Source organism: Eretmochelys imbricata, chromosome 6, assembly GCF_965152235.1.
Source record: "Eretmochelys imbricata isolate rEreImb1 chromosome 6, rEreImb1.hap1, whole genome shotgun sequence".
Classification (NCBI taxonomy): Eukaryota; Metazoa; Chordata; order Testudines; family Cheloniidae; genus Eretmochelys; species Eretmochelys imbricata.
This window is the reverse complement of record NC_135577.1, coordinates 46,289,127-46,577,484: the sequence shown is the minus strand read 5'-3', so window position 1 is coordinate 46,577,484 and position 288,358 is coordinate 46,289,127. Positions and strand designations below refer to the sequence as shown.

The window sequence follows — 288,358 nt, the reverse complement described above, 5'->3', positions numbered from 1 at the left end:
ATCAAGGTTGCCCATGTAACCTTAATTTGGCTCCCTTATTCATATGCATTATGATACCGATTTTAATTACATGGTCACATACTATTTTTTTCTACAAGACCCTCTCTGAAACAGGTGAACACTTTTAGCTGAAACTTTCAAAAAAAAAAAAAATCAGATGTGGAAAATTTAAGCCTGAATGGTTAAAGTTTTGCAAAATGTTATAACTGAAAACCAGGTCTTATAATGGGAACTGGCAGACAACCTTAGCTATCAGTAGCATCAATGGCTCTACCTATAATATTGCACTTCTGTGGCAAAATCGTGCATTTGTGGGATTGACCTCATAGGGTCTGCAAATCATTGTGACTATTGCCAAATTGTTGATGGCATATAATAAAATATCCCATATGAAAACACAATGAGAGAGCCTGGCCTAGTGACTAGATAAAGGGACTGGGAAACAGGAAAGCTGAGTTCTTTTCCTGGCTCTGCCACTGATGCAATGTATGATCTTCATCAAATATCTTAACACTCATGTAATTCAGTTTCCTCTTTAGTTAGGCTATAATAATACTTCCTTACCTCTCAGAGGTGATTTTGAGATTAATATTTGTCACAGTTGGACCAACACTAGAATATTGGGCCTGATACCCTTCAAACTACAGGAGATTTTGATCATGGTTCAGACTTCATAATTTGGAATTCTCTTTAATGTGCCAATCCAGAACACCAGATACAAATTGACCTATGATGTTATGGTAAATTTGTTTTTGGATCTGATTTTTCAACTTGGGAAACAATCTCTGACGTTTATGAAGCACTTTGAGATTCTTAGAGGCTCATGAAAGCCATATTTATTAATAATAATAAATAATTCCACAGATTCTTGAAAATGTTGCACACCGTACTGCTAGGATCTCACGCTTTTCTGCTGAGACTGCTGTTGTGTAAACTGAGGGACAAGGGGAGTGAGACAATATCTTTTATTGGACCAACTTCTATTAGTGAAGAAACAAGGTTTCAAGCAGTACAGAGTTCTTCATTAGAAGTTGGTTCAATGAAAGATATTACCTGACCCACTCTGCCTTTCTCACACCCTGGGACCAACACAGCTACAACCACACTGTAAACACTGTACAAACCCTCATATTGTGAGAGAATGAAGTATCACTTTAGTATAGGAGAGAGTGGGCAAGACAGCGGCTAGAGCACCAATAGATAAATTCTGGGCTTTTATAGACCTAGAGAAGTCATATCGTAAAGTGGACAGACAGATGCTTAAATCAGTGCTGAGGAAATATGGAATGTCTGAGTATTTAATAACTATGGGAAATGACCTATATAAGTCACTGTCATAAATATAAAGGGAAGGGTAAACCCCTTTGAAATCCCTCCTGGCCAGGGGAAAGCTCCTCTCACCTGTAAAGGGTTAAGAAGCTAAAGGTAACCTCGCTGGCACCTGACCAAAATGACCAATGAGGAGACAAGATACTTTCAAAAGCTGGGAGGAGGGAGAGAAACAAAGGGTCTGTGTGTCTGTCTATAGTCTGTCTATATGCTGGTCTTTGCCGGGGATAGACCAGGAATGGAGTCTTAGAACTTTTAGTAAGTAATCTAGCTAGGTATGTGTTAGATTATGATTTCTTTAAATGGCTGAGAAAAGAATTGTGCTGAATAGAATAACTATTTCTGTCTGTGTATCTTTTTTGTAACTTAAGGTTTTACCTAGAGGGGTTCTCTATGTTTTTTTAATCTAATTACCCTGTAAGATATCTACCATCCTGATTTTACAGGGGGGATTTCTTTATTTCTATTTACTTCTATTTTTATTAAAAGTCTTCTTGTAAGAAAACTGAATGCTTTTTCATTGTTCTCAGATCCAAGGGTTTGGGTCTGTGGTCACCTATGCAAATTGGTGAGGCTTTTTATCCAACATTTCCCAGGAAAGGGGGGGTGCAAGTGTTGGGAGGATTGTTCATTGTTCTTAAGATCCAAGGGTCTGGGTCTGTAGTCACCTAGGTAAATTGGTGAGGCTTTTTACCAAACCTTGTCCAGGAAGTAAGGTGGAAGGTTTTGGGAAGTATTTTGGGGGGAAGGACGCGTCCAAACAGCTCTTCCCCAGTAACCAGTATTAGTTTGGTGGTGGTAGCGGCCAGTCCAAGGACAATGGGTGGAATATTTTGTACCGTGGGGGAAGTTTTGACCTAAGCTGGTAAAGATAAGCTTAGGAGGTTTTTCATGCAGGTCCCCACATCTGTACCCTAGAGTTCAGAATGGGGGAGGAACCTTGACAGTCACCCAAAACAGTGATCTGAATATGTTTTAGAACAGATGCCTTTGAAGTGAAAGTTAGACTGCACCAGGGCTCAGCCCTAAATTCACTGTTGTGTGTCATATTGATGGACTATGTAAGCAGGAAGATCCCCATGAGAAAAGATGAGAAGATGCTATATGCAATAAGGGCATCCTCAAAAGAAGGATTTCCTAAGGAAAGAGTAAACCAGTGGTATGACCAGCTAAGCTGGCATGGCATGAAAAGAAGCATGTCTAAGACTGAGGTCATGTGGATCAGTAGAGGTGCCATGGGCATGGAGTTTAATGGAGCACAACTGAACCAGACTGACCAGTTCAAGTACCTTGGTAGCTGGGTTCTGGAGGATGGCGAGCTTGAAAGTAAGAAACGGTCTCGGTTGGGGAGTGCTGGAAAAATGTGGAATGATATCTCAGGGGTTGTAAAAGCCCAACGGTACAGACAATAAAGCCCCCTTCAATGTTTTATGGTACAGAAGCATGGCAACTGATGTTTGAGATTAGATGTCTTTGAGCCATAAGAAGAGTTAAATGTAGAGACAGATTTCAGAATGAAAGTATTAGGATGGAAGTCAAACTTCAGGATATGGACTAGGAAGCACAACTTTGCTGGTTTGGACACATATAGAGGATGCATGAAGGAGACTGGTGAAGATAGCATGGGAAGAGAGGGTGGTAGGAAAGAGACCCTGAGGAAAGCTGAGGAAGCGATGATGGATTGCATCAAAGAAGACGGTAAGCAAATGAAATTTTGGGCTACCTCAGACAGATGAAAATGGTGGATGTTTAGATCTGACGGCTTTAGATGAGAAAAGGGAAGAAGAAGATGAAGTGTCAGCTTTACCTGCATTTAATTGTTCCTTCCTCCATGACTGATTTCAGTAGGGCTACTCATGGAGGCAGACACTGTTCAACGTAAGTGTGGCAGAATCTGGCTCTTACTGAATAAGCTAAAGGACTATATAAATCTATCTCCAGAACATTATGTTCTAATTAATGCTGAAGACATACAGACTTAAAACCCATTGGGAATATTCAGAACAAATGACTCTGCTGAACCCTTTAGGTCTGGACCTTTTGAGTTCTTGCATTTCCATGTCACTATTTTTAACTCAGCTCTTATTCTGGTGTTAAATTCCGTTGACTAGATTTGCATTGTGAAGATCACATGCTTTTCATGTAATAGATCCCATTTGGTTACTATTCTTTGTACCAAAATAATTTGCTTATTTCTCCTTTTGTTTTCCACAATCCTAATGCTTAGATCCTAGCCTCTTGCTTCTGTATTTCATGATACATTGTACAGCAAGGTGTCTATTTTTTCAGTTGTTTCTAAGGTTATGTCTACGCTGGCAAATTTCTGCTCAACAACTTATTCCACTTTTATTAAAGCGCTGGAATTAAACCACTGTTGCGTATCCACAATGTGCTCCTTGTGACGGTGGAGTGCATCCATATTAGCAGTTCTTGCAATAGCTACCACAGTGCACTGCTGTGTTTGCCATCCCACTGTGCAACTAACTGCAAGGTGCTTTGGGAAGGGTTTGCAATGCCTCATGGGGCGGGCACAGTGTCACATGATGCAGGTTTTCCAATCTCATTGTTCCATGGGCATCCTACTACATTGCCAGCTGCTTTTCAGCTGAAGTGATGGTGGGGGGGGGAACAGAGTGTGTGACAGGGAGTGTGTGTGTGTGTGTGTATGGAGGGAGCGGGAGAGACGGTGTGTTTTGGGGGACAGAGAGCATATCAGCATGCTGTCTTGAAACCCCAACATCAGCCCCTACCTCCTTCCCCAGCTCTCTCTCTCTCTCTCTCTCTCTCTCTCTCTGTCACACACACACACACACACACACACCCTGCCTCTGTGTTCAACAGCAGGAGCATTCCACATTAATGGTTTGCTTTGTGTCCCAGAGCAGATCAGCACAGCATGCAACAGCTGTCAGAAACAGAACTTTGAAAGGGGAGGGGCGCATGTCTCTAGGGCAGCCGAGCAGAGCGGCCACTTGAGGGATTATGGGACACTTCCGGAGGCCAATTGATTGCTTTCTGCACTGTAATGTGTTTACACTGCTAATACAGCACTGGAGCCTCTACGCTTTAAGGCTTATGACTCTCATCGGGGTGGTTTTTTGCAATGCTGCAACCGAGGAGTTTCTGTAGACTAAGTGGCTTGGCAGTTTGTACATCCCAGGAGTTACACCACAGAAAGCTGCTTTACTGCGCAGTAACTTCCAGTGTAGACAAGGCGTCACACTTTCAGAGTCTTTGTTTGGAAATTGTTAAAACTTCCTTTCACCAAATATATATCAAGATTTCTTGCTAACATTTCCTTATCCTTTGTGATTGTCCAAGAATGACCATATTATTCACAAATGTGCATTATAGAAAGCTATTCAATGAATGTGTGTGTGTGTGTTTTAGAACATGGACTGACCACTGTAAGATTTGCTTCACACATTAAATATTTGAAATCCAAGCTGCTTTTTGTAGAACATAGGGGTGGCAGAATATGTTTCTGTTTAAGACTGGAAGACCTTTGTTCATAGAATTATGAATAATATTATGCATGAGAATGTGTGACACAAGTTTGTTTAGCAATACAAAAGTAAAGTTAATGGAAAAATGCAGTCTTCACATTGTGACACAAAAGATCAAAATCCTTTTTGAAATAGACAATCCTTTTTGAAATAGACTGTATTACTGTGTCTTGAAAAATTAAACATTAAGAAAGAAAGGAGCTCCTCATAAGTCAACATACAAGTTGTATAAGTAGGGCCTTACCAAGTTCATGACCATGAAAAACACGTCACAGACCATGAAATCTGGTCTCCCACTGTGAAAACTGGTCTTTTGTGTGCTTTTACCCTATGCTATACAGATTTCATGGGGGAGACCAGCGTTTCTCAAATTGGGGGTCCTGACCCAAAAGGGAGTTGCAGGGGGGTTGCAAGTTATTTTATGGGGCCATGGTATTGCCTCCCTTACTTCTGCACCTTCAGACCTGGGTGGCTGGAGAGCGACAGCTGATGGCCGGAGAGCGGCAGTTGCTGGCCAGGCGCCCAGCTCTGAAGGCAGCACCCTGCCAGCAGCAGTGCAGAAGTAAGGGTGGCAATACCAGACCATGACACCCTTACTTCTGCGCTGCTGCCTTCAGAGCTGGGCAGCCAGAGAATGGTGGCTGCTGACTCAGGGCCCAGCTCTGTAGGAAGCAGCACAGAAGTAAGGGTGGCAATACCGTACCATGACATCCTTACTTCTGCGCTGCTGGTGATGCTGGTGCAGTCTTCAGAACTGGGCTATTGGCCAGCAGCCGCCGCTCTCTAGCTGCCCAGCACTGAAGGCAGCACTGCTGCCAGTAGCAGCACAGAAATAAGGGTAGCAGTGCCGCAACACCCCCTCCACACACATACACCTTGCAACCCCCCCCCCACACACACCCCAGCTTCTTTCTGGGTCCGGTCAGGACCCCTACAATTGCAACACCATGAAATTTCAGATTTAAATAGCTGAAATCATGAAATTTACGATTTTAAACATTCTAAGACCGTGAAATTGATCAGAGTGGACCATGAATTTGGTAGGGCCCTATGTATAAGTGAAAAGGAAAACTGTAATAATGTTTGCATATCTCCTTAACTTCAAATAGGAAGATGTTTTAATTAAATTATGGGCTAAATTCAGCTCGGGTTTTATGCTGGCTTCTGCTTCCCATGTAGATGTTTAAAAATATTTAAGACCTTTTTTTTTTTTTTAATAAGACTTCTACATTTAGGCATGAAATTTTTCAAGTACAATCGTTTACAAACAAATATGGGAAGCTGTGCACACAAACAGGATGTACCTGTTCAAATCATGTAGTTCAACCAGACAATTAGCACACACATTTTATTAATTCTGCAAGCCAGTTGGATTGTCTCACTATAGGATTTGCAACTGTATAACTCTTGAAAAACATTGAGTTCAAGGAATTTTCAGCGGTTCTTATTATGTCCAAACTGGTCTGTCCATCCCTGATCACAACATCATGAAGTAATTACCCTTGACGTCAAGACAATAAAAATATCCTGGAAATAACATATTTGCATGCATGTGCTGCAGTCAATTTTCAAAGTGAGCATGTCAGCAATTTCAAAGCTTTTAAACTGTCTCCTTGAATGGGTGCTGCAAAATCTTAGCTTTCTTTAATAAGCACTTCATTTTTAGGGGGATTTGGCAACAAACCCAGGCAGGACTGTCTTTAAATTACCTTTCTGTGCTGCTCAGTATCTAAAATACAGCTTAATATAGTAAAACAATTTGGGGCTAAAAAAATTGCATTCATGCTGAAAAAGCTGACTAGTAGGGATCTCAGCCTAAATAATCAGAAGCAACTGGGGTATGAACGTCCTCAAATCAGGTTTTATAATGGAAGAATCATCTCACCCTCCATTATAAGTGGCATTATTGGCACAGCTGTAGAAACAATTGCTCCTGGAGTTGTCAGTAGTCTGATTACATCAGTGTCTTGTCTATGAATCCTAGACACTCTTCGATGGACTTGGATATTATTTTAAAATATATACCAGTTTTGCTGATGCTAGTCAAACCCAATTTCTTAATGTCTTTAATAATTATACTGGGCCCAATTCTATCTTATGTGACAGCCCCTTCATAGTGTTCTGGTGGCAGATCATGTACATATATAGGTCAGAGCAGCCCTTCTGAAAAGCCCTTTGCTGGGGTACGATTGGTGGAGCAGTTCAGTGCCACCTCCTTGCAAGATGTGCTAGGGGTAAGATTGGGAGCAGAAAGGATTGATTTGGAAAGGGAAGAGTCAAGGCTGGATCCTGCTGCATTCCTGTTGTTCTGGCAAACAATGCAACCCTATACCTGACCATGCAAGACTAATGTAGCTTAGCAAAACCCCAACTAGCTACTCTAAATTGGACCAGGAACCAGATAAGCCCCCCATGTAGGCCCAGAATGCAGAGGGTGCAAAGGTGGTAGAAAGTCACCTTTGCTCTCTTCACTTCCAGGCTGTTCCCCTGGGTTGTATCTCCTGCAAAGCACAGATTCTGGCTCAATGTCTGTTGTTATAGGTCAAGGGTACTTCCAAAATAGAACAAAGTTTCTACCAGAATTAATGATTGTCCATAGAGAGAAAGGTGGAAGGAGGAAGTGTCACTCATTATACTGCCCAATTACCAACCCTCATGGGGGCTCTTACTACTCTCAACTCACTTGTCTCCTCACTATGTTTACTGAGGTCTTCTTTCATGCTGGGGGTGTCCATGTATTTAATACTTATTACCCAAGGAACAAAGCCTGTCGTCCTGTGCAAAGACTGTGAATGGGCTTTATATAGGAGAGTTACATGTAGGCCTGTGGAATCCTCCCAACCTCCAGGTCTCAGAGTATATATGCTCCAATAGATAATAATAATATACACAGATACTACAGCAGGGGACTTGAGATTTAGCCAATGAACCTGTGCAGTTGTGAATCCATAGTTATGCCCTTGCTCCTAGCCTTACCTGTCCCTGTTGCACCCCATATCCACCTTCTGCATAGGGTGCCCATACTGGCCAAAAGGGAAAATGCGACACTGCCTGGGGCTAGCCCAAGCGCACCCCACCCTCCTTCCCCCCCTCCCCCCCCCAGGGCTGGCCCGAGCTGATCAGTTGGCAAGAGCAAACAGGACAAATGCCCAGTTTTGCCAGAAAAGTTGGGATGGCCAGGACAGGACTTTAAAAAGGGACTGTCATGGCCAAAATGGACTATATGGTCATCGTACTTCTGCAGAATAGTCGTGCCACGCTCCACAGTGCATAGAATTTACAAATACTTTGGCAGCCTGCCTGCCCCCGCACAGTAGAACTTCATTGGGTCTGTTTCCTGGCAGGCCCAAAGGCAGGATTTGGCACTGCATACATGATGTTAAAAGAGCAGTACAGGACAGTCTAGGCATAACACTAGTGTAGTGCCAACACATCAGCCTCATATCTAGCACTGAAAATGCACATCTTGACAAACAACCACTGCATTTTAAAAACTTGCAGAGAAATGCAGTAGGGAAAGTGCAATCAGTACAAGTTCATTTTTTCTACAATAGCAAGAATAAACCAGGGAACAGGCTAAACTTTCAATATAGAACCATTAGTGAGCTTAAATGAGATGGTATCTCAGTTTTAGCTATAGGCAAAGTGCCAAATGACATGGCTAAATAGAAAAAAAATCCCTGTAGTACTGCATTTTTTGTGCCTATTGAGCATGGAGACTGAAAGGCAGGAACATTTTTAATAACCTTTCTTTGACAGGCTTAAAGCCATTTAAAGCTGAAACCTGGCCTAGACAAAAAGCCCAGAAAATAGGCCCCCAGAGAAAGCTTTCTGTTGCACAGCTTCATCTCCCAGCAAAACGCATTATGCAGCAAAGTCACATAATACTTATTTTCCATTAAACACGCACACCAAAACACACACACCTCCTTTCATTACCTACTGTAGTAGTGACCTTTCAGTCCAGGTTTCTTTACTATTTACTGGCAGAAAAGTTGTCTGTGGGAAGTAATTGTCTAATTTAGAAACAGAAAGTCTCCTTTCTGGTTCAGGGGACAGTACTTGTACAGACAATGGAGTCCAATAAAAAATGCACCAAGAAGAGCTCAAACAGCACATACCAAACGACTTATAACTACATAATAAATAATAATAATAATTACAATGTTTTGTGCTTATACAGCAATTTTCATCTGAGGACTTCAAAGCAGTTCCAAAAATGAAGCCTCTCAACATAAAAGCATTCCAAACCGGAAGCTTTCACTAAACCGGTGGGAAATACTTTATAGATGTGTAAATTAATTAAACAGAGGGCCAGATTCTTAATTTCATTCTGTCCCTGTTTTCCTTCTCTACCATGGGGAACACTCCAGTTTGCCCAGTTAGCTCCTAATTAGCACTCATTTGGAGCTGAGTGTGGAGAGCATCAGGGTATTATAGAAGTATTTCTGCACTCTGGCAATTACCTAGTTGGTGGATGCCTAGAAGGAGGGATAGATTACAACAGCCCCAAGCCTGACTACATTTATGCCAGGACTCGGGTCAGTATAGAACTGGCCCTAGAACCAGGGAGACAAGGTCTTTGTGGCCCACCCTTCTCTCAGCTGCATCCAGCAGATATTGGGAACAGCTGAGAATCTAGGCCAGAGAGCTTAGAGGACTTGACCAAAATAATACAGCAAATCACTGGCAGAGCCAAGAGTCAACCTCAACAATCCTGACTGCCAGCCCCATACTCTTACCATTAGAAAACACTGACTCCTAGAAAATGTATTTAAAATACATAGACTATAATTAGTAGCATTTGTGGTTGAAGCAGGATCTCAAAGCGAAACAAACTACAAGTCAGAATGAGTTTAATTTTGTAGAACTAAAAGTTAGAATTAACTATCTGTTTCTAAAGGACCAAATTCTGGCCTAGTTTAATCCACATTTACTTCACTAATAGTCTGTTCTCATCTGTTGAGATTTTATAAGAAGTGTCACTACATTTGATTTTTTTAAAGTCCAAACTCCCAGATTATGTGAGAATCTCTGCTTTTATGTCTTTTTTAAGGTAAATTTCTAGCACTCATGATTGTGGAGCAAAGCTGGAAAACATGAACACCAAAAGGCAAATAAAAAAATCCAAAAGGTATCATTTTCTAAATCTCATGATTTCTGGGGCCCTGTTTCATGATTTTTGAATGCTTTGGGTTAACCATACTAGAGATTGCAGTGGGTGTAAAACGAGGTAGAATTTGCCCAAGAAGTGCTAATTATGTGCCTGGTGTTATTAACCATTCTACACATGTGGAAAAGAGAATGCTCAAAAAGTAAAACCGTTCCACTAAAATTGTCTTTTTCCAACACACTAGTGTTATTCAGAATTGCACATAGTAATCTGTAGTTCACTTACTTCTACAGGCACCATCTATTGCAACATATTTAAGTAATAAATTACATTTGTTTTCCAAAGATTCAGTTCATAAGAACATTTTTATGGATGCTGGGCATTTTCTCCTTGAGTCAAGGGCTTCATCTTATCTCAGCTGTTTCATTTTCTCCTCATCAGTCCAGAGCATTTCTGTTATAATAATTCTGAGCACCCTGTTTCTTTTGTTTCTTTGTAAGGCCACAAGGACATGGAATCTGCTTTCACACTGATCATTATTGCTTTCAGTTTTTCCATTTAACCTTTTCTGTGCTAGGTTGTACATATTACAAAAGAAGAGTGAAAAATAACTTTAATAGAAATTCTTTTCTTGGAATTTGTGTAACTGTGTCAGCTTTGCAAAATATAGGGCCAGCTTCTGTCATGCTTACTCAAAAACAGTGGTGCCTTACTCTATGAGTAGTCCCATGGATTTTAGTGAGACTATAGGTAGAGTAAGGCACTCCTTAATATGAGCAAGGGTAACAGAATGTGGCCCGTAAAGAGGTAAAAAGGTTCACAAAGCCTTATGTGTATAAAAATGTATTTCAATTACAATATTTGCTTATATTTGTCAATAACCTTTACAAATTCTATTCAAATGTAACTAGTACAATCTTTGTTTTTCCAGCACTTTATACGTTATAGTCCAGATTTTCAGACAGCTTCCAAAACTGAGTCTGCAGATTTTCATATTCAGATAATCATGGTTGCAGCATCGGCATTTATGCATGTGCAGTCATTTGCATGGGCAGCGTCAGAGGATCTGGCTTTAAAAAAGAGGCCTTTTCTGTCGTTAGAAGTAACCTATAATCAGGCTCAACACTAATCAATACATTGTCCTCCTAATGTTCCTGCAAAAATACCTATCATGCCCCATATTAGTGGATATTAGTAAGAATGCAGCATTGCATTGTATCTCCTTAAATCCTGTGCCCTGTAACCACGCTGAGTAGCTAGGTTTGGCAATGGTGAGTTCATGAGGATATAGGAGAAGAAATCCTCTTTTTTAGGCTGTGAAGCCTAGTATGGCCCAGAGCAATAGTGCTTACCATGCCTGCACCTATAAGTCCATTCTGCAGAAAGCAATAGCTGGCGGACACAAGTAGCAACAGATCCATTGTCCCTGATCCTATTCCTTCTCCCACCTGTGCCTGTCCCAAGCCTTAATATTTGAGTGCATGCATAGAGCTCCAGAAAGTTGGGCTTCATGGGGGAAAGAACCTCACATATGAGATCACTTTAGAAGATATAAAATATAGGGTTCATTTCTGACTGGCCACTCCAAGGGCTGGCAAGAATTCAGTTAGGGAGCACAGTTCTCACTCCCTGCTAGCAACCCCATAGGGGGTAACAATCAGAAAGAGGGCAAAAATGACAGATCAGCCTTGGCAATGTACACTCCACAACAGCTGATTAATTGAGTGGGCATGCAGTAGGAAGCATTCCCCAGCCTCTGCAAGGGAAGAGGAGCTAACATTCCAGTCTGTGCAAGCTGGCAGCAAGAGTTCTGGCTGATTCCACCAAAATTCCTCCTCTCCAGCTGATATGTGACCCATCCATCCTTTCCTCGAGTACAGCTAAGGATATCAACAGCAGAATCTTGTCCTCAAATGCTTTTAAAATGACAAACAATCTTATCCCAGGTTTTCAATTACCTTTCGCCCTCTCTTCAATATACACACTCCCCCAAACACACCCAAAATGTGCACAGTAAATGTTCTTTTTCTCATGTAATGTTACAGCTGAATTTGTCTTATTATAGTTTTCTTCTCCTCTTCTACTCTTGTATAATTACTTTACAGATTCTATTAAAGAAGCATTTGTAACCAATTAAAAAAATTCCTTATTTGTGTCCCTTCCCCCTCTTTAAAAGGAACACATGGAAGATTCTTGTCAAATTCTTGTCTTTGACTCCTTTGAGTTTATTCCAGGCATGCTTGATAGCTTGAAAAGAAAAGTCTGCTGTCACTATATCACATATACAGTGCTACAACAAAAAGAGAGGAATAAGGTTGTTATGTGAAGGTCTGAGAGGATGTCTCTCCTGCAGTGTCACTTTAGAGGCTTTTAAAATTTCCATTAAAGAAAGTAACATTTGTGAAGGATCTTCTGAAATTGGAATTCACGAGTGAGACATCTTTGCTATGGCTGAATACTGATTAGCTTTCTGTATTTCTTGGGTTTTAGTAATATTTGTTCACAAGAATGACAGAGACACTCAATACTAGTACACTCTGTCTCAGACCATCCTTTGAGACCCTGTAATGGAAAAGAGCTGACATATCAAGACCTTTGTTCTTTGTCTTCCAGAAATATAAATCAGGAAATAGAAGCTGGTCCAGTTTATTCACTCTTACTACTGAATAACTTTATCATAAGCTATATGCCTTACACTCTTCTGTGATACTTATCCTGGATAGCCAGTATTCTGTCACAAATGCCTCTTACAAATAGCTCAAGGCTCTGAACCCTGGCATTAAAACTTGGATCTGGATTGAGATCTGAGTTACCGCTTCTCACCTACTGGGCCAAATTTGAACATCAAATTCAAATATCTCTGGATTTAGGGAAGTTATCTAGATCTTGAACACCTCACATTTGGGATCTACAATTTTGGTTCTACCTGTTAGAGAGCTATGAATTTGGGATCCATGATTTCGGATCAATGCTTTTGGTTTGGGCCCATCTCTTCTAAAAGTATGAGAGTTAGACAACTGCATTCCAAGCTAGAATATTTTCCAAAGCAAAAATTAATGGACCACACTATAAAATGGCATTTCAACACACAAAGGGTGAGATCTGGAAAAGCGTTTAGGATTGGCCAAACTTTCCATCCACTTTAGTTAATGGGAGTTTTACTGTTGACTAGAGATGGCCAAAACTTGGGATATTTGGTTCTTAAGAAATTTTGATATTTTAAAATTTATTTATTTCAAATCTAAAAGAAACCAATTTTTTCAAAATTTCTCATGGATTCAAAATCCCCTGGCTTTAGCCAGGTTTCTTAGGTCTGCCAAGCTCCCTGCTGTGGAGCCAAAAGCCAATCTCTTGGTTAGAGAGGGATTCTCAGTGCTTTCAGGCTCCTAGCATACCAGGGTTGCCCCAAACCTGCAGACTTTGAAAACTTGGGCTCCCCAACAGCCTGCCAAGTGAGCTGGAAGGGAACCTGACTGTGATTTGATGAAATTTTGTCAAACCAAAACTGCTTTAACAAGACATTTCAGGTTTGAAGAATTGGCATTTTGTGACCATCTCTAGAATTGACTACACTGGGACCAGAATTTTAGGGCAGTGTCAACTGCTTTTGAAAACCCCATCCTAAATATATGTAAAGCAATTAACTGAATCTCCTCTTCTCTTAAAAGGATCCTGGTCCAAGGCTCCATTTCACGGATTCCCTGTCCTACCATTCCTAGTACCAGCTGTCCAGACTTGCTCCTGAAAAGTGATATCTTGATACCTGATTATTTGAGTTTAATTCAGGTAAGGTACAACAGTAACACAAGGAAAGCATTAATAGTGATCACTAGTTGATAAAGGGTCAATCAAATAGCAAAAAAAGGGCTGCAGGAATGTAGCAGCTGGTGTGTACTGCAGAAAGAGAAAGCCTGTATGCACAGGAACATTTCTAAAACTATAAGATAATGAAACATACTGTAAAAGCCATTTTGAATCCTTGAACATACACTGCATATTTCCAGAGGTAAGAGTAGTATCACATGATGGGTATAGTTAAAGTGGCCTTCCATGTCCAATATAGTACACCTTCAACTTCGTTTGATAATTCAATATTTTATTAGGTTAAGAGCAAAAGTCAGAAAATAAATAATTGTAATTGTAAATAGCAAACTTTCCACACTTCATACATTGAGCACTTCTGCCAGGTTTGACTAGGCAGGTAATTTGATCCAAAGAAAATTGCCAATAATAAGTGTTCTTTCCCGCCACAAAAATTCTTCTACAACTGGGAAGAAAAACAAAGGTGCCTTGCTAAAAGAGAAATCAAACTTCTGAATTGTCTGGAGACACTTAGTCCATGGTTCTTCCTTGAGCAAGACCAATTGCTAAACAATCACCTTATTTAACGGTCCTTATCAGTGACCTACGTTGCTACCATACTTTAGCCAATCTCTCATACATCTTCTAGTGGTGATACAGCTACATCAGTCATCTTATTATCTTTGATAAGTGTACTAGGAATGGATTTGACTAGATAAGAGCAATGCATTGTAATGGAATATTTGCCCTGGTTTTCTAGCAATTTACAATACAGTTCTATTCACAACCTATTGAACTCATATTTTGTTTAATTTTTTAAGGAAGGTAGATATCTTCTGAAAGAACATTTCTGGAACTATCCTATTGTGATATATTTAGGTCAGAATCTCTGAGGATAGAAATGCAGTACTCTTCTTTGTAATCCTATATAATATAATATTCCTTGCAATCTCACGAAAGAAAAAAGTGCTACCCCCTTAAAGCAGTCTCTCAATCTAATGAGTGACAAAAACAAATACAAGTTGGTAGCATGTGTTTCTTGTTAGTTTGTTATTATTTATTCAATATCAAAATGCACATGCAACCCATCTGGACAAGCAAAAAGAAAGACTCCCAATATCTTCGCCAAAAAGGATTATCTCACTAAATTAACAACTTTACTTTTTTTTCTTATATAGCATCTTCCACGCAATGGTCACAAAGTGTTTTGCAAAAATTCATTAAAATTTAGCCTCACAATTCTCCCATGAGGTAAAATATATCCACATTTTATAGGGGGAAAAAAAGAAGGCACAAAAGTGCTTAACTGACTTGCCCACGGAGTCTCAGAAATCCTCCAGCAATGCTGGGAATAAAATACTTTTCTTCTGTATTACTCAATCACAAGAGCATCCTTCCTAGTCTGTTGATAAGGAGGGAAATGGGCTATCACACTGGTGTTAATATGCCTCGGACCATTAGACTTTGTTCCAATCATTTTTTTGGTCCCTGAAAAGAGTTGGATGATATATCAAAGTCATCATCTACTGTGGATCCTCACACAGTTAGAAAAGTAAGTCCAAAGTCTCCTAAGAGAACTAGAGTTGCTTGTATGGAAGGTCGCTGAACAATTACAGTTAATAAATAATACTGGAGCCCTGAGGGCAAAGCCTGAAAAAAATAAAAAAGCTATGTGTGGAACAGAATCCAGTACATGGGGGAATCAGACAAGTGGTGAGTGGAATTTTCTCTATAGTTGGCAGAATGTTTATATAGAAAACATTGTTGAAAGTAAGAAAAATCCAGACTTGTGAAAGAATTTTCCAAGTACTGGTGCCAAGGCAGTAAAAGTTTTGTTTATTTACTGCATAAGTGCTTAACGTATAAACGAGACCTCACCTGTTGCTGGTCTAACATGCTCATTCTATTTTTTCAGGATTTTTCATGTTGCAAGCAGGTATTTGTATTATTTCCTGGGTGGCTTTTTTGTTTTGTTTTCCACAATCTAATGAATAATGGATCTGAACAAAAAATATTTTGTTCCTTTAGAACATAGACTATCAGCAACCTTAATTCTTCTATATAGCATCCACACAAGTGGAATAGGCAGTCTCTGTGAATGTTGAACTATGAGTTCTCTTTATGAACTCCAAGCTTGGATTTTCTGAAATTAAAAACAAATCACTGGGCTGCATGGGAAAATGCAGAGAGCCAGCCAGAGTAGGTCAAAAACACCTCTGAAAAAACATTTTGATACAAAACTTGTTGAGGACGGTCTCATCTTTAGCTGGCACATATACCATAGAAGAAGAAAATCTCGATAAATGACCAAGCCAAGGGGGCAATATATTATGAAAAGATATCAAAATTCAAAGATATACAAAAAGATATAAAAATTGTCCAGCAGTTTTGATTATCTAGATAACAGATATGAAGGGCTTTACTTTGGTCCAAAATAGGAGATTAGACCAATATGAAACAATCCCTGCCCTAGCTGGGATATAGGCTGGATAATCTAAGAAGGCTTTTCTATATCTAACTTCTACAATTCATTTCTGCAGTCACATGGATCAGTGTATTAAGCAGTATCAAGGACAATAAAGTAGAAATGAACCCAGAGATCAATGTGCATTGGAAAAATGTTTTTTTTTTTAAGTTTGTTTTTGCTACGATTGAAGATTAGGAGAACCCTGTGAGTCCCTGAAGGCTGAAAGGAAAGAACACATCTCAGTCAGTGCAAAAGCTGCTTCGTGAACTGCTAAACCGGAAACTGAATGCTCCTGACTTCAAGATGGGAAGGGTGCAGCTAAAACTCCTCCAGCAGCTGAGTTCTACACTGTCATTCATCACAGTTTCTCATATTTAATCATTATCTTTGTGGTTGGTACTGTAAAAATCATAGAACAAAACTTCTGCCCCTGAGGAGCTAACAATCTAAATTAGCACAATAATGCATAGAGACAATAAACTTTAGACACAGCATTCACCAGCTTTACCCAGCAGATATACTGAGAACACTGATTGTAAGGTTAATTTGATATTCAGTCTAAGAAACAGTGTAACAAAGACCCTGAAATCTACTAAAGATGCAATTGCCAAACATGCTTCTACATAGGAGACTTCAGCAGGCAAATGCTAAGAAAGAATTATGAGTATAACTGCTGTTGGGGGCAGCTAATCAAGGTCAGTCATTATCTAGCTCCAGGGTATTCAGGCTAAAAATAATTTTAGTCTTCAAAGAACACCAGGGGCTCCTCGGGACTATACAAGAACTTAAGGACTTCATGAAGACAAACTCTGTAATAGCTAGCCACTCTCTGTTCTCCAGCAGAGAGCATGACCTCTGAAAAGACCATGAGACCAGTCAGTAAGAACAGAAAGGTCCTTTAATATATTATATTCCACGCTAAACTGTTTCACTAAAAAATTCAGGACAGCTATATGGAAACTATTCCATGCCTTAATATATTCCACAGCTAACATTCTCAAAGTTTTCCTTCTTCAAATCCCTACATAAAGCCGCAACAAGAATATACAATTAGTGTACCTACTTTGATCAAAGCACAGGATGATACAATAGCATTTCCAAGATTCAGCTCATCAGCTGCTAAAGGACAAATAGGGTAACACCAATGGGAAAAAGAAAAAAGTATTCCATCTTGTCCCCTTAAATTTAGGACATGCCAACCTATGAGGACTCTGTTGCTATTCACACATTGCTTTGTAACTATAAACCATTCTCTGTGGTGCAGTCACCATGCTGCTATAGAAGTGACCTCAGAGTTTTAAGATATTTGCACAACAGCAGTCCAGTTGGGGATCTTAAGCTATTTATAAGGCAGCAGTGAGACTGAGTTTTAAACAGCTACTTTTAAAAGCTACAGCAAAACCTCCCCTGGTGACTGTTTTTGTGCCCCAGGTCTAGGAGGTCAGATTAGTGTAATTAAATGGTAGATTTTTGATAGATAATGACTCAACACTTTTATGCTACTACATGTACTATTCAACCCTTTCCAAAAGAGACTCATACTTGATGAATGCCTCACAGTGATATCCAGGAAACTTCAAATCTCACAGCTTGTTCTTTAAGTCAAATTCTGTCTCTCCATTGCTTTCTCCAAACTGAAATTAGGAAATATTGGCCCAAATTTTGCCCTAGTCTAATTCCTGTGACTTCAGTGGGAGTTTTTCCTGCCTGTGCCAGGATTGAATTTTGTCCTAAAACTCTAGAGGCAAATAAAAACAATAACCATTGCAGGTCAACTTTACTATCCAAAATGGAGAGGAAGTTCTCTAAGCTTCTCCAGAGTGCTGCCAAAAGAATTCTTGGGAAACACAATATGATAGCAATGAGACAACAGACTCAATCTCTGAAGAACAAGCTACTCGTGTTGTTGTTGTCCATTTATATTTATTTATTTACTTACTTACAGTACTGTCAGTGTATTAGGAGACCTATGGTTAGGAGAAGAGTTGGTCATTGCCCCAGAGACTGTGCAATCTAAGCAAGACAAAGTATGGACAAAGAGAGCCAGATCCTGGCCTCTGCTCTGACCCCTTTGCACAGCTCCACAGCACAGGACACAGGATCTGGCCCTCTTTATCAAAGAGGCTGGAAACCTGCCCTAAGGCATGGGGAAATACACAGCAGGTGAAGATCAGAATACTGGTCTCTCTCCTACCAGTGCTGGAGGCATGCCAGTGCAGAAGAGGACATGGCCAGAGCGTTCTGTTCTTCAGAATCCCCAACTGGTACAAGGGGGAAGGGGGCACTATAAACTGGCACAACTGTGCTGCTCTAAGGTAAACCATGGAGCTGAAGCAGCCTCTTGTGGCCATGGGGAGTTCAAAGATGTCTAAAGATGCCATGCAGAGATTTGACACAGCTGAGAATCTGGGCCAAGGGGTGAGGGATATAAGAGTCATATGATTTCATTAGTTCTTTTGGGCCCTTGACTTTGCTGCCTATCTTGGAACACCTTAAAGGAGCTTGAATTTCAGAAGTTACTAAGTACCGTCCTCTGAAAATCAGGGCTCTTTATGGTGTCTCAAGTTGAACCCCCCAAAATTGAGACACTCAGAAACCACTAATCAGTTTTGAAAATCTGGATCACTGTCCTTCACGTACAGTAACAAACAACACTGGGAAGGAGAGGGATGGGTTTCTGTAATGAGAAAGCAGTAACCTATAGCTTCCCCCCAGAAATCAACAAAACAACACAACAAAATCCCACTGTATTTATTCCTACCATTGGAAAGTACACCACTATGAATTATTCTCCATAGAAGCCTCCCCATCTTTCAAATCCCAGAGACAATAGTGTTTTTATACAATTTTGTGTTTCTGTTGTTGCCTGCAATTGCCAACTATTGTTTTATAACACTGACTGTTCAACAGAGGATAAAGAAGTGTCCTGGGACCTTACAGATTTTCAGATCCAAGTGCCTCTGCTTTAAAAACTATCAAACAGAGAGGCCTTTACAATGGGACATAAATATTATTTTGGACACATTTAGTGGGTCCAGGCAGCACTAACATACATTGGCTGAGGACCAGTTGACTGAGCAACTCAAAACTTAGGGTGGCAGGCCAGACACGAGAATGTCCTAACAGAGATGAAGCACACAACAGCCTGCTAGTAGTCACCAAGTTAAATCTCACAGTAGCTCCCATAACAAAAGCCTAGCAATCTAAGGCCCTGTGGTGATGGACAACAAGGATGTGTTTTTCTATCATGTTAGCTCAATCAAGTTACCTTTCCACAGCTGAAAAGTCCCATTAAAATGAACGCTAATACATTTGAAGCCATATTAGCTTCCCCACAGGCTACAACATCGCTAGCTAACATGGCTTAAAAGTGTTATCCTGCCTCTTAATAGGTCTTTTCAGTCCTATTAAACTAGCTTGATTATGAAAAATCACATGAAAAACCTTTTTCGCCTGTCTAGTCATACCCCAAAGGTAATGTCCACTCAATGCTAAACCACTATAATTATATAGCTATAAACCTCCCCCACTTTCCCAATTTGGACACTCTTATTCTGATATAAGAGTAGCTTTCTTCTGCCTAGCTTAAACCACTTCCAAGCTACATAAGCTTAACTGGAAGGCACTCTTATACTGGAACCAGAGTGTCCACATGGGGAATTATATTGGTATAGCTATAGCGGTTTAAATATACACCTTACCTTATATGGGTGCAACTTACCAAGGTGCTGATGTTGCCTTATATAATTTTAAAATATTAATTGGAAAAGAATAATCTTAAGAAAGAGTGATTATGGATTTCAACGGGACTATTCAGAGTAAGGAACTACTCATACAAAGAGTGATTAAAAATACTGGGACTGTTCATCTTAGAAAAGAGATAACTAAGGGGGGGATACGATAGAGATCCATAAAATCATGACTGGTGTGGGGAAACTGAATAGGGAAATGTTATTTATCCATTTAGGTAACACAAGAACCAGGGTTCATCCAATGAAATGAACAGACAGCAGGTTTTAAAACAAACAAAAGGAATTGCTTTTTCCACACATCACACAGTCAACCTGTGTAACTCATTGCCATGGGATGTTGTGAAAGGCAAAAGTATAACAGGGTTAAAAAAAGAATTAGGTAAGTTCATGGAGGATAAGTCCATCAATGGCTATTAGCCAAGATGGTCAGGGATGCAACCTATGCTGTGGGTGTCCCTAAACCTCCTCTGCCAGAAGCTGGGACTGGGCGATAATTATCATGTTCTGTTCATTCCCTCTGAAGCATGTTAAGTGTCACAGACAGTAGACTTGGTTAGATGGTCCATTGGTCTGACTCAGAATGGCTGTTCTTATGCTCTTATTCATTATGAGCAAGGCTCTCGGAATCTGCCCCACTCTGCTTTGCTGTAATGGGCCAGAGCCTCAACAGGTGTACATCAGCACAGCTCCATTGTGGGGCCACACTGATTTATACCATCTGAGGATCTAGCACAACATGTTTTATCAGTGTAGATTCAGAAAATGATCTTGTTTGCATGAGCAATGCTTTATGTTATGAATAAGGGTAGGCAGGAATGTCTCCACAGTTTGTTTAGTTTTGCATAATTACCAGATAATAGCAATAAAAAGCCAAACTTACGATACAACTATATTCCTTAATTCAGTTAGTAATTCCTTCCCTAGCAAGACTGTAGAGAAACAATGCAGAATGTGACAGAGTTAATTCAGCCACATATTTTAAAAAAAAACTAGAAAATTACATTAAAATAGTAAGTCTGTCAAAATTCCAGGTTTGACTCAAACTTTCAAAGCCAGGAAATTCAAACTTAAAAATAAAACTATGGACCAGCTCGCCAGCTGATGTAAATCAAAATACCTCTGTGGACTGCAATGAAGCTATGCTGATTTACCCCAGATGAGTATTTGGTTCTATACCTTTAGCTCATTTTAGTGTGTTTAAATACTGCAGACCATATGGTATGTAAGAATATCTGCCATAATGAGGCTCAGATCAGAGGAGCATATCAATTGAAAAAACCTCAATACCAAAGGAAGACTCAAAGCTTGAATTTCAGTTTTGAATCTGGGTTGTCTTCTTAAGACAGATGATAAGGATCTATGGACTAGAACCCAGGTTTGCAGAGCCTGGCATGGCTGAAGTTCCTACAATGCCACTGGGAGGTGATACAGAATCACACTCAGGGAGCGCTTTGGAGAGCAGGTGCCACAGGACGTACCACTCAAGGGACACAGAGTGACAGTACCTGCAGCCCTCTGATTGGGCCAGTACCCTATTTAACCCCGGAGGGTGCCCCAGAAAGTTATCTGGGAAATCACACAGACTTTGGGCCTGCTGTGACTCCAGACTTCACCTTGTCTCCTGATCTCTGGTCTCCGACCCCAGCCTGGCTCTGTCCCTGATTCCTGCCTCCTGATTCCAGCCTGGTATTGCCACTGATGTCGGTCTCCAACCCCAGCCTGACTCTGATCCCGACTCTTGCTTACTGAACCTGGCTCTTGAAATTCCTCCAACTCCTGCTCACCCTAGCAACCCTGATGTCTAGAACCCAGCCTCGCTGTGACTGGTCCCTTACACAGACTGTTAATATTTTAACAAAATTATTGTTTGTGGATTTTCCTTCCCTTTTAAAATAAGTTTTAAAAGATAAAACAAAATCTCATTAAAGAATCTAGGGGATGGACCATGTATTAATCTGAAAGACCATAAGAACTTTTATTCAATTCTTTAAATAGGAATTTATATATTTTAAAACATGCATTTTAGGGACCTTATAATATCTTACATTTATATATCATGGACCAGATTTTCAAAAGATCTCGGCACCTTAATGAAGTGACTGGATATACAAACTTCCCTGGTGCTCTTCTCATCTTGGGCTGAGAATGGGAGAAATCTGCTATATCCCTTTAATGAGTGCAGCATGCTCCCCATTTGCATGCAGCCAGCTCCAGTCTTCCCCATCCACTTGCTCATGGTAGATGAGCAATGGGAGCATTGCCTCCAGACTTCACCCCCCACCACTCCCGCAGCTGTGTTCTGAGCCAGGAAAAGTCACTCTATAGGCAGACTGAGGGCTTTTATTCCCCACTGCTCTCTTGTTCAGCCATGTTAGACCTAGCTACAAGCTCACTCTAAGTACTTCCTTTTTTTTATTAGGCTGAATACATTATGAACAAAACTAGGCTGATGCAGTTGAAATCCATTATCATCCATTTCAGTACACATCCTTAAAAAAGCACCACAATAACAAAGGCTAAATATCAATCTTCTAAACTGTACTCATGCAGAAGGGAATCAAGTCTGTGTGTCATATTAAAATAAGCAGAGAAGGAAACATTTTAGTTAATTAAGTGAATGTACAAATTCACAATGGGGCTTCAAAGAAAAAAAAATAAAATTTACCATTCTTGATAAAGACCATAAGGAAATAAAACAAACAACATTTAGTGGAGTTCAACTGTCATTTGTCACTAAAATAATTAATACTAAAACAGTAATTAAGTGCTCTGAAGATTACTATGGTAGTTGATAATGACTATATCATGAACCACCTAGTAAATTAAGTATTATGATACCTTAGTTCCAGATATGTTATTTTAGATTGAAATAACTATGATATAGCCTGTAGTTTTTGTATTATTTTATTTTGCAGTCCAAGTACAGTGTGATCTAATGGACAGAGCACTGGCCCAGGAGCAACTGGCTGGGTTGTTACAAGCTCTGCCCCTGGTGTATGATCTTCACTTCCTCTCTCTCTCTGCCTCTGTTTCCCCTCTCACCCTTTGCCTTGCCTATCTCAAGCATAAGCTCTTTTTGGACAACAACTGTCTCCCACTATGTTAGCACAGTGCCTAGCACAATGAACCCTGATTTTGCCTGGGGCTTGTAGCTACTACTGTAATACAAATAATAATAAAAAGATAAAAATGGGGGTGGGGAACTAAACAAAATTATTTCTTTGCGTCCTTCCATTGACTTCAATGGAATGATGCCAGCAGAAAATTTGGCCCACTATATCTAATATTTACAATGAGCTGCAAACGTGATTAATGCAAGAATATATCAGTGCTACAGTGGTAATAGAAGAGTACACAAGATGATTATTTCAGTAACCCATAGTAAATTGTATGCAAGAACTACTCTGTAATATCACTGTGACCTTTAGCAACATGATTTTCCCACTTAATTATTTATCCCATGTAAATGTTTTGCTCTCTACAGAAATGAAAATTCTGCTCTCATGTTCAGCCCAATGTAGCTCAACAGCTTTTCCATCCAAATCCCTCTTTGATAAAATGTGTTCAGACTAATTCCACAAGTGCTTTTTATTTTGTTTAGATCTGTGGGAAAAAATCCCTCACCTAACATCACTTGCAAAATTTGTTTTTGTTTTTTTTTTTTAAATTGGCTTTCTGAAAGAGTGAAGAACATATTTTTCCACATGTTTAATTATTTTTTCTTCTGGCCTTCTTTTTTGCTTAGTGAAACTCGAGTCATCTACCAGATTAGGAAGAAAGTGAAGAAGTTTAAGGTTGGTTTTCTACATCAGTTCACTCTTAATCTAAACATAATCAGCAATGCTCACTGGAACAGCAAAAGGAAACAAAGGAAGAAAAGAGACATAGCACAGACAAGAATATTTTAAAGGAATCTTAAAAAGCCATCACAAATAGATGAAAAAAATACACAACAAAAAAGGAAGTACATTGTTTTTAAATATTGTACCAGAAGTGACATTCATCTCAGTGCAAAAAGCCTACACAACACCCTATTTTAATCAATTAACTGTACTGTAGGAATGACATTCACCATTGTGCAGAAGGCTGGCCTATTTGCTATCTAAATCCTATACTATGGTTTTAAATGGGATGAAAGTGATGCAGAGGCCTTGTGCTGGCTTTTGCACGGTGTGAATTTCACCCTTAGGGCACAGTCTGGAGATAGGAAAGACATTCTTTAAAACATCATGCTTCCAGTGACTTCAGCTACTCTCTTACTTATTACCACAACAACCAACCAGATTTTTTTGAATTAAAAGTAAAAAACAAAAAAGGTTTGTTGCGAGTGTGTATGTGTGTGTTTTAAAATAAGAAAATAACAGTGTGAGCTGTTGCAACAGTAACAAGGGAAGAGTAATGAAGAGGAGAGGGAAAGAAATTCTGCAGGTTAAAAAGAAAATATCTGGAAAAAATAAACTAAATGTGTCAGTGCAGATGGCACTATCTAATATGATTGAATGGGAATTATTATTTATTATTTGTATTATTGTAGCACCTAGAAGCTCTAGTAATGGACCAGGACCCCATGATGATAGATTTTGTACAAACAGAACAGAAAGACAGTCGTGCACCAAAGAGCTTACAATCTAAATAGACAAGACAAACACGGAGTAGGGTAAGGGATATAAACACACAAGCAGAGTGAATAATGGGATGGCAGCATTTATTCCACAAGTATCTATTGGGAGGGTTTAGGTGTCATCTGAATGGAAAGAATGGGGAAGGTAAGAGGGTGAGGAACAGGGCAGAGGAGAAGTGGGTAAGAGGGGCAGGTATGGAGTGAAACTGAAGTGTTGTATAGAGAAAGTCCAGTCAAAACTACAGGTAGTTCTCCAAGTACCAACGGTTCCTGCTTTGCCTGCTTCTGCCCCTACCAGCTGGAGACCCTGGCTGGCTCATTTTTATCATCAACCTTTCTATTATGTCGTATCACAAAAAAGTATCATGATGAATCTCAGTCAAATCATGGTCAACTTTGTGTGTGTGTGTGTGTCAATGAACCACAGTAGTCATGGAAACCCTAGTTTTCCCTAATGACAATCCCAAAGCCTTCACTTTACTATCAGATAAAAGTAAATTAAGCCCTGATTCATAGATATTTAGGTCAGAAGGGACCATTATGATCATCTAGTCTGACCTCCTGCACAACGCAGGCCACAGAATTTCACCCACCACTGATATAGATACACCTTTAAATCATCCCCAAAAAAGGTAATGGAGAGAGATTGGAAGGGCCTGAATGAGCACACTGTCAAGGATTAACAATATGTTTAGCTGCTGTTAGGGCTCAACAGTGTAATACAATTTTTTTCCCTTTCCCATGAGGACATAGAATTTTTTTTGCCTCACAACCCTGTTTAAGCATAGTTATTTTTGTAGAGCAGATAGCACCTAAAAGACACTTCAAAATGATCTTACACTGGAATCTGCTAGCCCAGACCTCTGCACATTTGGAGAATTTTATTGAAATCAATGAGGACTCCTCATAAGGGCAAGGATCCTATCTAGCAAATCTTGATGCAGGATTGGAGCCTTAAATTGCAATTCAGCAAAGTACTTAAGCAACTTACTGAGTAATTTCCTTAACTTCACTGGGACTACTCATGTATTTAAAATTCCTCATTTGCTTAAGTGATTTACTGAATCGGGAACTAGGAGCCCATCTGAGGAATATCATCTTGTAAATACTGTACCAGATACAAATAATGGTTAATAGAGGTCATGGTGTCTGAAATCTTTTGAAACAAAGGACTCTGATATAACTATGTATCCAGCCATGAGTGTTCCCAGTTGACTCTGGTTAGTGGGATTTCAGAATTAGTAATATTCCAAATTATGCAAGAGACACTTAACAGAAACAAAATAAGTTTCCAGCCTGGAGCCTTTTTGTACATGTATCTCTGGAGTCAGAAGAAACATAACTGAAACTTTAAAATAGCATTTGAGGTTGATCTGCAGCTTGACTCCAAGAAATCTGATTGCATAGAGATATTCTGAACCAATAGCTGAGGTAAAACTTACTTTTTTGGTGTGGTAGAGAAAGGATAGTAGTTATCCAAAATACACGGCCTAGTAACCAAAAGGCAGGATACTTAGAATATTTATCCAAACATTTGAGCTATTACAATCCCCATCCTTTTGCAGAGTGGAAGCTGATGTTTCTCATCATCTTCCTTTGTATCAGAAGAACATATATAAAGTCAATGGACTCTGATGGGGCCAGGATTTCAAGGGCAATCTAGGATGATGTATCATTTTCTCCTGGCTTGTAATAACAAATACAGTAATCTAATGAAAACAGGTCCCCACTGTTTCAGCAGAAAGAAGAGATGTTGTGGTAAGTAATAAACCCTCTTCGCATGACCTTGTACCAAATTACAACTGAAAACAAACACCACATTTAATACATCTTTTCTTTGAAGTAGCTGTCAGTTGTGTTTCGCAGTTTGACAGGTGCAGAGGAAATGACATTATGTACTTCCTATAAGTAAATTCACATCCACAATAAGGTAGGAAACTGGATAAAGCAATACACCTGCTGACTTTGCAGATGATTTGCAGGAGACTCTAAAATAGTGCCTGTGCCTGCAGATTTGAAAGATCAGGTAAGTTTATAACAATAGGAAAAAGAAAAGGAGTACTTGTGGCACCTTAGAGACTAACCAATTTATTTGAGCATAAGCTTTTGTGAGCTACCGAAAGCTTATGCTCAAATAAATTGGTTAGTCTCTAAGGTGCCACGAGTACTCCTTTTCTTTTTGCGGATACAGACTAACACGACTGCTCCTCTGAAACAATAGGAAAGAGTTCCTCTTGAGCAATTTTGTAATCAAATCAAAAATAAATTTGGATTTTTGTTTTAGGGTCTTTTCCTGCATTCTTGGCCCGCAAATCAGGAAAGCGCTTAAGCATATGCTGAATTCCATCCCTATTCAAGACAGCACTTAAAGTATGTCCTAAAGTGCAGTCCTGAAAAGAGATTCTTGCCTGAATCAGAGCACCCATTTCGGCAAAAGCCGCACTGACATCAATTTTGCCTATTTTAGGACTGTAGGTTTGGGCCTTTGCACAATTCTTGCAGTAGCTGAAGTAGTTCTATCTACATATCTGTCACCAGAACTCTTAATGTCTTAGCAAGTGAATACCATTTGGCCCCTGTACTTTGAGCTGAAAAATCTAGGCTGTCATTAAAATAAATGTCTCTAGCACATATACAGTTTCAGAAATAAGCTTCAGGCTATGAAGTAAATGTAAACCAATGAAAGTCTGTCTTCCTGAGTCTTCAGACAGCAGAAAACAATAACTATAAGAAACATGAACTCCCCTTATTTGTCTCAATGGGCTGTTAACGCTGAAGCCAAACAATCAGTTAAGAGTCAACTATCAATTATTTCACTGGGATCACAGAACACAAGAATGGAGAGGGATGATTATATTATGAAGAATTGCTGATTGTACATGGTATCTCATTTTGGGGTACCATTTTGACAACTCAAATGAGTACAGCTAGGAAAGTACCATTATTTTTCCTAGTTCAACCCAGCCTGTCATTAATAAAGTCATATTGTGATAAAAATAATGAAGGTATATATGGTAGATGCTAGCATAGACTAGACAAGGACTTGCAAGTCAATAAGGAGAAAAGCAAGGTATAAAACAGGCTTGAGAAAAGTTGCATATTTCCAATTCTGGTGAATTAGTTAATTCTATTTCAATGTAGAAATATGTACATCTCCCAACATAGTTAAAATATTCAATTAGGATAGCTTATGTAAATAAACAATTGTAATTTTAGTTTGCCCTGTGTGATCTCAATACCATTAAGAGGACAGAAATGTATTTTTTCCTATTCAATTTGTAAAAAGAAAAGGAGTACTTGTGGCACCTTAGAGCCTCTAAGGTGCCACAAGTACTCCTTTTCTTTTTGCGAATACAGACTAACACGGCTGTTACTCTGAAACCTATTTAATTTGTGTGAGAGATTGAGTGATCATATTTGTCAATGTATATTTGGGTTCGACCTTTTTTTTGCAGACAGATAGTTATTGTAGAACACTATTAGCAGACTATACTTGCTCCTGACAGCAATAACCTCAACAACCTATTGATTTTATAGCATACGGTAAAAATTTCAGGATAGAGCAACTTCAGTAGAGAGAGACACACACAGAGAGAGCCTAATTAACTAGCAGATATTTCTACTGTAAACCTATTAATTTTTTAGTATTAGCAAACCTAGCAACCTTGTCAGACCTTGTTTTAGCAACCTTGTCAGACCTTGTTTCCTGAATATAGAGAGAACTAAACGCTGGAAAAATGTATCCTGGTTATGCATACTAAGGATTTCACTTATGATTATAGGTATGGTGCAATTCACTGTAGTTTCGTTAGACACAAGTCAAATAAAAAAAAGTAATAAAACCTAGAATTGTGAAACAATGTAGTAAGGTCTCAACCTTGCAAAGACTTAAACAGGTGCATAGCTCTATGCACTGGGTTGTGATTAGTCCCATTGAAGTCAATGGCACTGCTTTCAGGGTGTGAAATTAAATGCATACATAAATCTTTTCAAGACTGGAACCTAAGTTTATATTTTTATCTGTTTCTATCTATGCCACAAAATAATGTGGTGGAGGAAGTAATATTTAATTTTTTAATGGAGGCTAGATAACTTCCCCCTCCATACTTCATGTATGTAAAAAAAAAATCTAATAAAATAAATGGGTCATACTTTATCACGTGTTTAATAATGTACTTTTAGAAACATTGTTATTTATTTATTTATTTCGGCCCTGGTTCAGCACGTTTTTGGCTTCAAACTTGTGCTTAAATCACCTTTATTTCAACAAGACTTAAGCAAAATTGCTTAAAGTTAAGCATGTGTTGAAATGGTATAGAGGCAGGGTATTCTGGAGCATGAGGTGAGCTTTTCTGTTCCTGGGGCAATGCATCAATAGACTGCCCCACATGTGGGGAGCATGCAAAGGCCACTTTGGACCCTTAGCAAATTCACTGCTCTTTGTGGGAGAAACAATGCACGTCTTCCTAGCCCCATCTGTGGTTCTGACTCTTTGTGGATCTGGAGCACTGTAAGTCATTGCTGTGGAGGAAGCTGACTCATCCACCCTCCTTCACATGGAGATCCATATGTGGTTAGTTCCCCTCAGACATAAATCCTAGTGAAATTTTCCTCCCAAAGAGCCATGTAGTGCCAGTGATTTTTAACCATCTCAAAAGATGGCATGAAATATTTCAGTGATAATATTTATAGAGTGACTCAATTAAGATTTTTGGAACTTTATATATACAATGGAAAATATAACATAACACCACACCACAAACCCATAATACTAAAAATCCAACTCAGAAATTATATCCAGAGTTGCCTTCTTTTATCTCTCTAGGGATCTGATAATCAACTGCATAGCTCTGCACCTACCCTGATTTACAGGACCTGAAACCCCTAAAACGATGCAAATCTGGGAACAACGCACACAAGAACAGAACTCCATATATTCCTGAGAATATTGGCTTCTTTAGTAGTAATAGAGTTACCTTTCTAATGCTGTGTTTCATTAGCAAATCTATGAGAGGGGAAAAATCAATATGACTTCCCCTATAAAAATGTAGGAGATAGATCTAATATATAAATCTTTGTTTATTTAGCTGTTATAGGACTGATGCATAAGTACACCAAACTAATTTTACTGGCAAATAGCACATGTAATTTGCAAGTATTATGTTACCTGTATAAACCATACATATGGTCCAGAATGTTACAGCGTAATCAGTCTGTGGGAACTATAACGTATAGTCCTGGAATAATGACAATGCACATAAATTATTCAAGGTGTTTCTAATCCCCTCAATATTTCAAGAAAGGAGACAGCCATTAGGTAACAAGAAATGTCTCCTACACCTTTCTGACAGATGAGACATGAACATTATTACTACTTTCTATTCCTCTAGGGCAGGTCACCCTTTCAGTTCACCACAGTAATGTGCCTCTAATTCCCAAGGCTTCATCGCTTTTTCAGATTTAAGCATTTCATTGTGGTTGAAAAGCTACTATTTTCTACTTGCTTGATATGAAGTTAATTACTTTTCATTCTAGCTCTGCCAAAAGAATAAGGATTTGACTTAGACAAAGTTTACAATCAGAGCACATGGTTACCAACAATTTTATTAAAAGTAGTATATTAAATACCTATTATGTACTTTTTCTTAAGGGTTTTATAAATAAGGATTGCCATCACTTCATGAAGCATGTAAAAATGATTGGATCTCACAGTGAAGGAAAGATAGACTTGCGATTAAGACACTGGACTAGGACTTCATAGAGCTGGGTTAACTTTCTGCCTCAGCCAAAGAATCCATGTGTGACCCTAAGCAGGTCACCTAGGCCCAGTTTTTTTAAGCGTGTTTAGGCTTTGATGTACTCTGCATTGCAACACCTAACTGATTTAGAAACCCAAATATTTTCAAATGATTTAGGCACTTAAGAGCCCAAATCCCATTGACAGTCAATGTGATTTAGGCTCCTAAATATGTAAATCCCTTTTAAAAATGAGATTTAGGTTCCTAAACAGTTAGGCCTTGGAGTGCTGAGTACAGCAACAAATTTGGGCCTTAAGCCCAGATCCTCAAAGGTAGGTTAGCATCCCAACTTCCACTGATTTCACTAGAAGTTAGGAGCCTTTTAGGATCTGGGCTTTAATCTCTCTGTGCCTCGGGTCCCCCGTCTATAAAATAGAGACAACAATCCGGTCTTGTTTGTTTAGATTGTAAATTCTTTGAAGCTGGGACCATCCTTTAATATGTGTAAGTTTACAGCTAGCACTACAGAACCCTGATATTTGGGTTTTTGGGTGCTATTATAATAAAAATAGCTATCTTTAACTAATTATTAGCTCGTTAGGACTTGGAACATATATGAACCATTTTCTGGAACTTGTTTTCATTAACAAAGAAAACATGACAGAGTCTCTGTCTGAATGGGTTTAAAACTAGCCTGTTTTATGTATTAAACCAGAGATTTTGCAATTCTAACATGTGACTTGGCAATAGACAAAATGAAAGTTATAGCAAAAAGATGTTCAATCCTTCAATGAAATAACTGGAAAGTGTATGGAAGGTATGTGCAGGGGGTTGTGTGTTTTAGAAAGAGAGTGCTAAGTACAGCAACCTTTAAATACCTTTACAAATTTGGGCCTTAAGTCCAGATCCTTAGACTGCAACTAAGAGGATATAAAAGCAAGAAAAAGGAATTCATGCATTTTCCTAACAAACAAACAAACAAACAAACAAACAAATCCATCCACCCACTGACGCTCTGAATGTGGGGGAGGATGAGGTAAAAGGGAAAAGAGATATTGTGCATACTACCCCAAGCTTACACTGCTGTCTTACCTAGCACATCTCTGCAATCCAGTACCCTAACTGAGTCAACATTAGAGTCATGACCTTGGGAGTAATAGATGAACTTACGAAGCTTTGCACTACAGGCTTGGTTTGGGACACAGTGGAGAGGAAAAAAATGTAATTCAGATATAAGGGATAGCTCAGTGGTTTGAGCATTGGCCTACTAAACCCAGGGTTGTGAGTTCAATCCTTGAGGGGGCCATTTAGGGATCAGGGCAAAAATTGGGGATTGGTCCTGCTTTGAGCAGGGGGTTGGACTAGATGACCTCCTGAGGTCCCTTCCAACCCTGATATTCTATGATTCTAATAGATAATACTGTCTTTCTTTATTATTAATTATTGTTATAATTATTATTATTAGTTGAAATACCTTTGGGAAAATTAAAAAAAAATAGATTGCAAATTACATGGGCAAAAAAGTTCAAATTCCAGCTAGTTTTTGTGAACCCAAAACTACTTTGGGAAGCTTGCCCCATTCCTAGTTCTTACAATATTTTTAAAATCATTATTTCGTTTGGAAACCAACCCACCTAAACAGCTGACTGTGATATTCAAATTGTGGAATGATGTATATAAATCTTAATCCTATGGTTTAGATTCTGAGATATCCTACTGAAAGTTCTACTTGATTTTAGCTTTTAATTCTGTATATAAAAGAATCAGAATAAAGAATCTTTTAAATAGCCACCCAGATTACCACTACAAAAGTGACAGGTTTCAGAGTAACAGCCGTGTTAGTCTGTATTCGCAAAAAGAAAAGGAGTACTTGTGGCACCTTAGAGACTAACCAATTTATTTGAGCATAAGCTTTCGTGAGCTACAGCTCACTTCATCGGATGCATCACAAAAGCTTATGCTCAAATAAATTGGTTAGTCTCTAAGGTGCCACAAGTACTCTTTTTCTTCTTACTACAAAAGTGATTTTTCCTCCTGCTGGAAATAGGCCACTTTAATTGAATTGTCTCATTAGAATTGGTAAGTCAACCCCCATCTTTTCATGTCTTCTGTATATATATTTTCCCACTGTATTTTCCATTCCATGCATCTGATGAAGTGGGTTTTAGCCCATGAAAGCTTATGCCCAAATAAATTTGTTAGTCTCTAAGGTGCCACAAGTACTCTTCGTTGTTTCTGCTGATACAGACTAACACGGCTACCGCTCTGAAACCTTTTCAATAGCAATGTGGATTGTGCATTTTCCTGCTACAGTGGTAATGTGCAAAGTTTGTGTTATAACATATGCATCCTATATTCAAAAGGGAAGATAAAATTCACTCAATTATATCCCTCTTAGACGTGATTGTGACTGAGTGTATTTTATTCAATATTATTGGCAGAATATTGTACCTTTGCAATGTTACAGAAATCCAATTACTCAACTAGTTCTATCCCATAACTCTACTATGACAAGCAGAAAAAAAAGCTTTCAAGAGAATTCTCACTTAACATTTGGTTTTCCAACCTGGCCAATGTTATGGCAAGGTCGTGGTCCCAGAGATCAATCAGCATCAGCCAACATAATGCTTACCACTGTTGAAAAATATAAAGGGTTGAACTGGGGCCTAAAACATCCTATCCTGAGCACCTGTACAGGAGAGAAAAGAAGCATAAGACTACATTTAAGGAATTTCATATTTGTGATATAATTTCTTCTCAATTATAACACACAAAATCAAACCCTACATTGTAAATATCACAGGCTTGATCCTCCACTGCCATACGTCTTGTGTAGTCAACTACACCTGTGCAAAGTGGCTGTACAGTGCTACTCTTCTGGTATGTTACAGGTACTTCTGCATTTCACATTCACTTTGCACAGGTGTAAATGACTACAAGAGATGCATGGCAGTAGGGACTTAGACATCACATATTTACAGACAAGTTTGAAGATTAGACTTTGGTGGAAGTAAACAATTGCAGAGCAAAATTATATGCAACTGCTAGAAGATCTTTTCATATATAGTTTGTCCAGTTCACTGAAACATTACAAATCAAAAAGCAATTACTTTCTTGTGCTGAAAAAGCAAGCAGTAGATGAGGAACTGAAAGGTTAATGAGAAAGGTGACTTTAGCCACGTTTTATAAAATAGCTGGCCCATAAACTAAACACAACTGCCTTTAAAAGCTCCATATTCCAAAATGTCTACAGTAAATGTTCTTCTACTGGAATGTTCTGTTCATGGAACTAGACTATAAATAGGGATATAATATCTTTAATAGGTTGAAGAAACCATACTCTGTTCAAATATCCTGACTTTGCTTGAGGCTATAATGACAACAGTGAAATACCTTAGATACCACTGGGACCAATTTGCCAGTGCAGCGCACAGGGTCCAGCTTTTTCCTGTTGTAATTAGTGAATGGTGTATGCTCGCTATTAGCTCTGGTTAAGATAGTAATTCCAGATGCCACCATATGTCTGCTGACTAGTGAGGTGCATATATATTTATATGTCACGTATCTTCTGCAAATTGTTCTTGTTAGTCCCCTGCAATTTATTTCATGTTTCCAACAACAGTCTCAAACTGACAGTGTCAACGACACATGCTTTTGACATTATTGGAAAAGCAGACAAAGAACGATTTGTGTCATTTTTTCCCCTCCTCAAGTTAACCGGTTACAAAATGTAGGTAAGTAATCTGTAGAAAGATTCAGAAAAACTAATTTGGATAGGATGGGTGGGGGAGAGTACAGTATGCAATTCTCTGTCAGTTTATCAGATAAAAGACTTTTGTTCAGTTAAAATATTTTTAAGTTATCCTAAAATGAGCAATTGATTTTGCATATTGTAAATTCCATGCACATAAATTGCTACCTTGAAGCACTTATTTGTAATGTCATACATGCACAAATGGCTTAAGCAATCATTTCTTCTTGCATTGCCGGTGATAGCACCTCTGCCATTTCACACAATCATTTGAATCCTATTTTGCTTGCACTGCAGTCAGTGGTAAAAATTGAATTGCTTTCAATGAGAGCACTCTTGAGCCCATCCAGACAAAACTTATTTCCTCACTCTTAATGGATATATTCCAATAGTCTTAAACAATGTTCTGTTCACAAATATTACAGCTTTGCTTTTAGCCATTATGAGCCGTATGATCTGTGCTAGACTCACCAGTTACAGGAGATCACTGTCACAGGTGTGATAAACAACTAGACGCAGTGTTCTGAAATGCAGAAAGGAAAGTACCGTCATGATGCCCTACCAATATTTGGATCAGACATTCCACTATGAAGATATACCACTTTTGTTGAATATGAAAAAAATCTTGGCTTGGAAAACAATGAGAGGAGCCAGGAGAAAAATAACTTACATCACACAATACTGTTACACTACAGTGCAACTCAGTGTAATAACCGGATGGCAGGTTAATGCTTCAGTAGTCATTATCTTCCAAACCACAAGTTTCAATATGAATAAGTGTCAGTAGCCTGTGGAATGTAGAAGGCCACTGGATCTGCTAGTGATGGCAGAGGCCTCTTGTTGAAATGAATAGACTAAATGGTGTCGGATCAGTATCCCCAGGCCTTGCAGTAGGCATATACATTTGGCTCAGAATGTATGTAGCTTTCAGCTGTGAATGACATAGGCACAGTTTCTAAACACATGCCCACTGTGCTTGGTACCGTGTTAAAGGGTGTAGCATAGCATACTTGCCATGAACATTTTTCTGGCATCCTTTTCAGCAAAATTTGGGTGCTGCAGAAGAGGTACATATGTCTAATTTTATATATAAATTTCATATAAAAATTAAGGAAATTACTTTTTTTCCCACTACTCCAGTAGTAAGAAGGTATATATAGATATGCTGTGGAAGTTAATTTCTGAAATGTGGCACTTTCCTCTTTGTCATTCTCTTCTGCATGCTACCTTAAAACCGAACCTATTTCTGTACTTGTTTAAGTGCTGTAGATGGGCAGGTATGTCCTTGGTTTTGGAGACAGCAAATTTGAAAATATAAATTGCAAGTGAATTCATGCTCAGAAACTAATATATGAAATGTCTAGTGACAAATTCTGTCTGCTCTGAGCCAAATCATCTCATTGGGACAATCCAATAGAAGGTATTTGCTTATGTACCAGTTTAAAAAGGCCTCCAGACATAGGAGCAAATAGCACCATACCCTGCCATTCTCTCTCTTCTTCTAAAACCTGCAGAAGATTCTTCTCTCTTTGTATCATCCCTCTCCAGTGCATAAAAGGATTTTCCCACAAAATAGAATGCTAACATCAAAATTATAGTGTGCAGAATCCCCCTCTTCAGCATATATAACCACACTGACAAATACATAGAGGTTGTCATCAGGGAGGATTTCATAAGTGGGGAGGGAGCTGGTTAAAGCCCTACAAAACCTAGGCCAGTCCTGGCAAAGACTGGCTTCAATAACAGCTGTTACTTTTTATGCATTGTGATTTTGCTTTTCATTCTCCTTGTATCTCTGCTATAATTATGTGTCTTTGGAGAACTGAGTATGAAAAGTGTAAGGGATAAAATTACACAGAAATCATAAAACATCACAAAGCTCCTCTGAGCTCAGCAACATTCACTTCAGTATTAAGAGAAATGAGGCTGTGGAAGAGAGCAGTACAAACATTAATTGTCAACAGCCTAATGATTTAAACCTCCTCCCCCCAGGGTATTCCATCTTGTCCCAGCTGAAAGGACAAGCTTAGCCCATTGTGACATTAAGCATCTGATGAATGATCTTGTCACGCTGGCGATTCAGGGATTGATCCTGTCCAATTAATTCCTGGGAGAAATCAATTGCTCCTACCTAGATCATTTACATTGATAAGAAAATGTTAATGAATCCACTGCACATATATGTGCAGTGGATTCATTAACAGTTTCTTATCTAATCTAATCTATCTATCTATATATATATAATACTGAGTCCTAGTAGTTCAAGAAGGTTAACCAGTTAGGAGAGCAGAAGAAACAAAATTGCCCTGTACTCTGAAGAAGAGCTTTTTGTAAGCTCAAAAGCTTGTCCCTCTCTCCAACAGAAACTAGTCCAATAAAATATATTACCTCACCCACCTTGTCTCTTTTATATTATTTCTGGCATTTAGCAGCCAGAAGTAGCATATTGCTCTCTGCATTTTTTGATAGTTATATCATACAACAATTAGTTCTGTAAGATTTCTTCTTGGATTATTGATTTATTACTGTTCCTGTAATGAGAGGAATGAAGATATGAATGTGCAGGTTAGGAAGGCTTGTGTTATTTGATTTTGGGAAACAATCCCAAAGGAAGCATGCAAACTGAAACTCTTTGGATCGGGATTTAAAACTCATCATGATTTCCACAAACAATGCTTTATCAAATGCTGAAATTAGCCTCTTTGCAAGTTACAGAATATGAATGTTACAGAATAGCCATTTTGGAGTTTCACTAAAGTGGGAAAGGCAATAGGAGGGCACAGCTGAGAACTAAATTCAGAATCTTATATTCTGACTGTTATATTTTTTATCTAATGTATATCAGGAACATTTCTACTAAAATGTTCTAGGTTAGGGATTACAATAAATTGATCACATAATACTACAGGAATTTATCATGTAACAAAAGAGGAATTTAAGAGCTGAATACTTAAAATAAATAGATAAATAAATAAAACAGGACTGCAGATAGAGACAGTTTGGGTAACAATTTATGTTATTACTCGGAAGAATCCTCTGCCAAATTCAGGGTCTAATAAAACCAGCATGAAAAGGGGTAGAATCTCTGTGAGGTTTCCTCATGGAGATTTATCATTGATTTCTCTAGGAGAGGAGTGTAGTTCGCCCCTCTCTCTGAAGTACCAGGCTCTGGAGATGGCTTTGCTGTTACTATGAAAGCAGGACCATCTGAACAGAGACTCTTGACCTCCACAGTGGCTGTCTCTCCCAACCACCTATCCTTCCACAGTGCATTTCAACTGGCCAGAAAGGGAATTTCCTTTGTGGGGGGAAGGGAGGATCCCAACCACAACATGATGGGAGTAGAAAGAGAGGATGCTCTGGAGCTATGTATTATAGAGGTAGCCGTGTTAGTCTGTAGCCACAAAAACAACGAGGAGTCTGGTGGCACCTTAAAGACTAACAGATTTATGGAGCATAAGATTTCGTGGGTAAAAGACCCACTTCTTCAGATGCATCTGAAGTATTTTACACACAAAAGCTTATGCCCAAGTAAATCTGTTAGTCTTTAAGGTGCCACCGTACTCCTCCTTGGTTTTCTGGAGCTATGTTATCTTTCTGCTCCTCAGCTCCATTGAGTACAAGGGGTAAAATGTGCATCCCACTCATCCATGCCCTCCTCCCTAGCCTACCTCCCCACTCCCGCACATGGATCCAGACACAGAGTGCCCACCACAGGGTCCTATAAGGATGACACACTGCTGTGTGAGAGTGGCTGGGTCCCCATTCCATGTGTAGGTGGTGCAAGCTGCCCATAGAAGATACAGTTAACACATGGGTGTGAGGGGGGCACAATGAGGTCTATAGTTATTAATAGAGACAAGAAAATAATACACTGCAAACAGTCATAAACTATCTGCCAAGTAGCCTGCATACCAATTTCCAGTGCCCCCAGAAGCCAGAAAGAGCAATTGCAAGGAAAGCTCTGCTCAGCCACTTCAGTCCTGGAATAGAGCATGCTCAATCACTCTGTAGAACTGGCACATAAGCAGTATGGTGGGTACAAAAGAGCTATGAGAGGATGGAGCATGCCCATTGCAGATGGAATCTTTGGAGAATGTGATTGCCAAACGCTAACAAATCTCTACCAAACATACGTAAACTCAGATTTTTTCAAAGGCATATAAATTGGCTAGATTCAGCTAAATTTTCACAGAGACAGCAAAAGGCCACCCCGACATCAGGGCAACACGCGGGCCAAATTTAAAGCTGTTGCTCCAAAGCATGGGGATGCTCGACCTTGTCAATAAAATGGTTGTGAGATTTGTTGTGGTTTTTGGGGGTTTTTTTTAGATAGGCAAAGGAACATATTTTCCCTTAACCTCATGTTTGGAAATGGCTGAACTTTTTTAGCTGAAACTTTTAAGGCAACCTTTACTACAGGTGTCACTATCTGCACCGCCTAGAAGAGTGCGATTTTAGCTTGTGAAAAATCTAACATATACACAATTAAGGCAATCCAAGAAGCCAATATACTTAACTATGGCCAAGAAAATATGATTTTTGCACTTCTCTAGTTCCATCCACCAAAAAGGGCTTTACAGCAGCCCGCTGGAGCAGGGAAGTTCAATTAAACACATAAGAGATAGGGAATCTGAAGAGTTAAATGACTTGCCCAAGACAACAGTCATTGACAGAAATGGAAAGTTTTTTCTTCTGCTATGACCGTTATATCATACTCCATCCTTCACTAACTGTCATATAAGAAGTGAGGTTGGGTTGGTTCTTTTTTAAAACTTGTAAGACATTTAGTCCCTTCAAAACACAATAAATATTACTATATTATGATATAAGGAACACATGCACTCATATAGTACAGGTTATGACTGTCATTGAAGAAACCTATAAATTGAGGTTTCTATCCTTTTCCTTTGCTCAGGAAAAAATATTTAAAAATATTCATTAAACTTTCCTGAGAGTTTTGCTTACGTAAAGGTTGTAATGCTTAACTTGCATCCTTTAGAGAACCAGCTTCACGTATCCGTTTGCAAATGGACTTTCTGCTTATTTATTTCTATAGATAAATGTTGTGCTTCATCTATGGTTAATTCAGTCTCTGAACATGTAAAATGTATTGTCATTGTACATTAAATTGTGTGTTTGTTCTGTTACCTGTGTTTTCTCATAAAACTTTGATCGCTGGGATCATTATGAAACAACAGCAACTTCACCTCAGAAATGATTAAAATATTTGTAGTTTAACAACCAATCACATCCTCTTCTCTCACTGGTGGAAAATTAATTGGTAATAGGCAACAAAGTGTTTTTTTTCCCTTTATCAGCAAGTTTTTAAAAATCATATCAATAGACCTTTGTGGGTTTGTTGGTATCATTTATTAGCAAAGACAGTACATTATTTCCTAAATTGTTAAGCAGAGAAAACAAAAGAACTTAATTGGTATATGTTTTCCCAGGTAAACAGGCATAGAAATGAGAACTAAATTATGTAGTTCATTTATAGCTCATAACCTTGATTTCCTGGGGTAAAAATGCATTTAAAAAGAAACATTGTGATGAAAAGTGATGAAAGATTAACAGTCTGTTACCTCTACTGTTGTGTTTCCTACATCAGCTGAAATTGCTTAGATCAAGGATTCTCAATCTATGTGTCATGAGGCCCTGGGCAGGGATGCAAACAAGTTTCATCGCACCTTTTCCTCCCTTGTCTGCACTTTCATTGAAAAAAAACTTATTTCTCGCCCTTATGATTGCAGACATTACACCTGATATACATTTTTCAGGTGAACCAATGCAATGCTGCCTTCTTTGAACTGCCCTATTCATTTCAATCAAGGTCATGCAGAAGCTACCATTTTGGAGCCATGGGATTTTACATTTTTCCAGTATGTTATGGAATGGAGCATTTTTGGAATGGAATTTGCCATTTTGCTGCAGCCAGGTGTCTGACATTGTGTATGCTATCTCCTTGCCCTCCTGGCTCCTCTTGCGCTCCAGTTTTCCTCACAAGGAGCAATTAGACTATAGTGCATGTTACCTCCACTGTTTCATAGAGAAAAGCAGCAGGGTGGTAATACCCACTGTTCTTTTCTTACAATTTTCCTTTCTTTAATGAATCCTTAGTTTTCTCTCTGGCAGTCTCAAACTAAAATATGCACTAGAATGCTTGCCAACTACTGCAGTACTGTGAAGATGTTGTTGCAGTAGCTGGCAAAATATTATAGGAGTGCAGACAGCCATTAGAGGGAATGAGCACTAAATCATTTGGAAAGCAAGTAACCATCTTTGAAAAATTCAAAGAATTTCTTTCATAAACAGAAATTTATGGGTTTACAAAACTCAAAGATTGTTTTATTGTCTGGCAATACTGTAAACATGAAAACACCCCACACATCAGATTTAGTATCTTTGCGTAGCTCCATGAACAGCAAAAGCTGCCAAGCATCATAATTGGAGAAATATTGATTGCACTATGTGCCTTGGATGTTGTTAGTGCTATATGTGACGTTATTGACATGAACTGTAACCATATAGGAGTACTTGTGGCACCTCAGAGACCAACAAATTTATCTGAGCATAAGCTTTTGTGAGCTACAGCTTACTTCATCGGATGCATGCAGTGGAAAATACAGTAGGGGGATTTTATATACACAGAGAACATGAAACAATGGGTGTCACCATACACACCGTAACGAGAGTGATCAGGAAAGGTGAGCTATTACCAGCAGGAGAGAAAAAAAACCTTTTGTAGTGATAATCAAGATGGGCAGTTGACAAGAACGTGTGAGGAACAGTAGGGGAGAAAAATAAACATGGGGAAATAATTTTACTTTGTGTAATGACACATCCACTCCCAGTCTTTATTCAAGCCTAAATTAATGGTGTCCAGTTTGAAAATTAATTCCAATTCAGCAGTCTCTCATTGGAGTCTGTTTTGACTTTTTTGGATGTAATATTGCCACTTTTAGGCCTGTAATCGAGTGACCAGAGAGATTGAAGTGTTCTCCGACAGGTTTTTGAATGTTATAATTCTTGACGTCTGATTTGTGTCCATTTATTCTTTTACGTAGAGACTGTCCTGTTTGGCCAATGTACATGGTAGAGGGGCATTGTTGGCACATATCACATTGGTAGATGTGCAGGTGAACAAGCCTCTGACAGTGTGGCTGATGTGATTAGGCCCTATGATGGTGTCCCCTGAATAGATATGTGGACACAGTTGGCAACGGGCTTTGTTGCAAGGATAGGTTCCTGGGCTAGTGTTTTTGTTGTGTGGTTGCTGGTGAGTATTTGCTTCAGGCTGGGGGGCTGTCTGTAAGCAAGGACTGGCCTGTCTCCCAAGATCTGTGAGAGTGATGGGCTGTCCTTCAGGATAGGTTGTAGATCCTTGATGACACGCTGGAGAGGTTTTAGTTGGGGGCTGAAGGTGACGGCTAGTGGTGTTCTGTTATTTTCTTTGTTGGCCCTGTCCTGTAGTAGGTGACTTCTGGGTACCCTTCTGGCTCTGTCAATCTGTTTCTTCACTTCAGCAGGTGGGTATTGTAGTTGTAAGAACGCTTGATAGAGATCTTGTAGGTGTTTGTCTCTGTCTGAGGGGTTGGAGCAAATGTGGTTGTATCGTAGAGCTTGGTTGCAGACAATGGATCGTGTGGTGTGGTCTGGATGAAAGCTGGAGGCATGTAGGTAGGAATAGCAGTCAGTAGGTTTTTGGTATAGAGTGGTGTTTATGTGACTATCGTTTATTAGCACGGTAGTGTCCAGGAGGTGGATCTCTTGTGTGGACTGGTCCAGACTGAGGTTGATGGTGGAATGGAAATTTTTGAAATCATGGTGGAATTCCTCAAGGGCTTCTTTTCCATGGATCCAGATGATGAAGATGTCATCAATGTAGCGCAAGTAGAGTAGGGGCATTAGGGGACGAGAGCTGAGGAAGCGTTGTTCTAAGTCAGCCATAAAAATGTTGCCATACTGTGGGGCCATGCGGGTACCCATAGCAGTGCCACTGCTTTGAAGGTATACATTGTCCCCAGATGTGAAATAGTTATGGGTGAGGACACAGTCACAAAGTTCAGCCACCAGGTTTGCTGTGACATTATCGGGGATACTGTTCCTCACAGCTTGTAGTCCATCTTTGTGTGGAATGTTGATGTAGAGGGCTTCTACATCCATAGTGGCTAGGATGGTGTTTTCAGGAAGACCACCGATGAATTGTAGTTTCCTCAGGAAGTCAGTGGTGTCTCAAAGATAGCTAGGAGTTCTGGTAGCATAGGGCCTGAAGAGAGAGTCCACATAGCCAGACAATCCTGCTGTTAGGGTGCCAATGCCTGAAATGATGGGGCATCCAGGATTTCCAGGTTTATGGATCTTGGATAGCAGATAGAATACCCCTGCTCGGGGTTCTAGGGGTGTGTCTGTGCAAATTTGCTCTTGTGCTTTTTCAGGGAGTTTCTTGAGCAGATAGTGTAGTTTCTTTTGGTAACCCTGAGTGGGGTCAGAGGGTAATGGCTTGTAGAATGTGGTGTTGGAGAGCTGCCTAGCAGCCTCCTGTTCATATTCTGACCTATTCATGATGACAACAGCACCTCCTTTGTCAGCCTTTTTGGTTATGATGTCAGAGTTGTTTCTGAGGCTGTGGATGGCACTGTGTTCTGCATGGTTGAGGTTATGGGGCAAGTGGTGCTACTTTTCCACAATTTCAGCCCATGCACATCAGCGGAACCACTCTATGTAAAAGTCCAGTCTGCTGTTTCGACCTTCAGGAGGAATCCACCCAGAATCCTTCTTTTTGTAGTGTTGGTAGGAAGGTCTCTGTGGCTTAGTATGCTGTTCAGAGGTGTGTTGGAAATATTCCTTGAGTCGGAGACGTCAAAAATAGGATTCGAGGTCACCACTGAACTGTATCATGTTCATGGGGGTGGAGGGGCAGAAGGAGAGGGCCCGAGATAGGACAGGTTCTTCTGCTGGGCTAAGAGTATAGCTGGATAGATTAACAATGTTGCTGGATGGGTTAAGGGAACCACTGTTGTGGCCCCTTGTGTCATGTAGAAGTTTAGATAGTTTAATGTCCTTTTTCTTTTGTACAGAAGCAAAGTGTGTGTTGTAAATGGCTTGTCTAGTTTTTGTAAAGTCCAGCCACGGGGAAGTTTGTGTGGAAGGTTGTTTTTTTATGAGAGTATTGAGTTTTGAGAGCTCATTCTTAATCTTTCCATGTTTGCTGTATAGGATGTTGATCAGGTGGTTCCGCAGTTTCTTTGAGAGTGTGTGGAACAATCTGTCAGGAGAGTCTGTTTGGTATGTAGATTGTAATGGATTTTTTACCTTCAGTCCTTTTGGTATGATGTCCACCTGTTTGCTTTGGAAAGGAAGATGATGTCTATCTGTATGAGTTTTTTCATGAAGTTGATGGATTTCCACTCCATACGGCTAAATTCAGTGCCTTGCATAATGACAGGTTTCAGAGTAGCAGCTGTGTTAGTCTGTATCCGCAAAAAGAAAAGGAGTACTCCCCCCTCCCCCACTGTTCCTCGAACATTCTTCTCAACTGCTGGAAATGGCCCACCTTGATTATCACTACAAAAGGTTTTTTTCTCTCCTGCTGGTAATAAATCACCTTACCTGATTACTCTCATTACAGTGTGTATGGTAACACCCATTGTTTCATGTTCTCTGTGTATATAAAATCTCCCTCCTGTATTTTCCACTGCATGCATCTGATGAAGTGAGCTGTAGCTCACGGAAGCTTACGCTCAAATAAATGTGTTAGTCTCTAAGGTGCCACAAGTATTCCTTTTCTTTTTGCGGATACAGACTAACACGGCTGCTACTCTGTAACCGCATAGATCATTGTTGCAAACAGGATCCTATAGCTGCACCAGGTCTTGTACACAGAAGGTCAAGTGGGATGTCTGTGGAAAGGTTGTAGTTTGCTGGTTATGATTATGCTATATGTGTGTATCATTTTTGTATTTGAAGCTATGAATATTGGCTATGTACTTATATCTCAAATAAGCTTATTGGAACATCTCTGGGGGTGAGATTTCATCTGTAATCAGTTTCTTAATGTATTAGGCTTAGACTTGCATGTTTTTGTTTTATTTTGCTTGGTAACTTACAGGTTGGGTCACAGAGACCCCCTTGGTACTGCCACCTGATGTGCTGAGACTACCTCTGAGCCCATTTCTCTGCCAGCTTGGGACTTCAGAACCCTGCCTCGTTGAGCCAGATACGCTAGCCTGCTGCAAACACAGACCCAGGTCTGAACCACGTCTCCCAAAGCTGCAGGCTTTAATTGAAAACCAATTAGCCAGTATTCCTGTCTCCAGCATCCAGATACCCAAACCCCAATCCAAACCCCAAATACATGTGTTTTACTCTGTATAAAGCTTATACAGGGTAAACTCATAAATTATCCGCCCTCTATAACACTGATAGAGAGATATGCACAGCTGTTTGCTCCCCCAGGTATTCGTCACTAACTCTGGGTTCAACAATAAGCAACAGTGATTTTATTAAATATAAAAAGTAGGATTTAAGTGGTTCCAAATAATAACAGATAGAACAAAGCAAGTTACCAAGCAAAATAAAACAAAAACACACAAATCTAAGCCTAATACATTAAGAAATTGATTACAGATGAAATCTCACACCCAGAGATGTTCCAATAAGCTTCTTTCACAGACTGGACTCCTTCCTAGTCTGGGTCCAGCAATCACTCACGCCCCATAGTTACTGTCCTTTGTTCCAGTTTCTTTGAGCCAGCTGAAGACAAAATGAAGGGGTTTCCTGGGTCTTTTATATTCTTTTGTGGGGGGAAACCCCTTTGCTCTCCTGGGCAAAATCACAGCAACAAGATGGAGTTTGTAGCCACCTGGACAAGTCACGTGTCCACGAATGATTCAACTTTTTGCAGGTTGACGCCATTGTTTACAAACATGTTAGTTTGAACGTTCCCAGGAAAGCTCAGATGTGGATTGGCATCTCCCAAAGTCCATTGTCAGTTAAGTGTTTCTTGATTGGGTACTTACTGAGAATAGTCCTTTCTCAAGAAGCTGACCAAATGCTTCACTGAGGCTACTTAGACTCAAACACATTGAAAACACATTCACTTGGGTGGAGGCCTGGAAACTATGTAGTCTTCTCTGCATAACTACATGCCAGCCAGATCCTAGAAACAACACACAAGTGCAACAGGACAGAGAGGATGTGTCTACAGTGATTAGGTTAGAAGTGTTAGAGCAAGTTTTCTTTTGAGTTATAGTCTCAGCACAAATACCAATACAGTAATGTTAATCCATCTACAAGACCTGAGAGTTGGAATACTTCAAATAATTTTGTTCCCCTGTTGCACACGCTCTCAGTGGACTGCGAAACAGAATTCAAAACATTTATGAGTGGGAAGGATCCATACTGATCAAATGGTAAAAGTTGTGCAGAAGATAATCTGTAGTTTCATTCAGCTGTACTAAAGAAATACTGGCTTTTCTGAACTTTTCTAAACAGCTCTTTCCAAATATTTGCATCCATATCATGAATTCTCCAACTACCTATCACTGGAGAAAAAAGTTGCTTGGACTCTGGCAGCAGAAGATCCTATCATTTGAGGATAGCTATAGATTTAGGAAGACACCACTGCATTGGTTTACAGTTTGTTTATGCTCCAAACCTTTTTATGCTATCATAGGGCTAGAAAAAGTTTTAAGTGAAAGCTTCAATTCAGTTCTCTGACAGTGGCCAGCATCACATGCTTCAGAAGGTACAAGAACCCTGCAATAGGCAGATGGGGAACAATTCTAATCCCTATTAGCTAGAGATTGTTTTAAACCCAGATAAATAAAGGTTTAATATCCCTCTCAACATCAGCTACAATTCTGAATATTCTTCTTATCCATATAAATGTTAATCTTTTTAAAGTTAGCTAATTCTTGTCCTCAATGACATCCCGTGGCAATTAGTCCCTCAAACAAATTATGCCTTGTGTGAAGTTATTTCCTTGTAACCATTTTGAATTTGACACCTTTTAATTTGTTTAGCATCCCATAGTGTATTGTCGGACTGGGAGAACAAAAGCTCCCTGTTTGCCTTCCCCTATACTTATATTAGTTTTTGGCTCCACCGGTAAACAATCCCAATTGCCCGGTATGAAAGTTATTTTTCATGCTCATCATTTCTGCTGACTTTCTCTGGATCCTCTCTAGTTCTCTAATATCCTGTTTGAAATGGAGTGGCCACTACCACACACAGTATTTCAAAAGAGGCTGCAGGCCTGATTGATGTAGTGGTATATTTTCCGTATTCTCTGTCTCATTCCTTATGCATGTTAACATCTTGCTTGCTTTTTTGACAACACCTGCACATTAAGCAGAGATCATCACTGATTTGTCTAATCCCTTTCCCGAGTTGGTGGTTCCATTTTACATGTTTCTAAATTAACTAAGAGCAACAGATCAAGAACAAAGCAAATGGCTACTCTGGCTCTTGATTCCACACTTGACATTGCAGAAACTCCTTTGTGGATGTTCCAGACAAACAGCTGCTGTAGGATGACAGCATCTTTGTCCATTTCTTACGTCTTTATTTGCCTCTCTGTGACACAAAAGGAGAGGGGGCAAGGATTCCAAGTGCAATTTAATGATCAATGATGTCAATGATAAAGACCTGATCCAATCGCTAGTCAATAACAGAACTCCCTAATGACTTCAGTAAAGGAATATATGTTTTATTCTATGACCCACTGAATAGTCATCAGCCCCCACTGAGGGCACAGTGGAGTGTCAGCAATCCAAAAAGTACAAGTAAAGAAGGATAAATCTGATCTGCTCACAGATAGGCACAGACATTTCAGGATACAGAAGGGGTGTCTAAATTGTGTGAGTGGGGACACCTCCTTTTGATCCCTCAGAGAAGGAAATGATCAGGCAGAATCTGCAATAAAATCTCCCCATTGTATTCTCCACTGCATGCATCCAATGAAGTGAGCTGTAGCTCATGAAAGCTTGTGCTCAAATAAATTTGTTAGTCTCTGAGGTGCCACAAGTACTCCTTTTCTTTTTGCAGATACAGACTAACACGACTGCTACTCTGAAACAATTCCAAACAAAATTTCCACTATTCCTCAGGGTGACTAACCCAGGTTAGCCCAGTACTGTTTCCCCCACTTCTAATTCTCAGTATTTGTTTAATTCCTAAAATAATATAAGCACCCTCTAGTGGCCAACGTGTGCAGAAATCAATCAAAATTAGTTTAGCCTGGTGGTAAAATTACTCTACTTTCAAAGAGGATGTTTGGTTTCCCCTCCAGCCAACCCCCACTCTTGAAAGTCCTCCCAACAGCTAGTTAAGCAGTATCCCCATTTTACAGATGGAGAAAACCAAGTGAGGAACTAACTGACCAAGGTCAAACAGCAATGATAACTCAGGAGTTGCCTATTCCGACCACACCTATGTCACAGACTTGGAAGGCAATAGGAGCCATAATTTGATTAAAAATAACTTCAATCAATAGATAGTAGAAATAAGAATAAATGTTCACAACATGGACATTCTTTATTACCCAAATATATTGTTCATTTAACAACTTTTTAGAAAGCAAAGTGTAATACACACTGTATTAACCATTACAATGTGGCCCATTTCTCCACACTTCTATGCACGTGATTCTCAAGATGTTTATATGACCTTCAGCATCAAGAAAATGCTACTTTCGTCAATTTTAAATGCTACATGTTAATTTTCTAAAGTTTTTGTGAATACACAGAGGCAGTTTGTTCAAATGCTAACACATTTTATATGTCTATCAGAAGAAAGGCACTTCATGCAATATAAAGCTGTACATGGATGCTTTTAGCCCTGTCATTTTCTATCTCTTTGTTGTACTGCCTTACATTTTCCATCAGGGCAGTTCATATGACTTCTTATTCCTTATGTGAAGGGCAAAACAAAAATCCCACACAAAAGGCTGATCAGACCCAGTTCAGCTGAACATAAACTAGATCAAAAGGAAAATTCAGTCAAACATGATAAAAAGAATTAGGACAATATTAGCTACTTAAAGAGTAAATTTAAAACAGATATTGATCTTATATACACTAAAACTTTTTGGTTAAAATTCCCACTGTTGTGGTCATTGGTGGATTTTCACTTGTGATGGCCCTTACGTAAGGTGCCAGTGGCCTCTTACTTCTTCCAGCTAGATGAATCTTAGGTGTTATTTTAAACATGTTTCAGGATGACAGATTCTTTAATATGTAATTGGAACTTACGACTCCTCTTGGGGTTGGAAGGCAAAGGAAAAAATAAACTCACAGGTAGTGCACTCAGTGCCATATAACATAGGAAAATACTCCAAAAATTAAAGTATACAATTACCACTGTTTAGAAATAGAATAAAATTACATCACGTAAAGCAACATCTAGATCAGTGATAATCAGACCTCAGTGGTTCAGAAGCCAAATAAGCAATCAATATTACCCATAAGAACCACAGTAGTGTGAATTCATTGTTTAACTTACTATATATTTCTCACAGCAAAATGACTGACCAAGTATTATTTTCAACTACAGTTGATTAACAACATAGTCAAAGCATCCTGATTGGTTAATAATCATACAGTTTTAATATGATAGAATCATAGAACTGGAAAGGACCTCGAGAGGTCATCTAGTCCAGTTCCCTGCACTCAAGGCAGGACTAAGTATTATCTAGACCATCCCTGACAAGTGTTTGCCTAACCGGCTCTTAAAAATCCCCAGTGATGGAGATTCCACCACCTCCATAGGCAATTTATTCCAGTGCTTAACTACTCTGACAGTTAGGAAGTTTTTCCTAATGTCCAACCTAAACCGTACTTGCTGCAAATTAAGCCCATTGCTTCTTGTCCTATCCTTAGAGGTTAAGAACAATTTTTCTTCCTCCTCCTTGTAACAACCTTTTACGTACCTGAAAACTGTTATTGTGTCCCCTATCAGTCGTCTCTTCTCCAGACTAAACAAACCCAATTTTTTCCAATCTTCCCTCACAGGTCATGTTTTCTAGACCTTCTATCATTTTTGTTGCTCTTCTATGGACTTTCTCCAATTTGTCCACATCTTTACTGAAATGTGGCACCCAGAACTAGACACAATACTCCAGTTGAGGTCTAATCAGGACTGAGTAGGGAGGAAGAATTACTTCTCATGTCTTGCTTACAACACTCCTACTAATACATCCCAGAACGTTCGCTTCTTTTTGCAACAGCGTTACACTGTTGACTCATATTTAGCTTGTGATCCACTCTGGTCCTCAGATCCCTTTCCACAGTACTCCTTCCTAGGCAGTCATTTCCCATTTTATATGTGTATAACTGATTGTTCCTTCCTAAGTGGAGTACTTCGCATTTATCCTTATTGACATTTGATCCTATTTACTTCAGACCATTTCTCCAGTTTGTCTAGATCATTTTTAATCCTATCCTCCAAAGCACTTGCAACCCCTCCCAGCTTGGTATCACCCGCAAACTTTTTGGCCCAAGGGCCACATCTGGGTGGAGAAATTGCATGCAGGGCCATGCATGTAAGGCTGGGGCAGGAATTGGGGTGCGGGAGGGAGTGTAGGGTGTGGGTGGGGTGTGTGCAAGGGGGCTCAGGGCAAGGGGTTGAGGTGCAGCAGGGGGCTCAGGGCAGGGGGTTGAGGTGCAGGAGGTGTTTGGGGTGTGGGCTCCAGCCCCGCACTGCTTACTTGGAGCAGCTCTGGGGTGGCAGCGGCGCGCACTGGGGCCAGGGCAGGCTCCCTATTTGCCTTCCCTGGCCCCACGCTGCTCCTGAAAGTGGCTGGTACCACGTCCCTGTGGCCCCTGGGGGAGTGGGAGCAGAGGGCTCCGCACGCTGCCCTTGCCTGTGGGTACCTCCCCCGAAGTTCCCATTGGCTGCGGTTCCCCATTCCTGGCCAATAGGAGCTGCGGGGTGTGGTGCCTCCAGGCAAGAGCAGCTTGCAGAGCCCTCTGCCCCCTCCCCCCCAGTGGCTGCAGGGACATGGTGCCAGCTGCTTTTGGGAGCGGTGCTGGGCCTGCGGCACCACAGGGGTGGCAATCCCGCCGGCTGGATCCAAAGCCTTGACGGGACAGATCTGGCTGGCGGGCTGCAATTTGCCTACCCCTGCTCTATGCCATTATCTAAATCATTGAAGAAGATATTGAACAGAACCGGACTCAATGCTGCAAAGACCTGCAGGAGATACATTAAAGAGCCCTTGCGGCTCATGAGCCTCAGTCTGAGTATCACTGATCTACATGTTGCACATGCTGCACTATTGGTAGCAACGAATTATTCCCATCCAGGATATGGTTTGAAATTCCAAGATAATTCAGTAAGACTCTGGAAAAGGTAGCAGCTTCACTTACCAAGAGATAAAGTACAAAGTGGAGATTTCGTGCCATGGTATCCTTTCCCTGTATAACAGCAAGAAGCAGGTACCAACAAGGTATGAAAATACAGGATAAAACTTGATACAACAGGTTGAGAAAGCAGAAGTAGGAGCCTGATATACATATTTACTACTTCACTAGTATGAGATGAGTTTAAGGGGAGTGGAACTAGAAGAGAGAAATTACATTAGCTATAGTTTTCAGAGTAGCAGCTGTGTTAGTCTGTATCCGTAAAAAGAACAGGAGTACTTGTGGCACCTTAGAGACTAACAGATTTATTAGAGCATAAGCTTTTGTGGGCTACAGCCCACTTCATGAGATGCATAGAATGGAACATTAGTAAGAAGATATATATAGATATACACACACATACAGATAAGTTGGAAGTTGCCATACAAACTGTGAGAGGCTAATTAGTTAAGATGAGCTATTATCAGCAGGAGAAAAAAAAAAACTTTTGTAGTGATAATCAAAATGGCCCATTATGACAGTTGACAAGAAGGTGTGAGGTTACTTAACTTAGGGAAATAGATTCAATATGTGTAATGACCTATAGTAGATCTCAAGTTAAAACACGAACAGAAAATATTTGCTAATTATAATTCCCATTGCAAACAGTTTGGGTTTTCATCATACTGTCTGATAAGTAGGATTGTTAAATGATCAAATATGAGGTTAAAGAATAAGATTTCCACAGCAACAGAATATTTGCAAACATTTTGTAAAACAGCAAAGGAATGCTAGGATTCCTGTAATTTACCAAAAGTCTCAATGGCATTTTATTTGAATAATTTATTGCGTATTTTATTTGTGCTTTGAAATTTATGTGTATTCTGCAAAATGTCGGTAAGGCAACAAAAGAAACAGGCTTAGATGTTCAGTTTTGATTAAACAAACAAACAACCAACAACACACCTCTGTAATAACCTCATTAAGTGGGTGATATGCAGGGGCCTTAATGTTCTGGCAGCAGAAATTCCTTGCTTTAATGGGCCACATTGGGTTGAAGATGAACTCAGTGTAACTAGAGGACTCAAGCTTCACTGAGAAGGAGCTTCTGCTCTAAATCATCTACTATCACTATAATAAGGAAGGGTCTTTTAATTAAGGAGTTTATAGTATAGTTTCCTATTTTCATAGGTTTATAATTTGCCCATACAAATTTGCTCTCAGATTAGACTAGACTTGCTGATTTAGAACAATTTTAAGAATTCTGGCATATTCCATTTACATAGTGCTTTTAAACAATCTGAAGCAATCAAATATCTTAATGAAGGTGTCATTTTGCTGATGCACTCTTAACAGTTGCTCACAATGGGCCAGATTATGATTCCCCCCTTTATGGTCCACCCTTTATGGTCCACTGATGAGCAGTCACTCACCAAAGTAGTAACATTACCTGGTAGTCCCATCAATTAACAGATGTAGAGGGGTCATGATTTGGCCCTGTATCATCGTCATACAGCATTTCAATTGTTTTGCAAAACAGATTCACTGTTTATTTTTATTGCAGTTAGCATCAAAGCTCAGAAGTATATTGAGGCTGTAGGTCAAAAACCTTCCACGTTCATACCTGTAACGTCCCACGTCTTGCTTTGTGTAATAAAATGTTTTATTTTAAAAAGTGAGCAGTTTACTGTGAAAAGTTGAGGTTAACTGCAGGAGCCAGTTGCTTTTGTGTCAGGATAATGCCCATTTTATAGTTCATGGTCAGTTTCCACATCTAGCCTTCATTTAGCAAATCCTGACCAGTAATTATTTTCCCACATAGAGATTGTGATCAAAGTTACAATTTAATAAAGACAATTAAGACAAGCAGGTTCTTCAGTAATCATCTAGGAGGGAAAGAAGAAGTCTGTTGCCCAACCCATTTGCAAAAAGGTATTTCTACTGGTATTTCCAGTTTGATGGAAAAAAAAAATCAACAAAAAGCTAAGCTACTGAGTATCCATTCACAGTGATGAACAAAAGATAGAAAAATGAAGTTTCCACTGCAATATAGTAACAAACATGCCACAGGGTGATTGATAAAGATCAAATCAGCGGGCTTTATGTATGCTTTCTGGACTCTTTCCCATTGGGCATGAAATCTCCTCTGACCTCTGCACCCCTCCCCACATTGTACCTAGCATATTTCAAAGCATGAAGGGGAAAAAAAAAAAAAAAACCACCACGGGAAGACAAGATGATAGCAAAGAATACATTTAACTGGGAATTATGAGCATCCTAAAAAGGTGAGACAAAAAAAAGTCATTTTCCCCCTTTTTGTACTCTGCAGCTACTAGAAACAAATGTCAGCAGACTGTATCCACAGCAATGAACAGTTCAACTTCTAACTTTTCAACACAGACAAAGTTAAACTAGTTTCCTCTGCACACTTTACTTTTGTAGCAATAGTGCTAATAGGGAATGGAAGCATATCCTGTTAGTGATCTACAGAATTAAGGGTACCCTTAAACCAAATAGCCCAACCATAAGTATTGGGGAATATCAGAGCTGGCAAAGACATAAGAGGAAAGAAGAAGATTCCTAGTCAACTTGTTCTCAGTGTAAGAGAAAGTTAACTGGGAACAACTTGACTAGATGTAAGGGGCCTGCTTCTGAGCTCATTTACACAGATTTTATATGGGTAACTCCTGTGGGGGGAAATCAGTCCAGGTTTACACCAGGATGTGCAAGAGCAGAACCAGGTCCCTTAGGTACTCTTTGCTAACTTACTTAAATATTATGGCATGCAATCTGATCACAAAGTTGCCTTTTCACTCCAAACAAGGTATAATCCAGTTGGCTTTGGTGTTAGTTACGGAGAAAATAAAGTTACTCCGTTTTTTTGGATTTCAGGCCATTGAATTTCCTATGAAACCTATTTAATGTCCCAGTCCCCTCCTCCCCCGGGCTAACTCGCTAGAGTCCAGTCCTTTCTTTCGCGGGGTGCCTCTATCTCCAGCAACAGGTCAGTCCAGACACTCAGGCCGCAGACTTCGAAGTCTCCATCCTGGGTCTTCAGGTTTTTCAGAGAAGCCAGGGCAGCCTCTCGGAGCGGGGCAGGTCCCCTCATGAAGCAGCTGAAGCGCTCGCGCAGCTCTTCCCAGGGGAGTTCGTCCTCACCGGGGCAGCGGCTGCTAGCCCACTGGCCACGCAGGGGATCGTAGCGCAGGCGGCTGCCCCAGCTGGTAAGGAGATGCAAGTAAGGGGTGCCCAGCTGGGGGTATCGGGCAGAAAGGGCAACCAGGAGGGAGCCCGGCAGGAGGCGGCAGAAGTCGGAGAGCCGGCCTGGGTCCCCGAGCAGCCAGGAGAGCACCGCCGCAGCCGGCCTGGCCCCCTCTCTGCCAGCGTCGTCCCCGGCCTGCTCCAGCAGCAGCGCCGCAAGCACCCGGTAGACCCTAGGACCGGGCAGCTGCTCCAGGACACTTGCCGGGCCCTGCTCCTCCTCGTCTTCCTGCAGCCGGGACAGCAGCAGCTGGGCTTCGGTCCGCAGCTGCGGCTCCAGCTCCCCAGGGCGCGTCGGGGCGGAGCTGGGAGGCGGAAGCAGCTGGACGGCGGCCCTGCGCCGGGCCAGGAGGCCGAGGCTGCAGGGCCCCGGGGTAGCCTGGCCGCTGGGCGGCAGCAGCAAGCTCCGCAGGAGGCGGTGGCAGGCGGCGGGCGGCAGCGCCCGGTTGCCCAGCAGCGCTAGGCCCAGCAGCTCCGGGCAGCGCCCCAGGTGTCCGAAGCCTAGCGGCGGCCCCGGCTGCCCTCGGCGGAGCCGCTGCCCCAGGGCGGCCCGGAGCCGGGGCTGGGCGCGGAAGCGGCCGTGCAGGTGCTGGAAGTAGCGGCCCCACTGCAGGGCTCTGTCCAGGGTTGGCGGGTCCCAGTCCCGGACCTGTTCCGAGCGGGACACGGCCAGGAGCCCAGGCAGCTGCTCCACCTGCCACAACAGCGTCTCCATGGCGACAGCTCGCCCGGACCCCCGGCGCTTCCCGCCGCAAGTTTGAGCCGCGGCTCTACCTTCCGCCCGTGAGATAGCCCAATGGGAACCCGCTTGAGGTGAGCTCTGCAATCCCATTGGCTGATAGTGATGTCAGTCCCCTGCCAATTGACTTCCGCTTCCGCTAGATCGCGGGGGAAGGCCTCGGGAGTCAGGGAGTGTTGTTTGATCCGGCTGGGTCAAAGCTAGGCAGAGCGGCGAGAGTGGTGCAGGCCGGGGTGACTGTTTCGGCCTATAGTGCCTGTGTGCAGCGCTGCTCGGAGCGCCCATCTCGCTAGCCAGCCTGCAGTCACACCCCCGCTTGCCGTACAGACCTGCCCTTCTCAGGCATCTTCCAACAGCCCTGCTGTAAAGTGACCTGTAGTTAGAGGGACAGCTCCCTTTAACCACAGTGCAACTGCTGTGACTGCAACACCAACATAAAATATGACCACACCGTTGAAGTACAATATAAAATAATCCCCACAATTACACCAGGGGTCTAACACTAACTTTGACATATATAGATTTTACTCCGCAGCGTTTGAACCCACAGTCTTCACATCCACAGCTACACAGAGATTCCAGCTCTAGGGGTTAGCTCTGTAGCATTTGTTTAAGTCCCTATTTGCTATAATCTTGTGATTAAGTGTGGCTCAGCTTTCATTTTAAAAAAGTGTCTAGCTCTTACAGTTGTAGAGAAAAATGTTGAAAATGTCATCAGAATCACTAATGACTCAAAAAACAATAAGTAATAATACCCAAGTTGTTTTTAAATTATGATGAGGTTTACACAATCATGATTTTGGGCAGGCTGATTCATGATTGAGGGTTATCAATACTAATCAGAGACCTCTCCTTTTCACCTATAGGAATAAATAGAGAAATGGCACTCACACTCATGCTGCTACCCACTATGTCTCTCCAGGGTTGGGCTGGACCACAATACACACATTGCAAGTGTGTTCCACGACTGTGATACTGCAGTGGAATGCCAGACATCAGGTTGGTTTCTATTCCTGGTTGTGGTACCAGATTATGGTCTAGTGGTTACAATCAGCATATCCAAATGTAGCAATTCTCCTATTTGAGTTATCTGTGGGGACAGAGCCCTCACCCTTAGTAAAAAGCATAAGCCTGTACTACTTGAGCTGAAGAGCCAGATGTATTAGCATGCAAGCAGCAGCTGTCATAAATGTCTATAAAGGTAGTTCTCAAACTTTTGTAGTGGTGACCCCTTTCACATAGCAATCCTCTGAGTGTGACACCCCCTTATAAATTAAAAACACTTTTTAGTATATTTAACACCATTATAAATGCTGGATGCAAAGTGGGATTTGAGGTGGAGGCTGACAGCTCACAACCCCCCCATGTAATAACCCCATGACCCCTTGAGGGGTCCCAACCCCCAGTTTGAGAACTCTTGGTCTATATGTTGTCTAGCCAGTAGAGGATGATCCAGAGTCACTCTATTAGTATGGGTTACAGTAGCACTTAATTTGGCATGTTACTTCTGAAAGACTGGCAAAGTGGATGAGAGTTGGCTGGAAATTTATCACATGCTCATGAAACCACCTACAGCAGGGGTCAAAATTGTGAGAGTTCACAGCACTGTTTGTCCAATTCCAAGCCCCCACTCATCCACATGGCATATGCTTACTTCCATGTCTCCTGGTGCTAGGACCAGCTCCCACTGTTATTTGCATAATTTATCTTTAGTAATTCTTCTTTAGGTCAAGTGGCAGAGGCCTATGCTTTTGCATTAGAATCATCAATTTTGTCTTCATAGAATCATAGAATCATAGAATATCAGGGTTGGAAGGGACCCCTGAAGGTCATCTAGTCCAACCCCCTGCTCGAAGCAGGACCAATTCCCAGTTAAATCATCCCAGCCAGGGCTTTGTCAAGCCTGACCTTAAAAACCTCTAAGGAAGGAGATTCCACCACCTCCCTAGGCAACGCATTCCAGTGTTTCACCACCCTCTTAGTGAAAAAGTTTTTCCTAATATCCAATCTAAACCTCCCCCACTGCAACCTGAGACCATTACTCCTCGTTCTGTCATCTGCTACCATTGAGAACAGTCTAGAGCCATCCTCTTTGGAACCCCCTTTCAGGTAGTTGAAAGCAGCTATCAAATCCCCCCTCATTCTTCTCTTCTGCAGGCTAAACAATCCCAGCTCCCTCAGCCTCTCCTCATAAGTCATGTGTTCTAGACCCCTAATCATTTTTGTTGCCCTTCGCTGGACTCTCTCCAATTTATCCACATCCTTCTTGTAGTGTGGGGCCCAAAACTGGACACAGTACTCCAGATGAGGCCTCACCAATGTCGAATAGAGGGGGACGATCACGTCCCTCGATCTGCTCGCTATGCCCCTACTTATACATCCCAAAATGCCATTGGCCTTCTTGGCAACAAGGGCACACTGCTGACTCATATCCAGCTTCTCGTCCACTGTCACCCCTAGGTCCTTTTCCGCAGAACTGCTGCCTAGCCATTCGGTCCCTAGTCTGTAGCGGTGCATTGGATTCTTCCGTCCTAAGTGCAGGACCCTGCACTTATCCTTATTGAACCTCATCAGATTTCTTTTGGCCCAATCCTCCAATTTGTCTAGGTCCTTCTGTATCCTATCCCTCCCCTCCAGCGTATCTACCACTCCTCCCAGTTTAGTATCGTCCGCAAATTTGCTGAGAGTGCAATCCACACCATCCTCCAGATCATTTATGAAGATATTGAACAAAACCGGCCCCAGGACCGACCCCTGGGGCACTCCACTTGACACCGGCTGCCAACTAGACATGGAGCCATTGATCACTACCCGTTGAGCCCGACAATCTAGCCAGCTTTCTACCCACCCTATAGTGCATTCATCCAGCCCATACTTCCTTAACTTGCTGACAAGAATACTGTGGGAGACCGTGTCAAAAGCTTTGCTAAAGTCAAGAAACAATACATCCACTGCTTTCCCTTCATCCACAGAACCAGTAATCTCATGATAAAAGGCGATTAGATTAGTCAGGCATGACCTTCCCTTGGTGAATCCATGCTGGCTGTTCCTGATCACTTTCCTCTCATGCAAGTACTTCAAGATTGATTCTTTGAGGACCTGCTCCATGATTTTTCCAGGGACTGAGGTGAGGCTGACTGGCCTGTAGTTCCCAGGATCCTCCTTCTTCCCTTTTTTAAAGATTGGCACTACATTAGCCTTTTTCCAGTCATCCGGGACTTCCCCGGTTCGCCACGAGTTTTCAAAGATAATGGCCAATGGCTCTGCAATCACAGCCGCCAATTCCTTCAGCACTCTCGGATGCAACTCGTCCGGCCCCATGGACTTGTGCACGTCCAGCTTTTCTAAATAGTCCCTAACCACCTCTATCTCCACAGAGGGCTGGCCATCTCTTCCCCATTTTGTGATGCCCAGCGTAGCAGTCTGGGAGCTGACCTTGTTAGTGAAAACAGAGGCAAAAAAAGCATTGAGTACATTAGCTTTTTCCACGTCCTCTGTCACTAGGTTGCCTCCCTCATTCAGTAAGGGGCCCACACTTTTCTTGGCTTTCTTCTTGTTGCCAACATACCTGAAGAAACCCTTCTTGTTACTCTTGACATCTCTCGCTAGCTGCAGCTCCAGGTGCGATTTGGCCCTCCTGATTTCATTCCTACATGCCCGAGCAATATTTTTATACTCTTCCCTGGTCATATGTCCAACCTTCCACTTCTTGTAAGCTTCTTTTTTATGTTTAAGATCCGCTAGGATTTCACCGTTAAGCCAAGCTGGTCGCCTGCCATATTTACTATTCTTTCGACTCATTGGGATGGTTTGTCCCTGTAACCTCAACAGGGATTCCTTGAAATACAGCCAGCTCTCCTGGACTCCTTTCCCCTTCAAGTTAGTCCCCCAGGGGATCCTGGCCATCCGTTCCCTGAGGGAGTCGAAGTCTGCTTTCCTGAAGTCCAGGGTCTGTATCCTGCTGCTTACCTTTCTTCCCTGCGTCAGGATCCTGAACTCAACCAACTCATGGTCACTGCCTCCCAGATTCCCATCCACTTTTGCTTCCCCCACTAATTCTACCCGGTTTGTGAGCAGCAGGTCAAGAAAAGCGCCCCCCCTAGTTGGCTCCTCTAGCACTTGCGCCAGGAAATTGTCCCCTACGCTTTCCAAAAACTTCCTGGATTGTCTATGCACCGCAGTATTGCTCTCCCAGCAGATATCAGGAAAATTAAAGTCACCCATGAGAATCAGGGCATGCGATCTAGTAGCTTCCGTGAGCTGCCGGAAGAAAGCCTCAAGTACCTCATCCCCCTGGTCCGGTGGTCTATAGCAGACTCCCACCACTACATCACTCTTGTTGCACACACTTCTAAACTTAATCCAGAGACACTCAGGTTTTTCTACAGTTTCGTACCGGAGCTCTGAGCGGTCATACTGCTCCCTTACATACAGTGCTACTCCCCCACCTTTTCTGCCCTGCCTGTCCTTCCTGAACAGTTTATAACCATCCATGACAGTACTCCAGTCATGTGAGTTATCCCACCAAGTCTCTGTGATTCCAATCACATCATAGTTCCTTGACATCACCAGGACCTCCAGTTCTCCCTGCTTGTTTCCAAGGCTTTGTGCATTCGTATATAAGCACTTGAGATAACCTGTTGATCGCCCCTCATTCCCAGTATGAGGCAGGAGCCCTCCCCTCACAGACATTTCTGCCTGTGCTTCCTCCCGGTATCCCGCTTTCCCACTTACCTCAGGGCTTTGGTCTCCTTCCCCCGGTGAACCTAGTTTAAAGCCCTCCTCACTAGGTTAGCCAGCCTGCTGGCAAAGATGCTCTTCCCTCTCTTCGTAAGATGGAGCCTGTCTCTGCCCAGCACTCCTCCTTCATGGAACACCATCCCATGGTCAAAGAATCCAAAGCCTTCTCTCCGACACCACCTGCGTAGCCATTCGTTGACTTCCACGATTCGACGGTCCCTACCCAGGCCTTTTCCTTGCACTGGGAGGATGGACGAGAACACCACTTGCGCCTCAAACTCCTTTATCGTTCTTCCCAGAGCCACGTAGTCCGCAGTGATCTGCTCAAGGTCATTCTTGGCAGTATCATTGGTGCCCATGTGGAGAAGCAGGAAGGGGTAGCGATCCGAGGGCTTGATGAGTCTCTATTGCTGCTATGAAGCTCCAAATGATAGCATAGAGCACTAGTGTAGAACTTCTCAGCTTGAGGGCCGCATATATCACTGAAGGAAGGTCAATGCTCTGTGGCAAGTTTTCTGCCTTGTTCTCTTCCCTTTATATCACCTGAGTGGTACAAAGGGAGCAGAAAGCACCTGGAAGTTCCCAGCAGGCCTACAGATAGCATAGCAAGCTCTGACTCCTCCTGGAAGCTGCACGCACAAAGGGATATGTTGGGAGGAGAAAGGGGAAGCAGCTGGAGTGTACTGCATTTTGATTGTCCCTAGACAGTGTTTGGTCCCTAAGAGACTGTTTACAGTGGTGCAAATTAGAACATTTCCACAAGCTGCTCTAACACGGACTGAAGCAGAGAATTGGGGAACCCTAGATGGTTGTTGGTTCTCAGTTTCCTCCTGTTTTTCCCCTCTCCTAGGCTACCTTAAATAGTTCTGTACAAAAGAGGAGCCATCCTTTCCTGAGTACTGCTCTAGACTCACTCAGAGCCAGTGAAGCTCCTGTCCTCACTAGGCCCCCCACTGCCAGAGCTATTCTCTCCTCCCTCCCCTGACGTAAAGAACAGAGGGCAGATGCTCATCATCACTGCCAACTCAGAACTATTCTTGGAACTGATGAGGAAGATAGTTGGGTTTTAGTGCCCCTAACCTCTTCCCCCTCCTAATGTGCTGACTTAAAAAATAAATAAAGAAGGTTCTTATTTGTGTGTTTAACAGTGAGGGTACTTACCCCCTGGAACAACCTATGAAAGGATGGAGTGGATTGCCCATCAGTAGGCATCTTTAAAATCAAGACTGAGGTCTTTCTAAAAGATATGGACCCAATGGGGGTATTCCTGGGTGAAGTTTTATGGCCTGTGTTAGCCAAAGGATCAGGCTAGGTAGTTGGAATGAGTCCTTCAATCCTAAAAAAGACAAAACAAAACCACATCCACAACACACCCTCTGAAAGCACTGGAGTTTAAAAGTCTTAGAATAGACTTTCAGTTCAGAATTAACTGCATATTTTCTCCTGAGGGCCACAGGTCCCTAGATTTCTACAATACTATTGTAATGAATTTGTTGCTGAGTGGACTCACTGTTGGCATATGCCCTTCTGGCTGGGCATGGCCTAGCAGACTCTCCTCAGCAAGCACCCTGCCAACAGCTGCTCTAGCTCTCTAAGGGTCTACCTCAGGGGTGGCCAACCTGAGCCTGTGAAGGAGCCAGAATTTACCAATGTACATTGCCAAAGAGCCACAGTAATACATCAGCAGCCCTGCATCCCCAGTGCCTCCCACCCACCAGCAGCCCTGCCAATCAACGCCTTCCCCTCCCTCCCCACACCTCTTGATCAGCTATTTTGTGGTGTGCAGGAGGGAGGAGCGAGGCCACAGCAGGCTCAGGGGAAGGGGCAGGAAGGGGAGGAGTAGGGGCCAGGCCTGTGGCAGAACCAGGGGTTGATCAGTGAGCACCCCTGGCCTATTGGAAAGTTGGTGCCTGTAGCTGCAGTCCCGGAGCCAGTGCCTGCACAAGGAACCGCATATTAACTTCTGAAGAGCTGTATGTGGCTCTAGAGGCACAGGTTGGCCACCCCGGTCTACCTCCTCTCATGACTCACCCTCCAGCCAGCTCACATTTAGTCTTACTCCTTCTAAGGTAAGCTAAGGATCCACTAAACTAAACTCAGACATAACTGTTTGCTCCGACCCAGGCTCTGCAGCATTGTTCTCTCACTGTTCAGCGGAGCAACACCTCCTAGAACTTTCTCCCTGGAGGAGAAGCTTTGCACTCAGTATTCCTTCTCCCTCTTCTCATAGTGTTTCCACATCATCTTTCCAGTGATCCAGAAGGGGAATACAGGCATGCTCACCCACTCTCCCGCCCATCTGGGGTACCATTCAGGGACTTTGTGGGTAAGCGGCTAAGATCTGCTCCTTCAAAGGCCTCACTATCTCCCTCAACTTCTTCCTACCTTGGCCTTCCTTTAGGCAGTCTTGTTCTCCCTCCCTAGGACTTTTTTCTATTCTCTAGGATTCAAAGAAGGATTACTCCCTACAGGCCTTTTTATATCTGGGCTTCTTCCCTTTATGTTCACCACCCAGATCATCCCTCAGCTGGACTCATCTTCAGTTGGGCCTAGCTCACCCTTCAGGTGCAACCAGGTACACTAATTGTTCCCTCTCTCCAATTAACTATTTCATTACATATGTGCGGTACACACCCACCACAATTGATATTAATGTTAATAATAGTTTGTTTACATATCATCTTTTATTCCAAAAGATTGAAAAGCATATTATACTTCATTCACTGCTGAAATGCAGTCATTTCGCAGGTAGAATGTGTCAACCATTCAACAGCACACGGCGACAAATGCAACACAACAGTTTAAGATATGAAGTGGGGAATACTGCATTCAGGTGAAACTACAGATGGAAGTTTTGGTAGTCAGAAAACAGTTAGTATTAGCACAGTCTCTCTTGCAATAGGTGTTATGGTCTCTAAAGTGAGCAATTTCACTAAGTTTTAGGTCCATGTATATTTTAATGAAGGATTTATTTTGGAGGTTTGTCTGCACCACAGCAGAAATAAATGAGAAAGTTCCCTTCAGGAATTTCTCGTAGGAAATCTTTGAGGGTTTCTGATCTTAGTCTTATTGGATGAAATGTACATGTTTATATAACATAAATGTGCCTATAAATTTCACTTGAAAGAAATCAAATAATCACATTTGCAGCACCAGGAACCTAAGAAAAACAGGCTGTGAACATATGACTGCATTGGACAAAGCCCTAAGAAATCTAGAACATTCCTGCATGTAAAGGGAAATGGATGGGATTTCTAACAGGCCTCTATAGAGCTGATTGAAAAATGGAATTTCCAGCCTATGCAAAATTCTGGTATTTTAACATTTGATTTTGTCCCAAACTGGGATCAAAAGTCAAAATATTGACATTTTTAATTGAAATGAAACATTTTGACATTCCTGAAATGAAATGTTTTGTTTCAGTTTGTTGATCCAAAACTAAACTTTTTTTCCTGTTGGGTTTTTTGTGTCCTGTTTTTTAACTCTGTGTCTGCCTGAGGTGTCATGGTGTTTCATGAGATTCCAGTTACTAATTCCACCACAGGAAAGACTCCCATGATGCAACATGGTAGATCAAACCCAGGGAGAGACTGTGGTGCATTATGGGAGATGCAGTCTGTTTGGATTTCACTAATATCAGGTGAGCACCAAGAAGAGCCCCCAAAACAATCAGTAGATGTTTAGCTGCTCCACATGCTCTCCTCTGATGTTGTAAATTGAACTTGAAATCTGAATTATCAAAGCTAAGATAATTGTACTCCAAGAGATACCTGAACTTCTCTTGTAGAAGCACAGGCTTCTTAGGCAAAGTTAGATGAAATGACAGTACTAGTACATTGCTATGTTAATTTCATGAGAGGATGCTGACCATCAGGCAACAAAGAGGTGTCTTAGCTTGTTAGTTAGTATCCATGTATGGGCATTAATTTACAACAGGCCAGTTTGATAAAATTTGTTTTTACATCATGGAAAATCTATGGGGTTTGGGGCTCATGTTGGTTTTCTAATAAAAATGGGTGACAGGTGCCCCCAAGCCAGCTCCTTTTCCTGGTTGCCATATCTCCTCAGAACCTCTAAAAGAACCTCACAGCACAAACCCTAAAGCCGCTAAAACTTTCTTGCACACCTGCTGTGGTAAGCACCTGTAACCTGAACCTCCTCCCAACTTCCAAACCCTTCTTTTGCACTAGTAGCAAGTACAGCTGACTTGCCCCATCTCTCTAACCAAAACTCCAGCACTTTTCCTGACTATGAACTCTGAATCTCAACATGCCAACCTCCACCTCACACAAGTCCCTCCCAACCTGAACTGTTGATCCCAGATGCCAAATTCTCCCCCCAGGTTTGTAATAAGCTATTGTTATTTATTTTTGTTGCAGAAGCACCTAGATGCCCCCTCCCTTATGCTAGGCACTGTACATATACACAGAATGAAAAGACAGAACCTGATCCAAAGAGCTTGCAATCCAAGACTGAAGATAACAAATACAACAGATGAGAAGAGCACAAGGTAACACTGAGACAAGTTATGATTTGTGTAATAAGCAGTGAGCCCAGCATGACAGCTACCTAACCATAAATTCTCTTTTCCACACTCTCCACTCAGAAAACTACCTTAATCTCCCATACCCTGGTGCTAATATTATAAAAGGCATCCAGGTTTATCATTTTAGTGCCTGGCTGCCCTAGCAGTATCTTTTGAGGCCTTCCAGTATAAGTCTGAAGGCCACTGATCAGCCTGATATATTGGCGTGATTCAATAATCAAATGCAGTGCAGCAGATGAAGAATTTTCTTTGGGTCAAGAAGAGCATAAGCTGCTTCTTGTCAAACTGGCTATCTTTTCCATGTATACATATTTTTTCCTGGAGGACTTTTAGAGTTGGAAGCCTCCTTTCTATGGTTTGGCAGCTTCAGTATTTGTCAGCATTCTGGATATGGTTACATTTCATGTTGTGTAAAACCTATAGGCTCAATACTTTGTTTAGGGAGAACAGGGAGCCACAAGGATATCCAAAAGAAAATCATCCGGATATAGTACATGAGCTCTCTCTCTCTCTCTTTTTTTGCAGGGGAAAAGCGTGGTTGTAGCATTTCTTAAGCATTCCAAAGAACTTATTATCTCAATGCCCAGCCTTAAAAATACCTTTCACTGTAATACCCTTATCCCCACTACCTAGATTTACAACAAAGGGTCAGATTCTCAGGTGGTGTAAATCAGCATAATTTCATTGATTTAATTGGAGCTATGTCTGTTTGCACCACTTGGGAATATGGTTTCAAATCTGTTTTCTTTAAAGAAAAAAGCAGTATCATCTGGTTTAATATAACATCTGTTTGTGATATTGTGACTCATTAGTTGTATCTACAAGTTTCTTTACGGATGTGTGTGTCTATAAGTTGTTTTTCCTGTTTGTTTTCTTTCACGTGGATGTTATGTATATATTAGATCTGATGTATTTGTCCATTTTTAGCGCCTAATTAAAAAGAGAGAGAGAGAGGTGTCAGATCCAGGCACGTTTTGGGTGCTCCACTGCATGTCTATGTGTACATTTGATGTAAATGCCTGCCCATAAGTGGGTTGTTTTAGTTCTTATGTTAAATGTTCATGCAAAAGCAGGCAGGATGGAGAATAGGCAAGACAGACATCCAGGCTTTTTATTTTTTTAAATAAAGATCCTTAATGTATTTTTGAAGTCAGATTTTAAACAGGAACAATCATCTGTGAGAGTGTTCAGCAGCCATAGTGTTAAACAGTATTCAAGAGAAAAGTTTCTCCTCTATAGTGGCTTTTGATAGATAGGATGTAGGGCCCTCCAGAGAGTAGTTGAATGAGAAGATGCTGTTGATTAAAGAACCAGAGGAGAAACAAGCCAACCAAACCCAGTTTTCAGTGACCCATACCAGCATGGTTTCACAACTCCTATATTTTGCTTGAGTTACTGTTAATGCTTTGTCTGAACCTGAAATTCAAGCAAAAGATTCATATGAAACCTTGTGAAACTCATGAATTTCATCCCTTTTGTTATGAAGCCAATAAAACTCCTCAGGCGAGACTGGTCAATTTGCAGCAAAACTGATCAAATGTGCCAGAGATCTATAATCTGTTGTTCAATTCTGTTTCCTCTCAGTAGTCACATTTACTGTAAAGTGGGCATAATTTTTCCTCTAAAAATAAAAAAGGAGGTATACTCTATATGCCCACATACGTAGCACTACAAAATGGGAAAGGGTTGCTGCAAAAGATTTGCATTTCCAAACACAAGCTATCTGGGGGAGACAGTGTCATGTTACCTGTTACTGTTTGCTCAAAAGTTCTAAAAACTTCTGGCCACTTGGCAAATTACTAAGTTGCCAATAGTGTGTGGTCATCCTTCCGGGTGATAAGTGGACAGTTATTTATGGACCTTGCACATGTCTCAGCCAATTAGATTTTGGCTATGAAGAGATTAAAACATCCCTCTGCCAGACATCAAACATGAATTGTTTACTATTGTATTAAAGACAGACAAAATCAAAAGTCAGATTGGAACATCCTTGATATTTAGAGATATCTGGTTCTATGATCTAACTTTCTGGTCAGCCCCCTCTCTGAATAGTGGGCCAAACTAAAACTCTCATCTTTTGAGAAGTTTAGCTTAGTATCCAAGCTTTGTTGCTTGGGCTCATCTGTAATTCTGATGTTATCAGTCATGTCTGTAATATCACATTTGTGGCATAGAGCTCAATTCATCCATGCTGGAGATGCAGTCAGTGCATCTGAGGGGTTGTGGGTAAAGGTGGCTTTACACCACCTCTTTTGTTCTACTGAGCCTGGGGATGGTCAGCTTAGCTCCTGTTGCAACTTACAGATGCCTCAGGCCTAAGTAATGCCAGCTTGTAACAACGCCTGAAGAACAGTTACACCAGACAGAGATAGCTGGAGTACAGTATGCAGTGGCCATGCATGCCTCTAGCAAGCCTCCTGTTCCAGGTGATGGTTCCCTCATGCCAGGAAAATCCTCAGTTGCTCATTTAGGGCAGTATTGCAACAAGGTCTGGCATATGGTGTGCGTGAGAAAACTCCAGATAACTTTTACAGCATTTTAGGCAACATTTATTCCAGGTGCCCAAATTGAGACACGTTAAAGAGACCCTGGTTTTCAGAGGGTAAATGATCAGCACTTTCTGAAAACAAATGTCCCAATAAGGTATTTCAAGTTGGATACCAAATTGAGCCATGCAAAATCACTAGTCACTCTTGAAAATCTTGATTTTAAATGGTGGGGCTATTGTATGTAAATGTAGTCAAGTGTGCCAGCATCTCACAGCTTTACTTTTGAACAATGAATTGTTCTGAGTGGTCTTAAAGTGAAATTGTACAGTTAAGAAAAACACCAATAAAAGTTTTCTCCAACTGGTAAGTTTTCATGTGTTTCAGTGACAAATGAAACTTTATCATTCACAAGGGTATAGGAAAGTTTTAAAAAGACATTTTTCATGTTGGAGCCCATTATATTTTTAATGTGTATAAAATTCAGTGCAGGATAACTGGGCATAAATCTATTTCTATATCTGTCTGGATTCTAATAACACAAGCCATGCAAGTATCAATCTCATGGTTGCCCTGATATCTCAGAACTTCTCATTGTCTGGATGGGCTAATATCTGAGTTACCTATTCAGTATATATCCATGTGCACTATGTATACACACACACTGGATTGAGATTTATTTTTTGTGCAATAAGTTTCTCAGTGTCTGTTGTTTCCATTTTCATGTCTCCAAAGCTTTTATGTGAATTCTTCCAGCACGTTTCTCATTATTCTCTCAACCTTTCCTCTGCTAGATGGCTGGGGTTTCCAGACATATAACCTGAAATGTCCTGGGAGAATTTACATAAAAACAATAAAGCCAAGGAAATGGAAACCACAGGATATATACTTTTTTCAATCTTTGCTAAGAAGATCATTGGTTCATATTTACAAAGGAATTCAATTTTCCATTGTGAAGCCAATGTGGGGGGAAAGGGATGGCAGAAATCATTAGGGCTGGCATTTGTCTCATTACTTAAGTGAGTATTCTGATGGTGAGGGTTGTATGCTAATCTCATTAATGATTAAAGAGTTTCACATGCATTATTTGCAGCACATTAAGAAGAATGTACTGTGAAAAATCATATGAATGGTTGGCTCAGGCAATATTAATACATAGACCAACCCTGCTTTCCAAACTATCCCCCCCACCTATTTAAGGAAAGTTTATGGGTGGGTTTTTGTTTTGGTCATTTGCTAAATATAGTGGAGTGGTGTTTTTCTACTCTCTAAATTTAACATCTTCTGAAGTCAAATAGATTGAAAACTGATACAATTGTGCAGGGAATAAGTAATGTGATATAGAGACTCTAGGTTTCCAGTTTGAGTTGTGAACAGATTGGTAATAACCAAAAGTTGTTATTGTCCTATTGTTGTGTCTTCATGTTTACAAAATTACTCTGGTGGACTTTGATACTTAAGGGACAGGTGTTCACATCACAGAAACCACCACCGTACTGGCACTTCTCAGATTGTGGAAGTTTTGTTTCTCTTTTTGCGTATATTACTTGGTTTGATTTTTGTTGATAAGGATTCTCTCTCTGGCTGAAAGACCTGACTGTCTCTGGGGGCGTTTTGGTTCTACTCAGGCTTACAGGCCCTTTCCATTTAGAGTTTTTACAAAGTTTTGGTTTGGGGAGGGGTTTAGAAGATAGATTCAGGCCCTATCAGAAAACTCTAATGCTCAAATTCCATGGTGTGGGTTATTTCTAGACAATTTTTTCTGCTAATATGCAAGATAGGGGTGTCTTCTTTCTCACCTGTTTGTTTCATTGGCTATTGAGGCACTCTCTCAGGTAATTTGAATTAACCAAGCTACTATAGGTATGTCTGCACTGAAGTTGGGAGTGAGCCTCCCAGCCAGGATAGACAGACTTGTACTAGCAGGGCTTGAGCTAGCATGCTAACAATAGCCATGTAGACATTGCAGCTTCAGCTGCACCTTTGGCCTTCAGGCCTAAAGGGTCAGGTGCACATGAGAGCATTAGCTGCAGCCCAAGTCGCAATGTTCACACTGCTGTTTTTATAGTGTTAGCTCGAGCCCTGCTAATATGAGTTTGCCTACCTGACCTGGAGGCTTGCTCCCATCTGCAGTGAAGACATATCCTGAGGTATTATCCATTAGGATGTCTGTCAGAAAGTAATATACGTGGATAATATGCTTTTTGTTTTGGTTTAATCAGTATATTGCATACACTCCATAGTTTGGATCCTGCTCCTGTTTGATGATTTCTTGGGTTACAAAATTAAGTATCATAAACCAGAATTATTGCCCATAAACCTGCCTCCGGTATGCATTTGAATTTGACCCCAAAGAGGTTCCTGGAATCTTTGAATCATAGAATATCAGGGTTGGAAGGACCTCAGGAGGTCATCTAGTCCAACCCCCTGCTCAAAGCAGGACCTAATCCCCAACTAAATCATCCCAGCCAGGGCTTTGTCAAGCCTGACCTTAAAAAGCTCTAAGGAAAGAGATTCCACCACCTCCCTAGGTAACGCATTCCAGTGCTTCACCACCCTCCTAGTGAAAAAGATTTTCCTAATATCCAACCTAAACCTCCGCCACTGCAACTACGTAGTTGTCAAGAACTCTTTGAGAGTATCCAGCCTATTCTATCTGAGCTACATGAAAATCACTCCCTGCATTCTTCAAGGCCTAATTAATTGTTCTGAGCTCCTGGTTTGCTAATAGGAAGAGTAAAACTTACCAAAGTTGAAATCCTGCCCAGACTTTATTTTTTTTCAACATGTTTCAAACCTGTATTTTCCCTGAGCTACACAGGATGAGCCTGATTTTCCTCTTGCTTGCTCCATTTTTACTCTGGCATAAATCCATTGGCTTCAATTAAATGGCTCCTGATTTACAGCACCATAATTAAAGGAGGAGCAGGCCCAGGGCATTCTCAAGGTTTATCTAGAGCATTAAAAATGCTAGGTATTATAATTATTATCATCCCTCAGTGTTATGTCATGGGAATTTTTTAAAACAACAAAACTAATAGTTTCACAACATATACGATCTTTAAGCATAAAAAGGGGAAAGCTACTGTCTAAAATCTATCGCCAATAAATCCTGACCATGAACCAACTCAGTAGGTCTGTGGAGTCAGTTTTGTTAAATCCTTCACAGAATTTCTGCATTTTAGATGTTCAGATGCACTTGTTCTCCTTTGAGCTTCCTTAAAATTCTCACAGTACCTAAGAGCACTGTCTTCTGCAGGTCACTTATCCTGAGGTCTTGCACTCCTAATGTGTTCTTGAGCTGCTCATTCAGACCGTAGGGATCACTTCAAGTGCTCCCGTAATCACTGGTATCATATTTATTCTAGTTTTCCATAACCATTCCACTTTGTGAAAGAGTTTTTCATACCTTGCTGTCTTCTCTCTTGATTTTTATTTTATTGTTCTTGTTCTTGTTCTTATTTCTTATTATTTATTTTTTTAAGAAAGCCTCAGGTATAGTGGATCACCCTGCTCAATTTATTATTTTATCATTGGCCAGTAAGACTTAGCTTTATAGCCAGAATGGTAAGGCAAGAAATGTGAATCACCAGGCATGCCCAGCCAGACCATTACATATTTCGCTATATACATTTTGTTTCTTCTCTTCAGTTAGGAACAACATTACAAGTTAACCCATAATTTCACACACAATCTTTGGCACAGAGTTCAAAATGTCCTTCACAAGTGTTTATTTCTTCCCTTAGAGCTTGTCTACACTCCCAATCTGCAGGGGCACTGCTGCACCGGTGCACGGTAGCACTTAGTGAAGACATTACCTATGCTGACAGAAGAGCTGCTCCTGTTGGCGTAGGTACTCCACCTCCCCAGCAGTAGCAATGTTGAGAGGAGAAGCCCTCCAATCGGCATAGCAGTGTGTGTACTGGGACTGGGGGTTAAGTCGGTATAACTACCTCGATTAGTTATACTGACATAAGTTTGTTGTATAGACCAGGGCTTACTCACACTTACATTATCTCAGACTTTCCTTCTTCTTTATGAAGCACTGGGCTATTATACACAGAAGGCCTCAAATTCTGCTGCCTTTCAGGTCCTGCCTTGTGTCCAAAGATCCTCAAATTCCCTGGTAGCATAGAAATGTACTATACAAGGAGCATTTGAAGACTGGTTACTTATTTTTGTAATGACAGCACTATTAGTACTCATCTAGCTTATACAGATATCTGGTCTGAATATCAATAAAGAGCAAATCCACTTGGGTCCAAGTGATTTTCACCTATTCACTGTATGAAATTATGCACAGGGTTTTTATTCAAACTGGTAGGGTAATTATTAATTTGATTATTTTTATAAACTCATTGTCATGGTGTTTTGTCCCAGGACAAATAAAAAATGTGCAACATACTAAATTAAAGGGTTGCCCTGTCTTATTTTCAAGAATGCCTACAATATTTACAAAGGGTAAAGCTCTGGCTTACTGTCTATGGCTTTCTCTTCTCATTGTTGTTTTTGCGCGTCTGGTTTTAAGGTTGGTCTGAAATTTGAGCTTTTCATAGTCTCTCACTGTGCTTCAGCAACATGTGTCATTAATGAAGTGAATTGGGTAACTAGTCTCACCACTGTTTGTAATTCAGCCTATGACAAGCCCCAGGAAAGCAAGAAAGGCTCAGCCTGCTCTAATTAGGAAAACATGCCTAAGGCACAGTCTGTAGTATAAACAGAGACAGGACAAATCACTTACTAGAAGAAAACCAAAAGTGAGCATTTGGCAAAGATGTTGTGCATTCATACCAAACAAGAAACCTGCTGAACAAAACAATCCCCACACATGGACATCAGAATGACTCACTGTCACAAGAATAAAGAACCATTGCCAGTGAGGGGGAATATGAAGAGGCACTAGAAAGAAAGATCCTATAGGGTGCTGAAATATATTTAATCAGAGTAATGATTTCTAAGATTAAAAAATAAAATCTGAATCAACAGTACCAAAAGTATATTATTATGCTTAGTATGACTATAATAACAATAATTAATAATGGGATGGCTTTAATTAGCAGCTACATATACATTTATCTAGGGCAGTGGTTTTCAACCTGTGGTCTATGGAACCCTGAGTGTCCGCAGACTATATCTAAGGGGTCAGTGAAAGGTTGTCATTATCATAGAACAGTGGTTTTCAACCTGTGGTCCGCAGACTCCTGGGGGTCCACAGTCTATGTCTAAGATTTCCAAAGGGGTCTGCACCTCCATTCGAAAATTTTTCAGGGTCCACAAATGAAAAAAGGTTGAAAACCACTGGTCTAGGGTGCCACATTTCAGGGAATAGTGCAATAAATCTAGGGGAGTTCCACCAAAGGAAGCCATTTTAAAGAAGGGATTGTGGAGTGTGGCAAATTCCTCACGGTAAGGGGGATGCTGGAAGAAAGTAAAAGAGATAAATTAAAATAGGTACTATTTAGTAATTCTATCTGAGAATCTCAAAGTATTTCATAAATACTACTTAGCAAGCCTCAAACACGCCTGTGAAGTGGCTACAACACGCATTTTATACATTGGGATGCTGAGGCAAGTGGAAGATCAATTAAAATGACTTTCCCAAGATCACACATGAGTTTTCTGTTTAGTTAAGACAGCAAGTGGCTGTCAGAACCAGGATTATTCCCAGGTTTCCTGAGTTTCCTGCTCTAACCACAGCATACTATCCTATATATCAGGGATCGGCAACCTTTGGCACGCAGCCTGCCAGGGTAAGCACCCTGGTGGGCCGGTTTGTTTACCTGCCACATCCGCAGGTTCGGCCGATCACAGCTCCCACTGGCCGCAGTTCGCTGCTCCAGGCCAATGGGGGCTCCGGGAAGCAGTGTGGGCTGAGGGATGTGCTGGCCACCGCTTCCCACTTATGTAAATGGAAGAAGATTATAATTAATAATAATGCATTATATAATGATTTTCATTCCTAAATGTCAAACTGCTTTACAAAAGAGGGTTAGTATGACTATGTGGATACGGCAACTGAAACAAGGGTGAAATGACTTGCTCAAAGTCACACAACAGATCAGTGGCCAGCTGGGAACAGAACCTAAGTCTCCCAGCTCCTAAGGAATGGGAGTCATTTATGTTCATTAAATGAGGTGGAGAACCACCTGTTTCATGTGACAATGTAACAAGGTACACACAGAGTGATGTTCTGTCCATTCAGAATGTTTTGAGTGGTGCCTCTTTAATAGAAGAATGGAAAGGGTTGTTAGAACCAGAGCCTTCTCTGAGGTTTAGGAATGACTCTTTGAGCTGAACAGTTGGAGAAAGAAGAAGATGGGTGGGAGGGGGAGACACTGATGGCAGCAGTTTGTCTTTGAGGAGAAGACTGGGAATAGCTAGAGAAAAAATGAATAGAAATCAGTGTAAAGTGCACCTGGAGAGCAGCATAAAGGTGATTGGAGTATGGTGAAGAAAAGAAAAAGGGTAGATCAAAAGCAACAGAAAGAAAGCAAGAACAAAGAAAATAGTAGAGAAAGAAAGAGAAACAGACCTACCTGAAAAGATAAATGTACTCCTAATTCTCCTCAGACTGCATTAAGGGACATATTCTGCCTCTGCCTCCATGTCCATAGAAGCCTGGCAGTGAAATACCATAATTCTGCTGTGCAAAGGGGGCACGGAAGTAGGGGAACTATACATACATACTGGGTGTGCACTACTGCAGATAGTGTGGAACTCTCTTCCAGGAATCCCCGCATGGCAGTGTGAAAAGATCAAGGTTCCACAACCAGTTTGCAGCTTAGAGGGAAGACACGCCCCCATCCCTTCCACATATGCCCTACACATCCATATGAGATCCTTGGTGTCTGCTCGGCTTAGCATTTGCCCCGAAAGGTATAAGAAGGGTTTGAATTGCTGACTGGCCTGTTTAAATAAATATACTTGTTTATTTTTACCACACTGAGTAAAGTCTTATAAATACAGTAATGTCTCTGATAAGTGTAAACCAGCTCACGAGGTGTCAATAGCAATATGGAGGTTCTTAGGTTGTGAGGATGCACGGATGAATCCACAGCTACCAGAATGGAGATTCGTAATCATCCATGCTTAGTTATGGTTCTTGCAGATTGGAGTAGTGGCCTATAATTTAGCTCAGAATGTTCGTGCTGATGAAAGAGTCACAAACTAGAGAAAATAATCTAAAAATTAAAGCTTAATGCAGCTTTCATTGCTCTTAATGGAGGTTTTACTACTTATGTCATTAGAGGCAGGATTGGGTTCTACATTACTATATATAGGGAAACTCAGCAAGAACAATTCCACATAAGAGCTCATAAACACATGAAATAGGTTACTGGGGAAGAAATTGGAGCAAAGAGTTATTAAAGAGTTTAAGAGAAACCTAGATTTGTGTCTGAAGAAAGAAGGAATTGAAAGGTAAAGTGAAAAAGCAGGAAGGTGGAATTATGACCAATCAAAAGAGAGCAGGTGGTCAGGCAGAATGGGTTGTAAATCCATTACCTGTTCTTAGAAATTTGCACTCTTTATGAATAATTCATTGTTTTTCCATTATCCTTGTTCTGGAACAGTTGCTTGCTTTTTAAAAAGCAGAGATCTACATGTGGATTATTTGTATAACATGACAGTGAAATGTACTCCATGGCACAGCATCGGTCAGTTAATTCCTATGGAAAACTAGCTCATCATTCCTTTCTAATCAGTCACAGTACAAAAAATGTCTTAGTTACAAATCATGTGATTAGCATTACAGGGAAAAAATGTTATTATTTTCAACCTAAAATATTTCATTGGCTCTGTGATGGAATTTAACATCAAGAATAGATCTTCTGTGTTTCACTGTGTTCATAACTTTCAGTGTAGTTAACTAAGAAAGTCCTGTTTAATGTATAATATTCTCAGACAGAAAGTACTTTCTTAAAAATCATTAGTCTATAGAAAGAAAAGGAGTACTTGTGGTACCTTAGAGACTAACCAATTTATTTGAGCATAAGCTTTCGTGAGCTACAGCTCACTTCATCGGATCTGATGAAGTGAGCTGTAGCTCACGAAAGCTTATGCTCAAATAAATTGGTTAGTCTCTAAGGTTCCACAAGTACTCCTTTTCTTTTTGCGAATACACACTAACACGGCTGTTACTCTGAAATTAGTCTATAGAGTCTATTTTGACTTCAGTCCATGTAAGTAACTCCCATAGTATCAATGCAATGCTTGAATATGAAAAGTGAGGAGGACTCAAAAGAATACTTGTAATAGGGCCATTTATGGGTAGAGGGATCCAGAAGACCCTGTTCCAGGGAATTGGATTGGACAAAGGCCCAGAAAATGGTGTGATAGCAATGAGAGGAAGCAGTCCCAGGAAATTAGGATTTGGATGGGGGAAAAAAATCCCAAGACACTGTTCCTTTAAGGGCCTGGGATGAGGAACCCTGTTGAGGGTGAAGCAGGGCTCTCCTCTCTTCCAGCTGATACAGAGGAGCTCTCTGAAGGAAAGCAGTATATAGACTGCCTCCTCCCTCAGAATGGAGGAGACGCTGAAAGAGAAAGAAACTAGGGTCAAGTGTCAGCTAGAAAGGGCTAAGGTGATGGCTTTGGGTGGAGTAGAGTGAGGAGGTGGAAGAGCTCCGTGTTTGGCAGAAGAACCAGGGCTAAGTATGAACTTTTGTGTCATGGTTATGGACCTTATTTTGGGACTCTTTGAGGACTGTCTGAACCATTTGTTATTAAGGACTCTGAGGACTGTTTGAATCTTACTAAACTAGACCTAGGTGGAGGTCACAAAAGAGATGTTGTGGCGTGCTTAAGGGGCCTGAAGAGGGAGCTAGGAGGAGCAGGGTGCCTTCAAAGTGACCCCTGGTCATGGGGGGTTGCTCAGAAAATGGCTGCCCTTTCACAATATAGGATAAGAAAATTATATTTTTATAATAAAAGAATAGTTTCAGAACATACTAAAATGAAAAAAAAAATACAAACCCAGTCACACCTTAAAAACCCATCAAAAATCATATTACCCTCTAAGCAACTAAACAACATTGCTGTTGAACTCTTGTCCTCCTGTTACCTCCCTCTCCCCCTGTTGCTTTTTGTGTCCAGAGTGGATAGATTCTGACACCCTTAGTTATGTTGAGTAGTACTTCACTGTAATAAGTAGCCCCATTGAGTTTATTGGGGATGCTGGTGGAATAAGTTGCTACTCAGTGTGAGTAAGAGTGGCAGAATCTGACCTTTAGATCATAAAATCTTATGAGCAGGAACAGTGTCTTCTGTATGTTTTGTGAAGCATGTAGCAAACTGCTGAGCATGTTAAAAAACAACAGTAGTAATCTGTGCAGATAAGGTTTTTCTTATCGTTGAATGGTTGTAAGAGATATGGTACCTTAAAATTATTTTGAGCCAATTCTAGAAGTGATAATGTCATAGATTATTGTGGTAAGCATCCATTTTCCATCATCCTGGACAGAATGTTGTACATACCTAGCCAGATACAGATCAGCAGTCGCCTTTCTGTATTAAGGGAGGTTACATAAGAGCATCATCATCAGTAGTGATTCCTTGATGAATACATCAAGTCTATGATAAAGACGAACCAATTTATTATTATTTAGATTTGCGGTTCTCAACACAATGTCATTTGGTATTTTTACTCAGACTGTGTTCTATAGCAATGAATTCACAATTGTGACAGATAGCAATAAAACTTTATGAACATTTTTGAAGTAGTTATAAATGATGTGTGAACTATACTTATAGAAAATGTTTGTGGTAAAGCAAGTTTACACAATACGAAGTAAATCATATTTCCTTGCAGTGTCAAAATAGTTTGTAGATGTTATTCATAAAAATGTGAATTTTAGTGCAGAATTGATAAATGCTTATGAAACCAACATGTGCAATGGGTTTATAAAGACAATGTTAACTTCTGGCATGCCTAATTTTGATGACAGTTGAAATGATAAATCCAGTTGTTACTTTCAAGCGTGACTGAATTCTTTTGAAAGTTTGCCCATTTTCAGAATATTTATGTCTCTTCTTCAAGCTGCCAAACACAGAGATGACACATACTGCCCTCAATCTGTTCATTCCTCTACTCTATTTAATGAAGATTATAAACATTGGGGCATCTGACACCATAGCATGGACGCTGAATTCTCATATGACCAGATGGGACCTCCTGCATGACACAGGCCATAGAACTTCACCTAACAATCCCCCATCAAGATAAATAACCTCTGATTGAGATAAAGCTTTTATTTTAGAGGGAAAAAAATCCAGTTTTGATTTAAAGACTCCACATGATGGAAAACTTATCACAGCTTTTGGTGTCTTATTAATTACCCCCAAACACACTTCAAATTTGTATCTTATTTCCAGTTTGAACTTTGCTGACTCCAACTTCCAGCCATTAGAGCCTCTAGTATATATACCTTCTCCCTGTGTAGATAATTATAGACCATGATCACGTAATCTCTTAACCTTCTTTTTTCCTAAATTTAATCGTTGAAACTACTTTAGAGGTATATAAGGCATGTCTTCTAGACCACAAATCATTTTTATAACTCTTCTCTGAATCTTTTCCAATTTTTCAACATCTTCTTAAAAATGTGGACAACAGAAGTGGATGGTCTCACCAATGTCATACTCAGAGGTAATGTCACTCTTCCAATTCTTAAAGTTATGTGAATGGCCATGTATAGTACATATTGTCCTAAATGTGGTAGTAATTTTGACACAGAATAGTAATAATTGAAATTGAGTGTGCATTGACTAAGACTTTGTGCAGAACCATAGCATCCCCTCACAAGCTGCTTTCTCCTCAGGCCTCCCCAAGCCCTGTTCACTCTGCTACCCCCTCCACGTAGTTGCCCCTCCCCTCAATGTCCACTTATACCCCAGGTTCCTTTGGTGGTGGTCTGTGTCTGGATGTTACCAGAATGAGTGCATAAAGTTGAATGTTTGTTGGGACTATGGTTGTTCAGCTAGAAGGAACCAAGGAAATGTGAACAAAACAGGACAAAATTTCAAAAGGGGAGCATTTTTATGTTTCCTCTGCAAAAGTTAACAAGTTAACATAAACTTACACAGAAAATTCAATGATTCTTTGATAAAATACTGTGTTAAATTTAGACTCTAAATTCAGTTATTAAAGTAGAAAACAGAGATTTTAGTTCTGACCTTTAAATACAAATCTCAATGCACTCGTAATTGTGGTGTCACTACCGATGGCTCCAATGTTGATTTCAGATGCATGCTTGGTAGTCTGTTCCAACCAGTCCTTCTTGGATAGGGTTTAATCTAAATTGTACAGGTGTTGTGGATTTTAACTGTTGTACAGTATGTTGCATATTCCCCTTCTAGCATTTGACAGTTCTTTTCCAAGTGATGATGAGTAATCATAGCAACTAAAACAATAAAAGTATAAAAAGATTAAATATCGTCAAAGCTCTATGAGAATGAATCATCTTTTACTACCAATCAGGGGTGCTGGAACAATTTTTATAGTGGGGGTGCTGATCATGGAAATTATGTATTTGGTGTTAGTTATTACTACTTCAAGCCAGGGAGTGCAGCAGCACCCCTAGTTCCAGGACCCCTGCTACCAGTTGCAGATCTTGGAATGTTTGGTATACGCTCTCCATATGAAGGAGGTGTCCACATCTCATTCTGGCTAGAAAGCCTTTGCAGTACCTTTTTGAATCTTTCCATAGTCATGTATACAAATGTGCATTTGACTTTTTAATCATTGAAAATCTGGAGTAGGCTCAGAGCTTGAGTCCATGTGTAGGATTTCTCCTAAATTTAGTGGGAAGTCATGTGCTTTGAGGATAGTGCAGGCATGGAAGACTCAACTAGAGACACAGAACATTTTCTAAATGGAATGTTTTTAAAGTTTTCTATTAGATGACAGCAGGTCGTTCAGCAGTACAGTGGTACTGGAAAGTTCCTTCTCAGCTCAAGACTGAATTGATGTGGAATAATCCTTTAAAAGATTGTTTCTCAAGGTCACGTGAAGTGTTTCACTTCACTTTATTTTTTGTCAGATTTTTATTTTAATTCAGTATTTGTTCTGTTAGTCTTTTCCTGGGCATAAAAGTGTGGAGTTTTGAGGGCTATGCACAGTTTTGGAGCTATCCCTCTATGTTCCTGACCAGGATCTTGGACTAAACAGAGAAGAGACTGCCCCCAGAATATCCATCCCAAGTTTTACACTGTAAATGCTGAGCCAGGACTTGAGGAGTTTAGTTAGTGATGTGCAGATACTTACAAGATGGATAAAGGTCATCATAGTTATGTACTTCACCATGGAGTCTCAGTGATTTGATGAAAAAAACCCAACTGAGCAGGTAATAGCCATCAAACCAGTAAGGTTTAGAATAGCCAGTCAGGATACATAAATTTACATAAAGCCTCCACTTACTGATCAGCTGATTGGTTAATAATCAGAGTACAGTAATTTGCTTACATATAGTATTGAGAAATAACCATGCATTAATTATGCAAATCAGGTTTCCCAGCTGATCCAAGTGAAAAAAATTGCATTACTGAGAAATAAGGGTCAGTATGAGCTGCATCTCTCCACACGGACTGGTTAAGACAATTCCATTTCAGTATAGTGGTTCATAATATGCATTGGGTAGAGCTATTAAATAGCATTATAAGAGAAAAATAATTGTGTGCTGTTCTTCTGGGGCTTTCTTATGGAAAGCGATAACATGATGCCATTAGGAAAATCAACAAGACAATAATCTCCATCCATTCACAAGGAGAAGCAGAAGTTTGAACATCTGTTTCCCCCTATTGAATTCATGAAAGGGCTTCTCTGCACATACAAAAAATGGACTAATAAACAACAGTTGGGGAACATTATCTCTAACATTCATCATAACATTGAAATATACGGAATGCAATAAAAGGGAGGTGGGTGTTTAAACAGCTTTCCAAACAAAACACCTCACCAATTAGTAGATCTTTTAAAAGTGTAACATTGAGTTATTAATGTATCTATTTTAAATTAATTATAGAAGAGCATGAAATCTTGTTGGGAAAAGTGTAATTAACGCTCACTGTCAAAGACACAGTGCCCACAAGAGATAAAGCTGAAATTATGTCACCTTGGGCAGCAAAATCAAACGGGTTATAACATAAAATGGTGCTAGTAAGTGCTAAAAAAAAAAAAAAAAAAAAATCCTAGCCAGCAATTTTTGGGAAGAAAAAGTTTAAGCTTAAAATATGGGATCCCCCTCCCCCCAACACAGTTTTGGAAGGGGAATAATAATAAAAGGAACTTTGGACCTAAGCGCCAAGTTCCTGCCAAGGGCTTGTAACACAATATCTCAGAGTTTCAAGGGTAATTCAGTGTCAATTGCGCTTGCCGTCCCCCAGAAAAAGTAAGCATTTAACTTCCGTTCGGTCTATGTGGACTGATGAAATGTAGGAAATCTGTTTCTGGAGGGGGAGTCGGGGGGGTGGGGGGAAGGTTTCCCAAAGAGAGCACCAAGTGGAGAGATCAGAAGTATGAAGAGTGGCCGAGCTGCTGGCGGTGTGCTGAGGCTGGGAGAACGGGACGGGCTGCAGGAGGAGAAGGGCTTTGTGGCATTGCAAGAAGAAAGTGAGTGAGATTTCTTCCAAGCAAGCGCCTAAGGAGTGCGGGGTGAGGCATGCTGGCCACTAATAAATGGCTAACGAGGGAAGAGAGCTCTGCTTACTGCTACTGCAGTTCGTGCAGGCGTTTGGCTGGATTTACCGAAGTCAGAGCCCGGGCTCCTTTAAAATGTGTTTGATTTGGTTGTTTGTTTCACGGTTGCAGTTGAACGGAGAGAGAAAGGGGTCGGGGGATTTAAGCAAGACAACGATTATTTCCCTTCAGCCTGTCACCTTAGAGCGGGGTTTCTTTTGTTTTCTTCCTCTAATCTTGAAATTGCAAGAACTCTCACGTCCAAAGAGTTTGCGAGTCAGTGATTAATGGGGATACAACAGGGATAACTGCTTCGAGCGCTGCAGCAGAGAGGTAGGGAAGGGACGGGGAGAGCTGGGCTAGGAAGTTTGCAAATTGCAATCGGTGCGCTCCTGCACAGGTAAAAATCTTTCGTTTGCCTACTCATTGAGGAAGCAATTCCCATCCCCCCCCCCTTTGACAATCCGGAGTTTGAAAGTGTCAGGGGGGTAAAGTGTGTGTGTGTGTGGGGGGGGAACGTTAATGATTTGAGGATCATTATTTTCAGTTCAGAGCTTGCCAGGGTGCAGCCTCTCCGCGCGACTAACAAGAACGCTTTTGAATGCAAATAAACCTTCCATGAATGTTTGCATTGTCTCTCCTTTAATGAGTCGGACTTAGGAAGCTGTGTTATACACCACCCACGGAAAAGCCATCAGTCCGGGTGTATATGCATGGGCCCCGAAGAGAGCAAAATAATACTAACCACCCAGAATAGTATGGATCAGACGGTGAGATGCTCACTTACTTGGGTTCGGGGTAGGGGTGAGTGTTTGGCAACAAAATATTCAGAATGATCCCAGGAGGAGAATATTTTTTGCCTTAGTTGCATGAAAATCTTGTAAATTTCTAGCGCACCATTCGGGACCCTTCTCTGCTTTGTGTCTGGTCTTACCCCGTTCACCAGCCCTCGAGCACTATGGTTGGAAGAAAAGGGAAAGGTAGGTTGTTTATATATGACAGCACTGTCCAGTGGAAATATATCTCTGCATCAAACGAAGGAGCAAGTGTTTGGTGGGCTGCGGGCAAGCTATAGTGTCATCACTGCCCACAGAGCTGGGCCACTGGAATTAGGGCGATCTTGACACCCCCCAAAGGACTGGCAGGACAGCACTAATTCCAAACTGAGCTCTTTTCCTTTGCCTTCTTTCTCACGCAATAAACACAAGCAGCAGAAGGGAGGGCAGGCTTTGCCTTTTATGCTGGGATCTTCTGGTTCATATTGTTTTTAGAAACGATCCATTCCTGTTCGAGGAATGCTCTCCCCTTTTTGCAGCCATGCTGGGCAGCAGGGCGATCGCCTAGCAGCATGGCTTGCTCTAGCTGCACGTGAAAGGTAAAGGGACTGAGAGCATTCTTTGCTAGTATCTGGGGTAGACGCATTGCAGCCTTCCTCTCGGCCAGCCCCGGAGCATGTCTGACATTTCTTTGAAATTGCGGGGGGTGGGGTGGGGAAGGTACTTTTCTTTTAGTCTCCACGCACATTAAAGCTTGGATTGTTTCTTCGCTGCCGAGCCCAGGCTGTGCCAAGTGTAATGATTTTGTGATGTGGATTATGATTTAATAGGAAATTAGCTGACATTCCTAAATTCATTTCATATGGTACAATCGGCCATCTGATGAGAATTACATTGTGGAACCCAGGTTGGAACCTCAGCCAAATCGTGATGAAGGAGGTGAGGCAGTGAGGAACTAGCATTCCTTCCAGCCACCCAGCTCTTCTTGATTTTCAGTGGGACCTCGGCCCCTGAATCACTTAGGGACTTTTGAAAAAAAAAATACGTCTGTTCTCATTATAATTTGATCAGAAAGGAGACAGGCTTAATATTAGGGGCACCTGTCCTGCTCCCATGTTAGTCATTTTAAGCTTGGCCATTGATTTCATGGGAGCCAGAGCAGGCCTAGCAACATTTAAGAATGAAATGCAAAGTCATAGGAGCTGCTGATTATTGGCAAGAAACCCACATTATTCTGCAAAAAGAACAGGAGTACTTGTGGCACCTTAGAGACTAACAAGTACTCCTGTTCTTTTTGCAGATACGGACTAACAGGGCTGTTACTCTGAAACCTGTCATTATTCTGCAGGCATTTTAAAAAAATAATTAAACTCATCAGGCAAACACCTATTAAAATTTGCCATCTGTAATACATATTATCACTTCTTTAGCTAATGGAGACTAAGGTTTAGATTTGACCTTTCTGTACAATTTTTTTAACAATCATTTTGATTAGGCAAGTAGAAAAATGAGGAGTAAGGGCTAGACCCTGCAGTCCTGCAAGTCAACTATCAGGATTTTTGTCTGCCTTAAGAATCAGGATCATTACCTAGAACGTATCATTTTATGGCAAAGTTAATATCGAACATTCCTAAAGCTTTGTTATTATGTGTGAGAGAGAGACAAACAACATTCCTGCTTTCCTTTTGGTCGAACAAACATTTTGCAAGACAGCAACGCTGTCTGTGGTAAAAACAGTATTGGAAATTCCTAGGCTTTCAGTAACCTAGAATTTTTTTTTTTTTTAAAGTTAATTTGTTGCTGGCTTCAAACCAAGGGTCTTATAAGTTCAAAATATCAATATACAATCCTGTGCTAGGTTCCAGATACACATTTTAAGTACAGTGCACATTTGTATCCTGTATGTTCATAACACAAGGGACAAATGCTTCTTGTGAATCAGAGTTTACTTTATCAGTCTAGATCACATTTTGATGTAAGCCCTTAAAAATTCTAATTGATTAATGAGTTTCAGATGGTGGTTCCCTTCTATTCCCCCTCCTTTTTAACATCTACAGTATACTCCAAGCTAATCTGGGAGAGCACCAGAAACACTGAGCTAAATTAGTTGTGTATAGTTATAAGGATAATAAAAGAACTAGAAAAATGAATTTCTTACAAAAATATAATCTTGGTTTCTGCATCTGTGCAAATAGGTTTTATCCTATTAATTGTTGTAGTTAGAAAAGACAATTAAAATTAGTGTTATAACCATCTTGGTCCCAGGATATTAGGAGACAAGGTGAGTGAGGTCCCATAAAAGATACTACTTCACCCACCTTGTCTCTCTAATTAAAATTAGAGATCTGTGTACTTAAAATAATGTAAGTAAGAGTAACATATAATATTTTATATAAGGTAAAATTCTTTAAGGGTTCAGTAAGAATAATATATCATGGCAGCAAAATCAGAATTGGATAAGTATAGTCCCTATTATTCCATAAGAGTTAAAGGATACGATGAGGGCAATTATTGCAGTTCTCTATAGTAAGTCATAGCATCTTAGAAGTCAGAGATGACAAGACCGATAAGTTCATATATAGTCCATCCTTGCCAACAGCTGATTGTTATCTATATTTTATTTAGTGCTATTTTTAGTCCAGTTTTAATGTCTCAAGTGATGGACATTCCCCTACTTCATTTGGGAGATTATTTTACTGTCTAGCAGATCTTGTTACTGGGAAGAATTTCCTGACACTAAGGAAAACAATTTCATAAATTGTTGTTCACCTCTGTGGCTATTGGGAAGAGGTTAATCAATGTATATATTAGGAACAAAACAAAAGATTATTTCAAATGCAGCATTTAGTCTGTAGACTAATCTCATACATATTCTGAGTCTGCAGGACCATAAGCACTGGGCAAAGGACAACTTGTAGTTTTGTTTTTAATAACATTAGTAAGATCAAATTTTCAAATGTGGGTGTTTAGATTGCACCTGCATATTTTATGCTCAAAATCATTGTGTATGCAAAACCTGTATTTGTTCTCCTGAAAGCAATGATTGCATGCAAGGGACCCTGTTTGTTTGCAGGTTCATGTTTGCTTAAACAAATACACAAACAGACTTTGTGTTTGCAATTTATGGTGCCCTAATGATGAAAATTTGATCTATTAAAGTCTCTATTTTTTAATATCCTTTTTTGCTAACCCCCCAAATATATAGTTATTTGCATATGCTTACTTCAAAATGAGTCAACCAATGCACCAAACAACACTCTGAAATTCTGCTGAAGGGCCAGAATTTTGTTCTTTTCCATATCCTTCTTGATGTGATTAGAACTAGCAGGGAGATCCAGCAGAGACCCATGCCAGATACTCATGAGCTCTGCTTTGGCTTTTGATCCTCAATTCTTCTCCCTTTCCAAAATGACTGCTATCCAATACCATTACCTTCTCTCCAAGTCAGCAAGAAATTGAGAGAGGGACATCAGCTGCAACTGCAGACCAAGGCAGTGTACACCGCTTCTGTGTAGCATTATAGATTGCAGTCCCTGTGGTGAAAGCACTGGCTACTCACTTCCAAGATGTTTTCCCACTGGTACCAGTGACTGTGAAGCTACTGCAGAGTTGCGTATCATGTGAACCTTTTACTTTATAGTATACTTTGCTTCTTCTGCAGCTAGCAGGCTTTCCCAACTCTCATCTCACACAGGAGGGAATTTAGCATAAACCCTGAATATTTGAGTTCTATGCAGATGGAATGAAATTCACCCCTCTAATCCAGGTGCCAGTTGTGAAGAACATGGGGGCCACTGGATCAGCATAAATGCAGATCTGCAGTTCCTTCAATAGTCCTGGATAACACCATCTCACTTGCAAATTGACTTTCGGCATTGGTCCCACATAGGCTGAGTCAATGATAGTAAGGGGGAGTTTAAGTACATTAGGAACAAAAAGAATCCTAACAATAGTATTGTTCCATTTCTAGATAGAAATGGTAGGAATTATCAATAATAAGCAGAAAAGGCAGAAGTGTTCAATAAGTATTTCTGTTCTGTATTTTGGAAAAGCAGATGATGTAGTCATATCATATGGTAACACTCTTTCAATTCTGCTAATGTCTCAGGAGGATGTTAAACAGCAACTACTAAAGTTGGACATGTTAAATCAGCAGGTCCAGATAACTTGAATCCATGAGTGTTAAAAGAGCTGGCTGAGGAGCTCACTGGACCATTAATGTTGCTTTTCAATAACGCTTGGAACATTGAGGAAGTTCCAGAAGATTGGAAGAAAGCTAATGTTTTTAAAAGATAAACTGGATGACCTGGTAATTATAGGCTTGTCAGACAGAGATTGATCCTGAGCAAGATAATGGAGTGACTGATATGGAATTCTAATAAAGAATAAAAGGAGGGTAATATAATTAATGCCAATCAACATGGGTTTATGTAAAAGTGATCCTGTGAAACTAACTTGATATCTCTTTTTTGATGAGATTAGAAGTTTGGTTGATAAAGGCAATAGTGTGGATACTTAGACTTCTGTAAGGTGTTTGACTTGGTACTGCACACCATTTTGATTAAAAAACTAGAACAATATTAAAATTACAATGGTTGACATTAAATGGATTAAAAGCTTGCTAACTGTGATAGAACTCAAAATGTAATAGTAAATGAGGAATCATTGAGTGGAAATGTTTCTAGTGGAATCCCGCAGGGATCAGTTCTTGGCCCTATGCTATTTAACATTTTTATCAATGACTGTAAGAAAACACAAAATCATCACTGATACAGTTTGCAGATAACCCAAAAATTGGAGGAGTGGTAAATAATTAAGAGAACAGTGCAATCTGGATTACTTGATAAACTGGATGCAAGCAAACAATATGCATTTTAATATGACTAAATGTAACTGTATAAATCTAGGAACACAGAATGTAGGTCATACTTACAGGATGGGGACTCTATTCTGGGAAGCAGTGACTATGTAAGAGTTGGAGTGGGGAGGGGAACGGTGGATAAACATCTGAACATGAGCTCCCAGTGTGATGCTGTGGCCAAAAGAGCTAATGTAATCCTTAGATATATAAACAGGGGAATCTCAAGTAGGAGTAGTGAGGTTATTTTACCTCTGTATTTAGCACTGATATGACTGCTGCTGGAATATTGAGTCCAGTTCTGGCGCCCACAATCTAAGAAGTATATTGATAATTTGGAGAGGTTTCAGAGAAGAGGCACAAGAATGACTAAAGGATTAGAAAACATGTTTTGTAGAGACAGACTCAAAGAGCTCAATCTATTTAGATTACTAAAGAGAAAGTTAAGGGGTGACTTGATTACGGTCTATAAGTGTCTATGTGGGAACCCAATATGTAATAATGGGCTCTTCAGTCTAGCAGAGAAAGGTGTAACATGATCCAATGGCTGGAAGTTGAAGCTAGACAAATTCAAATGGGAAATAAGCTGTATATTTTTAACAGTGAAGGTAATGAACCAGTGGAACAATGTATCAAGGGTTGTGGTGGATTCTCCATCACTGACAATTTTTAAATCAAGATTGGATGTTTTTCTAAAAGATACATTCTAGCAATTATTTTGGGGAAATTCTATGTGTTATACATGAGGCCAGACTAGATCACAATGGTCCCTTGTGGCCTTGGAATCTCTTAATCTGGGCCAGCACAGATACCAGTTCCATAGCATGTAGCAGGTGCATAGTTACCCCATTCTGCTGCTCAGCATACCCATGCAGCTTCATGCTAGGCTTAAGTGGTATAGAGAAACTTGTGGTAGGCCCTAGGACCAGGAATGAATTGGGTGAGAGTACTGAACACAGTATCTATTTGGCTTGTGAAAATACTTGCCAAACACCCTTTTTAAATCTTGGTGTGAGTGTGTTTTTTGTTTGTTTGTTTGTTTTTTAATAGCTGAACACAAATCTCATGAATGGTTCTGCTTTCTGCAGCCCTGGATGCTGAAAACTTCTATTAATCCACAAAGCAAGTAGTGCACTGGTAGCTACAGAACAAGGTTTACTATACTGCTGCACTACTCTGCCTCACCTCTGACCTGGAAGGACAAACTCTAGGGATGAGAAAAGAATTTGGGCTGTGCAGCTGTTCAGCCCCTTACTCTGTCTGCTGAGACTGCAGGCACAGGGCCTGATGTGAATGCCCATCCAGCACCAAATGGACCGAGACAACAAAATTCATTTCATGGAGGCCACTGAATAGCCTTCAGCTGGTAACAACTTTTAGTCATTGCTTACCTGTGCTGATTTGAAATGGTAATTTAGAGGTGAAAGGTGCTATATCCCATTACTATTTCCCTATTTATGATACGTATATGTCCCTCATTACCCTAGGGTCTGAGCACCTCACAATGCCCCTGTGGCAAAGGGAAATGCTATTATCCCCATTTTATAGGTGAGGAACTAAGGCCTACATCCTCAAAGGAATTGAATTTATTGAAATCAATGAGTGAGGTGCCTTAATACCTCTGAGGATCTAGGCCCAAGTGACTTGTTCAAGGTTATAGAAGAAGTCTGTATTGGAGCAGGGAATTGAACACACATCTTCAGAGCCCTAGGGTAGGCCTTAGCCACTGGACCATCTCACCTCTCTGCCCTATGTTCTCTCTTCTATCCATCTATGCTTTTTAATACACAACATGTAGTATTCTTGGTGCTTTCTGCAGTAATAATTATTCCCAACAAAAAGCCAGAAGAATAACAGAAAATTGCTTAACTGACTCTATGGCTTACCCCTAAGGTGACTAGACAGCAAGTGTGAAAAATCGGGACAGAGGTTGGGGAGTAATAGGAGCCTATATAAGAAAAAGACCCCAAAATTGGGACATCTGGTCACCCTACTTACACCTGATGATCATTGACAGACATCAGCAGATAGTTTAAATTACACTGCTGGCAACACACTCAGTTGAGTTACAATACACAGAAAACTAAATGTGCCACTGTAAAGCAAAATAAAAACTTCACTGTTTGGTGGGAGCAAACAAGGAGGAATGTAACTTTCCAGCTTGTTGAAACTGTTACGTGTCATTAGGTGTACTGTAAACTATCCTGAACTGAATTCTTTACCTAAACAATGAGCCTAAGAATTTGAGATGCCTTATTACTGTCACAGGGGTGGGGAAAAAAAGGATTGCACTGCATAAATATGACTTGCAACAAAACAGACTGTAAGTAATGTTCTGTCCTAGCTTATGTCACTTTCAGAAGAGTAGTGGACGAAATTTGTTTCTTGAGGAGCAAGGCATTTTAGTGGTAAGTTTTAAACATTCTTATGCATGTCTGGTGATAGGTTCAGTTTCTTAAAGAAAAGCTGACAGATTCCATAACAAGAGAAATTCTACATGCATTTCTACAAATTGATGTTAATGCTTTGTTATAGCTGATGTTATATCAATGGCTTTACTGTTTAAAATACAATAATGTTTGGGGGTAAAATGCTGGTAACTTAAGGCTAAACTGTCAAGTCCTTAATGATTTCAATGAGGGAAGGGATGAGCCAGTGCTAGAGTGGCTTAGGGGTTCAGTTCCCTGCTGTGCCACAGACCGTATCTGTGACATTAGGGAAGTCACTTAGGGCATGTCTATTCTGTAATAAAAAACCTGCAGCACCGAGTCTGAGCCTGGGTCAGCTAACTTGGACTCACAGTGCTCGGGCGTGTGGGGCTAAAAATTGCAGTGTAGCTGTTTGGGCTGGGACTGGAGTCTGGGCTCTGAGAGCTGTCATGGGGGAAGGATACCGAAACCTGGTCTCCAGCCCGAGCCTGAATGTCTACACTGCAATTTTATAGTGCCATGAGCCCGAGTCAGCTGACCCGGGTCAGCTGTGGCCATGCCATGGATCTTTTATCACAGTGCAGAGGTACCCTACATTTCTCTGTGTTTGAGTTTCTTCTCTGTAAACTTGGAATAACAATACTTCCGTATGTCACTACATAAATACATTAAAGATTGTGAGTTTTTCAGATACTATGGTAATGGGGATCAAAATATAGAAAGTTCATTTCCCCTGAGCAAGGACTGCAAGATCCAGCCTTGGTTATGGCTGGAATTTTCAATAGGAGCTAGGTGCTCAACTCCTACTGACTTTCAGTAGGATTTGAGTGTCTGTCTCCCATAGACTTCTTTGAAAATCCTAACCAATGTGTAGAGAAATGATACTAGGCAACATTTGGGCTGGTAATGCTAATAAAAATTAACTGAGACAAGTGTTTAAGTGGAAGCCAGAAATTTTATCGCACAGTCACTGTGGAAGGTTAAATTAAGTTTGGATGAACTTCCCAGATTTAATATGAGGAAGGTCAGTGTTAGCACACAAAAAACAACCCAAAAAACAATAAAGAATTCCACAACTTTGCCACTGGTACTGACAACTTGAAGCACATGGCCAAACCTACCAATCTTCAGCCTTTTCTTTTAGGCTGATGTTATTCTCAAAGTGGTCATGGGTGTCAAAGGTAAGTGGTTAGCGGCGGGAGATAAGACAGGTTGGTGGAGAAATGGGGGGAAAAGGGGGAACCCTCCTTCCCCTTTAGGAAGAGAAATAGTGAAACTTTACAAAAGGTAGTGGATACAGTATTTATCCATCTGTGATTGTGTCACTGTTCTTTCCTCATCCTACCTCACCCCTGCCAATCTAGCTGTTACCCTACACTCCCCCCTATCATATGCAACCCCCCCCCCATTCACCAGTTGACTTGATTCCGCCTGCACTTGACCATAACATCTCAATGTGTCCCCCTCCTGGTTTAGAACCCCTCCCCTGCCCAGCTCTCTCAGCTCCTTTCAACCCCTACCAGCTCAGAAGAGCCACTCACATCACATCTACATCCTGAGAACCCCTCTTCTTTCTACCTAAACTCACTACCATTCAGAAACATTCCCTTCAGTGTGAATCTTCTCCCACCGGTTACCGCCCTCACACTCATACCTCCATGATCAGAACTATTCCCCCTTCTACCTCCTAACTCCCATTAGGGTTGTCAACTCTCCAGGATTGGCCGGGAGTCTCCCGGAATCAGCATCAATCTCCCAGTGACTGTTGAAAGCAATCCGGGAGATTTTAATAGGATACTTTAAGAATGACATTACCTCATGTTGGGGAAAAACAACTCCCGGAATAGCTTCAGTCAAACCTTAACTCCCATCACCACCAGGCTCAAAAGTTCCTTCTGCTCAGAACCCTCCCCATCTTTTATTTGTTGCTGGGTCTGGGAAAGGCAAGAACCAGGTCAGCAGGGAGTGTGTGCAAACAGCCCTGTATTGTGAGTCTGAACTGAAATAGCAACATGTATGCTTGAATTCCATGCTTTGTGCCTCCTTCTGCTGGCAGAAGCCCATATGCTCAATGGGCTGCAGGGAACATGTGTAGACAGTGCTGTTCTTTGTCTGTTTTTTTGCACTAATTCCATATTCCCTGCTGTGTGAGCCTCCAGAAACCACCTAGTGGCAGTCATGTATAACGCAGCCTACAGAGCCAGGTTGGAGCAGCCTCGGCCCCACCAAAAGTCAAACGTGGTATGTCTACACTACAGACACCCACGGCTTGCCCATGCTGGCTCAGGCTCACGGGGCTCGGGTGAAGGGGCTGTTTAATTACGATGTGGACCCTCCCACCTCTCAGGGTCTTAGAGCCTGGGTACCAACCCAAGCCCTAATGTCTATACCGCAATTAAACAGTCCCTTAACCTGAACCCTGTGAGCCCAAGTCAGCTGGCCTGGGCCAGCAGTAGGCTTTTAATACAGTGTAGAAATACCGACACTGGCAGCAGGTGGCACTGCAGTGTCAACATTTATTGGTGGGGCTCCTTGGTGGGGAACATTTCACCATGCATGTATCCTTGGATGCAGAAAGGCAGTTTTCTCCCAAGGAGAATCCTAAGCCACAGAGTCTTTTTATTTCTTCCAGAGCAACAATGTGGTTTCTAGATTTTCCAATGAATGTATCTGAGAATAAATGAAATGAAATAAAAAGATGATTATCTTAAAGTCTTATCTGTAAACCTAGAAAGTGACTGTGCAAAAATGGTACCTTTTACTTTGCTTCCCTTGGACATCCTGAGTCATATGTATTTATTTAAATGAGTAAGATAAGTTTTTACTACTATTCCCCCATAAAAACAACTATGGGAGAGTGACCTGGATTACATTCTGGCTCACACATCAACCTAATTATTACCTGCAGGAGAATAACTTTTTGACTCTTTTATAACTTCTGGAGAGAAAGGATGAAATAGAGAAGATTTTAATACTGACTGTCATAGAATCCCTGTGACAATTTGGACAAGTCGCTTAACCTCTTTGAGTCTCAGTTCCCCTAGCTGTGAAATGGTGATGATAATACCTCCCTATCTCACTGTAATATTTTGAGGCACTCAGCTACTCTGGTGAAGAATGACATAGAAAAGCTTTAAAATAAGTTATGATGGTGGAATATTTATTGTATTTGATGCACGGGCCAGAAAGAACCCACTTGGAGAGTCAGATTCCAGGCTGAGTTTGCAGAGCTGACAGCTTGAAAAATCTTTTGTTGTTTGCCCCCCAAAAATGAGCAGATTTGACCTGGATGTCATTAACCAAGAAACTATAAAACCACGATGTCATTTTTACAGTCAATTTTCAAAGCAGAGCTACACTTTAATTGCATACCTTTCTCACTCCAAAGTCCCTTGACTTGCAAAGGAGTTTTTGTTGCACAAGCAATGCAGGATCAGGCCCATTATTTGTAATTTTTGTCTCTTACCAACATACATCTAAGTTCTAATGATAATTCAAAAACTTACTTTTACCTTGGGGGGAGAGAATCTAGTTTGTTTGTGTGTTTTTCACTAACCAAAAAAGCAGAATGATTTCTGTGGAAAACATATTCTAAATAACGATAACTAGTATGAGCCTATTTATTCAAAATGCCACAGGGGCATCCAAAACTTTAGTAGAAGCAGAATTTTGGATGAGGAGGGAAGTGATACACTAAACACATTGACAGGGGCTAAACAAGAGATTAACCAGATGTTTTATCTAACAAGAAGTTTGTTACCCAGGGCATGGTTAAATGAGGGAGGAATAATTTTAATCCATATATTATATTATCCCAAATTCTAGTGTATATGAAATGCTGCAGTCATTTTTTTTACAAAAGCCTTTGTATATCCTGCAACCATTTTTCTTCTCTCTTACTATATCTAGCTAGCTAGCTAGCTAGCTATAGATTTAATATAATGTCTGTTTTATGAACTAATTTGATATTGAGTTAATAAAATCCAAAAGTTAATAAAATTGAATATCTCAAAATTCCAGTAGATACAATGCATATGTTAATTTATTCAGTGTTAAATGATTGTGTACATAATGAATGGTAACAAATATATGCCTGATTTTTCTTTGAGAGAACCATGTCTCCTCTTTTCCACCAAATCTGTCTTTTCAAACCTCTGCTGCTGCTCAAACATTGGCTGATGGATTGAAGTCACATTTGGCGTCAGAAAGACGTGCCATCAGTGGCAGAAAAATGTTCATATAACAGGTCGTTCATAAGATCAACGTTCATAAAATCAGGGTGCCATTGTCTGACCACTGTCATAGGATAGCAAGTTGTTCTTCCCTATATTTAAAGTCACTGTTACCTATCGGCTGACTCATGACTTCTAGACACTATGCAAGGGGCAGAAGGAAACAGCCATCAGCAGTGCATCCTGCCCTGCAATCATCTTACAAGTGCAGGCACAGAACAGCCAGGGTAAATAAGCATTTTCCTGATCCTTTAGAAAAGAACAGCCAGGGTAAATAAGCATCTTCCTGATCCTTTAGAAAAGAACAGTGAGAACCCTGCCTAATGCCATCTGCACAATACAGTGTATCAGCTGGCTGACCAGGTCCTGACTGTGCTCGCTAGGAGCCATGGTGTGCCAGCTGGGACAGTAGCCAGTCCCCTAACTTGGCACTCTCTTTAGCATTAGGCTGAAACCCTGCTATGCTTCACAGGGACAGGAAGAATCTGACACCCTTTTCTTTCCCAAGCACACCCATGCAGCAGATGGCAGAATTTGACCTTCAGTAATAGAACTACAATTCCAGTGGGCACTTCACACCTCTGGCTATTGAAATGATTTTAAAAATTAAATTGAGAATAAAATATTGAATGGGAAAATGAAGTACTCTCTCACCTCTAGAGGTGGTTTCCATAGTTCAGAACTGAGGCCCATTAGCATTTGTGTAGGGACGGTGAAGTCGGAAGCTTGCACTGCTACTGTATCTGTTTTGTGGATAAACTCCATCCTCCAGGACTGCTATGCTTTGTATATGTTTGTAGAATAATACAGTAAATTAAAAATAATATTTTAAAGGATTCTTTGTATTTTTTTATGACAATAAAGCTGTAGAATCGACTGATTTCATTTGGTGGAATGGGTATCTGTTTAGTACTGTTAACGGTTTATTGCAGTTGCAGAACTCCCTTACTCATATGCTGTTCTGGGGCCTGATCCAAAGCCTAGTGAAGCTTTCCATGGGTTTCAATGGGCATTGGATCAGGTCCTAATGAATTGTTAGGTCTGTATCTCAAAATGTTTATTTTGATTTGGTTTTAATTATTCCTTGCAGAGTAGTGGATTGTTGGGAACATGTGTACCTGGGTGAGTACAAATAAAACAGACACTATCTATATGATTAAATCACCAGCAAAATGCTCTATTAGCAAAACAAGACTTTCATTGTGTATGTTGTCTCCATGTGTTAGACCTGCATGGGTTTGTCTGACATCTTGCATCCCAGGATCATAGTTCGTTTCAAGCACTGTCAATAAACTTAAAAAAAAAAAAAAAAAAAAAAAAAAAGCTTCAGGCCTTATATAATATAATGAGGTACTTTTTTGAAAAAACAGGTATTACAAGTGGATAAACAATGTGCAGTGCTCTGAGCCCAAAGGCACGAGGACCTGGCCTTTCTGATATGCATCAATACAGCCAGTGGCTGGCCAGCAGACATGAGGCCAACTTATTACCGATGAAAGAGGATCTAGCGCTGTGGCTCACAAACCTACTGGGTAAGAATATTTATATAGATATATATGTATGCATGCATGAGCGCACACACATATTCAAAATACAATTACTGGCAAATTACACTTGTTAGTATGTTAACTTTTGGCCTCTAGTTAAACTGGAAAGGTGGTTCTCCAGACTATTTTCCTTTCCAAATAAGTAGTTACAATTAACTGGCCCCTCTGAGTAATGCAGCCATCAGCAAGGTCAGAAAGACTTTCTTATAAGAGGTACGCATCCACATTATTTATCAAGTAACTAGCTAGGTAAACATTGTTCTTCCCCCAGTAACTGTTGGTCCTTGAAACATTTTGAATATTGAAACATTGAACAATTTGAAACATGAAAATGGATATTTATTTGAATTATGTCTTTGTGTGGTTTAGTATTTTTGTTGTTACAATGAAAGATGTTAATAGCTCTCGTCAATTGTTTCTTTGATCTTGACATCAATTTCAGACCTGGTTAAAGTCAATGGGTGACTTTTCATTCAGGCTAAATGGAAGGAGCATTTAAATGTCCCTTTGTGTACTGATAGCTAAAATATAAGAATTTGCCTCCCAAGGCAAAACATTGTATGATAAAGCCAATCAGAGCTAAGCCATGTGAGCTGAAGGGTTTTCCTGGGGACTGATTGCAAATGTGGTATTGCCTGGATGGAGTTGTGTGTGTCCATGGGTGTGATAGGCAGAAAGTGAGCAGACAGTGAGAGAAGTGGTGAGCATGGCCCTAAGAGGGAGCAAAGACAGCTCTCTATAGGGCATAGGACTCACTGGAGAGAGAGATTTAGAATTTGTGAGTCAGGAAAATGCCTCCTGTTTCTACTCTGTTCAGGGAAACAGGACTTTGTGTATATTCCTTGTTGTAAATAAACAAGCTCACATCAAAGAAGTATTTGAATCATATAATCTATTTCTCCTCCTCACTGAAAAATCTTGGCAAGGCTTCAACTGTTAGCTAACTCTTTAGGCCCAAAAGGGGCAACCGTATTTTAGTAGTTGTGATAGTAAGCACTGTAAGGGTAAGTTATAACTTCCATTCAAGCCTCTGTTCTTCAGTTGGTTATAAGTTGCCTTTTGGGTTCATGTTCCATGTTTGATACATTAGTTCAGATATGATCTTTTTGGGACAGACATTTCACAAAATCAGTTCAGCTGTTTTAGAGTTATAAAAGAACAAAAAATACACAATTCTGATATATTCAAATCAAAATGTTTGTATTTGCATAACTCAAAAATGGATAAAATGAGAAACTTCAAGTTTAGCTTGTTTTAGTATTCCTCAGTGAAACTCAAATCAGTTCAGTTCTGGAGAAAATCATGTAAGCAGTTTTAAAACTGTGAATATTTAAAATTGATAATTCCATGCATGCACACTAGAACTCTTCCATTCATTTATTTTTGCATGTGGTTAGAGAGACAGAGATAAATATTTTAAAGACATTTAAATGTCTTATAACTTGAAAGGCTGTAAGTATACAGTATGCAAAACATTTGCAGCATCTTTAGGTCAGACAGAAGAATATAGTGGTAGCATAGAGAAATCAGGTAAGGAATGCTCTGGATATTGTTCTTGTTTTTGTATAGTAACTACTAATACATATTATCTAAGCATTTACCTCAAAAACCCCTGAAACCTATTTGGCTCAGCATAGCAGTTAGAAAATACAAGTTAAGGAGATTGTAAGCTCACTGAGGCAGGGACCGTCTTTTTGTTCTCTGTTTGTGCTAGGCTCTGTACATTGGTTCTGCTCCACAACCGAAGCTTATAATACAAAAAAATCATTTGAGATCATCTAAAGGCAGGATTTGGACCTCAGTTTTAACTATGATTCAGTTTTGAGCCTTTTGCTCTTCATTTTGGTTCATAAATTATACCTTATGTGACACAGGTTATATTTTAATTTAGAGCACAAGAGCAAACAATCTTACTGCATAGGACAGATAGGAATCATAGAATCATAGAATATCAGGGTTGAAAGGGACCTCAGGAGGTCATCTAGTCCAACCCCCTGCTCAAAGCAGGACCGATCCCCAATTAAAATTATCCCAGCCAGAGCTTTGTCAAGCCTGACCTTAAAAACTTCTAAGGAAGGAGATTCCACCACCTCCCTAGGTAACGCATTTCAGTGTTTCACCACCCTTCTAGTGAAAAAGTTTTTCCTAATATCCAACCTAAACCTCCCCCACTGCAACTTGAGACCATTACTCCTTGTTCTGTCATCTGCTACCGCTGAGAACAGTCTAGAGCCATCCTTTTTGGAACCCCCTTTCAGGTAGTTGAAAGCAGCTATCAAATCCCCCCTCATTCTTCTCTTCCGTAGACTAAACATCCCCAGGTCCCTCAGCCTCTCCTCATAAGTCATGTGCTTCAGCCCCCTAATCATTTTTGTTGCCCTCCGCTAGACTCTTTCCAATTTTTCCACATCCTTCTTGTAGTGTGGGGCCCAAAACTGGACACAGTACTCCAGACGAGGCCTCACCAATGTCGAATAGAGGGGAACGATCACGTCTCTCGATCTGCTGGCAATGCCCCTACTTATACATCCCAAAATGCCATTAGCCTTCTTGGCAACAAGGGCACACAGTTGACTCATATCCACCTTCTCATCCACTGTAACCCCTAGGTCCTTTTCTGCAGAACTGCTGCCTAGCCATTCAGTCCCTAGACTGTAGCAGTGCATTGGATTCTTCCTGCCTAAGTGCAGGACTCTGCACTTGTCCTTGTTGAACCTCATCAGATTTCTTTTGGCCCAATCCTCCAATTTGTCTAGGTCCCTTTGTATCCTATCCCTACCCTCCAGCGTATCTACCTCTCCTCCCAGTTTAGTGTCATCTGCAAACTTGCTGAGGGTGCAATCCACACCATCCTCCAGATCATTTATGAAGATATTGAACAAAACCGTCCCGAGGACCGACCCTTGGGGCACTCCACTTGATACCGGCTGCCAACTAGACATGGAGCCATTGATCACCACCCGTTGAGCCCGACAATCTATCCAGCTTTCTATCCACCTTATAGTCCATTCATCCAGCCCATACTTCTTTAACTTGCTGGCAAGAATACTGTGGGAGACAGTGTCAAAAGCTTTGCTAAAGTCAAGGAACAACACGTCCACTGCTTTCCCTTCATCCACAAAACCAGTTATCTCGTTCTGTGTATGGAAGTATGGAAAGAGACCACGTTGGCTTAACCAGGAGATCACCAATGATCTGAAACTCAAAAAAGAGTCCTACGCAAAGTGGAAACTAAGTCAAATTACAAAGAATGAATGTAAATAACCAACACAAGCATGTAGGGACAAAATTAGAAAGGCCCAGGCACAAAATGAGATTAAACCAGCTAGAGATATAAAGTGTAACAAGAAAACATTCTACAAATACATTAAAAGCAAGAGGAAGACCAATGGCAGGGTATGCCCATTACTTATTGAGGGATAAAAGACAATAACAAAAAATGTGGAAATGGCAAACGTTAAATGATTTTTTGTTGTTTCAGTTTTCACCAAAACGTTTAGTAGCAGTTGGACAGCTAACATAATGAACACCAGTAAAAATGAGATAGCATCTGAGGCTAAAATAGGGAAAGAACAAGTTAAAAATTACATAGACAAGTTAAGGAGTACTTGTGGCACCTTAGAGACTAACCAATTTATTTGAGCATAAGCTTTCGTGAGCTACAGCTCACTTCATCGGATGCATACTCTCCCCTACGGGGAGAGGTATTTTTTCATGCTTTGTGTGTATAAAAAGATCTTCTACACTTTCCACAGTAGTGGGGGGAGGTATTTTTTCATGCTTTGTGTGTATAAAAAGTTCTTCTACACTTTCCACAGTATGCATCCGATGAAGTGAGCTGTAGCTCATGAAAGCTTATGCTCAAATTGGTTAGTCTCTAGGGTGCCACGAGTACTCCTTTTCTTTTTGTGAATACAGACTAACATGGCTGTTACTCTGAAACCTGTCATAGACAAGTTAGATGTCTTCAAGTCGGAACTGCCAGATAAAATACATCCTAGACTACTCATGGAGCTGGCTGACAAGATATCTGACCCCTTAGTGATCATAGTAGGAAGAGGGCCTGAAACATAAGCCCATGTATCAGAGGCCTGGTATGAAGCCTGGGCTAAAGTAGTCAAAACCTTGCTGACATAAAGCAAAGTTAAGTTGTGAGCAAGAAGCAGGCCCTACTCATAGAATTTGACACGCATAGGGTTGATATTGTAAAAACATATATTCCTAAGAGGTGCTCAGCACAAAACACTCAGGAAAGCACATTTCAGAAGGGTGGTATCAGAACACCCCGGTAAACACATTCCCCAAAGATACCAGGAACATGCTGACCCATCTTAAGGATAAAGTCAGCATGACAGCATAATGAATATAGATCAGTGGTGGGCAAACTGCGGCCCGCAGGCTGCATGTGGTGCGTCCGGTTAATTCACTGGCAGGCCACCAGACAGTTTGTTTACATTTGCACGGCTGCCCACAGCTCCCAGTGGTCGTGGTTTGCCATTCCCGATCAATGGGAGCTGCGGGAACTGATTGCTCACCAGTGATATAGGGGTGTTTTGATTGAACCTACAGGAACCAGGCAATGGGCAATGGGTGCACCCTAATATGTCAGAGGGTGATACATAACATGTTTGTATTGGTGTATAAAGATGTATCTCAGAGGGAGTGTCTTTGTCCAGCCGAGGCATACATGTGTTAGTGTAACTGTAGACATTGATCCAGGGAGCTAGGACTGTGCTTTGCTGACAATAAACCTGACTAAGCACCTTTGCACCTTAACGGATTTTGTGGTCATTGGACAGTTTCCTTGAGATCTGCTGTGCCAGCTATCTGCGCAGAGCTGGGACAGCACAAAGGGAGAACACACATGCAGTCAGCTTAAGTTCTGACTTAATGGATAATGGAGCAAACAATCAAGCAATCAATTTGCAAACATCTAGAAAATAATAAGGTGATAAGTAACAGCATGGATTTGTCAAGAACAAATCATGTCAAACTAACCTACTAGCTTTCTTTGACAGGGAAACAAGGCTTGTGGATAGAGGGGAGGTGGTAGATGTGGTATGTCTTGACTTTAGTAACACTTTTGATAATGTCTTGCATGACCTTCTCATAAACAAACTAGAGAAATACAACCTAGATGGAGTTATTGTAAGGAGGGTGAACAACTAGTTGGAAAACCGTTCCCAGAGAGTATTTATCAGTGGTTCACAGTCAAGCTGGAAGGTCCTGCAGGGATTGGTCCAGTTCTGTTCAATATCTTCATCAGTGATTTAGATAGGGGCACAGAGAGTACACTTATAAAGTTCTCAGATGATACTAAGATGGGAAGATTTGCACATGCTTTGGAGGATAGGATTAAATTCAAAATGATCTGAACAAACTGGAGAAATGGTTTGAAGTAAATGGGATGAAATTCAATAAGGACAAATGCCAAGTACTCCATTTAGGAAGGAACAATCAATTGCACACATACAAAATAGGAAATGACTGCCTAGGAAGGAGTATTGTGGAAAAGGATATGGGGATTATAGTGGATCACAAGCTAAATATGAGTCAAGAGTGTAACACTATTGCAGAAAAAGCAAACATCATTCTGGGATGTATTAGCAGCAGTGTTGTAAACAAGACACAGGAAGTAATTCTTCCCCTCTACTCTGCACTAATAAGATCTCAACTGGAGTATTATGTCCAGTTCTGGGTGCCACATTTCAGGAAAGATGTGGACAAATTGGAGAAAGTCCAGAGAAGAACAACAAACATGATTAAAGGTCTAGAAAACATGACTATGAGGAAAGATTGAAAAAACTGGGTTTGTTTAGTCTGGAAAAGAGAATACTGAGAGGGGACATGATAACAGTTTTTATGTACATAAAGGAGGAGGGTGAAACATTGTTCTCATTAACCTCTGAGGATAGGACAAGAAGCAAGGGGCTTACATTGCAGCAAGGGATGTTTAGATAGGACATTAGGAAAGACTTCTTAACTGTCAAGGTAGTTAAGCACTGGAAAAGTTACCAAGGGAGGTTGTGGAATCTCTGTCCTGGGAGGTTTTTAAGAACAGGTTAGAAATAAAACTTTTCAGGAATGATCTAGTTATTACATAGTACTGCTTTGAGTGCAGGGGATTGGACTAGACAACCTCTCAAGGTCCCTTCCAGTCCTACACTTCTATGATTCTATGATTTGAACCTTCTCAGTGATATTTCACATAAACCACTGTACGTGTATAGTGCTTTTCAAATGAGAATCTTAAAGGCTTTTATAAAAATTCACCTCACAATATTACCTGCAAAGAAGGTAAATATCATTGTTAGAAGAAATGTTGTGCATGTGTTAATGGTTAATAGAGAAGATGTCAGTACATGGTTTTCAAGAATATGCAGCATAGTTCCTGTGTTTTATAGGAACAATAACATTTCTTCTTGTTCTGCTTTCTAAGTGGCTGTTGTTTAACTTTTTACAACAGCTCTTAACACAGTACACCAATTTTAGAGATGGGGATAGTGAGGCACAGCAAATTGAAATGTCTCAACAAGGTCACAAAAGAAGGGACTGATTCTACAAGCCTTCTATGCACAGAACTCCCATTGAAGCTAATGGGCACTGTAAATATAGAATTGCCCAAGTCAGCCAGAGAGATGAGAATCTTGATGCCTGACCATCACTTAATCACTAGACAGCTCTCCTTTTCTATTTTAATAACATTTAAAGTCACAGGAAGCTCTTCATGGTTTAAACATTGAACACCCTTGTCATAAATATAAAGGGAAGGGTATACCTTTCTGTATACAGTACCATAAAATCCCTCCTGGCCAGATGCAAAACCCTGTAAAGGGTTAAGAAGCTAAGGTAACCTAGCTGGCACCTGACCCAAAATGACCAATGAGAGGCCAAGATACTTTCAAATCTGGAGGGGGGAGAACAAAAGGTTGGTCTGTTTGTGTGATGCTTTTACCGGAAACAGTTCAGGAATGCAGCCTTACAACTCCTGTAAAGTTAGTAAGTAATCTAGATAGAAATGCATTAGATTTCCTTTTGTTTAATGGCTGATAAAATAAGCTGTGCTGGATCAAATGTATATTCCTGTTTTTGAGTCTTTTTGTAACTTAAAAGTTTTGAATCTGATTACCCTGTAAGGTATTTACCATCCTGATTTTACAGAGGGGATTTACAGATTTTACCTTTTCTTTAATTAAAATTCTTCTTTTAAGAACCTGATTGATTTGTCATTGTTCTTAAGATCCAAGGGTTTGGGTCTGTGTTCACCTGTACAAATTGGTGAGGATTCTTATCAAGCCTTCCCCAGGAAAGGGGGTGTAGGGCTTGGGGGGATATTTTTGTGGGAAGACATCTCCAAGTGGGCTCTTTCCCTGTTCTTCGTTTAAAATGCTTGGTGGTGGCAGCATACGGTTCAAAGACAAGGCAAATTTTGTACTTTGGGGAAGTTTTTAACCTAAGCTGGTAAGAAGAAGCTTAGGGCGTCTTTCATGCAGGTCCCCACATCTGTACCCTAGATTTCAGAGTGGGGAAGGAACCTTGGCAACCCTGCTTAAATATTAAACAAGAAAGTACTACTAATCACTAATGAAGCAAAATGGAAACTTGCTTACAGTCCATAACACACAGGTCTCACACTGATAAGAGCACGAATGAGGTCACTTTTCATCAAGAAAGTGGCATCAACAGGAGGGTCTGAAATGCCAAATATAATTAAAAATCTTATTTTCAAATACATGTCAAACGACAACCCTTCACAGTTCTGTGCTAACCTAAACAAGTGCAGCTTTGTTTTAATTATTCAGCATACAATGTCCAGCGGTTTCATTCTCCCACTGTTTTTCACAAATGGATCCTCTCAGTTGTGCAAGTTTAGCTGCAAGGGAATTACCTCATATCTACACCAGACAGGAGACTTTCTCCATGTTTTTAAAAATAAATGTCTTAACTGACTATGCATTGTTGTTTTTGCTGAATCAAGACATGACTTTTGTTTCATCTAGCTGTTGTTTATTAATTTGCATTCCACAACACTTAAGCTGCACGACAGTCAGGCAGACAGGGAGTCAGACACACTTGGACTCACAGCAATACAGTAGAACCTCAGAGTTATGAACACCTCTGGAAGGGTTCATAACTCTGAACAAAACCTTCTGGTTCTTTCAAAAGTTTACAGCTGAACATTGATTTAATACAGCTTTGAAACTTTACTATGCAGAAGAAAAATGATGCTTTCCCTTTATTTTTTTAGTAGTTTATATTCAACACAGTACTGTACTCTATTTGCCGTTTTTTTTCTTTTGGTCTCTGCTGCTGATTGTGTACTTCCAGTTCCAAATGAGGTGTGTGGTTAAGTGGTCAGTTTGTAACTCTGGTGTTCATAACTCTGAGCTTCTACTGTATAGAGTTTTACAAATACATAAAATATCTTCTTTTGCCAAGAGTGTTGTCTGAATCTGTTTACTGAATGAGGGCAAGTGTATCTCTGGAGTTTCATTTGCAGAGGCAAATATAGTGTACCCAATGTTAGTGATCATTGGGAAGAAAGGTGACAGTCATTTTGCTTCCGGCTTCAATGATTTAAGCTCAGAATTACAAACTGAAAACCATGACAATGTACTGGCTGAGACTGTAAATGTAAGTAGAGGTTTTGATAGTAGATTCAGGAGAGCTGGGCAATGCAACTTAAATTTGTGATTTTAAATAGATGAGGAACTCAGAGAAGACTGAGATGTGTAGTGTTGCTGTGCATGGTGGGTTTTTGTTTTTTAATCAAAGTCATTCTTTGACATCCTATCCCCATTAACTCTGAAGAGTTAAAACAATGTCCCTTTGATTTGATTCAGCATGAAGAATAACATGAATAACTTGGCTAGGCAGCAGTACTGCAGAGATGGATCTGGGGTTATAAATTGAATGAGTCAATAATGCAATGCAGTTGCAAAAAAGGCAAATGTTATTCTGGGATGCATTAACAGGGGTGTCCTGTATAAGGCACTGGATGTAATTGTTTTACACTGGTGAGCCTCAGCTGGAGTACTGTGTCCAGTTTTTGGCACCACACTTCAAGAAAGATGTGGACAAACAGGAGAGAGTGCAGAGGAGAACACCAAAAATAAGAGATTTAGAAAATGACCTGTGAAGAAAGATTGAAAGAACTGGGCATGTTAAGCCTAGCGAAAGGAAGGCTGAGGGGCAACATCAGTCTTCAAATCATGATAAGGGCTGTTGTGGTGAGGACCGTAATCAGTTGTTCTCCATGTCCAGTGAGTGTAGGTCAAGAAGTAATTCGTTTAATTACAGCAAAGGAGATTTAGCTTAGATATTAGGAAAAACTTTCTACTTATAAGGACAGTTCGGCACTGGAACAGATTATCTAGGCAGGCTGTGAAATCCCCACCATTGGAGATTTTTTAAGAACAGACTTAGATACAGAGATGGTCTAGTTATACCTAGTCCTGCCCCAGTTTGGGGGATGAACTAGACGATCTCTTTCAGCCCTATGTATATTTTTTATTTTAAAATTATTTTCACGGAGATCCTAGTAGTTTAAGCACACATTTTGCTGATTATCTGTGACACCAGGGGTGGCCAACCTGTGGCTCTGGAGCCACATGCGGCTCTTTAGAAGTTAATATGCGGCTCCTTGTATAGGCACCAACTCCGGGGCTGGAACTACAGGAGCCAATTTTCCAGTGTGCCAGAGGGTGCCCACTGCTCAACCCCTGGCTCTGCCACCGCCTCGCCTCATCCTGCCATGCCCTCGCTCCTCCCCCCTAGAGTCTCCTGCATGCCACGAAACAGCTGATCAGGAGATGCGGGCAGGTTCTGATTGGCAGGGCTGCCGATGGGTGGGAGGCGCTGGGAGCGGGGTGGGGGAGCTGATGGGGGGCTACTGACGTATTACTGCGGCTCTTTGGCAATGTACATTGGTAAATTCTGGCTCCTTCTCAGGCTCAAGCTGGCCACCCCTGTGTGACACTATCTCAGTGGAGTGCACTTCTCAGAGTTGCTCAAAGGACTATTTCTGACAACTGCAGAGTCTATATACATGTGGCTGCATTTCATTAGGCATGCGTACATACAAAGGCAGAACAAGAAATAAAAGGAAGTGCCAAATTCCTAAAATCAGTAATTCAGGTTGTCTAAACAATCACTCTCTCTGAGTTCTCAGATTGCCTCATATTGGGGAAGGTGTCACAATTGGACTTTTGCTTGAGTAGGGACTACAATATTTGTACCTTTTATTTGGAAAATATGTTTAGCTCTGACATGGGTGTATATTCTCAGCTCTTCGTGTTTATTTATTTGTTTATTTTTTTATTTAGTGGCTTTTAAATTTACTCCTGTATATTGTTTTCTCTTAATAGAGATTCCACTCCCTGCTTCCCTTCTTTATAATTATCGTTCTGTACACTACAATAAGGGCAATTTTTTTTCCAGTGCTCAGAATCATGCTTTGGACCTTGTTTTCAAAAGGCTTGTGTTTAGGTATCTAAATAAAAGCCCGATTTTCAGAAATAGTCAGCACCCAATAATTCCCATTGTGAAATTATGGGGCAGATTTTCAAAAGAGATCAGAACCCAGCATGGTTGTTCCAGTGGGAGCTGAGTTCTTTTGAAATGGGACTGCCATGTGCTTTAAGTTAAGCATGCACTTAAGTTCTTTGCTGAAGAAGGATTGGTCCCAGATTCTCAAAAGTATTTAGGTGCCTAACTCCCATTGAAATAAATGGCTCCTAAATGTTTTTGAAGATCTGGGCCATGGCCTCTGTAAAACCACTGCCTTCTACACTGGATAGCTGGAAAAGATGGCATATTGCAGAGTCAGTGTGTAAAGTCCCAAACAGGGATACTTCACTTGTTTTACTCCCAAACTGGCTATAAGCTAGCCTATGTTCCAGCAGTTACTTAGGGCTGGTCTCCACTACCAGGAAGATTGACCCTGCTGCAATCGATGCAGCAGGGATTGAACTAGTGGGTCTAGTGAAGATCCGCTAAATTGATGGCAGAGCGCTCTCTGGTCGACCCCAGTACTCCAGCTCTCTCAGAAGAGTAAGGGAGGTCGACCGGAGAGTGTCTCCTTTCGACCCAGTGCTGTGAAGACACTGCACTAAGTCAGCCTAAGCTACCTCAACTTCAGCTATGTTATTCACATAGCTGAAGTAGCATAACTTAGGTCAACTTACCTCTGTAGTGAAGACAAGTCCTTAATCTCTTTTAAAGTGTAATGTCCATTGCCTTATTACTCCTGATAGGAACTTCAGTACCTGCCAATTCCCACTTCTTTTCAGGACTGGTTGAACCAAGCTGCCAAATCTGAAGCCACATAAAACCACAGATCAAATTTAATGGACTAGGGCAAGTCCCAGGGCTTTTCAGGGACTCTTGAACAGTTGGCTTTGGTCCTTTTCCCCACTTCTGAGTTTAATAACAATGAGGTCTACTGTATAAGGTGACAGCCCTTCTGAGCCCTGTCCAGTTTAGAGGTCACTGAAGCACTAGATTTAAGAGTATAGTTCAATTAGCTCTGTGGAGTAGGTGTTTTGAGTTTTTTAGCTTGAGCGTTTGTTGTAATGCTTATGAAGCACTCAGGAGCCAGGTTTGTCAGGGGAGGAAGCTCAGCATATTTTTTGTACTTCACATGTACTGAGCTTAGTGGGAGTTTCCTTGAACTTCTGGAAACTTCTGTTTCACACTGGGCATGCTCACATGCTTAACACAGGGATTAGCATAATCATGCCACACTATTATTACATCATCTCATTAGCATACAGCTCTCATACAGAAACATGACCTTTCTTTCCCTTACTTCCTCACTTTATCCCCTTTTTATGGATATTTAACTTTTAAATAGATTTTTGCCCTCAATTATTTGTTGAGTCAGTTACATCTGATCACAACCTTGTGTGTCTTTTGTTGGTTTTCTCAAAGCACAGCTGCTAGTAGAGCTGGTTTAAAGATTTCAAAATTTGTAAAGTTGATGAAAATTTTAATATTTCAAATTGTGATTGAAAAATGTTTTGCTTAGCTCTAGCTGGTAACATGACTTTCATTTTAGGCTTCTTATACTTTCACTTTAGCCAGGTGCTACTTGGACTTGTCATCCTTCGTGATGTTTGTGTCTAAGAGGAACCTGATTTTCAGTAGTGCTGAGCACCTGCAGCTCCAGTCAGTTGGAAATGTAGGTATTCAGCATATCTGAAAATCAAGCCATTGGTGGTTTTGGTGCCTCTAATAATTCTTCTGGCACTGACACATATAGAGTCTCATTCTGTTGCATGTTCCTTGAGTTTTCACCTCTTTTCCTTCTGACCCAACATGCCTTTGGGATGTCTTAGGTATTTCATTTTAAGTAGACATTGATTATTTCTCTGCTGCTGACTTTTTGCAATATAAGATCACTGTCTCTTGTGGGAGTCAAAACTCTTGTTGGCTTCCAGCTTTTATCGTCTGTTCTAAAGTGAGTTAATCACCTTCTTGTCAACCTGAACAATGGTTTTGTATGCATGTTGTAAAATTGTTGTCTTTTTTGCTTTGCTTCCTGTTTTGTTTTTAAGTCTGGTGTCTTCTTCAGTTTGAGCACAAGAGGTTTTGTGGGAAGTAAAATCCTTGTTCATCTGTGTGCACCTATATGCATCAGTACTCGGGAAGCCCATCCTTCCATTGGTGTATTTTGTAGGTTCAGCAGGTCTCTCTATGGATCACTATTGTCATGTATAGATGTCTTCAAGAGATTTTTCACTGTCTGAATAGTTCTCTTAGTAATCCCATGACGTCATTGCACAAATGGGTCTTAGAGAATTCTTAGAAGTCTGCACATGAAAACTGGGATCTCTTGACATTAAGTTCAACTTGTAGTGTTATATGGTTGACATCCTACGATGGGTAATTGCCATCTTATGTTTCTTGTGTTTGCTAGTGAGTTTTAAAGTAATAATCAATTTATAATAGAGAAGCCTCTTTGCATATTAAAATAAGTCCTCCCTTACACTTTGCATTAGTACTTTCTGGAATTTCCTGACCCTTCATCAGTTCTTTGTGTCTTTTTGAAATGGTTATATGTAGCAAAATGTATTACTGTGTCTGTTATCTGTCCACTATTCATGAAAGGGACAATGTATCTCTTGCCTTTTGCTAACATTTTTCAACTCACAGATGACATGTTAGTGAGTGTTCCCTGCCCCATCCAGTGTAGAAGGAACAACCAGGCCTTTTCTATTTAGCAAAATGTTGCCCTCTTTATTAATTCATCCATAAATAGTCAATCTAGTTTTAGGGTACATCTATACTACAATGTAATCCCAGGGTTAGTAGAACTTGAGTTATTAGACCTTGGGTTTGTTAACCTAGGGCTTGAGCATCTACACTGATTTGTAACCCTAGGTTAGGAATTGTTGAACCCTGGGTCCCAACCTGGGGCTCCAGCATCTACACTGCATTATATGGGCCTAACTCTGACCACATATATCCCAGACTTCCTAACACTCTCCAAAAACGTGGCCACGTTAGCCCTTTGTTCATAGTGCAGTCTGACAAAACTTGACTGTCCATCGAAGTTGACTGTCCAGAGGACAACGAAAGTCAGCCCATGGAATTGTGGAATGCTTTTGATGGCTTCCCAGAGCATGGGTCCAGTGGGGCTGAATTTACAATGCAAAGCAATAGGGCTTAAACCCTAGTCCCAGTTTGACTCAGGCTCAGACCCTCCAACCCTGTGGGGTCCTGGGACCCTGGGTCTTAGCATGATATGTGTGTATATAGAAGGGGGGTTAGGCTTGAGCTTGAGTTCAAACCCTGGGCTTACACTGCAATGTAGACATACCCTCAGTTACAAATGCTCTTTCTGAAGGTCATCCTCGGAAAACCAAGTTTATGGACAACGGGTTCTGAGTGTGTTTCAGTAAGAAATTCTGGTAGTTTTGAAGATACCTCACTGAATTTTATTTTCATTAGTATTGCACTCAGGTGGTGTTAATCTGATTATTACCCAGCTAAGCACATTGATGTGATGTATATTCTACATGGAGATTGATCCACCTCTCCTACACTAATTTTGCATCAGCTCACTTGGATGGAGTTACTCCTGATTTACCCAGGTGTGAATGAGTGGACAATTAAAAAAAACTTTACAGCTTCAGCATTATATATTAGATTCTAGGTGATGATGAAGACAGAGGTCTCAGGCTTTGGCAGCAGTACTGGCTGCTTTCTGCTGCTCTGGTCCTATTGAGGCATTTGGAGATTTCACGTATGTATATACACCACCTGTTCTCAGCTCCCTGATGTAGAGGGCATGTTGGGGTAGATAGGTGTGAAAAGGTGCAGGCCAAAGTGCTTGGACTTCAGTGGTTTCTAATTACTAGAGAAGTTCCTCCTGGTGTGCCTTAGAGGAGCCCTTACTTTGTTCCAGGTTATGCTGGGAGCAGAAATGGTCTTCAGCTGGCCCCAGAATTAGCTCTGGTGCAAAGCACAGCTCAGCCAGACCTGATGATCTGGTCCAAAATGTCTCAATTTACAAACCTTTAGTTTATGACATTATATTTATTTGTGTTTTTAAATGGTAATGATTGATAATCTTATTGTAAGTACATAGGCTAGAGTGACATTTTAAAACCTACTATAGCTGCCAGAGCACCTTGGCTCCCATGCTTTGACTGCTAACGATTCTCAAAACTGAATTGCAAAACCCGATCCAGCATCAGCAGGATTTGGGGCCTGATCTAAATAACTCTTATTTATGTAAGCAGCTATCCTAATTCATGCAAAATAGTCCTATTAAAATCAGTGGGATGACTGATTGCTATATTGAAGAAGACTTTATTTTCCTGTTTGCATGCTTCTAGCATTAGTTTTTATTATAGATTATGCTGTTCCCATCCTATATACACATTGCAACTGTTTTCTTGTAATTATAGCTCTTTTAAAGATTGTTTTTTAATGGAGTTTAATGTTTATTCCATCCAAATATATGAAGCCATTTTTTGTTCCCCAGCTATGAACATAACTCTCATTTGAGTCAATACATTTCAACTGTTAAATATGTAATGTGTCTCTTTTCGCAAAGAAATGCCACCTTTTGGGGCCATAAAATACAGTGAATTGAAAGCTAACACCTAATATATTTTTCATTAAATACAGATGTTCAATGCAAAACTCATTCTTTCAGCATTCATAAAAGGCAGCAGAACTAAAATATTCCAGTTTAATATATAAAAATGCAATAATCAAACTGCTAATGTAATTGTATCGTTAAAAGGCAAGAGAAGATAGAAAGCATTTTTCTGCATCTGTTTAAAAAGGAATATATATTTTAAGTTTATTGCTTTAATCAGATTTATAAAAGTAGCCAAGAGAATAACCAAGTCCATAAATTATAGGATATCATAGGCATTTAAAATGAGGTTTATTTTACCTATATAGAAAATCCTAAAGAGTCTGCATTTAAAACAATAAAACTTCAGTTATAGTTAAAGATATTAATGTACGTATCTTACAAGAGAGTTCTATAATACTGCCTTTTAAAATAAAACAGCTTCTAATATGTCCATTCTTTAAATTAGCTTTCTGATAGTTTCGGCACCTTCGACCAAAGGGTCAAAATGGAAAATATTTTTCATTATTAACAATAGAAAATGTAGGCCAACATAGTGGTGAAGGTATTAAGATGCTGGGACACTGACTTTTTTGTGTCTGGGGGCTATTAATTTAATTCCTGGCTCCAGAAGAGCTGCATGCACCACTAAAATAATGTCAGTTATGCAAAGGCTTCCATTGTGATGCAGTGCTGCTACTGCTCTTCTGCCACCTGCAGAAGTCATTATATACACTAGAGGCTACAATGTGAAATATACAGTGGAGAGAATCAAGGCTAAAAAATGAAGGGGAAAAAAAGATTTTACGTCAAACAGATGTTCTTGAAAGAATAAATGTATCAGAAATAGCAAGTTTAACTTGAACCAGAAAAGTGAGTCTATTGTTGCATCTGAGAATCACATGCTTTACAGATCTTATTTTATTCCTCTCTGGTTTTAGCCTACAAAATGAAGAACACTGGGGACTGTTTTCCTTCAAGGTGTTACATTATTGTCAAAGTACCTAAAAGCTTTCCAGCAATTTCAAAGGCATGGTCAGATAAATCCTACTGTAGTAGCCTTTTGATTTTTGTGCTTTTGTAAATTAAAATTTGATTAAAATTGTTCTGGTTTGTATATTGTCAGAGAAAAAAATTCAAAATGAAATGTTTCAAAAATGTATTTTGTTTTAAAGGGGTAGAAAAAAGGAATTCATTTTAAAAAAAGAGAATGTGGTTCAAAACAAAACAACCCAAGCTCTCTCTTTTCTCCCCTCTGTCCTTTTTTTAATGGAAGCGTGAGACAGTTTTTAAAAATGATTATTATTGCATGTACTGCATTGTATTATTGTGTGCAGTCAGAGATTTAGGGACAACTAGTGCATGGGACTAATAGCCATTGGTGGACCTATCCTCCATGAATTCATCTAATTCTTTTTTGAATCCAGTTATACTTTTGGCCTTCACACCATCCCTGGCAACAAGTTCCAAAGGTTGACTATTCATTGTGTGAAGTACTTCCTTATATTTTAAACCTGCTGCCTATTAATTTTATTGGGTGACCCCTGGTTCTTGTGTTATGTGAAGAGGTAAATAACCCTTCCTTATTCATTTTCTGCACATCATCATATTTTAGAGATTGTTATCATATCTCCCCTTACTCATCTCTTTTCTCAGCTGAAGAGTCCCAGTCTTTTTAACCTCTTCTCAGATGAAAGTTGTTCCAGACCCTTAATCATTTTTGTTGCCCTTCTCTGTATTTTTTCTAATTCTAATATATCTTTTTTGCGTTGGGGAGACTAGAACTACACTCAGTACTCAAGGTGTGGGCATACCATGGAATTATATAGTGGAATGATAGTTCTTGTCTTATTATGATTTCTAACATTCTTCTAGCTTTTTCAATTGTCATTGAATATTGAGCAGCTGTTTTCAGAGAACTATCCACAATGACTCCAAGATCTCTTTCTTGAGTGGTAACAGCTAATTTAGACCCCATCATTTTGTATGTACAGTTGGGATTATGTTTTCCAATGTGCATTACTTTGCATTTATCAACATTGAATTTCATCTGCCATTTTCTTGCCCAGTCACTCAGGTTTGTGAGATCCCTTCGTAAATCCACGTCTGACTGTGAAGAGTTAACTGTCTCAAGTAATTTAGTACTGTCTGCAAACTATGCCACCTCACTGTCTACCTCTTTTTCCAGATAATTTATGAATATGTTGAACAGCCCACGTCCCAGTACATTTCCTTGGGGGACCCCGCTATTTACTTCTCTCCACTGTGAAAACTGACCATTTATCCCTTCCCTTTGTTTTCTAACTTTTAATCAGTTACTGATCGAAGAGAGATCCTTCACTCTTATTCTAGGACTGCCTACTTTGCTTAAAAGTCATTGGTGAGGGATCTTGTCAAAAAGCTTTTTGAAAGTCCATGTACACTATATCCATTGGATCATACTTGTCCACATATTTGTTGAACCCCTCAAGGAATTCTAATATATTGGCGAGGCATGATTTCCCTGTACAAAAGACATGTTGATCTTCCCCAACATATTGTGCTCACCTGTGTCTGATATTTCTGGTTTTTTTCTTTTTTTTCTTTTTTTTTTTTAACTAAAGCTCCAATTAATTTGCCTGGTATTGAAGTTCAGTTGCCTCATTTCTTCTCTATAGGAAGGCTTGACAGAATTCAATTTTTATTTTTTGTATAATTTTGATTGGTAATATTGATCATTTTAAATCATTTTATTATTTTTATCTATTTCTAATTTTCACACTTGCAGGAAATTATGGAGGGTATCAGAAAATAATTATTTAATGAAAGAAGGCATTGACATTCAAAATTTTTATAACAGTTAAAACAAAATTGTCAACTACACATATCAAAATATACAAATTAAGTATCCTTAAATCAAATTCTTAAGTTTTCAAGCAGCATTTTCTTACTTTGCTTATCTGTAAATTTCAGTTACTATCAGTGGAAATATTTTTATCGTTTGTGCGTGTATAGTGAAATCCACGTTTTCTGACACTGATAAAAGTCTAATCCTTCCAAGCCTATCTATAGCAGTGGTTTCTAAACTTGTTCCGCCGCTTGTGCAGGGAAAGCCCCTGGCAGGCCGGGCCAGTTTGTTTACCTGCTGCATCCGCAGGTTCGGCCGATCGTGGCTCCCAGTGGCTGCGGTTCACTGCTCCAGGCCAATGGGAGCTACTGGAAGCGGCACGGGCCGAGGGACGTACTGGCCACCTCTTCCAGCAGCTCCCATTGGCCTGGAACAGTGAACCGTGGCCACTGGGAGCCGCGATTGGCCGAACCTGAGGACGTGGCAGGTAAACAAACCGGGCCAGCCCGCCAGGGTCCTTCCCTGCACAAGCGGCAGAACAAGTTTGGGAACCACTGATCTATAGGCTTGGCACCCTGGTTGGATTACATCTGCTATGATGCATCAGGATGTCCTATCTTGGAAAGTGGAAGCAGTGTATCATGTGAGATATAGTCCACCAGGGAGCCAGCCTGTAGAGTTCAGTGGGGAAATGAGGCAACTAAACTTCAATCCTCATGAAGCAATGTGACAGCATTACCAAAATCAAAATATTTTTGTTTATGGGCATTTAGTTTTTAGGCCAAATAAATTGGTAATTTTCCATGGAAAGTAGACACTCCTTTAATAAAAAAAATAATTTTGTTAAACTCAACTTTCCGTCAAAAAACAATTTTGACAGAAAATTGTCAGCACCTTCCAGGATCAAACCCTAAATTAACAATGAAATAGAAATTAACATCTCATCTCTAAATCTGGGGACTATTGGGAGTGAGGGTGAAGCTTGCAGTGTACTTGTTCTGTGGATAAATTTAAGACATTATGCTGCAGGGCTGTCAATCTGGCACCTTTTAATGTCACTAAAATAAAAAAGTGGTCCTGTATAGTCAGAAATGGTAAAATAAGATTAACAGAATCTGGCATATTAGTTGGACTCATTCTACAAAAATGTGTTGTTTGACAAGACGAATGTTTAACAACACCATCCCAAAGAAAACAGCAAATTATCCAACCAAAAAAATGTATCCAAAAAATTGTGTCTCAGTGCCAGGAAAATAGGAGCAAGACTAAATGATAAAAACTCAGTGTAATGCGAGTTATTCAGTTAAGGCTTGTTTCTAAGCCCATTGAAGTTAATGGAAAGACTGCCATTGACCTCAGTGGGTTTGGTTTATGGATTTTCCTTGCAAATCCAGTATTTACATTTCCTGTGTAGACACAGGCATCCTTTTTTTCCATGTTAATTTTCTTCTTGCCTTTCAGGTAGGGAAATAACGGCAGAAACTTTTATGGAGAAGTTGGATAATGGTGCCTTGCTCTGTCGACTAGCTGAGACCCTACAAGAGAAATTTAAAGAAAACAGTTTTGATGCAAACAAGCCTGGCAAAGTAAGTCTTAGATAACAGGTTGTCGCATATGTTATCAGCATTTGGGATCTGTAACTTCATGGATCTAATTGTATTTGAGAGTTTCAGAGGTTTTTGTTTGTGGAGGCTCTACCCCTCAGAACCTGGGACCGCTACTTCACATAGAAAAATGAGAAAATAAAACTCTAGTAAAATCAGTATACATTCCTCCAAATGCTGAGTGCTTTTTCATATATGCCAATTCTTTCACAAAAATGAGCTATTTTAGAAATCGTGCAGGTATCCTCGACAATGTAGTGCACATTTCATTGGAGGCTCTGTTACAGCAGCACTTCAGTGAACAGCCTGGAATCCACAGAAGAACATCAAATGTTGCTTTGAAATGTGTTCTTAAATGGACTGCCTCAAAGACCATTGGGGACTATGAAAGTCTTTCTATTTGCTTCAGTAAACTTCTGATCAGCCCTAAAGTCTGCTTCTGCTCTTCAAAGAAACATTGTAAAAATGGCATAGTAGAATTTCATGTTCATTGTCTTTCAGTGAGTTCCCTATCAAATTGAACGCAGTGTACAAGTAAAAAAAGATGGTTTTTCTAACTGCCAGTCCTGAAAACAAAGCCTGAGCTCTCAGAGTCAAGCTTGGCTCTTTCCATCTTACACATCTTCCCCTGTAATAATTTTGGTAACATCTGCCATACATTCAATTAGAGCTGGGCTGCAGGACTGGCTGCAGTTGCTGTTACAGGCCATCTGTGATCACTGTAGCACTTGCTCTGCCTGAAGCCAGGCAGCCATGTGGCCTGTCTGTCTCCCCATGCTGAATCACCGTAGGGAATGAGCTGCCAAGAAGAGAAGAAGGCAGTCATAGGGCAGAGGTGAGGGGCCTAGTACTAGCACCAGGATCCCCAGCATCCTACCAGAGAGTCACCTATCCCAGTGTCTGGCTTTCTCCCTATGAATACAGCCAACTCCCCTGAGCCTCCAGATTACCTCTAAACAGGCTTTCCTAGCCCCTCCCCCTCCAAAAGTGGATACCCAGTCCTCTCTGAGAATCCCAGTTTTCCCTGCTTCCTCCTCTTCAGCAATCCCAGACTCCTTCCAGCACCCTTAGTTTGTTCGGCACCCATCCATCTCAGACTCCGTCTGGCACTTACCTGCCATCTATCCTAGCAGCTCCTCAGAGTCACTCCCACTTACACTAGCCACAAGCTGCCAGATTTTCTGCAGTTCCTGTCCTTCACTTGCCTGAGGCAGGATGTGTTGACCATAAGTTACAGTTTATGGTCATATGCAGATGTTTGTACATATGCAAAACTCACAAACACAAGTCAAAGAAATTGGTGCAGTGATAAATGATGACAGGTCCGGACTACAGAGCAATCTAGATTTCATCTCTTGAACAAACATGCATTATTACAGCTAAATGCAAAGCCATTTGTCTAGGAACTAAGAATGTAGGACTGTATTTTGGAAAGCAATGACTCAGAAAAGGACTTGGAGTCATGATAGATAAGTTAATCATGAGTTTTCCATGTGATGTGGCGGCTAAAAGAGCAAATACTAGGGTTGTGTGTATATAACCAATGGAATATCAAGTAGGAGTGGGGAGGTGCTATTTCCTCTATATATAGCATTGGTAAGACCATTACTGGAATATTATCACCAGTTCTGTTGTCAACACTTTGAAAAGGATGTTGACAAATAGGCAAGGGTTCAGAAAAGTGCTATAGGAATGATCTGAGATCTTGAAAATATGCTTTACAATGAGAGGCTAAAGAATTTAATGAAGAGAAGGTTAAGAGTTCAGTTTATAAGTACTGATATATGGAAAAGATTTCTGATAGTAGACAACTCTTTAGTCTAGCAAAGGCATAACAAGATCCAATGGCTGGAAGCTGAAGCTAGACAAATTCAGACTCGAAATAAGGTGCACATTTTTTATAGTGGATGTAACTAACCTTTGGAACTACATACTTTAGGATTTGGTAGATTTTTCATCACTTGAACTCTTTAAATCAGGATTGGATTTCTTTGTAATACAAAGTTATGCCCTCGCTCAACCACCACTTATGGGCTTGATGAAGAAACCATAATTCTATGGTCTGTGCTGTGCAAGAGATCACATTGGATGATTGGAGTGGTCTGTTCTGGCCTTAAAGTCTTCTAATCTAGACACAGTTAGTTTATCATATAGTTTGCATAAAATGTCATACCTGGGGCTGTGCAAAATTTGGCAGCTATGAGTTTTACTTAAGTTTTATCAATTATTAATTGCTAGGGGGATCAAAAAAATTGAAAATTTGAATTTTTTGACAAAAAAGACACTTTGTGGAAGTTTTTCCTATTCTGTGACCCCCTCTATTTACCACAGTTTATTTATTTATCGTATTAAAGAAGAAAGTTTAATGCAAGTTATGGTGGTCCACCTAAAATGTTGATATAGAACTACCATTGGTAGCTCTCCTTTATAGAGTTCTGCTGTCTCTTGGTGAGCCAGAAAGTCAGTCATTTGCACAGGTTGGCATACACTTTCAGAAGGGATGGACTAGATGACCTCTTGAGGTCCATTCTTGCCCTACATTTCTATGATTCTATGTTTACTTTCTCCTCCCCCCTCCTACTTTCTATATAGACTATTGAGGAATTTGATAGGTGGATGAGACAGGTTTTTGAATCAAGATGGATTAGCCAGTAGTTACAATTTAACAAATATTTTATGAAATCAACACCTCAAGCAATGCAATTCTGCTGGATACCTGCACTTTGGTTTTTTGTATCATCACATTATCACATACCTTTGTTATCTGATATGCTTGGAGAGAGAGATGATGTTAGCAAGGGCCACCTCCTCAGATCTTGTGACATTCTGGGCTTACACTAACACCAGGTGAGAATCTGGCCCTAAAAGAGCCAAAATTCACTGAACTCACTCTTTGGAGTAAGTATGGCAGCAGGTAAAGAATAGGACAATTAGAATTTTGGCAATCTGTTATACTGTAATTATTCAGATTTATAGGTCATTTTCTTTGTCAGTCTGGTATAATCAATTGAAATAACATAGAAAAATCTCAGTCCAAAGCTATTTCTCAATGTATATTTCATATTTGGAATAATAAGAATTCAAAGAAATGACAGTGTAATGGCTGTGTGTCATTACAAACTATTAGGGGTCTGTTTATCCTTTCATATTGTAATTCCCTAAGGTAGCAGTCCTAGGCAGTAGACTTCATAACTGGAAAGTTTGACTCTTGGTGCCAAGGAAATTTATATGAGAATCATTGTGTATGAAATTTAGCATAGTAAGAATTCTACAATACTCTCTGGAATCATTACTGTATACCATGTTAATAATATATGTGGTATTCTGGAGTCATTAGGTTGTTACTCAGTGCATAGGAATAAAGAAACATAACAGGCTTTTACCCAGCAGCCCCTTCGAAGATGACATTTTTGGCAGCTGGCTCTATTAGACACTCCAGCTTCTATTAAAATAGAGAAAGCACTTAGATCCTTTTTAAAAAAAAAATAGAAGCTGACTGATATAAAAGGAATGGCAGCCAGAATAACTGGCTTGGAGGCAGCAGCCAGGCCAAAGTTGAGTGTGGGGGAGGCAGACAGTGTAGGGTGAGACCGGGGAGACAGATAATGGGAAAATCCCACAAGGTACTGCCATAATCCTAAAGACCAGAGGGAATTTAAACTACCTCCAAACGTGGAGCTCTCCCTTCTGTGTGAGCTGCTTCTCAACTGGCAATTCAGGCTCCATAAAATACTTTGGGTTTAATTCATTTTTACAAGTTTAAGAAAAAACATACATCCTGTTACCTCAGGTGTACATTGCTAATCCCTGGGCCCTTCTAAAAGTCTTGTAGTTGTCTGCCTTAGATGTCATGTCCAGTAACACATCTAGGAATGCATTAAAATGGATAATGCACACACTGAATCACTGAAGGAAGTTATTGTTCATTTGTTCATTGGAATTGCATGGAGCCTGAGTAATGCTTTAGATAAGCAGTACCACTGATCTCATGGAACTACTCCTACTGCAAGGTAGTATCACAGTCTGGCCCTTTTAGTTATAGAAGAGTAAAAAAATCCAGGAGGATTGGGCAGTTTGGGGAGTACGGCTTTGATGGGATTGTTCCCCTCCCTTTTCCTCAACTGCTTAGGATCCCCACACAGGAATTGGTCTTTGGAGTGGGGGAGTGCAAGAATTAGGAGGGAGTGAACCAATGGCAGAGCTGTTTCTACAGCATTATCCTCTCTCCACACCTAGAGGACCCTGATAGCATTAATTAAATTGCTTCCCCCTCTGTGATGTAGAGGCATCCCTGTGATATTAGGATACTTCCAGAAGAAGCAGTGGGCTGGAAATTTCCTGGCTGAACAAGAAACTGGAAAGGGAAGTGGGGAGTCAAAGCCAGCATGAAAGCATAGGCTCTGCATGGGTCTTGAGGGATCCCTGGTTTCTGGGGCTGAATTCTCTGATACTTCCGCAGGCAAGCACAGCAAAATGCTGCTTCCATGAGGGACAAATTTGAAATAAATTCTCTGAGGTCAAATACAGTTTCATGCCCCTTATGCATACGAGGTCGAATTTTCAAAAATGTATATATTATTTAGGGGGCTAATTCCTTAGCCTCATAGATTTAGGCTGATCAATTATTCAGGGCCAGATTTTCCAAGGTATTTAGTCACATAAAGATTCAGAAAGGCAATAACTGGGATTTTTGAAAGCACCCATTTTTAATTAGGTACCTATGTGCTCCTTAAAATCCTACTTAATGCCTTTGTATGTCTTTATGCACCTAAATATCTTTGAAAATTTGGCCTGTAGGGACTTTTGAAAATTCTGTTCATGGTACATATTGATTAGAGGTCTAATCCTACACTGCTGAATCAGTTAAAACTCCTGCTGCCATTAATGGGAACTTTGTCTGCACATGGACTGCTGGAGACCCTGGAGCGCAGTCAGTGTAGAATGCATTCTGCAAGAGAGGCTGCATTTTTCTTTCAGAAGCATAATGTGTGCTGTTTGCAATATCAAATGAGTCATAATCCTGCAGGTTTAGTAAACTGGCAGATACAGAGATAGTGAAATTAATAAATGCCAGAGACTTGTACAGTAGTAAATGTCTGAAACTACCCATGTTGCAGTTAATGACTTGCTGCCCAGAAACTTCTTATTACAACAAATGCAATTCCATAAAAGTGATTCATGTTGCAGGATGCCATTTTGTAATTTTCTCCCACTGGCTTAGATTTCATCTCCTAAATCTCCAGGCAATATTTTACTTTTCCTGACAGATAGTTAATTTGAGAATTTCACAGCTGTACAAACAAATTTAAAGCATCAAGGCATGTGTGGTATGCACTGAGCGCACATTTGCTAGGAATGATTTAAGTAACTTGTAAGATTTTAAAGTAAGCTCAAATAAAATGTGTTAATAGTTATCAGTATTTTAATATACAAAACATAATATTCTGCCCACAGTACTTAAAGCTGGATGTATATTTATGCTGAATTATCATTGAATTCCATTAAGGTCATAATGGTTGTGTGGCAAATAAAAGCAAATAAAACATTCAGTAGACATATTTTTCAGTCTCCAGAGGTTCATACAGACTCATTCTTGGTTTTTTTATGACCTCTCAGAAGGGGTGTCTTAGCTCAGCTTGTCTTCAAATATTTTTTTTTTTATATATAAGCCTGAATCATGGGTCTGAATCCAAATCTCTTCCCTCCCGCCCCCTCCCCCCTTGGCCCCAATTGGGAGAGTCTGCATCTTGGGCTTTGATTTGGGCCAGTAATGGAGGTAGGCCTGAGCTTCATAGTGGATTTAGATGGACTTTAGGATTTTTACATGTGGTGAGGGAACTGGAGACAGCTTTCCAATGTGTCTTCTTTGTCTAATGGGAGCTAAGTTAAAATGACTCTATAGGATTAGACTACATATGCAATGAAATTCAGCTACTGTATTAATAGAGGAACAAATTTAGCATTTGGATGCAGACATATGCAGCTCCCATTGAGATTGTGTTCAGAATTTGACCCAAAGATAGTGATTACGTTTGCAATCATTGTTCAGAGTCTGTATTTTCAGGATGTGTCTCTCCTTTGGTCCACACTGTCCATCCCTTAATCACATTGCAGATGTCTATAGTACTTTTTGCTCTTGTTCCAAGTCCAAAGCTTCCATTTGTGGCAATGGAAAATATATACAATGAATCAGATCCTCAGCAGGTGTAAATTGATGTAGCCACATTGATTTCAGTGGAGCTATGCTGATTTGCAACAGCTGAGGACCTGGCCCAGGGATTGCAGAGTATCCATGTTGAGCTTTACAGTGAAGATGGGAGGTGTACATTGAGAATTGGAGAAGAGTATTTTGCCCTAAATAAATTCTCCCATGAGAATATATCTCATGTTAAAGAGTGCCTCTTTGACAGCTCAGAGAAGCTAAGCAGTTGTCACTTGTAGAGCTCATATAGTGGTGAAAACTTATAAAATTCAAAATCTCTGTTCTCCTTTTAAAAAAATATGTATTAAAGGGCACTGTGTGTCTGTGTGCAAATGGGGAAGGATGTTCTTATGACTAAAGCACACGACTGGAAGGCTGGAGACCCAAGTTAGTTTCGAGCTCTGCTGTCGACTTGCTATTTGATCTTGGGCAAAACACTTAACATGTCTATGCTTCCTCTTCCCACGTGTGAATTAGGAATAAAATGTATCCTGGATGATTGTTTTAAGGCTTAATTCATTAATGTTTGTAAAGTGCTTTGAGATTCTCAAATTGTAGGTACTATATGTAATTGTATGGGTCCTGGGCCCGAGTTAGGTTGTTTCCTTTGGGAGGAGAAATTGATTACATGAGATGAATCAGGTCTTTTTTTGGCAAGCCTGTTTATTTTAAAAAATGTACACAATGCCTGTTTCCCTGAACAAAGTAAAGACATACACAGGAGGTACTTTCCGTCCAAGCCTCCCTTTCCAGATGGTCCTGTGCCCCAAGGAGTTCTTCCTCTGTTCCCTCCTAGGGCCATGCTCACAACACTTCTCTCACTGTCTGCTGATTTTATTTTGCCTTCTGGCTACTTTCTTCCTGTTGCATGCATGTAGTGTTCTTGTAGCCATGTTGGTCGGAGGATATTAGTGAGAGAAGGCGGGTGAGGGAATATTTTCTATTGGACCAAATTCTGGTGGTGAGAGAGACAAGCTTTCAAGCTTCAGAGAGCTGTGACCTGAGGAAGAGCTCTGTGTAACCTCAGAAGCTTGTCTCTCTCTCCAGCTTAAGTTGGTCCAGTAAAAGATATTACCACACCCATCTTGTACACACAGCTATAACCAATCAATGCCACAGCTCCTTCCTTTGCAATCAGTCTGCAGGGAAATTTCTCAGTCCACATGGCTTAGCTGCTGATTTGGCCTTTCATGTGGCCTCATAATGCAAGCCACCGCTTGAGGTGTCTCTAGCTATCTTGCTCTATAACTTCTTCTGTTTAGCTGGAATGAAGGGTGGCTAGCACACCATGAGCTTTCGAAGGTCTGTCAATGACTATAGATGGGGGGATGCTATGGCATTCTGGGGTGCAGTCCAGACCAGTGAGGGGCTGTGTCACCACCTGCTCTGCAAGCTGAGGTGTCTCCCAATGCTTTGCTGCTGTGGTTCCTAACCTGGGTTCCTCACACAAAGCCAAACAGCATGCAGGCCACACTCAGAGTGTCTTTGTATAGCCACAGCTCTAGTCCAGCAGCTCTGACCCCAGCAGCTTGTTAACAAACATCAGCCACACTCTGGCTTCCAACAGCCTTAGTTACTACATGTAGGGTAACCCCAACACACTGCCAGTCTCAGATTTTTCCCAAAAAACATATGTTCTGAAGTGTCCAGCCCTCTCCTGGACAGTCCAGATATACTAGGTCTGTCACCCCTCTAAAGGGATCAAGATTCAACAGTTTGGCACGTTAAATGGAGTTACTCACGCAGTTCACAGCACTGGATTAGTTCTGATTAGAGAATAAAACAAGTTTGTTCACAAAGAACAAAGGAAGAGATTTTAAGTGAACACAAGAAATGTTGCATTAAAGTCAGAAACAGTTACAAGAAAAATGAAGATAAAATGCTTTCTAAACTTCACAAACTAGACTTGGCTCAAGGTGAAGTTTCTTATCACATTTCCAGTAATTTTGCTGACCAAACTCTCAGGCCAGGATCTGGTCCCAGTAGCTGGCTGTCTTGCCTTCTTAGGTGAAAAAAGACAGCTGGATAGGAAAAGAGAGCTTGGGGTGCTTTTGACCCTCATTTTTATATTTCAGTCACCCTTTGAAAAGCATTTTCATGAGAGTAATCCCTAGTTAAAGTTCTTTTTGGCTGAGAATAAGGACACATGGAGTCTGGTGGAGGAGGGAGGCTTCATGCTGTTTCTTTTCACCTGTATATGCTGAAATGCAAATTTTCTTTGTCTTCTTTCTTCCCCCTCTCACTATTTGAAGACTCTGTTTACAGCTTATATTCAAATGGAGGTAAACACACATCTCTTATTAAAGACAGGCCTGGTTGACCACTTCTACCTAATGAGGGCTAGGTGAGTTTGAACATGTGCCTTTAACATTATAACATTATTGGGGGGGGGATTTCATAATTTTACATATAATGTTGCTATATACACTTCACCATGACATTATTGACCAATGAATGATTCGTTTTCAAACGATACATCACAAGGCTTATTTTGTACAAAGATTATTACAATAATGTGTAGGGTGTGAATACAGGGGTTAATTTGGTCACTGGTGCACACATATATTCATAATGAAAAGGTTGGGCTCTTGGATTTGTGATATTGAAAATACTAGGTGGAACTAAATCAACTATTCTACCAGGAAGACCATTTATATCCTAATTAGCCAAATACAACCAAACGTTCAGAACTTCTTGAGATGACATTGCTTAGCAAAATATAGTACTACTGCATCAGAATGTTAGGGAATCTGGGATGCTGACTAGCTGCTCAGGATTTGGTACATCTTCTTATGTTTCACTGAAATCAATGGGAGTCAGGACTGAGTCATGACTTTGAGGTTTGGCCAGTAATTATTTATATTAAGAAAATTTGTACTTTACCTTCAGAAGCCAAAGCTGCACATTGCTAAGGGATTAGGACAGTGTTGGTGGGCACCAGGGTTATGTGGGGCATTGGAGAAGCATTAAATATTTCCATATCAGAATCAGGCATCTCAGGGGTGGAATGGCAAAAATCGGTGGGGTACTGCAATCCGTGTCTAGAATTGATACATGAAGGGCATATTAAGACATAGACATGGGGGAGTAGCATTATCCATAAAGGTTTCCACAGAATCTAATGAGATAATATTTCAGAGTGGAGAGGACCATACATCAGAATGTGTATGATGACAAAATCCCAAGGCAGATATGAGCAAGTTTATAATTCTGGCTGCCTGAATAGGAAAAGGATATTGAATGCCCAATACTGAGGGAGGTCAGAAGCAACTAAATCTAATAATGTAGCCATAATGGGTGAAATCAATATACAAACCAATCAAATGTTACATTGGGACAAGACTTAGGGAAGTAGTTTCTCAATTTATTAAAGAATTATTTATTAAAACACCTAGTCCTAGAGCATACAAAAGGAGAGGCTATTCTCAATTGTCCTAAGTAACACACAGGGGTTGGTTCAAGAAGTAACTAAAATTGAGCCACTAGGTAGTGATGGTAACAAAATAATTAAATTCAACATTATCAAGGGAGGAATCATATAAAACCCCAGAAGGGTGGCAAATTTTAATATGCAGACGCTAATCAAAAATGCCCAAATGTGGTGATTAAAATCCTTAGACTCTATATTGAGGTTGCTTAAGCATACTATTTGACAGCCACAGAAGGCTTGCATATGCCTAAAGAAAAAAGCAGATTTGCAAAAAATAAACCAGTATGGCTAAGTGACAATATTCAATAGGTTATGTGAGCCAAACAGGTATCCTTCAGAAAATGGGAATCCAGCCCTAGTGAAGCCAGCAGAAAGGAGCATAAAATATGGTTAGCCACATGTAAGAAATGAAATCAGGAAGACAATCTAGTGACCACTGGAAGGAATAATTGGAACTACACATTGACTTTACTGGGTTCTAAATTAATGTAAGTACTCAGGGGAAAACTGACACAGTGAGGGCAACTCAATGAAAACCTCTGCTCAATGTGTAGCGGCTGTCATGAAAAACACACAAAATGTTAGAATGCATAATGACTAGGAGAGGTAATAATTACATATGCAGCTTTCTCTGAATTGTTTTGAATGAAGATATGCTGACATGGTGTAGGGAAAAAAAGATAACCTTGCAAAACCATTTACAAGAGTTAATCCATCTGGATGGAATTATTTTCACAAGGCTGTAAAGCCGTTTGTCAGATAATTCCTTACACCTTTTTCAGCATTGTCAATAATGTGTTAAACTCACTTACAGACACTCTAACTGGACTGCTACCAAGTTTATAGCAGATGCACTAAGGGCCTGATTCTGCAGGCCTCAGACAAGCAACTCTCCCACTGAGCCCAATGGAAGCATTGTCTGTCTGCTGAGGACCGTATGGTGATGTAGAGTTATGCATACTACCACACTATTCTGGAAGTGTGATGGTTTGCAACCATATAGCACCTTCCAGTCAAGGATCCCAAAGCACTTTATAAACACAGAAGGCTAAGTCATGGCTTTAAAACAACAGCACTGAGTCAGGGGCCATGTAGAGCCACACAATCCTAGTGGGAGTACGGAAACATTGGGCCTCTGAAAAGCATCCTGCTGCTTCTTGCACAGGGAGAAAGCCTAGTTTGCTGTCTCAATTGGGAATGGAGCAGAATGTCATAGTGCACCAGCCGTGCTGCAGTCATGGGCTCAATGCAGCCATGGAAGGGAATAAGGAGTTTCTTGTTCACCCCTCTGCCTCTGCATGGCCTTGCAGGGTAGCTCAGAATCTGGGCCCGTCGATTTAATCCTCACAACACTTGTGTGAGTTGATACGATCATTCCCATTTTACAGATGGGGACACTGAGGCACGGATATTAAATGTAGGATTTTCAAAAGCAGCTTAAGAAGTTAGGTACCCAAAGCTTATCAAGCTCCTAAAATCGGTGGGAGTTGATTTTTAGCCTGCATTGGAAAAGTCAATGGGAGCTTACTGGTTAACTCCTGAATATGCTTTTGAAAATATCACCCCAAGTGACTGGTTTGAAGTCAGCCTGCAAGACTGTGTCAGAGTGAGCAGCAGAACCCAGATCTTTGGATTTCCAGTCATGTGCTTTCATTAGCTGACAATTATGTCTCTTGCATTTATGCATGGCATGTTCTTACCAGTTTTAGTATTACCTGTTAGATTTCTAAATGATTTATCATTAAAGCTGTATCAATATTATGGGGATAGATGAGTTAGTATTAGCTAAGATAGATAGACAGATTCATATTTAACTTATTGCTAGAAATTTTTTGTGTCCCCATTTCTACTAAATGCTTGGTAACAGGTTACTATAACATCTTTTCTTAAGTACTTTAAAATAACTTGTATATCCTATAATAGAACACTTGATATGGGGCTTCTCACACACACTATTGGATATAATTGCAGAATCTGGACTTAAGTGCATCATATGATTTTGTTTTTTACATTCATGTTAAATTTATCATCAAGAGCAAACAATTGCTTTGAGCTAAACCTTGCAGTCCTTATTTAGTTTAAACTCCCATGGACTCCAGTTTGGGCTGAGCAATAACTTAGTAAGAAGTACAAGATTTGGTTCTTATACCCAAACACTGTGAATCATACAACACTAGGCAGAGATTCATAAATAGAGAGGTGTGTGGAAGACAAAGGTGCAAGTGGAGAACATAAGGCAGAAGAAATCATGCATTATGAACAAAATTTTCAAGAATGGCTTCCAAATTGTGTATCTGTTGGATAATTGTACATCTAATTCCCATTTTTACATTTGCATGTATTTTTCTTTGCACATGTTAATTCACAGCTCTTTGATCAAATGGATGGACACAAGAAAGCTTTTTTTCATAATTTCAGACTGATTTAAGGCTGGATTGGAAATTTGGATTTATAGGTTAACATTCCAATATTTTTTTCAACTCATGGAAGCTTTTTTTAGAATTCCCAAACCTCCAGCAGCTTTCTTGTGATTTCTAATCGGAAAAGTTACAGAAAATCAAAGGCTTTATCAAAAAGACAAAGATGCAACTTTTGTTTAAAATAAATGTACAAGGGCTTCGGAGAATCAAACTAAACTTCAGTACTGCATGAAATCCTATATGAGCATTTTTGGTGTCAAATAAAAGCTGTATCTTTGTTAAACATCTGGAAATCTGAAAATAAATCAGATAAAGCAACTGCAAAAAATAGTCTAAAGGAAGAGAGAACTTCCTTCCTAGATCACTATCTTGGTCTCTATTCTTGACATTTGGCTCATGTTAGGTAAAGCCCCATTTGGAACTAATCTTGCAGGAAGGGAAAGAACCTCCTCCCTCACCGGCACCACTACATTTAAAAGAATCACAGGGAATGAGATTGATCATTGAGAGAAAACTGGGAAGAGAAGGAATGAGAAGAAGGAGAAGAGACTTTATTTTAAAATGATGATAAACACCATGTCATGATAACTACATCTAGGAATTTGTTACTCAACCAGCCAATGGCAGGTCATCTGCCTTCAGTTCCATAAATCTGTGCAAAATGTTAGTACTTTGGGAGCAGCACCATGTCATTCGGGAAGTGGTAGCAACAGCTATGATAAGGTTGCTAACATTTCCCTTTATAGGCCTCTTTTTAGTTGCTGATACCTTTGATTATTCAGGCTGAAAGTGTAAGGAACCGTAGGGCCAGGGAGCTCTGTGGAGAGTAGTTGCTACAGGAAGTACCACCCATGAGACCCAGAGTGACAGTACCCTGCCACCCTCTGATTGGTCAAGTGTCTGTACTTAACCCCAGGGGTTGGCCCAGGAAGTTATCTGGGCAACTACACAGACCTTGGTCTGCTGCAATGCCAAACTTTGCCTTTGACTCCAGCCCAACTTCGACTCCAATTCTTGCCTCTTGATTCTAACCCAGTATTGCCTCTGTTCTTGTCTCTAACTCCAGCCTGACTCTGACCCTGATTCCTGCCTCTTGATTCTAACCTGGTACTACCTGACCCTGGCCTGACTCTGACCCAGATTCTTGTTAATGGGACCTGGCCTTGCGATTCCTCCAACTCTGGCCTGGTGACTCCAATCCCTGGTGGGCAGACCTCAGCCAATCTGTGACTGCTAGACAAGACTCCCTATGGCCCTGTCCCCTACAGAAATTTTCCATGCTTGGTAGCTTGAACATTTTTTGAAAGATTGAGGAAAAATAGCTCTATCATTTTTTGAGAATGAGGCTAGTGATGAATAGGAAGTTTTGTTAATGTTCAAAATTTTTCTGACTAATTTTCAGTTTTAAGAGAACCTAGTGCCTCCATCCTTTAAAGAAGGAACTTGAGATTTGACAGGGCTGATCATGGGGTCATCGAAGTGTTTTTTGCTATCCCTGTGAAAATCCTCTTCGATTTAGATGATTTTCCACGTATTATAAATTAGCACTTGTGCATACCAGTAAAACTAGTTCAACAATTGTTTCTTTCTTAACTGAATGTCCTGAGTTCATTGCTTATGTTCACAGGTCCTGCCCAGCCCCATGCATCATTCTGAAGCTGATATTGCAAAGCTTAGCCTCTTAGTGGAACATAGACAAAACTGATCCTCCAACTTTCCCCCATCAAATATTCATGCAGGGATAGTAATGGGAGCCAGAAGACCTTGAACTAACTGGTGTTAATAATTCTGTGCATTTCATGAACATCATTTTTAACAAGACCTCAAACATGTACAAGGAGTTTGAGGAGAAGAAAGTAACAGGGAAGGTGCATAAAGTTACCTCTGAAAGTGCTGGGAATCAGATTCAGGTCTCTAACATGACTGCGCCGTGTCCATGTGCCACGTACATTTTCTGTTTGTAATAAAAGGGGTAAAGAAGGCTGCACTATTGCACAATTTTCATTTAACTCTTACAGATGTTTAGCTAGAAGAGTGTGCACTGCTCTCTCTCAGGATGAGGCAAAAACAGAGTGAGCATGGAGTGGCAGGTTGTAGTGGTTTTGGTCCAGAATCTAAACTGTTGCAGGGAGGAGGGGAATGACGCAACAATTTTCTAGCTTTATGATTGTGAAAAAAAATCCTTGAAAGTATGAATCAAGGATACACCAGTGTTGTCTTCCTGATTTTACAGACAGCTTGAAACAATAATTATGAGAACTTCCGCATTCTCTTCTATGATTTATTAATTATGAAACCTAAAGATTGCAATGTAAATATTGACATTATGTTTCATTGATTATCATTTTAGCAGAAACATCCTGCTAATGTAGCTTACTCCAGAATCCCAAACTGTCTACCACCTTACCACATTCCAAAAGTCTCAGCTATGCCTTACCCAAATGATAAATCCCCTAGCTTCCTTCTATAAAAGCTTCTATGATGCAGTTATGCATTGTCCTTACAAAAATCCATAGACATTGAAACTGAAATGTAAGGGGAGTATAAAATAAATTATATTTAATATCAAAATAAATGCATGGATCTGGTACACAACTTTCAGTTTGTCTACTGGAGTGCCACAGAAACTAGGACACTTTTGTCCACAGAAAGATTGGTCTTGGGGTTAAGGTACGAGAGTTGGACTAAGGAGATCTAGATTCGGGCCCTGGCTCTACCACAGGCTCCCTGTATGATCTTGAACAAGTCACTTAATCTCTCTATGCCTCAGTTCTCACTTATCCAATTTTGATGCAAATACTTTTGTCTCTCTTTTATGTAGATAGTAATCCTACTGGGATAGGGACTGTCTCTTACCATGTTTGTACTGTACTAAGCACAAATGGACCTCGATATTGCTTTGGGCCTGTCAGCATGACCACAGTGAAAATAATCTGAATCCTCCTTGCACCATCCAACATAGCTAAGGGCATGAACAAGGCACCGCCATCTCTGGTTTTCCTGGGCCGTACATTGCATGTCCTCTTGAAAGTCAGTCCCATAAGTTTCCCCTCTCTAAGTCCTGTTCAACAGAAGGATTCTTTCGTTTGGCCACTTCTGCCTGTTTCAGCAGCTGCCCAATGGCACGCTTGCCTTGGCAGACACTCTGACTTTATTCATCACACATGGCCCAGATATTTCCATCTTCTTTTCCAGATAACTTTAGAAAAACAGGGTTGTTGAATTATTGGATGACTCTCGGCATTCATTATAAATTCATTCAATTTAATACCCAGTATTTTCCTGAGGCAGTTGCTTCCAAAGGCATTTAGACACCTGTCTGTACTTTTTGGTAGTTTTCCAGTTTTCACATGCATATATTAAGGCAGAAATAACATGAATGTTGACGATTCATAGGTTAGTCTTTAAGTTGTAGATTTTCAATGACCAAATTTTGTCTAAGCTGGTGAATGCAGCTGCCACCTTGCCAGTTCATGTCATTATTTCCTTCCGGATATCCCCAATGATTTGTACATTACTGCCAAGGTATGTGAATTGACTCATCTCTTGTACTACTTTGCCTTCTGACATAACGCTTGCAGTGGGAGTTGTTGGCTGTAAAGTAGTACACATACCAGCTGTAGTGTCCCGTGGAGTAAGGTCACTATGTTGTAGGGGGACTTGTCTCTTGCACCGCATTTTTACCACCTTTTTAGCCCTGTGCTGACCTGTCTCTCTCTGAGTCTTTCTGTGACCTGGCCAGAAGATCTGTTCTCTTCTTAAGTTCATCCCCTTTCTGGGGTAACTAAAGATCCTGCTGAAAGTCCAAAAAGATATCCATATGATAATTCTCTGCCCTCTTGGGCTGCACTGTGATTCTCTGCTTCTGGTCACCTATGCTACTTCCTCCTAGCCAGTTTCCCCCCAATGCCTCCCAGCCCCAGTACTGAGGCAGCTTCCTCAGGGATCTCCCTACTCCTTCAAGGTCCTATCTCAGGACTTTCCTCATGGGAGCTTAACCTGCTTCCTGTGCGTCTCCTCCAGACTGACTTCACCAGGCCCTTCCCAAAGAGAGGGAACTCTCCTGGCTCCTCTCTCCTTGTCTCTCTTTTCTGAGTTCTCCACTCTGTGAATATAGGCTTTTCCTGACCCTTTCACAGCTGGGGTCACTAATCATCATTAACCTGCCATATCACCATCAGCTTGGGGCTGTCAAGAACTGGGACATGGATGGTCAGGTTCAGTGGGTAGCACCATGGGTGGTCAGGCCTGAGGTTCGAGCCAGAGTTTGTAGCCAAGGTCTGGAGCCAAGAGCCAAGCTGGAGTCAATATCCAGGACCAGAGCCAATGGTCAGGCCAGAGGTAATCAGAGGCTGTAACCAAGGGTCAAGATGGAGTCAATAGCTAGGAACCAGAGGGCAGGGCCAGAGGACAGGGACCAGGAACAAGGTGACATCTGTCTTAGCAGCAGGTTAGGGATCTGCCTTGTTGCACAGACAACTTCTTAGTACTCCCTCCAGGCTTAAAATTATGTCTAGGCCAAACAGAGGCCAGGGAAGGGAATGCTGGGCATCTCTTCCATGGGCAGCACTTCCTGGAGTGACTGGTCTCCCAGGATGTAAGGTGTGTTTACTGTGGCTCTGCCAGCACTGCCCGGTGATGGTGTGGAAGCACCCCCAGGCCCGGGTTCAGATCCCACAAATCCTCACAGGGGCTAGCTGGTAGGTCACAGGCAAGGCTGTGTCTGGCTTACCTTAAAGGCCAGCTGGCCTCTTACACTTGGGTTGTCATTAGATTTTTTTTTTTTTCATAGCTGATCATTAACCCCATCTCTTTAGTAATTCTGAACAGTCTTACCAAGTTTGTTTGTAGTTGATTGAGCTGTCACTTGGAAGAGCTATGTCATCAGCAAAAGCTAAACCTTCTAGTGTACTTCTGTTGAAACATGCAATGCCTGCGTTGTATCCATCTGCACTTTTTCTCATAATGAAAGGCAATGGCCATGCCAAAGAGGAGAGTTGAGAGAATGCATCCTTCTTTGACACCAGAGTCCAGGTCAAACCATTCACTCAAATGTCTATTTACTTTAACTATACACGCTGCACCTTGATATGAAGACTTGATGATGTTAATTATTTTTGTTGGCATACCATAACATTTCAGCGTGTTCCAGAGTGAATCATAATGGAGGATGTCAAATGCTCTCTTAGTCTATGAAGTTTATGATGAGTGGTTTTTGCCAATCAATGCTCTCTTCAATTATTATTTTTAGGGTGGAAATGTGGTGATCTTCTCATGATCTTCTGGGTTGAAATTCATCTTGCTCTTCCTTATCTTTGTCTCAACCTCTTCCCTTATTCTGCTTAAGATGATACTGCAAAGGACTTTGCAACACCTCACCAGTCAGTACAGTTGCTTAGGTTGCCTTTCTTTGGTATTTTGACAAAAAATGCCATTTTTCTATTGTTCTGGGCACTCTTCCTGGTCCCATTTTTTGTTCAGTGATTTTATCAATGGTCTCATGATTGCAAGCTTTGAAAGGGGAAAAAGGAGGACTTGGGGAATTAGACCAGACATCTTAACTTCAATTTCTGGAAAGGTACTGGAACAAGTTATCAAACAATGAATTTGTAAGCACCTAGAGGTTAATAGTGTGATAACTAGCCAGATCAGATTTTCCAAGAACAAATCATTCCAAACCAACCTAATTTCCTTCTTTGTCAGGGTTTCTGGGCTCTTGGATGGAGGTAGGGAGAAGATATAGACATAATATATCTTGATTTTAGTAAGACTTTTGACCCAGTCCCACAGGACATTCTCATAAACAAACTAGGGAAATGTAGTCTAGATGAAATTACTATAAGATGGATGTACAAGTGGTTGAAAAACATCCGCAAACAATAGTTATCAATGGTTCACTGTTAAACTGGGGGAGACGTATCTAGTGGGGCCATGCAGGGGTCTGTCCTGAGTCCAGTGCTTGTCAATATTTTCATTAATGACTTGGATAATGAAATGGAGGATATGTTTATAAAATGTTAGATGACACCAAGCAGGGAGAGGTTGCTCGCACTTTGGAGAACGAGATTAGAATTCAAAAAGACCTTGACAAATTGGAGAAATGATCTGAAGTCAACAAGATGAAATTCAGTAGAGAAGTGCAGAAGGCTACATTTAGGAAGGAAAAAATCAAATGCACAACTACACAATGGGGAATAAATGGCTAGATCGCAGTACTTCAGTAAAGGATCTGGAGGTTACACTAGATCACAAATTGAACATGAGCCAGCAATGTGATGCAGCTGTGGAAAAGCAAATATAATTCTGGGGTGTATTAGCAGGAGTGTCATATGTAAGATGTGGGAAGTATTGTTCTGCTCTACTCTGCGCTGGTGAGGCTTCAGGTGGAGTGCTGTGTGCAGTTTTGGGTGCCACACTTTAAGAAAGATGTAGACAAATGGGGAGAGTTCACAAGAGAGCAACAAAAGTGATAAAAGGTTTTAAAAAACTGGTCAAATTTAGTCTTGAGAAAAAAAAAGATTGAGAGAAGGACTTTTCAAAGAGGATGCTGTCAATTATTGTCCATGTTCACTATAGGTAGGACAAGAATTAATTGGCTTATATGTATAACAAGGGAGATTTAGGTTAGATACTAGGAAAAACTTGTTAATTATAGCAAGTTTATAATTGATACTCGGTTACTGGAATAGATTACCAAAGGAGGTTGTGGAATCCCCATTACCGGAAGTTTTTAAGAACAGACTAGACAAACACCTGTCAGGGGTGGTCTAGGTAAGTTTACTTGATCCTGCCTCAACATTGAGGAACTAAACTAGATGACCTCTCATGGTCCCTTCCAGCCTTACATTTTTAAGATTTTCCCAGTGGCCATTGGTCTTAACCTACAGCTGCCCCAGGTTTTAACTTTTTTTTTAATTGAGGCTTTCACTTTTTGTGATGTGAGATGTTATGATGGCTAGTTCTAGCTCTTTAATTTTATGTCAAAGTTAATAGTTTCTTGCGGTGTTAGTCTGTTTAGTGCCTCTTGAAAGTGCTCTGCACAATAACAAATAAAAAAGAACCTGGGTGCAGCTTGATAGAGAGGATTGTTTACCCCACTGATTGTTCTCTGATCATTTAGACAGTGTTTAATTCATACTCACTTACACTTGTAGATGTAACTGCCAAATTCAGGGTCAGTACCAATATACAGCAGTTGGAACCATATTTTTTTTTCTTCCAGCTCTCAATTGGAATGCACTGGGGGCAACATTTTTGTGAGCTGTGGATGGGGACTAAGGTGGTTTAGGAAGACCATTTGGGAATGGGAGTATAGCAACTGCATAAATGTTGCCTGGTTTTAACTTGTGTTGTTTATTATTCACACATAGGGAGTTTATTATTCCTTCCTGTTTACGGAGTACAGTAAGGGGCCTGTCCTGCACACGCTGCTAGGCACATGGCTTACTTCTGTGACAGGACCCATGACACTTGGTAGTAAGTGTTTTCAGAATTGAACCTTAAGTGTATTTCACACTTCACCAATTCATGAAGGACAAGGGGAGAACTCCTGGCCACAATGAGTCAATGGCAAAACTCTGCTTTTGTGTTTCGTGCCTATAACACACTAATTCAGACAAAATATTAGGCTAGAAAGTGTATTTTAAGGGGTTTGAGAAGGAGGAAGGTGGTACTTGCAGAACAAGAAATGAGAGCCTGTTCCAAATATAGGGGCAGAATGAAAGAAGATACGAAGCTGAGACAGTGAAATGGTTTGGAATGAGTTTTTTTAGTTGTTTCCTTTGAGTGTGAATTCATATCCCTTACTAGCTGAATAACTATCATAGATGTATACATCTGTGGGTAAATACTACAGTATTTAACAATACCTCTTTCTTCCCTTTTTCGATATTGTAGGTAATTCAGAACATAACAGAACTTTTTGCGGAAGTGCCTAGCCAGCTATAACCCCCTTTTTTAGCATTAAAAATGGCTTCATATATTCCCTGTACTTTGTGGCAAAAATGGGGGAGAGAATAAAAGGAATGTAGCCATTATCAGAAGCCTTCAAACCTGCTTTGAGTCTGCTTAAAGAAAATAGTTTTTTAGAAACAAAACAAAACACAACAACATTTATTTATGGATCTCATTCTGGAAAAAAAAGTATAAAAATACATTTCTTTTTCCATGGGATTTCACAGCACAGTGAAACAGAGACCCTCTGGGGTATAGAAGTGAACCTAACAGCATTTTTCCAGGATTACGTCATCTGTTTCACTCACACTTTCACATCCTGCATTAAACCACATGTATGTACATCAACAAGACAAGACTGTAAAAAGAGTGTAACTGGGGACCTGTTTTCGTGATATTTGATAGGAGTAATTGTGGGCACTGCTGTTTCAAAGTAACAGTGGATATACTATACTATGTCAACAAAAGTCACTCTTGCCATATGGAAACCTAATTATTTCTGAATGATCTGTTACAAAACACTTTTGAGACATTCAAGCCATTTAAACAAATCAGTAAAGAATATTTGAGCATAAAACCTGTCTTTAATAAGAACTTTCATGTGTTTTAGAGTTGGGTCTTACAGTAATAGATTTGAAAATAATAATACTAAAAAAAGGCTTATTTTTAAAAGGAGGCAGGGAATTGTATCAGGTGTTAAGAAAATATTGGTATCCCCTTGCGATTCTTCAGAATTGGCCCAATCCTCCTGTAATTGAAATGAAAGGGTATTTTGCGGTTGGCTTCAGTGGGAGCAGGATTGGGCCCTAAGTTTGTGGGAAATGGGGTAGAATATAGTGTGATATATATTCAATGCATGATATAGTTCTTTAGCATGTAAGATAGCTTAGGCTGAATGGTACTTTGCTGTTCTGTAGTCTTATTTTAAGCATTTTTGACAGTGATATCGTTTGTACTGATAAGTTCTGTCATCTGAGTAAATAGAAGGGAGGCCATGAATTATTTATAAAGCAAAACACCCCCCACCCTCCCGACCACCAATCTAGCACATGTTTTGTGTTTACCTGCCATTGCCACTTCTGATTTCATACTTGTTCAGGCTACCTGTCAGTGACATTGGCAAGATGTCTTTTGGTTAGACTCGATAACATAGCAGTCAGACAAGCTTAATAGTTCAGGAACCTAGACACTTTTGCAATTTGCCTTCAGTAGATCTTCATATAAATTGTGTAATCTAGAAGTCTTAATCATTATAAAAGTAAGAGATTTTGCTAGCTTCGTGCAAATATCTCTTTCACAGTGAAACTCGCTTGACTGATACAGTTAAGGGGAAGACTCAATTGTTAAGGTGAATATATTTAATTTATGGGTAGCACATTAAATAAACATTATGTACTGAAACGAACCCAGTATGGGCCTGATACATTACTGAATGGCCATACTCAATTACATTTCTATATCCAGGCTTTGCCATCTACTTAAAGTAGGAGACACAGAAACAGAACGTTTAGAGTCAGATTGTGTTGGTGACACCATGTGTTGGTGACGATGCAGAGCCACAATACTCTACATGAGAGCTCTGGAAGACACTGTGCCTCAGCAACGCATAATGCCTCCCTGAGATCCCTGGCACAAAAGGTATCATGTATGCTTCACTCTCCTTCTTCATGTGCAGCATGCTCTCCTTCACACCTACTCAGCTCTGCGCTCAGTGTAGAAGCTCTGACTCTTTCCCACCCTCTTTGGGATAGTAAACACTCAGGAGGCTCTTAGCACAGGGATTGCAATCCTGGCTGGCTCCTATCCCAGGTATTGAAAGGAGGAAACTTTGTGCACACCACCTTCTTAATTACCTACCAAGGGGTGGGAGTCAACCAAGGTTTGGTTCTTAAATTAGTCTTGCATGAAGTTATTACGCACCTAAAGTGATTTTAAAATGAGAAGGTATCCAGATTTTGTGAGGTGAGTTCATCTGATCTTCTTAATGTCACAACTAACTGAGTAAAATGATCATCCACATATCTATAGGGACACTATGGGACAGATCCTCAAGTGATGTAACTGACTTCTCTCCTTTAGCTTCAATTACATCAGCTGATCTGGCTCTGTGTCAATAGGCTCACATAGCAGCATCAGACTGGGTTTTGGGGGATATATGGTCTAGTGAGTCAAATGAATGAATAATGTTGCCAAACACCACATTTTCGAATTCACGCATATATTGGAGCTATTGTAAATTAACAACATATGTTTCAAAGGTTTGATTATAGTAAAAAAGTATGATAAGACATTGGGCCAATTTCTAAACTCATTACACTGTCTTGCATTATTTTAACTCTGCCGATTCCATTAATTACTCCTGATTTGCAGCAGTGTGAGGTCAGATTTGGGACCAGTGTGTGTCTGATGGAAATGATATTGAGTGAAACAGTGGTATAATTTGTATTCATAAGGAGAACTATCACCATCAAGGACTCAGTTCCATAAAACTCAAGATTTCTCTCTATTTTGGTGGCTTTCTGAAGGGCATAGCCTGGCCCTGAATCCTTATTCTGATAAAACTACCACTGATTTTTGATTAGCTTTCTTTTGTATTGTTGTTTTTCCTTTGAAAGCTCTGTACTTTTTTTATTCCAATGAAATTCTCATTCACTGAGAGTTCACCTGAGGAAGGAGTGCAGGATTGGGTTAAGATGAATGAATGCTTCAATACAACACCAAGAAGGGTGTAGGTCACGAAGGAGAACTCAATTGAAAAGGCGAAGCAGTCAGTGTTTTAAAGTGTGAAATTGCCTCAGGATACTGATGCTCACTCACTCTTTGAGATTGTTCTGATATGAAGAAGGTATTACTCTAGAAACCTGACTAGTGCTAATTGTTAATATTGTTAAAGCCCAATCCTATGAAGAGGAACTTCTATTGACTTCAACTCAGCACTTCTCAGTATGGGAACCTAAGACAGAATGGAAGGGAAAAACATTAGTGGTGGGGTGAAGGGGGAGAGCTAGGAGGACTGGGAAGGATTTCAAACAGTGATCAACAAACTATTACTTAAATTCAAGAGTATTTTTCCACCCTCCATATCTGCTCTGCTCTTACTCCATGAGATCAAGCCTTATGTATTGTATCCTTGGTATTGCCAACCCCTTTGTACAAAATTATGAGACAAGTTCCCCAAATAATGAAATTGGCTTAAAAATGAAAAGATTTTTTTAAAAAATAATAAATGATGTGTTTCTTTTTTTATTTGCCTCATGTGTTTGTCTCTGTTGTTCACTTTTTAAAGTTTTTCTCTGTACCCACAAGGGCTAGAAACCTACTTAAAAATTAAAAAGTTGAGATTCGCACATAATTCACACCTCACTCTTGGGACTGGAGCTTTAAGAAAAAACACCAAATATCAACAGACTTGCAATAAAATCAGGAGCTGGCAAAACTCTCTATTGATCTTAGAGTTTTATACTGCCACACATCATCATATTATTTAAGAGCCCTGCATGTAAAATCAACAGCATTAGGAAAGTCCCTAGAGGACTTCAGAAAGTCTCTGTAACTTCTTTTATGGTGTCAGACTTTTGCTTGGCGTAGGTTTTTTGGGAGGGTTGAGAGGAGTTTGGGAATAAAAGGGGAGTTCAAGCAGTGAGTATTTCTTATGGTGGTAAAAGTTTTCTCAAAGAGGAAGGCTTGGCAATATTTCCTAAAGATGGTCAGATTCTGGATTCACCTGATCTTCTGTGGAAAATTGTTCCAGACCTAAGCCTCCTTGACCAAGAATACTTTGTCTTCAGCTTTCACGTGCTTTGTACTGGACTTTGAGATCTGCATTATTCCAGAGGAGCACAGCTGTTTGAGGGTTCATAGATAAATATTCAGTCTGTGGTATGCCTGGGCTTTGATCCATTAATTGCCTTGGAAATTAGGACCATGGTCTTAAACTGGTATTGGATGCTGTTTGGGAGCCAGTGGAGGGACTTGAGCACAGGCCTTATTTGCTCATGGGGGCTGAGCCATAGAGTAGGCGGGCAGCCTCATTCTGTACCAGTTGGAACCTGAGCATTCTCTTCAGCTTCAGATAAAGCAAGTTACAGTAATCCAGCCTGGAGATGATAAATGCATGGCTCATTGTAGCCAGGTCCTCATCTGGGAGGAAGGGATGAAGTTTCCTGGCAAGCTGGAGGTGAAAGGAGGCATTTTGGGAAACTGATGCTCCCTGATCATCTAAGTTTAGTGAGGAGTCGAACAAGACCCTAAGGCTTCACACCACTTTGATGAATGGGGCTGTATGGCTTCGTTGGAAGGTGGAGACAGAATTTTGGCTAGATCTTCAAAGTGTTTCCCCTTTCTGACCTGCATCACTTCAGCTTTGCCTGGGTTCAGTTTGAGCCAGCTGCTTTTCATCCAAGAGCAAATTTCCTGTAGGCATTCTGCCATTTTAGTAGCAGCAGTGGTTCCATCAATTCAGAATGAGATATATAGGTGAGTGTCATCAGCATCAGTAATAATTTTTTTCTTAAAACCTATATTCCAATGCCTTTCACTATTTAAAATAAACTAGTGAAACTAATGGTATTTGGGAAGTTGCACTGTTCTACACTACGTCCTTTGGTCCTTAACAAAAGGAATAATTCCTTTTTTCAAAACTGTATAACTCAAAATTATTGGGCCTAATTCTTGAATTCAGCTAAACTGTGCTTGCCACAGGACCCCAGGAGCTGACATGTAGGAACATGGATATATGTGGCCTTTATACCACTCCTCTCCCTATTCAGTCCCACAGCTACGGAGTTACTCCTAGCTGTACCTGTCACTTAGTGGATGTGTCTGGAGCTGGGCATTTCTGGAGCATAGCAGCATGCTCTAGGCTACAGTCCAGGAGGCAGTTTTGCAGGGGCAGACATCTTGCAAAAACTGTGAATTGGCTAGTTAGGCTAGCTTTATGGCTTCTTTGTACTTTTGGGGCAGCACAAAGAGGTCATATTAGAACAAATAATTGGGTGCATTATCTTGATTATACACTACTGCTGTGTAACATATTTTATACAAACTGCATCTCAGTTCTTTATAGAGTTTTTTCCTAAAGATTGGGCCAAATCCTAGTCTTGGTGAAGTCAATGGAAGTCTTGCAAGTAACTTTAGTAAGATAAGTGTTTAATTTCCCACCCCCCTCACCCTCCTGACTGTCCCGCATAAGCCAGCTGTTCCTAAATCCTGTAATTAGTGTGCTGCCAGCAGCTGGGGGTCAGGTGAAAGCCTTCTAAAGTCATTTGATTTTTTTTCTTGCAGTATTTTATGTGATGCTTTCAAGAATTATTTGGACTGTTGATACTAACTTTTGGACATAGAACTGGAAACTGCTACAGACACCATTTGCATTTTCTCAGTTCTTTAGTTAATGGCTATTGGATCTAACAACTAGCTCCAGAACAGAAGCAGATCAAATCACTTTAATGGCAAAGCTGCACAATAAAAACAATTTCGAGGTCTGAATTTCTCAGTGATGGGGCAACATTGAAAAGTTATGGGGTAACAATGGTCACTTCTCAGCTTATTTGGCCTTCTCTGGCAGATATAGCTTTTGACACCATAAAAATGAGCTTTACATGAAAATTAAAATTATTGATAGCAGCTTTGCATGTATCTCTTGCAAATGCAACTAGGGTACAACACTCCCTCAGTTTTTCTGTGCTAGTCATTCTGTTTGGACCAGATTCTGCTCTCAGTTATACCTGACTAAATCTGGAGTATCTTCCTTGGAATCAGTGTTTAGTTAGAATTACTCTGGTATCATTGATCTGAGAATCTGGCTGTGTCCTAGTCCTTGATTTTGTAAGTACGGGATGATAGTGTGTGCTTTACTCAATGGGCTTGGAAAGTCAGCTGTTCAGAATTTTACAGTCCCAAAGACTCTAGCACATGCATTGCTACCCCTGTTCCTAAGGTGTTTCTTGGTTACTAATGAAAGATGTGAATACAGTATTTTCAAAACTGTATTGTTACCTTTAAAAATGACTGCAATCCGCCCCAAATTTGGGGGAAGTTCAGATCCAAATCTGGATCCTTACTTAACAGCTGACTTCTTATTCCATTAGCTGAACCAAAACACTGGATTCCAAGCTCCCAAACTTGGGGAAAGTTCTAGTACTGATCCAGATCCAAACTTCACATCTTGGGTCGATCTCTTCGTACTTTTAAAAGCTCTGCCAGGCGAATACTTTTGTGCCAGATAGATTGTACTATTTATTTATCTTTGGCTGTAATTCTTGAGGGAGTGAGCAAGAGTGACCGTTGACCCAATACATATATATCTATGCTGTACCTGCATGATGTGATTTCATGTTCCCTAGGTACAAATACTGCCCTTCCAAATATCATATACCTAGAATGAGGGGGTTTTGTTTTATTTTTATAGACCCTGCCAGTGCGGAAGATTCCATGCAAAGCCAATGCTCCTTCAGGGTCTTTTTTTGCACGAGACAACACAGCAAATTTCTTATCCTGGTGCAGAGATGTGGGGGTGGACGACACATGCCTATTTGAATCAGAAGGCTTGGGTACGTACTTGCTTATATGGTAATTGACAATGTTAAAATTCTGCTTTTATAGTGTCTACTAAAAGGTCAGTTGTGCTACCACTGATTTTAATGGGAGTTGGATTAAACCAATAAGGCAAAAGCACTGCTGTTTAAAATTGATTGGCTACTGAATATCTTTGTGGTCCAGGTGGACATTTTGCAGATGGTTAACTTTCATACGTGCCTTGTTACATATGTTAGAAGTATAGTGTGATCTACTAAAGGTGATTAAATAGCATTTCAAAATACTATATTCATTTTTTTAAAAAAACAGATGACTAGGAAGAAAAATACCAACACAGTGTTTTTAAAACCTGGAAATAAAGTTGCTTAATGTATTGCAGGCACTTAACCTGTGGCCCTTAATCAGTCAAAATTCCTATTTATTTCACTGGCAATTCAGTTTGAATAAGAACTGCACAGTCAGTGATGGCACTAGACACTCTAGTGCCCTAAGCCACTGCTACCCAATGGGGAAGGGGGAATCTTTAAAAGGGCAGTTCCCTATCAGTGATATCCTGGCTGGGCCACAGCCGTCTTGAGCTTTGGATCTCACCACTTACTGCTAACCTGATGGAGTGCCAGGGGGGCAAGTGGGTGCATCTGGACAGACACTTATAAGCATAAGAGCATGCAATGGAATGTTCAAAATTAGTCATATTTTAATATCTACATATGTGAGACCATGCCATTTTTAGATACATAGTAGTTATTAATGACCAAATTCCTCCATGATATTGTGGTTCGTGTAAAAGAAAAAAAATCTGTTTCTGAACTAGAACTTTATCATTGGTCAGAAAATTTTAATTAATTAAGCACCAGGACCAAGATCCATTAAAGTTTAGACACTGCTTGCAACCTGCAGTAAAGTACAACTGAGTTTCATCTTGTAGTAATAGATATAGTAATAATACTACTACTAATAAAATAATGTAAAACTAAAAAAAGCAGCTGTGACAGAAATCAGGGGGAAGAAAATACTGTGCTAGCTCCTGAGTCTGCTTGCACCCCCCTGCAAGGGATGGGCACAAGACCTATGCACCACTTAAATCCCACATACGCTGGACTTAAGAGGTACACGGGCTTTGTATTTGCCCCCTGCACAAAGATTTATTTTATGCTAGGTACATTTTTTTAATTGTACAGATCCCTAATATTAGAATGGCCTGAAATTCTTGCTCCTTAGTTCACCAAACAAGATGATTCTTTCTGTCTCTGGAGAGTAGGGTCCAAATGTGCTCACAGTTTTGGCTGCAGGAAATTCACCATTATACCACAGATTTGGTAGGTATATCTCAGGAAGGGAGAGAATATGAAATTCTTCTCCCCGTCCCACACTGACTTCTTTTCAGCTGATTCCTCTAGGCAGTTGAGGAGGAGAGTGATATTCAACACTCGTGCCGGCAGCTGCTCCACTACAAGAATGGACTATTTCAGCTAAATCATCATCCTAATAATGCTTCATACCTATTACTCTTCTCTTTTGAAAGAAAATGTAGGACAACTTTTTGCCTCAAGATTGCATTTCAGTAGAAAACACAAGATGAAGAGAATCGATTGTTTGCTTGTGATCTGAACTCGGATAAAAGCCTAAAGCTGTTTTGATGAGACTAATCTGTTTCTACTGAGGATAAATGAACACACTGTAATGCATCAAGAGGCTTCTGTATTCAGTTCCTCAAAAGATCTTTGACTGTATAAGTAAAGCCTTATCTCTGTTGCAACTGATCTGTTCCCCTTCTGTTCTAGTGTTATGCTTTTTGAGCACTATTATTTGTGAAAGGATTTTGCTTCACTTTTCACTTGATCTGTTCTATTCTTACGCTGTTTTGTTTAATACACAGAACTGTTGTGTATCCTTTGGGGGAAAACGTTTGGCAGAGAAGAATTTAGCATGTGTTGACAAATACCAGTTTTGAGGATATTGCTTTGAAGATATGTGGATTGTATCTTATCACGTTTTATGTAGGTTAATTGTATTTTTGGGTTGATCATCCTTCTCCCATGAAAAAAATCACATGGAAGGCAAACAGAATGATCACACTTCCAAAGCTCTGAAGCTGTGGAATATCTGAGACAGAAGGGTTTGCAAGCGCTTGAGGGAGCAAGAGGAATAGACCCCTAAATGTATGGATATTGTGAGATCGACAGCTGGATCTGTGGCTATTCTATTATCTGTGTGAAGAGTAAGTCCCTGGATACTATCTCCCTTCCTCCACCCCACCACTGCCGGCTCACAGACACAGTGCTGCCATTGGCTGCCTGCTCTGCCCCTTCCAATTCCACTGAAATACAAGTACAAGATACCTTCCTTATTGCACAACTTCCGCTCTTAAGAAAGGAAGGTAAAGTATTCCTGAATATATCAAGTACAAGTCAGATCAACTTTTATTAGAAGAACTTGATTAAGCAACTCATTTTTGTTGACTGGTTGAGAGGTCTGTTAAAAACAAGTTTTGCTGTTGGTGGTGGTTTTTTCCCCCCCTCTTTTTGAGTATTGGTGTCTAGCAAGATATCCATGCTAATGGATAGAACACTTGGAAGAACTGAGTGGTGACTCAGTGTCAGATGTAGGACCTGAAACTAATATGAGCTCCTTTTCTGAAATGGTCTAGATCACAGGTTGATGGTGTTCGTTTAATTATAGAGCTTCAAGCAATGAGAATTGGTATTTTTACCTGCTTTTTGCTGGAGCTCTTAGCACAATGGGATCTTTATCCTGATTAGGGCCTTTGAGGCCAATGCAGTAGAAATAACAACTGCAGTTATAGACCTTTACATTCACTTTCCCTCTAGACAGCAAATAAAAATTCAGTGAAACTAAGAAATATAAAAGTGATGAGTTATGTCTGCACATGACATACTGGTGTTTGCATTGCTTTATGAAAGATCTTTGTGTCTTTGAGACTGCATAGCTCTGAAGATGGGGTGGTTACTAAGGTAATAGGTTTTTTGGTTTGTTTGTTTGTTTTTGTAATAAACCAAATTGATGTGTAAAACCTGTGTAAATTGTCAGTGGTACAGCAAATGTTTGCTCATCTAGTCTCCATGGTCCTCAGTTTATTGGTCTTAGTCTACCTGATTGCGTCCTCTCTCTTCTTTATTATCTTGCTTGCCTGCCTATGGTATATAAAACCTGCTTTAATTAATTAGAACCACTGTTACATCTATATTTAGAATATTTCCCTGTCCTTGTCCTATTTAAATCTAAGGCTCTTGCTCTAATTTTCTGTTTTTGCTGTGTCTGATTTTATGAGGATGTTTTTCATAATGTTTCTGTTGAGTTGTTGAAAATGTTTAAATAATTTATGATGAAATAATGGGAAAATGCCCTGAGTCCCTTGCAGGAGGGAATAAAACTGGGGACATATTTGATAAATAATAGTAATGATAATATAAATTTTATTATTACTTTTATTAAATTTGGATCCTCCTCCTTGAGGGAGGAAAAATCATTTAATAAATCATGGAAATCATAACAGTGGCACAAATATGTACTCCCTGTGCATCCAAAGCCCCCATTATGATCATTTCTTAGACTATAATCACTCACAGATATCCTCCCTCAGAACTGGGCACTGTATAAACACAGAAGCAGATATAATCACTTCCTCAAAGAGCTACACACTATTGATGTGAACAGGAATTTTGGGAGTTAGGGAGGCCTCAATTCTGCAAGGTACTGAGCATTCTGGACCTGATCCAGTAAGGTATTTAAGCACATGAATAGTCCCCCGGATATCACCCCTTGTCTTCAGGTCCATGTGAAAGTCTGAACTTTTACCTACACCAGGGTCCGCATTTGTCCATTGCATAGGAATCTTCTTAGGAGTATATTTGTAAAAAGAAAACAATTGACTTCTAGGGATTTGTTCTCTGAAGACATACATCCAAATGGATTACCACTGCCGCCTACACTTCTCCCCTCAGACTTCTTGTATATTTTTAAAGCTATTGCTCTTGTGCTTAAAGGATAAGTACAAGCTTAAGTGCTCTGTTGGAGCAAGGCCAGAGTGCTCAGCACCTGTGGGACTGAGGTAAGAATGCAGGATGTTTGGTAAGGAAGCAGAAGAAACGATGCATTCTATTTATTTTTGCAAGTACAATTATCATGTCATCAAGCAACTTGATTTTACAGAGGTCCTTAAAGGGTATAAATCCTGAAGTGTGTAAATAGTGTGTGTACACACTGGACCTAATCCTGATCTCACCCATTCACACCAGTGTGAGTTGGAGAAGTCAGTTCTGATTTACTCCAGAGTGATGGAGAACAGAATCTAGCTCATTACTCTTCATAAAATAGTTTGCTCTTTAGTAATTTATCATCAAATGAGACACTTTTAGACCTTTTTAGACCTTTTTAGACTTACATTGTTTCACTACAAAAGAGTCTGTGAAGCGAGCTGCCTCATTTCAATGGGAACTCTGGGGCCCTTGTGCCTCAGGCTGACCCAATAGGTCTCGTTCTCCATTGCCTTTCCCCTTATGTAGTTAGTTACACCCATGTAGAGTGGGTATAAAATGCTACTAGAGCTCAATGATACTATGTCATACTCACTTTGCACTTACTATGCACACGTATGACTGCACAAGGCAGGAAAGAATCAGGCATAATGTCTCTAGCAGTAGAGGGGACTGATGCACCTGTCTCAAGACCTAGGAACTACCAGTGTCATCTCTTTCTCACACCACATTCCTCCCTTCCCTCAACCCTCTACCAAATCAGCAGTATTAACACTAGCGTGGAACAGTCCTGAGTACTACAAGTGACCAGTCCCAATGGTCAGCCCCAACTGACCAGTATCACTATGACCCAGCCCCAATGCAGTTGCACAAGAGGGGGGATGCATCTTCCTCAGCATGGGTGTTCCAATATAGTGTCCCTTTCATTCACGTCTTTCACAAACAGCATATCTAAAGAATATGGGATTAAAATTACTTACCAGCAACAACCTTATCTATGGCCCAAATTTTTGTCCTATAGGCAAAATAGTGAGTGTTGCAGTCCATGGGTTGTAGTAGCATTTGCACCTGCAACATCCTGCAGAAGTTCCCCTGTGCAGGGATTTAGGCCAGTGGATCCATGAGACTATGATAATGCAATTTACTAGAAGAAGTTTGCATTCAATACTGAGGTTATTTTGGTATGGGGCTTAGACCTGAAGAATGTTGTACACTGGAAAAACTCCCATTGGCCTCAGTAGGAGTTTTGCCAGGGTAAGAATGATAGAATTCAGCCTGATTCACATAGTTAAGAAAGTTAAGGACTTTTTGTTAACAATGACTGTGTCTATACTCTAATGTTATTGGATGGTTATAGGATGTGGAGCCAAAGAATATTCTTCATCTATTTCTTCGAAAAGAATCTACACAGCAAGACGAGGGTTTGCCATTAACTGTGCCAGCATGCTGTGTGTGATTTGTTTTAGGCGTGTTTGATGGTATTGTTCTATTCATCCATTGTGCTTGTATATTCTGTTTTTGTGTGTGTGATATCTGACATTGACTTATTTTGATGCAATACGATGATCACCCTTTAGTAGAGTAGGTTCTCTAAACAGTGGTCTGCATTGTTTTAATGTTAGTGTAGAGTAAAATGCAGACTTCTATGTTCTCCATTCTAATATTGCTTTTTCACTGCTGTCAAAAATAGCAAGCAAATATTTATTGCTTACATTTTTATATGCACAATATAGAGCAGTTTTTTCTTTGTAATACTCTTAGTATTTGCTCAAATTTCACATTTAAAAGAAAGTAAAAACAAAATTAAAATCGATGACTATGCCACTCTTTTTCAAATGACTATTTACAATTTGAAATATTGGGTTATATTTCATATCTAATTGCATCAGAATAAGACTTTGTTTCTATCCTTCACAGTGTTTGACTAAACAATCCACATTATTGTTGAGCGTGTCTTGTCACTTTGAGGACTATAGAAGCACCCTGAACCCTATTGTATTAGCACTATACAGTTAAGTTAATATATACCAGTAAATATCAAGTGTTTAGATGTTCCATAATTAATTCCATACTTGTACCACAGTTGAGAGTTAGAAGTCATGATACATCCCATATGAAAAACTTTTACAGATTGAGAGATATATCATTACTATAATTGAATATGGAGAAAAAATAGTGAAGTAGCTCACTGAAATAAGAGTGTGATGGTATCACTCTTTTGGGAACACTGAGAAACTTGAATAGGGTGCAGAACAAAGAAATTGAGTTTGGGGGAAGGTGGAGAATAACTATTATTTTGTTGTCCTAATATTGTCCTGATATTTGGGATTGTTTCCCTTAGGTATTTATGAAGGTTAAAGGATATAAATCTCTTTGGTGATTATGGGGTGGGGACCAGGTATTTAGGATGAGATTTTCAAAGGCACAAATATGGGTTATGGGCCTAAATCTCATTGAAAGTCAATGAGATGTGAGTTCCTAAATCTCATTTGTGCTTTTGAAAATTTCCCCCGTAAAGGTCAGGGAAAATCCACATTAATGACATATAATACTGTAGTCACAAATAGTGGAAATTCAACCCAACTGCTGTAATAGGCAGTGCAGGCAGTGACACCTGTAATTAAGGTTGCCATACACTTTCCATAAAAGCTTGTTTTCAGCTGCTTATAACTTGCCAACCTTAAACTGTTTGGGCTGAAATGGTGCATTTCTACCTCAGGCAGAATTTTGGAAAGTTTCATCTGAAGTGGTTCATCCATTCCTGAGAGTTGGGGAAAATATGGTTTGCCCATGTTAAAAATATTCTTAAAATTGCTTCATTGATAAGAACCAGCACCTCTATACTTTGGAGCAGAGACTTGATATTTTGTGGGGCAGCTCACAATGGTGTCAGGGAAGTGCCTTTTGCAATTTCTGTGAAAATTTGCCCAGATTTGACCAAGTTATAAACCTCTGACAAGTTTCACATGCTTGGTAGAGACTTTAGAATTTAGCAGCTATGTTTTTGAAGATTCTATCTCAGCTGAATATGCTCCATCCCCTCACAGTTCCTAAATGTTGACCAGACTGCGGGTGCCATCCCTACAGAGTGACCGAGTATGTTCCAGGTCACGTCTGCAGGAGCTGAGCAGGACTTTCCCTGCAATTACTCTTCCCAGATACTGGGGCATTCTGTGGTGCTGTTTAGCAAATAGCTGTGAAACCCGCAAAGTGTGAATCTCCATTCCTGTCTAGTGGCAGGTCCACATAGAAGATAACAGCCTTCTACTATTACTAGTTATTCCCTTTGCTCAAGTGGTGTCCAGTGGATCTAAAGATCCCCATCCTGCTGAAGACTATGTATGGGTCAATACGGTTTCACGAGATGAAATTGTTTTTTCTACATTTACATTTTTTTAAAAGTTAGGAAATTGCATCCCAAAATACTACGTTAATTTAAAATTAAGGTTGGAAAGTCAAGCACTCAGAATTAAGAAAATAGTCAAATTAAGGCTGCCCACGTAATCTTAATTCAGCCCTCTTTAACATATGCTTTATGATAGTATCTGAACACGTAGTTAAAGCCTATTTTTTTTCTACAGGACCCCTCCCTTATTCAGTGCCCAGGATGGTTTTTACTCTGGGAATGAATCAGGCTGTAGGACCAAAGCCTCATTTGTTGCAGAAGTTGGAAGGTGTGTTCTGAATGAATAAGGGGATTGTAGGAAGAGAAAGGACAGTCTAATGGCTAAAACAGTTGAATGGCACCCTGGAGAACTGTCTTCTCTCTGCTTTTGTCAGAGAATTCCTGTGTGCTACTGGGAAAATCACTTAAACCAAAATTTTCACAGGTGTGGTCTCTGATTGTTTGTTCTTCATTTTCTGGGTGCCTGACTTGAGACACTGGGGTCTGATCTGTGGAAGTGTTGAGCACTCACAACTGTATCTGAGGGCAATGGGTGCTAGGAAATGCTACATGCTATGAAACATATGACCCTAATTATCTCAAATAGGGCATCCCAAATTAGTTGACAAGTTTGGCTTTAATTCTGTGCCTCCATTTCCATGTATAAAAAAGTAATACCACCTTCCCTTACATGGGTGTTGTGAAGATAAATTCATTAATATTGTAAAATGCTAAGATGAAGCACCTCAGAAAAACCTAGGAGGGAACTAATAATTCTGTATTCAGTGCAGGGTTTGGATGGTGTGCAGTGAATAATGAATGCGGCCACACACTGAATAACAAGGATTTTTTTTTAAAAAAAATTGACAATACCATCCATCCTGTGCAGTGAATGAGTCAGATATCCTGTGGAAAAAGTAGTATATGATCATGTAATTAAAGCCTTTGGCATATGCCAATGCACAAGGGGGTCAAATTAAGTTTGCAGAGGCAGCCTTATTTCTGTCTGACTATGAAGTGCTTGATTTTGCAAACTTAACAGTTTTTAATGTAGGTTTCTGGATGTCATAAATGTTACATGTATGTGATCATACAAAGTGTGTTAGTGCTCATTTAATAATATTGTCTTGACATTATTATTAGAAATGCATTTAATATATGTGATAAGAAAATGAACACCAAACACAAGGGAGGAAACTTAGGTATCAGAACAGATGAATCACAAATGTGTATTTTTATACAAACTGCTTGGGAGGGATTAAACTGCTATATAAATTAAATAACATTTTAAGTATTAAAGAATCTACATATGCTAAATGATGTACTTCTTAAGGACAGAGTGAATTGCTGACAGGAAATTACAAATGTCTCCTTTTTTACCTCCATCCATCCATCCATTGCATTGACCTGGGTTGTAAATGAGAAGAAAAGTTTCCCCTAAATGAAGACATAATGGATCACAGTCATCCCTGGTGTAACTCTGTAGACATCAGTGGAGTTATAACATGAATTAATTTGGCCCATTGAGTCTTATTTTGTTGCTTATGATGCTTTCTTTGTCAAGATGAATGTCTATTGCTACAATTACAATAAATAAATCTGGTATTTAGCAAACTTGTATTTGCCACTCAGTGTTTGAAGGATCAGGTAACCTTTCAGGTCAGAAAGTTGAGGTACTGGTAATAATTCAGAAACCTACATTAAGTTAGATTCCAGTAAGTAATTCAGAAAATTATGAATACAGTTCCCACAGGAAGCAACAGCATACCACAGGTACAGATGTAAGATTTCCATCTGAGTCTGTAATCGCTCACTCCAAAGAGGAATTTCCTCTAATCCATGAACTGTATTACTTGTTACTGAATATATGTATTTATTGGTATCAAGGAACTGCTTTTTAACCCTTGAACGCAGAAACATTAAACAGGATTCCTAACTTGCTCCAGTGCAGACAATGTAGGGGCATTTTCCTCAAAATTACAAAGACAGACACAGGTTTTCCTGTTCAGTTCCACATTTACACTCTGAAATACTCACATCATTGGCAAAGGATAACATAAATGAAAATCACACTGGCATAAAAAGTTTAGAAGATTTGCACACCTTCTATCACACCTTCCATCAAAGATCTTAAAGCACTTTACAAACACTGAATATAGCCTCACAGCACTTCTGTGGGAAAGGGAGGTGTTGTTCTCCCCATTTTGCAGAGGGAACATGTTTAGAGTAGCAGCCACCTTTCAAAAAGTGGATACTAATATTGGGTACCTCCAGTTTGAGACAGAAGGCATCTCAAAATGAGCATCCCAAAAAGGTACCCACAATCATTGCTCACTTCTGCAAATTTTGGCTTTAGAGACTTTCTCAAGTTCACATAAGAGGTCTGTGACAGATGTAGGAATGGAATCCATGTCTTCTGACTTTCAGAACTTTGCCTTAAATCCTGACCACATTGCCTTGTTAGCTAATAGTCCATTAAAAAGCCCTGCTTGTAAAAATATAAGAATTCTGTTTTGAGAATCTAAACTATTTCCAGTGGGTACTGTATTCTATACAGAATAGCTTTTGTTTTCCCCTGAAGTTCTTGAATGTGTATGCTGGTATAGTCCTCAGGAATGCTAACATTTTGCTGTTAGAAATACTGTATCACCATATTCTTATCACATCACCAGATGTTTGTTTTTATGGTTGATTATTGCCTGTACAGCTTGTCATGCTCTAACAATGATTTCACTCTTTCACATTGTTCATTGTGAAATGCATGAAATGTGTCTGGAGCATTGTGGGTCAGATTCACTGGAGCACATTGTTTTCATTTAAGAAGTAGAAGTTTAAGCATTGGCAGAGACTTTATGTCCTTCATTCAAACCTTCTTATGTTTACAGATACTTCCCCCCAAAATGCAGCCTCCCCCACCCCCCGCCCAGCCTTACATCCAATGTGTGCAGATGTAAAGTAGAGGTCAAAAATATTGCCCCCTATACGCCACCAAGATATTTCCAGAACTGGTTTATCCAGTCTGTTCTGGCTGTATATTTATATATTTCTTAGCATTAAGATACATTAAATATATTGCTTCTGTTGAAACAGTTTTCAGGTGGAAGCAGCAGAATGTATGTCTGGGTCATTGGTGTACATTTTTTTTTTTAAGATATTGGTTTCTCATAAGGTTAAGTTTTCCATCCATGAATTAGTTTATGGCAAGAAAGAATATTAGGAAGGATGGTGTGTCCAGGTCTTCTTTTACATCTCTGATATGTCTAATAGCAGATGGCCATAGAATGCAAATTCTATTCCCAATGCCTTGCCACTTTATTTTTCTGCTATGCAGTTTTCCTTCTGGAAATATTTTTGGTTCAGATTCTAGGGGGAAAATGCATATATATTTTTTCAAAGTATTGCTGAATGTGCAATCCCCAAAGTCGTTGGGGCAGATCCTCAGCTGAAGTAAATTGTCATAGTTCCATTGATATCAATGGAGCTATACCAATTTACATCAGCTGAGGATCTGTCCAACTTTGTATTAATTATATTCAAAGATATCTATTTCAGCAGTTCTCACTCAGAGGTCCATGTGTACAGCGTATAGGAGAAGATGAAAACTTCTTGACTTAAAAATTTTAGCCTCTGAGGCACCTATTGGGAGGTGTTTTTCACTTGATTAAGTGAAATGAGTCAGCACATTCCCTAAATGTTCATATATCTAAGCTCTCATGAACACAGCCAAGGTAGACCGATTTCTCTGTCACTGGTTTCTCTTCTATTAGACAAGGGGAAACTTGTCCATTTACACCAAAGTCTGAATTTATTCTCAAGAGGAGGATTCCACTAAGACGGGTATCTCTGGAGAAAAGAAAACAAGGTACCTATAATTCTTATCCTCTGAAGCTATACATCCAAATGGATTGCTCATCACCCAAACTTCTCCAATCAGATTTTTTGTATATTTTTCCATATGTATTTTGCTGGGCCTCTTTGGGGGTAGGGAGGAGTTACCATCTCCAAGTTTTTAAAGGAACTGATAATGGAACGTGATAGTGCTTCCAAAAATACCTAACCGAGTGGTCCATGAGGTACTGCAGCTGCCTCCAAACATAAAAGCTATGGGAGCTCCCCCAGGTCTTGCACTGGACCCAAGCATGGCAACGTGCATAGATGCATATCTTCAGAGAACAAGATTTACAGATAAGTAGCTTTCTTTTCAATGTCTGAGTGACTTCCTTGAGTACCCTAAACACATGTTTTATCAGAGGGAGTGCTTGGGTGCACAAGTAATAACAGGATCAAGTTTATAGAAGGATTTGTCTTCACTAATATAATTAACATTTGCTCATTGAAGCAGAGGGAGAAAAACAGTTTCCTACGGAACACTATCTTTATAGTTCGTAAAAAGTGATCCAGAACCCTTTGACATTTCACTAGTTTTTAGAGTTTTTTAGGAGCCCTCCATTCAATGTATAATGGCTATAGGTAGGCTGTATTTTACCAAATTGTGTAGACCAAGCTTTGGTGATTTAGGCTAGGATTTTCAAAGGACCCTAAGGGATATTCAGTGAGAGTTGGAAGCTCCTTTGGAAATGCCACATCTTGAGTCTTAATCCTGAACTCCTTATTCAGGCAAAAGCATCTTGCAAGCCAATGGCAGTTTTTGCCTAAAAGAGACATTCAGGACTAACATGCTGTTGACAGCCATTAGTAAGCTGGGATCTGTTTATCACTGAAACCCTTAAAATCTCTTTTATTGTAACTATTGTCTATCTTCATTTTGCTTTCGCAGTCCTCCACAAGCAGCCCAGAGAAGTGTGCCTTTGTTTGCTGGAACTTGGAAGGATTGCAGCCAGGTAGGTGAAAATATCTAGAGAATTAAAAAATATTTACATTTTGACAGCAGTGGCTACTGAGAGACTTACTATCTCAGTGCATCTTCATGTTAACATTTACACTGGCCAGGGTCAAGGCAAACACCCACTGATAGTTACACAAGAACGTCTTGTGGGCAGTTGTTCAAACAATATAATCAAACTTCCCTTAATATAGCAATAAGATTTTTCTGCTGTCTTCATACTACAAGGAGGATCTTGGGGCAAACTGATATGAAAAGAAGTTTAACAACTTTACTTAAAAAAATCCTGTTCTAATTTTAAATTCTTACTCCTTATAATCATGTTGTCTCTGTAAATAATCAAAACTCGTTTCTCTCTAAATCTTCTATATTAGCATCTAACCCTGATCCCACTGAAGTCAATTAAAGTGTTCCCACTGACATCAGTGGGGGTAGAATCTGCCTTCAGATAACCTAGATCTGATTTTATTTACTCTGTCTGTAACCTCATTGACTTCAGTGGCGTTATTGCTGATTTGCACCAATCTAAGATAAGAATCAAGCTCAGAAATTGAATCTTCCTCTGTTGGATGTTTATGGCCAGACATGGTACTCAAGAAAGGTTTCAACAGTCTCTGCTACTAGGAGAGCTATTGCTCTTGCTAGTTTCAGTCTATGTTTTATTCTTAGAGTTCATATTGTGATATTCTTACATAGTCACAGTGAACTGTAGTCCCTTACATGAAATCAAAGGGGCTACTTTTGGAGTAAGGTATTTTCAATGTTAGTAAGGATGTTACAAGCTAGTCCTAGGGCATTATAACTCAACAAGGTATTATTCTTTGTTTTTAAGAAAAAGTTTGCTTTAAATGCATTCATATCTTGGGAAGCAACTTCACTAAATTGTTCCCTCTCAAAACTTAAGTTCCCTCACTTAAGTTTGTATATCCTGGGTTTTCCCATTTGTACTCTTTCCAGGGCCGGCCCACAACATTTTGGCACCTGAGGCAGGAAGCTCAAATGATGGCTCCACGCTTTGGGCCAAAACTTTGAAAGGTCTCAATTCTGCCTTCTCCTGTTCTACTCCTCTCACGGTACTGCTCTGCTACCTACCTCAATAAAGGAGAACTAACACTTAAAATTTTTGAACAAGGCATTTTAAGTTAACACTTAACTTTCAAATGCCTGAACAGCAAATGGAACTTTTCTTGTCTGCATAGTAAACACTGACATTTTTATCTGTTTGAATAATCAAGTTGTGCTTTCCATGTCTTCTTGGTTGCAAAGATTTGAACTGCTTCCTGAAGCTCCACAATCTGGGCCAGCTCATGCTCTATTGAGATGGTTGCAAGGCCAACCAGCCTCTCCTATGTCATTGTGGAGCGTAGATGTGTTTATATTAACTTCAGCTTGGAGAAGCTGCATTCTTCACTGGCAACTGTTACAGGAAGTGTTAGAAGTATGTGCAGAGCAACAAAAGCATTTGGAAAGAGGGTGGTCATCTTATTTGTGAACCTATATTCCAGAACAGCCTTTGGAGTTGATCCTGCTGAAATGTATCTTGAAAGGGCTTTCAGTTCATCACTTAAATCACTCGCATCAATATCATACATGTCATCATTTGTCAACACTGTCTCTAGTGCCCTGCATTGCTGGTGTAGATCTTCAGGTACAGTGAGGAGTTTTGGAATATCATACAACATCCCAAATATACTGCTATGTTCCTTAAGCTTTATGAAACGTTCAACTGACTGTATTGCACAATCTAGCACCTGGTTAAAGAATTCAACTTTGAATTGTTGTTTGGGGGTCTCTTATGGGATTATCCCGTGCCTCGTAATCAAAATGTCTTCTTCTTCGGTGACTCTTGTATTCTTGAATGGGTGGGAAAATAGCTTCAGTGTGAAGTCCTCTGTCAACTTCTGTGCACTCTTCAGAACGTTTTGAAATCCCTCATCTGACCGGTAAGACTGTAGGTATGACTTTGCTTTGTCCAGTTGTTCCATTGCTCCAGATATATCAAGGACAACACCTTGGAGTCTCTTGCTTACCACATTTATTTCAAACAGTATGTCATGCCACAACACTAAGCCACACAGAAATTTGAAGTTATGTATGTTTCTGGTGATTCCATTTCCCTCTGCCACTGTTCTGCCCCGAACAGTTCCTGTCATAGCATTATCCTCATAATGGCAACTATGGCATCATCTATCTTCCCAAGTTGGTGTTTGATAGGCTTTATCACCTCCACTCGACTTTCCCCATTGTGTGGCACTCAGTGGTTTCGGTGTCAGAGAGGGTGTTCCCAGATGTTGCTTCAAAATTTGCCATCGATGAGTTGATGCAGAGAATAATACATAGATGCTTTGAATTACATTAAAAAATTCAGCAACCTCACTAGAAGCTGATGCTGCATCACTGAACACCAAGTTCAATGAATGAGAACTGCATGGGACAAAAAAAGCTCGAGGGTTTAACTCTCAGATCCGTGTCTGCACTCCTCTGTTCTTTCCTCTCATGTTGGCACCATTATCGTAGCCCTGACCTCTCATGTCAGCTATCACAATTCCCGTATCTTCCAGCTTTTTAAGAAGCACATTTGTCATACCAGCTCCTGTAGTATCACCAATGTCAATAAATTATAGAAAATGCTCTGACAGTCACCATTGCAGAGACATTTTCACTACGTTCTGTTGTTGTTAGAAAACACACCATTAAAGTAATTTGTTCCATATGGCAGATGTCAGGTGTGCAGTCCAGAACAACAGAGTGATATCTTGCTGACTTCAGATCTGCCACAATCTTCTGTTTGACTTTTGTTGCCAGTAACTATATGATCTCATTTTGAATTGTTTTTCCAAGGTAGTGGTGTGTGTACATTTCTGGGGTGGTGACTTTTCTTAGATGCTCCTGGAGTACGGTATCAAACTCAGCCATCAGCTCCATAATTTTAAGGAAGTTTCCATTGTTTGGCACAGCCAGCTTATCTGAAGTGCCACACAGAGCTAGGTTTTGGGTAGCAAGCATTCTCACAATGGCAATGAGCCTTTTCAGTCCATTTTGCCAGTAAAGAGACTCTGATGCAATCTTCTCTTGAGGCTGATCATCTATGGTGGCCTTTAACCTTAGTCTCATCTCAAGCTCTTTCCACCTATGGAATGCTCTCTGGTGATTTCCTGCCTTCTCATGGCATGCCAGATTTCTAGCCAGATTTTTCCAGTCCTTTGTTCCTGTAGAATCCAATGTGGCTGGAACATTAGACTGGAAGAGTTTGCAACAAAAATAGTATGCAACATTCTGGGTTTTTGAGTACATAAGCCATGGCCTCCCCACTTTGTCACCATTGGGGATTTCACGCCAGTAATGTGTTGGATGGAAACTTCTATTTTCATTGTCTTTGGGGAACAAAGTTTTTCACTTGCTGTGGCCCATGCAGTACAAGGAAGTCCCTCAGGCTACTGCTCAAGTGGGTCCACAGTCCTGGATCATCTCAACTTAAAGAACTAAACTCAGCAGCAGCTTTTTCTTGCGCCTCTACCACACTCTTCTCTGATCTACACTTCTCTTCAGGAACGTGCATGGTTACATCCATTTGAGAGGGAGATATGGATGCCGCAGTCGCTGCCAGGTCACCTGCACTCTGACTAACTGGAAGATCAGGCATCTCCTCACCACTCATATCCTCACTGGGGCCGGAAGGCTCACTGTGAACATTTGTGTCTATGTATCTCAGGAGAGCTCCTTCCTGCTTAGATAGAAAACCTTCCTTTGCTTTCTTTCTTTTTCCGAATGCTGCCCCAGAGGGGCGTTTTCTTCTTTAACTCATGACTGCTGTTCTGTGCCAGCTATAGTGGCTCTCAACACTCAATTGAAGGGGACAAATAAGCAGGCTGGTAGCAGGGCCTTAGTGAGGGAAGATATCAGCCTCTTAAGGGCCTAACTAGCTCTTACTAGTTCAGTTGACTGCCTGTTCTCCTCAAGTGGGTTCAGAGAAGCAGCAGGAAACAGGAAGCTCCCTGAGAAGCTGGTGTTAATCAGTCCAGGCTCCTGGGGGTGCTAATGAGGTACATAAGAGGCTCCTCCTTCTCTCTCTCCCTGCAGCTCCTGCTGCTTTCTGTTATTCCCTCTCACCTTTTCTCCTGCCTGCCTGTTATGTCTCTTGTGCCCTCCTTCCTCCAGCACAGCACTCCACCATCTCTGTGCATCTACAGCAGAGAGAATACATATGCACCAGCAGCAGATACAATTTTCTACACTCTGGGTCCTAGAGGAGCCTGCCCCATAGTCTGGCACCTGAGGCGGCCTCCTCAGTTCACCTCATGGTAAGGCCAGCCCTGACTCTTTCATAGCAGGGTATCCCTTAGGTGTAAAAACCAAATTCCAGGCCATATAGTGCTATCACTTATTAAGCACAACTTCACTTTTTTTTTTTTAAATGACCATGCCTGTTTATTTTGGTTTATAAAAGATACCCTCTATTTCATCATTCCATGCAGTCAATGGGAATTTAATGTTAAAAAAAAAAAAGTATCAAGATACGGTGTAAAGAGAGTCTCTCTCTGCAGTCTCCCTTTAATACAGGCCACAACCTCCTAATCCTTGCAGTGGACCCCACCTTGTGGGCCTGCTTACTTTGTTTACAGGTAAGAAATGGGGGGGAAACAAAAGTTCAGATTCAACACAAAATAAGGCCCTTCCTGGGATCAATAAAAAAGCAGAAATGTTCATGGCACCACCTTACTTCAGGGGTACTTACTTTGTTGGAGTCCTTAGAGCTGGGTAGCCAAACCAGTCTTTCCCTATCAGGGTTACCCCAGAGGTCTCTGGACTCCTCACAGAGCTGGGGGAGTTTCTTGCATGATGGTTACTCCTGCTGCACAGGAGCCACTCCTTTCTCAGGGCTTCCTCCCTTGCTGACTGCAGCTCCCTCCTTTTTAAAGCCCTGCTCCCTACCATGCATGATTGCCAGGGCTGGAAAGGTGAGGCTACTTTAGCACACAGAGCCTCCCAAGCCCCTTCCCTTTCAGTGCGGGGTTTATATACCCCGTCACATATGGCTCATATTTTAACCAACTTGGGAGCAGAATAACAGGCAACTCCTTCTTCCCGTTTTGACTTGTTTCTTTTCCTCCCTCCCTAAAAAATCCTATCCCAATATGGGATTTGCAAACTCTCCACAGCCTAGTAAGTTTTCAAGGTGCACAGAAAATGCTGGAAGGGGTAACATAACAGGGTTATATCATTTAAATGACAAGTATCTAATGGTGTTCTTGCTTTAAGTGTGCTAAAATCTGAGCTATGTGGGAGACGAGTGATGTGAATAGACTCTGTGTTTTGTATGTTGGCTGGATTTAACAAAGAAAAAAGCATTCTAATAAACTGATCTCTGCTATAGCTATTGCTTTAAATTACCCATGAGGAACAATAAGATGTTAAACAGACATCTTTTTTGATTTTCAAAGCACTGTTCACCCTGAAGATCGAACTAACTGTACTAAAAGTCTGTGGGGCCTGCTTTTCAGAACAGGAATCTCAAAGATATAACATTAAAAAGGAGTTTCTACAGAGTCCTAAGGAATTAGGAAAGGAAGAGGCGCTGAGCAGTTATAAATACATTTTTCTTCCTCCTCCAAAAGCACAAGGAGGTGTTTGGGGAGATCATCATTAAAAGTCACCTATGGAATTCTCAAAACAATTTTCTCAGATTTCAGTGTTTAGGGCCTGATTGAACTCCCAGTCAAGCCAATTTGAATATTTCCACTGATTTGAATGGGAGTTGGATCAGGCCTTTACTGAGTGATAGATAGTACGGATGGTTTTGGGGTGGGTGGGTGACGAAAACCTTCCTATCACCCTATTAAACTGGCCTTCTTTCTAGAAACAAACCTTTTAAGGTTCTGTAAAGACCAGAGACTTTTTTTTTCCAACGGTAACTGGAATATAGAGGAAATAGAGAGAAAAAAATCAGATTTCATTTAAAGAGGTGTAAATTTAGAGTAACTATTGACATCAGTATAATTACTCCAGACCATAATTGACAGCTGAATTTGTCTGCGGGAATTTCTCAGGAGATTTTCAGATTACTTATTTTGCTGACCAAGGGTCTGATTCCCCTTTTGCTTACATCAGTGTAACTCCATTGACTTCAGTGGAGCTACACTACTTTATATCTGTATTACTGAGAAGAGAAGCAGGTCCTAATCCAGGAGAGAGAGCCATTAAACTGCCTGACTTTTTTGATTTCTTATCAAAACAGAACCCGAACATTGGGCCATGTTGTGTCTTGGTAGCCTACAATGAGGGCAGAGCAAAGTCAGCCTTTTCCAGACAAAGGGTAGGCACAATCTGTCCTCTTCTAGTTTGCGCATCACTATCAGGTACATGTCATTGTGTAGGTGCTACCATTTAACTCACCATACATTATGGAAGCCTTCATTATTAGCAAACCATCTAAATAGTTTTCAGCGTGTTTATATTAGTGATATGTGCCCAGAGAGCTAGGCTAATACTGTACACCCACTCAGCAGAAAGATGGACCAACTCGACTTGATTGAGCTTTGTCACCATTTGTACAGAACACATCATCTCGCAAAGAGAGATACTGTTGCAAGTTACTGCTGGAGCTTGCATTTAAATGAACGAAAGTGAAATTTCAAAAATAGTAAAATTTTTGAGGAAATCATTTAAATAAATTAATAAACAAACAAACACCCTGCTGACAGTGGGTTGGTCTTTCATTAGAGAAGAGTTTATTTGTATTTCAGGCTCTTGACAGACCTTCAGGGCCTGAGTCTGCTCCCACTAGTAATCTGTGGTCCCGATCTTGCAGCCTTTGCTCATGTGAGTAGTTCCAGTTGAAGTGTACTCATGAGACTTAGAAGTGCAAGATTAGGGACAGTGTTAGACAGAGGGTCAGCCCATTATCAGAAATTAAAATCTTGTTCTACATGTAAACAATGGCTAATCAGCTACTGGCCCCAATCAATAACTTTGCTGATTTTTCTCTTTTGTTCATATGATGGAAGTTAAAGCAGGAAACATGAATAAAGTGTATAAGACTCACAGGCTTTTCATTCAATAAATACGATGGGCCAAATTCTGTACTGACTGATCCCATATGAATGGATTGATAGTCCTTGTGAAAGATGGATGAATCCTATGGGGTAAAATGCAGTACTGACTTAGGCTATCCAGTTCCATTGCAATCAGTGGGATTGTGCAGGTCTGATTCATCTTTCACACCTTTGTAAAGTAGGAGTAGCTCCAGTGAAATAGTTGGAATTACACTGAGGTAAAATTGACATAGAGAGCAGAATCAATCTCACCACATGTGTAAATATGTCTTAAAGAATGTTTACATTCTGGAAAGTGAATTAGGTGCAAATATATCTGTGTGCTGCTTTTTTGGTGGTATGACATGCAATAGCTAAGCTTTCTGTTCTACAAAAAGAATTGGAATTCTTCCTACGTGGCTGTAAAACTTTTTTTTTTTAAATCAGCCCCCAGATGTTTTTTGTTTGAAAATTATAGTCTGTTGAGAAGTTATATCTTTCTGCTATTGTACTTAATTTTTCCTTGGGAAAAATAGGAAGTGTGCTCTTAGAAGTCTATCGGAGATCATTTTACAGTCTGATGCTGCTCTATTTGTAGTTATGGAGAAGGCAGGCTAGAAAGGAGTAGAGAAGGAAATTCCCAACATAGTTCTCAGTACAAGGCTTGTACCTTTTTTTGCATGGAAAGCCACTGTGAGAAGAGCAGAAGGATTTCTTTGTCGATTCAACCTTCTAATTAAGCTGTTTGATTGTGATGCAATACATGAAGAATATATGTTTAAATTTAATTTCAGCTGATTAATGGAAAGAAGTTTGTTAAAGTTGTCTATAATAATTATATACTGTCTATTGTAATGATAGAAATCAGAGGTGAGTTAGATTCTGAAAAGCAGCAGAAGCAAAGAAGCAGCATTAATGCAAGTGGGAACGGTTTATTTGATGAGTAAGGCCTCATGCAGGTGTAGGCTTAGAGCCCAGGGGGAATTTAATGATTTACAGCATGTCAGCATCTGCAGACAGACAGGAAGTAAATGGATTGTATATAAGTGTTCGCTCCAATGTTGGCTGACTTTTCGTTAGGCAGACTGCACCAGTTAACAGCCAATACAAGCACAGATTTGATTTCTTAGTTTTCTGGGTATTAACTTACCTTGCAGCAGTGTGATTAGCTTGTAATTTGTAATGAAAAATGCAAGGGCCAATATATACACTTATGCCCTTTGCCTATATGACTTTAAGTTCTATGATAATGTTAGTCTTTAATACTTGGTATATTTTTGGTACAGAACTTTAGTGGCTGGGTCATCAGCTGGTGTAAATCAGCATAGTTCTGGATCTGGCCCTAGGGTTTTATATTACACAATACAATATGTATTTTCACTAAAAAATAGGTTTGATGTGAAAACCTATATTTAGCATGGTGGTCTTTAGCTAAAAGGAAATTATCATATAAAAAGATATTTTCTTTTCTTGTTCAGTTCAAAAAGAAAAAGATGGGGTGTAGTTCAGTGGTTAGTTCTGTGAAGTAGGCATCAGGATTCTGGGATTCTGTCTTAACTCTGCTACTCACTCCTTATATGACATTGGCCAAGTAACTTACAACCAAACTTGTAAGAGTAGCCACTGATTTTGGGTGCCTCCATTTTTTGAGTGCCAAACTTGAGACACTTTAAGATTTTCAGGAATTCACTTAAATTGGAACAGTGAGTACTGCGCAGTTTTTAAAAAACAACAACAAACCCCACAGATTCAAAGTTGGACTCCCAAAAATTGAGGTGCACAAAATCAGTGCCCACTCTTGAAAAAATTTGGCCTGAATCTATCTCCATTTACCCATCTGTAAACTGGGCATAATACCTATTACAGCGGGTTATGCTCAGGTTTAACAGATTAATTTTTTCTCATATAGATTTATTGTGAAAACTATTTAAGTTTTCATAATTTCTAGAAAAAGTCTGAGAGAATGAAGAAATGTGAAGTAGATGTTCTCTGAACTGAACTCTCATATTAAACAATTTTGGGATGTGTCTATCACATACTGTGGCAGGGCAGGGGTATAAACCCTTTGGATGCCCTGCTAAAGGGGTGGCTCCTCCCCTGCTTCCCGGCAGAGCAGCCGGGTGCAGGGGCCCAGACACTCAGCAAGGAGCTCAGCTGCAGACCCCAACGAGGGCAGGCTCAGGGGAATCAGCTGAGCCAAGTAGAGCCAGCTGAGCTGGTGCCTGGGAGGAGATATAAGCCCAGGGAAAGGCTCAGTGAGGAGGCTAGCCAGGGGAGAAGCCAGAAGACCCAGGAGAGGGTCAGTGTGGGGATCGGTGTTGGAGGAATTGGGGCTGCACTAAGCACTGTAAATAAAGAGACACGGGTGAAACACCTGGAAGAGGCATTGGGACCCTTTCTTTGACCAGCCTAAGCACAGAGCACAGGGACAAGAGGGCGAGAACCTGTGGGCACCTTGTGGCACATACCAAATACCATATCACATATTTATAGATGTTTCTCTAACAAGCTGAAAACTAAGTCCATTTGTTGTAAATTTGATTAAATGAGAGATGCTATTTTAATTTCATACTGCATATTTATGATACTGATAGCAGCTACAATAGTATATAATGTATTTATCCCTTCATTAGTGTGTTTAGCAATTCTGTGTTGCACAGCTGTATATGTATGAAGTTTATGCATCATGATCTATTAAAATATGAAAGCACTGGTAATTTGTTTGCATGTTTTCAAAAGGTTTGGTGTGGAACCTCCTGGGTTAATAAAGCTGGAGAAAGAGATTGAACAAGAGGAAATACTTTCAGCTCCTCTTCCGTCTCCTTCACCCTCCCCAACAAAATCTCCAGGGAAAAAGAGCACAGGAAAACTGTTGGATGATGCTGTAAGTGTGCTTGGGCAAGGCTTCTTATCATGAGATATCGACAAAAAAATAGACTAACATCTTCCTGACACATTCTGACATACACAGGACATAAGGGCCTGAGTTTGACATCTCACCACATTTAGAGGTCTAATGACAAGATTTGCAAGAGTCTACAATTAATATCATTTGTGACCACAAATATTTGCAGTTTGGAAAATTTTAGTGGATAATGGAAATCTTCAATTTGGCCCATCTTTGCAGTGCTGAAGTTCTTACTGAGGTCCAGGTCTGGCTGTCATTATTTTTATTTTATTTTATTTTATTTTATTTTTTTAAACTAGTTGTTGACTGAACTCTCATTTGGTGTTTTTTCTGAGGAAAGACTGAGAGATTTGTCCCTTACTGACTTGTACATATTTCTAACAAAACTTCTGAGTTATTTGAGCCTCTTTTTATGCTCTCGGTCTGCCTGCCTCTTCTAGCATAAAACAAGTTCAAAACAGATTTTTTTCCTCACTATTACCAGGGAAAATACCTTACTTTACAATCCATTAAGCCCTTTACATGATACTGTAGTGATCATTTCTCAGTTACGCTCCACAAGAGGGGTTTACTTTGAAACAGCTGGAATCAGCTGAAAGAGACATTTTGAGGCAATGAAGAGGTTAACTAGGAAATTACAAATATATTCTATAAAAAGAAACAGTTACTATAGTAACTGCTATATCACATGGTAGATGTGCCACCTGGGAGTTACAAAGCGTTTTTGAAAAACCTATGTGCCACTTTTGTGTTACAATGAGCAGATGGAATCTAATGTTCATTCTTTTAATGAAAAATGTATTTTTAAAATGTAAATAGGTTACATTTAACTTTTATATTTTGTGTCATCTTTAACTATGCAAACCCACTCATTGCTTCTCTCAGAGCATTGTGGAGAATGCGGGGATGTTTAGAATGGAAGAGATGACTGTATATCTCAGGGGAACAGAGAAGAAAATATGAAGGCTGTCTCCAGCCATCTTCTTTAATTTAAAATGCAGTAGGGATAGAAAGGGTTGAATTTATCCAGTTAAATTCCTGATCCTCACTGTCCCCACACTATAAACTAATGGCAGCACTCATACAAAGCAGACACAAAAAATAAAACAGGGTTAAATTTTGCCCTCCACTTCCATATTTGATTTTTAAATTCCAGTCAATAATACTTCTGTGCGCCTCAGGCAAGTGGGGTTGTGGAGGCAGCAATGGCAAATACAACAGTAAGGGCTCAATTATCCTCTGGTTTGTACCAGATTTACAGTGGTATAAATCAATTGGCTTTGATTCTCCCCAACGCTGAGCTGCTCTGTGCTACTTACCCAGAACAAAGCAACCCTAAAGGTGGCAGACCCAGCTACTGGAGGACTCCCACTGCTCAGGTGAATCCTTGGCAGCATAGAGTTATCATAACAGGCCCTACACCACCTTTCTGCTGGCTTCTAGTATAAGGAGTGTCACCAGAGGGCATGGTTGGCATGTATCTATGTACAGGCGATCCCTTCCTGTTAGACCCTGGGGCCATGGGCAAGCTGATTTGGGGAGCATTTAAACGATCACTCTGGTATGCAGTCCCAAGATCCGAGGACATATATGTCCAGATATACCTTTTGCAGCTCCTGCAACCTACATTCGGTATGACCCATTGACTTCAGTAGAGTTACTCCTGTTTTAAGCGGATGGTAGAGGTCCTGAATATCTCAAGATTGGTTTGATATTCAACATCCTAGACCTAATACTCTTGATGCCAGTGTGAATGAGAGGAGAATTTCCACTGAAGTCACTGGAATTATTCTGGTGCTAAAACAAATAAGTGACCGGAAAATCAAGCCCAATGACCATTTTTAATGTGTTTAGTGCCAAGTATAATTTCAAGCTATGAAGTAAGTTTCACGACAATATTACTGCACATTTTTGAGTGAGGGTGGAATAATTCCCAGCAATTATTCCACAAGGGAAAAGGCCTGGTCAGATGGGAGCATTGGATCATTTTAGCAACAAGGTGGAAAGCCCTCAAATTAGGTGATAGAGGGTAAGTCAATTTTAAAAGTTCCTCTTCCTGCCCATCAGCTGACAAGATCAATTACAGAAAAATGTTAGTTAACTTGTTCACTTTTTACATCTATCCATATCCCCAATCACCTCCAACAAAAAGAAAGTTCCTTTGACGTGTTGAAATTTTCCCTCAAGTATAAAACCTAAATCCTAAAACCTCCTACTCTGTATAACAGATCTGTTCCTGTATTTTAGTCAGACAACCAAAATACCTAACAGAGCCCCAGTACATGACCCTGGCCTTTTTCCTGTCTAAGAAAGTGTTACTCAAACTTTCATCAGTAAGTTATTCTAACAGCTTTCTTTCTGTTCTCAGTCTCTTTTTATGGGGCCTTAGTTTACAAATTGGATCTGAAAAGGTCTGCTGAGTGTTATGTGAAGTGGACAAAACCTTTGGAAAGTGCGTCCTGCATTTTGTTTCATTTGACATCAATACATTAGGTCAGCTTTCATCCAAGAGAAGGACAGTATGTGGAAATGATTGCCTTCATGCACTTGTCAGTGTTGTTTCTTAGTGGAAGTGCTACTTGAATGTCAAATTAGAGTTCACTCAACCAGATCTGCTCGTTGACATTGATGGTTATGCTACTTTAAGATCACCTAAAAGTTCAGAATATACATCTACTAAATATTAATGTCACTGGTTTCACATTCAAGGCTGAATTCTCAGTTGGAGCTGAAGTTTGGCTGATGTAAATGAGGAATAGGGCAAAAGTAACTTTCAGCAGCCCTTGTTCATCCCTGATCCCTGGGTTTTGGGGTCCATTTTTTACACCAGTAACTTAGAGAACCCTCAAGGCAACTCTAAATTACACCTGCCGATAACAGCTCCCAATTGACTAATGCAACATCAGGCAACCATGAGAGTGCAGCAGCACATCATCTACCTCAGCCATGTCCCTGCACTGGTGAACATCTCAGAGCTGAGGCTAGGGGGAACATAAATGGCACCTTTCTCCCTGCAACTCTTCTGAATGGCACTGAGTTTAGCTTGGATCCTGGCTCATGATCAGTGAGCATAATGTTTTACCCAGGTGTAAACGGATATGCAAGGTGAAGATTGTGGGAAATCAGGTCCTCTATCTCTGAGATAAAGCAGTGTTAATTATATTAGTAGGGAAGCCCTGCTGGAGAAATTACTGGGCAGCTTCCTTTTTGTGTATCAGATACACTCAGGACTCCAATACTTGGACTTCCTTTACTTTTCATCTGAGACTTGTAGGTGGATTTTAATTGTAAATCTACCCTCCAAAAATCAGTAGAGTTCAATTCCATTCACATACCATCAACTTCAGACTGACAAAACTTTGGGCTAAGTTGATCACTCAGTTATGTAGTGCAATTCCATAGCAAACTGTGTGTCTGAGAGCATCACCGGCCTCTACTTTATCTTTCCACACCTGGGAATTCCCTTCTGACCTGGGAATCCCCACAACCTTGGATTTCACAGATGCTTTAAAAAACTGCTGCTGTATTTATTTTTCATTTTAATATTTTTAATAAGTAAGAATATAGATTTGTTTAATGTTACCATTTTATGTAATTGAAAATACATGTAGATTTCAAGAAGAAATTATGGCCCAATCCTTGGGCCCATCTGAACTCTGCCCATGACCCAAAGGGAGGACACATCATCTATGTTGTCATTACTGAGTGATGACAGAAGATGCTGATGCAAAAGATCCTTCTGCAGATATTTTAAGATCTATAGGGTCTTTCTTGTGGGTCCCCAAGCTATGTCAGAAACACTGCAGAATGAGAAAAAAACAGTGGCCCTGAAAAAGCTGTGATCACCGATTCGCCCTCCCCCCCTTCACATGGCTTAACGTAAGAAGAGAGCTTGTGTTGCTAATATCTGAATGCTATATGAGGTTTATTACTATTTGATTCAAGGCTTTACCTGTACCAGAAGTACCAAATCCTGAAGTCTTCGTTCAGTTTTTACTCATTCTTAATTCAGCAAAAAACACATTGAATACACTGGGATTGTTCCCTATGGACCACATAGAAATTTAGTATAGATTTCATGATTTTGCCCGTTAGTAGTAGCGATGGTATTGAAATCAATGTCTTAAAAAGTCACTCAATGCCATACTATTAAAAACATTAGAGTTGAGGGAAAAAAGAAGTAAGACAATTTCAGCAATAGCGCCTTAATTAAAAGCCTGAAGAGGTGTTAGGAAGAAGTCATTTGTCACGATGACAGAGAATAAATCAAGGGCATGACATTATGTTAACTACCCTTTTGAACAGTTTGCTGCAGGTACACTCTATTAAAGAGATACAATAATAACTTGTTTTTCAGGTCAAACACATTTCTGAAGATCCTCCTTGTAAATGCCCCAACAAATTCTGTGTGGAGCGTCTTTCACAAGGACGGTACAGAGTTGGAGAGAAGATCCTCTTTATTAGGGTAAAAAGTTTTCATTTTTCATGTTATGCAATGTTCCTTTTGGGGATCACTGATATCTGCCATCTGACAGCAACATTTTTTAATGCTTGGGCTGCTTCTTTCCAGGTTAAAATGACACCACTGGTTAATGGAAGAAAATATTTTCTTTCTGACAAGTACAGATTCTCATCCACAGCACAATCGGGGAGATATAGTCCACAGGAGGGTGCAGGGGAAGGGGAAAGGGGTAGTTGGGTCGGAGAATTAATAACATGGTAGAGTCTTCTACTTCTAGGTCATTGATTCCATGCTGGCCATGATAAATGGTGACGAAGAATCTTCACAAATAGAGATGATGGTTTCTTATTTCCTGTTGGAATAGTATTCTTGTCGGAAAAGCCATCGTCCCACTTTGTGTTAATTGGTACCCTTCTTGACAGTCTCAGGAGAGAGATCAAAGACTGAATGAGAGTCTAAATTACTCTCCCATCCCTCCGTCCCATGGCTGATGTACATTGGTAGGGTAGCATCAGTAGAAGTCAGTGGGAGTCTTTTTAGACAAATGAAGCCAATTGGAATCTTAGCTTTTGAACCTGCAAGCTAATATTTACTCCCTCACATTCTCAGTCCTGCATTCCTTGAGGTCCCAGTTCAGCAAAACACGAAAGGATATGCTTAACTCTAAGAAGATTTTTAAGTCCCATTGAAGTCAAGTGCATACTTAAGGGCTTTGCTAAATTGGAATGGACTTAAGCATGTGATTAAAGTTAAGCACACATTTAAGTGCATTGCAGAATAGGAGCCTGAAAACCCTTAATTAATTCAAAAGGAGTTCTGAGTCTATGCAAAATGAAAGATTGGGCTACAGATGGACTCTGCAAAGGAATTTTAATGTGATAAAGAAAGGAATTTATGTTTTATTGCCTCTGAAACTTCCTTTTAACTCTACAATATATTTAGGGCACTAAAACGATTACTTTTTAATCAGTTTGTGCAAAAGTTAATGTTAATCAGCCAAAGGCCATAGCTGTGCATTTATGCACCTAATGTATGGGGTTTTATAATTCACATTTCTAGTTTAATTTTTGTCCTCTATTCATTTCACAGTATCAAGTTTCACAAGTCACTGTTGTTCCCATTAAAAACACATTTTTTACAGTGGAAAATGAGTAACTGTAGTTTTTCAGCTGTATTTTGAAAGTAGCCTTGTATAAAACTGGTGCTTTTTAGCCAGCTTGCACTTTTGATTTCTTCCTTTATTTTTAGTCTTAAATCACAAATCTTAAACCATTCTTAACCCTCTCTTTTTGATAAACTGTAAGTTTTCCTTCCAAAATTTTGTGTCACAAATTCCCCACTGCTGGCTTCTCTGTTATACAATTCATTCCAAGTCAGTGTTCCATTCCAAGTGTGCAAACAAAACACCCCTTTCATATCACGCTTCTGCATTCCAGGTAGAATTGTGCCAAAAAAATCTAACTATGATATGGATTAGACATCAAACTACAGTATTAGGGCCAGATCCTGCTCTATTAATGTCATTGGAAATTTTGCCATTGACTTCAGTGGAAGTAGGCTTGAGCTGCTTGATCCATAGTTCAAAAATAAAGTACATTATAGTTTGGTTGCACTAGACTCTGTCTCATTAAGGAGCGTTCCACTGGGTTATAGTAATTCTTCACCAGCTTGTTTTAACCCTTCAAGCTATGGATTTTTCACATATACATTAATACATGCATTAGGCTTTTCTTTTGAACCCTTTATAAACTTTCTTACATATAGTAGAAATGCAGGTAGAGAGATGCTTAACTGACATTTAATTTCAGTGGTCATTTGGCACCATCTCCTGATGTTGCTGGGGATAATTTTTCCTTCTGTCCCATCTGTTCCATTTATGACATAGGTTGTTTCCCTGGACACTGCCATCAACTGTCCCCTTGCATATAAAGTAACTGACTAAAGGAGTTGGATGAAATTTCTAGATTAGTTTGGTTCAGCAACAATATTATCTGGATTTATGGCTCTTCAATTAGAGCCCAGTGGAAGAAATTCCACTGACTTCAATGGGACAAGGGTTAGGGTCTTATATGGTGAAATTGTTTACTGATGGCTTGGCTTCTGGACTGGAATCTGTTGCTCTGGGGCAGTTACCTCAGAGCAGGGACCTCAAGGCTTTCCCTTTTGTGGACAAAATCAAACTTTGAAATACTGAAATCCTCTGCAGACCAGAACTACCTTTCTGCACACAATGGAGAGCTGCTCTGCTGGGCTTGATTTATGCTGTGGAGATGCCTGAAGTTATAGAATATAGCTCTTAACTGGCTCTTTGTTCTGCTCTGCCATCCTGGATCTAACTTTTCACTGACTTGCATCAGATACTAGGGTAACATTTTCAAAAGTGCTTAAGTGACTTAAGAAATTCAATGGGAGCTAGGCACTAAGTCACTTAGGTGTTTTCATAAATTCCACTAGGTGCCTATCTGCATCTTTAGACACCAGAATACCTTTGTAAATCTGGCCTCACTGTCCAAGTCACTTTAAAAAGTGGGACTTAGGCTTTTAAGTCACTTAAGCACTTTTGAAAATTTTACCCATGGGCTAAAGTTCACCTGCTCCTGTAATCTGGCTGAGTGTACCTCTACTTGTTACTTTTGCCTGCCCACTTTTAGATGTCACCCACCTCCTGGGGCACCTAGACACCATTGTGTGTGAAACTTTGAAGTAAGAAGATAGGCTATGTCTATATTTAGGGTGGTGTGTACAGTGCAGGCACTGCATGTGAAAGGCAGACTACATCCACACTTGTCACTGCAGTGTGTAGCTATATGCCACACTGAAAGGTTGGACAGTGGGGAAAGGCTTTGGTGGGGGAGGCGGTGGGACATTACACTGCTAAAAATAGCAGTGTAGACATGAGAAGCATTTATTTGGCATTTAGTGGGCTGCATAGGGTATATACTCTACTTGCTTAACCCATACCTTACAGTTCACACTGGTATTTATAGCCATGCTAGCTGGGAGTGTAGTGTCTGTACTCTACACTCCACCGTATATGTAGATGTAACCATAGATCATGTCTGAGAACTTATAAACACTTTGGTTTAATGGTACTACTATTATTGCTTGGTCATGGTAGAATTACATTATGGCCACATTAATACCGTTGTGTTCATTATAAATGCAATTATACTGTAACTACAGTAGATGAGTTCAAGATTATGGGACACAAAAAGAAAATGCTAATGAGTATTTAATGAAGTTATCCCTCTGCAATAAATTCCTCTTCCGTTCTGGATCCACAACTTTTTTAACGGACAAATTAAGAATACTTCCCTTATTTCATTTCTGTAAGGATTTATGCTGCTATTTTAAAAGCAAGTTACAACCCCACTGTGACAAAGTTCCTCCTCTTCCTTGGTGGGTCCTGCGCTTATTGGCAGATTTGCTCACCTCAGAGGTTCTTGGCAGCCCTCAGTTTGGCCACTTCCAGGGCTCAAATCTGCCATTCACACAGTTAGCCTCATCACTGACCAGCATGGGGAAAAGGAAGAAGAACAATCTCCACAGTCTCTGCTGATCCACCTAGTGGATCGGGGAACAGGCTAGAGACCTTCCCCTCTGGTGGAACCCACAGACCAGGTCAACTCCTCCGGTATCAAATAGGGAGTTGTGGGGATGGAGGGATGGGGGGAACCCGGGCCCACCCTCTACTCCGGGTTCCAGCCCAGGGCCCTGTGGATTGCAGCTGTCTATAGTGGCTCCTGTAACAGCTGCATTACAGCTACAACTCCCTGGGCTACTTCCCCAGGGCCTCCTCTCAACACCTTCTTTATTCTCACCACAGGACCTTCCTCCTGATGTCTGATAATGCTTATACTCCTCAGTCCTCCAGCAGCACGTCCTCTCACTCCCAGCTCCTTACGCACACCTCACTAACTGGAGTGAGAACCTTTTTAAACCAGGTGTCCTGATTAGCCTTAATTAATTTTAGAAAGTTCCTGAGTGTTCTGGAATAGTCCCTATTATTTTACCCAGGGAAAAGGGACCTGCTTAACCTGGACCTAATGTATCTACCTTCGACCACTCTTTTGTAGCCATCTGGCCTGACCCTGTCACATTACCAATGAAAAACAAACCTAGCAGAACACAACCCTCATGTGCAATTTACCCAAAATTAATATTTGAAAGCTTGGAATATTTATCACAGAAAAAAATTCTCTTTGGAATAAAAAAGAAAACAAAAATACAATGAACCCAATCCTTCACAAGAATAATCTTCTCTCAAGTGAGTTGTTCTACTGAAACAAACAGGACTACTTTCCTCAGTGAATATTACTCTCAGGAGCAAGGATTTATAGGATCAGGCATTAAATCTGTTTTTTTGGTATTCAGCAGAGTGTATTTACATGTGATATAAAAAGAGAGCAAAATGTGTAACAAGCAATATTAAAGCAAAATGAAAATCTTTATTTAAAAATACGACAAGGACCTGTCTGACAATATAGTATAGCTAAGGTTTGTTTCCCCATTCCAGTTTCCTTGAGATTGGAAATTAACAGATTGGATTTCAGACCCTGCTTAAACTGAGCATGCCTTCCATGAAGTGAACATGAAAGCTTAAACACTGAAAACACTTGTATTTTAAATGAGAATTGTATCTTCTCTTTATTTTGTTCTTCCTTAATTCACTTATGTGGTGTTTGCCGGCTAGGCTGGAGTAGATAACTGTAAAGGCTGCTTAAATGCTGGTAACAGAAGCTGCATTTTATAATAATGCATGCTAATTACTTGAATTAAAATAAATGATGGTATCCAATTTAATAAGGTATAAATCTGATCCTTTGGTTTAGAGTTAACCCTCCCATATGCATATACCATGTACAGGAAACCACTTGCACATTAGCTCTGGGACTAGAGGGAGTAGATGACCCTGTTGAGGTCCCTTCCAGCCCTACATTTCTATGATTTTGCTCATTGTGTCCCATTCCCACCACTGTGTCACTAAGTGGTTTTGTGACACTCAGCTGTTCCTTAATATCCTCAATCCTTCAGCTATAGTATTTAAACTGACAAAACATTTTTTTAAAATAAATGGAATAATGAGATTATAACAGAAACATGATGAAAATTTTAAAATTTCACTAAAAGAAACCTTTCGTAACTTGCCTTTTTAGATTTTGTTAGCATTAATTTGTTCAGGCCTGAGGTACTAAACCCCTCAATTTCCACTGAGGTCAATAACACTTCAGAGTGCTCATCTCCTCATAGAAAATACAATAGAATCTCAGAGTTACAAACACCTCAGAAATGGAGGATGTTCGTAACTCTGAATAAAACGTTGTGATTATTTTTTCAAAAGTTTACAACTGAACATTGACTTAATACAGCTTTGAAACTTTACTATACAGAAGGAATAGTTTCCTTCATTGTTTTAGTAGTTTACTTTTGTTAATGCTAACAAAATCTAAAAAGGCAAGTTGTGAAAGGTTACTTCTAGTGAAATTTTAAAATTTTCCTCATGTTTCTGTTATAATCTCATTATTCCATTTATTTAAAAAATGTTTTGTCAGTTTAAATACTATAGCTGTACTGTATTTGCTTTTTTGTGTCTCTCTTCTGTTGCCTGATTGCATACTTGCGGTTCCAAATGAGGTGTGTGGTTGACTGGTCAGTTCATAACTCTGGTGTTCATAATTCTGAGGTTCTAATTTACTAAACAGATCTTTAATCTAGTGGAGAAAGGCATAGCAAGACCCAATGGCTGGAAGGTAAAGTCAGATAAATTCAAATTAGAAGTAAGGCATAGATTTTTAACGGTGAAGGTGATATACCCATGTGAACAGATTACCAACGGAAATGAATTCTCCATCTCTTGAAGTCTTCAAATCAAGATACCATTCTGGAAGATATATTTTAGTCAAACACAAGTTCTTGGGCTCAAAATAGGGGTAACTGGGTGACCTTCTATGGCCTGTGCTATATAGGAAGTCAGACTAGATCAGTGGTTTTCAACCTTTTTTTCTGGGGACCCAGTTGAAGAAAATTGTTGATGCCTGTGACTCAACGGAGCTAGGGATGAGGGGTTCAGGGTGTGGGAGTGGGCTCAGGTCTGGAGCAGGAGGGTGGGGTGCTGGAGGGGGTCAGGGCTCTGGGCTGGGGGTGCAGGCTCTGGGGTGGGTTGGGGATGAGGGGGTTGGGGTGCATAAAGGGGTTCTGGGTTTGTGGGAGGCTCAGCGCTGGGCTAGGGGATTGGGGCACAGCGTTGGGGTGCGGACTTTCTGCGTGTCCTGGTACCGCAGACTGCACTGCTTCTGAAGTGGCCAGCAGCAGATCTGGCTTCTAGGCGGAGGCATGCAAGCAGCTCTGCGCAGCTCTCACCTGCAGACACCATGCCCCCCCCCCCCAGCTCAGGTGCTCAGGGTGGGGGCAGCATGCAGAACCCCATGGCCCCCCTGCCTAGAAGCCAGACCTGCAACTGGTCTCTTCTAGGGCGCAGCACGGTTTCAGAACAGGTAGGCACTAGCCTGCCTTAGCTGGGCAGCACCACCGACGGGATTTTTAACATCCCAGTGGGTGGAGCTGACCAGCGTGACCCAGTGCCTTACATGCCGCAACCCAGTAGTGGGTTACGACCCTAACTTTGAAAAATGGTGGAGTAGATGATCTAACGGTCCCTTCTGGCCTTAAAGTCTATGAATCTATGAAAGATGCTCCATATTTTGCAGGATCATCCCCTGCAAACCAAACGATGAGTAATACATACTCTCTCATATACAATCACATTTTTATTTCTGTGTGCTTTTCTAATACTTATATTCTTCAGTATTCTATTCTAGTAGTAATACCAAAGGATTTATCTACAACTAACTCAATGTATAAACCCATGCATAGAACATCACTATAGTTTGGTTGCTATGGAAACAGAGCCTGGGCATTTTCTTTTGGGATTCATATGGAAAGGGGCACCAGTATATCTCTGTGTGTGCATATGATTAGTCTCTAAACAGTAATCTAGTATACACTTCTGCCCCTTCATGGAGAGAAGAATGTGTTGTTTTATATTTATTTACATCCACCCAGGGAAATCATCACGGAATTAACCATGAGAAATAAGATAATATGGACATTTTGTGGGGGGATATTTGCTAAGCACAAATTATGCTGAAACTGCCATGATCCCAAATATTTTGTGCTACCATTCGGACCCAGAGATGCATACACAGCTATATTCACAGTTTTCCCATGATATGCTTATTATGCCTGGATTTGCCTCCAGCCTATCTTTGGTTGTTCTAACTTTCCTCCTTACCCTCAACACCACAGCAGCTGTTCTGCCTCTCCTGAGCCCAACATCCTCATCTTCTAAATTCTATACCCTCTTATTTGCCACTTCCTCTTTTGCTATGTCTGTGACCCATAACCCCATCCTGGGGACTTCCTCTATGGCTGACCTACTTCCAGCTTCTCAGCAAAGGCATCATGTCAAAAAAAAGTGGGGAAGGGGAGACTTCTTTTTGTTTTTATAGCATTGTTTGTTCCTCTGAACTAATACAGTTGGTCCATTTTTTCTTTGAGGATAGGGAACCACCTCAATTTAAAGAGTTGAGAGGACACCTGGGAAAAAGAGACCATTTTCCCATATAAGGATTTTGGAAGTAAATTTCAAAGATTCAGATGTTTTCAGAGAACTATCTACAATGACTTGAAGATCTTTTTCTTGAGTGGTAACAGCTAATTTAGACCCCATCATTTTGTATTTACAGTTGGGATTATGTTTTCCATTGTGCATTACTTTACATTTGTCAACACTGAATTGCATCTGCTGTTTTGTTGCCCAGTCACCCAGCTTTGTGAATGCCTTTGTAACTCCTCACAGTCAGCTTCAGACTTAACTATCTTGAATAATTTTGTATCATCTATGAATTCTGCCCCCTCACTGTTTATCCCTTTTTCCAGATCATTTATGAGTATATGGAATAGCACTGGTTCCAGTACTGATTCTTGAGGATGATACTATTTACCCCTTTCCACTGTGAAAACTGACCATTTATTCCCATGCTTTATTTCCTGTCACTGATCCAGGACAGGACCTTCCTTCTTATCTCATGACTGCATACTTTGCTTAAAAGCCTTTGATGAGATACCTCCTCAAAGGCCTTCTAAAAGTCCAAGTACACTATATTCACTGATTCACCCTAGTCCATATGTTCATTGACATCCTCATAGATTGGTGAGGCATGATTTCCCTTTATAAAAGCCATGTTGACTCTTCTCCAACATATTGTGTTCATCTATGTGTCTGATAGTTCTGTTCTTTACTATAATTTCAGCCAATTTGCATAGTACTAAAGTTAGGCTTACCAGCCTGTAATTGCCAGGATCACCTTGGGAGCCTTTTTGAAAAATGAGCATTACAGGATGTTCTCCTTCAAGAACTGTAATGCAGTTCTCTGGAAAGTTTATGTAAGTATAATTGGAAGTATCCATGGAAAATAGGGAATTTTCTTATGGTTCAGTGATACCATTTTGCTATGATAATATGCCCGGAATAACTGGAAATTGATTAAGTCTTGCTGTAGAAACACATTTTGCTTTAGGGATGAGACAGTAAGTGCTTTCCACAGTTTGGAGTTACTAACCCTGAGTGTTTAGAAATGGGAACGCAGCTACCCATTGCTGTCATGTTTTAAGGATGGAAAACGTTGAGCTTCAGATTTTCCTTCCAAAGCAATTGGTGAAGTGAAGCATAGTGTGGACAGAATTCAAATCAGTCAAAGCAGAAACCTCTGTTTTATAGGCTTAGTGGTGAAATGTCTTATGGACTAAGTGAAGTTTACCTTTAGGCAACTGCTACATTGTGGTAACTTTTACTATTTGCACAATTGTTTAAGTTATGGTTTTCGGTGCATACAGATGTTTTGTACTACTAAGGGGTTATTTTCGTGCTGTAAACATAAATGACATTATTATTGTACAGCTGAGAGAAATTATTGATACCAGCAGAAGACTCATTTATTTCTACAGCAAACATGCCTCTGTGCGGTAGAAGCAATTCTCTCTACACATTCAGGACTCAGGCATAAAAATATTGTTTAACTGCAATCTCTATAGATTTATGGTCATATTCTGGTTTTAAATGTTCTTAAAAGGACACATAGTTTATATTGTGATTTCCAGGGAGACTTAAAAGCTTTACATTTTAACATAAGAATAGTATTACTGTGTAATTAGAGCTGAATTGGCCAGTGGTTTGGCAATACAGTATGTAGGATTTAGATTGTTTGTGATGTGTGACATGGTCTTTCTGCTGCTGAAATAAAAGGAACACATCCAAATGCATTTTTTAGGGTTTTTTGTTTTACTTTGCCATTCCTTACAATACTTTTACAAACTCAAGAATAAATTTTCTTCCCTTACTGAATCCTTTTCCATTTAGAAGTTATTCATTTTCTTTGTTTTTTCTCCCCTTGCTTGCAAATTATGCTGGTCTTATTCAGACAAATAACCCTATTGACTTCAATGGGACAAGACATTGCATCAGAGCCAGAAGTGCTAGAGCACTCCAGTGGAATACAGCCTTGTCATTTCTTTGGGGCAGAAATCATCTGACCAAATTCAGCTCTCCGATATCAATCTGGAATAATTCTGCTGAAAGCAATGGAGTTACTCCAGTTTACATTGGTACAAATGAGGATTTAAGGCATTAGTCTACTTTGCTAAGCACGGTTTATATTTACAGGGCTTTATAAGGGCCAAAATCTGATGGCCTTACTTACACTGAATAGTGTGTTATACTACAAGTAGACTCATTCCATCCAGTGGTACTAGTTACAGAGTAATACACTACTCGCCATGAATGAAGGCATCAGAATCTGTATTTGTTTTAATAGTGTGTCGTCTTCTGCCTCTGAACAGCAGCAAACTGTCAAACCCGGTTCCCAGAGTGTCCTAACTTTGAGCCAAATCCTACTCAGCACATTCAGGAATGGGCAGTGTTTTCAATGGAGATACTTTGGATTTACACATCAAAGAATATTCCAAGTTGTGCTCCACTGGACTGTACGTGTCTGAGGGCAATCTTTTAAAATCTCTCTTCATCTCAGAGAGAGAGAGGGTTGTTGTTTTTTGTTTTTTTTTTAAAGAAACAAACCAAAAACCAAGTTACAGAATTTAAAATATTAACAATCTTTGTTAGATTACAGAAATGCTAAGAAGGAGCACTTTTTAAGCATATATCATCTGAGGAGAGATGATCAAGAGCACAAAGCTCAGTCAGGTGCCCAATTCCTAGTAGCTGGGTTCCTAACTCCTGCTTGTACCTTTGAAAATCTCCTTCTGAGTATTCCATTTTGCCAAATTAATTGAATTCCATGAATAAGATTTGATCCACACTATGTATGGGAGACTGAACCCCACCTCTCTGAGGTTATAGTTGTATGAAAGAATCCCAAAACTGATGAACTGAGCTACTAAACACCCTATGCCATGGACCTCCATTGTTATTTAAGTTGTCTTTTAGATTACCAAAAAATCACTTTTTAATGTTTTACTTTTACCATGGCAATTATGGCATTTTGTGGGCTTATGGTTTTATGTTCTAACATACCATAAAATACCTCAGCACCTTCCACAGTAATATTTGCAGAGTGTGAGTCTGTTCATTTTTTAAAAGTTATGTACCGAAAGTAAAGATTTCTGGTGTTGAATGGGTAAAAAAATGAGACATTTTATAAATAATATATTGTATCCTTGAATTATTGATTAATCTTCTTGGGAACCAAAGACATATGCTGTGAAATATCATGGTGATTTTAAATTCAGTATGCATCTCCCTTGTGCTAAATTGTGTAGGATATGTTGAACAATGTTTTTCTAAGTACAAATTTCTTGAGATTATATTTAAGTTGATAAAAGCTCAATAGCATAGTTATGTGAAAAATTATGATGAATAATACTAATTCTTAACATTTATAGTGTGCTTGATAGTTAAAAACACTTTGCAAGATTGAAGTAATTAATTTTTACACCATAGCCAGGTACAGTAGATAGGAGGCAAACTGTTATAGTTATCACTTTACAGATGAGGAAACAGAGGAAATGAGGTTGTGGCCCAGTTTTTAAAAAGTTTATGCTTGTGGACAATCTCCAAGGCAGACACATGCCACATGCACAGGTCAAATGCTGTGTGTGCAACTCAAGGGCAAAATATATGCACAATTAAATATGGAGGTCTAAATGACTGCACAGAATATCACTGGCAGAGTCAGAACTAGAACTCAGCGATTTGTGTGTCTTAGTCCCTGTTTTAAATTACTAAACAATTCTTAGCCCCATTAAACCAGATACAAATAATTAAATTGATGTTCCATTCTTTCTAATTGAAACAAGTGGCTAAATATGCCCCTTTGCTACTCCTCTGGCTTCACTGAAGTTACTCCGATGATAAATTTGGTTCAATGAGTTTTGGTGGCTTAAGGTCTGAGTAGATGGCCTTGGGGTTAAGACAGTGGACTGGGATTTAGGAAATCTGAGTTCAGTTCTTGGATCTGCCACAGATTTCCTGTATGATCTTGGACAAATCACTTAAACACTTTGGATGGGATTCGCAAAGGGGATTTTAGGTGCCTAAGCCCAAAACTTAGATTCTCAAAACACCTGCTCAGCTGCCACCCAACCCTGTAGATGCCCAAAGACCCCTACATTTCTGCCATGCATGTACACAGTCACCTAATTTCTGACACCACTGAGCAGCTTGGTGCCTAACTCACACCTATGTCCCAGTGGGATTCACAAACTAGGCATTCACTCAACTATCTTGCCTATAGGGATGGATCTGTAGATAGGTTCTAAGGCAGTGGTTCTCAACCTGTGGTCCACGGACTATGTCTAAGGAGTCCATGAAAGACATAGCCTGAAAACTGACTGAACAGAATTCAACAGTATATATACACAGATAGTATATTTCCAAAGGGGTCCACACCTCCATTCAGTATTTTTAGGGGGTCTGCAAATGGAAAAAGGTTGAGAACCACTGCTCTAAGGCAGCCTCTGGGCATTTGTATTGCATTGGGCCCTGCACAAACTACAGGGATGCAGCCACCCATCCCCCATCCACCACCCAAATTTACTCAATAGCCCCATGGTTTTAAAACACTCATCCAGGGTAAGGGCGACACAGGTTCAAATCCTCTCTCTGCCAGATGTGAAGCAGGGACTTGGGTTTCCTACCTCCCAGGTGAGTGCCCTAACCACTGAGCTATGAGTATTCTGGCATGGGTATATCTCAGTCTCTCCTGTTGAAGTTGATCCTGTGGTATTGTTGTTTAGTTTTGTTTGTTAATACAAAACCTTAACTAGTCACTGTGTGTGTGTTACCTGTTTTAACCTTGTAAATAACTCTCATTTCCTTTCCTAGTTAATAAATCTTTAGTTAGTTTATTACAGGATTGGCTACTAATTCTGCCATAGACTTCAAGGACAGACTGGGACAAGTCACTTAAACTCTGTCCTTCCATCTCCCCATTCGTAAAAATAGGAATAATAATGCCTACTTCACCGGTATGAAATTAGGCTTAATTCAATGCATTTTGATATTCTTGGATAAAAAGTACTAGAGAAATACAGAAATCTACCTATGATGAAGTTATTTTGCATCAACAGATTTTAGGAAAATCTTTTTGTGTTATTTTGTACATTATGATTTTCTGTGTGAAAGAATTGTGATACTCTTGTACGTGGCTTACATCCTGCATCTAATTAATGCAGGGCTACCTTCAAGTGTGCCTGAAGGGCTTCCATTGAAGAGAACTACAAAAGCACAACCAAAGTCAGAATTTGGCTCTAAGTTTGTTTTGTGCTTCATTTTTCCCTAGTCCTTTCATGTCTTCTCAGCATGCTACATCATTGTAGCACTTGATCATTAGACCATTTGTGCTCTGTACATCAGCTGTTAATGGATTTTAGCAAGTGTTATTTACTAAAGTTACCTTCCTTTTGCAGCTAAGTGTTAAGGCAATAATTAGGGTCCTCTCACCTCAAGTAAATGAGTTATGTTGTGCTTGCAACCTAATGGGCTAGATCCTCAGCTGGATCTGGAATAACTCCACTGAAGTCCATGAAGCTATGCCTTATTGCAGCTTCTGCTATTATGGAAGCTATACATAAAACAACATAAAAAATGTCATTATAACTCACAACCACCACCATTGTTTAATTTCCTTTTCGACTGAAAATTTCCATGCTTGATCTGAGCTCAGAGGTGCCTTTTTTGTTTGTTTTTTGTTTTTAGGTGGCCTTGAGTTGATATTTTTGTTCTGAGGGCTGGGTGTGTTTGTTGAAAGCAAATATTTTCCTCCGATGTTATGACTGGGAGTTTTGCATACACATCACGCAAAAACAAATGGAGCAGTGTTAGTTAAACTTTATTTGTTTTGTAGGTTTCACTGAGACCTAAGGAATGGATTTGAAGAGAACTGGTTGAGAAATGTTAACATTATGAGCGTTCAGAATCTGTTCACACACATGCAGTAGCATTGGCTGTTTTGGTCTTAAGTTATACAATATTTGTCTCTTGAGGATCTCATAGCAATACAACAAGAATCCTGTGTTGTAAGGAAGTATTAAATACAGCAAATAATTCTCCATGGGGAAATTAGGAGATATGTGACTCAAATGTTTGTTGAAATTAGTATATCCTAAATCCTAAATTATGTAAATGAAGGCCAGATAGAGAGTGACATTCCCAAGATCCTGACTGCACACCAGCTGATCCAAGCCATTTTATGTTGTGCTTGGTTTTTTGGAGCGATATACTCTAGGAACAGGATAATTAAAATGATAATTCACATCAGGTTTTTTTTTAATTCTGGTGTTTTTTCAATCAATATTCCAATCCTTGGGCCACATGCTGAAGTCCTTACTCAGTTTTTGTTCAGCCTCTATTTAGGCAAAACTCATACTGGAATAAAAATTGATCTGGTCAGTGTGCAAACAAGCTTCATTGTCAGAAAAATGCCCCTGGCTAAATAAATGGATCAAAACCTGATTTACACAAGCTTATAAAGTTGCATGGGTGGTAGAACTGAATGTTGTAAACATGAAACCTGCGATTAGACTTTGAGTGGTGAATGTTTTTATATATTAGGCTGAAAATATCTCCATACAACATTTTTAATCTGTATGAAAATCTTTCTTTAATCCCATCACTGCAGAATATGCACTCCCTCTACCCTGTTTATTTGATAAAGTCTATGGCAATTTGGCTTTTCTTAATATTATCACCTTTCAGCATGAACATCCTGACAAATAAAAAAATCCATGTGAAGTTAAAAAACAATGTTGTATTCATAAAGAGACCCGGCTAACTATCTGTGAAATGCATAGCTAGAAAGGGATCTCTAATTTAAATAAAGGCTCCCAACAATTCCAAACTGAGACTGTTCTTAAATATAAAGCAAGAGACTCAGTGTTCTCAGTCCAGAAAAGTTCATGAAGTCTTAATCTACTTGAACGCTTTTTGATAAAAGTATTCCTACTGATCACGGTAAGGCAGCAGCGATTGAGGCTTTGGGTGCAGGATTTGATGGTCTCCTGTCCTCCCAATCACTCTTCCTTTCCTGCCAGCAACCCACTCTGCTTAATAACCCACCTGGCCTCTGATCCATGTCATTTCTTCCTCCAGAACTGTGTCTCTTTCTCCTCTATTGCAAGCAGTGGGGACCTTGAGTTCCTCATACAGGTGAGCCCAAGCCACAACTCCTGATCCAAACACCTTCGAACCCTGGGGAAATTTACATCTGGTTTGGACTTTGCAGAACAAGCCAATTTATAATCCCCAGATATGACTTGGAATCCTTTCCCCCAGAGGTCACAACACATCTATGTAGATACTGAAGCAAACGGTGTGAGGGACTCCAGCATGCTGCTGAATCCAGAAGATGCCTAAGCAGAAGCAGGAGGGACCCCTTTTGAAGCTGAGAATGGGAGAAACAAACTCCATAGCTCCTAAAGAGTATCTGAGGACCGGCTTTTTTTGTGAGTGACCATTGGCCAGTGTTCTTCCACTTGTATTACCTCAGATGTGATACACTAAGGGCCCATCTTAGGCTGATCCCGTATACAGCAGGGTCACTAAATAAGAATTTCCATTATCAAATGTTTGGCTTTTAGAAACCTAGGCTAGGATTCTTTAACATTTCAGGTATAATTTTTGATGCAACGCACTGCTAGCAATGAAAGATGTGCTGAGAGAGAAAAACCATCACCTGCCACCTAGATGTTTTAAATAGAATGAATATCTGTTTTATTTTGGTGTTAGGGCAACTTAATACACAACAGTTTCAAGCATGTTATACTTTTCTGAGAACCCATTCAAAAGAACTAGCACTACAGTGTCTCTTCAGATCACAAATCAGTGCTTACTTCCTGCATTAGAGCTGAGAAATATTTTATCATCAGCCATGCTGTTTCCCTGGCCATTAGGATGGTACATCTCAGATAAAACCTCTTGTAAAATAGTTAATCACAATGTTTATAAGATGTTCTATCAGGTGCACTTAGTGGCTTTTACTGGATTTTTAAGCTTCAAACCTGAAAAGATTTCATCTCAAATGACTCCTAAATTAATCTAGGGAACCCTCACAACTGTTCCCTTTATGTATTGATCTTTCTGTTTATCCATTAATGTATTGATCTTATGTATTATTTCCTTTATTTAATTATCTTTGTTAAGCCTCACCTGATCTTCTAGTATCAGATGAAAACAAGCAAGCAAATGGAGCTAGGCAGATTTACATCAGCTGAAGAGCTGGTTCATTTAGTTTAAAGCAATACTGTCTTTTAGACAGTCTCATCACAGTGCTGCTATTTTGGCATTCCTTTCTGGTTTTGTTTAATCTTCCTTAAAACTTCAATGGGAGTCTCATAGAAAAACAAACATAGTAGCAGTCAAATGAGATTGAACATCAATTAGAGTGTTTACAAAATTGAAGGAGATTTTTTAATATTCTGGGTGTCTTCCAAAAGTCAGACGGGGAGAAATATTCCAGGGCTCTGTGATCAAAGCAAAGTCCTTTCCAACTATTCATTATTTGTTTGCGGCAGCACCCACAATATGGTAAGCACTTTCCAGACATTTAAAAGGGATGGTGCCTTCCTTGAGGGGCCTATAATGTAAAGGCAAACAGAGGCAGGTGGCTAGAGGTTATAGGACAGGGAACAATAAATAAGGAATTTTTATACAGGTCAGTTAGATTCACTGTAGCTGCATATGAAAATTGGATCTTTAAGAGGTACTTACATGCAGAAGGAGTTGATCTTCTTGCTAAACTTTTAGCATACCAGCAGCTTTTTAACCAAGCATTGATTAGTCCATTTTTAACTGCCTAGTCTAGTTTTACTCCTACTAGAGCAATAGATATATAAAAGTGCAACCTGTTGATTTTGGACTTCCAAGTGTTGCTGGCTGGTACGGCAGTCTGCTGGGTGTCAACATGTCATAATTTCCATTTGTAAATAAGGTTAATTTCTCTACTTTGGCATGATTAGACTGGTATGATTTTTTTAAATGTAAGATTAAATGTACTTCCAGTCAGTTCCTCACTGAAACAACAGACAATGGAGGCTGGTAACATCTACAAGTGGGAGGTGACATTAACACTTAGAAGTGAACTCAGAGACAATTTACAACAGCAGGTAAAAATCATAATGTTAGAGCTTAGATACTGTGCTCTCTATATACACATAAGATAAATAGATCTGATTCAAATTGGGTAGACAAAGCCTCTGCCCAGCTTGAGGAGCCTCCACTGGGGGGGAAAACAATAAAAAATAGGATCAATACTCCATTTGTGCTTAAATTTTAGGTCTATGGTGGTTTTTACGTTCTGTTAAGATCTGTCAACTAGAGTCAAATAAATCAGATAAAATGACAGTCTGGCATTTTAGTTAAACCTATTTTTCAGAAATAACCATGGTATATTTAGTGCTAATTTTTTTGCTTCTTGGTTCATGTTACTTAACTGCTTCTCTATGATTTAATAAGGGAGAGGACAGGGAGTTATTTGGCATTTTCATAATGGTACAACGAGCCCTGTTTCTGTTTCCCCCTCCCAAAATATATACACTAGCAAGCCAAAGAGTGATATCATGGCATTTTCATGCTGAAAGTGTATATTGTTCTCAGACCCTCCCCCATTTCTCCCCAGGGTGCTCTCTATAGTTCTTAAAAAAAAAAAAAAAAGAAATTCAGTGTTTGTGAAAAGTGCCAAAATGACAGCCCTGAAAAGTGTGAAGTCCTCCCACAGGTAGTATGGGCATGAACTCACTTTTCAGGGCCGTTGCAAACATGGTTCAGGTGTCTTTGGAGAATTATTCATGCGATCATCCATGGTTCTTGATATATAGCTGAGGCTGTTAACTCTGCTCAGAGTCAGTGTCTATCAATAGTTGTTGACAGGACTACAAAGGCCGGACTTATTTTGGAAAGCATCTTAAATTGAGAGAAGTGAAGGCAAGCAGTATACACAGGAGGGTTTTTTTGTTTGTTTGTTTTAAAGTACCTGCTCTACCTATTCTCCCATGTGAAATTTGTAGAAGCCTTCAGCATTGATCTAACTCTGCTCTCACTGAAGTCAGTGGTAAAACTCTCATTGATTTCAGTGGGAGCATAGTGAGCCAAAGTTGAAAGCTTTTGAAAATCCCTCCCATACAGTCAAACTAGAGGATAAATATCCTGCCAATGCAAGGAAATAACCCTGAACTTTAAACCTTGTTTAGTTCCCCTTCTGAAGAGTCCTTTGTGTACATGTGCATGGAGTACTTAAGAAAAAGAGCAAAATAAGTTTGTTTGGTATGGTTCACACCATCCAGTGTGCTATATGTCCAAGTGTCTTACAGTTAGTAAAGAATATTTCATAGCCATAGCATTTCTGGCTGGGCTTGCATCATTGTCCTTTATCCCCTGGACCAGGGATGGGCAAACTTTTTGGCCCAAGAGCCACATCTATCTGGGTATAGAAATTGTATGGTGGGCCATGAATGGTCACAAAATTGGGGTAGGGGTGCGGAAGGGAGTGAGGATTCTGGCTGGCAGTGCGGGCTCCGGGGTGGGACCAGAAATGAGGAGTTCAGGAAGCAGGAGAGGGCTCCAGGCTGGGGGAGGGAGAGTGGGGTGTGTGTGTGGGGGGGTGAGGGCTCTGGCTGGGGGTGCGGGCTCTGGGGTGGCGCAGGGGATGAGGAGTTTGGGGTGTAGAAGGGTGCTCTGGGCTGGGACCAAGGGGTTCAGAGTGTGGCAGGGGGACCAGGGCTGCGGCAGAGGATTGGGGCATGGGGGTGGGGGGTAGTGAGAGCTCTGGCTGGGGGTGAAGGCTCTGGGGTGGGGCTGGGGTTGAGAGATTTGGGGTGCAGGAGGGTGCTCCAGGCTGAGATTGAGGGGTTTGGAGGGCAGGAGGGGGATCAGGGCTGGAGCAGGTGGTTGGGGCACGAGGGGAGGCTCAGGGGTGCAGGCTCTGGGAGGTGCTTACCTCAAGCGGCTCCCGGAAGCAGCGGGATGTCCCCTCTCTGGCTCCTATGTGGAGGGGCAGCCAGGCAGTTCTGTTGCATGCTGCCCTGTCCTCAGGCACTGCCCCTGCAGCTCACATCGGCTGCAGTTCCCAGACAATGGGAGCTGCGGGGGCAGCGCTTTGGGCAGAGGCAGCATGCAGAGTGGAGCCCCCTGGCTGCCCCTATGCATAGGAGCAGGAGGGGGCCAGGACGCTGCTTCTGGCAGCCATGCGGAGCGGCCCTATACCCTACTCCCCAGCGGGAGCTCGAGGGCCGGATTAAAATGGCTGGCGGGCCGAAGTTTGCCCACCCCTGCCCTGGACTGACATAGGTGACTTTTCTCCACTCTGATCACTCCACTGTTCCCAGGGGTGGTCTGAGCATTTTGGAAAGGTCAGTGAGATGAGACACTTCTAAGCTTAACTGACTCACTTTGTACAGTAAGGTGGGTGATCTTTGCTGCAGGAAACTGTGAACTGGGGTCTGTCAACATTTAAAAGAAGTCTTTGTTGGAATATTTCCCAAAGATCCAGAAGTCTGGCTGCTGCTAGGCCTTGAACCTTTGAGGGACTTTGTGTGGATACCTTTGAATTTTAGCATTTATAACCTTAATTTTTCAAAAATGCATGGAAAAGTAGGTGAGTATTATCCCGAATATTTTGGATGGGAAAATAAAGAAAATATTTAAGTAATATAACCAGATTCAGGCACTCGGTGTCAGCACTGGGATTAAAACACAGGAATACCTTGTTTTCAATCCACTAGGTGAGGCTGCCTCTCGTTACCCAGCTGTTCAGAATCCACAATAACTGCTCAACAGATGGCTGAGCTCAGCTGCAGAAAATCTTTTGTGAGGAAGCTCTAGGAGCCCTACCATCATCATTTCTAGCCCAGCTGGCAAGAGCTCCTATAACCCTATATTTATCTGGGGCCTATTGTGTGGAGCCATTGAATAAACCATGGTCTTTGGAAAAATCAGAAACTAACTTCTCTCTCTCTCTGTAAAAAAAAAAAAAGGTCTAGAAATTTTTTTTTAAAATATTTGAAGATACCCTTAGGTTCTCTCAAGCTAAAGAAGCTGTGGCTTGCATTCTCTGCGCCCCAATGTCTAGTTCTGATGATACAATACTGCAAAATATCCAAGAACATCATCTCCAGAGACACAAAAAATCAAACAGTTTATTTGCATTTAAAAACTCTTGGCTGAATTAGTGGTGGTGTAACCCAGGCCCAGTGAGCCCTACCCAGTTATTATTTATGTATGTGTGCAACACTGTTCTCTCAGATATCAGTTCAGACTGAAGTCACACTTCTTAACAAATACCATAGGATGCCAACTCAGAATAAGTAAAAAAAAAATTTTTTCAAATCAGCTGAAATTTTGATTCACTAAACATTTTAGGTAAAATTTTGTTTTCAAATGAGTATTGATCTTGATTTTTATGGTCCATTAGCGTTTCAGTTCTAGCATAGCATCTCAGATATTTCACAGTATTCAAGAACAGTGATGTGTATAAATGTTTGGTCATAATTTCATGTTCACAGAATACAGTCTGAAATCAGGATTTATAGAACTTACAGGCGAGTGATTCTGGCAAATCCACCCTTCTTATGTGTTCTGATATATGTTTTTTCGTGTATTAGCTTTTTCTTGTTAGTCAAGGAAACAGCAGTTCTGAAAGGGAAAAGTGTTCCCTCTAATGAACATTGTAGCTGTGGGGAGGGAGCCTGTGTTTTCTCCAGAATTTTTTTGGTATAGGGCTGAGAAAAATGTATCATTTGTATTTACATATACCCAGTACTTTTCATTCTGAAGATCTCAAACTGTTTCACAAATGACAGGACACACATACTATATCATTGAAATGCAGCCACGTCTTGGGTGGACAGTGACAAAATACTGAACACTACGTAAAAATGGAAGAAAGAGATGTATTAGCCAGCACTGTTTGGGCAAACACTGTTCTCACAAAGAATGCCTAGGAACCACTGCAACTTGATTTTCAAAAGGTCAGCAGCTGATATACTGGTGCACATATGACTAAGTAGGCCCCTTATTTCTATTTAAATATATAATATTAAATTTCCATTGTACATATAGTAATTTTGCATGTAAATCGGTCATGCAATTGCACATGGTTTTCTACATGGAGACCTAGGTAGAGAGGACCATTTCAAAGAACCAGACAGTCACCTTCATAATCTAGCTGGAAAGGTTGAGTTGAACTTGTAGGATTTGAACTTGGGGTTCCAGGAAGACTACCTATATCAGAACTGATGCCTAGACCTGCACATTTGTTTACAAAGCTTCATGCTCTGTGAACCAACTACTAGAGTCCATAGGCAGTATAAGGTCTTTATGGACATAAAAGAGCTTATAGACCTTCCTAAGGTAGATAGTGCAAAAGTAATTTCTTCTGAAGGGGACTGTTCATGCCAAAGACTAGAATCATATAAGAGTACTTGGGGAGCAATTTTGAGGCATCTGCTTCAGGTATGCATATTTCCATGGCCTCTATGGCTTTATGCTAGGGCATTTTTAGAATGATAAGCAACTTAGAAATACCACACAGCCATACAAATAGATACAGTAACTCCTCGCTTAATGTTGTAGTTATGTTCCTGAAAAATGCTACTTTAAGTGAAACGGTAAGCAAATCCAATTTCCCCATAAGAATTAATGTAAATGGTGGGGGGGGGGTTAGGTTCCAGGGAAAAAAATTTTGCCAGACAAAAGACATATATATACACATACCCGGGAGCCTCCTGCTTGCTGTGAAAGGGGGGAAGAGGTGTGCTAATGTCAGGGTGTCCCCCTGCCCCCTGCTCTGTGGAGACAAGGTACAGGAGAAGGGGGTAGGGAAGAGGGGGACACCCTGACATTAGCACCCCTCTTCCCCCCCTTTTATAGCAAGCAGGAGGCTCCCAGGAGCAGCTCCAAGGCAGAGGGCAGGAGCAGCACATGGCAGTGGGGGGAGGGACATCTGAACTGCGGGCAATTGATAGCTTGCTGGGCGGCTTCCGCACAGGGAACTTAGGGGAGCTAATGAGGGGGCTGCCAGTCCACCCTGATTCCAAGCCCCCACCAGCTAGCTGCAACGGGCTGCTCTTTCTGCAAGCAGTGGACAATACAGGTGGCTGCCAAACAACATTATAAGGGAGCATTGCGCAACTTTAAACAAGCATGTTCTCTAATTGATCAGCAACGTAACAATGTTAACCAGGACGACTTCAAGTCAGGAGTTACTGTATGTCATTACTACACAAGATGTCCTTGCAGACATTTTTGTATGCCACAGAATTCTCTATTGTTGTATGCAATGTAGTTGTCTCACAAAATTCTCTGTGAGAGCAGTATCTGAGGAAAATCCAGCTAGATGACAGACTAAGCAGAAAGATAGTGGAAGTGGAACCTAAATGCCAAAAGCTTTTTAAACAAGTAGTCACATGCTCTGGTTGCGTACAGGTGGACCTCCTTAAATTAAGAGAAAAACAAAGGCAAATGATTTTTCACCAGCTACAAAAGTCATGGCAAGAAGGGCATAGATGCTGTGTCATGTAAGTGACCTCTCTCTCCCCTTAGCTCCTGTATGCACTCTCTCCAACTCTAATACTAAGCAAGCTACATAAGATTCAAGACAATGTGTTATTTGATACTGATCACTCTAAGTTGGCTGAAGTGGCTATGGAACTCCAAGACAGCAGAGTTATTGATAACCAAACTACACACAAATTATCACTGGCAAAATACCTTCTGTCACAAGACCCAGTTCTACACCAGAATCCAGCTTTTCAGAAAAAAGAATAAAAGTTCCAGGAGACTCTGTTACAATAATCAGTGCCTTGGCAGCTAGAACCTATTCCAAGACCTTTGCCAGAATCTAAAAAGATTTTTCTTCTGGTATAGGAGGAAAGATATAAAACTGATGAGTGCAAAGAGAGCCAACATACTAGCATTTCTGCAGCAGGGGATTTTCATGGGACTAAGCCTGTGTGCCATCAAGTTACAATTGGCAGCCACCAGAAACAAACTAGCCTGCTAATGCTAAATTCAGATAATTCATCCTCACATCAAGGGAGTTATCAGAGCCATAAGGCTATCAAATCCCGCTAAGATAAGGATAAGTATAACATGGAAACTCAATATAGCGCTCAAGGCAGAGGCTGCATCTCCCTTTGAGGTCATCAGCTCAGTATCTAAACTTCCACCCCAGAAAAGTGACTTTTCTGGTAACAATCCCATCACGTAGATGGATTTCCGGGATTGGCAGTTTGGCAATCTCTCATCAGTGCTGCAAGAATAAAGTAGAACAGTGAACAGCCCCAGAACTCACTCTAAAGATAAACTCAGACTTCCACAGAACAAAGGAGATAGTATTGCCAATGTTTTTTCTGGACCCTTCCTGGGGAAAGGAGAGGATTAGATACAAGCTCAATATCAGGCATGCTGTCAAAGCAAACACGAAAAAAAAACAGAAGATCTTTGGCAAGTCATTAGCATTTTTCTATTTTGCCACCAAGGAGACATGGGGGCAAATCGTGCACAGTTTTAAGCTTATCTGAGATTTATGGTCTTTATTTCAAAACCCTGAGAAAATGCGTGGCTTCAGATGAAACTGTGGTTTCAGCTGAATTTTAAAGTGAAGTTTGGGGTTAAGTCAAACAGAAATGCAGAGGAAACACTCAGAAGATGCAAATCCATGTTGTCTGAAACCAAAGGAAAGGTTTGCATAAGCCTTTGTGAATTGAGTTTGTGAAGTTTTGCATATCCAGTCATATTCAACATTGATGTAATCAGAGGTGTAGGTTACAGACAGGTTGTTGGTCAGGTGATCAGAAAATGAGTATAAGTCACAAAGTACTGTAATTTGCAAGAAACTATCATCTTGAATGAGTAAAATGAGTGTAACCTACATGCTGAAGTGTAAGGTCTGCACTCAGCTACACCAGTTTAAATTCAGAGTAAGTTGATATAAATGGACTTTGAATTTGGTGTAACTTTGGACTTCTGTGTAAATGAGTACAGAACCTGGCCCCAAGGTGAAAGGAAGAGAGTGGAACTGGAAAAGTAGCTAACAGAGTACTGTAAGGTAAAACAGCCCCTTCATCACGTGCCCATGTTAATTTATGCCCACACTGTCCTCCACACTTCAGTTAAATTACCCTGGCTATACAGTAGTGTAACTGAAATCAGAATCTGGTTGACTGACATTCCTGTGTGAATTGCTCCTCCTTATCCCAGGATTGAATTTGGTCCCCACAGCATTCCACATTAGTGCAAGTTACACTACTTTGATTACTTACATGTTTCCAGGCCACAGGTGTAGTTTTCACCACAGCATACATCACTGGTGAATTTGGCCCAGAGATTTCCAGGCAATCTGCATGCACTGCAGCCAGGTGGACTTCGGTAGACGAGAATTTGGCCAACATATTCCAGCTTGCTTTTGGCTGAATTTGACTCAGTATATCCAGTTAAGACTGATGATTGTTATGGCAGAGCTAAATCATAATTTCTGTGCTTTTGTAAGTCTGACTTCATCTTAATTTTATTTAATGTTTAATTTGCTTAGATAGCTGCTCCTGCAATGATTGTATAACATGCATTAATATAGCCTTAGTTCATTACTTTTATACAATGTTGCATTCATAGACTTGCACTGACATCATTTCATTCCAACATTGTAATATTATCCCCTGTAGGCTTGCAGTGATGTCATCTTGAGAACTTTGTGAGGATGGTTTGTGCTGCTTAAAGGAAATAAGGTCTAAACATAAACATTATAGAAAGTATGGGGACTTAATTCTCCCCTCATTTACAGCAATGTAAATAAGGAGTAACTCTAATAAAGTCAGTGAGTTAAACCAGTGTGGTTGTAAGGATAATCAAGTCCATTGAATTCAAAAGAGTTAGGCTCAAATCTACAAAGGGACTTACACATTGCAATGCTGAGTGTTGCAACACCTAACTTTAAGGCACCTAGCCACTCATGGGATCCACAAAGCCTGAGTTAGGCAGCTTGGTTCCCTATAATGGGGAGAGATAGGCACCTAAGAATTGGATCCACAAAAGCCAGTATACTAGGAAGGCAACTGCCTAAGTTAGCCTACAGGAGATGCTGACATGAGGGGTGTGTCGTACACTCTGTCCCTCACAGGGAATTCAGTGCCTAAGTCCAGGCTGGAAGGAGATGCCTACCTCCTCTGGGTTTGCAGTTGGGAACCTCTCTTCTGGAATCAGGCAGTTGCTTGCAGGAACAGTAGCGGCACACACCTGCCTCCACGCAAAATGTCAGGGAGGAGAGACTGTGGCCTCCCTTATAACCATTAGCCCAGTGGTTAGGGAACTCACCAAGACATGGGAGACCCTGGTTCAACTACCTCCAATGCCTGATATAGTGAAAAGATTTGGGGTTCCCACCTTATAGTGCCCTAACTGACCTCTGGAATATTGTGATGTGGGTTGCTCTCAATCTCTCCTGTTGAAGCTGTTTTGCTGTGTATAAATAATTAAATATGCTTTGGGAGAGAGAAAAGTGAGAATAACTCTATGGGTTAAGGCATTCATCTGAGAGGCAGGAATCAACATCTGAAAAAAATCTTCATCCCTTAAGATACAGGTCTGTTTTTTAGGTGTGATTTACCTTAAGGACCCTAACCCCCAGGGCTTTGGGGGAGACCACCAGGCATTGTTGTGGTCGGAGGAGAGAGGGCTTCTAGCTTCAGGGAGCTGGAGCTAAAATGGAACTGAGAAAGTCCTGAGTAGACCCACCTTCTCTCACTAAGTATCCCTGCCTTTCATCTACCCTTCCTAAATCCATCCATCTATGTGCCCTCTGGTGTGTGACATGTTTTAGGAGAGCATGCTGGGGAAAGGGGTTATTGGTATGTTGTCCAGAATAGGTGTATGCAGCGGCCTGCTGGTTGCTCAAAAGCGATAGGGAGTGTGAGACTCGCCACCCAACATGGTTCTTTTCTGGAGCTCATCAAGGGAATGAGGTGAGGGCTGGAGTGATGGAAAGGTTCTTACTGGAGAAGGGGAAAAGACACAGCTCCTGCTACAGAGGGCTGGGTGAAAGTATGGGAGCCAAGCCTACTCTTTGCCTCATGACCTTTGGGAAGTGAGTCAGAGGAGAAGATCTGTTTCAGTATATTGGGAATCCATTTGTCATCTCAGAGCCAGATTGTGCCATTAAGGCACAGGCCTGTATTGGCAATGATACAAGGCCACTCTGCCTTAGGGAGTGCCATGGCTTCATGGAGATCCAGTGTGCCACCCCACATGAGGGTGCTGGCATGAGTGTGGGAGGTACACAGCCCTCTTGTATCCCTCCCCACCCCTTCTAGGGTGGCTAGAATCCCTAGGTGCACTAGCAGAGAGCAGTACTGGGGGGAAAGCTCCCTCTTTGAGAACAAAATTCTGGGAGCATTAATAAATGTTCTGTAATTAAAAATCACTCTTTTTGTTGGCCGCACATACTAGGGTTTTCAGGTTTAGTAATTTTCTCTGGCTGCTATTTACACAAAGGTATCACCGGCCTTGAAAAGAAAAATAGGGGAAGGTGAATTGGGGGTTGGTAAGATTATTATTAGATTTTAGCAGGCAATCAATAATTCATGCTTCGTGGAGTTAATGAATGGCAGGAGTACTTTGCAATATTACACTATTCTGATATCTATTACCCAATCCTGCTTTGTGCAAGGTTTAAAAGACCTTCCAAAGAAAGAGGGTTTTCAATGGGGGAAAAGGGGGTTCAGCAGAAATCCCTAATGCAAAGTCTTCCAGTTTTATGATGGTGTCATTTTTATCTAGGGTGGGTGGATTAAACTTTTTTTTTTATCATCTAAGAAGAGTAAATGAAGTTACAGTAGATGGCTTCTCTTTGTGTTTCTCCTCTTCCCTGGTTCTTTCCTATTGACCTACTTGCCCCTCCTCCACTTCTCTCTGAAATTTAATCAACCTTTTCCAAAATCCCCCCAAATTAGGTATGGTCTTAGATTGGAACTCCAGATCTGAATACCCCAGAACTTTGGTGTATTCAGATTGGGAACAGCAGACCCATCTTCTGGGTTTCGATCCAAAATCTGTGAAAGACCAATTTCCACTTCCAGAGTTCAGAAGCAGAAACTAGTCCCTATGTCCAGTACTCCTTCCTGGGGACCCTGTTGTTTTCTTCCTGGCCTCCATTTCACTCCTGGGCTCTGCAAGGTGTGCCAGCTGGCCACTTCCCACACTGACTTTTCAGGGAGCATCAAGGTCAAGCCTCCACCTTCCATTCCAGCAGGGTGAGACAGACTCTTGGCTTGCCTCCCCGCAGTTCACAGAACTTCACAAACAGGTGAGGGGGGCTAGTGGTTGCCACAATCCAAACAGGTTCATAGGCAGGCTAGAATGTATTGTATTGTATGAGTGCAGGGGATATGGGTAACCTGGTTGTAGGTGCAGAGGAAAGCTAAATAGTGTCCTGTATCTCTTGACTTGACCATAAGGGCTTGTGGTTCAAGGATTGGCCTTATTAGCCACCTGAGCTATGGAAGATGATCTTACTCGGTAACGAGTGATCGCCCATCAATCACATCATCACCTGCTACAGTGAACTGCATGGTGTTATGCTGCTGGGAACTTATGCTTCCAGGTTGTCTAGGGATTTCAAACCTGATTCATACTCCACTCCTTCACAATGAGCTTGGTTTTGATAATATAAGCAGAAGAAAAACTAAAGTTCACTTAATTGGTCAAAGCTGCCTCCTCCTTGAGCTTCAGATGTCTTGAATGATCCTCTTCATGCCTTCTGGCCATAGTGTGTGTCCGCCACCCAGTGATTTGCTTTATAACTGCAACTCCACAGTCTTTTTTGCTTTCCCCAGAAGACTGGAGGTAGGCTTAGATCCCATTAGTCAGTTAAATAATGTAATGACATATGTGGCATATCTTTGTTTCTCAGGAACATGTAAGAGTGAGTCACTTGACAATCTCACACATCAGGGCTTGTTAATGAACTGATGAGCACATTGTTTTGCTCTGTCATCATGTATCATTGCACAAGACTGTCAAGATGCCATTACCAAATGGAGCAGCACATCCTCCCGTTGCTAACTGGGTTTAAAATCTTATGAATCAGCAGGCGAAATGCTGCTCTCAATTATACCAGCCTGAAAGAGTCTTAATCTGCCCATGTAAGTTTTGCTTTCCATGAAATGGTGCTACTCTAGGCAATCACCTGTGTTATTGGCAGTATGGTGTGTTAGAAGGTCTACTTGTATGCCTTGTGGCACTGAGGTCACATTGACACATTGTATACATGTGCAACTGTGATAATTCTGTTCAACTAGGGATGGGTTGACAACAAGGGGGTTGGTTGGATCAAGATTACCTTTTATACAATCTCCAAAGTTCAGGAGGTGAAGATAAATTATTCTAGTTTGGGCCCATTTCTTTAAAGAGTAAAACTGGGAGTGATTATATTTTCACAAAACCTCTTGATAAGATTTTGCTTTGATAAAATAAAAACAGTGTGGTTCCATGTCCCATTTTACATTATTACTATTAAGTATTAATTATTTGTATTACTGCAGCACCTGTAAGCCCCAACTGAGATCAGGTATCTATTGAGTTAAGGACTTCACAAACACATAGTAAGAGACTGACCAGGTTTTTGCCCACCTGAACCCCTGGGGTATTTACTGAGGCAGCTAGCTCAAGCTAACACCTGTGCTATCTACATTGCTATTTTTAGCACACTAGCTTGAGCAGAGCTAGCAGGGGTATGTCTGCATGAGCTAGAAATTGTACCTTCCAGCTCAAATGCAGGTGTACGAATGGAGTATCAGTACTGGCTGTGCTGCAGTGGCATTCCCACGGATGCTGGTGCACAAAAAAGGAAGAAAGCAAACAAGCCATTTTAACTCCAAGCTTCTAAAATGGTATCACATACACTGGAGAGGGAGGGAGAGAGAGAGAGAGCTGTTTAAAGCAGCTGAAGGGGTTGGAATGTTAAACAAATCCCAGAGGAGTTAGATTAGTGTGCAGGTGGTGCAGTCATCGGTATGTGATAAATTCCACTGGCGTATGTTAAGTTTATTTATGACATATCTGTACTGTATATGACATGTACATTACCTCCATATCAGCCAAGTGCAATTTTGATAGGAAATTCCATATTTTGTGGAGGAGGAAGAAAGATTTTGGGGGCAGGTTAATTTTCTTTATTGGTAGCTGTTTGAAGCGGCTGCTTAGAAATTTGGACTGGCAGAGTAAGTTTTGAGGGGCTGGTTTAGAAGGCAGAGAACAGATTAGGTGCTTAAGCAGGCAGGATAAATACATTTATCACATGGGCTCTGCAATGTGTGCCTATAGGTGAGGGGAGGTATATGTAAAAACACCGAATGACAAAACTCTCATTGACATCAATATGGCTAGGATTTTTGTATGCACGCACTTTCTAAAAAAACTTAATTTCCTTAAAGGACAGTAAATTTGGGGGACCTAAATAGGTTGATAGTATCCCTTTAAATGAATAAATTCCTTTTTATTTACAGCTTTGTTTTGTAGTATGGCTGCTGATGAGCACTACTATGCATTTATTTATGTAGGGCCAGAATCTGCCATCCTTACTTATGCCCTCAACCATATCCTCTCTCCTCCACTAGTGCTATTGATTTCATTGGGACTAGTGGATAAGAAAGGCTTACTCAGCATAAGTAAGCAAGGCAGAATCTGTCCTTAATTAATTATTTGCTTGTAATAAGTGGCTCTCTGAGGCTCTAAATGCTTGTACAAACATTATGGATACAAAACTAAGAATTAATAATTAGCTGTCTACATCTAAGAAGGTACAGCTGTGTGTTTGATTCAAAGATAATAGTTGGCCCTTCTCTCTCCTACAATAATGCATACTTTTGCTTTGACAGTTTCATGTGTTTTGCACTTTTTTATATATTTTTTTCCCCTTCCCATATTATTTAATCTTAATACATCTGGTTTTCCATGTCTCCATGCAGTTGCCAGTTTACATTTTTTGTCTTCCCCCTTAACCTCATCAACTCTCCCCCTGGCTTTTTGCTTCATATTTAATCTATTCACCACATCACCTTTTCTGCTGAGCATTGCATAAAATATTTGTTATGAGTCACTTGCTCTGGCTGGAAATGTGCAGGAGCTTGGTACTTAGATTTCTGCTAAACAGCCCAGATTTAATTTGATGGAGAACTCTGGCCTATATTGTAGCTGGCCCCTGCATGAGTGGATAGAGAAGAAGTGTGCAAGAAGTTTCCATCTCTTGTTCCCCTCACACAGGGCCTTATCTAAAGTGCATCGAAGTCAATAGATACTGGATCAAGCCCACAGTCCCTGTGTTCTCCTAATTTTACAGTGGCAATAGGATGCTGTGAAGTACTGGGGAAATGGAAAATGCCATTCTGTGAGTGAGACTACCACGTCCAATTAATTTTGCTTCATATTGTTCCTCCTATACGAATGCCTGAGAAGCCCCAGGCTTCACTTGCCTCCTAATGAATAAACAAGTGTGTTTACTTCTTTCTGTAACTGAATCATTTCTCACATATAAGGAGCTCGCCCACACATGCTTCCTTTTAGAAGCAGGAGTGTTAATTAGACATCCAAAAGCAGAATATCCCCAACCCCTATTAAAGAAAAAAAAAGCAGTGTGTGCCAGACACAAGCCGGAAATAAGAGCAACAAAAAGTTTAATCACAGAACTGTGAATCCCAAATCCTGCTGTTATTTACACCAGCGTGTATCCAAAGTATTTCCATTGACTTCCATGGTTTACAGCATTGTAACTGTGAGCCAACTTTGACCCAGTTCCTGCTAAGGATCTGATATACTCTGAAAATTCAGAAATAAAAAACATAAGATTGCAATGGCTTCTGACTTGTATTCAGAGTTTGCAATACAAATAATACTTTATTTTGCACTTCCATAGCATTTTTCATTTCAATGTGATTTCTACAAGTGTGGTGGGTGTCATGACTAAGTCTAAATGGGTAGCTGATTGTATTTCACCTTGGTATGACCTTGGTTGGCCTGAAATGAGGCTGTGCTTCTGATGCAACCAAAAGCACTGACTAGAACATTCAGAGGGCAGTATTTATACCCCAAAAGAGATAGTGCACCATGGTCAATAGGGGTCTGGCTACTGGGCTCCCACTATCCTCAAGCATAAAAAACTCAGCAGTTAGAATCCTGTTGGAATGATATGTTCAGAGAAGCAGAACTACAGGTAAATAATTTTATTTAGCAGGTGCCATGGTAATGATGGTCACACTTACTGTGTGATTATCTGTAAGTATTCAGCCTTTGCTAGTAGTCTGATTTCCAGTTGATCTACTGAACACCTGTTTTCAAGTTCCTCAGTGTTTCCCAACACCAGGATACCAGTGTCCTCAATTCTGGGTTACATCAGCAGACCTATGCTGAGAGTGCTCCATCTTAGAATAATGTTTCATATAACACAATGTTGACTCATAAAGTAGCTTAAAAAGATGTATAAATGTCAGAAGACTCAATTGGTGATAAAAAAATCTCACTCAAGGCGCAAATAGCCTGTAGAGACAACCTGTGAATGGAATAAATAATAAGGTGTTTGAAAACACACTATGGTGAGTCCCGATAGGCGAAGGTGTTCTAAATTTAGGTCAGCTTTCTCCATACTCCTGCTGTTAAAGGCTGACTAGCTCATAAAAAAAGTTTCCTGCAAATGAAAGAAGTTGCAGAATGGACAGTAATCTGAGCTTGGAGGGAAGGGAAAGCAATATAAAAGCAAAATTACTGTCTGATCAATTATGTGAGGGTAAGGCTTGTGAAAGCTACAAAACAATTCATTCTATCCCACACGTATCTTAACAGAGCAAGTTCATTTTCTACAATGAAGGAACTAATTTTGTGAAGTGATCAAGTTGGTGCCATGTGTTACTCTACGTATTTTATAGCAATGTCTTTTGGATGAAAGAGAACACTAGGGCATCTGAATTAGGAGTGGGTTTAATTAGGACCTGCTATGTATTTCTACAATGTCCATCATAAGGCTATCTGAATGCCTTTCTCTGAAAAAAAATGACATTTTACTAAAACAGAAGGGTCATTTTTGATCTAATAAAGTTCTGATCCAAAGCCCATTTAAGGCAATGGAAAGATTCCAGTTGACTTTGGTGGGAATTGGGCCTGATCTACACCAGAAAATTAGGTCATTTAACTACATCAGTCAGGGGTGTGGAAAATCCACACGACTGAGTGGCATTGTCAAGCCAACCTAAGTCCCTACGTAGACAGCACTAGGTCGATGGAATGATTCTTCTGTCGCCCCAGCTACCGCCTTTTGGGGAGGTGGATTGCCTATGCCAGTGGGAGAATCTTTCCCATCAGTGCAGGTAATGTCTGCACTGAAATGCTACAGCAGTGTAGCTGCAGTGGCACAGGTATGCTGGTGTAGCATTTGAAGTGTAGACACACCCTTGGATCAGGCCCTAAATGAAAATGCTGCATAACCTGACTGTCAATTTTATGAAATGTCAATATTATCTTTTTTAGACTTCAGCTATGCGTATTAAGGAAATTTGCCAGCAGAGAAGGTTTAAAAGTATTTACTTATCTGCTTCACAGAGATCTAATGTTTACAAAGTACTCTGCAGATTAAAAGTTCTACGTATTATTAATGGATGCTGAGTGTTTGTGATGAAAATGTGCATTGGGCCCATTGTGTATGAGTCTCTGTTGGATGTATCAAGTGGTTAAAAATAACATCTTCATGCCAATATTGAAATTCATATTCTCAAGCATACCCTTTTCCTCCGTCACTAAATATTGGTATGTGCATCTATACTTGGGATGTTCTTTAAGCAATCAAGTACTTTTCTTGTATCACAGGAAATCCCGTGGGCAGAAGAAGAGAGATGAATAACAAAGTGAGAACAAGGTCAAAATCGTTAATGCACATTCTTACAAAGTATAAATGTTCTAATTATCTAACAAAACAGGTGCAGCACAGGCTATGGCAGTGCCAGCATCCCTAAACTGCCCAGTCAAGTGCCTCAATCCTAAATGGGTCCAATTGCCTTGAGGGATGAGAGGGTAGTTCATTTTCCATGACTAGCCAAATCCCTGGGTTCTCTGCTGAGATGGCCAGAAAGGATGATTTGTGTTGTGGGCACCTGTCAACAAGTAATTGGATTCAGTTTACATAATCTACTAAACAGCTATCAGACAGTAATGATTTTGGGTCAGTACCCTCTTGGATCAGATTGAATAGGTAAGGTAGATGTAAAAGACTACATATGCTGTTCTACCCCATTGTCTTGAGCCATCCAATCCTTCATTCCACTGATTTTATCATTTTAAAAAGAACAGCAGAAAAAGAAAGTTAATGTACTGTGATCAAATATGAGCATGAATCTGTTTGTCGCCAAACTGTGCTTACTGGAAGTCATTTTGCTTTTGACTTTCTCTCTGACCTAAATAAAAACATTTACAAAACCCTACTAACCTTGAAGAAAGTGTAAATGTCAAGAGCATAGTTGTGATTATTAACTGGTTTTCTGCTGACATCAATTCAGTAAGCTTCCGCATTTGGAAAAAAAAAATAATCTGCCTTTCTATATGCAACATAAATATTTCCATTACCTCTTCAAAAGAAAATCTGCTAAGAGGCTGTTATATACGTAACAACAGCTTGCCTCAGGTAAAGAATTCTTTAATGCCTTAATTTAAGCCAGTGACACTGCACAAATACTGTGAGAATCTCAAGGTTATTTAGGTCTGCTTATGTCACTGAAATGAGTGACATGATTGGGGAGGATAAAACACCTCCTAATCAGAGTACAGTGGTATCGTAATTCAAAAGCCCAAGCATCTGGTCCCTTGGTAGACTGGTGACATCTTTAGACTTTTGTTGATTGATCTCTAGAGCTTATGAATCTTTTATTTTTTCCTAAATGGCTTTCTTTCAGGGTTTTCTTTGAAGTCAAGGTACCTCCTATAGTTGTCTGCAAAACATTATTAAAATTATTGTATTTTCATTGCTAAAAAGAATATTAAAAGGAAGCTTTATAAATATGAATCTGAAATACTGCATGTGTCCTTTTGAAGCAGTTTGAAATTTGCTCAAGTTAAAATTGCATATAAATTTGCCATTGTGCCCTATTATTCTTACTTATTTGTCTTGTGGTAGCACATATTCTGCCCCAATCAGAGACAAAGACCTTATTGTGCTAGGCATTGTAAACACACATTACAAAAAGATGGTCTTTGACTCACAAAGATTAGGCCCACATCCTCAAAGTATTTCGGCTTCCAACTTCCATTGATTTCAATGGAAGTTAGGACTCTATGCACCTTTGAGAATTTGGCCCTTACTACCTAAATAATAGATTATAAATTATTCTTATTTCCTTATTTTTCTGAATATACTGATTTTAATAACAATCTTTGTTCAGAAAAAGTGTTGAAAATAGTGTGATGGTTTCCAGCTTTTTGTAAATTGAGGAGAAACTTAAAGCTGCATGCTCTATTTCTTCTCCTTGGCTGGCTTCCAAAATTGAACAGTTTGCTGCTCAGAGACAACTATCTGTAGGCCCCTTTGATTGATGTTCCCTTACTGATTGATATTTGTGGCCAACTTCCGGAAAGGGCAGAGCAGTTTTTTCCCCTCCACAGCTCCAGTGATTGCATGAGCAGTTTGGGTATTAGCACATGCAAATGACTATTTGGATATCTAACTTGGGTTGCCAGGTGTCCAGTTTTCAACTGGAATGCCTGGTCGAAAAGGGACTTTGGCAGCTCCAGTCAGCACCGCTGACTGAGCCGTTAAAGGTCCAGTCGGCGGTTCAGCACGGCTAAGGCAGGCTCCCTGCCTGCCCTGGCTCCACACAGCTCCTGGAAGTGGCCAGCATTTCCCTTTGGCTCCTAGGTGGAGGGGTGGCCAGGGAAGTGCCGTGTGCTGCCTCCACCCTCAGAGCCGCCTCCACAACTCCAGTTGACCAGGAACCACGGCCAATGGGGGCTGCAGGGGCAGTGCTTGTGGGCAGCATACACTGCACAGAGCTGCCTGGCCATGCCTCCATCTAGCCGCATTGGGGAACAGCTCGGAGCCAGGGCAGACAGGGGGCCTGCCTTAGCCCCGCTGTGCCGCCGACCAGGAGCCACCTGAGGGAAGCACTGCCTGGCCGGAGCCCACACCCTGAACACCTTGCCCCAGGTCAAAAGCCCATCCTACACCCAAACTCCATCCTGGAGCCCTCACCCCAAACCCTCTGCCCCAGCCCCAAACCCTCTCCTGCACTCCTAACCCCTCGGCCCTAGGCCAGAGCTGCCTCCTGCACCCCAAGCCCCGCATCCCCGGTCCCACCGCAGAGTCCACACACCCTGCCTCAACCCTGAGCCCACTCCAACCCCCCAACCCCCTGACCCAGCCTGGAGTCCCCACCTGCACCCCAAACCTCTCATCTTCAGCCTGAGTCCGCACCCCCCACCCCCAGCTGTCACCCCCTCCTGAACCCATAACCCCTCATTTCTGGTCCCATCCCGGAGCCTGCACCTCCAGCTGGAGCCCTCATTCCCCACCCCCCCCGCATTCCACCCCCCTGCCCCAGCCCAGTGAAAGTGAGTGAGAGTGGGGGAAAGCAAGCGACAGAGGGAGGGGGGCTGGAGTGAGTGTGGGGTGGGGTCTCAGAGAGAGGGGAGGGCCGGGGCAGGGCCTTGGGGAAGGGGGAAAAAGAGGGAGGGACAAGGGTGTTCGATTTTGTTCAATTAGAAAGTTGGCAACCCTACATCTTACAAAGCATTTGTGTTTACAAATTCTGGATTGTGCAAGTGCCCTGGATTTCTGCTCTTTGAAAATCTGTCCCTAAATCATCTGGGAAAGAATATCACTGAGTGTACAGCTGATCACATGCTGAGTGACACCTCAGAGCCTGATCACCATATTTAGCAATCACAGACCTTGTTCCTATGAAAGGGTTAGGAGCAGAATGTGGGTGCTGAAAAGGGGACAGGTAGTAGCCTCGGTGTCTGTCTAGCCAGGGAAGCCTATGGTATGGTGAACCAGCAGCTGCCAAAACTCCTTCCAGTTGGATGGAACTTTTAGCACTTTCTGAATGGTTAAGTCAGTGCTACTTGCATGTAAGCACTCATTGTGCATGTGTGTGTATTTTAAATGTAGGTCAGTATGGGTGCAATGCATAAGTGTGGCAATTTTGCCACAGCAGTTTGTAGTTCTATTTGTTTCTACTTGGAAACTGAGCTCTTTAAGCAAGAGATAGAAAGAAAGATTAAAATACAATGGCAAAGTCTACCCTGGTCTCAGCTGGAAACTAAAGGACTCTGTAAAGTGACTCCATTCCACTTTATTTTCCATGAGAGACAATCACTACAAAATCATGAAAAATTACATTTGATTTACTCTGGAACTGGTGACTTAAATCAGTGAACCTAAGTTCTAAATATTAAACAGCAACAGATTCCCAGCCTGTTCTTTGAATATGCAGTATATCACAATGAATTGTTCAGAGGGAAGAGGGCCCACTAATGCATTGTTTTGATAAACAAGGGAATACACTTTAACATGTTTGATAGAATCTTTTGTTCTAAAACTGATATTAAATTCTTTAGAAGTACAGCTCAAAACAAAGTATTTTTATAAAAGCCACTTCTTGATACAGCTGGATATGTTGTGACAAGCAATTAACAGGACTCTTACAAAGCTCTGGAGATGTTTTTCAGACCTAGCTTTATTATAGGTGATTTTTTTCATCCCATGTTATAGGGGATTCAGTTAATGGGATTTGTGCATGTAAATCCCCAGCAATGAGATAGAAATGTCACCTCAGTGTATTAACTATTCTGTGTGTTCATTATCACAAGTGCCCCTGAGGGCAAAGCCAGCATTTGCAATATTCAATCCTTTTTCAGGGGTTTAGAGCTAGAACTTGGAAAACAAAATCTCAGAGGTTTTTTTTAAAAAAAAAGGTGTTTGAAACAACCCATAGTTTTTCTGATGTAGTAGTGGAAGCTGGAACACTTGAGACATTTAGAACTAGATGAGAAAAGACACTTGAAAATGTTCTAAAGAGAACAATGCCACAATGACAGAGGATTGGACAAAATGTGACTTAATGAGATTAATTTTTTATTGAAATGGGGAAAAAAAGGAGATGGATTCTGACTATTCTTTCAAAGTTGGGAAATGTTTTGTTTCTTCCAATTTTAACTTTGTTGTTTATCAATCCATACATGAATATTGTATATAGATGACTCAAGGATGGTCAAAGATTAATATCTGAAATTGGCTACCGGATTTGCATTGCAGTTTCTTAGGAGGCAGTCAATGCCTGTATTTACATAAATTGGTGTGGGCAGCTCAGGGTTCAAATATGGTTCCCTAAATCTGCACCTAGGCACCTCTATAAGAACTTAAGCATCTAAATGGGCCTATTTTCTGACAGACTCAAACCAACCCACAGAGAAATATTTGATGCACACACACATAAAGTAGAATGACAGATGGGAAGTTCTCACTACATAGCCAAGAGGGTAAGTAGCTGCGGGAGAGTTTTCCTGCTTTTGTAACAGGGGGACCTGTGCTTTAACTCCTGCACATATCCATGGGGATCTCCTCAGCCGTCTCCACCTCCTCCTTCCCCTTGTACTGTTATCATTCTTGGGATTTTTTGGCCACCTGCACTACCTCATATCTTTGAGGGGTGTTGAATAGCTGTTTGCTCCATCTTCCATCATCAGGGTCCCACTAGGTAAGGTCAATATTGCCACAAATCCCAAGAGTCTCGGCAGGGAGTTAGGAAGTAGCCCCGGAACACCTCTTCTCCCCACCCCCCACATACCGAAGGAAGAGGGGGAAGAAAAAACTCCTTCTCCTATCCCTGCAAGCTCTGCACTAAACCCTAAGTGCAGATAGAGCTCCATAAAAAATAACACATGGATCTCTGCCTGGCTTCATTCCTGCTGTTGCGGAGAATGGGAATGCTGCAGTTGGGGGTTTAGAGACTGATTAGGGGGCCTGAGCTTGTCCTCTTTCATCCTGACATATACCTTCATATAATGAAGCATGAAATCCTGTGGTTGCCTGCCTTTGTCATTACATCCATTTCTCATCACATGAATTCTTGCCCAGGTTGCTGAATAAGTATATTTTAAAGACTAAGAATATAAGGTGATCTCTTGATCTATGTATTTAAACCACACTCCTCTGAATAGTATCTGAACACCTCCCAGCATGGTATCTTACTCCTTCTTACCATGTCTGAAATACATGGTAATTTGCTAGAACATCGTGCAATCCACAATGTCACTTAGAGGTGATGTGTTTTCATTATAAAATAGAGGAAGTGTACAATCTTCCCGAAGTACATAGCTGTTAAGGGTCAAATTCTTAGCTGATGGAAATAGGTGTTGTTCCATTGAAGTCAGTGGAGATATGTCTGTTTACCCTACCCTCGATCTCAAAACCTTTACAAAGGAGTGTAAATAGTATTACCCCAGTTTTATAAATGGGAAAACTGAGGCACTGGACAACTTACACATGGCCACACATTAAGTCACTATCAGAGTTGATAGCAGAACCTAATTCTGATAGCTTCCAATCCCCTGCTGTTACTGGACTGCTTCCTACAGATATGTGATCTGCCTGGGATTGTTTGCAAATTCATGCAGACAACTGGTATAAACTATATTGGCAAAATTGCATCCACGCTAGAAGGGTTTGCCACCATAGCTATACTAACAAAACTTTTCTTGTATAGACTAGGCCTAAGAGTCACAACTGCCAAACTGCTACTCTAACTAATTAGACCATACCATCAGTGTAAGATTCAGTGTGCGCCTTGGTGTGGGGAGTGACTTTACACTAGATAGACCTTTAATTAAAAAGGTGGGGGGAGAGAGAGACACTATATAAAATAAATGGAGATGCTCTAATACTGATATTAGAGACATATTTGGATCTCAGTTACACAGATATAAATACAAACTAACCCCCTTGGTTTAAATCAGTAACATTACTCTGTCTTTAAATCAGTGATGTTTTTCTGGATTAACACCAGCAAAAATCTGTTCTGTAATCTTTTTAAATGGTCTATTTTGTTCAAAATATTATGGGAAAATGTTAGCTATTTCAGTTAGTATCCATTCAGTATTTCTTTCATATTCATGCTGGGAATTTTCATTTTCTTGCTTTCCTGTTTTGATGAGTAGGCATTCTCAAAGCTATTAAAACATAGCAACAATTACCTACCAATTTCTAAAAGGCTACTTCCTTATTTGAATGTATTAAGAGAATTTGTTGAATGGAGCCCAATATACTAGTAGATGGAAAAATATCTGATGTCAGGTGATGAAGTATAAATAAACATCCAATATGATATTGCATTAATGATAACTGAAATTTCAACTTGCTATGTACTATTTTGAATATAAGTTAGTCTAATAATTTTAAAAACATGGTCTTTTACAGTAGTAAATCCAACTGGTATTTTAATTTTTCATGGACTGCTGAAAATGCACATGATGTTTTAAAAACATATAATACCTCAAATACATAAAACAGATGGAGCTATTGGAGTTACTCCAGATCTATGTTGGTGTCTTTTGATTTCAAATGTTGACTTCTACATCTCCTACATGAATCATAGTGTTGAAAACTTAAGAAAATCTTAGAAATTTAAGGTGTTTTGTATAGCAATTTATGTATATCAAACAACCCATAATATTTTAATATTAAGGTTGAATAAATACTGAAAAAAATAAGTCAACTTTTCATTCACATTTTAAATGAATTCTTACTATAGCATTTTCACTTCTTTTGGGTTTGCTTTTCACAAATATTAAATTAAATTACCGGCAAAAATGTTTACAGAAAAATCAGATTTGGAATTCAGAATTGAAAGCGTTTGCACTGTAAATCTAACTTTAAGACTTTATGCTTAACCAGTAAGGCAACAGAAACATACTAAATTATTTGTGTCCAATCAAACCAATTTGAATTTGGAACTGTGAATATTAAATTATCAGTGTAATTCCTGTGAATAATGAACTGTTTGTGACTTATCCATAGGCTGAAATGTATTTGCATAATATATTATGCAGTATATATTCTTATAATAAAATATTTGTTAAATTAATTTGAATCCAATCCTGCAAACACAAGGCAATTAACTTGCATGTGAGTACTCCCATTGTTTTAGCAATGATATACCAACAATGCACAAGGATCATTTCTTCCACCATTGAAATGCAGCCACCTCTGGGGTAAAAAGCTGTAGCTGTTTAGCAATGCACTAGGAATTTCCACACCTTATTATATCAAAATATTTTAAACATATAGTAAAACATTGCCACGGAAATGCACCCCTTTCATGATGCAGTCTTACCCTTCTTACCCACTCCACCACTAAAGAAGTGCCAAGAGCATTTGTCTCCTTGCCTATGTAAAAACTGGTGATTCTAGACATCCATGGGAGTTGTAGTTCTAAGTGCCTTTCAGAATGGGACGCTTAGTGGTAAACTATGGCAAATGAGAGTTGTGCCCTCTGATGACAAGAATGAATTTGACAAAGTGGCCCCAATTCAGCTGAGCTAAGTTGAAGTGGATGTGATCTTTATCCTAGAACCAGACACGCCCACTATCAGTTGCTTTTCCTGCTTTACAACCTTCCATCTTTTCAGTGTGTAAGTTTCATGCACTTTGCACAACCACTGAATGCCAGATAGGTGCAAGTAACCCTACTCTGTCACTAGCCCCCATGCGCTTTATGACCAATGTATGTCTAACACATATCTTACACTACGATTTATGTCACCACTAAATTTGGCCTAGAGGTTTCCAACTTACTCCAGGTGGAATTTTGCTGATTTTGGTTTCTAAGGCCTGATACGACTCCAATTAAAGTCAGTGGGATTGCTTCCATTTGGCTCTAATGGGATTTGGATCAGGCTCAGGGTGTGTAATTTCTCCCCCCAAAGTGTATACTTAAATATGGCTGTAATATAGTATAGAGAATAACATACTGGGCCAGATCCTCCACTCTTGTAAACCACCATAGCTCTATTTATTGAGTTACATTGACATGAGTTAAGGGTATAGGCCCAATATCTCTTTAATAAGCCCTAAAGCTCTCGATACATTAATTTATGTGAAACACACATCCATTTTTAGTATATTTCACTGAAGTTCCAAAGTCTTATATAATGACAGTTCAGTCCACATGATTCATACTGCAAATGTTTCTATGTACATTTATTTCATGTTACCTCTTGAGACAACTTTAATGTATACTACAGTGGTACGTCATTCATATATTCCTTTGTGATGCTGTTGCCTGTTAAGGCTGTTTTCTCATCTTTCTACTACACCACAGACTCTTCTATACTAATTCAAATGCAGATTCTGGAGAAAACAACTCTCTTGTGGAAGCCATGCTTCATAGAAAACAGCAAATAATAAAGATTTATATCCTTTTTAAACGTCTCCTGGAAATGATTGAATCATAAAGTTTTTCTCATTTTAGTTTTAATTCACTTGGTAGCAATATGAAAATTCCTTCACGTCAACACTGAAAAAGTTTTACACTTGCTGAATCCAAATTCTTACTGTTTCCTAAATTCTCATCCAATAGAGTCACTGAATCAGGTCAACAATAATGTCTCAAACAACAAATTAATCAGATATTCATCTGTAATATGTAGGGAAAAGATTGTTTTTTATTTGTTTGTTTGTTTTTTAAATGAGAAGAATGCAATGTGCTATTTCATGTATTTATTGTTTTATCAAATTGCCAGCTTCTGGACTCATTAACACAAGTGTGAATCTGGAGTAATTTGAAGCCAGAAGAGTTATTCTGGTGTAAATGAGATGACAATGCAGACTATATATGTATTATTGGAATTTTCCAGGGTAGAACATAGCACAAAACAATGGACACATTTAGGAGGCAACAAAACATCATTTATATATATAGAGAGAGAAAGAATGGGTAGTAAATGCATAACACTATGTCATAACAAATTATAATAAAATACAAAACTGGCGAAAGCAGCCTGGGGAAAGACAAGAAGAGGCTGTAGAGTATTGCTAGGTTGAATATCAGGAAATAACTTATCAACAATGAGTTTTATTTGTTTGTGGGATAGTCTCTAAGGGGAAAGTGGCGGAAGCTGCATCACTTGAAAAATTTAAAGTTAGATTACAAAAAAAAAACACTGAACGCATCCGATGAAGTGAGCTGTAGCTCACGAAAGCTTATGCTCAAATAAATTTGTTAGTCTCTAAGGTGCCACAAATACACCTTTTCTTTTTGAAAAAAACACTATAAATTACACAATAATCCTGCATTGGCAGGGGGATGAACTTAATATATGTTTTGCTAACTTTCCATCTCTAACTTGTATGACAAAATCAAAAATCCAGATACTAATTGCTTTTGAAATGAGAGCCACTGTGTGACAAAGGGTAGAAGCATCAGCTGAACACCAGCAGACAAGGAATTAACTCTCTCCCACAGTAGTACAGAAGGGTGCAATGAACTAGGTCTGGGACTAAGATCCAGGTCCAAAGTCCATTGACTTCAAAAGGCTTTGGATCATGTCTTAGAGGTTTATGTCTTACACTACCACGTATGTCGGTATAACTTATGTCACTCCGGACTGTGAATAAGCCACCCTCCTCAGCGACATACGTTACACTGACCTACGTGCCGGTGTGGACAGCACTATGTGAGCAGAAGAGCTTCTCCTGCCAACACAGCTACCGCTGCTTGTTGGGGGTGGATTAACTAAGTTGCTGGGAGAGCTCTTTCCTGGCAGTTTAGAGTGGCTATGCTAGAGAGCTTACAGCAGCACAGTTGCATTGGTGCAGCTGTAAGATGTGCCCTGTAAGCTCTCTAGTGTAGCCGTAGCCAATAGAAGAGCGCGCTCACCCAGGAGGAAGCCCCTGAAGAGAAAGAAGCTGTATACTAGTTTCTAGAAGGCTGGGGTGGTCTGAGCTGGGGTTTCTCCAACCTTACATAAAAACCTTTTGGGTTTTTTTGTGATTATCCTATCCATAGTAAGGGCCTGATTCAGATCTCACACTAGGTAAATCCAGAAAAACTCCAAATGTATTCAGATTGACAGAATTTTACAAAGTTTGACTGACTTCTGTTTCAGGGCCATGTAGCCCACTCCAACAATTTACACATATACAGTATTTGAATAACTTTTTTAAAAAAAGTCAGATCATTTGATTCTGCTCCCCTTTCTATCTGTGTGAATCAGGTGTAACTTGAGCAAAGTCAATGCAGTTATACCGGTGTAAGGAAGATCAGAGTCAGGTCCAAAATGTTGCCCAGGTCTCGGAGTAAAGAAACGTTCTATTTCTATTAGAGCCCATCAGAAATTGTTAAGTATTTTCAGTAAAAATTTTCAAATGAAATGATTTGATTCAAAAATTTTCAATGTATTTTGTTTCTCTATAAAAAATGAAAAGTTTTTCATAGTTTTCACAAACTGAAAACAATTTTTTTCATTTTTCATTTTCATAAAATGTTGAAACAAAAATGTTTAGAAAAAAAGGCCATTTTAATTGAAAACATTTTTTGAATGAAATATTTCAACCTTTTCTAATTTCTTTCTTCAGCTACTAATTCAAACCTGAGAGATTGATTCAATTTAAAGGTGTCCTGTCTTTGACACTTCAGAAATCCTTGCAACTTGTTCTTTGGTTTCCATATGATGATATATTTTTTAATGGAATTATGACCCCAAAAGAAAAGCTACTGTAAGCGTGGGTGTGAACAACTAATTAATAGTGTAACACTTCATTATCTTGACTTCCTCTCCTCCTCCCTCCTCTCTCCCCACTACTCTGTTTGCTGGTTTAAATGACAAATTGGATAAAATTTACCCCTATGCAGAGGTCCAGCACAAGGCCTTTGTAGCACTTAAGTCCCATTTATGTCTTCAAAATAGTGTGGACCCTTAGGTGAATTTCACACACACACCCACCACAGCTATTAATCCAAGTCTCATTATCTAGACTACGTAAGCATGCTGAGGAATTTTCACAGAGGTGGAGCTCTTACAAACCAGAAGTCGAATTTGTTACACCCTAGATGAAAGATGTCTAGCATTTTGTGAAATATATTAATCAAAGTATCTTTCATTACCCGAATTAAGCTGTGGCTGTCATAGAACTTGCTCATTTATGATTCCCAGATGACATTTGTTTTACTATGATATATAGGAAATGAGATGAAAAGAAGTGAATGTGAATCTACCAGCTGAAATATCAGGTGAAGACATTAGGGAAGTTACATTTTACTTGGGTGGGATCACATTTCTCACTCTGTATCAGGAAAAAGAAAAGACTTAACAAATAAGATTGCAACGTTCCACCACTTAATACTTGATTGCGACCTATATCACATGCTGTGCACATGCGCACACACAATAATAATAACAATTCAGCTATAAGTGCACAACAGATTAAATATGCATACTTAGTTCATGCAAATCAGGGTGACTAAGTATTAGATGACTTAGTATTAGAACTAGGCATGGTGCAGATAGGCAGTGTTCAAGTTTCTCAATACAGCTCTGTTAATGCAAGTGAGTCCTGACAAGCAACAAGCTTATTTTTTAATGTCCAAGTGTCTCCAAAATACAGATTACAAGCATAACAAATAGTGTGTTTAATTTGGACCCAATGCAAATGCAAATTAATAATAATTATTATAATACCTCCGGCCCTCCATCTGTATTTTCACTTGCCATTTATTTCTGAAATCAGACATCTCCATAACAGGTTCAGGGTACCGTCATTATTTTAGACGTCCCTCATTTTAGACCCATAGTACTTTATCTGTTACTGTTGTACATTATAGTGTGTGTCAGAAATGCTAAATCATATCACTGACACTGAAGGGAGCTTCATTTTATTAAAGAAATTAACTCCACATCTCATTTAACAATTTTGGGCAGAGTAGATTGTTTTGGATGTTGACCCTTTCTAGAGCTAGGGCCCCTTCTCCATAATAAATCAGAAGCCAGTTTTTACAACATCAAAAGCTGCATTGTTACTAAATATGCTTGCAACAAATACAGCTAAAAAATATCCAGTTTTACTTTAAGGAGCTCATCAATAAACATCTAAAGAACAACATGAGCTTCTTCAGGAAGGCTACAAGAATGTGTAGTGAACATTTTTTTAAAATGGAAAAATCTGACTGGGTGCTGCTCCATTTCCTTACATGCAATTACTTTTCTGTCTCCCCTGCTCGTGCCCCACCTTTTTTTGCACTAACCTGCAGTGCAAGCCAGAAGCTACTGCCTCTTCCCATTCTTCTTGTAAACTAGGCTGCAAACTATGTTACTTGTAATTATAGTAAGCACAACATGTTCAAACAGAAATGTGATTTTCAACTTGATGGTAGCCCTTCAAGATTTTGTCTTTTATGCAATTTCAGATGCTGCACAACAAACATGTGATGGTTCGTGTAGGAGGAGGATGGGAGACTTTTGCAGGGTACTTGCTGAAACATGACCCTTGCCGAATAATGCAGATCTCTCGGGTGGATGGGAAAACCTCTCCAATCCAGAGCAAGTCTCCGACCATCAAGGACATGAATCCAGACAATTACTTAGTTGTTTCTGCCCATTACAAAACCAAGAAGGAGATTAAGTGAAATTAGCTTCTCATTTGACTGGGACTATATATATGTAGGTCCAAATTATCTTCTTGACTGTAGTAAATTTAGTTCATGCTTTGAAAGGACTTCAGAAAATTTAACAGACTGAAAATGGCAACCTGCTTTGAAGATCTTTGAACTGTAGAACTATTTATTTCTAGTACTGTACCTTTTATAGCAAATTATCCTTGATAGGTTAATTACTACAATCAGATAAGAAATAGACACATATTTTTAGCTAAATCATTACTCTTAAATATGTGAATGTATACTTAGAATGATTCAAAGGATGTGGTTCATGTTAAAGGAAAAGAAACTGCAGTACAATATATTTGTATGAAAAACCTGTGACATGGAGTCCATGACTGTTTTTAGGTTAGTTGGAAAAGATATATGTAGGTTGAGCATGCAGAGTGATAAAAGCTATTTGCTAACACTTTCTGCCTACAAATTAAAATCAAAATGGACTATTTTTTATGGGTTGCAAGATTCCCTTAAGCAATAATTAAAAAAAAATAATTATTGTGTGCTAGACAGTTCCCTAAAAAGGCCATTTTGAAAAGTTTAGGAGGACTTGTGGCACCTTAGAGACTAACAAATTTATTGGAGACTAAGCTTTCGTGAGCTACAGCTCACTTCATTGGATGTATGCATCCGATGAAGTGAGCTGTAGCTCATGAAAGCTTATGCATCCGATGAAGTGAGGTGTAGCTCATGAAAGCTTATGCTCAAATAAATTTGTTAGTCTCTAAGGTGCCACAAGTCCTCCTTTTCTTTTTGCGAATACAGACTAACACGGCTGCTATTCTGAAACCTTTGAAAAGTTTGTTACCCTTAAGCTACTTTGACAAAGTCAACTTTCAGATCCAGATCCACAAAGGGATTTAGGCACCTCTGCCCCAGATTCAGGCACCTAAATCCCAGATGTAGGCACCACTGCAATACACAAAACCTGCTTGGCTGCCACCTAATCCTTTGGGTGCCTAAACTCAATTTTTGTTATAAAAGTTCCCTAGGCACCTAAATTCCTGCCTCCGGGCAAGCGCACAACCTCACGTCAGACATCTGGACACCTATCTCATGCCCCAGCAGGGTCCTCAGTTGAGGCTAAGATAGGCGTTCCTCTGCCTAGCTCTCTCACAGAATGCCTACCAAATTGGGGAACATTCAAAGTCACACCAGCTGAGGAAGTGGTGGCAATTCCACCTCCCCCCTTAATCCCCCCTTAAAAAGTTTAGCTCAGTAGTTAGAGCACTCACCTGGGATGTGGGGGACCCGTGTTTGGTTGCCCCCTCTGCCTTTTTGGAGGAAAGGATTTTTGAAGAGGAGTCTCCCACCACACTGGTGAGTGCCTTAACCACTATGGGATGTTCTGTTGTGGGACTCCCTCAAACTCTCCTGTTGAAGTTGTTCCACTTTGGAAAAATAATTAGTCATTGGAGCACCGGTAGTGGACCCTGGGTGTCCCATCTTCCAAGGGAGTGCCCCCATTTCCAGGTTCATTCTCAATTTAGCACTATACAAGGTGGAACAGCTTCAACAGGAGAAACTGAGGAAGTCACACATCAGGCTATCCTGTAGCCCAGTGGTTAGGGGCATGTCCCCAAGAGGTGGGAGCCCCCTGTTCAAATCCTTTCTCTCCACCAAACAGAGAGGGGCATTGAATGCAGCTCTCCCATATGCTGGGCAAATGATCTAATCTAATCACTGGCTAAAAGTAATAAGGTGGGCAGGACCCCCACCTCCCATCAGTGTTTCTTGCAAGAAATGGCTTAGGTGCCTGATCCCAGGAGAAGGTTTCCCAGCTCTGGAACTCAAGCAGAGATAGGACTTCCCTACTCCTGGACTTAGCTGCCTAACTTAGTAGAGAGGTGAGGCTTAACACACACGCCTCTTCTCAGCATCTCCTTAGTTTACGTGGCTCCCCAACCGGCATGCTGCTTTTTGTGAATCCCATTCTTAGGTGCCTAACTCTCTGTATGCCTTTGTAGGGAGCATAGGCGCCTAACTCAGGGTTTGTGGATTTCAGTGGCTTTTCTAGGTGCCTCAAAGTTAGTCTTTGCAATGCTGCCCTTGAAACGCCTAAGTTCCTCTGTGGATCCAGGCCTGAATCCCCCTGGTCCTTACATGGGTGCCCAATGATGGGAGGATATAAGATGCAATAGGGACGAGTGGGGCTTGCAGAAATGGCTGATTGCACCAGGGGTTGTAAACTACAATGCACAAAGGGATGTCGTAATGACAGTGCAAACTGTCTGTGCACAGGCACTCCGGTTTAACTATGTTGGTCGGGTGTGAAAAATCCACTCCCCCGAGCAGCGCTGTTAAACCAACTTAATTCTCCATGTAGACAGTGCTAGGTCATCATAAGAAGGCTTCCATCAACCTAGCTACCACCTCTCTGGGAGGTGGAGTACCTATGCTGATTGGAGAATCCCTCCCGTCAACGTAGGTAGTGTCTAGACTGAAACGCTGGAGTAGCGTAGGTGCAGCAGCTCAGCTGTAATGCTGTAGCATTTTAAGCGTAGACAAGCCTTGAGTCAGAATGCCACCTGGTGCTTCCCTTGTGGCAATTCACCTTCACACTGCTCCTTACTTTGGGTTTGACCGAAAGGCACAGTCTAGCTCTACTTTTTTCAATTCGTTGGGTCAAATATGAAAAGATCCATTGCCCACTCTTTAGAGCAATTCAGATTCTTGTAAATCATTCACATACCTCTAAAACTATATATAGGGATTGTGTGTGGGGGGAGGGGGGTGGGTTGGCTACTTTTCCTTGTTTATATTTGGTGACTTCTGTGCCTTGTAACTGCCTAGAAAAATCATTTTATAGGATTATTTGAATGGCTATAAATTTGAGCAGAAATCAGTTGTTTCATTAGCAATGAAATAAACAGAAACTTTTTTAAAATACTCATAAACATTTTTTTAAGTCTCATTTATTGTTTGCAACATATGATCCCCCACTGTAATCACACACACACAAAGAAAGCAAGCTGCTATGTGCAACCAAAACAGGAATACTGAAGAACAGGAACAGAAATTGATGCACATTGAAATTTTCAGCAGGTGACATAAACAAGATGTGGATTTTGTCGAAAATCCCTTGAAAGGAACCTTCTCATTTTTGGAGGGTGGGGGAGAAGTTGAATTTGTTTTTTTAAAAAGCAGGGTTTTAAAGTTACAATCAATGTTTTCTGTTGGTTGTCACTTTAAATTTGCGAGTTGGAATCCCTAAATATGAGTCTGATCCACTTTCCATTAAAAATCAATGACAAAAATGTCCATTGACTTCAACTGGGCAGGGTCAAGCCTCGGTGAAATCCTGGCCTCATTAAAAGCAGTAGGACCTTTACCATTAGCTTAAATGGGCTCAGGATTTTCCCCACTGTCCATATGTATCTACTAAATAGAGACAAAGCACATCTGCTTAGTTGCTTACATTTAGAAATAACTTGTACAGTAAGTTGCATGTAACTTATTTTCAATAATTTTCTACTGAGAGTAATTATTTGTATCAGCAGTAAATGAATAATAAGGTAGTCATCCTCAGTGAGAGCCTACTCTGAAAGGAGCCAAGCAACTGCAACCCTCATTGAGTGGTGTGTGGTCAGCCTCTCTCAGGATCACTCCCTTGGTGACACATAGGTGTAAAAATACTGAGTACCAGAAGGGAAACATTTTCTAAGCAATCACAGCAAGAGACGTGATGTCAAATGAGCTGAGTGCAGAACCGAACCCTTCAAAATGGAGTGTTTGTGTCCAAGTTTCATTTTAAAATAAGTGACAGTCATTCTTTAAAAAAATAAATAAGGGTATGTCTATATTACAATAAAACACCAGTTTTATTACAATAAAACATCAGCTGACTTGGGCTTGCAGGGCTCGAACTGCAGGACTACAAAATTGCTGTATAGACATTCAGGTTCTGCTAGAGTCTGAGCTCTGGACACTGGTCTCTCCCCACTCGCAGGGTCCCACAGCCTGGGCTCTAACCTGAGCCCAAACAGCTATACTGCAATTTTATAGCCCCACAGCCTGAGCCCTGTGAGCCCGAGTCAACTGACACAGGCCAGCCACAGGTGTTTTATCGCAATGTGGACATACACCAAGTTGCAGGATATCAGTCAATGGAGAGCTTAACCTGCTCTTGTTCATTAAAAAAGTCTATCTTGTGTCTGCTTACATGCTAGTTATTTGGGGGCAGGCATTAATAATCATAAAAGAATTTTCCTAGATTGGGTTTTTAAAATTTATTACACATTTAATAGATGTCACAAAATCTTCATGACAGAGAAGAACACCAGTCCTCAATTATGGACATGTTGTATGAGATTTATTTTGCATCTCTAGGCTCAAGCTGTTCTTGGCTGCCAGACAGCATCTTCTAACTATAGAGAGACAAGGTGCGTGAGGTAATATCTTTTAGTGGACTAACTTCTGTTGGTGAGAGAGACAAGTTTTTGAGCCAACAAAAGTTGCTCCAATAAAAGATATTACCTCATCCATCTTGTCTCTGTAATATCCTGGGACCGACATGGCTACAATGAGACATCTTCTAACTATAGACAGCTCGGCATAGGTTAGAGCAGCACTAAGGTGACTTAGTCTGGGGTTGAATCAGCCCCCGTATTCAAGAGCACAAAGGTGGCAAAAAGCCATTTTACACCTGCCCATTCCTTATACAGTTCAGCTGGATGTGTGAATTGGGCCAGTTGGGGGTGTCACACAGCACACCATCCATCAAACGGTAATCGTCTGGGAAAGTTTTAGTCCTAGAAAACTACAGGAAACCAAACTCCTACAACTGGGGAAAAAAGAAGAAAAAGTTATTCGAACTCCCGGGGTAAGTTAAAGCAAGATTGATTGATAGGCAAACTGTTTACGATGGGACATAAATCAGCAACTACCCCAGACATCAGGGGAGACCTGCACCAATCTAAACTACACAGTTCTTTATGCTATAAAGGCACTTGCAAAATGCCTCCTATAGGCAGTTGCAGAAGGATTGGAAAGTGTGACAAGATGCAGGTTTTTTTGGTGCTTTAGCCTGGAGACTGATGTCAACATGGCTGGTGGCCATTACGGGAGTTATCCTCTCCACCTGGTACGCATGCATGTGTGCTCTTTATGCTGCCCAAGCTGGAGTTCCCATACATTCTACTGGGGATGAGGAACCTCCTACTGATCTTCACTCCTCCCCATCACCCCTGCACTTGCCCTTCCCCCCCCAACTTTAGGGTTCAGACCTCTCCCTGGTATTATCCCTTCCCAGTGGACCTGGAGAAGGCACCGTCCCTGGGACCAATCAAAGTAATGCCATATCCTCTTTCCCACTCCTTCCTCCCCTTGCCGGACAAAAGGGAAGCCGCAGGGCCACTGGGGTTCAGAACTGGCCAGAAGTGGTGTGTGATTGGGCAGATGCCTAAAAGCAGCTCCATCAGTACCCAAGGGACTGCTGCCTGCCTGGGGGCCCCAGGGCACTGAAAGGCTGCTTCCCACCTGGAAGACCCAAATCCCCAAAGCTCCTGAGTACCAGAGGATCTAGCTTCTTGAGGAACCACCACCTTTCAATGGGCCTCAGTCCCCAGCAGAGTCACAGCTGCCTCCTTCCCTCATAGCCCGTCTCAATGGATGTGCCCACTGTCCCTATGATCCCTGCTCCATTCCTAGTGTGATGGGAAGTCCACCCCACACTGGCAGAAAAGGGGTTAATAGAACCCTGGGGAGGCTGCACAGGAAGCAGCCAATAGGAGAGGGGCTGTGAGGAATACCCAATAAGGGCCCAGCAGGCCCACATAAAAAGAGCTGCAGGGTAGCACAGGGTTAGTTATTGCTTAGAGTCTAGAGAGTGAGGCTTGTATCCTTAGAGGGCTAAGAGCACCTTGGACTGAGCAGCTGCAGGCCTTGAGCCAAGGGTGAAGAAGGTGTTGGGGCCTTAGGGAAGTGACCCAGGGAAATAGAGTGGCACTGACCGAGGTTACAGAGGAGCAGCAGGAGGTTGATGTTTACAGGGTCTCTGGGTAGGGGCCTGGAGTAGTGGGTGGGTTCCCTCCCACCTGCCTCTGGTTGGACTGTTTTCCAGAGATATCTACCCCTGGAAGGAGGAAACCCAGATGGAAATCTAGCTGGAGGGCTGAGTCAAGATGAGGGTGCTGTGTATCTGGTAGCTGAGAGAGGAGCCAGCGGTGGGAGTTGTTGTGCAGGGTGTTGGTGTTGGTGTCAGCCTTGAGTTAATCCTCAGCATAACCAAGGTGGAGATGCTAGTCTGATGATGAGGGCTATACCCTGTGAAACGTAATCTATTAATGGAGTGGGGATGGGAGGGCATGCAGGCCATGGGGGAAGGCTGGGGGGAACCACATCTGTACAAGGGTTTCCCTGGGAAGGATTGTAGTGTCTGCCTCTACATAATGGGGCAGGAGAAGGAGGGAGTCAAGATCCAGCATGCCCTTCAGATGGGGGTACAAGGAGAGGGTCATGATACATTACAGGGTACAGAGAGAAGCACTCTATCCTCAAGTACAGGAAGGGGCTGCACCCTGTTCTTCATCTGATTGGTTGACCAGTGGTTTGCATCCATTTTCAGTTGTCCAACAGTTTCTCCAAACAAAGTCCCTTTGTGGCTTGAGCATTTGCCTGCTCTGTGGCACAACTTGGGTCTGAATCCATTACTCATGAATGAATGCCCCCAAACCTGTGGAATTCAGCAGCTGTGCAGTGTTATTGCTGGAGGCTCCTGGACTAAGTCCTTCAGTTCAGCTATAGTTTTTCAGATTAAAGGCTTTCCATTCCTTTAGTAAGGAAAGCCTACTTTACCATAAAAAAGTGGCTCATTGTCTAGGGTATCCTTGGAGTGAGATATTTTGGCTTCTCCTGGTCAAATCTTTAATGTGATTTGTTCCAAGAAATGGAGTCCAACTTGATGGCTACATGGAAGTGGTGTTACACTCATGAATAGCCATCACCCATCTTAAATGGATACCTTGTGCATGTAAACTTGCAGGTGAGGGGTAATGGGGGGTGGGGGGGACATTAGAGAAAGTACTAACTGAGCTTGCATAGAGGCCTCAACCCTCACTGTTGAAGCTAGCACAACAATCTCTTGGGGAAGAATTAATCAAGGCCCTAAAATAAAATACCCATCAAAAATGCAACAGGTAAAATTACTGAAAAGGTCTTTTAATAATTTACAACTATGGTTCTAGAACTTTAAGCAAAAGTTCCCTGAAAACCCATGTTTGGAGAAGATGACTTCCAATGTCAACATTTATCATGTTCCCCATAACTTCCCATTAAAATGAAAAAAAGATAATGAATAACTTAGCATGGTATGCATGATACAAATGCTGAATTATGATATTGAAATACAAAGATGAAGAACTGTTGAATGGTAAGAGTAAGAGGTTTTCTAATTTAATTTAAGAGTTTCCACTTCTGGATAGTGGATGAGTTTGGGTAGGCTAATATTTGTGCCAAAGCCTTAGCCTCGTTTTTTGCCTGGTATGAGTGTTGCTAATCTTTTATATAGATTTGTTTAGTTAATGCTTGTCACCTTTGTCCTAATTAGTCTAATAAATACACAAAACATAATGCTAAAAGTTCCTATACTGGGGAAAAACAACAAAAAAAAAATGAAGACATAATGACATGAAGGTAGTTGAGATGGGGTATCAATCCCAGACAGGCCCTGATTGAGTTAATGAGGGCCAGAAGGGGCAAATTAACCTTGTATGCGGCACATGGAAGGGAACCAGGGATTGATAAAGCCTAATGGCAAATGAAGTCCATCTGAGGAGGCACTAGAATAGGATTATAAACCATGAAGCAAGAGCAGGAAGGGGCTGAGCTGGGTCAGGCATTGTGCATGACTGGCTGTAGGCTGGGAGAGACTGAGAGCTGGGGCTTGGAACTCAGGGGAGCTTGGGCTGGCTGCTTAAACAAAGCTGGGAATACTAGCTGACAGGGAACGGCTGGAAGTTATATTGGGAAAATGAGGGAGGAGAAGCAAGGGATAAGGAAAACAGGATTGAAGAATATAAGATGTTGTATGCTCCCTAATGAAAACACTAGCTAAAGATGTAAAGATAGATGTTAATCCCCTGACCATAGTAGAAAGAATTAGGTGAAGTGTTGGAGATCTATTAAGAGCTAAAAGAATGCAAGGTGAAGATTTATTCATAGATTGTATACCTAAGGAATAGGCTGAGAAACTTCTTAAAACTACAATTTTAGGGAAATTAAAAGTAATTTGGCAGCTACCTAAATTTATGACAGAAGTAAGAGGGGTAACGGAGTTTCACTAGGCATGACTAAGGATGAAATTTCAATGGGTGTAGGTGAGGACCAGGTGTTTGTTTAAACAACTGATTAGCAGGAGAAGGGAGAACACAAACCATCCATAGCCATCTGAGTAACATGTAAAGGTGCAATGCTTCCTGATAGGATATCAACTTTTCTGGGTTAACTCTATGTTAAACCATATATCCTGGCTGCTTTTAAATGTTATAAATGTCAAAGGTTTGGGCATGTGACAGCTGTCTGTAAGGGCAAAACAAGGTGTGGTAAATGTGGACACTGCTTGTATGAGAACTGTATGGAAAGAACAGACCTAAAATGCAGCAACTGTGGGGATAAGCACAGTGCAGCATACAAAGGGTGTGCAGCAGTTGTACATGCTAAAGAGGTACAGAAAATTAAAACTATCCATTAGCTATCCCATGCAGAAGCTGGCAAAAGATATTCACAGCTGAATGTGGAGGAGGAAAATGCTGGTGAGGGAAAAGAGCTTTATCTCTCCTGCCATGAACTGTAATAGATGACGATGTACTACTTGCAGGCAAAGAAAGTTGTAGCATTTATGAAAAGCGATTAACTGCATTTTACAGACAGGGAAAAAGACCAAGAATAAATTATAACAAAAGCAAATGCTTTGCCACTGAATCTAGGCAATCTCTCGATAGACCACATTTATGCAATTTAAATGAACGTAATAATGTAGTTTAAACAACAGGGTTCTAACCGTTTTTTACTGGAATGCACATAACTTAACACATGGTCAGGAGTTAAAGAACACTTCTTTAAAATGAAAAACAAACCTGACATGATGTGTACAAGAAACATAGTTAGTGAAAAATGATGTTTAGATTCTTGGGATATGATGTAATAAGATGTGACAGAGAAATGAGGAGGAGGGCCTGTATTTATAAAGGAAGGTCTTGGTTACATTGACATGAACAAAATTTAAGTTTAGAATACAATGTTGAGATTCCTCTGAAGAATAACATGTTTATATCAATCTGTCTAGTTTACATTGGTTGTAAACATGTTAATCTAGAATTGCAATTTAACGCCATTAAAGGCCCATATATTTGTGGAGACCTTAATAGTCATAATGATTAGGGGAAAGCAGGAAAACTAATTATAATGGCAAATGCTTAGATCAGGTTATTGACATACACAACCTGGTATTACTCAATACTGGAGAACCTACTCAGTTTAATTCAGTGGATGGAACCTTTTCATGTTTAGATCCAGGAATTGCAACAAGCAATATAACTAGTAAATGCAGCTGGGAAATCTACAAAGAAGGTGGAATGGGATGCGATCACTTCCCTATGCTAATTACATATCAAGGCCCAGATAATGTTTAAAATACTGAAGGAATTCCTACCTAGAGCCTTAAAACAAACTGGGGACTCTTTTTAAGAATAAATGTGCTGAATATCTAAGTACCAATTGTATAAATGTAATGTAGAGGAAATTCATGATATAATAAAAGGAGACATAGCAGCCACCAACGTAGCTATATGTAAGACGTTTAATTGCCACCAACTCAAAAATCCAGTTCTCTGGTGGAATGAAGGTTGTAAAGCAGCGATTAAATATAGGAGTAAGGCATACAAACAAGCAAAAAATGAATGTCAAAGACCTAATGAACTAAAAGGATGTAAAGCAGTGGCACAAAATTAAAAAGGCAGAGAGACTTTGAGAAAGTACTGTGGGAAAATGAACTGATTGCAAGGTTTCAGAGAGATATATTTATTTATAAACACATTTTATACCTGGTCTTATAGAAAATGATAAAGTTGAAAGTTCTAATTTAGGAAAGCAAACGTTCCGGCAAAAGAATTGCAAAATTAGCAGTGATATAAATAGTTTAGTGAACAAAAATGAATGTTTGAAGAAAGTTGTGAGCTCTTACATGGCTGGGTAGAATATAAGGATGAAATACTGAATTAAAAACTTCAGCATACAGGAACTCAAGAGCTATAGACAAAAGTAAAAATATAGCCCGAGGTAAAGAGAGCATATGTAATGCAATGCTTAAGCACCTGCTGAAAGGGAGTTTGAGATTAAATTTCAATTAAAAATATAGGGAAAAGGAATACGAGCAGCAGAATGGAATCAAGCAGTGGTTAATATGATCGGAAACCTGGCAAATTACACATGAGACCTGATGCATATAGATCTATTGCCTGCATCACTTGTGGGCAAAATTTATGAAAAGAGTGATAAAGATTAGTAGCATACTTACAAAAATATAAAGTGCACAAAGTGGCACCAGGAAAGGAAGATGCACAGTTGATCATATTTTCTGTTTCTAATCATACATACAAAATCCATGAGGAACAGAGTTTGATAGCTGTCGTCTTGGACATTGAAAAAGTGCATGACATGCTATAGAATGAAGGCTATATGAAGCCACAATTAGAATAAGAGGAAGAATGTTCTGCTGAATGAGACTTAAGTGATAGAACCACACAAGTCAAAGTGGGGACGGCTTTGTTGAATATTTATAAACTTACTAATGGCACAGAGGGAGTGTTAGCTACCCAACCTTGTTTAACATTCTAATGAATGATCGCCTCCAGAGTATATGGGCAGGAGTAGGTATTACTCTATTTGGGGACTGTGCTATATGGGTCAATCATAGAAGACTAGATAGCTGTGGAGAGAAGCAATGAGGCACTTGGGGATTTAAGATCTCACTTGTTAATACAAAGGGAATGATCTTCACAAAAGGCAGATTGGGGAAGAATGGAATGTATTTTTTTTCTGTGTAGAGACATACAGAACTCCTAAGAATGTAAAATTTTGAATGATGTTGAATCACAAACTAACTTGGGAGGATCAAATAGATGATATCAAGACTAAATGCAAAGATGGGAGGAATCTGCTTAAAAGTATTGCTGGGAACAATGTGTTCTTATCTGTACCTCAGATGCTGTCAGGGCATTATTAAGACCAGTTAGATTATGGATGCCAAGCCTTTAACTCCGCTTCTGAATCAACACTAACAAAAATGGAGCCAATCCAAGACCAAGCTTGTGGTGTGACTATTATGACTCCATTGTGTGTGCTGCTGGTCGCAACTGGAGAAATCCTATACATTTAAGGATGAAACTTGTTAACCTTAGCCCAAGAGTCTAAATCTAATGGAAATTAGGAAGATAAGAGCCCTAAAGACTAAGAGGACTGTTGGGGGAATTAGGTAGACAAGTACTCCTACATTCTAACAGGGTCAAGGGGGGGAGGGAGTGAAAAGGAAGATCTGGAAGAAACTAAAATCTTTATTCATGGAGAAATCATTAGGTTTACAAAGCTCTTGTTTTATCTGAGGGGAATGTCCAGTCCTGCCTATTCTACTATAATAATAAAACTCTGCTTATCCTTTCCTTCCTTCCTTTGGGGATTCACTGCTTGCTACTTCCCATGAGTAACGAATGAGGAGAGAAAAAGCCCTGGCTGGGATGATTTTAATTGGGAATCGGCCCTGCTTTGAGCAGGGGGTTGGACTAGATGACCTCCTGAGGTCCCTTCCAACCCTGATATTCTAAGAAACTGTGCAACAGAATAAAACTTATTACCTGATTTTCTTTCTGTTTAACAGTCTCTCTCCAAATTAACCCAAATTGAAAATGTTCTCTAAAGGCAGACAGACAAATATTGTCTTTAAATTAACCTTATGTGTTTTGTCTAGGGAGAGTTTCTACTCTTTTTGGTGACCTAAACTGAAGGGCAGAGCTTAGTCCTGGAGGCTCCACTAACAACACTGGACTGCCTCCAAATTCTACAGGTGGGGGGGTGCATTAGCCCATAAGTAACGAATTCAGGGAGAAGCTGTTAACAAAGAAAATCATCAGGCAAGAAATTTATCATCTCATCTCCAAATATATTGGCATGTAACAGGCCATTGGAAAGAAGGACTGTAATTCATCCTCCTCAATAACATCATTTTAGCTACAAGTGTACTAGTTTCCATGGCAGGATCTTGCTAATTCTCACTCAGCTAATTTGTTAAATATAATTTTTTTTTTAAAGTTTGGCCCTATTTCTCAGAAAAACTTCAACTGGGAATAGCTGAGGTCTCCTATTACTAGATTTTCATTAATCTTATGAAATATATCCACTGTATTTGTTAAAATGAAGTGATATTAAAAGTAGTCATTTTAAAAACAAAATATATTCTTGGTTTTGCCTCTGCAGCTCTTCCATACAAGATGGTGATGTTCCCAACCAATTGAGGAAGGGAAGTAAAAACCCTCCAAGTGCCTCTCAGTTCTTTTCTTTCTGCAGGCCTGTGCAGCTGTGAACCCAGTTTTTATCCTGGTATTGGCTTTTATTTGGATAAAGTATTTTAAAATATTTGTCTACAAATAAATTTGTCATTATTTTCTTTTTTTATGTGGATTTTCTGATAGTTATGCTCACTCTGCATTAGAGATGGCGAAAGTGATTTGGGTTCAGGACTTCAGAGAAATAATGTCAGGATATGGACTCATCTTCATGGAGAATTCTCTGCTGGGTTGCTGACAAAGAAGGAATATTCATATCCATCAAAAAAGGATCCAGTTGCATGGGGCTGCATTATTCAAAGGGTTTTGCTCTGACAGTCTCAGTGGAAGTAATTTAAGAATTTGGGGAACCTAATAAGATTGACTTGTCTTTTGTCCCCTGTTACCAGTCTAGTTGATTTGGTATTTTATTGGGATACTTGACTCCAAGGTCTACCTTTTGTGTTTCTGTTCAAGGAGGCTCAGGCTTGCATTGCAGTTTGGATGGCAGTCATGTCATCCTGTAGAGAACAGTATTTTAAAGGTTTCATAGACATATATAATGTCTGTGTATGTAAAATCATAACTTGTAAATCCATGGTATGGAAACTTTTAGTTTCCACAAGGCTTATGGAGACTTTTATTGAGCCTCTTAGGACCAGCTTTCTCTTGGATCTTTCACTGAAGATTTCTTCCTTTGTAGCTGTAATATTTGCCAAAAGACCATCAGAATTGCAGACTTTGACAGATTTTTCTTATTAAAATTTTCTTAAGTAGTCTTGGATATCCCTTTAAATTAGAATTTTTTTTTGGAGGGTGTGGGGGAACAAATAAGCTTTGTGATCCTCTGGGTTAAGGTTGGTTGCACACTGACCCTGACACAACAATGTGTTTTATAGCAGTCTTCAAGCTTGTGGCTTTTGGTGGAAAGTCCATTTCAATGTAGAGATAACCTAAACAAATCTGAGGCTGTAAAGAAGCGAAAGTTGGTTCCTTATTCTCAGTCCCCACAAAGCACAGGTCTAGGATCAGACTTCATGGGTACTGCCCTTCTTTGAGATGTGGGACCCTGCAGTCCCATCATCTTAGACCCTGAAACCAGTGCTTTGGACCTCCCAGGGCCCATCCTCTCTCCTATCACTTTATAGATGCTTTCTTAGAGTCCTACTTAGGATATAGGCTGGCTCTTTGAGCTCCTAGATTACTTCCCTGCTATATTGTCCCCAAAGGGCCTAAAGTACAGAGTTAGCAAAGGAATTCTTGACCACAGTTACTTATATTTAAAGAATAATCCACTACAAATCTTTGCAAAACAGAAGTCCTGAAACCTGATCTCACCCCTTCTGAGTCAGAGGTTTGGTAGAGTCCCTCCTACCTTTTCCTTTCCAGCTAGTCTGCCTTGTATGTGGTGATGGTTACTGCCCCTGTTCAGAGAAGCCATGCCATCTGTTTAGCTGGAAAACTTTCCTCTTTGCCTCTGTAGGCCCCTTGTTAGGAAAAAAATATATATATTGTTCCAGTGCCCGAGGACAGCAGTTGAGAGATTATTGAAGTTGATGGCCCTAAAATGCCATCTTGATAGCTGCCAGGCTCAGGAAAGGGCCTTGACACCTGACTGAAGGCTCAGCTCAGAGAAGCTAGCTAGAATGCAATTCAATATACTTGCCTTGGAGAAGGCTAGAAGTGTGTTCAGCCTGCAATACAAAACAGTTTCCAGTTTGATACAGACATGTTTCGCCCCCGTCAGAATCTTGTTAATCACAAAAGCAGAGTATGGCTGGCCTAGTGCTTTTCATGGCCCTAGATATGGGGGGGGGGGGGGAATCAATTGTTTTTGGGGAAGGACCTGCCTCTCCTTACTCCAGGAAACTAACAGTGGTATGGAGAAGCCCACCTACTTAAGCTATTTGGAATTTGACTGGGCATATAGGGTGAAGGCCTTAAATTTGGAAAAAATTGAGACTTCAGAGGCAGAGTGTTTCAGGCTAGAGAGTGGCAGAACATTGTACAGCATGACAGTGAAGCAGTAGTTATATTTCCTCCTTTCTAGCCTTTAAAAAATACAAATACAATATTGTTAACTTTGTGGCTTATGTTTAAATGTACCAGTGGATTGTGATAAATATACATGTTTTAAATTGTAGTTTCAATGGTTTCTGGATTCATACAAATTGTGCATTCTAAAGGAACACTAACTGCAGCAGATGCTATTAAGGATCTATTAAAACTTTTCTGCATTAGACAAATTCTAAAAGCTTTCTGCAAAAATAACCATTTTATGTTAAAATCTAGTTTAAGACTACTTATCTTATTTTTACATTATTAGTACAGTGGCTGTAGATATGGGCTGGTCCAATTTTCCTTTGATATCAGTCTCTACCACCACTTCAGACTTACAGTATATTCACTAAAAAGAAAAAGGAGTACTTGTGGCACCTTAGAGACTAACCAATTTATTTAGTCTCTAAAGCGCGACAAGTCCTCCTTTTCTTTTTGCGAATACAGACTAACACGGCTGTTACTCTGAAACCTGTATAGTCACTAAAAATGGCAGATCTAGAAAAAAAATGACAGCAAATGGAGGAATATCATTCCCATTTAAGACCCTCATCCTGCGGTCTTTCCAACTGCAAACATCTGTAATCCTCCATAAAATCTGTTTTTCACACCTTTAATTATGATTTTGTTTTGCAAAAATCCCTTTCATTTCAACAGGATGTATTTTAGTTGGATTTTAGACATAGTGTTGTCTTATCAGGGTGATAACCCCATGCAAATAGTGTCCTGGGTTCTTCAAAAACTACTTATTTCTTGACCCAGTTCCATTTAGTGCAAGAATGGGGAGAATCAACTATTAATAGACTAAAAGTGTGTGTAGGAAAACATACATCAATTCTTGGTTACATGGCATATACAAAAATACATATGCTGAAGCATGCAAATACTCCTAAACATGATGCTGAACCTTTAAGGCCTTCATGCTGCAAGTGGATTTGCACCAATGGACCCCTAGATCCAGAGTATGACTGAAGCCAGTAGAACTCCCTACAGGTACAAAGGTCTACCTGCATAGATCAAATTGCAGCATCAGGGCTTAAATTTATACATGGAAGGGGAGAAGGATAGAAAAAAGTACATTTATCACTGAAGGGAAAAAATTCACAGTTACAATAATAAAGACCGAAAGTGTTCCACACTTAAGTGTAGAACTGTCAGCTTCCATAAGCAGCATATACTTTGGCATAAGGATACCATTTCAGAGAGCATGTAAATGATTAAAAATTAAGGGGATAAATTCTGGATCCCTTGAACTCAATGGCAAAATTACCACAGACTTCAGTGAGGCATTGTTTAAAACTCTTTTTGTTCTTCCTAGGGTCTGTACAGAAGACAGGATACAGATTAAATCATGCATTTTGCAATCAACAAATGTATCATCCTTTAATTTTACATTCTTTTCAGATAGGGCAGTACTTTGTTCATTTATTTTCTAAATACAGTAAATTGAGATACAGTTGTAGAGTCTCTATTATTCTTCACTAAAAACAAGTACAAAGCACTCCATTAACTTTTTATGCTGATGCAAACCAGAAAGGCAGGAGTTTGTGGAATGTGGGGGCTAAAAAATTATTCTGGGATTACTCTACTTGAAGTGCACTCAGTGTTGTAATCCATGTTTTGTTTTTCCATTGACAAGATCTCCTGTACTTTCTGAAACCACTGATGCAAGTGGGTAAACAGATTTCCATATCACTTTTTTGAGCAGTTCATCTAGCTCAATAGATTTTAGACTTTCTTCTCTACCCTAAGATACGAAAAACAAACCACAACTATGAACCTAATCCTCTAAAATGCCAAATACTTTTGAATGTTTTTAAAGTCAATATATCTGAAAGAACTGACTCTTGCAAGACTGGACTGTTAAAACTTAAATATGGTAGTCATTTAAATAGATCAAAGTTGAGTTACTGAGCAGTTAAAAGCTGGCAGGCAGAATCATGTCACCCTTAAGAGCACAACACTTATTTACATTTGTCTCCTGGCTGACTATTGAGCCACAATGCAGTGTAAGTGCATGAATGCAGAGGTTAAATCCAAATAACACAAATTCCTGATCAACAAACTCCGCCACCCCTCCCCCCCTGCAAAAAAACCCCTGCAAAACTCCACAACCATTAAAGTGACACTTTAATGACAAATTGTCTTGGCATAGTCACACTGTAGAATGTGACGCTCTACTAGAAATCCTGGACAGAAAGTTGCATTGTACATTACGCACACTGTATTTTATAACAGTCTTCCATTGTAGTTTAATTCAGTAAAACAGGAATATAATACTGAATAGGGCAAATGCCCACACTCAAAGTAAATGTGAGGTATCACTATCTTCTATGAAGGCCACTGCTTTTGTCAGTAAACTAACAGTAGTATACTCTTGTTAAGAATTCCTTTGCTATTATGAAGGCAGAAGCCAGGAAGCTAGTTCTTTCAAGAAAGTGGACTTGATAGTGTATTTAATCCAAGTAACACTTCCACGGTCTAATCTGGGTCAAAAATGGAGTCACTAGGACACAAATAGGCCAAGCAGTGCCCTCCAGGGAAAATAAAAGTTGTATTTTTACTGCAACAGAATCATTTCTAAATTCCCTCATCTACTCAGTAGTGTTCTGAGGTCACTTCTAGTTTTGGAATCAGTTCATAATACACCAGTTTAGTTAGCTGTAAATAATCAAAAGCAGTTTCACATTTGGGAAAAGGATTACAGACATTCCTTGATACAAAAGAGCAGTAAAAGTGTTTCTAGCACTTGGAAAATATTAGTGTACTATATATAGTTAAGCCACCCAGGTAGTACAGAAGCTTTTAGGAAATAAACTATCCAAGAGATGACTTAATAGGTCTTTTCCTTTTCTATTTTTTAATATTTCCAGAAGTACACCACCACCCCCTTGTGGTGCAAAAAAGAACAACGTAGCCAACACTGTTTAGCTAATACAATTATGTACTCAAAAGAAATCCATAATCGGTGAATCAATGAAAAGAGAACAGGCATAAGATCACATAAAATATTTACCTCAGTAAAAGCATGTAAAGTGATTTATAATTCAAAGTGATTTTTTTTATAGCACATTTCACAAAATTTCAATTTGCAGAAGCCAAGCTTTTCCAAAAGCCTTTTAAAGGCACTAAATTCACAGGTGACTAACCAATAAGTAGTACAGAAGAGGTGGACAGCAGCACATGTATTTAACTATAAGCATCTAGAGAAGATAACTTTTTTTTTTAACAAAGAGGCAGACAAAGTTCATCACAAAACTTTAAATAAACGCTAAAACAAAAAGAAAAACTCCCACACACTAAAAGTTACCCAAGCTGTGCATAAGTTAGTTTCAAGAACAGAAATAAAATACATTCACTCTATCACCATTAAATACTAAGTTCGTTCCCAAATAACTGTGCATCTCCCGCTGTCCACCCCACCCAAAAGTTGAAGCATGAGACGTTTAAAAAGAATGATAAGTTTTGGCCACCTTTGTTTTCCATTCTGAGATTCTTGGTTGAAAAATATTCTTAGCATACACCTCTATCCTCCGTCGTACTGCAATGGCAAAGTACTGTTGAATCTTCATATACAAACAGCAAAAGCCACACAATGAATAAGTGCCACTCAGCTGCAGAAACTGGCAAGTTATTGGCAGTATTTGACCCTCTTCTTTTCAAATGCCATACTTATTTATCCAACCTGCCACTAGAAAAATAAAACAAAGTTGTATGTATGCAGTAAACTCAGTGATTCATTACAATCCACGTATTTCATTCAAATCCACCAATACTTTTGATGTGCAACAAGAGGATGCACAACTTTCTAGATACTATCCCTGTCCCAAAAAGATACTATCCCAGTCCCTGTCATCTAAAAGGAAAGCAGTAACTTATTAAAAAGGCAAGGGAGAGGGAAATAAGCATATATAAAGTGTAGAGAAAAAAAACAGATGCACACCAAATATACATAACTGCCTCCTTGCCTGTTTATTATTAATTGGCTAATTTCTTATAAACACAGAGGAAAAAACATGATTTTTGAAGGTTGCCATCTTACAAGTACGGTAAGTAAGGGTGTTCCATGTGCAGGGAGCAGCCTGGAATAAGGTGTGAATATGACTGTGGGAGAAGCTGATAAATGGGAAGTCAATATTAGCATTAATGGTGGAGCAGAGAGGATGGGAGCAATGCAGTAAGAGACAGGAGTGGATAAGTGGGGAAGGACAGAGCTGTGAAAAGCCTTGAAGGTTAGGAAAAGTAGCTTGCGCTTTGTGGTACAAAAGGGAGACCTAGTGGAAGAATTCAAAGGGGGTAGGGGTATATAGTAAGACAATACGAAGGATGATGAATGATCTTAGAAGCTGCATTTTGAATGGATTCGAGGGAAGGGTCAAATGGGTACTGGAGAAATCTTAAGAAGAGGCAGCTGCAACAGTCAATGTGAGATAAAGAGTCTGAACAAGATTTTGCTGTGGGAATAAAAAGGAAAGGTTGCATCTTAGAAACTTGACAGGAATTGAAGCCCTGATAAAATCTGTATACAACCTAGATATGAGGGTCAAGGAAGAAGAAATTAAATAGGACTCAGATGATTGGCTTTTGTGACTGGGAGCAGGGTGATACTGTCAATAACTGCTGAGAATGCAAGTGGATAAGAAGTATCTGGAATGAAACATGGGACATGTTAAGTTTACTTTTACTTTCTATTTGTGCTTACTTTGTTTTGTATAGTTCTTTAATAGATTTATATAGACAAAACTGAACTTACTAATAAAGCTAGTTAAATCTAAAACCAAACATTTTAAAAAGGATTTAACAAAGTGAATCTTAAAACTTACTCTAAGCCCGCCTCCTCCTCCTCCAGAGCTTGAAGATGCAATTTGTTTCTCCATTTCCTCCTGTTTCTTTTTCTTTTGCTCCACAGAATATGGGTTCTTAACACCACGAGAGGTGGCCTTTAGGGAAATAAGATTGGATAAAATACTGCAGTCCAATTTCTTTTCAAAGAAATAAAACCTTGACAACTATATTTTGTGGGTTTCTATTTGGAAGCAATATTGAAACACTAATTAATAATAGTATGTAACACAGCAGCATAACTTTTTAAGGTGCTTTTTAACATTGCACAGTATTTGTCAGTGATGGCAATGGGGTATTCTTTTATTTGTATATCCAGATGGGCATAATTTAATGAGTAAATGCACGTGGTTTGTATTCAAATTGTAAAATTAAACGTTTCCCCCTCCCCTTCAAAAACTCCCATGCACTTTGATCCTATAGTTTTTCCAAATGGTATGAGCTCCATATTCTTGCCCTCAGCAATTGAATTTTAACTTAGAAAGGATGGTTCAGGCAGTCAGCTGCATCCAAGAACCCAAACTGTTGTTTTATATGGCATTACTGCCCCACCGTCTCTTACCACATAGATTTCTGCAAGTACAGGGCATCCTATGGCTAACAGAGATATTAGCCAAGAGGTCTCATTACAATTTACATCAAGTGCATGAGGGGAGATGACAGATGTAGTTCCCACATCTACAGTCCTTATTTGCACCCTACTTAGGGACCCCGCTTAGGATGTGTGAAACCAAGGTTCAATTCCTCTATCACAAATATTCTCTGTGACCCTGGGCAAGTCACTATTTGTGCCTCAATTGTCCATTTGTAAAATAGGGTTAATAGTACTTTCCCCTATGTCAGAGGGGTGTTGTGAGGATATATACGTTAAAAGATTGAGGCACTAAGATACTGTGGTGATAGGAACATATAAGTACCTAAATTAGAGCGATATACGGTTCTAAAACATGAATACCAAGGCTGTACACAATAGCTTCTTTTTCCTCTTACTTATTTTGAGATCTGAACTTAACAGAATTTTTAATGCACTTCTAGCTTATAATTTAGAGCTATAACACTACATGTGAGCAACAGAAAAAATAAGGTTAAATCTATGCTGAGAGGAAAGAGGAACAGATTGTTATCAGTCACCACCACCTTGGATTTGTGCTAACAGTCAAAGCAGATTTCAGAGTAACAGCCGTGTTAGTCTGTATTCGCAAAAAGAAAAGGAGTACTTGTGGCACTTTAGAGACTAACCAATTTATTTGAGCATGAGCTTTCGTGAGCTACAAAGCAGAGTTGTGACAAAGTAAGACTGTAGATGGAGTAAGAATGTGAAGAGAGGCATTAAGCTGTCAATGCAATATAAAATATGAAGTAAAGATGAAGTAGGGTGATCTGAACAGTATTTTAGATTAGCATATTATTTGCACAGAAACAGAATGACACTAGCTGCAGCATGGTCTGAACACACGGCTGGAAGCCTTAGTTCTAATTCCAATTTGGACACCAACTCACTGATGTACGCACTTAGTCTCTAGTCATTTAAACTCACTCATACTCACAAATCAATAGACTACTCGTATGTCAAGATACATGTTTGTAGAATAGGAGCTTTAGTTTGTGTTTGTTTCCACCATCTACTATAGGGGTGGCCAACCTGGGGCTCCAGAGCCACATGCGGCTCTTCAGAAGTTAATATGCGGCTCCTTGTATAGGCACCAACTCTGTGGTTGGAGCTACAGGTGCCAACTTTCCAGTATGCCAGGAGGTGCCCACTGCTCAACCCCTGGCTCTGCCACAGGCCCTGCCCCCACTCCAGCCCTTCCCGCCCCCCTCCTGAGCCTGCCATGCCATCGGTCCTCCCACTCCCGCTCTGAGCCTCCTGCACACCACGAAACAACTGATCCGGAGGTGCGGTGAGGGAGGGGTAGGCACTGATCAGCAGGACTTCCGGTGGGCAGGAGGCGCTGCTGATGCATTCATTAATGTGGCTCTTTGGCAATGTACATTGGTAAATTCTGGCTCCTTCTCAGGCTCAGGTTGGCCACTCCTGATCTACTATATCTCTTCCTATATGGTATTTATCTACCTACCACTCAGGGTTGTTGCAAGGATATATATATTTAGAAAGTACTTTGAGATTCAAAACACTGTAGATGTACTAAATCTTTTTTTTTTTTTAATTAAAATGTAGGCCAAAGCAAACCAAAAAAGTTTTAATAAAAAGGCCTTTAAATGCTGCTATAATAATTTAGAAAGTGCTTTTATCCATGACTCAAATATGAATCATGATCTTTAAACAGTAGCAAACCGAACAAGCCCGTATCAGCAAAAGGCCAACAAACTATACAGAGAACAACCAACAATGTTCATACAATACACACATTCATTATCTTCATACTTCATATTTGAAATTCAACAAGACACTATAGAAAATTTAGATTATGCAGTGTTTAAAAAAGGTTTATTTTTAAGGTAAGGTGCAAATAAGGCTACAGTTCCTTTGCCTTAGGGTTCTGTATGTGTTTCCTCCTTCCTATTATTACTTCTGCCCTAAGGCACATACTACCTCCACTTTCCTAAATTTAAGACCTCCCAGCTTCAACACCCAAGTCCCCAACTTTTCAGGTCCAGAGTCTGTCAATGCCACTGCTTAATTGACTGGGATGAGGAAAGAGACCCACATTTTCCCCATGTTAATGAAGCGAACAGCCAAGAAATTCAGCTATGTTGAGCTTTTAGAAGTAGCAAGTCTCAAAACAACACTTGCAAATGCTGCCAAAACAATTAAATATCTTTGAAAAATGCAACTGAAATATCTCTTTGGTGTTTGTGGTTAAAGTAAAACAAAAATATCACTGACAAAAATCAATTTCTTCTTTGGTTTAAAAGAACTTTCCAGCTTTGCATTCACATTTTATAATGGCAAAGATTTTCAACGGTCCTAATAGCTGTTTGAATTTCAATGGGAGTCAGGTGCCTAACTTTCTTAAGCTCCTTTCAAAATCCCCGCCAATGTTCCATGACATCATTATATAAATACCCATCAAATTACTAACATGACAGCCAAGTGCAATGATAAATTCCACTTGCCGATAGTCCACGTATGCTGTTCAGCTGCATTTCGGCAAAGAGACCTCTGGTATTTTCCATTTTAAAACCAGTGGCTACATAACAAGTTTCTGAATAAATGTAATGTTACCTCCATCTGCCTCTTTTCTGCAGCTTCTGCAAGTTGTCGTCTTTTACTTTCCTACAGAAAATTTGAAAAAAGGTGTTATGTTCCATTGTAGTAGAGAAAGCAGAATAAATTGTTTAACAATGAAAATATAGCAGTTTTAAAAAGGATTAAATGATATCATGCATAGACTACTCCATGTCCGTTCCTTGTCATTCATATGAACAATGGAAGTTATTTAATCAGATTCTGAACTTAAGTCAAACGGCAGCTGCTTCTTCTCTCTGTTTTAAGTATTAAAGTAACTACATAAGGACAGGTTTCAGAGTAGCAGCCGTGTTAGTCTGTATCCGCAAAAAGAAAAGGAGTCCTTGTGGCACCTTAGAGACAAACAAATCTATTTGAGCATAAGCTTTCATGAGCTACATCCGACAAAGTGAGCTGTAGCTCACAAAAGCTTATGCTCAAATAAATTTGTTCGTCTCTAAGGTGCCACAAGGACTCCTTTTCTTTTTATAAGGACAGTATGCTTTTGGTTACTAAGATGGTAGAAAAGGAGCACCTGTGGCACCTTAGAGACGAACAAATTTATTTGAGCATAAGCTTTCGTGAGCTACAGCTACTCTGAAACCTGTTAAGATGCTAGAGTGTTATTGCTGCTACAATGTATTCCAGTATTTGAGTAACAATAGTGTTATGCAGATATATCCATTAGAAGGCCATATTTCAGGTGACTTGCATCTTTACCGCAAAAAAACAAACAAACAAACAAAAAATCATTCTAGGATGAAACCTACAATAAGAAGGTATTTTATATGGCAGAGAAATGGACACAGTGCATAAGATGTTCTTATCATTTGAGGAGAAAAGAAAAATGAGATCTTGGTATGACTGCCGTTTCCCCGAGGGCCTCATGAAAATGAGGCAGGTCTCAAGAGTTATCACAAGCATAAATATTTTAAGAACAAACATCATGGAACCTCTGATAGTGACGTTTACAAAACAACTGTAACTAGAATAGCTATCACTATAAATGGATTTTCACTGAATACAAGTTCACTAAAACCAGGCTCCACAGTTTTCCAGAGTTAGAAAAGAAGATTTATTTCCTTACCAGTTAAATCCCAACCAGGATCTTGATCCAACAATCAGGTCAGCTAGCATAGGCCCTAAACCCATGAAGAGTCCCACTAATTCTGAAGTCAGTGGGTTTCCACAAGGATGCAGGGAACTATGCTAAGAAGATTGGTACCCATATCAGTAATAAATGGTAGTGATGGCGTATGTGAAATGAGTTCACCATCTTAGTAAAGTTTCTAGTAGGAGGGTGCCTATAACAAACAGGAGTGTAACAGAGAGACCAAGGATTAAATGGGCATAAAACAGAATTACTCTCTCACTCATAAGAGATGGTCCCTTCAGATCTCTATCTTTGTGCTCCTGCAGATACTTCAAGTGGAGGACACCTGTGACTGAGACTGACAAACTCCAAATTATGTTAATTTTAGTTCATGATAGAGGTTTCAGGCTTAAGGGGGGCATGGATCAGCATTCAAGTGACTCTCCCTATCAGTACGCAGCCTGGGGAAGCTAATAATCCAACAAGCGGACCAAATTCGGTGATGAATCCTAGTCACGTGCCTCCAGAGGCATGTTCCACACATGCTAAGAAGAAGGGATCGTACCCTATGGTTTTTGTTCTCTGGTTACATAATGTGTGGTGAGATACTGACCCTGCAATACCGGCTGGTAGAAAGACAGTATAAAATAAATAACAGGATTTTCAATGTTTTAAAATGATACGCAATTTGACAAACTAATTTTTAAAAGTAAGTTTGGATTTTGTGTTTTAATTCTTAAGAGTTTTCTGTTGATGTTTATAATCTCCCTTTTTGCTGACTCCCTGCCAATCAAGGAAGAAACTGACTAGCAAACATTCATATGACACTACCCACATGTGCAAATACTTGCAAGATCCGGTCTGTACAGGGGGAAGAGTGAAACTGTTATACCAAGTGCTGTCAAATGCCCAAAGCAGACAAGATGGAATGAGAGAAAAATATCTGTTTGCCCATCAACTTCTTTCAGTTACAAGAAAGACCTAAATTAAGTCCAACATTTTCTTACAAAATTATTATTTTCAAGTTGACAGAGCCCCTTTAAAGCAAAATGTACTTAACAAAAACAAACCTAGAGCGCTAGGGACCTGCTTCTGCAGATCCATGAAATAATGTATTTTTTTTTAATTAAAGGGTATATTTAACCCTTAATTATACATCGAGGGCTTAATTCCCTCTGTCCCAAAATAAATATTAAAAACGCAGTCTCTTAACGGGATCTGTTACTGCGTGTATGTCACTGGAGTATGTTATGGGTGCGCCTTTGGGAGGCGCCAATCCTCACGACTCACTGCACCCCAGGTGGGCTGACCGACCGCAGCACACAGATGTTCAGTCCTTAGGCTGGACAAGGGCAGCAGCAACTACCCCGCCTCTGCGCTGCTGCATTATTTTAATCCTGCAATTATGGGAAAACCACACCGTGGAAAGTCGCCTCTCTCTGGGGTAATTTCAAAAACCGACCAAAATACAAAAACAAACCTCTAGCCCAGAAAAAAAAAACCAAAAAACCCGGAGGAGGAGCTGAAAGGAGGATGCACCTGCTGGGGGCCTGCTCCGGAGTGGGAGGTCCCTGCCCAGCTTGAGTCTGGCGGGGCCGGGGAACGCGGTGCCCGCGGCCCAGCCAGGGCGTGTCGGGGGAGAGGAGCTGGGCTCCCGCGGGGGCCGTACGCACCGCACTCACCGGGTCGGGCGTCTCCACCACGTCCTCGGCGGCTCCCCCCAAGCAGGGTAGGCAGAGCCCCATGCCGGGCCCCGGGCCGCCTGGCGCTCGCCCTCCCGGCTCAGGTAGCCGGAGCTCCGGGGACCAGCCGCGACGCTCCCGCCCGGCACAGTCAGAGCGCGGAGCCCGGCAGAGCCCGCCCAGTTCTGGGATCGGGGCACACGGCGCCACCTGCAGCTCCGGAGCTGCTGCTGCTGCCGCCGCCGCCGCCGCGGGGTGGGTGGGGCAGAGGCGGAGGCCGCAGGGAAGCTGGCTGCAGGCTCGTGGGGAGGAGGGCGCCAGAGTTCCACCGTTGTCCTGCTACCGAGGGGCTCAAAGCCTCTGCCAGTTACTGAACAGGCTGGAGCTGGCAGGGGCTTGTCAGCCGGGCGTCCTCACAAACGTACTAAGCAGACCCAGGCTCCGTGAGGCGGCCCGGTGTCGACGTGAGAAAGTTGCAGTACAACTTGCATTGTTTTTGTAAGGTTTCAGATGGGCTATTACCAGCAGGAGAGTGAGTTTGTGGGGCGGAGGGTGAGAAAACCTGGATTTGTGCTGGAAATGGCCCAACTTGATTATCATACACATTGTAAAGAGAAAAGGAGTACTTGTGGCACCTTAGAGACTAACCAATTTATTTGAGCCTGAGCTTTCGTGAGCTACAGCTCACTTCATCAGATGCATACCGTGGAAACTGCAGCAGACTTTATATGGAACACTATCCCCGATAATGTCACGGCAAACCTGGTGGCTGAACTTTGTGACTTTGTCCTTACCCATAACTATTTTACATTTGGGGACAATGTATACCTTCAGATCAGCGGCACTGCTATGGGTACCCGCATGGCCCCACAGTATGCCAACATTTTTATGGCTGATTTAGAACAATGCTTCCTCAGCTCTCGTCCCCTAAAGCCCCTACTCTACTTGCGCTATATTGATGACATCTTCATCATCTGGACCCATGGAAAGGAAGCCCTTGAGGAATTCCATCATGATTTCAACAATTTCCATCCCACCACCAACCTCAGCCTGGTCCAGTCCATACAAGAGATCCACTTCCTGGACACTACAGTGCTAATAAACAATGGTCACATAAACACCACCCTATACCAGAAACCTACTGACCGCTATTCCTACCTGCATGCCTCCAGCTTTCACCCTGACCACACCACACGATCCATCGTCTACAGCCAAGCTCTGCGGTACAACCGCATTTGCTCCAACCCCTCAGACAGAGACAAACACCTACAAGATCTCTGTCAAGCTTTCTTACAACTACAATACCCACCTGCGGAAGTAAAGAAACAGATTGATAGAGCCAGAAGAGTTCCCAGAAGTTACCTACTACAGGACAGGCCTAACAAAGAAAATAACAGAACACCACTAGCCGTCACCTTCAGCCCCCAACTAAAACCCCTCCAACGCATTATTAAGGATCTACAACCTATCCTAAAGGATGACCCAACACTCTCACAAATCTTGGGAGACAGGCCAGTCCTTGCCTACAAACAGCCCCGCAACCTGAAGCAAATACTCACCAACAACCACATACCACACAACAGAACCACTAACCCAGGAACTTATCCTTGCAACAAAGCCCGTTGCCAATTGTGCCCACATATCTATTCAGGGGACACCATCACAGGGCCTAATAACATCAGCCACACTATCAGAGGCTCGTTCACCTGCACATCCACCAATGTGATTTATGCCATCATGTGCCAGCAATGCCCCTCTGCCATGTACATTGGTCAAACTGGACAGTCTCTACGTAAAAGAATAAATGGACACAAATCAGATGTCAAGAATTATAACATTCATAAACCAGTCGGAGAACACTTCAATCTCTCTGGTCACGCAATCACAGACATGAAAGTCGCTATCTTAAAACAAAAAAACTTCAAATCCAGACTCCAGCGAGAAACTGCTGAATTGGAATTCATTTGCAAATTGGATACTATTAATTTAGGCTTAAATAGAGACTGGGAGTGGCTAAGTCATTATGCAAGGTAGCCTATTTCCTCTTGTTTTTTCCTACCCCCCCCCGATGTTCTGGTTTAACTTGGATTTAAACTTGGAGAGTGGTCAGTTTGGATGAGCTATTACCAGCAGGAGAGTGAGTCTGTGTGTGTATGGGGGTGGGTTTTTGGAGGGGGGTGAGGGAGTGAGAGAACCTGGATTTGTGCAGGAAATGGCCTAACTTCATTATCATGCCCATTGTGTAAAGAATTGTCACTTTGGATGGGCTATCACCAGCAGGAGAGTGAATTTGTGTGGGGGGGTGGAGGGTGAGAAAACCTGGATTTGTGCTGGAAATGGCCTAACCTGATGATTACTTTAGATAAGCTATTACCAGCAGGACAGTGGGATGGGAGGAGGTATTGTTTCATATTCTCTGTGTATATATAAAGTCTGCTGCAGTTTCCACGGTATGCATCTGAAGAAGTGAGCTGTAGCTCACGAAAGCTCATGCTCAAATAAATTGGTTAGTCTCTAAGGTGCCACAAGTACTCCTTTTCTTTTTGCGAATACAGACTAACACGGCTGTTACTCTGAAACCTGTCATTGTAAAGAGAGTGATCACTTTAGATAAGCTATTACCAGCAGGAGAGTGGGGTGGGAGGAAGTATTGTTTCATGGTCTCTGTGTATATAATGTCTTCTGCAGTTTCCACAGTATGCATCCGATGAAGTGAGCTGTAGCTCACGAAAGCTTATGCTCAAATAAATTGTTTTTGTAAAGTGATTGTAGTCAAAGCAGTGCAAATCTCTGTGCAGACCCTCCGTTTTCCTGCGTAAGAGGGGCCTATTTATCTTAAACTGATTCCGAATGGATTTCAACTAAACCAAACTAAGCCCCTCTTAAACCAAAATTAGAATGTTCACACAGGGTTTTATACTGGTTTGACTAAATCATTTTAAAATCTAACTTTTAGTGAAGCTTTCGTATGTAGTGATTTCATTTTTAACTAACATTGTTTTAAAAATTGATTTAGTTAACCGCTATGTAGACACTCTTAAATAGATGTAAATCTGGTTTGTATCAGTTTAATTTAAATCTATTTCTTACTGAATTAAGGTGCTAAACTGAGCCTACAATAGATGCTAAATGATATTTCAAATCATGTTTACTAACTCAATTAAACAAAATGTTTTCCCCTAGAATATTGCTCTTGTAAATAGATACACTGTTTGGGGGCATGTTTGCCAGACCTGGGAAACTGCAGGGATTACAATTAATTTTGTAAACCATGCAGTGATAGACTCTATTTCTATCCAGCTGGACTCTCAACTCTACATGCGGTTAATCCCGCCTATTCCCCTCTTCACATGGCTATTCCTCTTCATTTATCCTATACTGTCTCTAGGTGGTTCTCAACCATGAAGCCAATGGGAAAAAATGCATTGTCCAATATACTCCAAAATCTTTAAGGAAATGTTGTCCATTTATACATCTCACATGTGAAAGTTCAGGTGGATGAATTTGAATTTAGTAAAGTTAGTAGAGATAAAAATCAAGTTTCTATTTAAAAGGTCCGTCAACTAGCAGTGTATGCATCTGATCAGATAGGGATTAGTGGTTGTCACAATATCTGCGTGTTTGATCATTTTTTTCCCCTCCCACTGGATTTTTTTTCTCTCTCTGCTCTTTCTTTCAAGCAGCATGAGAACATGCTAACATTTGTTTTTGAGTTGAACTTTCAAACCCGTAATGTTAGAATGGGTTTGAAATTAGGGAAAGTGAATTCTTCCGTCCCCAGTAACAAAGGACCTGATCTAAAGCCCATTGAAGTCAATGGAAGAATTGCTTTGGATCATTCATGCTCAAAGATTATACCACTAGGCTCCTGGGATACAGTATTTAAAGCTAGCTATAAGTATCTATCTATCCAATCATACTGATAGAAAACATTCTTCATAGACTATAGGAATCCATTAATGGGGTCCATTCCAATTATGAGAATAAAAGATCAGATCTTTAGCTAGTGGAAATCAGCATAAATCCATGGTATTATGCCTATTTACACCAGCTAAAGATTTGTCTCAAAGAGTTCATAGCATGTATGGCATCCCTCCAAAACATCCTGATTTAAGACTGACTAATTTTCTTCATCCATCACAGAGATATACAGGGCCCAAACTTGCTCCCATTGTACACATGTAGTTCTTAGTCAAGCAGATTGTCTGACTGAAGTAAATGGGACAACTCATGTGAGTACAACTTATGGATCCAAGTCTCATTGGATCCAACTTTCAACTTGATCCAACTCCAAATAAAGTAAGTGAAAAGCCTGAAAGTTGAATCCAATATGAATAAGGGTTACAGAATAGTGATCACTTATTAATTGCTGATAGGTGTTTTACTGCAGTTCATTGGAAGAAAAGAAAACCCTCCAATAGCATCTTGGTTTAACGAAAATTGGGGAATACTGAAGATGGAAAAATTCACCTATTAATAACAAGTGGAAGTGTGATTTGGCCTTGTTTAGTGACTTTGTTTTTAATATTTTTTCTCGCTATTTGTATTAGTATTAAAAAATAAACACCGTAAAATAATACAAATAGTCAAAACCCCCATGGAGACTAGAACAGCTGCCCATGGAAGTAACTGAGTTCCTATCAATGAAAGTGTTCCAAAAGAGATTGGCTAACACTCTCAAGATAATAGTGTAAGGGAATAACCTGCACTAGCTACATGAGATTGGCTTTATGAACTGTAAGGTCTCTTCTAGTCATAGCTTCTTGATTCTAGATAATAACAATTGCTTAGATAGAAAAATGATTGGGTGTACTTACTGCTTTATTAAATTACCGTCACTATGTATGTAAAAGATTGCTTTCAGTTCTTTTTTAAAATCAGAATTTGAGGCCTTAGAGCAAACTGTTATTGAGAGAATGTCTCTATTTAAATAATAGCCAATCAACACTGACAGGCTTAAGGATTCGTATAGGTCTTTAGTCACCACTTCAAAAGAGTAAGAGGATATTTCAATTCAATGCTCTTTCATTCATTGCATGCTGCCTAGTCATTTGGTGACATGGCAAATAAACCCAGTGGAAATTAAAACTTGGTTTGAAGAAAAAAAAAAAAGAATAATTTTGTTAGGAACAAAGGCCTAGATCCAGGAAAGGATTTAGGTGTTAAGACTCAGCATCCTGCTGCTTAACTTTTGGGCCCTAGAAAATGACACTGCGATCTACAAAGCCTGAGTTAGGCACCTAGGCTCCTATACAATGAATGGGGAGAGATAGGCACCTTTAGATCATGATCCACAAAAGGCAACATGCTAAGGGAACCTCCTAAGGCAGAAAATGGGAGCTGCAGACCTGCTAAGAGGCTAAACTCTGTCATTCTTTCAGCAGGAAAAAACCTATCTTTGCTTGTGATCTGTGAACTAGGAGAATTTTGCTACCCAAGTTGTGTGTGGGTCCCACTCTGATAGGTGTGCTCAGAGGCCCCCTAACTCCTCAGAACAGCCAGGGATGGCCTCTAAGCACACCTACTGGACCTCTGCACAGGATTTAGGTAGTCAAACAGCTGCCTTCCCAGGTTTGTGAATTGCTCTAGCCTTACATGGTAGGTAGGCCTCTGGGTGCTCAGAGTAAGGCCACGTCTATGCTACCCGCCGTATTGGTGGGTAGTGATCGATCTATCAGGGATCGATTTATTGCGACTAGTGTAGATGTGATAAATTAATCCCCGATCGCTCTGCTGTCGACTCCGGAACTCCACCAGGGCGAGAGGCGGAAGCAGAGTCGACGGGAGCGGCAGCCGTCGATCCCGCGCTGCGAGGACACGAAGTAAGTGATTCTAATTCGATCTAAGATACGTCAACTTCAGCTATGCTATTCTCGTAGCTGAAGTTGCATATCTTCGATCGATCCCCCGCCCTCCCCCCCCGTAGACCAGGCCTAAGACTGCAATGTGCATGGTCAGAGGCTACAACAAAGGTGCCTACAGGATTAGGTGGAGCTGATCAGGAATGTTGTGGATTTTGTGAATTGCAGTGATGCCCCAAAATAGGACTTAGGGACTAAGGTCTGCACGATGGACTTTAAAGCAGCACAGCTGTACCGCTACAGCTGCATTGCTGTAAGGTCTCCTGTATAGCTGCTCTATGCCAGCAGGTGAGAGTTCTCCTACTAGCATAATTAAAACACCCTCAACAAGTGGTAGTAGCTACGTCAGTAGAAGATGCTCTCCAGCTGATGTAGCCCTGTCTACACCAGCACTTTTGTAGGTGAATCTTATGTCAATCGGGGTGTGTTTTTTCACACCCCTGACTGACTAAAGTTTTGGTGACAAAAGCGCTAGTGTAGACAAAGCCTAAGTATTTTCATGGATCACCCACTGTCCTAATTTATTTCTAGATTCTGGTAGATCCTAGACTGAAACTTGGATTCTACCTGCAAATTGCTAAAACTATTAGCAGCTCTTTAAAACAGAGCCTTTTTAATTCCTTCAATTATACAGGTATCTATTGGTGCTGAGCAACAACTAACATTCATTAATTACTCACTTTAGTGATCTCTGCACTTGGCTACATACACTCTGTTTTGATAATAAAATATCCTGGACACTGTCTGTTACATATGGATAGCCCTTACACTGGATTTGCATTAACTCCAAAACTAGAAGTACAGGTTTAGTGTAACTGGGAAGAGCTATTTTAAAAGTACATGGTAATATGCTAGTCATGCCAGGGCTTGAATGTTCTTTTGAAAGCCAGCTCCCATGTTGCTATTGCCAACATACAAAGATTCTAACAAAATCTTAATTGTGAAGATTTAATAAACACTGTGTGATGGGTATATCTAGTCCTACAATGTCACAGAAAGTTATTTAAGTGAGCTGGAGACCTCAGTTAAGGCACCTGGTGGCAACAAAAGGGTGTGTCAGGCTCAATTGAAGATAAGATCCAGCTGGAGTAGAGCTATGTAGTGAATATAAAGGAAAGGCTTTAGGACCGAAGGAAGATAGCTGAGCTTTACTAATCTTTCCTGAGATGGAAATGCTAGATAGACACAGTCTAGAAAAGTGACTGAGAGAAGCTATAGGGGTGGGCTGTGCTGAGCCTTGGTAAAAGGGCAGGAATAAGATTTTTCAAGGAGAAAAGCAACACTTCCCTAGGCTGCTATAAGCTCTAGAAAGATGTCTGTAAAGCCTGGAAAGGGCCTGGGGCAAAAGACCTAGTATCAAGCTAGAAAAATAACAGTGGGTTTGAAGAAGCAGATCTTAACTGCTCTTGGCCAGGATTCTGGACTAGAACCTGGAGTATAGGAAGAGCCTGGGGTCCCCTACTTGCCACTTATGAAGATGGTGTGAAACCCCCTAATAGAAAGGGGGTAAGTACTACTGGAAGGCCTGAGATAAGGGGTATAAAGAACACTGGATGTGGAGTTGGGGTCTGTGGACCTGGTGTGAAGTCATTAGGGACTTTCCTATTCTGAAAATGATGAGACTGAATGTGATCTGATCAGAATACTGAGAAGCAGACAACTGTAGTGGTTGTTGGCAGGAGGAGGAGAGCCATGCCCACCCACCAGTGGGTGAGTAAATTTCTATAATCTATATAGACCTTTTTGGTTGAAAAAAACAGTACCTGTATGTCATATATATGAGGGCATTTAATGAAACAGGCCTGGTGCGTGCTTCTGTACCTTCCAAAATGCCCACTGCCTGAACTGGGAGCAGAGTTAGACTTGAGGATATGGGGAAAGGTAGAATGGTTGTGTTCTCCTTACTGTCTGGCAAAGGTGGGATAATTTGGTGAGGGCATGCTGCACCCCTTCAAAGGGTGAAGCAAGGAAGGCCTGGCTCTGACCTCTTGGAGCTGTGGTTGAGAAGGTTTAACTGTGCTCTTCTATTACAGTGAATGAGGAGTCACCATTTAGTCCTGTCTCATTGTCAGTTTGAAAAAACCTTAAACCCAACTAAGATAATACTAGTCTGTCTTAACCTCTGGCTTAGAGTCCCCAAGTATAAAGTGACTCTTTGTTGGATCTCAGTTTAGAATTCTCAAATTCCTGGCTCACAACCTCATGATTCATCAGTTAGACAATGGCTCCTCAGTAGTCAGTCTTGTCATTGTCACAGGAGACTAGACTCAGTACTCCTCTGTGGGGAATACTGCTGCAGCTGAGAGAATGTTGCATATGATAATAGGAGAGTAGTCTGCGGGTAGCAGGACTTGATAAGAACCATAACTGTTCTGACCGGTGCAAGCAAAATTTAGACTTTTAAGTTGTCTAGGTTTAAGGGGGATACTTAGCTTAAAAGCCACTAGAAAGGGTAGTCCTATATGCTGAATTACTTAGGATTTCTCCTGCCAAATTCTGTAGGCATTTCTGAAATGTTGTCTACTCCCATGAGTAACTTCTTACAAAAAGAAACTCATAATGAGTGACAACAATTGCTGTTTGTGTAATGGAGGTCATTTCGGAAGAGGAGGCAGCACAATGCAATAAGTAAACTCATAAAAGAAGAAATATACATTGTAAGGAGAGTGATCATTTAAGATGAGCTATTACCAGCAGGAGAGTGGGGTTGGGGGAGAGAAAACCTTTTGAAGTGATAATCAAGGTGGGCCATTTCCAGGAGTTAACAAGAACGTCTGAGGAACGTTTCCTGTTTTCTCTCCCTCCGCCCCACTCTCCTGCTGGTAATAGCTCATCTTAAATGATCACTCTCCTTACAATGTATATTTCTTCTTTTATGGAGTTTACTTATTGCACTGTGCTGCCTCCTCTTCAGGAATGACCTCCATTACACATGAGTGACAACAATTGCTGTTTATGTGTAATGGAGGTCATTCCTGAAGAGGAGGCAGCACAGTGCAATAAGTAAACTCCATAAAAGAAGAAATATACATTGTAAGGAGAGTGATCATTTAAGATGAGCTATTACCAGCAGGAGAGTGGGGCGGAGGGAGAGAAAACAGGAAACGTTCCTCAGACGTTCTTGTTAACTCCTGGAAATGGCCCACCTTGATTATCACTTCAAAAGGTTTTCTCTCCCCCCACCCCACTCTCCTGCTGGTAATAGCTCATCTTAAGTGATCACTCTCTTTACAATGTATATTTTTTCATGGTCTGTGTGTGTATATAAAATCTCCTCACTGTACTTTCCACTTTATGCATCCAATGAAGTGAGCTGTAGCTCACGAAAGCTTATGCTCAAATAAATTGGTTAGTCTCTAAGGTGCCACAAGCACTCCTTTTCTTTTTGCGAATACAGACTAACACAGCTGCTACTCTGAAACCTGTCATAAAAGAAGGAATCCTCCCCACACCCATACAAATATTTGTGAAATACTTCCAGGAATATCTGTTGCTGTTATCTGCAGATCAGTGTGGGATCCTCTTTTTCATGAAAGGGCTCATGCAAAGGTGGATGAGGAAATAATAAAATGATGATCCTAGTTATTTCTTATGGATAAGTGGCTAGAATTCTCTGGGGGACGGGGAATCGTTAGAAGCATGAAGATCAGAGAGTGTAAAAGCTATTGAGTTGACTTTTTCATTCCTCTGGCTAGGAGAGTATTGTTCCCTATAATGTTGGTTGGTGGTTGTCTTTATCTAGTTTAAATGTTTCCAGAGATGGTGAATCCACGACTTTCAAACTCACATAGAACTTCAAACGTTAAGGGCCAGATTGTGTCCTTGGTTCATAGAACTGGAAGGGACCTCGAGAGGTCATCTAGTCCAGTCCCCTGCACTCAAGACAGGACTAAGTATTATCTAGACCATTCCTGACAGGTGTTTGTCCAACCTGCTCTTAAAAATCCCCAATGATGGAGATTCTACAACCTCCTTAGGCAATTTATTCCAGAGCTTAACCACTCTGACAGGAAGTTTTTCCTAATGTCCAACCTAAACCACCTTTGCTGCAATTTAAGCCCATTGCTTCTTGTCCTATGTGAGTTTGAAAGTTGTGGATCCACCATCTCTGGAAACATTTAAACTAGATAAAGACAACCACCAACCAACATTATAGGGAACAATTTTTCTCCCTCCTCCTTGTAACAACCTTTTTTATGTACCTGAAGACTGTTATCATGTCCCCTCTCAGTCTTCTCTTCTCCAGACTAAATCAACCCAATTTTTTTCAATCTACCCTTAAAGGTCATGTTTTCAAGACCTCGAATCATTTTTGTTGCTCTTCTCTGGACTTTCTCCAGTTTGTCCACATCTTTCCTGAAATGTGGTGCCCAGAACTGGACACAATACTCCAGTTGAGGCCTAATCAGCATGGAGTAGAGCGGAAGAATTACTTCTCGTGTCTTGCTTAAAATACTCCTAATACATCTCAGAATGATGTTTACTGCTTTTTTTTTTTTTTTTTGGAGGGGTGGGGGGCAACAGTGTTACACTGACTCATATTTAGCTTGTGATCCACTATGACCCCCCCAGATCCCTTTTTGCAGTACTACTTCCTAGACTGTCACTTCCCATTTTGTATGTGTACAACTGATTGTTCCTTCCTAATATTTGGAATACTTGGCATTTGTCCTTACTGACATTTCATTCTATTTAGTTCAGACCATTTCTCTAGTTTGTCCAGATCATTTTGAATTTTAATCCTATCCTCCAAAGCATTTGCAACCCCTTCCAGTTTGGTATCATCTGCAAACTTTATGAGTGTACTGTCTATGCCATTATCTAAATAATTGATGAAGATATTGAACAGAACTGGACCCAAAACCAATTCCTGGAGGACCCACCCATTATGCCCTTCCAGCATGACTGTGAACCACTGTGAACTCTTTGGGAACGGTTTTCCAACCAGTTATGCACCCACCTTATAGTAGCTCTATCTAGGTTGTATTTGCCTAGTTTGTTTATGAGAAGGTCATGCAAAACAGTATCAAAAGTCTTACTAAAGTCAAGATATACCACATCTACTGCTTCCCCCCATCCACAAGGCTTGTTACCCTGTCAAAGAAAGCTATCAGGTTGGTTTGACAAGATTTGTTCTTGACAAATCCATGTTAACTGTTATTTATCACCTTATTATCTTCTAGATGTTGGTAAATTGTTTGCTTAATTATTTGCTCCATTATCTTTCCGGGTACAGAAGTTAAGCTGACTAGTCTGTAATTCCCTGGGTTGTCCTTATTTCCCTTTTTATAGATGGGCACTATATTTGCCCTATTCCAGAAGACTGGAATGTCTCCCATGACTTTTCAAAGATAATTGCTAATGGCTCAGATCTCCTCAGTCAGCTCCTTGAGTGTTCTAGGATGCATTTCATCCAACCCTGTTGATTTGAAGACCTCTAACTTGTATAAGTAATTTTTGATTGCTCTTTCCCTATTTTAGACTCTTATCCTACCTGATTTTCACTGGCATTAACGATGTTAGACATCCAATTGTCACCAACCTGCTTGGTGAAAACCAAAACAAAGGTCATTAAGCATCTCTGCCATTTCCCATTTTCTGTTATTGTGTCCCGCCCCCGCCCCCCGCATTGAGTAATGGGCCTACTCTGTCCTTGGTCTTCCTCTTGCTTCTAATGCATTTGTAGAATATTTTCTTGTTTCCTTTTACATCCCTAGCTAGTTTGATCTCATAGTACTGCCCTCATGCCAAACCATCTCTTGGGAGCTGCATTAGCACAATCTCACCTGGAGGTTCCCGTCATGCAGATAATGTGTACAACATGCTCCCTTTCCCTAATGGAGAGGGGCTGAGAAGGTTATGGTTCTGCCACATTCCTATCCATCTTTTCCTGTAGCCACCATCTCATTTAGGGTGCTGCATTTCTCCTTTCTCTGATAGAAGGGGAAGGAGACCATGATGCCATACTCTTTGAATAACTGGTACCCGCAGTGCTGTTAGAAAAGAGCAGTCCTTGAACCGCTTCAAATGCGGGGACTGTAGGGGAGGAGGAAGACATAATAGGAAAGGATCCTCCCCAACCCTAGACTTGAATTAAACTTCACAGAAATCTTGTGAGGTAGGTAAGTCCTCGGAGAGGGAGGGGGAATGCAGTAAGAGGGGGTGGGGCCTCAGAAGGGGTGGGGATAGGGTTTTTGGTTTTGTGGGAGTAGAAAGTTGGCAACCCTGGTGTCTGGGCTGGAGGAAGAATGCCAGCTAATGGTGAGGGAGAGGATATGATACTCTTGAAACCAGGCCATCTGGCTCTCACTGGATAGCAACCAAAGAGATGCTGAGGTCAGATACTGGGTTGTGGTTTTTACTGGAGAATAGGGTGACCACCTTTTCAAAAGACAAAGTGGAACACATGCAGGAATCACAACCCACTCCCTGCTCCTCCTCTTCCCTCCTGAGGCCTCGATCCCTGAAAGCTCGAAATGGGCTGTGTTAAGAGATACCCAGGGAGCCCGGACTGCTGTGGGGAGCCCTGGACCTTCCACCTGACCTGGGAAAGGTGCCCAAGAGCAGCTCCAGGCCCATGTCCCCACCTCCCTGGGACACATTGCACAGGGCAGGTAGAGGGGCCGGGGTTCCCCACATCAGCTGTTACCAAAGCCTTGGTCCAACATCTGGCCTGGCCAGGGGATGGGACCTGAGTGTGGGGGAAGAGGAGGAGCAAGAGCAGGCCTTAGAGTTTACCACCCGGCCAGTATTTGGCTGGTTTCTTATGGATTAGCCAGTTCCCAGAAAAATAATCTGCCAGGTTTTTATGTGGGTCTAAAGAGTTGTATTATTATCACAATACACTTGGATATCTAATGTTAAAAGTTCTGTGTCCAGCTAAAGATGCTGCAGTGTTTCCCCTTCTGCAGTTTAAGCAATAATAGATCAAAATTGTTGAAAATACAGTAGTTGTCTGCCCACCAACACGCAAGTGCACCACGTGTGTTAAAGGTTTTGAGCTGCACAAGAGTGAGGAGACAGTCAGTGTGGTCAGTCTTCTACTATCTAGAGAAAACACGGATAGATAAATGGCTGTTGAGTTGCCTTGTGGTTGCGGCAGGCTTGCCTTGTGTGTGTGGGGTGCCTTTTTTGCATTTCAAAAGTTGTAACCCTATTGGGGGGCGCTCATCTCTGAAGAGCCCTTAGGCTCATCTCTGTTCCCCCACCTCCAAAGATGCTGGCACTGCTTCGGACAGGCTGGGAGCAGCACTGCAGGGAATCTGGGACAAATGCTGTCCTGGAGTCATTCGGACCAGGACTTGAACTCTGCGTTTTGGGACTGTCTGTCCCCATTTGGGACAGGTGCTCAGCCTGTGGGGAGATACTTAAACAAAAACTTTTAAATGTGACTACTGATTTTTTGGGGTGCCTTAATATTTGGGTTCCCAACTTGAAACATCTTGGGATTTGGTTTTAAGATGTCAAGAACATTCACAACTCCAACTGATGTCAGTGGGAGCTCTGAGCATTCAGTAGCCATTCCTGACAATTTCATTAACCTACCTCTCTGGGTGAAATTCACTTAATCAACATAAAGACTGAGTATACAGGTGCTCCATAAGTGGAATGTGAGGAGTCAAAATTCATCTTCCAACCCAGAGCCAGGGTATGGGACTACATAGACCACATGTGGTTGCTACTCCAGCTTATAGACTGCAGTAGTAGCAGCTGCTCTTCCGTGCCAGTTGTATGGGGTGTGGTAGTGGGTCAACAAGATTCCTGTGAGTATGTGGCTATTCCACAGGTCCTCCAAAGTGGCTGATACTATCTATGTGGGACCAGTCCAGGGACAATTTCAGTAGCATTTGCGGGGTTTCCTTACCAAAGGCTCTTAAGCAAAGTAAGCTGTCATGGGCTAAGAGGGAAGGTCCACTTATGGATCAGTAAGTGGTTAAAAGGTAGGAAACAAAGGGTAGGAATAAATGGTCCATTCTCAGAATGAAGAGAGGTAAGTAATGGTGTCCCCCCGGGGATCTATACTGGGACGCAGTACTGTTCAGCGTATTCATAAATGATCTGGAAAAAGAGGTAAACAGTGAGGTGGCAAAATTAGCAAATCATAAAAAACTACTTAAGATAGTGAAGTCCCAAGCAGACTGTGAAGAGTTACAAAGAAATCTCACAGCCAAACTGGGTGACTGGGCCACAAAATGGCAGATGAAATTCAAATTTGATAAATGCAAAGTAATGCACATGGGAAAACATAATCCCAACTATACATATAAAAGGATGGGGTCTAAATTTAGCTGTTACCACTCAAGAAAGGGATCTTGGAGTCATTGTGGATAGTTCTCTGAAAACGTCTGCTGAATGTGCAGTGATAGTCAAAAGCTAACAATGTTGCGAATCATTAGGAAAGGGACAGATAAAACAGAAAATATCCTATTGCATCTATATAAATCCATGGCATGTTCACCTCTTGAATATTGCATGCAGATGTGGTTGCTCCATCTCAAAAAAGATATGTTGGAAAATGTACAGAAAAGAGCAACAAAAATGATTAGGTATATGGAACAGCTCCCATATGAGGGGAGATTAATAAAACTCAGGCTTTTTCAGCTTGAAAAAGCCAACTGGGGGGTGGTATATGATAGAGGTCTATAAAATCATGACTGGTGTGGGGTAAAAATAAATAAGGAAATGTTCCTTACTACTCATATCATGCACGAGGGGTCAACTAATGAAAGTAGAAGGCAGTAGGTTTTAAACCAACATACGGAAGTATTTCTTCATACCACATGGTCAACCTTTGGAACTCTTTGCCAGAAGATGTTGTGAAAGCCAAGACCAATAGGTTTTTTTTTTTAAAAAAAGAAAACCTCTAGGTAAGTTCATGGAGGATAGGTCCATCAATGGCTATTAGCCGGGATTGGCAGAGATGAAAAACCATGCTCTGAAGTGTCCCTAGCTTCTGTTTGTCAGGAACTGGGAGTGGGTGACATGGGATGGATCACTGGCTAATTGCCTGTTCTGTTCATTCCCTCTGAAGCACCTGGCATTGGCCACTGTCAGAAGACAGGATACACTGGCTAGATGGACCACGGGTCTGACCCAGTACAGCTGTTCTTATGTTCTGTACCTGTGGAGCAGTGTTCATGGTATGTAATCCATAAATGGCACAAAGGGCCTTGTGCTGGCTACCTGAATTAGGGTGTATTTCACCCTCTGTCAATAATACAGCAATGATTGTTTAATTTGAATGTGCTTTTCTCACTTACACAAGAAACTGTTTTTTGGTAATTGAATGCTGAATACATATTGATGATGAGGTCAATAAGGTTACTGCCTAGTGGCTCATAATGAGAAGTTGTGGTGGGTTTTTTGTTTGTTTGTTTTTTGCAGCAATATTGAAAGGGAGTAATTGCATTAAATTGTCATCCTTTAACCTTTCTGCACAATGTGCTTGAACAATTTCTTTCCAATGACATCTGTAGCCGCACAGATCTTTAAAAATATTACGAGGTGACAGGTTTTTTTTTATTAAGATAATTAATGGAGCGTAGTGGGTTTTGAGTGTCTGCTCTAACAAGGATTATAAATCTTGACATTCCAGCACTGAAATTTTGTTGGCAACCCTTCAGAATAGGTGACAATTCATTATCACTTCATTTGGAACACAGTCTTGATGGTATTTATGTGGGTGTGATATTTAATTCTATACGAATTTGACTGGTATTTAGCATGAAATAGTGCTCTACAATTCCAGGAGATGGTGCTGTATACACACAGATTTTTCTATCTAAAAGTGTAAAATGATTAGTCTCACTGTTTTTCTTTAGCTTTTTGAAATGGGCTGTTATGGACCACATGGCTCTGAATAGCAACAAAGTCTAATGGTTAGACTTCTAAGACCTGTCATCCTTTTTCTGCTCAACCGTGATAAGGTACGGGGAGTGCTGTGAAGAAAAGCTGAGATTCAACTTGTCCTGCTCCTTGTCCTTGTCCCATAGCCTTACATAGAGGCTATGGAAAGGTCTATAAGAATATCTCCTAGGAGACAGGGAAGGAAATATCTCAGGAAATGTCTCTAGGTAACATGAGAACAAGGGAAATATGTCTTTAGGCTATAGGACAATCCCCAAAGTATTAGGAAGAAACTTGCCTTGGGATCAGATTAGCCTATAACTGCCTACTGTTACTTCACTCTTATAAATAGTAGCCCCCTGAGAAAGAACTTGCTGACTGACTGCTTCTTTTGTTTTGTGAAGTCATTCTGCATGGGACACCATTTGTTATGGGTGGCAATTGCCTCCAGACCTTGATTTGCCCCCCCTGCCTTTTCAGAGTTCTTTGCCAGATGGTGCTGCACTGTCTTTTTCAGGCCTATAGGGGTTATTGGAGGAGGCATTGCCTCCTCTAGGGTAATCAGGAACCCCAGCCTGCCTCACAAGTCCCTGATGGGCAGATAGGACGAGGTGGCAGGAGCCTGGGCCAGAACTGAGCACAGAGCAAGCTGGGCCCCAATCCGCGTCCCAGGCCAGCTACTAGACACCTCCTTCCACCAAGGGTGCTGGAAAGACTGCAAAAATGGGTTGGGGGCGCTTTGTTTTTGGGGGCACGTTGTTTTTGCTGATACAGACTAATATGGCTACCCCTCTGAAACCAAACACTAGATGTAGAATCCTAAAGTTAGAGATGGAGAAGACTTATTAGGCCATCTAGATCATCTTCCCCTACCAGTGCAGAATTGTAGTCCTTGACTTTCTTTTATTAAACTTCATTTAAAAAAAAGAAAAAAAAGGAAATACAATAGGTGTTGCTGCTTTCTCTGATCTTTCTTAAATCAAAAATTGTAATTCATGCTTAAAGGAAGAATCTTCTAAATGGGCCTGATCCCATAAAATTAATAGCAAAATTTCTATTGACTCCAGGGAGAACAGGCCTGACATCATGTTGATTTGAATTGTGTATCAGTTTGGTTAGTTCAGCAAGTTTCTAAGTCTGGTAATCTTTACATTTGTGCCAGTTTGTCTTCTCATTCAGTACGGTCACCTACAACCCTGCCTGTTGAGTAGTAAATTAAAGGGGAGTTCAATTTCTGGTTGTAAAAGTGTGTTCTGCTCTCTAAATGCCACCTGCAATACAGGGAAATGCTCCTCTGTAACTGATAAAATAAGCTGTGCTGAATGGAATGGTATATTTCTGTTTTTGTGTCTTTTGTAACTTAAGGTTTAGCCTAGAGGGATTCTCTATGTTTTGAATCTGATTACCCTGTAAGTTATTTACCATCCTGATTTTACAGAGGTGATTTTTACTTTTTCTTCAATTAAAATTCTTCTTTTAAGAACCTGATTGCTTCTTCATTGTTCTTAAGATCCAAGGGTTTGGGTCTGTGCTCACCTATGCAGTTGGTGAGGACTTTTATCAAGCCTTCCCCAGGAAAGGGGGTGTAGGATTTGGGGAGGATTTGTGGGGGAAAGACGTTTCCAAGCGGGCTCTTCCCCTAGTATATATCTATTAGACGCTTGGTGGTGGCAGCAATAAAGTCCAAGGACAAAAGGTAAAATAGTTTGTACCTTGGGGAAGTTTTAACCTAAGCTGGTAAAAATAAGCTTAGAGGGGTTTCATGCAGGTCCCCACATCTGTACCCTAGAGTTCAGAGTGGGGAAGGAACCTTGACAGTCCTTAAGTCTTTACAGCATCAGGGTCTAATGTTATGTAAGGCACAACAAGTGAGTTAAACAAAAAGATGGAATGTGGGGACAATGGGCACAGTTATATAGACTATGACCACAAATTGATGGCTGAGTACTTTCAGGAGTTAAAAATACTTGGAAGCCCTTGCTCAAACAACCTCAAATGTGGATCTCTTTACCCTGACCCCCATGAGGCATAGTTATTTTCAGGAGAGTCATGGCCATGTGTTGCTTTTAAAGCACATAGAAAATTCATCTGTTAAATAAGCTAGTCTTAACCTTAATTATAGTGTTGCTAGTGCCCACTAAAATACATAAAATACCAATACATATTTTTCTTTCTTTGCTACTTTCACAATGTGTTCACTTGTGTACAAAAAACATGTGAACACTTTCTAAAAATGAATAGTCTTTATTTATATTTGGGTCAGGTTCAGCTCTGTAACTCTGACAGTCAGTCTGTTTACTACAAAATTCTTAAGGGGCAAAACAATTGCATGTACAAAGGGCCAGATTTTGGGAGGAGCGCTCCTCTCCCATTTAGGCACCAAATAAGTGAGTCGACATGTAAAACAGCCGACCGCATTGGGTTCATGTGTACTGTACTGTCTCAAATCTGGTCCCAACAAGTACAAATTTACAAAAATATATACAAGTGTATAGGCAAAGATGTTCAGATTTTAAATATGTGCTAGTTTGGTTCAGAAATTAGATTCAGATTAAATTTGGTTCAGAAATTTGGTTAGAAATTCACAGGAGAGGCACATTTCTTCAACTTTGCTGATGAAAAGATGAAGGACTGTAACTTGAAGACCAGATTTGCCCTTTGCATAAGTAGCATAATTCACTTCTGTGGCATGAATCCGTTTCAGAAAGTGTAACCTTCACTGACATAGATGAATTGACCCTTTTTAAAAATAAGGCTAAATTTGATTTTATAAAACTTTATGCTAAGATTGGTAACTCTTCCTCTGTAGTAACATCTCTCAGCCTGTAGTACTGTTTCTAGCTTAGGCAACTGAGAATAGCTTTAGAATCTGTATTGCAGGAGCAAGGTTGTCCATCCGAGACTAAAAGATGTTTTCTGGCATTGACTCAACTTAAGGACTACAAACTGGCTAGCAGTTTCCAATAGATAGTGCTCATTCACATCTTCCTAATCTGTTCTATTCTGGCAGCCACACAATGTTACTGTCCTTGATATTGACAGAGCTTCTGTGCTCTAATAGGTTTTACCCAAGTGTGCATTTAAGTAGATGGAATCTGCTGTTTCAGTTGATGGTCCAGCATCTCTATCTAAATCTCCAGCAGAGATTTTTATTCTTGGTGTGGATGTTTTGGATTTTTTCCAGGTAAAGCTAACAGTACTTAACTATGGCAACACATGTGTAGAGATTTTTATCCGTCCAAAATAAATAGGCTAGACAGTGTACAGGGACTGCCACCAGAGCGCACATGCAATACTTTGTTCTTGAATATAATACCCTCTTGTCTCTAATTGTTCTGGTTTCTTATCTGAGCTTATGTTTGCTCTCTGCTATACAGCCTGAATCTCAGCACAGCTTGTAAAAGCATCCACTAAATGGTGATTTTTTTTACAAGCAATGCACACATTTTCTCACCACACGTTGGCAGACACAATTTGAGGATGGGGGGTAACTCTTCTCTGAACTTGTGAGCATGGATCATCTTTTAAGATCACATACACCTAGGAAATGTATTTCCTGTTTGTATCCATCTGTCTCTTGCAATATACTTATACTGTACCCTCTTTAGGACAGGGACCATCTTGTTCTAACATGGCTTTATTTTCTTTGAAGTAGGGAGCCACGTCCTGTCCCACACTAGTAAGCAGTTATTTGAGAGGTCCAACTGAAGTAATCGGAGTTCCATAGTGTCCTTATTCATGGAGGAATGGTGTTGCTTTAGTGGTGTCTGTCTTACTGTTGTGTTTTGACCTCTTCAGAATTCTGCATCTTGAGGGTGATCGTAGAATCACAGAATATCAGGGTTGGAAGGGACCTCAGGAGGTCATCTAGTCGAACCCCCTGCTCAAAGCAGGACCAATCCTCAACTAAATCATCCCAGCCAGGGCTTTGTCAAGCCTGATCTTAAAAACTTCTCAGGAAGGAGATTCCACCACTCACTAGGTAACCCATTCCAGTGTTTCACCACCCTCCTAGTGAAAAGGTTTTCCTAATATCCAACCTAAACCTCCCCTACTGCAACTTGAGACCATTACTCCTTGTTCTGTCATCTGCTACCACTGAGAACAGTCTAGATCCATCCCCTTTGGTACCCCCTTTCAGGTAGTTGAAAGCAGCTATCAAATCCCCCCTCATTGTTCTCTTCCGCAGACTAAACAATCTTAGTTCCCTCAGCCTCTCCTCATAAGTCATGTGTTCCAGTCCTGTAATCATTTTTGTTGCCCTCCGCTGGACGTTTTCCAATTTTTCCACATCCTTCTTGTAGTGTGGGGCCCAAAACTGGACACAGTACTCTAGATGAGGTCTCACCAATGTCGAATAGAGGGGAATGATCACGTCCCTCGATCTGCTGGCAATGCCCCTACTTATACATCCCAAAATGCCATTGGCCTTCTTGGCAACAAGGGCACACTGTTGATTCATATTCAGCTTTTCGTCCACTGTAACCCCTAGGTCCTTTTCTGCAGAACTGCTGCCTAGCCATTCGGTCCCTAGTCTGTCGCGGTGCATGGGATTCTTCCGTCCTAATTGCAGGACTCTGAACTTGTCCTTGTTGAACCTCATCAGATTTCTTTAGGCCCAATCCTCTAATTTGTCTAGGGCCCTCTGTATCCTATCCCTACCCTCCAGCGTATCTACCTCTCCTCCCAGTTTAGTGTCATCTGCAAACTTGCTGAGGGTGCAATCCACACCATCCTCCAGATCATTTATGAAGATATTGAACAAAACCGTCCCGAGGACCGACCTTGGGGCACTCCACTTGATACCGGCTGCCAACTAGACATGGAGCCATTGATCACTACCCGTTGAGCCTGACAATCTAGCCAACTTTCTGTCCACCTTATAGTCCATTCATCCAGCCCATACTTCTTTAACTTGCTGGCAAGAATACTGTGGGACACTGTGTCAAAAGCTTTGCTAAAGTCAAGGAACAACATGTCCACTGCTTTCCCCTCATCCACAGAGCCAGTTATCTCGTCATAAAGGCAATTAGATTAGTCAGGCATGACTTGCCCTTGGTGAATCCATGCTGACTGTTCCTGATCACTTTCCTCTCATCTAAGTGCTTCAGAATTGATTCCTTGAGGACCTGCGCCATGATTTTTCCAGGGACTGAGGTGACACTGACTGGCCTGTAGTTCCGAGGATCCTCCTCGTTCCTCTTTTTAAATATGGGCACTACATTAGCCTTTTTCCAGTCGTCTGGGACTTCCCCCGATGGCCAGGAGTTTTCAAAGATAATGGCCAGTGGCTCTGCAATCACATTCACCAACTCCTTTAGCACTCTCGGATGCAGCACATCCAGCCCCATGGACTTGTGCTCCTTCAGCTTTTCTAAATAGTACCGAACCACTTCTTTCTCCACAGAGGGCTGGTCACCACCTTCTCCCCATGCTGTGCTACCCAGTGCAATAGTCTGGGAGCTGACCTTGTTCGTGAAGACAGAGGCAAAAAAAGCATTGAGTACATTAGCTTTTTCCACATCCTCTGTCACTAGGTTGCCTCCATCATTCAGTAAGGGGCCCACGCTTTCCTTGACTTTCTTCTTGTTGCTAACATACCTGAAGAAACCCTTGTTGTTACTCTTAACATCTCTTGCTAGCTGCAACTCCAGGTGTGATTTGGCCTTCCTGATTTCACTCCTGCATGCCCGAGCAATATTTTTATACTCTTCCCTGGTCATTTGTCCAATCTTCCACTTCTTGTAAGCTTCTTTTTTGTGTTTAAGATCAGCAAGGATTTCACTGTGAAGCCAAGCTGGTCACCTGCCATATTTACTATTCTTGTAACCTCAATAAGGATTCTTTAAAATACAGCCAGCTCTCCGGGACTCCTTTCCCCCTCATGTTATTCTCCCAGGGGATCCTGCCCATCAGTTCCTGGAGGGAGTCAAAGTCTGCTTTTCTGAAGTCCAGGGTCCGTATTCTGCTGCTCTTCTTTCTTTCCTTGTGTCAGGATCCTGAACTCGACCATCTCATGTTCACTGCCTCCAAGGTTCCCATCCACTTTTGCTTCCCCTACTAATTCTTCCCAGTTTGTGAGCAGCAGGTCAAGAAGAGCTCTGCTCCTAGTTGGTTCCTCTAGCACTTGCACCAGGAAATTGGCCCCTAAACTTCCTGGATTGTCTGCACCCAGCAGATATCAGAGTGATTTGAAGTCTCCCATGAGAACCAGGGCCTGCGATCTAGTAACTTCCGTGAGTTGCCGGAAGAAAGCCTCATCCATCTCATCCCCCTAGTTCCGTGGTCTATAGCAGACTCCCACCACAACATCGCCCTTGTTTCTCACACTTTTAAACTTAATCCAGAGACTCTCTCAGGTTTTTCTGCAGTTTCATACTTGAGCTCTGAGCAGTCTTACTGCTCCCTTACATACAATGCAACTCCCCCACCTTTTCTGCCCTGCCTGTCCTTCCTGAACAGTTTATATCCATCCATGACAGTACTCCAATCATGTGAGTTATCCCACCAAGTGTCTGTTATTCCAGTCACATCATAATTCCTTGACTGTGCCAGGACTTCCAGTTCTCTGTGCTTGTTTCCCAGGCTTCTTGCATTTGTGTATAGGCACTTGAGAGAACTCGCTGATCGTCCCTCTTTCTCAATATGAGGCAGGAGACCTCCCCTCTCACGCGCTCCTGCTCGTGCTTCCTCCCGGTATCCCACTTCCCCACTTACCTCAGGGCTTTGGTCTCCTTCCCCCAATGAACCTAGTTTAAAGCCCTCCTTACTAGGTTAGCCAGCCTCCTTGCGAAGATGCTCTTCCCTCTCTTCATTAGGTGGAGCCCGTCTCTGCCTAGCACTCCTCCTTCTTGGAACACCATCCCATGGTCAGGAGAATCCAATAGTGATACATTTTTGGTTTTGTGTCCTTCATTGCTTGATTGTTCTTCAGCACGACTTGCCATACAGTACTTTGCCACTTACATGGGAAATACATAAATATACCCTACTATGTACTTCATATACAGTGTGTTTGAAGACTAGCGGTTAGTGAACACGGGAAACATGTTCTGCATCTTTGAATCCTTAAACAAATCCACTTTGCCTGCATTTGTGTACCTTTTGCATCCATTTCCTCTGAGTATTTTATCAGGTAGGATGTGTGAGAAGCCACAGACTTTAAGCCAACGTAGCAGAAAACTCATGGAAAATCTTTAACTTCTAAACATGTTTGCTCTGGAAATCTGATTAAGGTTATACTAATCTAAATAAATAAACACATCAATGTGGCATGTCGCAACAAAAAACAAACAAAAAAATTTTCAAAATGGGATATTTCCAATGAGTAAATAAGATGTCAGACCCTTGGATGAAATTCATCTTTGTGTAGAATGAGTCAGATGAATTATAAAGGGGAGGTTTTTTTTCTGATATACAAATAATTGTCACCACAATGAGTGTGTGCAGGTTCTGGTCTTCAAATTTATTGTCAAGTTTTTTTTTTTTAATGATATGGCAAGCAGTTTATATGCATGGAATTAAATAGCAATATTTCATCTCTGTTCCATGGGCCCACCAAAGCCCATGTAACAACACCTAAGCATAAATAATATGCCTAGCCACCCAAGCTTGGACCCGTCTGAGCACAGATGACTAGCCAAACTCTCTGCTGGAGCCATAACACCCACATTGCTATTTTAGTGTGCTAGCTCAAGCATCCTTGGAGTGTAGTGTAGACATACCCAGGGGTCAACCATATACTCCGGTATCAATAGTCAAAGGATCCAGCAGGTTTTAGGGTCACTTACTGGCTTTATTTACTGTACTGGCGCCTGCCATTATTGACACTGTTTGTTTGTTTCACAGCAGCCTTTATGCTGATCCCTGCCACTGCCAAATTCTAAATGCTGTAGAGAAGAGAATGGTGGTGACAGGGAGGATCCCTTGGCCCCCTGGTCTGCATTAACATCAACTGAATCAGTCTTGAAGTTTATATATTCTCTTTTCTCTCTTCCTCCCCCCCCCCCAGCCCTTCTAAAGTGAACAATTCCCTTAAGACCACAGCAGAAGTAGCATGTTTTTTATGGATACGAAGTTAATCCTACAATCAGAACTCAAAGAGAATAACTGAATTTTCTTCAGTGCCGTAGAAATCCTTTTAAAAATTTTTGTTCCTCGGTCTGTTTGAGTTTGAGGACCTTTATAACTGTGTGTTTTGAAAAAGAATGGCTTGTAAGCTGTTCAAGAGCTGAAGCAGCTTGCTGTGTTTAACATCTTAGCACAGCAGGACAGAGTATATATGTATATACAACAGAAGTTTAGGTATGTGTCTTAGGAGGAAGCTAGCACAATGGCTTCAGTGATTCTGAAAAGAGAACCATACAGGGGCAGTGGTGAAATAAAGAATAGACCTAAAAATGACAAGCTTTCAAGACTTAGTAAATGCACAAGGTATGATACAAGTGGGAGAACCCAGATCCCCATCCATCACAGGGGTGTAGTGTGTACCTTTATCTCAGCTACCATGGTGGCTGACTTAAAAAAAAAACAAAAAACCCAACCAAACAAAAGCCCATACCTTCATTCTTAACTTTTTCGTTTCTTGGTGGAGCTGTTTGCACCACTTATGCTTCTGCTTGTAAGACCTGGTTTCCAGTTACTTTGCAAAACGCTAACCATTTGGGCTGAAATCTTCATGCTGGGGCTGCCTTAGGCAGAACTTTGTCTTTAGAAGCATTAGCAAAAATAGTTTGGCCATTTCTAAGAATGAAGGGGTGGGGGAGAGAGGAAGGACATTGTTTTGCCCATGATAAAAACAAAACATAAACTGTTGTTGAAAAGTTCTGCTTCCCCTATGCTTTGGAGAAAGGGTTCAAAATTGGGCAGAGGTGTTGCCCTTATGTCAGGAAAGTGCTTCTGGGTGTTCTGTGGGGGGGAGAAACCGCCCAAATTTGGCCAATTTATAAGCCTTTAAAAAAACCCACAGCCATGACGAGTCAGTGGATGGGAAGGAGATGAGGACTATTTGGACAAGGAGATTCTGACTGGGTGAGAGACTCCATTGATTTACAGGATCTGGCCCCATCTGTACACATGGGGCAGACCTCTTCAATCCTGATTCACTATTCTTAGCCAGCTGTAGCAACTTATTTCTTAATAATTTTCTTGTGGCAGATAAACCTCAATGCAAAAATTGTTACTGATGTTTTTACTAATTACAAACATGTTTTTGTCCACTCTGAATTTTGAGATGCTTTCATACACATGATGGTCAGAATATAGTAATGTACATGCTTGTTACCTTTTTTATAAGAAAGATTTAAGCTCACTAAGATCATTCTTATAAAGTCTCTGCTGACTGTCAGTGTGGCAGGATCCCAGTGTGTCAAAGAAAACACCCCTGAGCCATAAAACCCTAAGTGTTTACATAGGCTCTGAATTAGTTTTATACCTTCAATTTTACTTTAATGTTCTATATTTCTCTCTTCAAAAGACAGCATATTGTGGCAGATTGACAATAACTGGAAAAAAACCTTCTGGAACTAGGATAATTCATTACCGTTAAGTTTTTAACCATACTGAATAAGGATTAATACATTTAAGGTACATTCTATTAAAATGCAATTTTGTACATTATCATTCTGTATACCTTCTCCAGTAGGAGGGGGATGTTAATGTACTTCCTCCATTATCAGCCATTTGAAGCTGTCCTCTGGAGAGGTGTACATATACTAGTTCAGACTGGATTCTGGGACCAACAGGCAAAGGATTTTTGGCTAAATACCCTGATTTTTTTTTTTTTAAACAGGCCCAGGACTGCTGCCTTTTTCCAGCAAATGGACAGGGCCCCAGTACTTAGGGTAGGGGTGAAAGGAGTGGCTCTCATGAGACTGGGTGCTAATTCTGAGCTGAGGTTGTGATGACCTTGTGACCACAAAGGAAATCCTGTGGATGGGGTGTTGAAGGACTGTTCCTACAAGAGCCCATGTTAGAGTTGGGGAGTGATGTCAGATAAGCCTGTTTGCATGGGAGTAGGTTCTTATTGTTTGTTTTTCTTTTATAGTGCTTTTTAACTTAAGAATAAAGTAGGCTTGCATAGGAAGTGTTAGTACCTTATATCTGTAGCAAGTATACCTGTTAACAATCTCTGAAGAGAAAGCAAGCAGGTGTCCTCAGCACAGGCAGGTTGCTCAAGAAGTGTGCAGTCTGGACATGCAGATCTCCATCCAGAAGGGCAGCGGCTGGGCAGCTGGGAGCCTGAGACCAGATGCCCTTGCTGGACCACTGAGAAGAAATACAAATGTAGTTGCCTAGAATTGTGACCTATATAAGCACCAGTTATTGTGATTTGTCTCCTAGAATTTTTGATCGTTTAAATTGCAAATAGGAGATTCACACTTTATAAGACCTAAATTGAATGTAAAAGAATGCAAGAATCTCTTATACTTCTAACATGTTTCTTTTTAAAGTTGAAAAACCTTTGTTTGTTCCTTAAATACTAAAGTGGCATATGTACCTTTCATGGCGTTCACTTGCTAGCACTTTGTATCTAAAAGCTCCATATACCAACTTCAGCATACCACTGTGAAGCATATAGTACATAAAATGTTTTATGTACAAGCATAGCAAGGACATTCGTTGATCATATACTAATAATAACCATTAAATATAAAAGTACTGATTGGGGAATTTATCGTCTAACAATGCAAAGGTAACTTCTCTACCAAACTCAGACAGGTGTCCCCTCTCCAATATTAAGAGAACAACGAGTGAATGACCATTGGTTTAAAGAATTCTTTTCAGAATTATTTCAGTTTAAAATGAACAAAAAGACCTTTATCTGACACTTGAGATTAATTTGAAGCAGAATTCCACTAAATCCTGGTGGAACTAAAAGGATATCTCAGAAAATGGATGGAATAAGAGTTAAAATGTTTTGAATGCCAGCCACAAAAACTAAGTGCCCAGCTGCATAAACATTAGTAGATTTCACATTCACAAGCTGAAGATCTTCCTAAGATCAACCTATGAAGGAAGTGAGTCAATGAAAGGATGACAGCAGCTGATATTTGAATCTAGCTAAACCCCTAAAAAGTGCACCTTCCTCACTATGTAAAGCGGCAGAAGGAGAATATTGAACATTGAACTCTGAAATTGAGCAAGCAGTAGCAACATTCTGCTCACAGCTCTTAATTTAAACAGTAGGACTCAATACCAAGCTCAGCTCTGTCCAGCAGCCCCTCTAGAAGAAAGCTGCAGCAGATAGCTAAGGTGGAAGAAAAACAATACAGCATCAAGAAAAAGCAAGTTTCCAGTTCAGCACTTTATGTAATTTGATATAATCATCAAGACCTGAGCATCTATGAGAGATAGTTGGCAAAAGCACTGCCCAGGAATTGGACTTAAATTTTCTTGTGATTTTTCACCCCATGGGTATTGAATTGCTCTTCTAATTTAATAGCTTTTCCTATTAAACACCAGATAGTTTACACTATATTTCTAGAGAGGGGACATAAGCCAACACTGGTGAACAATGAGAAATAGTGAATTCAAGATCTTAATATTCATTAATTTGCTGGACTCAATACTACTCCTTGAATGACTTACTTAAAATATACAGTGTAGTTGTAGCCATGTCACTCCCAGGACATTAGACAGGGCAGGGGAGGTAACATCTTGTATTGGGCCAACTTCTTTTGCTGAGACGCAAACTTTTGAGGCACACAGAGTTCTTCCCAGCTATGAAAGGTACTCCAAGTATCACAGTTCAGCTAAACAATCTGTTCCAGCTTGCATTTAGCTGTGACGTTGTTAATTAATCCAAAGCTTCTTTCACCTACAGAAGATATTAGCTCACCCACTTTGTTGCTCTATTTAAAATACTCTTTGGTTTCCTAAGACTTGGGTAAGATCACCTTTTACTCATTTTATAAACTGTTCAGCCTATTAATGATAAACCAGAAAGGATTTAGCTACCCTAACTATTATATATGGGCCAAAGATTTCATTTATCTAGGATATGTGAAGATAGGACTCTCTCTTGTTTTTTGGGAATAATATAAATCCGTTTTTGACCATGTGGTTGCACTGTCTTTGGGGACCACATTGTTTTTGCTGTTTTAAAGCATGAAATCGTCAAAATCTATGGTACTGAGATGGTCAGGACAGTATGAACTGTAGAATATGTATAACTCCCTGTTCCTATCAATACAGGTGATGTGTCCTGGGCTCACTGTGGAGTGGGGGAAGCAGGGAGTAGTCCTGCAGAATCTGGGATCATGAGAGGTGATTAATGCAAAATTACAAGGCTGGCTATGTAGATTCCCAACCTTAAAGCTCAACCTCATGGGAAGTAAGGAGAGGGACTGTTTTCAGGAAGCTGGGAGACAAATCAAGGCTCTGGTATAGAAAGCTGTTTAAACAGACCCCCTAGGGCCTTTCTTTTGATTCAGTAAGGGATAGGACCTTTGGTCCTCAGGTGGTTCCAGGCCTTGTGGAAGTGTTGGAAAGAGTCTTGACATACCAGACTCCCCATGTGGAAGATGGGTGATTCCTGGTATGTTTAGTGATGGGTGTTTCCTGGTATGTTTAAAAGCATTTAAATCCTTTTATTGACTTCCCTGTCATTCTTTTGCCCTAAGAATAAATGTGCCATAAGCTGAAAGTAACTTATAAAGCCTGTTGGGGAATATCAGTCTATGGGTAGGGGGTTGTTCAGCCTTAAAGCCCCAGTCAGAAGGCAGTGGGACATGAGTTTCTGCCCTCAGATGGGTGATAGCTGGAGGCATTAGATCTGACTAGGCTCCCCTGGAGGGGGAATTTAGGGGCAGTTACCACGAAGCTGTGACAATCTTAACTTATAGCAGTGTCCCCATCAAAGGAGGACCCGCTCAAAAATGTTATCTGTTAAAACTCCCTAGAGACCTACAGAAGAGACTATTGTGGGGGAACTAGTCATAGCTAATTTACTGTTTTTGTTGCGTGTCTTTAATTGTGGTGGTCTCTAAGACCTAGCAAAGAACCCCAATGTGACTAAATAGCAGAAGTAATGTTCCTGATTTGGCACTGAGATCATCATCAAGATCTGGCCTAGTATATCTTTTATTTCTGTGTAGATCAGACTTTTTTAGGGGGAGTTGGAGTAAAATTTATTGGTGGTTAACTGGTGAAGCACCCCTTTTCCTCAACTATCAATCTTTTACAGATCAAATCCATTTCACCTTACTACATTTTCAGTGAACTTTGGATTTTTGTTGACATTGAATTGAAATAGGAATCCAACTTCGTATTTGGGAAAACTTTAAATTCTCAGCACATGCCAAGAAACTCAAATTTAAACTGAACTAAGATAATTATAACTAATTAAATGATCTGAATTGGTATTACTTTATTGTGTGATGTGGGCATCCTCATGCCACCATGCTTCAATTCATGATTGATTATAAAGGTGGATTATAATTTTAATGTGTGCTTTAAAAATTGCCCAATGACTAGCCAACTTTTCTTAAACAGAAGCACCTTTTTCAAACTTTCAAAAATCCTATTTGAGGTGTCTCCGAATAGAGTGTACACTCTAGTAAAAGCTATAGTAATACTTGGAAAAAAGTTTGTCCTTGGGTATATGGGTAACTTTAAGCCTATGAATAGTCTCACTGAAGTCAGTTGCTTGAAACTAACTGCATGCATATTTTTCGAAGGCCTTACTGTGTATTACATTAGCAATCTTGGTAATATTAGTAAATCATGTATAAAACTGAAAGTTGCTCAAAAGCATAAATATAATAAAAATCTTGTGTGTTACCAGGAGCCATTGAAATCCATTGCAACCTAATACAATGCAGGTTTTTATTTATCTGAAAAATCAAATGAATGATGATATTTCTTAATATGAAAAGACATTGAAATTCAACTAACTGCAATAAACAGAGGAAAATGGGCAATAAAAACATGTTGGCATATGGGAGTCCTTATCTATTCATGACAGGTGTCAGAGTAGCAGCCATGTTAGTCTGTATTCGCGAAAAGAAAAGGAGTACTTGTGGCACCTTAGAGACTAACCAATTTATTTGAGCATAAGCTTTCGTGAGCTACAGCTCACTTCATCGGATGCATTCAGTGGAAAATACAGTGGGGAGATTTATATACACGGAGAACATGAAACAATGGGTGTTACCATACATGCTATAATGAAAGTGATCACTTAAGTTGAGCTATTACCAGCAGGAGAGTGGGGAAGAGAGAACCTTTTGTAGTGATCATCAAGGTAGGCCTATTCCAGCAGTTGACAAGAACATCTGAGGAATGGTGGGGGTGGGGGGAATAAACAAGGGGAAATAGTTTTACTTTGTGTAATGACCCATCCACTTCCAGTCTCTATTCAAGCCTAAATTAATTGTATCCAGTTTGCAAATTAATTCCAATTCAGCAGCCTCTCGTTGGAGTCTGTTTTTGAAGTTTTTTTGTTGAAGAATTGCCGCTTTTAGGTCTGTAATCGAGTGACCAAAGAGATTGAAGTGTTCTCCAACTGATTTTCGAATGTTATAATTCTTGACATCTGATTTGTGTCCATTTATTCTTTTACGTAGAGACTGTGTCCAGTTTGACCAATGTACATGGCAGAGGGGCATTGATGGCACATATCACATTGGTAGATGTGCAGGTGAACGAGCCTCTGATAGTGTGGCTGATGTGATTAGGCCCTATGATGGTGTCCCCTGAATAGATATGTGGACACAGTTAGCAACAGGCTTTGTTGCAAGGATAGGTTCCTGGGTTAGTGGTTCTGTTGTGTGGTGTGTGGTTGCTGGTGAGTATTTGCTTCAGGTTGGGGGGGGCTGTCTGTAAGCAAGGACTGGCCTCTCTCCAAAGATCTGTGAGAGTGATGGGTCGCCCTTCAGGATAGGTTGTAGATCCTTGATGATGCGTTGGAGAGGTTTTAGTTGGGGGCTGAAGGTGATGGCTAGTGGCGTTCTGTTATTTTCTTTGTTGGGCCTGTCCTGTAGTAGTTGACTTCTGGGAACTCTTCTAGCTCTGTCAATCTGTTTCTTCACTTCAGCAGGTGGGTATTGTAGTTGTAAGAATGCTTGATAGAGATCTTGTAGGTGTTTGTCTCTGTCTGAGGGGTTGGAGCAAATGCGGTTATATCATAGAGATTGTCTGTAGACAATGGATTGTGTGGTGTGGTCTGGATGAAAGCTGGAGGCATGTAAGTAGGAATAGTGGTCAGTAGGTTTCCGGTATAGGGTGGTGTTTATGTGACCATTGTTTATTAGCACTGTAGTGTCCAGGAAGTGGATCTCTTGTGTGGACTGGTCCAGGCTGAGGTTGATGGTGGGATGGAAATTGTTGAAATCATGGTGGAATTCCTCAAGGGCTTCTTTTCCATGGGTCCAGATGATGATGTCCTCAATGTAGCGCAAGTAGAGTAGGGGCATTAGGGGACGAGAGCTGTTCTGAGTCAGCCATAAAAATGTCAGCATACTGTGGGGCCATGCGGGTACCCATAGCAGTGCCACTGCTTTGAAGGTATACATTGTCCCCAAATGTGAAATAGTTATGGGTGAGGACAAAGTCACAAAGTTCAGCCACCAGGTTTGCCGTGACATTATTCATGTTGAATATTTAAAACAAAACACTTGTTTCTGACTTATTGTGGATACATTTTCCCTACTACCCTTATGATCTATTTCTGACTGATTTCACTTAATTTGTTGTTCATTTCTCATTTCAGTTAACATCATGGGATCTATTTTCAGCCAACCAGACTTGCTTTTGTACCCCTAGCTCTGGGAACAAAAATGCAGACAAGTTTTGCAGGTGTAAATTGTACTCACAAGGAGGGGTGGGGGAGTGTTTTAGTTCAGATGGAGGTATACATCCTCTATCTTCTGAGGCAGGGTAAACTTGCTCTTAAAGACAGATTTGAGAGCGCTTTCAATCTAGTATCTAATGAACCATATTAGATTTTATATATTAGTGTAATGTAAATGACCCCCTAGTACAGATGGGCGTGCTGGTGATGAAATAGTATTAGCATATACTAATCCCACCACCCACAAACAGGTAAGGAGTGGCCTGAAATGGGTGCAGAGAAGATTCAGAACATAATGAACAAATGATTTAACAAGGAGTAGAGGTACTCTAACATTAAGAGGACAATGGTACTAAAACTAACTTTTTTTAAGTTATTGAATTTATTGCAGATACAAATTGGGTAATGTACTTCCAACTGCAAATAACAAAATCAGAAAACCAAAAGGAAGATAGGAGAACATTGATTCCACTAAGGCCAGCCAGAGGTGATGTGTCAATAACAATAAAAAATAATCCCTGTATGTCATTGTTCCTTTCTGTAGGACTGATGGTAGCTGAACTCTACTATATATCCTAATCTTTCCATTATACCTCTCTGATAGATTGTACAGCTTAGTTTATCATTCTTTGTATCTCATTTCCATAATCATATGCTACTTTTAGGTTGGATAGAATGCAAAGCATGATTAGGTAGATCTCTGTAATTAGACAAGTCCTATCGCATGTAGATAATGTGATTTCAATTCCTTTTTTCTCTTGAATAAAAAGTGACTTGCAAGTTAATACTGTATTTCCTTCTCCCACTCTTGCATCATTCATTGGGTTTCTGTGAAGCAAAATATAACAATTAAGTTAATTCACCATTTACAGTCTTATATTGTGGTGGAAGTTCCTAATTTTTGTGTACAAATGTGCAATGGCCTGAAGTTCGATATTCAAAATAATGCTTTTACTCTTGTATAATACTTAAGATTCTTAATTTTAAAAACAATTCAAACAGACCTGGAGGGAAAAATATATCCTAGCATGTAGGACCTCCACTCATAGACCCAGACCCTGTTAAGCTAGGTGTTATACAAACAAAACAAAAAAAAGATGAGCACTGTCCCAAAGAATACCACATAAGACAAACAGGCTTGTACAGATAAATGGACAGAGGAATAATTAGTACAGTCTGGGTAAATGATAACATCAGTATTCTAAAGACATGTCAGTGTGAGGAGATACCCTTGGCAGAATATAGTGAGGTCCCTCTCCTGGAATGTCATTTGCCTTTCCCTATTGACAAATAAAGGAAGTATCAGGCCCAGTTCCACCCAGAGGATTCAGGGGGCCTGGGGCAAAGCAATTTTGGGGCCCCTTCCATTTAAAAAAAAAGTTGCAATACTATAGTATTCTGCGGGGTCCGGGGGCCTGGGGCAAATTGCCCCACGCGCCCCCCCAGGCGGCCCTGACCAGGCCCACCAACCCTTTTTCAGATGCCCTGAGATCTACCAGGATCTTTGGTATTGGATGGTGGGTAAAGAGACATTGTCCATAGGTTCTGTGCTTCCACAGAAGCTCTGGTTACTAAATATGACTGCCCCAGGACAACCCTTAAACAGTGCAGTAGTGTTTCTCAGAGGCCCCAGCTGAAAACAGGGTCTCACTTTACATATAAAGTAAATGATCATCCTTGCCCTTTTGGATGGTAAACTCAGGGACAAAAGAAGTATCCTCTCTATTTTATAGATAAGAAACTCTCCTATACATCAGGTCAAGTGACTTGCCTGAGGTCAGAGGCGGTCTGTGGTAGAGCTAGAAACGGAGAGACTGGCTTTCCTGTAACAACTAGCAAGTCCTGTGGTCTAGTATCTTACAGTATTTTGTCTTAAGTATGTTCCCATGCCACATTCATATTCCCTTTTTACACCTATTCACGTATAAATCAGAGGGGAATCTGAAAGATGGAATTGAGTAACTACTGTAAATCATGCAGGTAGCTGTGCTAAAGAAATGTGGCATCTCATTCAGATACCCGGGATGTACCAAAGGATTGAAGCACCTCATAAGCCTTTGCTTTCTGAAATTTCCTGTGGAAGCGAATTTTAGGCATATATGGGCTGTAATTTCTTTTAAGATTCTTCTACTTTTCTTTCTCTTGCATTAAGATGTAAATGCAAAGCACAATTCAGCTTTCAAATGCAGAAGCTTTGAATTAATGAGTAGTTAAGCTGAATTGCAGAATTTGATTGCAAGAGCTGTCAAATTTCATCTCTTTACCATAATTGTATAGTGATTTAAAGGTTATTACACAGTAAAAAAATAAAAAAAAAAAAATTCTAAGCTGAAAAAGCACAGAGTTGGAGAATGTTACATTGTCATGATCATCCTGCACTCTTGTTTACTTAAATATGCCACATGGTGTATATTATCTCCTAAAGGACTCAAATTGGGATCTACATTTCAAACAATCCAAAGTTAGGGAAACTTAGGTCTGGATTTTTGACCATGTCTAATTTATCTGTACTAACTGTAAGTCTATCGTCTACTAAAAGTTGTCAGAGGTGTTTTGCTGTAATGCTTTTTTATTAATGTAGTTCAGATAACTGATTTGATTAAATTTATGGGATTCAATAGAATTAGCTGGTATTCTTACATTTGATATCCATTGTCTTAGAGTTTAATAAGTACACTTGCTCTCTAGAAACCTGTATATAATTCTGTCCTTTATAGAATCCTTTGAACCATTCTCTGGAATTGTTACAAGAATTCTTAACCTATAGTTTCAATACTGCAAGGATTTATTTTCTATTGGTTTCCACCATAAATAAATTATCATGCAGGTGGATGTGAGTGAGATGCCTCAGGATTTGAATTTAAAAACCGTATGAACCATGTTTGGCTTATTTTAACGCAACACGTTAGCAAAACGAGTGAGAAAATGATAGCTTTCAAACCTTCAGCTGTACAAAAATGACATTGGAAAAACAACTCATGTGGGTCACTCCTTAGCTGACTTACTGCATGTTTTGAACCACAGTGAAATGCACTGGAAAAAATAGTGTGCTCAATTCTGCAAACACGTAAGCATGTGCATAATAGAGGAAGGAAATCTGGCCCAGTGTTCTCAGCCACCAGCAAATGAGCACAGCACAGCCCACAGTACATGTGGCTTTTTAAATCCTGCTTTACTCGTGAGAAGTGTGTATACATAAAAATTTGATTAAACCAAGCATGTGATAGAGAAGCTATAGTCACTCAGGAGGGAGTTATTCATAATGCTATTTCACATCCTCTTATGTAAGTTGTATCTTAACTCATGAAAATAGTGTTCATATACTGCCCACCAATATTTCTTGTCACAATATTCTATCACAGCTGCTGTAATATGGTCATGGCCACGTATCCGTGATATTGACAAATGTAGTACTTATTTGTGGCTTGGACTACTTGCCCACCAAAGGGCATAAGGAGGCGTAGGAAGCCTTTCCGTTCAAGTGGCCAGACCTTGGGTACGGGCATTCAGGTGGAAATGGGAAGAGCCTTGGTTCTGCTTCTCCAATGAGCCAGCCAGCATACATAAGCCAGTGCATGGATGGTAGTAATTTTGCCATTGGAAAAGGCTAGCAGCAAGTTAACTCCCTGGAGCAAAGTAGCGCCTTAAAAGTCTCCTGTGCTCATCCTGGGAGTTGCCTGTGTACTATCCCTTGCTTGGCATTCTACTTAGAAGACAATTGAGTTCTGTAACAAATTAATACAGAAGTGGGGATTTTTATATGAAAAGTCTTATCTGAAATCTTGACTTTTCACGCTTACGTACACTTTTGACTGATTAAATATGTATAGAGAGTTGTGGTCTGGGTATAGGATTAGATGCCAAGAACTTCTGAGTTCTAATCATGGCTCTTCTGTGGCTTTGGGGAAGTTGCCTTTCTTTGTTAGCTTCACCATCTTTAAAATAAGGACAATGTTACTTGATTCTAAATGTATGCACAGCACCTTGAGGACCTAAAGCATTCCATCAGGGCCCAGTTGCATCACTTTCACATTGTGGAGTAATATCTTGTGCCACAAGTAGACTCCTATACCTTAATAGTCTCCATCGATGTCAGTTGAATTTACCCACTTGGAATGAGTGCAACATGTATGAGACTTGTAATTGCTGGGTATTGTTGGAAAAACTGCTCAACTGAGTCTTTCAACACAACTTTGTGCATAAGGATGCTAATTTGCAGTCCATCTGCAAGTGGAATAACTGCAGTATTGATCTTGTGAATGGTGAAAACACAACTGAATCAAAATAACAATGTTTGTTTGGGTAGCCCTTCACAGCAGTGTTGCTATTCCCTTGATCAAGAGCTGAGATTGCAGACATAAGAGCAATTGCTCTGTAGTTACTCTACCAAGTATCTCTGAAAAAGCTTCTTGCTAAAGATAATGGAAAGAAAGCTTGAACCTTTGCAAGTGATAGTATTAGAGAAGTTGACTTTGACACTCGTATTTGTCACTGATCAAAATGACAAAGATAGAGGGCTCTTACATATAGCACATCTGGCAACATGTTCTGCAGCAGCTATCAGTGCCAGGCCCTATCAGTGCCTGTGGAATAGGATCAATATCTAATTCTACACTATCTCACATTCATTAGACCACACAGCAACAGGAAAACTGCAAAACTTTGGTCCATATTAAGAAATTGAAATAGAACACATCGAGGCAATTTAAAGACCAAGGCCAAATTCAGCACTCAATGGCATTGTAAACTGGATTAACGCTTCACTGTAACAAAATTCTCTATACACACGTGTAACTGGCATTAGATTCTTCTTGTGTATATTAGCACAGTTGAGGCATGCCATAACATGATGCCCCAGAATGGTGGAGTTAGGCAATATGATATAGAACTTGCTATACTACCATTTTAAGGCAGTGGGGTGATGGTGCAGTCCAATGGATAAGGCATTGGAGTAGGAGTTAGGAAACCTGGGTTCTGTTCTGGCTTTTGCCACTAAGCCTAGACCAGCCATTGCACTTCTCTGTGCTTCTCCTTGGTTCAGTTGTTAACTCTACAAGGTAGGCACAGTCTCGCTGTACAGCACCCAGCACAAGGAGGCCTTGATCCCAATTGGAATCTCTAGGTGTAACTGAAACAACAGTATTACCGTTATAACTTCTCTGTGCTCCCTACTTTTTGAGTATAGTTACAAATATTTCTAGTGTAGACTGGGCCCAAGAAGCAAATAATGTGGCTTTTAATGTGTTAAATGTTGTTGCCTCCCCTGTGATGGATCTAAACAGTGTTAAAAATCCAGTTTTGGTGGAATTGAGTTAACCAGAGTTCTAAGGCCGTCTTAGACAGGGCTGCTGCCAATAGTATTCTACAGTCATGGTCCTAATCACTACAGACTGCAATAGTGATGTTGTAGCGTTGATGGCAGTGGCTATATCGTACTCTTAAAAATACGTATCTAACTCTTTGCTCAGAATAATTCAGTTCGTCCTACAATCAGTGTTGGTGTTTGTCACCAGCCTGATCCAAAGCCCATTAAAGTCAATGGGAGTCTTCCACTGACTTCAGTGGGGCTTGGCTCAGGCCCTCCATCAGATGCTTTCTGGTAATGAGGTGTCCCGATTTAACCCTCTTAGAAAACATTCCAAAATCATGTTATATGCTAAATGGAAAAACACTAACTGAAAACAATTAGTTTTTTTTTTTTTGTGTAATTGCTTCTTGGAGACCTGAAAACATTTGGATTACCTTAATATGGCTGCTTGTTTAATTCAGGCTGAGAAATTGAAAAGAATTGGAAATGATCAGTGATAGAACTTTCTAATGAAACCATTAAGTTAAGAACTTTTCAAATTTAGCTTGATTTCTTTTCTTGTTGCTATCCTGGCTTCTAGTGCCTATACTGGCCAGATGCGTGCATGTGTGTACTTTTACCCATTTTTCAAAATGAACTGTCTTTTTTTCATTAAAAGATTAATTTTCTGGCTTTGGAAACTTTATCCTCAGCAAGAAACCCTGACCTTGTGATCCTTTCTCTATGTTCTATCTAGCTATTCTTGTGTTCTTCCTAGATTTGTTCTAACCTCACAGCTAAAATAGTATTGATTTTTCAGAAGTTGGTTTGTTTGACAATTGAAGTATTTTTCAGATCAAAGCATAGACAAATTTGTCACTGCCCTGGTCTAGTATGAAATGTAGTAGATGGTAGGAATGGAAAATTTTCTTGCTTGCTTGGCCGAAAACAGTACACACAGGATCTACAAAAGAAAATGATCTCCTAAAATAAACAGTGGACACAATTAGACTTCAAATCGATATAAAAGCCATTTACGCATGTACATATCCAAAAGCAATGGGCCAAATCCTGAAGTCACTATTCAGTGGCTCATTCTCTAGTGTGTGGGAATAACATATATAGAAGAGGATTCTTTGAAGAACAGACAATGTTTGACCCTTGTAGTAAAAGCTAGATGTTCAGTGCCCAGAACCAGTAGATGCCTGGAGGTTCACCAGAGGTCTGGGCCACCCATGTGGATACTCTGCTTCCACAGTAGATGTAAGGGCACCTGCCCAATTCCACTGGTTCTCTGATAGTTAAAGTCCAATTTAAAAGTCCTCTTTATTTGTGTTGCCTTGGGGCCGGGGGGGAATCTCTGGTTTCCTATTTCAGATCTACTTTAAAGGACTGATCCAGCAAAACATTTATAAACAGCCAGTAGCTCCACAGTTCTCAATTTGATCTAGGTCAGGGTCTAAATGGTCACTTGACAAATATAGATGTAATTAATAGTTCAGGCACCAGTGCAAATGCTATAACTTTATTATACCTGATTAAAGTTTTACCAAGCGTCCTCAGATTTCTCATCTTTGGTCTCTCTCTACTACATGGTTGAAAAAAGGCTAGGGAATCTAAATAGTGTCTCTTTCTTCCCCCTGCCACCTCAGACACTCTTGATCCCAGGCAACTAATGAAGTTGTAGGATGGATCTGAGTATAGATGCTTGGGTTTCACAATCATGTAAACAATCTGGTTCTCAGCATGAAGAAACAAGTGTAAAATCAGTATGATTCTACTCTGTGTAGAGGCTGAGGAAGGTGGCAGGATTTGGGGTACTGGGCAGGGAATGTAGACCCCTGTACCAAGAGGGAATTGTGAGTAAGGTGGCAGTATCTGAACATGTGCAAACTCAGGGGTAGACTGACTTCAGACCTAGCTCTGAGCAAGTAGAGTCAAGCACAATCCCTGGCGTAGCCCTGGCTTGTGCTCCCATCCAATTCACCCAGGCTTCCATTGCCTTCTGCTCCCATTCAACCCTTCCAACCATCACACCTCCACCCTTCCCACTTTTATCAGGCTGGCTGTTCCTTTTCCATGCCACAAGAGTATTGAGAGCACAAGAAGGGCAATCTCCCTGTTCTCCATTCCTGTGCCTGGCACCACAGAGGCCTTATCCAGGAGGATGAATTGAAGGGGGAGTCCTGCTCAAACCCCATATCCCTGGTTTGGCGCATACTCAATCGCTTTGTGGGAATGGCACAGAGAGAATCTGGTAACTATGACTAGTTGCTGTGAAAGGTTGGAGTATGCTCTATGAAGAATCTTAAGAGAACTTTGCTCCCAAATTAAAGTCTGAGTGAACTGACATTTTTCTTTCAGAGGCTCACAACTTGGCCAAATTTGGGCAGATTTTCATGAGGCTAGGAAAAGGCACGCTCCTGGCATCCGAATGCACCCCCTGATGAATCTCAAGTTTCTGCTCTAAAGCACGGGAGATGCTAGAGTTTCTCCCAAAACCAGTTGTAAGAATATTTTCAATATGGGCAAAACAACTTATTTCCCCTGCTTTCATTCTGTAAAACAGCTGAACCATTTTAGCTGACACTATTCCTCCTCCCCCCCTCAAAAAAAAGTCTGCATGAGATACACACCTGGCACAGGAAACTTCAACCCAAATAGTGGAAGCTTAGAAAAGCTAAGGGCAACTGAAAATAGTCTTATGGGAAGCATTAGGCAACCTTAAGTTTGAGCAGAGCTAGAAGTACCCTGAATAATAGCTTCCCCCCCACCCCCTGAGTTTTCCCTAGTATGTGCCTAAGCAAATTAGTTCTTTTGAGAGGAAAATCACTGCTATAGGTCAAAGCAAGGTCTTCAATTATAAATGAGGGTTTTTGCTGTGAGTGGCAGTACCTCGGCTTTGCCGACAAACTCAATCAATGGTTTTCTTTTTTCAGGGCACTTCTCTGGGATGTGGGAGAGTCTGCTTCAAGTCCCTGCTCTAGTGAATATGGCCAGTGTCTAATATCCACTGTATGACCCCCTAAGAGCCCCACAATGCAACTGGCTGAGGGCCCACTTCTGTAATTCCTAACACATTGCTGTCCTAGTATTTCTCTGCAGAGTGTTGTATGACTTTACATAAAAGCTGGTGACACTGGTCATTAATTTTACATACCTTCTGTACATACATCATGCAGTCAGTTATGTCTCTGTGCTGGAAATATATTCTTACCATGTTGGGGGGAAGGGGAGGCAGAATTGACAAACAAGTGTGTCTTTGACAAAAGAACATTGATTTGCCAGTGTGTCTAATGTAAACTGATGATGCCAGAGGATCTACAAAAGAAAATGATCTCCTAAAATAAACAGTGGACACAATTAGATTTCAAATCGATATAAAAGCCATTTACGCATGTACATATCCAAAAGCAATGGGCCAAATCCTGAAGTCACTATTCAGTGGCTCATTCTCTAGTGTGTGAGCTCAGTTTGTCTGAATCTGAGGTAAATATCCCTCTGGATGATGCATAAACAGCATGGCGTCAGCACGCTGGAGGCTACACCTCAGTCGGAACCTCCTGGGGTCATCCTGACTCTTGAGGCAAAGATGACCTTTGGGGACTAATGGCCTCCTGCTATCAATTACTGAGGGAACAGAGGGCAGAGCTCTTTGCATTCCCTTGATAGTGGATCCCCAGCCATGTGGGATTGGTGACACTAAAGTGGCTGTAGGTGAGAACTGCCTTAGACAAGGATTGTATCCTGTTAAGTTGTAGTCACTGGAAAGTGTGGTGGTTTTTTTCTTTTCTTTCATTTGTAACCTTTTTTCTGTTATCTCTACTTAGTATCACTAGAATCTCAATTTTTTTTTATATTATAAATTCATCACTGCTGGCTCAGGTGAGGATGCACACCTCACTAACAACAAACTGGTGTGCAGTCTCTCTGGAGACAGCTAACTTTATGGGCATTTGGTGACTTGCTGCAGGGAGACTCTTCTGGACAGCTGGGAAACTGAAGAACATCAGGGGTTAACTTGCAAGATAAGGTTAGGAATGGCAGTGTGCTAAGAAGTTTGGCTAGCTATCAGAGTAGCATGTTAGGGAACTGTCACACAGTGCAGCACCACCAAATTCCTCTCCTTAAGGCAGAAGGGTGACTGACTCATTCTGGATGCCCCAAGAAAGGGTCACACACTGGCAGACTTCTTTTAGATTCCAAGGGTGGACGCTTGTCTTGTAGACATAATCTATGCTAGCTTTCATCTGAGTTAGCATGCTTAAAAATAGTAGTGTAGCTGCAGCAGCATGAGTAGTGGCAAGAGTTAGCTGCCCTGACTATGTATCCATGGGGTTCAGTAGGGCTTGTACTTGTCGCAGCGGCCTGTGTCACCACTGCCCATGCTACCATGGCTACACTACTATTTTTAGTGCACTAGGTTAAGAGCTAGTTGAGTATGTGAGCTGGGAATTCCACCTCTACGCATAGTGTAGATGTAGCCTTAGGCGCCTAAGGAATTTACAGCTGAGTGGAAGTTTTGAGGATCTAAATTTTCAAGTTAGAGGCCTAAAGTGGCCATTAAGCACCTAAATCCCTCTGTAGCCCTAGCCTTAGGAGCCTCTGTAGTACACCCCCCCCAAAAAAGACCTAGGGCTTTCAGAAGCCTCTTTAAGGCTGGCAATGAAGAGTGGGTTCCACAGATCCCCAAGGCTGCCAGGGAGATCTGGGAACAGACCTGCTGCTGTAAGTCTGTACAACTAAGAATCTAGTCCACAATTTCTACTAACTTCTGAATGGAAACTAATGGCAGTTCATCTACCTTAAGTTTTCTACATTGATCCCATCAAATCCATTCATAGTGAACAGCCAGTGAGTCCTTAATAATGAAATATGTGAACCCTTAAAACAAACTACCCATGTTAGTGACCAGTTCCAGTTAATAAGCCATTCACAATATACTAGAGCACATAGATTTCATGCAGTTCTTCATATCCTATGGTTAAATGTGCTATCCTTGAACTAAACATGCATTTGCAGTGATCATTGATATGTTTAAACAGTTCTGTGCCTTGAGAACTATTGGTGAGGTATTTACTGTTTACTATGAATTTTATGCTTATGCAAATCTTATGGCTCTTTGAAAAGGAAATCTTGTAAAATATTCAGAACAGTTTAATTTGTGTGCAAAATCCTGGAATCCTTCTCCATCTAAACTACCACTGAAGTCAGTGAGGCAAATCCTAGAATCCTTAGTCAGTGAGAGGTCTGCTTGTGTAAGGCTGGAGTAAGTATTGCAGGATCTGGTTCCCATATCAATCTCACTCATCCTGCTAATGCAAAGTTCTTTGTCTCTCTCCTCCCCAAAGGAAATCTGGCAGCTTGTCTGTTCCAGAGATGTTGAAATATTGGCAGGTTTCAAAACTAAATGACCACCTTTTTGACAGTCAAAGGGCAGGCATTATATATGGTTTTCTCTGAAACTATCCAATTCTGCATTAGAGAGGCAAACCGTAATGAGACATTTCCTGAAGTGGTATCTGTGAATGTGTATTAATACTGCATATGGCTTGGACTGCAATCTCAAATCAATTCCTTCCCACACAGAAATGTAGATGAAACTTCAAATAATCATCTGGAATGGTAGGCTCTTGCCTAAACTACAAGACTTCATTCCAGTGGCTATAGCAGCTGCTGAACAGCAAGGGATCTTATGAAAATCTTAAAATACTGTAAGACTTAGAGCAGGATGTGTGAACTGTAAGGGTTGAGTTCAGATCTAAATGTTCCCAAAGTTCATGGATGACCGGCTTCGGTGTTTGGACACAATTTGTTAGAGCAAAACATCAGCCACAGAATCCATATCTACATTTTCCCAAAGTTGTGGCTAGCAACTGGCTCCATGGTGTGTTCTGCCCTAATTCTAATTAATATTCATGACTGCAATCAAAAGTTGTTTTAAAAATCAGTCACTCTAGTCATCTTCAGTTGTGACTTAACCACATGGGTCAATCATGTAAATAGCCATGATTTTATTGGTCTATTTCCTAGTGTTTGAGTCTGCCTAATTAAACCCACCACTGTTAGAAATATTGTTGGAATTCAGATAAAGTGAACTTAACGAGGTAGGAGAAACTAGACACCTCCCCTCAAGGGGACAATGAAGACCCCAATCTTGCAAACACTTATACACGTGCTTAACTTTTGACGTGAGTAGTCCCATTGTTGACAATGGGACTAATCAGGTATGTAGACTTAACTTCATGTGTGTTTTCAGGATTGTGGCTTAAGAATGGATCCTTGGCCCTGGTCTACACTGGGGGGTGGGAGGAAATGCGGATTGATCTAAATTAAGCAACTTCAGCTACGTGAATAACATAGCCGAAGTCGACGAACTTAGATCTACTTACCGTGGTGTCTTCACCACAGTGAGTCAACTGCTGCTGCTCCGTCGACTCCGCCTGCGCCTCTCGTGGTGCTGGAGTACAGGAGTTGATGGGAGAGCGCTCAGGGATCGATTTATTGCATGTAGACTAGATGCGATAAATCGATCCCCTCTGGATCAATTGCTGCCTGCCGATCTGGCTCGTAGTGAAGACATGGGAACAAGGTCTTGTATGCAGTAGTGCAGCTGTGAACAGCAGGGAGCATGGCACACAGCTGGCACTGTTGACTGTGCCAGGAATTGACTATGTACCCTAGGAACCACATGCATTCTAACAAGAGATTCTGAAACCAAATCAGAGTTCAAGTTTTAGAAGATAAACTTGTGAGTTTAATATTGATAAGCATATTGTTGGGGCTTAACACATACGTAATAGCAACAACGTGATAGGTTTGAATTGTATACTTTGTGAGGAGTCTCTGTATCTGCTTGTAAAATGCCATGCACACCAATGGTGCTATATAAATAGTAGGAGTAATTCTGGCATGACACCAGTTAAAACATAACTAGTGGGCGATTGTTTTGGGGAATGCAAGAAATCCAAATAACTGCACAGCAGAGACCCATTACCTCACCTCTCCTGTTACTTAACTTGCTTGATTTTCAAAGGGGAGTTCCAATTTTTCTGTTGTCTGAGCCATAAAACATAGAGCTCCTGCCACAGTTCAAAGCCAAGCATGCCACAGTTCAGAGTCAAGCAGGTGTGTTGTGGAAGAAATAAGCATTTCATTAAGTTGAGGACTGATTCTGTCATGTGTTTACCACACACAGCTCTCATTACAATAAATGAGAATTGAGAGTGGTCAGTCCTTGCAGGATCAGAGCTTAGAATGCTTTTCTTGCAACAGAAATGACCTAGTCTTGCATTTGTTTCTGAATATTCCCTGTAGAGGTGGTTGTGAATTTTTGAACAATGTTTTTTTGGATAGGAAAAGCTGATTTACCTAACTATAAATGACAGGTTTCAGAGTAGCAGCCATGTTAGTCTGTATTCACAGAAAGAAAAAGGAGTGCTTGTGGCACCTTAGAAACAAACAAATTTATTTGAGCATAAGCTTTCGTGAGCATACATCCGATGAAGTGAGCTGTAGCTCATGAAATCTTATGCTCAAATAAATTTGTTAGTCTCTAAGGTGCCACAAGTACCCCTAACCATAAATGTTTTAATTCCATTCAAACTTCTGTCAGGAAGGCTTCCCAGGTCTACAATAGGTAGATGGAGAGAAGTGCTTACCTCCAAATTAGGCAGAGCAGCTACTCAAACCTGGGTCCTCTAAATCCCAGGTAATGGCCCTGTGTTTTTCAAATGAAAAACTTTGACAGGTATGTTTTTTGTTCCAATGGGGAACAAAAACAAATTTTGAAACTTTGTTCTGGTCATTCCTAATCACATTCTGCATAGGAATGTTTCAGTAATCCAGTTTAGTTTGCTGATGAAACATGCTCTTTGGGAAGAACTTGCAGCAAGATTCTGTGGGGGAGAGGGGACAACTATTTGTTCATGGTGTTCTAGATCTACAAACATCCTCTAATTGGCAGACTTTACTTTCATACAGCTTGGACTAGAAATGCCAAGATACAGTGAGACAGGCTGTCATAGTATTTCTAGCCCACCTGGAAGTAGGGAGAGACCCATCTTGTGACAAAAATTGTTCTTGTGAGATTTGCCGCCAGAGAGTACAGATTTTAGAAGTTCTGCTTTGGATAAGCAGCAATTTAACTTCTTTAGCTGAACAGAACTTTAAACCTTTTTGAGGTTCACCCATCACTGCTCTTCAGAGTTTTTGATTGGATTCCTAGTAATTTTCAGTATGGATTTACAGTGATATAAAAGATGCTGGGAGCTATTCTCTGCTCATTGAATGAGTGGATTAACACTTAACACCTGTTAGGATTAATAGATATTCCCAATGTACATTGCCTGTGCTATAATAAAAGAATAGTCTTCTCTCTACAAACACCACTCCATATTTATCTAAAGGGTCCTCTGGTAATATATGGCTGGCATAAATGGGTCATAAAACTGTTTATAAAATACAAAAAAGACATGTGGGATCCATTTAGCATCTGGTCAAATCCTGCTAAGCATAATTCATAGGAATGCAAAATAGTGAGAAGACTTATAAAAAGAGCACAGTCTGGACTTCTTGGAATGACTGCCTGAATTTTGCGTTTTTCATGAAGGAGAGATGACTTATAGACAAATGATTTTGGTTTTGTGCTATTTAACTGCAAAAGGAGGAGTTGGAACAAGCTTTCAGTAGTCTATGCAATAAAGAGTGGTGAACTTGCTCCATCATTCCAGGTATATTCTCTTGGTCTTTGACTACTTAAACATGACTTCTGCTCAGATACGGTCCACATAAAATCTTTCGCCTTAAGTGAAAGCTGGTCACTTCAGATACATGGAACACACAAGGCACTTTACACAGATTTTGACAAAGATAAGAATCAACGTGGGGTTTATTTAGCTGATGGTGAAAGTGCTGAACTGATCCATCTTCCTCCATAATTCTAATGGACATTAAAAGACTTTCAAAAAGCTAGCTGTGTCACTGAAGAACTGATGTTTCCTTTGCAATAGTAAATCCAAATCCTCTAAGTTCCTGATATCACTGTGAAATAACATTCAATATATCTCAGGCAGTTGGAAGACCTTTTTAATCCTAATTTCTTACATGCTAATTTAGTAGATTTTTTTTATTCTTCTCAGCTTCACAAAGCAAGCTAAAAACAAAACCTTTCATGTTTCTATTTAGCATTCTACTGACCTGCCATAATGCATGCAGTTCGACTGTGTATAGTCTTTCATCTCTGAACTTGCTGCATTACCTCATTTGTGCTTCCTGTCACATGAGGCAATGAGAAACATGTTTATACGTAGGCAGTCATGATTTTATTTAAAAACTTGTCTTCTACACTGAAATTCAAAGTAGAAAATATGGACATATACACAAATGTTTTTTCATTTGCTGTGTATCTGAGGAAAGCCAAAAACCTAAGTCAATATATCAGAGTGCAGGGTAGAGAATCTACCAGACTGAAGTCTGTTACTGATAGACCAAATGCAATAGGATCATATTGTCAAAGGGCCGTGTAAAAATGTAACCACAATATTTCAGGATGTACCTCCATACAAAACAGTTAGAAAACCTGAATTTGTGTATGCAAAATGCGTCCTTATCTGTGCAGGTATGTGCACACTCATATAATTGGAACTCTTTCAATAGCCTGATGGGATGTATAGTTTCTAGTTGTTAATCCCTTCTGAACCATGAAGCAACATGAAAGGTTCAGGAATACTATAGGAACCTAAATGCCTCTCCATCAAATGAGAGAGTTTGAAAATAAGTTACTGCTTAAATCAGCCAACTTCTAACTACTGAGGAAAACTTTCTTGGTGGCAGATTATCCCATAACTGTACATTGCAGGATTTCTTGCACCTTCCTTGTAAGTATAGGAAACTGGACTATCACCTGTTCTGATCCAGGATGGTAGTTTCTGTCATGGTATTTCCTCTGGAGATCTCAGGATTTCCCCAGCATACTGGAACTTGAAGAACAGACACCCCCCAACCCACTTTTTGGTTTTTATCTAATCCCATATTGGCAAAACAGTAACCACTCCCTGACACATTGGTAAAAGACAAGTCAGAAGTTCTACTCACTGAATTGTATTGACTTTCTGGAGCCAGTGAGAAGCAGAGGGAGGCTGTAGGGGAACCACCAATTAAATGTAATACATTTTTGGGCCACATTGGTCATCATTTAGAACATGAAGTCAGTTCTTGTCCTCAACTTAGAGGAAGAGAGCCTCAGGACAAATACCTTATTTTTATTTGCCTATGAAGTACCCCACACACCTAAGGTGCATAAATAAACAGTAATAGCCTGGTGTGGAGAATGAGGGAGTTGTGTAGTCTATTATAAAGAGCGTATGCCCCTCAGGTTACCTGTTTCATATTAACCAGGAGTTATGGTTATGGTTATGGTTAATTAACCAGGAAACAATGGGAAAAGTTGATTATTGGAGGATATCCCATCTGGTTGGTCTTGGCTCTTCTCAAGACTGGGATCAAGGGAGATCAAAGGGATTCTAAACCTTAAAGATGCTTAGAATGGGAGGAAATTTGGGAAGCTGGGTGAGGCTGCCCAGGGCATGTCCGTGAACAGCTGACTTGCTGGCAAGCACACAAAGAAGGGGAGAGGGAGAGATTGGAGCAAGAGCAGTCTGTTTCTCCCTGCTGGAGATGGCATTTAGCTGTGCTGAGGGGAACCTACAGCTATTGTAAGCAATTCCTGTGTGTGTGTAGGCCTTTATTATTTTTACCCTTGGCTTTACTTGCTTTGTACCTTTTGAGGAATGAATAGATAGCTTTTGTTTTGGAGTTGCTGTTTCTGCATCTCTGAAAACCTAGGTTGTCATAGGCTCCTGTAGGGAAACGTCTACAGGTAGTAAACAAGAGTTGGACCTGTGTTAACACAGTTGGGAAGCCCGGAGAATCAGTCTGAGTGGCTGGACCATGTGGTTCTACCCAGCATGAGATACCTAGGAGGTGCATTCAAGGAACTAAAAGGGGTCTAAAGCACAGCCCTGTAGCCATGATACCTGGTATGTGTCTAAGGTTCTAACAAAGAGGAGTTACGAAACCAATACAAATTATGAGCTATCTACTATTGATTATTCTTCCCCAAAAGGAGGTCAAGTTTGGGGCAGTCCCAAAAGATGCAATAATGTGAAATTATAGGGAAACGTTAAGATTTTAGAATATAAAATGTGGGGCTTTTTACTCTTATTTTAAAGTCTCTTGCATTTATGAACAACTTAATCCAAAAATGGACCCATCAGAAAACAGGCTGGTGACATTATAGGAAGTCTGATTGTAGTTAAACATTTTAAGAAATGGTAAAGCACCTGATCTCAAAGTCTTCTTCAGAATTGCTAAAGAGCAGAGGTCTGGATTTAGTTTGACTTGCTTTGTAGGGTTGCCTTAAAAGTTTAGGAAACTGGTCACATTCCAGAAAATTGTAAAGAGGCTGTATCTTGGTTTGTTTTTTTTTCCCCTCAAGAAAGGATAGTGATTGGCTTGCTCAAATTTAGAGGAATAACACTGCTGGTGACACAGAAGGGGTTTACAATCATACAACTGAACAGACTGAAATATTGCCTCAACCCAAAAATGAGAGACAACCAGTGTGTGTTCCACACAGGTCAATTTACAATCCCTTCCATATAAGCTCCATGGAACATTATTGAAAAATAATGTAGAGTGATAAAAGGAAGTTGACATTGCATTTATAGACTTTGCAGCTGCTGTTGTTTCAGTGTATTGATTAGTACCATGGATACTGCTTTGCCAGTAGGGGATGCCTGAGAACTTACTGTCCCTAGTACAGGAATTATACCTTGGCACATTCAACTGTGTGAAGGTCAAGGGTTGTATTGCCCACCGGTTTTCTAGAGAATTGGGAGTATGCCAGGGGTGCATTCTCTCACCTATGTTTAATGTTCTGTTAGTTCTATCTGATGACAAAACTGATTGAGGCCAAAGTAGGAGATGTGAAATTTAAAGATTCATCTTTAGGGGATCTCGAGTATGCAGATGCCTAACTTGGAGAGACTACTGACCAACTATAGCTAATGCTGGAAGAGCTGCAAAACCAGCAATCTGGGACTCAAGATGATAAGAGCAAAGCTTTACATGCCTCCTATGAAATGGAAATGAATGACCTATTGATGCTGCATGTAGATGGCAGTGACATTGAATGGATGAATAGTTTTATCTGTCTGGTAGCTGGTTGACAGCAGAAGATTCTATAACTGAAAGCTACATGTGTAACTGGCCTTGCGTCAATGGCATTTCAGTTTTTTCAAAGGCCTGTGTTCGGGTGGTGGGATGTCTGTGATAGATAAGATAGGAGTGTTCAATACAGTAATGATGGTGACTCTGCTATTGTAAACAGTGTAATGGCTGTTGAAAACAGCTCAGGAGAAGAAACAACCATTTTCTGTTTCAAAATTTATGATGTATTCTTAATGTCCAATAGTCTGATTTTCCTCAAAAACAACAAAATACTCTGATCATGGCAAGTTGCAGTTTTGGACTGGTTGAGAGCAAGATGACTGCAATGATGAGGCCATGTCCAATGGGCCAAAAAGGATTCACTTCTACAGAAGTTTTGTAGAGCTGAGGAAGTAGCATATGAGGATGCCCAGTAAGACTGGAGGCTATGCTGAGGGAATTAAGAAGCCTAAATTCTCCCTTCAGCAAGAGTCAAATTGGAAGAAGACCTAAAAGTGACCCTTCAACATGGGTCATCTTGCAAGGCTGCTACATAGCCATGTGAATTTGCTGCTTTCTTTTTATATAGATAATTTTTCCATCCTTGTGAGTGTAACTGGTTTGAACTGATTAAAAATAACTTTACGACACCAAAGATTTGACCTTTCACTCCTGGGAAAACAAGCTATTTTCCCTTGTAACAAAGGCACTTGTGAATGAACATTGCAAATAGTAATAAATAATAGTGGCTTCATCAGTTGTAAATGAAAGATCATTGTAGCCTTTGTATTAACAAACATGTAATTTTTGTTCATGAAACAATATTTGTCTCAGATCAATAATACGTGAAGACAACTGTGATGATGCACTCCATATGCTTTATGAATGTGAATATGATGTAACTGGAATATGCTTTGTAATGATCTCTTACAAAGACCTTTTGCATAAAGTTTATAACCTACTGAATATATTCATCCTATTTGTATGAATGTATAATTCTTGTATCTGAAACTAGAAATATGAAGTATTATTCTGAAGTCCTATTGTAATTATGCAAAGTGTGGGCCATTAATGGTGGCTTAGGATCTTGATGGCTTCCATTGACTAGGACAATTGGTTGTGAATGGGTTTATCTACTGACAAGCCTTCCTGTGTACATGATATGGGTAATGAAGAATGAGGTCTTACAGTGACATTAGACCATGTCAGATGATACTGGAATCCATCTTAAACCTGGTGCTTTTCTATTTAGAAGGCGGTGTGGGGAACCAGAGAGACAAAGGATTCCCGCCTTGTGCCAAAGCTATAAAAGGGGGTGGAGTAGGACAAAGGGGACTGCCAGTCATGAGAAATCCAAGTTACCACCTAAGCTGGATTTAACAAGAACTGTACAAGTAGAAAGGATTGGGCTAGACTAGGAAGGAGTCTAGTCTGTGAAAGAAGGTTATTAGAACATCTCTGAAGGTAAAATTTTACCTGTAAACAGATTCTTAATGTATTAAGCTTAAACTTGCATGTTTTTGCTTTATTTTGCTTAGCGACTGACTTCGTTCTGTCTGTTATTACTTGAAACCACTTAAATCCTATTTTTTATACTTAATAAAATCACTTTTGTTTATTAATGAACCCAGAGTAAGTGATTAATACCTGGGGGAGCAAACAGATGTGAATCTCTCTGTGATAGAGGGCGGACAGTTTGAGTTTACTCTGTATAAGCTTTATATGGAGTAAAACGGATTTATTTGAGGTTTGGAGCCCATTGTGAGCTGGGTGTCTGGGTGCTGGAGATAGGTGATGTGTTGAGCAGTTTTGGGGTTAAAGTCTGCAGCTTTGGGGGCGTAGACCAGACCTGGATCTGTGTTGCAGCAGGGCAGCGTGCCTGGCTCAAAAAGGCAGGGTTGTGGAGTCCCAGGCTGGCAGGGAAAATGGGCTCAGAGGTAATTCCAGCATGTCAGGTGACAATCCCAAGGGGGTCTCTGTGACTGAACCCATCACAACAATTCATGTAATCCTTTGCATTGCTATAGAACTATCACTACTTTACAAACAGCAGCAAATTAAGCTTCACAACAGAAAACTGTCAGCAGTTTCCAGGACATCTTTATAATTGAACCATTCTTAAAGATATTTTGTTCCTAAAAATGTTAGCGAAGACGAAAGATCTTGAAGCAGAAGATCTTCTCTTTAAACAGGTTTCACAAAATTCCAGTTCTGTTTTGATATAGAGATAAACCTTTTGGCTTCCCAAGGAAGCAAGGGAAATTTTGCATTCATTGCTATGCAGGGTAACGAAGCATCTTTTTATGCTGGATTTCTTTTTTTGGGAGACAT

General features: G+C 40.5%; 3 protein-coding genes across 3 annotated transcripts; 1 reads left to right on the top strand and 2 right to left on the bottom strand.

The window, feature by feature from the left end:
• Positions 1-52,202: 52,202 nt before the first annotated feature.
• On the bottom strand, positions 52,203-54,397 carry FANCF (FA complementation group F). Its single transcript, XM_077820137.1, has one exon. The coding sequence runs from the start codon at positions 54,395-54,397 to the stop codon at positions 53,369-53,371; it is 1,029 nt and encodes a 342-aa protein (XP_077676263.1). The 3' UTR covers positions 52,203-53,368.
• A 39,153-nt stretch (positions 54,398-93,550) lies between these two features.
• GAS2 (growth arrest specific 2) lies at positions 93,551-211,605 on the top strand. Its single transcript, XM_077820136.1, has 7 exons — positions 93,551-93,692; positions 113,087-113,211; positions 139,644-139,785; positions 151,932-151,995; positions 161,768-161,912; positions 166,294-166,401; positions 211,387-211,605. Exons 1-7 carry the CDS (start codon positions 93,551-93,553, stop codon positions 211,603-211,605), a joined length of 945 nt encoding a protein of 314 aa, XP_077676262.1.
• Positions 211,606-229,052: 17,447 nt separating this feature from the next.
• Positions 229,053-237,222, bottom strand: SVIP (small VCP interacting protein). The gene is made up of 4 exons (XM_077818492.1): positions 237,031-237,222; positions 234,253-234,303; positions 231,047-231,163; positions 229,053-229,914 (listed from the first exon to the last, which is right to left on the bottom strand). The coding sequence occupies exons 1-4, from the start codon at positions 237,091-237,093 to the stop codon at positions 229,900-229,902; spliced, it is 246 nt and encodes an 81-aa protein (XP_077674618.1). The 5' UTR covers positions 237,094-237,222; the 3' UTR covers positions 229,053-229,899.
• Positions 237,223-288,358: the final 51,136 nt, after the last annotated feature.

Excerpts from the sequence above, each read along its gene's own strand:
- FANCF (XM_077820137.1), bottom strand. The coding sequence starts at position 54,397 with ATGGAGACGCTGTTGTGGCAGGTGGAGCAGCTGCCTGGGCTCCTGGCC.
- GAS2 (XM_077820136.1), top strand. The coding sequence starts at position 93,551 with ATGTGCAGTGCTCTGAGCCCAAAGGCACGAGGACCTGGCCTTTCTGAT. Across the intron at positions 139,786-151,931 it reads ATTTGAATCAGAAGGCTTGG|TCCTCCACAAGCAGCCCAGA; the intron begins GTACGTACTTGC and ends TTGCTTTCGCAG. Across the intron at positions 166,402-211,386 it reads AGAAGATCCTCTTTATTAGG|ATGCTGCACAACAAACATGT; the intron begins GTAAAAAGTTTT and ends ATGCAATTTCAG.
- SVIP (XM_077818492.1), bottom strand. The coding sequence starts at position 237,093 with ATGGGGCTCTGCCTACCCTGCTTGGGGGGAGCCGCCGAGGACGTGGTG. Across the intron at positions 234,304-237,030 it reads TGGTGGAGACGCCCGACCCG|GAAAGTAAAAGACGACAACT; the intron begins GTGAGTGCGGTG and ends AATTTTCTGTAG. Across the intron at positions 231,164-234,252 it reads CAGAAAAGAGGCAGATGGAG|GCCACCTCTCGTGGTGTTAA; the intron begins GTAACATTACAT and ends ATTTCCCTAAAG.